Here is a 235364-nt window from a genome sequence, read left to right as displayed (position 1 = left end):
CATAAGAGTTACTGGAGTTCTTATGTTGGTTCTTTCTCATCTCTGCATGTGGATGTTCCTTTAACTGCAGTGTAGATTGAGTCAATAGACCTCTTTTCTGGATGTTTTCACAGAGCCAAGGCTTTGTGCAGGTTCTTTATTTGAAGCTGATTTCTTGTCTTTGGTTTCAGAGTGGGGTATGTAAGCGAGGTATTTGGGGTGTTGAAGTTTTGGGTTGTGATACAGTAGGTGGCACTTACATGTATTGGTCAGTTGATAGACTCTTGCTCAGTTGTATGGCTCCCTGAAAAACCTCCAAGAAGTATGAATTATGTAAAGAGGTCAAATCTGTGAATCACAACTACACTCCTCATTGTTTCCTCACAGTTTCAGCCATGTTCTCTCTCCATGCTCTGAAAGGGTGGGTCCCTCTCCCCCTTGAATGCTGGCTGTAGATCACAGCGTGGCACTCCTGGGCTGCCCACTGAAGCTCTGGGGCAATCTCAGTGTTTATGCTCCTTCCCCAACTTGGAGGCAGCAGAGGAAGGGTTCTTAGTAGCAGTTATGGCCAAGGGTATTTTGCTTGTCTCCTGGGGGCTCCACCCAGAAATATGTAGGTCAGCAATTGCTCAGTGCAATCAGCCCAGGATGGAAGGTCTGTGCTGCGGTCCCATGCTGGAGACTTCCTGTCTGGTGATGAGCAGGGAGGTTGGATGGGTCCTGTAGAAGACAGACTGGCCTCCTCTTCTTGGGTCTACTGCAGCTTGTTGGAGGTGTGGATAAGGACTTAGGGTCTTTGCTCCTTTGTTAGTACGAGGGTAGCAAGGGCAGTTCCACTGCAGAGGCAGTGACAGAGAGGCTTTCATTTTCCCTGGGGGCTTTGTTCAGGGAGTTGCAGAGCTGCTACTGGCTTGATAGCTCTGGCGGTGGATGGCTGGAGGCCCAGGCCTGGAGGACCTGCCCAGTGAGGAGATATGGAAATGGGGATCCACATGACCATCTGGCCACTTTTTTATAGGGCTGCTGCAGTATGCTGGGAGCCCACTCCAGTCCCTAGTCACCTTGGATTTTCCAGTACGTGGAGGTATCAACAGTGAAGGCTGTGAAACAGCAACTATGGTGGCCTGCCCCTCTCTCTGGGAGCTTTGTCCCAGGGAGGTACAGACCTATTGCCAGCCTGAATGTACCTGTAGGATGTGGCTGGAGACTCCAGTTGGGAGTTCCCACCCAGCGAGGAGAAACAGGATTGGGGACCCACTTTAAAAAGCAGTCTGGTCACATTTTTGTAGGGCAGCTGTGCTATGCTTGGGGTCTGGTACTGCCCCTGGTCACCTCAGATTCTCCTAAGCCTGAAGGCCAGAATGGTTAAGTAACCCAAACAGGAAAGATGGCAGCCTGGCCCTCCCTTTGGGAACTGCATTCCAGGGAGGCTTTAAATCTCTGTCAGCTGGAGAGCACTGGTGAGGGTAGCTGGAGACCCTGGTTGGGAGGTCCCACTTAGTGAGGAGGAATGGGATTGGAGACCTGCTTTAAAAAGCAGTCTGGCCATGTTTTTGTAGAGCAGCTATGCTCTGCTGGGGGACCACTTTCATCCCCCAGGTGGCTGGGACTCTCTAAACCCTGAAGGCTGGAATGGCTAATTGTCCAAAGAGCAAAGATGGCAGCCCACCTCTCCCTCTGGGATCTCCATCCCAGGGAGGTTTTAAATCTCTATCAGCCAGAAACCACCAGTAGGGGTGGCTCAAGACCCTGGTTGGATGTCCTGCCCAGTGAGGAAGAATGGGATTGGGACACGTTTAAAAAAGCAATCTGGCCATGTTTTTGTAGCACAGCTATCCTGTGCTGGGGGATCACTTCAGCCTCCAGTTGGCTTGGACTCTCCAAAGCCCGAAGGCTGGAACCACTAAGTTGGCCAAATGGCAAAGATGGCAGGCTACCCCTCCTCCCAGGAGCTCTGTCTCAGTGAAGTGCAACGCTACTATCAGTGGCTGGTTGGAGTTCCAATTTAGTGGGTCTTCTCCTATGAGGTACCTGCAGACTATTGCTGCTCAGCCCCCTGGATTCAACCATTTTCCTAGGGATGTGTACAGGAGTCTAACCTTCCACTTTGCTGGAGTTGCAGTTACTTTTGCTGTGAATCCTGGAAAGCCCAGGTAGCCAAGGCTCCCAGATTTCTTCATGTGCCTGAGTGGCTGCTCTGCCAAGACTCCACATAGCTCTTTGCATCAGACTGAAGGCCCTGGTGGAGTGAGTTCAACCCAAGGGTTGTAAAGATCCATGGGAGAAGTGTGGGTTCCCTCACTGCTTTCCTGAGTTGGGGAGGGTCCCCTGGCTCTGTATCTCTCCCAGACAGGCCATCATCCTGCCTTGCTCCATGGGTTGAGTTGTTTCATTGATTAGTCCTGATGCATATACCTGGATGTTTTAGTTGAAGGTGCTGTATTTATTTGCCTTTTCCATTCTTCTCTGTATTAGTTTGTTTTCACGCTGCTGATAAAGACATATCCAAGACTGGGAAGAAAAAGAGGTTTAATTGGACTTACAGTTCCGCATGGCTGGGGAGGCCTCAGAATCATGGAGGGAGGCAAAAGGCACTTCTTACATGGAGGTGGCAAGAGAAAAATAAGGAGGAAGCAAAAGCAGAAGCCTCTGATAAACCCATCAGTTCTCATGAGACTTATTCACTATCACGAGAATAGCACAGGAAAGATTGTCTCCTGTGATTCAATTACTTCCCCCTGGGTCCCTCCCACAACACATGGGAATTCCGGGAGATACAATTCAAGTTGAGATTTGAATGAGGACACAGCCAAACCATATCACTCTCCATGAGAGCCACACACACCAGCTGCTTCTAGTCAGCCATCTTGATCACCCCCTTGGAGTTTTCAAAGTAGAGATCTTTCACTTCTTTGGTCAACTTAATTCTTAAGTATTTCATTTTACTTGTCGCTATTGTAAGTGAGATTAGTTTCCTGATTTCTTTTTCAGATGGTTTACTTTTGGCATATAGAACTGCTACTAATTTTTATATGTTGATTTTGTATCCTGCAACTTTACTGAATTTATCAGTTCTAATAGTTTCTTGGTGGAGTCTTTAGGTCTTTCCAAATATAAAATCATACCATCTGCAAACAAGAATAATTTGTTTTCTCTCTTTCCAATTTGGATGTCCTTTATTTCTTTATCTTTTCTAATTGCTCTAGCTAGGACATCCAGTACTATGTTGAATAACAGTGGTGACAGTTGGCATCCTTGTTATGTTCCAGATCTCAGAGGAAAGGCTTTCAGTTTTTCCCCATTCAGTATGATACTAGCTGTGAGTCTGTCATATATGGCTTTTGTTGTGTTGAGTTATGTTTGTTCTATATTCAGAAGGTTTTTAACTTCTTAATTTTTTTATCATCTTGATTTCTTCATTGACCTACTGGTCATTCAAGTGCACTAATTTCCATGTGTTTGTATATTTTCCAAAATTGCTTTTGTTATTAATTTCTAGTTTAATGATCATTTGGTTTTTGTCCTTCATGCTGTTGATAAGATGTATCACATTGATTAATTTGCATTTTTTGAACCATTCTTGCATCCCTGGGATAAATCCCATTTGGTCACAAAAAATGATCTTTTAAACGTGTTGTTAAATTCAGTTTGCTAGTACTTGGTTAAGGATTTTTGCATCAATGTTCATTAGGGATATTGGCCTGTAGTTTTCTCTTTTTGATGTGTCTTTGTCTGATTTTGGAATCAGGGTAATATTAGCCTCATAGAATAAGTTTGTAAGTATTTACTCCTCACCTATTTTTTGGAATAGTTTGAATAGAACTTCTATTCATTCTTCTTTAAATTTTTGGTAAAATTCAGCAGAAAACCCATCAGGGCCCAGGCTTTCCTTTGCTGGGAGACTTTATTACAGCTTTGATCTTGTTACTTGTTATTGCTCTGTTCAGGTTTTGAATTTTTTCATAGTTAAATCTTGGGAGGCTGTAGTGTCAAGGAATTTATCCATTTCTTCTAGGTTTTTCCAATATATTGGTTTGTCCAATTTATTAGAGGCTACTGCTCCCAATATACACTTGAATAACCAATAGCCTCTAATAATCCTCCTAATTTCTGTGGTATTAGTTTCAATGTCCCTTTTTTCATTTCTAATTTTATTTATTTAGATCTTCTCTCTCTCTTTTTTTAAGTCTGGCTAAAGGTTTGACTTTCTCTTTTCAAAACACCAACTTTACATTTTGTGGATCTTTTGTATTCTTTGTTTCAATTTTATTTAGTTCTGTTTTTATATTTTTTTATATCTTCCCTACTAATTTTGGGTTTAGTTTGCTCTTGCTTTTCTAGTTCTTTAAGATAAATCTTTTTTTATTTGAAGTTTTCCTACTTTTTTGAGGTACGCACTTACAGCTACAAACTTTCCACTTAGTACTGCTTTTCCTATATCCCATAGGTTTTGGTATATTATGTTTCCATTATTATTTGTTTCAATAAATTTTTAAATTTTCTTCTTAATTTCTTCATTGACCTACTGGTCATTCAAGTGTATATTGCTTAATTTCTGTGTGTTTGTATAGTTTCCAAAATTCCTCTTGTTATTGATTTCTAGTTTAATTCCATTGTGGTCAGAGAATATACTTGATATAATTTCAGTTTTCTTTGATGTTTAAAGACTTGTTTAGTGGCCTAACATATAGCCTATCATTGATAATGATCCATGTGCTTAGAAGAATGTTTATTTTGCAGCCATGTGATGAAATGTTCTGTAGATGTTTACTAGGTCCATTTGGCCTAATGAGATGAAGTCTGATGTTCCTCTTTTCATTTTCTGTCTGGTTGGTCTGTCCAATGCTGGAAGTGGGGTGTTGAACTCTCCAGCTATTATTGTATTAAATTCTATATCTCTCTTTATCTGTAACAATATTTGCTTAATATTTCTAGGTGCTCCAATATTGGGTGCATATGTATTTTCAATTGTTATTTCCTCTTGCTGAATTGACCCTTTTATCATTTTATAATTACCTTTTTGGTCTCTTTTTATAGTTTTTGACTTGAAATGTATTTTGTCTGACATAAGTCTAGCTAATCCTTCTCTTTTTTGGTTTTCACTTGCATGGTCTATCTTTTTCCATTGCTTTATAGTCAGTCTATGTATATTTTTATAGGTAAAATGTGTTTCTTGTAGGTGACATATTCTAGGTCTTGGTTTTTTTTCTTTTTTTTTAAATCAGTTCAGCCACTCTATGTCTTCTGATTGGAGAGTTTAGTCCAGTTACATTCAATGTTATTATTGATAAGAACTTACTACTGCCATCTTGTTATTTGTTTTCTTGTTTGTGGCCTGCTCTTCCTTCTTTCCTTTCTCCCTGTCTTCCTTTTACTGAAGGTAATTTTCTCTGGTGGTATACAATGACATTTGCAAATATCTCATAATCCATTATTTTAAACTAATGACAACTCAACACTAATTACATAAACAACAAAAAGAACTAACAAGGCAAGAGCATACTAATGAAAACTCAGCACTTTAACTTCATCCCCCAACTTTTTAACTTTTTGTTGTTTTTATTTACATCTTTTTGTACTATGTCTTAAAAAGTTATTTGACATGGTTTGGATTTATGTCCCTGCCCAATTTCATGTCAAATTGTAATCCCCAATGTTGGAGGAGTGGCCTGGTGGGAGGTGATTAGACCATCGGGGCAGACTTCCCCATTTGGTGCTGTTCTTGTGATAGAGTTCTCACGAGATCTGGTTGTTTAAAGTGTATGGCACCTCCCCAACTCTCTCTTCCTCCTGCTCCAAAGCCTGTGGAACTGTGAGCCAATTAAACCTCTTTTCTTTGTAAATTACCCACTCTCAGGCATTTCTTTAGAGCAGTGTAAGAATGAACTAATACATTATTTTAGTTATTATTTTTGATCAGTTTATCTTTTAGTCTTTCTATTGAAGACGTGAGTAGTTTACACACTACAATTGCAGTCATAACAGTCTGTGTTTTTCTGTGTACTTACTACTACCAATGAGTTTTGTACCTTCAGAGATTTCTTATTGCTCATTTAACATCCTCTTCTTTTGGACTGAAGAACTTTAGCATTTCTTGTAGGACAGGCCTGGTGATGATGAAATCCTGCAGCTTTTGTTTGTCTGGGAAAGTCTTCATTTCTCCTTCATGTTTGAAAGATATTTTTGCTGGATATACTATTCTGGAATAAAAGTTGTTTTCCTTCAGCCCTTTAAATATGTCATGCTACTTTCTGCTGGCCTATAAGGTTTTTGCTGAGAAGTCTGCTACCAGACACATATTGGAGCTCCATTGTATGTTACCTATTTCTTTTCTCTTGTTGCTTTTAGGGTGTTTTTTTTTTTGTTTGTTTTTTTTGTTTGTTTTTTTTTTACTCTTTTCTCTCCTCTTTTCAAGCAGAAGAAAGAAGTCTCTCCCAGAGCTGCCAGCTGCACTGCTTGTGTTTGGAGGAGGATGGCACAGGCATTCCCTTGGCTGCCTTGGCTTGTGTCTCACTAGGTCTCCTGCCCCCCAGGTCCATTGGCTCTGAGCCCAACACAGCACCAGGACTTGTCCAGTAATTGCAGTTCTTGAAGCCTAGACCGACTTTCAAATTTATTTAGGACCCATAGCACTTTAGCCCACAGTGGCAAGACTTGCCAGAACTCAGGTTCCAAACACTAGGATGGATGATTTGCCTCTGGCATAGCTGGTTTAAATGCTCTCTGTGTGGGCACCAGCAGATTTCTGCCCAGCATGACTTTCTACTGTGACAGGGAAGCACTAAGTTTCAATGCAAAGATCCCACAATCACGGTGCTTTCCCTTCCCCAAGTGCAGATTTCCTCTCTGTATCATGTGGTCACTGCCAGGGGATGGGAGAAGGATGGCATCAGCAGTTCAAGACTTTCTTTCCTACCCTCTTCAGTTCCTCTTTCACTAATATGAAGTCAAACCAATTACTGTGCTCACTTACCTAATGTTTCACTCTTATGAAGGTGCTTTTTTGTGTGGATAGTTGTTAAGTTTGGTGTTCCTCTAGGGAGGACAATCAATTCAGGCTTCTGTTTAGCCATCTTGCTCTGGCTGTCTTGGAAACTACTTTCTGTGCCATTTTTCTTTAAAAAAAGTATTTTTAGTTTCAATAGCTTTAGTAGTACAAGTGATTTTTGGTTACAAGGATGAATTGTATAGTGGTGAAGTCTGTGATTTTAGTGTACACATCACCCAAATGGTGTATATTGTACCCACTAGATGGTTTTTCATCCCTTATTCCTCTCCCACCCTATCCCCTTCTGAGACTCCAATGTCCACTATACCACTCTGTATGCCTTTGCATACCCATAGCTTAGGTCCCACTTATAAGTGAGAACATATGGTATTTTATTTTCCATTCCTGAGTTACTTCACTTAGGATAATCGCCTCCAGTTCTATCCAAGTTGCACAAAAGACACTATTTTGTTCTTTTTAATGCCTGAGTAATAGTATTCCATTATATATCTATATCTGGATCATCTGTCTATCTCTCTCTCTATCTGTCTATCCATATATATCTCACATTTTCTTTATCCACTCATGGATGGGTATTTAGGTTGATTCTGTATCTTTGCAATTGTGAATTGGGCCATGAAACATATGAATGTAGGTGTCTTTTTTATATAATGACTTCTTTTCCTTTGGATAGATACCCAGTAGTGGGTTGTTTGGTTCTACCTATTTAATAAAAAAAAATTTGAGTATTTCTTTTGGCCTAGAGCATAAAATAGTTACTGAGACACAAAGAGACTCAAGAAAGTTGAGGAACCTCTGATTTAGCTTCATGAAGGGCCAAAAATTTTGACAGAAAAGAAACTTTATACTCAACATTGTAGGCCAGATATTTGTTTTGGGTAATGCAATATAGTGAACAAAAACAAGAAGGAGGAAGAGGAGCAGGAAGGGAAAGGAGGAAGTAGTAGAATAAGAATGGCCATTAACTGAGCACTTACTAAGTGCCAGGCTTTGTGCTAAACATTTTACCTACAATAATATTTTTCAATATAAGGCCTGTGCCATCATAGTACACATTGGATTTTCTCTGTTCTCATTGGTAAAATAGCCATTACCCAAAACTACCTTGGCAGCCCTGTGCCTCTTCCTGCCAGGCACCCCCTGGACTTCCCTACAAAATAGCAACTTAATGAGCCAATCAGGGGACCTTTATGACCTTGTTCCAGCACCATGGCTGATATTTGTTATGCTTAATTATTGCTTGGCCTTCCTAATGTTAAGTATTTAGCATTCCACTCTTGTTCAGTCCTCACAGCAACACCTTTGGGGATGCTGATTCCAATGGCCCAAAATATATCTTGACCTTGCAGCCGGTTTATATTTTTCTTGATGTGAGAGATAACCCTAAATATGAGGAGATCTTTCTCTGAAGTTTGATCAGCTGACACAAATTTCCCAATTTTTAAGGACACTACCTAATATTTTATTCAAATTTAAAAAATCAACAAATACATATTTTACAAGAGGCAAATCTGTGTGTGTGTGTGTGTGTGTGTGTAATGTAATGTAATGCCTAGAGCAATCACTTTAAAAAGCTGCATAAAGGGATGTACTCACAAACACTATAGATAAAATAGAATTCTAAAAGAAAAGAAAAAAAGTTGACATAACCCACAGGAAGGCAGAAAAAGACAAATAGAACATGCAGAAAAAAAATAAAATGGCAGACATAAGTCCTAACATACCAGAATTACATTAAAAGTCAATGGGGCAGGCCGGGCGCAGTGGCTCACGCCTGTAATCCCAGCACTTTGGGAGGCCGAGACGGGCAGATCACGAAGTCAGGAGTTCAAGACCAGCCTGACCAATATGGTGAAACCCCATCTCTACTAAAAATACAAAAGTTAGCCAGGCGTGGTGGTGGATGTCTGTAATCCCAGCTACTCAGGAGGCTGAGGCAGGAGAACCACTTGAACCCGGGAGGCAGAGGTTGCAGTGAGCCGAGATCGTGCCACTGCACTCCAGCCTGGGTGACAGAGTGGGACACTGTCTCAAAAAAAAAAAAAGAAAAAAAAAAAAGGCAATGGGGCTGGGTGCAGTGGCTCACACCTGTGATACCACCACTTTGGGAGGCTGAAGTGGGAGGATCACTTGAGGTCAAGGGTTCAAGACTAGCCTGGGAAACGTAGCAAGACCTTAATTCTATGAGAGAATAAAAAAAATTAGCCAGGTATGGTGGTGTGTGCCCATAACCCCAGCTACTCAGGAGGCTGAGGCAGAAAAATTGCTTGAGCCCAGGAGTTCTAGGTTACGGTGAGCTATGATCACATGACTGCACTCCAGACCCTGTCTCCAAAAAAAAAAAAAGCCAATGGGTTAACTACCCCATAAAAACAAGCTAAACAAGAAAAGTTACATGATCATATTAATCAAAGCAGAAAGAAATTTGACAAAATTTAACACTCATTCATGATAATAAAAAAAACTTTCAGGAAAACAGGAATAGAAGGGAACTGCTTCAAATTGATAAAGATCATCTACTAAAAACATACAGCTATTAATAAACTTAATGTTTATAGATGTTGGTGGGATGGTAAAAAGGGAATTATTATGCACTGCTGGTGGGAATGTAAATTAATACAACCTTTATGGAAAACAGTATGAAGATTTATAAAGAACTAAAAGTAGATCTACCATTTGATCCAGCAAAACCAAGATGGTGACAAGAGTAACCTCTTGTTGTCCTCACTGCTACACTCTCACCAGTGCCATGACAGTTTACAAATGCCATGACAGTATCAGGAAGTTACCCTATATGGTCTAAAAAAGAGAAGCATGAATAATCCACCCTTTGTTTAGCATATAATAAAGAAATAACCTGGGCGCAGTGGCTCATGCCTGTAATCCCAGCACTTTGGGAAGCCGAGGCGGGTGGATCATGAGGTCAGGAGATCGAGACCATCCTGGGCAACAGGGTGAAACCCTGTCTCTACTAAAATACAAAAAAAAAAAAAAAATTAGCCAGGCGTGGTGGTGGGCACCTGTAGTCCCAGCTACTCAGGAGGCTGAAGCAGGAGAATGGTGTGAACTCAGGAGGTGGAGGTTGCAGTGAGCCGAGATCACACCACTGCACTCCAGCCTGGGTGACAGAGACAGACTCTGACTCAAAAAGAGAAAGAGAGAGAGAGAGAGAGAGAGAGAAAGAGAAAGAAAGAAAGAAAGAAAGAAAGAAAGAAAGAAAGAAAGAAAGAAAGAAAGGGAAAGAAAGAAAAGGAAAGAAAGAAGGAAGGAAGGAAGGAAGGAAGGAAGGAAGGAAGGAAGGAAGGATAAAAATGGGCACCCAGCAGCCCTAGGGCTGCAATGTCTATGGAGTAGCCATTCTTTTATTCCTCTACTTTCTTAATAAACTTGTTTTCACTTTATGTACTCCCTCTGAATTCTTTCTTTCTTGAGACCCAGGAACCCTCTCTTGGGGTCTGGCTTGAGACCCCTTTCTGGGTAACATCTTTCTGGCAACCATGAAGGGACGAAACTGAGGAGATCCCCCAGGAAATAGACTGCAGCACTGATTGGTTGACTTTGGGTAAGTGGTGGTGAGGCAGGAAAATAGGGTATGGAGACAAGGAACATAAGGCCGATTCACACTTCAGCTGTGACAGGAAATAACCTCTGCATGAGGCATACACTGAATAAATGACTTTGTAACTTTACTTCATCCTCTCCATTTACATAGGGCATACCCAAAGAAACCAATGATATCCTCTAGGGATATCTTTGTTTTGTTGCTATTGAGACAGGGTCTTGCTCTGCCACCCTAGGCTGGAGTGCAGTGGCTCACTGCAACCTCTGCCTCCCAGGCTTGAGTGACCCTCCCACCTCAACCTCTCAAGTAGCTGGGACTACAGGTACACACCACCACACCTGGATAATTGTTAAATTTTTTGTAAAGACAGGAAACCTATCTCACGTGCAGAGACACACATAGGCTCAAAATAAAGGGATGGAGGAAGATCTTAGCAGTAGCAAAAACAAAAAATAATTATTCACATATGAGAAATACTCAGTAAGATTAACAACTTACCTTTTATCAGAAATAATGGAGCTCAGAAGTCAATAAATTGACATATTCAAAGTATTGAAAGAAAAAGAAGAAACTAACCACCAAGAATTATATATCCAGATTTTCCTAAGATTTTCTCTTTTATTTGACTTTTGATGGTTTGACTATGATATGTCTAGGTGTGGATCTCTTTATGTTTAGGCTACTTGGAGTTCTTTAAACTTTTTGGATGTGTAGATTATTGTTTCCAGCAAACTTGGGACATTTTCAGCTACTATATCTTCAATAGTTTATTTTTCTTCTTTCTCCCTTCTCTCCTTTTGGAACTTCTATTTTGCATATGTTGTCATGCCAATTGTTTTTCATTGTTTCTGACACTGTTCCTTTCTTAAAGTTCTTTTGTTTGTTTCTTTAGACTGGATAACGTCTATTGACCTATCTTCAAGTTCACTGATTCCGTTTTTCAGCCTAAACTTGCTGTGAACCTTCTATTAAGTTTTTTATTTGTTACTGTACTTTTTAATTCCAGAGTTTCTCTTTGGTTCTTTAATTTCTTTCTACTGATATTGTCTGTCTAATGAGGCATTGTTTTCGTATTTGTTTTAAATTATTTAAAAGTGGTTTTCTTTAATTTTCCAAACATATTTATAATAAGCTGATTTAAAGGTTTTCTCTACTAAGTATGCTCTTCAGATAGTATGGGCCAGTCTCCTGTTTCTTTGCATGTGTTGTACTTTTTTGTCAAAAATTATACATTTTAGATTTTTTTTTTTTTGCTAAATACCAGAGTATTTAAATGACTCTGAAATTTTATTACTCCATCCACACCAGGGTTTGTTGTTGTCTGTTTAGCAATTTACCTAGACTAGTTCTATAGAGTCCCTGCAGTATGCTGCCACAGACATCTATGCTCACTTTTTAAAAAATTCTTGTTTCTATTTTTAAGCCTAACTTCCTAAGGGTTGCCCTATGTTTACATACTTCAGGGGTCAGACAATGATTGGTTAGGTTTTCTTAAACGACTTGAATAAGTAAATCTTCTGCAAATGGCTGAGGGAAGCTGTTTATGAGTTTCCACACGCCTTCAAGGTTCAGGCAGTTTATAAATTTGCCTTAGGCTTCATTTCCTGCTTAACTGAGCTCCAAGGTCAGTAAGAGATGAATAAGTAACTGGGGCCCCTGTTGGTGTTTCCTGAACATGCGTGCAGCCTTGAACATGCACACAACCTTCTAAATCCCCAGGAACATTACAAACATATTATAGAGCTTATCAAAGTCCCCTGTGGCTCTCTTGTTTCTCAGGTAACTCTATAAAATATTTGCTAGTCTCTTGGTGCCTCGACCTATATTGTAGCCCTAAGCAGTTGCAATGCTGACTTTGAGCAGATTGCTTCTAATTGCTATTCTTTTCATGAATACCCAGAGATAGAGCTTTTTTGAGGTTCTCCAAGTCAGATCAGTTCCTTCCAGCAGACAGAAGTCCTCAAGACTACCTTATCGCAGAGCTGACACTCAGAGAGGGAAAAAGATGGAAAATATAAAAAAGAACATAAGAAACATAAGGAATAACATGAACAAATCTAACTTTCATAATTGGAGTTCCAAAAGGAGAGCAGAGAGAGAAAGAGAGAATAGGGAAGAGATGATCTTTGAAAAGTTATTGGCTAAAATTTTCCCAAAACTAATGAAAGACATAAAGCCACTGATGCATGAATTCCTGAAAATCCCAAGCAGGATGAATATAAAGAAAGTCGCATCTTGGCACATTACAGTAACACTAATAAAAACCAAGTTCAAAGAAAAAAATTTATAACAGCCTGAGAAATATTACCTTCAGTTTTTAATTGATTTGGTGCTGACTTTCAATAAAATGGTGGCAGTGAGAATATAAGTAGTGAAAAAAGTAACTGGTAATCTAGAATTACAGACCCAGAAAATACACCCAGCAAAAATATCCTGCAAAAATGAAGGAGAAATGAAAATGTTGTCAGAATAACAAGAACAGAGAATACTTCCTAGGCAGAATTACACTAAAATTACTATAAAAGGTAGTTCTTCAGGCAGAAGGAAAATAATTTCAGATAAAAACCTAGAAATTCAGCAAGGAGTGAAAGACAATAGAAAGAGTAATTATATGGATTAATCTAAATGAATATTGAGGATATGCAACACTAATATATTGTCTTGTGAGGTGTAAAATGTGTTTAGGATTAAAATACATGAAAACAATAAAACAAAAGGTAGAATAGACTAAATGGAATTATAATGTTCTGAAATCTGAGCATTGCTAGGGAAGAGGTTAAATTAATCATGTATATTTACTATAAGAAGTTCAGGATGTATGTAACAACCCAAGGGTAATCACTTAATTAAAAAAAGAATATATAATAGAAAAAGTTAATAGTTGGGTAATGAAACTAAATATTTGATTAATCCAAAAAGAAGGCATAAAAGAAAAGTAGGGCCAGACATGGTGGCTCATGCCTGTAATCCTAGCACTTTGGGAGGCCGAGGGGGGTGGGTCACTTGAGGTCAGGAGTTTGAGACCAGCCTGACCAACACAGTGAAACCCTGTCTCTACTAAAAATACAAAAATTAGCTGGGCATGGTGGCACATGTCTGTAATCCCAGCTACTTGGGAGGCTGAGGCAGGAGAATTGCGTGAACCCAGGACGTGGAGGTTGCAGTGAGCCGAGATCACACCACTGCACTCCAGACTGGGTGACAGAGCAAGACTCTGTCTCAAAAAAAAAAAAAAAAAAAAAAAAAAAAAAACCAGAAAAGTAAAAGGAATATAAAAGAGGTTAAGTAGAAAACAAATAATAAGATGGTAGATAAAACCTAAATATTATCAATAATTCTACTAAACGTAAACAGACTAAATATTCCAGGTGGAAGACTAAGATAGCCTGAATTTTTTTTTTTTTTTTAAGACGAAGTTTTGCTCTTGTTGCCCAGGCTGGAGTGCAGTGGTGCGATCTCGGCTCACTGCAACCCCCACCTCCCAGGTTCAAGAGATTCTCTTGCCTCAGCCTCCCAAGTAGCTGGGATTACAGGCATCTGCCATCATGCCCAGCTAATTTTTTGTATTTTTAGTAGAGACAGGATTTCACCATGTTGGTCAGGCTAGTCTCGAACTCCTGACCTCAGGTGATCCATTTGCCTCAGCCTCCCAAAGTGCTGGGTTTACAGGCGCGAGCCACCACACCTAGCCAATAGCCTGAATTTTTAAAAAAGAAAACCTACATGGTGCCTACAAGAGACCACACCTTGAAGATAAAATCACAGAAATATGTAAAGTAAAAGGATTGAAAAAGATATCCCATAAAAGTGTAAAGGAAAATGGGTTCAGCTACATTAATATGAGATAAAGTAAATTTCAGGTAAGAAGCTTTGTAGAGATAAAGAGGGGTATGATATAATGATAAAGGATTAATTTGCCGTATATCATATAACAATTTAAAATCTATATGTACCTACAATATAGCCTCAAAATATATAAAGCAAATTTGACAGAAATAGACAAATCTTCAATTATATTAGGAGACATTTGCTCTAGTTGACATGTAGAACATGGCACACAACAAAATACATATTCTTTTTTTTTTTTTTTTTTTTGAGAAGGGGACTTGCTCTGTTGCATGGGCTGGAGTGTAGTAGTGCAATTATAGCTCACTGCAGCCTTGAGCTGCTGGGCTCGAGCTATCCTCCCACCTCAGCCTCTCAAGTAGCTGGAATTACAAGTGCGAGTCACCATACCTGGCAAAATATTCTTTTTTTCAAGTATACATGCAATATTTACATAAATTTATCTGGATAGAATTCTAAATCATAGGCCAGATGCAGTGGCTCATGGCTGTAATCCCAGCTTTTTGGGAAGCCAAGGTGGGAAGATCACTTGAGCTCAGGAGTTGGAGACCAGCCTATTCAAGATAGTGAGACCTGGTATCTACAAAAAAAAAATAAAAAAAATTAGTTAGGTATGTTGACACACACCTGTGGTCCTAGCTACTTGAGAGGTTGAGGTGGGAGGATTGCTTGAGCCCAAGGAAATTGAGGCTGCAGTGAGCCATGATCGCACCACTGCACTCCAGCCTGGGCAACAGAAAGAATTTGTCTCAAAAAAAAAAAAAAAAAAAAAAAGAAAAGAAGAAGAAGAAGAAGAAAGGACTACAAAACAAATTTGTTGCCTCGACAAATTTCATAGGATTGTATTTCCATCAGAATGTGTTCTCTGATCATAGTAGAATTAAGGTAGATATTAATAAAAAAAGAATAATTTAGAACATCTTTGATATTGTTAGAAATTAAGCAACGCAATTCTAAGTAACCCATAGAAAAGAGGAAATCCAAAATAAATTAGAAATCCTTTAAAACTGTTGGGTGGATCACTTGAGGTCAGGAGTTCGAGACTCAGCCTAGCCAACATGGTGAAACCCCACCTCTACTAAAAATACAAAAATTAGCTGGGCATAGTGGCGGGTGCCTATAATCTCAACTACTTGGGAGGCTGAGGCAGAAGAATCGCTTGAACCTGGGAGGCGGAGGTTGCAGTGAGCCAAGATCGAGCCACTGCACTGCAGCCTGGGCAACATAGTGAGATCCCATCTCAAAAACAAACAAACAAACTGGATTATATTTAAAAATTGCATTGTAATGAAAATGCAACATGTCAAAACTAATAGGATCCTGCAGTTGAGCAAAGGAAATGAAACAGTACACTATACCTTTGATACAAGGTAGAAAATTATGAATGTCTTCACCAAATAACAAATAGAGCTCTACTGAAGTTTAGAGTTAGGAACAGGTGTATCCCAGAGGTGGATCACAAAAGGCCTCATAGAAGTGGTGATATTTAAATGAGGTTTTAAACAAATATGATGAAAAGTTGGAGCTATAGAATAGAGGTAAGAAGAAAAATGTCTAATAGGTTGCAGCTCAAGTTGTGATCACAGAAAAATTAATCAAATTTTAAAAATTAATTGCCTAAGTACACATATTATAAAAGAATAAAAGCTGAAAAATCAACCCATCTTAAGAAATTAGAAAGAGAATAGCAAGTTTGAAAGACTCAATATTGGAAAAGATCTATTCTATAGATGTAATGCAATTCTGATTGAGATCTTAACAAATCTGTGTGTATATGTGTTGCATATATACAACTTGACAAGGGCCATAGCAAAGATAAGGCTAGATAGGTAGGTAGGGGCCAGGACAGATAGGGCATTGTTGATCTTATTATGGAGTTGGAAGTTTATCCTTAAAGTAGGGAGCAATGAAGGGTTGTTACGCAGATGAGCTATGTATTAAAATATATCACATTGATAACAGTTTTAAGAAAAAATAGATTAAGCATAAAAGGTTGTTGTAAAAATCTAGAGATATAATGGTGATTTTAATAGTGGCAATAGGAAAGGACAGAAGTGGACAGATTTGAAACTTATTTAGTAGGTAGTAACAAGACTTGTTACTAGAGTCAATGGATAATGCCTGTGTTCCTAATTTGGAAAATGGGTAGACGGTATTGAATTTTGAACCATATAATCATACTCTTGTGATATTCTCCTGCAGTTCCAGGCAGCCCAGAAACAGGAATAAAAATAATATAGATTTGTGTAGTGGTACAGATTAGCAGAAATGATGAAAGTCAAGAAAGGGGAAAATTTTGAGGTGGTAGCAAACAAAGAGCTAAAATAATTGACCATGGTGTCCAGGTTAGTTTCAAGACAAATGAAACCATACTGGAATGTAATCTGAGAGAAGTGAGACATATCAATTGAAGATTACAATAAAAACAAACAGTGAGTTCGATTAAGAGGAAGGAGAAAAGTAAATGTGCAGAAGATTAATATTAGAGAAGATTTTTAAAATGGAGATCTTGCTGGGAGCATTTTTCAAGGCATATTTAAGTTTGACATATAGCTTAGTCTGAGGATGATTGAGTTATCTTAGGTAAAATGGAGGTCATGGAATTTCAAAAAAGGTCAAAGAATTGTGAGTCCTGGATGTTAATGGTTTTTGTCAATGGATGTGGGAAACACCAAAAGTGATTGTAGAAGATAAGACAGAAAAAGATTGAGAGTCAGATACTACAGTTAGAAAAACACAAAGCTTCTGATAGAAAATTTTTGAAAATTGAAAAACTTTTGAGCTCATTGATGGCAAGAATTGTGTTTCATTCATCCTTGTCTTTTTTGTATATAGCACATCTAGAACATAGCAAGTGCTCAACAAATATTTGCTGGTTGAACTGACTCCATTGCCTTTTATTCCTCAGAAATGTGTACTTGCCCATGGTATGCTAGATAGCTATTTCAAATGGAGAGATCAGGTGATGAAGAGGTGATCTAAGAGTTGAGTGACAATAAGAGTCAACACCAGATCAGGGGAAAGAATATTCTAGGCAGTGGAAAGATCTTGTCAGGAACAATCTTGGCATGTTTCAGGAGCAAAGATTGCTAGTGTAGTTGTAGCTTATTGGTCAAGGGAGAAGAAAATGATAAATGTGGCTGGACATAGTGGCTCACACCTGTAATCTCAGCACTTTGTGAGGCCGAGGTAGGGGGATCACTTGCATCCAGGAGTTTGAGACCAGCCTGGACAACATAGCGAGACTTAGTCTTGACAAAAAATAAAAAACTAGTTGGGCATGGTGGCACATCCTGTAGTTCCAGCTACTAGGGAGGCTGAGGAGGGAGGATTGCTTGAGTGCTGGAGGTTGAGGCTGCAGTGAGCCATGATCACACCACTTCACTTAGCTTGGGTGACAGAGCGAGACCCTGTTTCAAAAAAAAAAAAAAGAAAGAAAGAAAGAAAAAAGAAGGAAGGACCATCAAATTGAATTAAATTGTGGAGGAAAAAGGATTTAGGCAAAAAATTACCAGAACCCAGGTCTACTAATAGGAAAAAGTACTTTCTTTAGGTTAAAGATAAAAATTGGTTTTTATCCAATTATAACACAGAGTGTGTCATTTATATTAAATTGCATTCTCCTGAGTTTCCTCATATTTCATAGGTCACCCATCTCATTGCCTTTGCTGCATCCTCCTCTTCTCCAAACCTCCAATGTTGGAGGACTCCCAAGCTCACCCATTCCTTGACCATTTCTCTCTCTCTCTCTCTCTCTCTCTCTCTCTCTCTCTCTCTCTGTCTTTAGAGATGGGGGTCTCACTGTATGGGCCAGGCTGGAGTGTAGTGGTGTGATCATCACTCCCTGTAGCCTCAAACACCTGGGCTCCAGCAATCCTCCTTACCTCAGCCTTCTGAGTAGCTGGGACTACAGGTGCACACCAGCACACCCGGACCTACATGATCTGATCCCTAGCTTCCTTTGACTGTATATTTTACCTCTTTGCCCCTTATTCTTGTCAAACTGTCCTTCTTGCTCATTATTTCTCTATACACATTCACTTCTTGGGAAATCTCTTCCAGTTTCATGGCTTTAAATACCATATATATGCTGATGACTCTCAAGTTTATGTTCCTAGCTCCAACCTCTTACCTGATCTTCAGACTCATATATGAAACTGCTAACTTAATGTCTCTAATTGGATACCCATTAGCATGGGTAGAAGCTCAACATGTCCAAAACAGAACCCATACCAGAAAACTTTTCTTATCCTAGTCTTTGCTATTTCTAGAAAATTGCATCATGATTCATCCTTACTACTTAGGACCAAATCTAGGAGTGAGCTTTCTTTTCTCTTTCTTTCTTTCTTTCTTTCTTTCTTTCTTTCTTTCTTTCTTTCTTTCTTTCTTTATTGCTTGCTTGCTTGCTTTCTTGCTTTTCTTTCTTTCTTTCTTTCCTCTTTCTTTCTTTTCCTTTTCCTTTTCTTCTTTCTTTCTTTCTTTCTTTCTTTCTTTATTTCTTTATTGCTTGCTTGCTTGCTTGTTTGCTTTCTTGCTTTCTTGCTTTTCTTTCTTTCTTTCTTTCCTCTTTCTTTCTTTTCCTTTTCCTTTTCTCCTTCCTTCCTTCCTTCCTTCCTTCCTTCCTTCCCCTCTCTCTCTCTCTCTCCCCCTCTCCCTCCTTCTTTCTTTTTGAGACAGGGTCCTATTGTCCAGGCTAGAGTACAGTGGTGTGATCATAGCTCATTGCAGCTTTAAGCACCTGGGCTCAAGGGATGTTCTGCCTCAGCCTCCTGAGAAGCTGGGGTTACAGGTGCACACCACCACACCTGGCTAATTTTTTTATTTTTATTTCTTGTAGAGAGGGGGCTCTCATTATGTTGCCTAGAATGGTCTTGAACTCCTGGCTTCAAAGAATCTTCCTCCCTTATCCCTGCAAAGAACTGAGATTACAGGTGTAAGGCACCACATCTGGCTCATTTCTTTCTTTTAAATTGTGTATCCAAACTACACTCAAATCTTGTCAGTTCTAGCATAAAGCTTAATTCCAAGTCAAACTGTTTCTCTCCACCTCCACTACTATCACCTTGTCCAAGTCACGACCATCTATCACCTGAACTATTGCAAAAGCCTCCTAACTTAACTCCCTACTTATTTTCCTTCCTGACTATAGATAATTCTCCCCTTAGCAGCCAAAGTGATCTTAAATGATCACATTATGTCACTCTCATGTTCTAAACTTCCAAAGGTTTAACATGTCACTTAGAATAACATCAAAATGTCTTACGATGGTGACAGTCATATATGTCCATATATAGTTAGAGAGTCTTTAATATGCAAATGTTAAGAAAAACTGTATATTGCAGTTTCAGTCAATGACAGACTAAATATGTAATGGTGTTCCCATTAGATTATAATACTGCATTTATACCTCTTTTCCAATTTGTGTGTCCACATTTTTCCAAATGAATTATGTCATTCACTTTTTTAAAAATTGATACATAACAGATATAGACATTTTCAGAGCACATATGAATAATCTGATACATCTATATAATGTGTACAGTTTTTTGTACCTTTTCTATGTTTAGATATGTTTAAGTATACAAATACCATTGTGTTACAACTGCCTACAGCATTCAATACAGTAACATGCCGTGCAGGTTTGTAGCCTAGGAGAAACAGTCTACACCATATAGCTGGAGAAACAGTCTACACCAAATAGCTGTAGTAGGCTATACCATAGGTTTGTGTAAGTACACTCTATGATGTTTGCATAATGACAAAATTGCCTAGCAATGCATTCCTCAAATGTATCCCTGTCATTAAGTGATAAGTGCTAGAATGTAAGCTCACATTATGCTGCAGTTTCCAAAAACAACTCATGTTACCTTACACTGCATTAACAGAAGTGCATTGTTTGAAGAAAGGCAGGTGCTAGTTCTTCCAGTCAGACTACTTTGGAACGTTATATTTGACTCCAGGTATTTCATATTAAGATTTCTTAATATTAATTGCTGTATTCCAGATAAAGAATGTTTTTCAGAAGAGAGAAAGTAGGATGGTAAAAGGACAAATTATGCCTGGTGAGGAACCATTACAGGAACCGAGAATCTTTACCTTGAATACTTGATGGTTAGAGAAGAGCCATGAAAGTTCTCCCCAAATAGCTAAACATCTGCCACATGCAAAAGGGGGTATACTTACTCTTCTTTTTTTTTTTTTTTTTTGAAATGAAGTCTCGCTCTTGTCCCCCAGGCTAGAGTGTGATGGTGCGATCTCAGCTCATTGCAACCTCTGCCTCCCGGGTTCAAGCAATTCTTCTGCCTCAGCCTCCCAAGTAGCTGGGATTACAGGCACCTGCCATCACACCTGGCTAATTTTTGTATTTTTAGTAGAGACGGGGTTTCACCATGTTGGCCAGGCTGGTCTCGAACTCCTGACCTCAGGTGATCCACCTGTCTCAGCCTCCCAAAGTGCTGGGATTACAGGCGTGAGCCACTGTGCCTGGCCGGCTGTTATACTTATTCTTGTTAGCTACAAGGGAAAAAAAACAATGGTAGGAGGTTTCAGAGAGGAAGCTCAGCACTTACAAGGAAGAAATGCTCAACAGTTTTTTCCAAACCAATGTTCTGTAGAATACTATAACATGTTAATTTAAACAAGATATCTTGTGTCTTTACTGCAGGATATCTCAGAGTCTTTAATATGCAAATATTAAGTAAAGGATACAGTATGCCACATTTCCCAAACTTATTTGTCCATAGACACTTCTATTTACAAAACTGTGTTAATGTCTCTTGAAACAATGGTCATAGAACAGTTTGGGTTAAAGCTATTTAAAAATGAACAGGCTGTCTTCTAAAGGAGTAGGGTCAGGTTCACATCAAGATATCTGGAAAAACTGGTTGGTCTTGCTGCCACTCTTGTACTGCTGAAATGCTTGTCATTAAAACTGAAGTATACAAAGCTTGGGCACTTACAGCAATTTCTCTTACCTGTCAACAGTAACATTATCTGTTAATATTAACTGGTGCCTACTAACATGAACATTGTTACCTATTAAAATTAACAGTATGAGACCCAACACTGTTCTACATGAGAATAATGTTTTAAAACCAATGGAAATGAAGCTCTCTAGAATAGTGATTCTGAACTTTTTTCCTAGTAACACACTGCACAGTCATGACATTCCCATGTCTGTCCTCGATTCATTCATTGTGTGTGAGGTAATGTTTCCCAATTTTTTTTCATGACCACACACATACACAAACAAAACCCTCATGCTCTACCATCCCTACTCCCACAAATTTTGATAGGAACCTCATATAGGACCATGCTCCTCTATTGACATTTCCATTTTAGAACCTCAAACCTAGAGCATTAATGTAACTTTTTTTGAATAAAAAGAAAATTTCTAGGCTTCAAGGAAGAAATGGTATTTAAAACTTATGGGAAAAGTAAATCAGGAAAACAACATCAAAAAGGAACTACTACTTTGATATTTTTTAGGCTAAATGGAAACATTAATAAAGGAAGTTGGACTTACAGAAACGTTGTTATTGAATATTTGCTGCAATAAGCAAGACAAGGTGTAATAATAAGAAAAAGCTGGGTCAGCAAGCTTGACAAGACAAGGTTGCAAATTATAATTATTGTTTATACAACTGTTCACTGAAGGGCATAGTCCAGTGCCATAGAGGCTAAGAAGAATGTACTCTGTAAAAGAATGACTGGCTCTTCAGGATTTCTACAACTTACACATGTTCTTGTTCTCCAGAACCATGTTTACTAATGTTTACTATCTCTGATCTGGTTTCCATGATCTATCCATACTGAGAAAGGAGTGTTTGGATAAGTAAATAAAATACTATCATAATCAGAAAGCTATAACTTCTCCTATGTTTTAATAAAATGGCATTCTGCTTCCTACCATCTGTATTGACAAGTTTACTAAAGTCTTATCAAACCTAGATAGCTGACAAACCAGGCTGGACCAGATCATATCATACATACCAATTCTTGAGGCCCCTGTGAGTAGCATAATTACATTGCTTATAGAAAAACTTGAAATACCATTTCTTTGTTATTCTGCAATTTTGCCTCTAAATCAGCACCTCAAAAATCAGGGCCATCAGTCCTAAATGGCAGTTACCTATAAAGGAATTCCCATAACTTTGCATACCCACAGAGAATGATCTCCATTATACAAGTATATTTTCATGGCCATTTGGAGATACCAGGCCAGCTCCAGCAATACTGCACAAGTTTTAATGAGTTCACTGATGGACGGGCAGACATAGAGTCTCAGGGGCCTTGTTTAAAGATGTACTGGAAAACCAGTCCTGGAACTTCTGTCATTGGAGAAAGGTGGAGGAGATCAGCTCTGATATGCTGCTATCTCTCTTGTCTAATCCAGCAGAAGGAAAAAAATGCTTGAAGACAGGGCCAGGAATTGGGGTCAGGACAGAATCTAGGGAGTCATCAGAGTTTTGTCTTCTTGGTCTCTAGGTTGATCATGTTCCCTTGGATGTGAGGAATCTGCTTATCTGCTGGACCCTGCATATCCTCTGTCTTTACAGGAACGTAGTAGTAGCCCATGATGGAGAAGATCAGGCAGATCACCAGCAGGAGGCAGGAAAACAAAATGAATTCGGCCCACTACAGGGGGAAATAAATATGAGAAGAATATGGAGAAACCTGAAACTAAAGAGATCTTTACAGGATGAGGAGTGGGGAGCCAACTGACCTGGGATCACCAGTTTCACCAGACTTTTGCTGGACAAAGACTGGGTTCACTGACCTCTCCTCACATAGATATATTGTAGTCATTATTGCCACTTACATATGCCTATTTTCCTAGTAAAGTCTGTATATCTAACCCATTTCATGTCACAGCACTGAATGGGGAATACGGGAAGCAGAGAGATAGGGGGAAAGGGAAAAGAGAAAGCTGGAGGAAAAACTTGAGTAGAAATGAATCCTGCTTCCCTCAGATCCATACCTGTACCAGGCCACTGAACTGTGCCACAACAAGCACGATGATATTCCCAACTGCAATTGTCAATAGCCAAGCTGCCTGGAGTACAGATTTCATGCTAGAGGGAGCCTGGGGATGACACAAGTTTGAAAGTAAACAAACTCCCTTCACTGCCCTCATGCCCCATGCATCCAGGAAACTTCTCCCACAAAAGCTTCCAAGTTAGAACTTCCCTCATTAAGTTCAGCTATCACATTGATTCAGAGGGTGTTAATAATGTAAACAGTAAGAATAAGATGAAGCTCCTAATTGAATATTTTTAAATTCATTATGTCATATAATCTTCATTACAACCCTAAGAGATAAGTTCTATTAGTATTCTTATACATTTAAAAAATAGCATTACAGACTGGGTGCAGTAGCTCACGCCTGTAATCCTAGCACTTTGGGAGGTCAAGGTGGGCAGATCATCCAAGGTCAGGAGTTAGAGACCAGCCTGGCCAACATGGTGAAACCTGTCTCTACTAAAAATACAAAAATTAGCCAGGAATGGTGGTGTGCGCCTATAATTCCAGCTACTCAAGGGGCCGAGGCAGGAGAATCGCTTGAACCGAGGAGGCAGATGAAGTCTCACTCTGTCCCTCAGGCTGGAGTGCAGTGAGCTGAGATTGCACCACTGCACTCCAGCCTGGGTGACAGCATTACAGAGATAGTAATTTACTTGCTCAAGGTTACACAATAGGTCATGCAGCCAAAATTCGAACGTGGGGAGTCTGACTCTGCAGCTCTTCATTTTAATCTTTAATCTCTTTCCTAGAACCCCAAAATCATAGACTCCCATGCTGCACTGTCATGATCTGGGGAGTCAAGATGTTCAGGTCATATATGTTCAGGGTCATAAATAAGGTACCCAAGGCCAAAAGAGATAACATACCTATTTAAGTCAGTGCTAGAATTAAAATTCACCATCCTTTAAGCAATGTCTCAATTTCTACCTTCTATTTGCAAAAACTTACCTGAGAATAAGAAAACTCAAGACCTGTGACAGAGAACATGACCTCCCCAGCTGTAACCAAGGCATATTGTGGTAGCTGCCATGCAATGGACATTTTGTTGGCTGGAATGTCTTCAATCTTCCAGGCCTGAAGACCCTGATTGGTGTTCTTAGTGAGGGAAAGAGAAAATGGAAATGGACTTGTCAGTAGTCTCAAGTAAACATTCCTAACTACGATCTTATATCCACCCTTTCCGTATTTTCATTCTTCTGCCATTTTCAGGAAATTGAGCATTTCTACAAAATCCCAGCTTTTCAAAACTTCTTTTGGTAATATTATGCTCACTCACCTAGATTCGATCAGATATCATTATTGACAGAGACTTTAAATGAGAGAATATTTTGATATTGCAGTTTGGATTTCCACCGTTTTGCCCTATCAGGCATTTTGATCCTGGACAACATTTTAAACATAAAATGGCATCTGAATTATATAAACAAAATAAATTTTCAGAAAGCATTTTCTTGAGAAAAGTTTAATTTCTTACTCCACTTTCTATGTAAGTACAACTAAAGTGCTTTTAACATTTGCTATTTTGGTTTTTAACTTACTGAAATTACTTTTATTAGAATGAATTATTCTCTTGATAACACATTGAAGTTTTACTGGTCAATTTTTAAAAATCCATATCAAATGCCACATACTATTTTGATTTTTCTTCATTGGCTTTTTTCTTTTTTGAGACAGGATCCTGCTCTGTCACCCAGGTTGAAGTGCAGCAGCACAATCACAGCTCACTGTAGCCTCAAACTCCTGGGCTCAAGCAATCCTTCTGCCTCAGCCTCCCAAGTAGCTGGGACTACAAGTACGTGCCACCATGCCCAGCTAACTTAAAAATTTGAAAATTTTTTGTAGAAATGGAGTGTCATTATGTTGACCAAGCTAGTCTCAAGCTCCTGGATTCAAGCAACCCTCCTTCTTTGGCCTCCCAAAGTGCTGGGGTTACAGGCACGAGCCACAGTGCCTGGCCCAAGCCATTATTTTTTAACTCAAAATTTACACATTCAAATTTTGTCAAAAAGATGTAGTTTTTCTATAAAATTTTGGTTAAAGAGAGGTTTTTTCCAGGTGAAGTTTTTGTTAATATTACCAGATATATGTGATTCCACAATCAGCTTTTATTTCTTTGGTCTAAAAGTACTTTAACTATATGTATGTTTTTAGCTATGGTTGGTTTTACATAGATTACATCTACTAATATATTTTATTACAAATGAAATAACATTTTAAAAATTATATGTATATTTATTGAAGGGGCTCAAAAAAAGAAAATGGAAGAAAAAAATTATATATATATGTATTAGTCGATTTTCACACTGCTGTAAAGTACTGTCCAAGGCTGGGTAATTTATAAAGGAAAGAGGTTTAATTGACTCACAGTTCCAGATGGCTGGGGAGGGAGGCCTCAGGAAACTTACAATCATGGTAGAAGGTGAAGGGGAAGCAAGCTTGGACCTTCTCACATGGTGGCAGGAGAGAGAAGAGTGAGGAGCAAAGGGGGAAGAGCCCCTTATAAAACCATCATATCTCATGAGAAGTCACTCACTATCACAAGAACAGGATGGGGGAAACCGCCTCCACGATCCAATCACCTCCCACCAGGTCTCTCCCTAGACATGTGGGGATTATGGGGATTATAATTCAAGATGAGATTTGGGTGGGGACACAAAGCCTAACCATATGAATATATTTCTTGAAGTAAAACTATTATTAGGAATTAGGTGTAATATCCAGATACATGAGACAAAAACAGCATAATTAAAATATCATGGTCAAAAGTCTTTCAGATGAAAAGTCTTTGACATATAAATGCCCTTAATGCTCTGAATCAAATGGTCATTGGGTCTAAAATAGTAAGATAAAGGAATCTTCTTTTCCTTTAGTTGACAGTGTAAATAATACCTAGGCATCTGCTTGTGTTTTCTCAGCATAAGAAGAGACTACGGCCAGAGCTTCTAAATCAAAGTCAGATACTTAAATGCTCATAGGCAGGTAATTAAGTAAATGAAAGAGGCTGCAAGGAAATGATGGGGCCTATAATGAACTGGACAGCACAGGTCCCATCTAAAGGGCACAGCCACTACAGCACTAGACAGTTGACACAGTGATACCTGTTAGGAAATCTTCTAATTTTTTTTTCCAAGAAATGTTAGTAATACAACTTCTTAGGTGTAATCTCTTGAATTTATTGGCAATTAATTCTTTTGTTATTTTTGTCAATACTGTGCAGGCCAAACAAGACAGGACTATGAAAGAAATTGGGCCCCCAGAACCCCAATTTATGGCCTCTACTCTAGATGCTTATTAGATCCTGGTATTCAGAAACAATACATACGACCTCTATCTTGAATGGCATATGAGAGACAGAAGAAACAGAAAATGGAATAACACCAGGAACACAGGCATTATGGGCTGAATCATGTCCCCCAAAACTCATATGTTGAAGTCCTAAAACCAAGTACCTCAGAATATAAACTTATTGGGAAACAGGATTGTTATATATGTAATTAGTAACATTGAAATAAGGTCAATAGGGTGGGTCTAATCCAATAACAGGTATCCTTATTAAAAAGGGGGTAAATTTGGACACAGGCAGACACATAGGAAGAACACCATGTGAAGATGAAGGCAGATATTAGGGTGATTCTTCTGTATTCCAAGGAATACCAAATATTTCCAGCAAATTGCCAGAAGCCATGGCAGAGGCATGGAACAGATTATTCACAGCCCTCAGAAGGAACCAGTCCTACCAATACCTTCATCTCAGACTACTAGCCACCATAATTGTGAGACAATGAATTTCTATCCCATAAGCCACTCAGCTTGTGGTGCTTTGTTGTAGCAGCCCTAGAAAATTAATAGAATTATAGCCAGGTGCAGTGGTTAATACCTGTAATCCAAGCACTTTGGAAGGCTGAGGAAGAAGAATCACTTGAGTCCAGGAGTTAGAGACCAGCTTGGTCAACATAGTGACCTCTTCTCTTTTAAAAAAAGTTTGTAATTAATTCAGTATGGTAGCACATGCCTGTAGTCCCAGCTACTTGAAAGGCTGAGACAGAAGGGTCACTTGAGCCCAGGAGTTCCAGGCTACAGTGAACTATGATTGCAGCACTGCACTGCATCATGGGCAACAGGGCGAGACCCTATTTCTTTCTTTCTTTCTGTTTTTTTTGAGACGGAGTCTGTCTCTGTCACCCAGGCTGGAGATCTCGGCTCACTGCAAGCTTCGCCTCCCGGGTTCACGCCATTCTCCTGCCTCAGTCTCCCGAGTAGCTGGGACTACAGGCGCCCGCCGCCACGCCCGGCTAATTTTTTATATTTTTAGTAGAGACGGGGTTTCACCGTGTTAGCCAGGATGGTCTTGATCTCCTGACCTCGTGATCCGCCCGCCTCGGCCTCCCAAAGTGCTGGCACTACAGGCGTGAGCCACCGTGCCTGGCTGAGACCCTATTTCTAAAAAAGAAGAAGAAGTGGGAGGAGAAAAAGAAGGCGGAGGAGGAGGTTAATAGAATTGGATTGGTTTAGTATCTAAAAATCAATTGTTGTATACACCGTATCAATAAAATAAGGGACAAAACCACATTACCATCTCAATAAATCCAGGAAAAGCATTTGATAAAATTCAACCCCTGTTCATTGTAAAACAAACAAACAGAAAACTCTCCAACAAACTAGGAATAGAAAGGAACTTTCTCAATCTAACAGAGTATCTATGAAAAATCCACAGATTACACACTTAATGATAAAAGACTGAATGCTCTCCCCCTAAAAGTATGTCTGCTTTCACCACTTCTATTCAATATTGTACTAGAGGTTCCAGCTAGAGCAACTGACAAGGAAAAGAAATAAAAACCATCCAGATTGAAAATGAAAAAGTAAAGCTATCTCTATTTGCTGATGATATGATCTTGTATGTATAAAGTCTAAGGGATCCACTAAAAAAACCCATTAGCACGAATAAATGAGTTCAGCAGGATTGCACAATGCAAAATCAATATACAAAAGTCAACTGTATTTCTGTAATTTGCAATGGAAAATTTGAAAATGAAATTAAGAAAAGGATTCCATTCACCAGAGCTTCAAAAAGAATAAAATAAGTAGGAATAAATTTAACAAAATAAATGTAAAATGTATACTCTGAAAATAACATGTGCTGTGCATGGTGGTTCATGCCTATAATCCCAGCTACTCAGGAGAATGAGCAGAGAGGATCGCTTGAGGCCAGAAGTTTAGAGACGAGCCTGGGAAACATAGCAAGACTCTGTCTCTAAAAAGGAACCTTAGTCTGGGCATGATGGCTCACACCCGTAATCCTAGCACTTTGGAAGGCAAAGGCAGGAGGATTACTTGAGGCCAGGAGTTTGAGATCATCATGATCAACATAGCAAGACCCCAATCTCTACAAAAAATTAAAAAATTAACCAGGAGCAGTGGTACATGCCTGTAGTCCTAGCTATTCAGGAGGCTGAGGCAGGAGTGTCATTTGAGCCCAGGAGTTCAAGGCTACAGTGAGCTATGATAATGCCACTGTGCTCCAGCCTAGGCCACAGAATGAGACCTCATATCTAAATAAAATAAAATAAAATAAAATAAACTACAAAACATTGTTGAAAAAATTAAAGAAGACCCAAATAAATAGAAAGATATCTCATGTTTACTGATCAGAAGACTTAATATTGTTAATATGGCAATACTATTCCCTAAAATGATCTTCAGACTCAATGCAATCCCTATCAAAATCCCAGCTGGCTTCTGATCTTAATATGATCCTAAAATTCATATGAAAATTCATGGGACCCAGAATGGGCAGATCGATCTTAAAAAAGAAGAAGGCTGGAGACTCATACTCTCTGAATTCAAATCTTACTACAAAGCAACAGTAATCAAGACAGTGTGGTACTGGCACAAGGATAAACATACAGATCAATGGAATGGAATTGAGAGTCCAGAAAAATGCCTTTACATTTATGATCAATTGAATTTTGACAAAAGTGCCAAGAACATTTAATAGGGGAATAGGGGAAGAATAGTCTTTTCCAGAAATTATCCTGGGACAACTAGATATACACATACAAAAGAATGAGGCTGGACCCCCTACCTTATACCATATACAAAATTTATCTCAAAATGAATTAACTATAAAACTCTTAGAAGAAAACATATGCACAGATTCTTATGACTTTGGATTAGGTATGACATCAAAAGCACAATCAACTGAAGAAAAAATAGATAAATTGAACTTCATCATAATTAAAAATTTTTCTGCTTCAACAGATACCATCAAGAAAGTTAAAAGACAACCTATTGGACGTGAGATTTTGCAAATTATATATGATAACAGATATATCTAAAAATATATAAAGAATGCTTACAATTAATAAAAAATACAAATAACCCAATTAGAAATTAGGCAGAGGATCTGAAGAGACACTTCTTCAAAGAAAATACACAAATGACTGATAAAGACAAGAAAAAATGCTCTAAATCTTTAGCCATCAGGGGAATGGCAATGAAAACCACAATGAGATGTCATTTCACACCCACACTAGAGTGGCTATAATAAAAAGACAGAAAACAAGTGTCGGTGAAGATGTAGAAAAACTGCAACTCATATACGTGATTGGTGGAAATGTAAACAGTGCAGTCACTTTGGAAAAGTCCACAAATGGTTAAACATAGAGTCACCATGTGACCCAGCAATTCCACTGCTAGTTACCTATCCAAAAGAAATGAAAACATATGTCCACACAAAAACTTGTACATGAATGTTCATAACAGCATTATTCCCAAGAGTCAAAAGGTAGAAACAATTCAAATGTACATCAATTGATAAATAAATAAAATGTATTATATCCATGCAATGGAATATTACCTGGCAATAAAAAGAAATAAAACATTGATACATGCTACAACATGGAAGAGCCTTGAAAAACATGCTAAGTGAAAGAAGCCAGACACAAAATGGCACATATTGTATGATTCCATTTACATGACATGTCCAGAATAGAAGAATTTACAGACAAAGTAGACTAGTGGTTTAAGAGGAAATGGGGAATGACTGCTAATGGGTACGTCAGTTTTTGAGAGGGGTGATAAAAAGTGTTCCTAAATGGCACAAATCTGTGAATATAGTAAAAACCATTGAATACATATTATTGGATATATATTCCTTCTATATAATGAACACATATTAACATATATTGACTGTACTAATATATTTAAAATCATTGGATACTTTAAATGGGTGAATTTTATGGTATATCAATTATATCTCAATAAAGCTGTTATAAAAATGGCACACCAAAAGGATCAAGTTAATTAAATTAATTAATTAGTAAAATAAATAAAACTTTATAAATTGGGCTATCATCAAACCTCTAGAAATGTTCTTTCTTTTTCTTATTCACTATCTTTTAGTCTTTAATACAGTATGAATAGTAATGAAATAACAAAATTAAAGTCAAGATTGACATCAAAATTAAAATCAGAGGTACTCTGTCCTGACTGCTAGGACAATTGTTTTTGACAGATCACAGTTAACTGATCCCCAAACTTTGTGTAGGGATTGACATTATTATCAGTTTCAGTATTTCAGACCGTGACATGTTAGCAGATCAAATTTCCAGAGAGTGAGAAGATCTGCATATGAAGCCGGCCAAGATGACATAAGTACTTTTTCATAAATAGCTTTTTTTTGCTTGGAGACATAATGAGACTGGAGCAGGCCGTGGCATCTCACAGTGATAGCTCAAGATAAATTATGTCTCTCCTTCCCCAAGACCCTTTGCTTGTTGTTGATGTTATCTCTTATCCCCTACAGAGACAGTGGGCTTTCTAAAGTCACTGTAGAGCCAGGTGCGGTGACTCACGCTTGTAATCTCAGCACTTTGGGAGGCTGAGGCGGGTGGATCACCTGAGGTCAGGAGTTTGAGACCAGCCTGGCCAACATGGCAAAACCCCATCTCTACTAAAAATACAAAAATTAGCTGGGCGTGGTGGTAGATGCCTGTAATCCCAGCTACATGGGAGGCTGAGGCAGGAGAATCACTTTAACCCGGGAGGCAGAGGTTGCAGTGAGCCGAGATGGTGCCACTGCACTCCAGCCTGGGCGACGAGAGCAAAACTCCGTCTCAAAAAAATAAAAATAAAAATAAATAAAGTCACTGTAGAACCTGTCATCTTATGCTAGAAATAAATATATGTGTCTGCTTTGCCACAGTCTTCTCTTTTGTTTTCTGCCCCTGCCTAGAGGATCCCAGGAGATATATATATGGAAAGAGGGTAAGGAGTTGGCTGTGAGCTACTTACATTAGTAATAACAAACAGATACGCTGCACCAAAGTCTAGTAGACCCAAATTCAGAGAAAAGTTTTTATCTTCTGTTCTACAATGCACTGCAGGGTATCTGGAACAGGATGAATTTAGGTTAGAAGAAATATCAAGGCTTAGAAAAGCATTCCCATCTCCAGGCGAAAGTGATCTCATCTCTCTACTGATGGTGAGGAAAGCAGTGAAGCCACTAATTATCTTTGAAAAGAAATGTTTCTTGGAGTAGGTTATTTTCATGCCAGGCTTCTGTCCCTGATTTGAGCTCTTTATTGCCTGTCAGGTATTTTCTAAAATATTCAACCTAAATAAAGAAGTTACAAATCATATTCTTTTGTTAACTTAAGTACCATGTGAATTTTCCTCAAGCAAATCTTATGACTTAGTAGAACAGGCTATAACAATGAACTTGAGAAGATAAGCTCTAAGTAATGAAGTGCCATTGTAAGGTACCAAAGTACCTTCTTTAGTAGAAATGGAAACCAATAATAAACTTTGAGAAACTCACAGAGATGGACTGTGTTAACTATACAGAGATGGGCTGTATTAACTACATAGTGTGGTCTTCATGGCAATCGTGATCTCAACATATCTGTGCAGAAAAAAAGTGAGACTGAGGGAAGGAAGCAAGAGTTGGAAAAGATCAGGAGTGTGTCTATACTCAAAATTAGACCACATGCACCTAAGTTCCCCACCTATATACAAATATAGCACTTAAAAAACAATTATTGACAAAAGTAAAATGTCCACAGGGGCAATGCACTTACTCTCCTCTTTGCACAGTTCTATAAGCAGACACACCATAGTCTTCACCAACATTGAGAGAGGTATCTGTACTCAGGGAGATGTTGACATCTTTATGCAAAGTGTTAACAAACCTGAGGGTAGAAATATTATTTACATATCAAACAAACAGGAACACCTGATAAAAGAGGGTAGGGGCCTTTTATGTTTTGGGTATAACTATATCCCCAGTGCCTAAGTGCCTAGAATAGTGACTGGCACATAAAAGGTACCTAATGTATATTGTTAACTAGATGAATGAACCCACATGTAAAAAGTAATCCATAGTCTTAGCTGTCCCTAACTTTCTTTTTCTTGAACTTTTATCTGTCACATCCTCACCAGACCTCTAGCTAGACGGACACTATTATGATCATTCATGGAAATCTGAGTTTCGTCACTAATCCAGCTTAGGTGCATCTAATTTATTTCCCTTATAATGGTGGAATCTATCAACTGAGACTTTACTAAGAAAAATAAGATAATTATTCATATATGACGATATGACAGTATTTACATAAAACTGATCTTATCCTCTTAAAATGAAGTCCAATGTGACTTATGCAAAATTCAGACTCTCAGCCCAGAGTAGGTTGTTATAATTGTTTTGGAGTCTGCAGAAACTTTGGACCCTTCCAGAACCATCTTTCTATTTTTCTGAACCTGGCACCTAGATTGTCCTCTAAGGATGGGTTTTGGTACATTTCTGTTTTGATAGCTTTTGATTTGGTCTCTGGCCTCAGGAATAAGAAGGACAGTTCCCTCTAGAGTCCTGAATGTTGATTCCTAGACTTTAGATCATTCTACACTGACCTCGAAAATGTCCCTTCTGGAGGCCCATGGCTCTCTGACCTCACATTGTTTTATTTTGAGCTGTTTACTTTTTTTGAAGCATATTAAAAAGCAAGTTATTATGACTGTCCTACCCTTCAGTAAAATCCAGACTTTTCACTAAAAGTTCTCCTCTAAAATGCTATTCTCAACAGCAACCACTTGACCTTGGTGGTCATAGACCTATGTATCTGTCCATTTCATATCTAATACCAGCCACAGAGAACACATGTCCTCTTGGGTACTCCATCTCTGTAACTGTCCCTCACCATTTGACAAGACCCTTCAGCCTTATCTGGATTCAAAACTAAGTCTTTTGACTCCAAATGTGTGCTATACCATGATGCCTCTATAGGCTTATAATAAAAACTATACTTTAAAAGATATATATTCAACTCTCAAAAATGAAGGGAGGATTATTTTCTTACTTCCAAATTTCTCTCTGATGATCACAAAGAGAAAAGTACTCAGTTATTTTCCTGACAGCAAGATAAATAGATAAAATTCAGCAGAAAGGATTTATGCCCCAGAGTACAGGGGGCATACACAGATAGAGTCATCTTTGAATCCCACATGAGAAAAGAAGCCTATCTGCCTCTCACTGTCGTAGAAAATGCCTTTTGACACCAGTGCCCCTGGCATTCTAGGAGAGGCAATTCCTGTTCAGAACAAGTAGAATGAAGCCCCAAAGATTAGAAGAGATCCAAGATTCAAGAAAACAGAGTGGCCTGGAATCTCATTGACATTCAAACCTCACGGTTATCATCCCATTGGTTGTTTTGCTTTCTGTATCCTTTACCTACAACAGAGAAAAGTAAAAATCAGTAACAGCTGATGAAATAAGACCTATGCTCAGAAAATTTGATCATCAGGCAGATCCTTGGTAAGACACTGATGAGACAGTCATATTACTTTGAGATGACAACTTAAAACACAGGCAATTCCTCAACTTACCATCATGCTGGAGATACTGTTCCCATCTTCACGAATGATAAGACTGTACCAGTTCTTCTCCTGCACAGAATGCTCAGTGTAGAGAGACAAATTGTGATATTTCAGGTGGAAGTGAAAATCCTGGCTTTTTGTTTTCAGGTGCAGTTTGGAATAGTGTGGTGTTTTCTGTAAAATGAAGAACATAAAATGAAGGTCACATATACCTTCTACTCCATATTGGACATCACGATGTAGCATCTCAGGGTAGGCGACCTCATCAGACACTTTCAACCTAGTAATTCCTTTCTTTAACCTAGCCATTTTATTTCTTGGAATCTACTCTAAGAAATAATCAGAGGCATGCATAAATATTTATGAATAAGAATGTTCATTATAGGATTATGTATAATAATAAAAACTGAATACCTATGTGGAAATGTCTAAATAAACGATGGTATATCTATAGAATGGAATATTATATGCCCATTAAAATCATGTGATCAAAGATTATCTAAAGACATGGGAAGATGCTTATGATACAATTAATGTTAAGGAAAAATCAAGATCAATATAGCATACAGAGTTTCTAATTCATTCAGGTACACACCTCACCTGAAAGGATTTGATGGACTCCATCAACAGAGAATTGTTTTCATTTCCCACCACTGTCACCTTCACCTCATCATCTGCCAGATTCAAGACTTGTAGGAAAACCTCCTGGGGACCTAACTGGTCTGGGGCCATTTCCTTAGAACAAAGAACACATGTCAGAATCACCAACAAATAATCCTTCAGATACAATGGCAACACATATCTCAGTTGTTTCTGACAGCCTAGTCCACTAGCCAAGTAGACATAGTTTTCTCCCTCTGAAAAATATTTGGCTTAGAAAACTCTAAAGGCAGCTTGGAGAGGGAAACATCAGCTCATTGTAGCAAGTACCAATGCCAGCTTACAAACTCGATGCTTTTTGACTCAGCTGTGGCCTCATCCGTAATAGTGGCTATTCAATCTGCCAAAAGGTTTTTACTTGAGTATCTAGAAAGACATCGCATAAGCCTGTGTTCCCTAAGGAGATGGCTATCTTGGATATTAGTGTTTAAGAATTCCCTGAAAATACATTCCGAGTCACTCAGGTGGGAGGTGGGCCTCATTTTGCATTGCTGTTTTACCCCTGTATCTACTTATTTATCACAAATACTTATGATGCACCTCTTATAAAACAGGTACTGTGCTAGGTCCTAGGGAATCATGATTGAACAAGTCAAAAGAGCAAACAAGAAAGATATGATCCTGCCCTCATAGAACTTAAGAATTACTGAACTCACATTTATTTTTATCTCTACAGCTGCCGCAACTGCAAATGCCAGGCATGCTAGGATCATACCAACAGCCATTTTCCTAAGTGATCTGTGGTGGAAAGGAGAAACAATTATATCTAAACTTTAGACTCTAAAGGATGAAATCCAAACTCTGTAGCCTATTATTAAAGACTGCATTAGGCTGTTCTTGCATTGCTATAAAGAAATATCCGAGACTGGGTAATTTATAAAGAAAAGAAGTTTAATTGGCTTATGGTTCTGCAGCTTTACAGGAAGCACAGTGCTGGCATCTTCCCAGCTTCTGGTGAAGCCTCGAGGAGCTTTCAATCATGGGAGAAGCCAAAGGTGGAATAGGCATGTCACATGGTGAAAGTAGAGGCAAGCGAGGAGGTGGGAGGTGCCACACACTTTTAAATGACCAGATCTTGTGAGAACTCATTCACTATCATGAGGATAGCACCACAGAATGGTGCTAAACCCTTCATGAGAATTCACTCCCATGATCCAATCATGTCCCACCAGGCCCCACCTTTATCATTGGGAATTATATTTCAACATGAGATTTTGGCAGGGACAAATATTCAAACTATATCATTCCATCTCTAGCCCCCCAAAAATATCATGTCCTTCTCACGTTGAAAATACAATTATATCTTCCCAATAGTCCCCCAAATTTTTATCATTCCAGCACAAACTCAATCAAAAGTTCCAAGTCCAAAGTCTCATTTGAAATAAGGCAAGTCCCTTCCGCCCACTAGCCTATAAAATCAAAACAACTTATTGACTCCCCAAATAAAATAGGGGTATAGGCACTGGGTAAACATTCCCATTCCAAAAGGGAGAAACTGGCCAAAACAAATGGGCTACAGGCCCCAGGCAAGTCTGAAACCCAGCAGGGCAGTTATTAAATCTTAAAGTTCCAGAATAATCTCCTTTGACTCCATGTCCCACATTCACGGCACACCAGTACAAGGGGTGGGCTCCCAAGGACTTGAATAGCTCCACCCCTGTGGCTTTGCAGAGTTCAGACCCTGTGGCTGCTCTCACAGTTGTTGAGTGTCTGTGGTTTTCCAGGCCCAGGGTGCAAGCTGCCAGTGGGTCTATCATTCTGGGGTCTGGAGGATGGTGGCCCCCTTCTCACAGCTCCACTAGTCAGTGTCCTTGAGGGGACTCTGTGTGGGGGCTCCAACCCCACATTTTACCTCAACACTGCCCTAGTAGAGGTACTCTCTGGGGGCTCCACCCCTGCAGCAGGTTTCTGCATGAACACCCACACTTTCTCATACAGCCTCTGAAATCTAGGTGAAGGGTGCCAAGCATTCTTCATTCTTGCACTTTGTATGCCTGCAGGCTTAACACCATGTAGAAGCCACCAAGGTCTATGGCTTATACCCTCTGGGAAAACAGGCATGTCACATGGTGAAAGCAGGAGCAAGTGAAGGGCAGGGAGATACTACACGCTTTTAAATGGTCAGATCTCACTAGAACTCACTATCATGAGGACAGCACCAATGGGATAGCACTAAACCATTCATGAGGAATTCATCCCCATGATCCAACTACCTCCCACCAGACCCCACCTCCAACATCCAACATTGGGGATTACATTTCAAAATGAGATTTGAGTGGGTACAAATATTCAAACTGTATCAAAGACTTTTCCTGATTTGATCCCAATTACTTTTCTAAATCCTTGTTTCCATGACCAGTTACTTTTCAAGGGATTTCCTAGAACTCCCCTTCATACATTCTTCTTTATTCTTGTTCTTGAGTCACATTGAACTGCTCTTCTCTGTGATACACCACATTTACCCACCTCCATCTTTGCTTATGATGGTTTTTCTATTCGCTATGTCATAATACCAAAAATAATGGCAATACAACCAGGTTTATTGAACGAATACCATATGCCAAGTGCTGTACATGCTTTACCTCACATTCCTCTGCAGAAATCTGTTGGCCTTGGCAGGGGAGGGGCTTTTTCTTTTCTACATCTCCTTGGCACTTCATCTTCCCTTCTTAGGACACTTATTTTACCTGTGTAGTAGTTGTATTTTTTATATATATATACTCTAGCCCCTTTACTAAGTAATAAACTCTTTGAGGGAAATGGGTTTTTTTTTTCTTTGCTTGATTTATATTTTCATGACACTTGGTCCTAAACTTCCCAACATCTGCTCAATGAACAAATGACAAAGGGCCATTTTCATTTGGTAAAGTGGTCATCAAAATGAAATTGCTATTAAATCAAGAATGAAAGAAGGCTTGAAACTTTTTTTGCCAAACTCTAAAAAAGACTAATCCTTCTATTTAGAAAAAATTTCAGGCAGTAATTGGGAATAATTCAGTCCCCAGTCCTACTAGGTTCCCCATTTGTTTCATAGGGACAACAGGAGATTTAAAGGGATTAGTAGTCATCAAAGGCCTTGAGTTTCTTTGAAGAGACAACATTCAACAACAAAGAAGAAAATTGGTTTAGGAGCTAAATTTCACATATTTTTGGTTTGGCATGAAACCTAGACCTGCCCCTTCAACATCACACAGTTAAGTCCACAGTAATGGCTTCGACTCTCATTAATTATATCTAATTCCCATTTTTCAGGGTCAATAGGCACTTAGTCTAACACGGAAAAATAGAAGTAGATAGATGATAAACCAAAACAAATCATCACTAAGAAAAATGCTGACATTGAATCTTTATCAAACTGGGCAAGACTGAGTCAATTTAGAGTAATCCATACAGACATAGTGAACACTTACGAGAAGTTAATTCCACACTTGGAGACCAGACGATAAATGACAAAGTCAAACAACGGGATGAAGATAAGAACCAGAAGGGGATTTAGAACCTGTAACACCATGATAAAAGGGATTAGCTACAAATATTCTCCTATCATGAGTGTGAGCACTGCACTTATTTGCTTGTGTACACTCTGTCTCACATCTACACACACTTTTGTCATTGTAAGTACAGAATGATGCCACATTCCTCAGTCCATTTACACCCAAGACCCTATTTCCCTTGCATAGCATTTTAGCTTTCAAATATTCCAAGGGACAAGTTTCACTCTGAGCCTGTCTTTCTGCCAGCCTTATTGTGAGCTCTTTCCTCTCATGACTTCACTGCTCACAAAATAAGCCTTACAATTTCTTTTACAAGATTTTCATTATACTATCTTTACTTGGAAAAAAATCCAGTGCTTATACTTTACCTGTGGCAAGTTAAGTACTTAACAGGGGATGTGAAGGAGAAGGGTGGGGCTTAAAGAGAATGTTTTCATGTTGAAGCTTGGCGCTTATCAGCGTACAAAGAGAAAAGCGTCAAATTATGGTTGTTAATCCTAATACTGCAGGTGGAGGCATAGATAAGGAAACAAATAAGTCCCCATGGCTATAGAAGAGTCGCATACCTGCATCTGGTCCGGCTGAAGCACAAAAAACCCCTGAAACATTTTAACAAATTAATTTAGATGATGTCTGAAGAAAAGAAAAAAAATTGTTGGCCTAGATCAATAATTTTGCTAGTTAGCAAGTGAGAAACATATGAGAGAAAATTCATCAGGTCTTTGATTCAGGGCCACTATTTTTCTGTTAAGATTATTTGGGAGATGGGAACAGACTTGGGAAAGCTTCGGGCTATGTTTGCCAGAAAGATGGGCCTAAGGGAGAAATTCTTTTCTATGTATTATGCTTTCCTTAACTTGAAAGAGAATAGAGTCAGTGCATTTTTATTGATCTCAGCAACTGCAGTTCTAGGTTGTAATAATATGAAGGGCAAGACATCATGGTTAGGGTGAAGACTCTCCCTGACACATAGTGTTTCCGAAGTTGTTCTCCAGAGGGTCAACAAGAAGACCACCATGGTAAATAAGAGACAGCCAGAGGAAGGGAAAAGGTAAAATTATATTTTGCAGGCTCCAAATAGACTGACTAATAAGACCCTGGTATCATTCTACTCTGTCCTTTTGAAAACTGAGAAGATAGAAAAATAAAACACTAATCTAGGAAAAGAACAATTGAGAGCAGAGATGGTACCTTATTTGAGTGGGCTAAAGAATGGAGTTTGGAAAAAGAGAAAATAATATGTATAACCTTCTCGTTCTTTCCATATCCATATATACAAAATATTCTATTTCCCACAGGTCCCCTGCTGTGATCCTTGTTGAAGAGATAGACCAATTGTTTAGCAGTGCCACTCAAACCTGTCCCTGCTGTGCCCTGGGATAGGCTTAGACAGAAGAAAATCACTATCCCAGGTTATGTATCAATTCATTTGCTAGCCTCTCAATACTTCCTTGTATACATTGAAACTTTCTCATCCTTATGTTCCTGATTTCTAAAGAGAAGATTCTGGTTTTTATTTCTAAACTAGCTTTCTTTATCTTTGCCTACATGGCACCTTCAGGCTAAAAGCACTTCTCTGAAGATCTTGTTAGTTTTCAGGCAAAACCACAAAGAAATTAATTTTTCCCCAATATGGATGATGAAGAAAATAATAGCCTTCTCTGGAAAATCTCTTCTACTCACCAAATTCCCATTCATCCTGATGGCTTGCAAAGTCCATCGTGAACCCTAGGGCAAACAGATCCTATTATGAGAAATCCCTTTCCTGTGAGAGGGAAGTGGCTGTAAGGAGCGGTAATGTCCAAAAGAAATATTCTTACCTGCTGATCCAAAAGAGCCCAGAACATGGGCAATGGGATATAAAGGAATAGTACCCTGGTCAGTGCCTTTACATCCATAATGAGATGCTTCTGCAAAAAGGAGGAAGAATGGGCAGAAATGCTAGAACTTCTGTACATGGCTTTCTTGCTTAAAGTAGAAGTGTCCAAAAAACAGTAGAGAGGAGGTTAGAATCATTTTGAACATTAGGAAAGACTCTATCAAGCCATAAGATGTTTCTGCATTTCCAACTTACTGGATATTTCTCAGCTGCCCAGTCTAGCCAGTGCTGTCGCTTTGGAATGTCTTCAGAACGGTTCTTGAAACGATTGGAAATAGCAAACTAGGCCAGAGCATAGACATCATGGGAGAGACAAAGAGAAAAACATCCTCTGCCTTTTCCAACTTATTATACCTTCCTTCAAACACCATACTTTCAGTGACTTATTCCAACTCTTTGACCTAATCAGGCATTGAATTTCAGAATATTTCTGATATAATTTTATCTATCACTTTAAGAAAGAACTTGCCATTCAAAACAAAAAATAACAACAAAAAAAGAAAAAATGTTGTCTATATATAATTACATTTCAGAAGATTTTTGCTAATTTAAAAAGATGATTACTTTTTTTTTTAACTTAATGGTTAAGTAGAGGCATAAGAAGAAGACTGGTTAATCTCAGCTTGTTAAAAAAACACGAAAATAGAACAGAGGTCATTGAGAAAAATGTATGCCCATGTTTGAAGGCCCATATTCTCAGCATAGCATCTCTTTCTTTTGATTGAAAAAGGCAAGAAAACAATTTATGGACTTACCCAGATACATTTGAAAACTTGAGCCACTATGTTTCCTTCAGGGGGTGGTTTATTGTATATTTTGCTTCCCATTGCAAACACAACTGCAGTTGATACACAAACAAGGTTCTTAGCTTCTCATTTATTAGGCTGGTGCAAAGGTTATTGCAGTTTTGCCATTACTTTCAATGGCAAAAACCGCAATAATTTTTGCACCAACCTAAATAGCACATTCAGTATATCACTGCTAAGGGCAGGCTGCTGAACTGTGGGAGTGGCTGGCAACTCTCATAAAGAGGGAACTGACTTACATTTCCTGCCTTTTGGAGTTATCAAAATTGCAGGAGCCAAGAGAAGATAAAATGGTATGTTGTTAAGAGAGATATCTATTGAGACTTTCATGTAATCACAGAAGTGGAAGTCATCTTTGACTTCTTACTCTTCTTTCTCCATTTCCATATCTGAAATGTTACCAAGTTTTATTGGTCCTCTTTCTTTAATGTATTGCCTATTTGCCCCCTCTTTCACTTTACTACTGCTATCACTCTTGTTCAGGACTTCACAACTTGTACTTTGGATTATTAAAATGGCCACAAACTAGTTTCTCATTCCCTAGTCTCTTCCTTCTTTAATCTGATGTCAAATGTTTCTTTCCAGGATCTATTAATACTTAACTGACCCAAACTCCTGGCATGAAAGACCTTCCCAAATTCATTGTTATCCTGATGGTTATTGTTATCCCTACCATCTATTTGAACGTTTATCACATGTAACTTGTTAAGCATTTTACATACATTAACTGATTTAGCTTGACAAAATATATACCACTATTTTATACATGAAGGAATATTAAGGAAATTAATCACCTTGTACAAGGTTACACTGCTAGAAGATACCAGAACTGGACTTTTGACCTGAGGCTTGACTGACTCAAAAATCTATGTATTTAATCCTTATAATGCATCTCACTCACTAATTCTTACACCACATACTGTACTAGACACTACTGGTAACACAGGTGAAAAAAACAAGGTCCCTGTCCTCAAAGGAGCTCACCTCAACCTGCCGTTTCCCACTTTATATTTCATCAATCTTTTTGAGGTACCCTATGCTGTAACCACTATTCATCAGTTCTACAAACACTTTTATTCTATACTATTTCTGTTCTTGAGCTCATTCTGTTTATTTCAGCCCATATCTCTGTCCTTTAACCACATCTCCACAGCTAATTTTAAGGGAATTTCATTTCTTTAATTTTCCTTTTATTTTCCAAATTAACAATGAGCTGGTATTACTGTAGTACTTATGAAATAGTGTTTTTTTCAATTTCATTCAATTAAAATCAGTAGAAAAACTCCATCTTGGTTCCCTCCCAGATGCACTTTCCTCCTTAACAGATTTTCCAGGTTCAGCGTGATGCCCCTCTAGTAGATCCTCTGCTAAAGATGATTTTCTCAGTGACCAGTAGCATTTTCCAGTATCCTTACACATCAGAATGCACAAATCACTTTACTTTTCTCTCCCATCACTTTTTAATATCTCCATTCCTCTCAGTGAGATTCACTCTGCCACTTTTTCTCATTCAGCCTCTCAATTTCCCCAAAGCTTCTCCAAATAGCATCCTTTATCTATAACACCCTTTCATGGTTGATAGAAAAAATAGTTCAGTGGAGGAATGCTAATCCTGAGAGTCAAGTGGGCAGATAAAAAAGTACCTAGACGGCTGGGCGCGGTGGCTCACACCTGTAATCCCAGCACTTTGGAATGCTAAGGCGGATGGATTACAATGTCAAGAGATCGAGCTGACCCACCCGGCCAACATGGTGAAACCCTGTCTCTGCTAAAAATACAAAAATTAGCTGGGCGTGGTGGCACACACCTGTAGTCCCAGCTACTTAGGAGGCTGAGGCAGGAGAATCACTTGAACCTAGGAGGCGGAGGTTGCAGTGTGCTGAGATTGTGCCACTGCACTCCAGCCTGCTGACACAGCGAGACTCTGTCTCAAAAAAAAAAAAAAAAAAAAAAAAAAAGAGACACCTAGACAAGAGGAAAATTTGGGGTAGGGAATAAACTTCTCCTGAAACTAAGAATGATCCTAGAAAGAGGCTGGACACCTCAGGAATGCTGGTTGCAACAGTGACAATGGAGTGATAATAGGAAGACTTATGTAATCAACTAAAGTCATACTTACATGTCAAAGACACTTAACTAAAGAAGATGAGTACAAACCTTGAATTTCTCTACTATCTACTCCTTCTAGTAGATGATGTTGCCTCTTACTTCACAAAGAAAATGGAAACCTTCAAATGGAAACTCCTTCAACTCCCTGCCACCAAATCTATTAATTCTTGTATCCACACTCATCCTGTCCTCCCTCCAGGTAGGTGAAGGTGATATTCTTCCTCCTATCCAAAGCAAATTTGCTCATATGTGTTTTCATACTGATTATACTGTCTTTATCTTGTATCTTCAACCTCTTTCTCCACTGGATTATTCCTAATAATATTCACACATGCTCAATATCCTCTCTTGAATCCATGTCACCTTCCAACTATAAATACTATTTCACTTTCTTACTGATAGTGACAAGAGACAGATAAATTCCTAGGCAGACAGGGATGGGTCCCAGTGAAACCCGACCTTCGAGCCAAAGACAGTTTAAAGCCTGAAAACCGAGCTGCCGGTTCCTGATAGAGTCCACGACCTGAGTGAGAACTTCTATCTCCATCTTATCCTCTCTCTCCATTGGTTCATTTTGGATGCTGCCTTTTGGATGATGCCTTTTAACCAATCAAGTGGTGCTTTTTCCAAACCCACCCATGGACCAATCAGCATTCACTCCCCCGTTCAAAGCCCATAAAAAGCCCACACTAAGCCTCACAGACGGCTACCTACTTCGGGTCCCCTCTAGGAGCTCAGAGCTTTCCTTCTGCCACTCAATAAAATTCTTCTCTGCTTTACTCACTGTCTGATGTCCACACACCCCATTCCTCTTCATCATGGGACAAGAACGCGGAACTTGCTGAGCTGTTGGTGGTGGGAATGAAAGGGCTGTGACACCCCTCGGCAGCTCGCCAAGCTATGGGCAGCGGGAATAAAAGAGCCGTAACATGCTCCCACTCGCTAGACTACAGGAGAGAGTTGTAACATGCTCCTGCTCATTGAACTACAGGAGTGAACAGCGGTAACATTTCTGGGGGCTCAGAACTCAGGACTCCCTGAGCAGGAGCTGTAACATCCCTTAGGGCTCTGCAATTGCTAGCATCTCCGAGTTTTTGTGTGCCACCGTGTTCCCCTTGTCTAGATGCCGCACCCAACACAGAAGCTGCTCACTACATGCCCAGTCCAGTTGTAGGCTGAGCGAGCCCAGTGGGCCAGAGCAAGGCCCAGACAGAGGCGGTAGTGGCCGCAGAGATTTCTGGCTGACAAAGCAGCACCAAAGGAATCCTGTAACATTTACTTCTCAGTCTCCTCCAATCAGTCTTCAGCCTCCACCATTCTACCATAACTGATCTAATCATATCAGTGACCTCCTTGTTGCTGTATTTAATAGACATCTGTCACCCTTATCTTAATCTCCCACTCAGGAACATTTATCACTCTGAATGAATCCTTTCTTGAAATTCTCTTGGTATCCAAGATAACACTATTACCACTTTGGCCATTCCTTCTTAGTTAATTTGTGGGCTTTTCCTCTTTGCGTGTCTTTTAAATCCTAGCATTCCTTGAAGTTTGAACCTATCCCCTCACCTCACTTTTTTTTTAAACTTACTCTTATTAGCTTTTAGTTATCTATCTTCATTTCATGGTTTATTGCTACCCATATACTAATGACTCCAGATCTATATCTATAGTGCAAACATTTCTTCTAAGCTCTAGTCCTGTATTTCCAAATAATTGTTTGGTAACTCCAATTAAATATTCCAAGAACATATAAAATGCAACATGTTCAAAACTTAATTTATCAACATTGCCCCAAACTGGCTTTTCCTCACTATCTCAGTTAATGACCCCACTACCTATCCAGTTGCTCAAGGTTCAGAACACTACATTAAACCTTGACTTATCTTCTCCCTCACTTAACATATCTAACCATTGTAAGGTTTGTTAATTCAACCAGGGCCAGATTAGGGTAAACTGAGTGAAGCACTCATCTCAAGCACTAAATTTAAGCAAGTATCAAAAAAGTCGGTAATCAAAATAAATATTATCCTTGCCTCACCCCAACACAATCCTTTCTCTACATTATAGAAACATCATTGAAAAATTAAAATCTAGCAATTATTCCTCTGTTAAAATGTTTTTAGAGTTCCCCACTCTCCCTCACAATAAAGTTCAAATTTCTTATTGGTTTAAAAGGCCCTTCATTATCTGGTTTCTGGCAGTTTTTCCTCTTTATCACTCTTTTTTATGTTTTAGGTAATCTGAATGCCTTTAAAACTTTTAAATATGTCATGCTATTTCTCAGCCTCTTGTCTTGCAGCTACTGTGTCCTCTTTCTGCATCACTTATAATTTCTTTATTGATTAATTGCTGTTCGGCCCTTAGGTCTCACCTTAAATGTCATTTCTTTAGGCAAACTTTTTACAACCTCCAAAGTATTATTTATTTATTTATTATTTTATTCATTTATTTATTTTTGAGACAGGGGCTTGCTCTGTTGCCCAGGCTGAAGTGCAGTGGTGCAATCACGGCTCATCACAGCCTTGACCTTCTGGGCTCAAGCGATCCGCCCATCTCAGCCTCCCAAATAGTTGGGATCATAGGTGTGCGCCATCATACTCGGCTAATTTTTAAATGTTTGTATAGATGGAGTCATGCTATGTTGTCCAGGATGGTCTCAAACTCCTGAGCTCACGCAATCCTCCTGCCTCGGCCTCCCAAAGTGCTGGGATTACAGGTGTGAGCCACTGTGCCCGGTCCCTCAAGGTCTTAATTAAACATTCCTTCTCTGCATTCCCATAGCTCTCTCTGTACTTTCCTAGATCATACTATATTGATCTGGGAAATACTGATCATACCATATCGTAAATTCCTTTTATTTGTTTGTCTTTCTTTCCCTACTGAACTATATAAGTTCTTTGGGAACATGAATGCTCTAGGTATCTAATTCACCAATGTGATCCCAATACCTAGCACATAATATGGCACACAATAGGCTCATTAAATGTTGGTTAAATAAATGAGTGAATGAAAAAATAAATTAATTGGCTGGGCGCGGTGGCTCACGCCTGTAATCCTAGCACTTTGGGAGGCTGAGGCAGGCGGATCATGAAGTCAGGAGATCGAGACCATCCTGGCTAACACGGTGAAACCCCGTCTCTACTAAAAATACAAAAAATTAGCCAGGCATGGTGGTGGGCACCTGTAGTCCCAGCTACTTGGGAGGCTGAGGCAGGAGAATGGCGTGAACCCAGGACATGGAGCTTGCAGTGAGCCGAGATCATACCACTGCACTCCAGCCTGGGCGACAGAGCCAGACTCTGTCTCAAAAAAGAAAAAAGAAATTAATTACAGTAAAAGATCAGAGAATTGAGTTATTGATTAGCACCTGGAAAACTGAAGCTGCTGACTAATAATGACAGCTAGCACTTGCTTAACATTTCATAATTTATGAAACGTTTCATTTATAGCATCTCTGTTTTATCTTCATAATTACTCTGTTATGTAAATATTATTATCATGAAAATATTCGGGAAAATATTTGGCTTTGAATGCAGAAGGAAGTAAAGAACGTATTATCACAGCTCACCTATAATAAATTTCCTTGGCATTGGGAATTCTGAGTACTACTATCAGCGCCCTCCCATCAACTCCCAGGTAGAAAATACACTGAACATTGAGTCTCTAGGCTGTTTTTCCTCTGTTGAGCTCTTTATGGGTTTGCACTGGATATCTTCCAGGGGGGTGTCACCCTGAGGCTCAGAGTGGAGAATAGGTTTCCAGGTCAATGATTAGAAATAATCATGCCCAAGTTTTCCCCTAGGCTGTGTAAAATAAGGAACACCACATTCCTCTTCTCTTCCAGGACTGGGTTCTCAGGGATAAAGAGAATGCCACTTGATTTAAGTTGCATTAATTTTCACCTAGTTATCCAACTCCTCTTATTCTCTTTGCTCAAGGGCAGACTCTTTGGGGGCACTACACAGCAGGGCAGAAATAGCTAAATCTAGAAGCTGTTTTAAAAGGCTTGGAGAATTTAAAATCTTTTGCAATTACCAGGTAAATAAGTATCATATGAAGTAAACTAGTTTGAAAGAGGATTATCTTCCTTGCTTCCCTATATATTGTAGTGTGGAGCAGTGGATCTCCACCTTGACTATACATTAGAATGATCCAAGATACTAAAAAAAATGCCCAAGTCCCTGACTGGCCTAGAGTTTGGTCTTTTTTAAAGCTCCTCAGAAAGCATCTTATTGGTTATGCAACCTTAGGCACTTTTTTCTTAAAGTTTCTGACTTCATTCAGAATCTACCTCCAAAGTTGAGGGGAAACCCTTACAATAACAGTTACCCAATAGGCCTGGTGTGAAGATTGAATGAAACAGCTTGTGTAAAGTGCCTACATGATGTTTTACATGTGTCAGCTATCAATGATTATTAGTTTCCTTTGCTTCACTGCACTTACCAAGTGCAATTACCATGAGCAGTCCTGGAACTCCAAAAGCCAATGCATAGCAGTCTTCTCCAAAACACTGCACATCTCCTAAAGAAAATGGGATGAGAGGAGGAAAGTAACTCAGAGTCTTGAATATTTGATGTTTTATTCTACAAGCTCAGGTTGTCGAATAAACCTGAGCTTGTAGAATAGACATAACCACCCTCTTTCCTCCCATCACCTAATCCATAGTTCTTCTTTTGGGCCAGACAAATCAAGACTAAAATAAATTTTCAAAGATTATCCAGCTCTTATAAAAGGAGACAATGGACAGGAGAAAGCCTTGAACAGCTTTTTGGCTGACCAGAGCAAAGCCTTATACAGGGCCCCTCAAAAAAAATCCTAACCTCTCAGCATGGGTGTGATAAATGTAGAAATCAAGCTCCCTGCATTGATGGACAGGTAGAAGACTGAGAAGTATCTAGTCCGTTCCTCTGCCTGAAACAAACAGGATAAATCATCAGTGCAATGTATCCCCTAGCTCGAGCCCCACTCCATGTTCAGATTCAGAGCTGAAGGTACATACAAAGAGAAAGATTCAGATATTGCCTCCACAATACCTGAATTTCATATTATTAATAGATATTTAAAAACGTTGCTGGCTGACCCCAATCATTTACTCACCTTTCAAACTCCAGAGAAGCTTTAGCATTCTTTTCCTCCCTTTGCATGGGTTAAAAATAATCTTCCTGTCTTCAGTGCCACTACTGTGTCCTGTATATAGCTATTCTAATATTAATGTCTTTGCATTAAATGTCTGAGTTTTTTATTTCGTGTGTGTGTTTGTGTTTTGTTTTTGTTTTTTTTTTTTTTTTGAGATGGAGTCTCACTCTATCGCCCAGGCTGGAGTGCAGTGGCGCAATCTCAGCTCACTGCAAACTCCGCCTCCTGGGCTCAAGCCATTCTCCTGCCTCTGCCTCCCGTAAATGTCTGTTTTTTCAGTATGTTTTGAGTTTCTTTAGAGCAGAAATTTTATCTTACTCATTTCTGTAATCCCCAGTACCTAGCACAGCATCTGACATATATTAGGGACTCGGTAAGTGTTTATTGACTGTATTAACTAAGTGAATGCCTGATTTAGTTAAATAATAGATTTTGCGGTAGGAGTGTGTGGTAAGAATAGTACCAGAACATAGGACAGTGGAGTCAACTGTTAATGAAGGAGGATAGTTCACCTAGTGCTTAACGGAGATTTGCCAGAGAGTCTAAAAAGAAATCATCTGGCTTAGAAGTGGCTAGTGGAAACCTGGAGGTGGATTTGTCTTACTAATCGAAATATTTTTGTGGAGCAGTTACCAAATGAAACAACTTTCAAATAAAGTTGCTGATGTTTCATTCATTATACACCGACATGCTTCATTCTGACACCCCAGATCTCTCCCTGCCATATTAGAACAACAAGTCCTTCCCCATTTTCTATTTACAGTGTTTTGTTTCCTCTCCTGGTTTAAATTTAAACCTTATTCCACTCATCTAGTTTGTATAGTTCATCATACACAGGATCCCACTTGCCAAAAGTTGGTTCTTTCTCCAAAGTCAGCAAGCAATTATGATCTATGGACCCTTGGACAGATAAAGAGTATAAAATAACCGAAATGGTCTGAAAGGTAAGAAAAACACTGGAAGGCAGGACAGGATAGCAGGGGCAGAAAGAGATAATAGGCATTATGTCAGGGTGAAAGAGGGAAGAGGAAAGAGAGAGAGAGAGATAGAGATAGTGGTGGGGGGTGGGGGCGGAGAGAGAGAAAGAGAGAAGGGGTGGGGGAGAAAACAAGAAACTGGAAAAAAGATAAACAGTTATAGAAGAGGGAATGGATAGATGAAGACAGACAAAACTGAAAACTGGAAGCAAAAGTGAGGAAGCCAGAAATGTTGACAGATATAGAAATAGACTATTTTTTTGCCTATTTATCACTGCTTTCTCATAGAGGCTCATTTATTTTTCACCACTGGTAATGGAAAGTATTTAGGAAGAGAGGGAATGATCAGTCAGGGAAATTCATCTATAGACATTCATTATGTTTCCTTGCAATTGGTCATTTTCCCCTTTCATGGAATCTCAAAACGAGATGCTTAAATCATCTCTATACTACTCATCACCTCCCATTCCCAAAGTGCTTACCACATTTCTTCCTAAATACCTCAAGTTAGAGTAAACTTACTACTTCCAGTTGTTTGAAGTTTTTCCACTCATCAAACCAAACGCTGGCTTCTTGGAGGCTTTCACTCATTGGTCTCAGGTTTAATCACTGACATCCTTCCAGCATCTATAAGCTGCTATAGTATTCTCCTCAATTCTTGTCCAGGCTAACTATCCCTATTTCCTTCAACCTTTCCTCATAAGACATGCCTTTTTAGTTCATCTACCACCCTGGTCTCTTTCCTTTGAGACTGTTTCAGTTTTCCTCACTATTAACGGCCAGTATCCAGCATTGAATACAACTGCTCAGATAAGATCTGACCAGTAGATTACTTCAATCTTGGCAAACGGCTACCTGCCAGATACCCCATTAATGCCGGCTCTATATTCTTGAAAATACAAAATAACAGGATTCTTACATGTTTTTCTTCAAACTGGTCTCCACCAAAAGCTGCCACACAGGGTTTGATGCCTCCTGTCCCCAAAGCTATTAGACTCAGGCCGATCAATGATAGGACTCTGAAATGGAGAGGTGAGAATGCCAGCCATGTTGATAATAAATGCACCTGTAGAGATGGACTACAGAGCTGCAGAGGGGAAAAAATGTGTACAAGGGCAAAGATCCCCTTCACATTTCTACCCCATGGGTACTTTCCACTTGCCTTTATTCCTAGGAGGTATTCATGGGCACTTACCATGTTTATGATCCTTCGGCCTCTGCAAGAAAGTATGCATTATGTGGGAAGATTTCATCCCTGGTAGTTCCATTTACCCCTTATGAGTATCCGATAGAAACAGATACTGAAGGAACTCCAAAGCTAACACACTGGTTCCCAATCTTGTTTTAGTCAAGGGAGTACTTCAATAGAAAGACCTTTTAAGGACCCTGATCTCACATATCCTTACCAAAATTATTTTTTAAATGTTCAAATTCATCATAATTAATAACAACAGTGTCAAAGATTTTTGACGGGACACCAATAAGAAAGTAATATTTATTAAATATCAAGGCCAGGTGCAGAGGCTACGTCTGTAATCCCAGCACTTTGAGAAGCCGAGGCAGGTGGATCACCTGAGGTTAGGAGTTCAAGACCAGCCTGGCCAACATGGTAAAACTCCGTTCCTACTAAAAATACAAAAATTAGCCGGGCGTGGTGGCAGGCACCTGCAATCCCAGCGACTCAGGAGGCTGAGGTGGGAGAATCACTTGAACCCAGGAGGCAGAGGTTTCAGTGAGCCAAAATCACGCCACTGCACTCCAGCCTGGGCAACAGAGCAAGACTCTGTCTAAAAACAAACAAACAAAATTTCTAACTCACAGGATAAATACATGTACACAGGCACACAGGCATATTATAACATGAATACATATAAACTGCTTTGTGAACAGCTGTAATCCTCTCTTCTGACTGAATAGACAGACATCAGAGTTTATCAAATGCGTCTGATCCCATAAACATCAATAGCAACTGAAATATATGGAACTACACATAAATGTAAATATTCGAAGCTTTGAGTGTGACTTCTACAATTAATTATAAGGAAACATTATAGAGTTGTTTTTAACCCTGGTAAAGTATAGATGTATGGATGAATAAAAAGGTGAGGGAATATGTAGGGTATGAATGTTTTGATTATTTTCAAGCATATGAAGAGGATACTAACTAGGCATTCTACAAGTCCCGAAAACAGATGAGCTCAGATAAAGTAGGAAAGAGCTCAACTGGTCATAGGACTGTTTTTCTTAACCAGTTTTGTAGTAAAACTGTAGATTGAAAATAAAGGGACATCTCTGGTAAGAAAATAGAAAATCATTTGTAACGAATGTCTGAGAAAAGTAGTTTAGTTGATTCCATGATTTTACTCACGTGTGTACCACTTGTCCTCCCAGTATAGGTAAGGCACCCAGGGACTTGATCACATGGCCAAGCACATACACCAAGGAGAGATAGATGATTGTCCTGTTGAGAGAGCTAAATCAGTCAGTCTAAAACCAGAATTGAGAGACTTGAATAATACAGACTTAGGGTTCATACTGTTCTCAGTGTGGGGATAAATGGAGGACGAGGAGGAGGAAAGAATTATCTGAGAAATCCAAATAGAGACAATAATGGTGAATGAAGTGAACAGACTAGGAAAAAGGAGTGGAATTCTTCACTCTTTAGTGTTGGAGGTAATAGACATTCCCTTCAAGTCCCATTCCTATACCCACCTTCCCTTTTGCCTCTACCTGCTCACTCCACACATACACAGAGAAACCCTACTTTGTACAGACATGACAAGAACAAGGTGGATTTGTAGCAAAAGTGACAATGCTTTAAATTGGGAGAACCAGTAGAAGAGGATATTTGGACCTTAGGTGTTTTTCTCAAGGAATATCTTTTGCTGTAGAGAGCAAGAAGGGTCAAGGAAGAACTCCAAGTAAACAGGAATGGCTAACCCAAATGACTTCCTCAAAACTCAAGAAGCACTGGGAGGTAAAAAGCTCTCAGGTTCGGCCGGGCGCGGTGGCTCACGCCTGTAATCCCAGCCCTTTGGGAGGCCGAGGCGGGTGGATCACGAGGTCAGGAGATCAAGACCATCCTGGCTAACACGGTGAACCCCGTCTCTACTACAAAAATACAAAGAAAAAATTAGCCTGGCGTGGTGGCGGGCGCCTGTAGTCCCAGCTACTCAGGAGGCTGAGGCAGGAGAATGGCGTGAACCTGGGAGACGGAGCCTGCAGTAAGCCAAGATCACGCCACTGCACTCCAGCCTGGGCAACTACAGCTAGACTCCGTCTCAAAAAAAAAAGCTCTCAGGTTCAGCCTGGGTAACTTGGACTCTTGGATTAATTGTAATCCTCACCACAGTTTCCTCAGGGACAAGTTAACAAGGGTAAGAAAGGAGCCAGGGACTTAGAATAGACTGTCCAGTGACAAAAATCATGCAGTTGGAAGGAACATCCTGTTGTATTGTTTTCTCAAAGAACTTGAACAGCAAATAGAAAGTAGAAGAATAAGGAACTCCAGTAAGAGCATATAGAGAGATTCACACATTGAAATATGGCACACTACAACATATATTCCTTATGTGTAATACCACACCAGCATTCCCACATATAAGTAGAATGTTAGCATTATAATGAACCTTGGAAATTATACAGTTTACACCTGCAATTTTTAAGGTGTTATATGCTAATGTGGAATACAGAGAATAGAAAGGAATAAAGATAGCAAAGAGAGGCCGGAGATGTCAGAACTCTCAGGATGTGGATTTCTCATTCTAAGTGCCTAATCCTTGGGTCAGCTTTCTAGGGAAGGGAACTTAAAGCGTATGGCAGGTAGGGGACAAGAAGGTGACTAGGCCGGGCACGGTGGCTCACGCTTGTAATCCCAGGACTTTGGGGGGCCAAGGCGGGTGGATCACGAAGTCAGGAGATCAAGACCATCCTGACCAACATGGTGAAACACTGTGTCTACCAAAAATACAAAAATTAGCTGGGCATGGTAACATGCGCCTATAATCCCAGCTAGGCAGGAGGCTGAGGCAGGAGAATCGCTTGAACCAGGGAGTCAGAGGTTGCAGTGAGCCGAGAGATGGTGCCACTGCACTCCAGACTGGCGACAGAGCAAGACTCCATCTCAAAAAAAAAAAAAAAGAAGAAGAAGAAGAAGAAGTTAGGTGACTAATCTAGGACTAATTAACATCAGGGAAGGGGACGAGCCTTCCCAAAAGATCTTGCAACATCTTCTAGAGAAAGGTTCTCTTTGTTGTAATAAAAAGAATAAATAGAAAGGGAATAAAAAGGAACAGAAAAAAAAAATGCTAGCTATCATGAACCCCAAACAGATGATCTATGTTAGATCATCATAGAGGGAAAAAAAAGGAGTTTGAGCTGGAGTGATATAGTCTGGGTAGTAAGATCAGTATCCAATTGGTGGACTAAATCAGGGGTGTCCAATCTTTTGGCTTCCCTGGGCCACATTGGAAGATATATTGTCTTGGGCCACACATAAAATACACCAATACTAACAATAATTGGTGAGCTAAAATAAAAAATCTAATAATGTTTTAAGAAAGTTTATAAATTTGTATTGGGCAACATTCAAAGCTGTCCTGGGCTGCATGTGGCCTGCAGGCTGCAGGTTGGACAAGCTTGGACTAAATGAATGAGAGAAGTGTAAGTGGTTTAGGAGGAAAATAGGCAACTTATAGATTTTAAAAAAACAAAAAAAAAACAACAAACAAACAAAAACCTCATAGGAAATAGTTTAGATATGAAGGATATAAGAGAGGAAACTAATGGCAGGAAACTAACACGAGGAGCAAGAAGTCAAGAGACCTGAAAATTCCACATTTGAAACGAGATATTAGGGTCATTGTAATCCCAACCATAGGACAGAGAAATGCTTTAGGTTGACTTCACTAATCCTTCAGTTTTACAAATCAAGAAACTGAAATCCAGACGGGTCAAATGACATTTCTAAACAGTGACTTCTGGGCCAGTTGCAGTGGTTCACCCCTGTAATCCCAGCACTTTAGGAGGCTGAGGTGGACGGATCACTTGAGGTCAGGAGTTCAAGATCAGCCTGGCCAACACGGTGAAACCCCACCTCCACGAAAAATACAAAAATTTGACAGGCATGGTGGTGCGTGCCTGTAATCACAGCTACTTGGGAGGCTGAGATGGGAGGATCACTTTAATCCAGGAGGTGGAGGTTGCAGTGAGCCGAGATCTCACACCACTGCACTCCAGCCTGGGAGACAGAGTGAGACTCCATCTCAAAGAAATAAAAAATAAATAAATAAATAAAAATAAAAATAAATAAATGAACAGTGACTATTTTTTTAAATTGTAGAGATAGGGTCTTTCTATGTTGACCAGGCTGGTCTCAAACTCCCTGCCTCAAGCAATCCTCCTGCCTCAGCCTCCCAAAGTGCTGGGATTATAGGCATGAGCCACTACACCTGGCCCCAAAGTGACATTTTAATTAGTATTAAGGTTAGGTGTAGAGCTTCTATATTTAACTCATAACCCAGCATTCCTTTGGTTTTATCATGAACAAGTTAATGTGGAAAAAGGAAATGGAAGAGAAAGAAGTAATACATTTTATTTCACCATAAGAGTATAAAAAGCCAGAGCCATTTTTAATAGGCGCTTAGGAACTAAGAAGAGGTATATACAGAGGCTGAGAGTGTGTAGTGATGGCAGGGGAAGAGACCTTGCATGAAGAAAAGAAGGTCAGTTCTGATCAGACAAAAAAGAGGAGAGAGAAAGGACATACTATACAGACCCACTCAGAGAAAGAGAAAAGAGAAGTGTGGAGAGGACATTCAAAAGCATAATAACTCCAAGATGGCTGAATAGGAACAGCTCCAGTCTGTAGCTCCCAGCATGGTTGACCCAGAAGATGGTGATTTCTGCATTTCCAACTGAGGTACCTGGCTCATTTCATTGGGACTGGTTGGACAGTGGGTGCAGCCCACGGAGGGTGAGCTGAAGCAGGGTAGAGCATTGCCTCACCCAGGAAGCACAAGCAGTCGGGGGATTTCCCTTTCCTAGCCAAGGGAAGCCGTGATAGACTGTACCTGGAAAATCGCGACACTCCCACCCAAATACTGTGCTTTTCCAAAGGTCTTAGCAAATGGAACACCAGGAGATTATATCCTGCACCTGGCTTGGTGGGTCCCATGCCCATGAAGCTTTGCTCACTGTTAGCACAGCAGTCTGAGATCGACCCACGAGGCAGCAGCCTAGCAGGGGGAGGGGCCTCTGCCATTGCTGAGGCTTGAGTAGGTAAACAAAGCAGCTGGGGAAGCATGAACTGGGCAGAGCCCACTGCAGCTCTGCAAGGCCTGCTGCCTCCACAGACCCCACCTCTGGGGTCAGGGCATAGCGGAACAAAAGGCAGCAGAAACTTCTGCAGACTTAAAAGTCCCTGTCTGACAGCTCTGAAGAGAGCACTGGTTCTCCCAGCATGGTTTTTGAGCTCTGAGAACGGACAGATGGCCTCCTCAAGTGGGTCCCTGAAGCCTGTGTAGCCTAACCCTGTGAGCCTGTGAAGCCTCAGTAGGGACCGACTAACACTTCATACAGGCGGGTGCCCCTCTGGGACGAAGTTTCCAGAGGAAGGCTCAGGCAGCAATATTTGCTGTTCTGCAATATTTGCTGTTCTGCAGCCTCCGCTGGTGATACCCAGGCAAACAGGGTCTGGAGTGGACCTCTAGCAAACTCCAACAGACCTGCAGCTGAGGGACCTGACTGTTAGAAGGAAAACTAACAAATAGGAAGAAATAGCATCAACATCAACAGAAAGGACATCCACACCAAAACCCCATCTGCAGGTCACCAGCATCAAAGACCAAAGGTAGATAAAACCACAAACATGGGGAGAAACCAGAGCAGAAAAGCTGAAAATTCTAAAAACCAGAGTGCCTCTTCTCCTCCAAAGGATCGCAGCTCCTTGCCAGGAACAGAACAAAGATGGACGGAGAATGACTTTGACGAGCTGACAGAAGTAGGCTTCAGAAGGTCGGTAATAACAAACTTCTTCAAGCTAAAGGAGAATGTTCAAACCCATTACAAGGAAGCTAAAAATCTTGAAAAAAGATTAGACGAATGGCTAACTAGAATAAACACTGTAGAGAAGACCTTAAATGACCTGATGGAGCTGAAAACCATGGCATGAGAACTATGTGATGCATGCACAAGCTTCAATAGCCGATTTGATCAAGTGGAAGAAAGGGTATCAGTGATGGAAGATCAAATTAATGAAATAAAGCAAGAAGAGAAGTTTAGAGAAAAAATGAGTAAAAAGAAATGAACAAAGCCTCCAAGAAATATAGAACTATGTAAAAAGACCAAATGTACATTTGATTGGTGTACCTGAAAGTGACAGGGAGAGTGGAACCAAGTTGGAAAACAATCTTCAAGATATTATCCAGGAGAACTTCCCCAACCTAGCAAGGCAGGCCAACATTCAAATTCAGAGAACACTACAAAGATACTCCTCGAGAAGGGCAACCCCGAGACACATAATTGTCAGATTCACCAAAGTTGAAATGAAGGAAAAAATGTTAAGGGCAGCCAGAGAGAAAGGTCAGGTTACCCACAAAGGGAAGCCCATCAGACTAACAGCGGATCTCTTGGCAGAAACTCTACAAGCCAGAAGAGAGTGGGGGCCAATATTCAACATTCTTAAAAAAAAGAATTTTCAACACAGAGTTTCATATCCAGCCAAACTAAGCTTCATAAGTGAAGGAGAAATAAAATTCTTTACAGACAAGTAAATGCTGAGAGATTTTGTCACCACCAGGCCTGCCTTATAAGAGCTCCTGAAGGGACATAGGCGTGGGCAAGGACTTCATGTCTAAAACACCATAAGCAATGGCAACAAAAGCCAAAATTGACAAATGGGATCTAATTAAACTAAAGAGCTTCTGCACAGCAAAAGAAACTACCATCAGATTGAACAGGCAACCTACAGAATGGGAGAAAATTTTTGCAACCTACTCATCTGACAAAGGGTTAATATCCAGAATCTACAATGAACTCAAACAAATTTACAAGAAAAAAACAAACAACCCCATCAAAAAGTGGGCAAAGGACATGAACAGACACTTCTCAAAAGAAGACATTCATGCAGCCAAAAAACACATGAAGAAATGCTCATCATCACTGGCCATCAGAGAAATGCAAATCAAAACCACAGTGAGATACCATCTCACACCAGTTAGAATGGCCATCATTAAAAAATCAGGAAACAACAGGTGCTGGAGAGGATGTGGAGAAATAGGAACACTTTTACACTGTTGGTGGGACTGTAAACTAGTTCAACCATTGTGGAAGTCAGTGTGGCGATTCCTCAGGGATCTAGAACTAGAAATACCATTTGACCCAGCCATCCCATTGCTGGGTATATACCCAAAGGACTATAAATCATGCTGCTATAAAGACACATGCACACGTATGTTTATTGCAGCACTATTCACAATAGCAAAGAGTTGGAACCAACCCAAATGTCCAACAACAATAGACTGGATTAAGAAAATGTGGCACATATACACCATGGAATACTATGCAGCCATAAAAAATGATGAGTTCATGTCCTTTGTAGGGACATGGATGAAACTGGAAAACATCATTCTCAGTAAACTATTGCAAGGACAAAAAACCAAACACCGCATGTTCTCACTCATAGGTGGGAATTGAACAATGAGAACTCATGGACACATCACACTCCGGGGACTGTTGTGGGGTTGGGGGAGGGGGGAAGGACAGCATTAGGAGATATACCTAATGCTAAATGACGAGTTAATGGGTGCAGGAAATCAACATGGCACATGGATACATATGTAACAAACCTGCACATTGTGCACATGTACCCTAAAACCTAAAGTATAATAATAAAAAAAATAAAATAAAATAAAATCATAAAAAAAAAAAGAGCTCCTGAAGGAAGCACTAAACATGAAAAGGAACAACCGGTACCAGCCACTGCAAAAACATGCCAAATTGTAAAGACCATCGATGCTAGAAAGAAACTGCATCAACTAACGAGCAAAATAACCAGCTAACATCATAATGACAGGATCAAATTCACACATAACAATATTAACCTTAAGTGTAAATGGGCTGAATGCCCCAATTAAAAGACACAGAGTGGCAAATTGGATAGAGTCAAGACCCATCAGTGTGCTGTATTCAGGAGACCCATCTCACGTGCAGAGACACACATAGGCTCAAAATAAAGGGATAGAGGAAGATCTGCCAAATCTACCAAGTAAATGGAAAGCAAAAAAAAAGCAGGGGTTGCAATCCTAGTCTCTGATAAAACAGACTTTAAACCAACAAAGATCAAAAGAGACAAGGAAGGCCATCACATAATGGTAAAGGGATCAATTCAACAAGAAGACTTAGCTATCCTAAATACACATGCACCCAGTACAGGAGCACCCAGATTCATAAAGCAAGTCCTTAGAGACCTACAAAGAGACTTAGACTCCCACACAATAATAATGGAAGACTTTAACACCACACTGTCAGTATTAGACAGAACAACGAGACAGAAGGTTAACAAGGATATCCAGGACACGAACTCAGCTCTGCACAAAGTGGACCTAATAAACATCTACAGAACTCAATACCCCAAATCAACAGAATATATATTCTTCTCAGCACCACATCACATTTATTCCAAAATTGACCACATAGTTGGAAGTAAAGCACTCCTCAGCAAATATAAAAGAATACAAATCACAACAAACTGTCTCTCAGGACACAGTGCAATCGAATTAGAACTCAGGATTAAGAAACTCGCTCAAAACGCACAACTACATGGAAACTGAACAAACTGCTCCTGAATGACTACTGGGTAAATAACAAAATGAAGGCAGAAATAAAGATGTCCCTTGAAAACAACGAGAACAAAGACACAACATACCAGAATCTCTGAGACACATTTAAAGCAGTGTGTAGAGGGAAATTTATAGCACTAAATTCCCACAAGAGAAAGCAGAAAAGATCTAAAATTGACACCCTAACATCACCATTAAAAGAACTAGAGAAGCAAGAGCAAACAAATTCAAAAGCTAGCAGAAGGCAAGAAATAACTAAGATCAAAGCAGAACTGAAGGAGATAGAGACACAAAAAACCCTTCAAAAAATCAATGAATCCAGGAGCTGGTTTTTTGAAAAGATCAACAAAATTGATAGACCACTAGCAAGACTAATAAAGAAGAAAAGAGAGAAAAATCAAACAGATACAATAAACAATGATAAAGGGGATATCACCACCGATCCCACAGTAATACAAACTACCATCAGAGAATACTGTAAACACCTCTACACAAATAAACTAGAAAATCTAGAAGAAATGGATAAATTCCTGGACACATACACCCTCCCAAGGCTAAACCAGAAAGAAGTTGAATCTCTGAATAGATCAATAACAGGTTCTGAAATTGAGGCAATAATTAATAGCCTACCAACCAAAAAAAAAAGGCCAGGATCAGACGGATTCACAGCTGAATTCTACCAGAGGTAGAAAGACGAGCTGGTACCATTCCTTCTGAAACTATTCCAATCAATAGAAAAAGAGGGAATCCTCCCTAACTCATTTTATGAGGCCAGCATCATCCTGATACCAAAGCCTGGCAGAGACAACAAAGAAAGAGAATTTTAGACCACTATCCCTGGTGAACACCGATGCGAAAATCCTCAATAAAATACTGGCAAACTGAATCCAGCAGCATATCAAAAAGCTTATCCACCATGATCAAGTCGGCTTCATCCCTGGGATGCAAGGCTGGTTCAACACGCACCAATCAATAAACGTAATCCAGCATATAAATACAATCAATGACAAAAACCACATGATTATCTCAATAGATGCAGAAAAGGCCTTTGACAAAATTCAACAGCGCTTCATGCTAAAAACTCTCAATAAAGTAGGTATTGATGGAATGTATCTCAAAATAATAAGAGATATTTATGACAAACCCACAGCCAATATCATACTGAATGGGCAAAAACTGGAAGCATTCCCTTTGAAAACTGGCACAGGACAGGGATGCCCTCTTTCACCACTCCTATTCAACATACTGTTGGAAGTTCTGGCCAGGGCAATCAAGCAGGAGAAAGAAATAAAGGGTATTCAATTAGGAAAAGAGGAAGTCAAATTGTCCCTGTTTGCAGATGACATGATTGTATATTTAGAAAACCCCATCATCTCAGCCCCAAATCTCCTTAAGCTGATAAGCAACTTCAGCAGTCTCAGGATACAAAATCAACGTGAAAAAAACCACAAGCATTCCTATACACCAATAACAGAAAAACAGAGAGCCAAATCATGAGTGAACTCCCATTCACAATTGCTACAAAGAGAATAAAATACCTAGGAATCCAACTTACAAGGGATGTGAAGGACCTCTTCAAGGAGAACTACAAACCATTGCTCAACGAAATAAAAGAGGACACAAACAAATGGAAGAACATTTCATGCTCATGGATAGGAAGAGTCAATATTGTGAAAATGGCCATACTCCCCAAGGTAATTTATAGATTCAATGCCATCCCCATCAAGCTACCAATGACTTTCTTCAGAGAACTGGAAAAAACTACTTTAAAGTTCATATGGACACAAAAATAGCCCACATTGCCAAGACAACCCTAAGCAAAAAGAACAAAGCTGGAGGCATCACGCTACCCGACTTCAAACTATACTACAAGGCTACAGTAACCAAAACAGCATGGTACTGGTACCAAAATACATGTATAGACCAATGGAACAGAACAGAGGCCTCAGAAATAACACCATACATCTACAACCATCTGATCTTTGACAAACCTGACAAAAACAAGAAATGGGGAAAGATTCCCTATTTAATACATGGTGCTGGGAAAACTGGCTAGCCATATGTAGAAAGCTGAAACTGGATCCCTTCCTTACACCTTATATGAAAATTAATTCAAGATGGATTAAAGACTTACATGTTAGACCTAAAACCATAAAAATCCTAGAAGAAAACCTAGGCAATACCATTCAGGACATAGGCATGGGCAAGGACTTCATGACTAAAACACCAAAAGCAATGGCAACAAAAGCCAAAATAGACAAATGGGATCTAATTAAACTAAAGAGCTTCTGTGCAGCAAAAGAAACTACCATCAGAGTGAACAGGCAACCTACAGAATGGGAGGAAATTTTTGCAATCTACCCATCTGACAAAGGGCTAATATCTAGCATCTACAAAGAACTTAAACAAATTTACAAGAAAAAAACAAACAACACCATCAAAAAGTGGGCAAAGGATATGAACAGACACTTCTCAAAAGAAGACATTTCTGCAGCCAACAGACACACGAAAAAATGCTTATAATCACTGGCCATCAAAGAAATGCAAATCAAAACCACAATGAGATACCATCTCACACCAGTTAGAATGGCAATCATTAAAAAGGCAGGAGACAGCAGATGCTGGAGAGGATGTGGACAAATAGGAACACTTTTACACTGTTGATGGGACTGTAAACTAGTTCAACCATTGTGGAAGACAGGGATCTAGAACTAGAAATACCATTTGACCCAGTCATCCCATTACTGGGTATATACCCAAAGGATTATAAATCATGCTACTATAAAGACACATGCATACATATGTTTATTGCAGCACTATTCACAATAGCAAAAACTTGCAACCAAGCCAAATGTCCATCAATGATAGACTGGATTAAGAAAATGTGGCACATATACACCATGGAATACTATGCAACCATAAAAAAGGATGAGTTCATGTCCTTTGCAGGGACATGGATGAAGCTGGAAACCATCATTCTGAGCAAACTATCACAAGGACAGAAAACCAAACACCGCATGTTCTCACTCATAGGTGGGAACTGAACAATGAGAACACTTGGACACAGGGCGGGCAACATCACACACTGGGGCCTGTCATGGGGTGAGGGGCTGGTAGAGGGATAGCATTAGGAGAAATACCTAATGTAAATGGCGAGTTCATGGTTGTAACAAACCAACATGGCACATGTATACCTATGTAACAAACTTGCACGTTGTGCACGTGTACCCTAGAACTTAAAGTATAATAAAAAATAAAAATTAAAATTAAATTAAAATAAAAAAACATAATAAACACGTTTAAGAGAGTGGTTCCAAGTGATTGCCTAGGTCAAAAATCAAAACTGATGAGCCTGGGTAATAGGATATAAAATCTAGGAACTATGATTAAAAATGTTTTCCTTTCTTAAAACCAACTTGACACTACAAATAGCATCCTTGAGAAACCAATATGCATGTTTAATAATTTTTGTTTTCCCACTGCGTACCTATTGATTAGTCTTTCCTGTATGTAGCTCTGAAGGAAGCCTCACTTCTTTCCTGGCATAGGGAGTTCCTTAAACAAGAGTCAGGGACTCTGGATGCCCATTTCCTCTTAACATATCTATTATTCTGGGATAGCAAACAGAGGAAAGATTTTTAATAGAAGTTGTTTACTAAATTCAGGAAATTGCCCCTTCAGGGTTTGAACAATCTTTCTAATGTTATAGAAGGCTTTTCACCCTCAAGGTAACACCTGAATAAAAGTAAACACACCACACACACACACACACACACACAAACACATACTCAGGCAGAGAAACATATGAGAGGTGGGGAAGAACTTAACGGTTTGAAACAAAAATCTATCCATTTTCCTCTAGCAAATGAAGAAAATAGGCTATAGGTTCAAATTAGAAAAGATAGTAAAGAAAGAGTCTTGTCTTTTTTCTGATTTTCCAACTTAAGGAAGGGTAGTTTTAAGTACTTATTCCCTTTTGTTGCTGTTATCATGTTTGTATATGTTACACACACAAGCACATGCACACACACACAAACATGACTACAGGTGAACAAGTTATCCATGTTTTCTCAAACTACTCCCTTTGTGAAAGAGATACCAATCACCCCCAAGTTTTATTATTTAAAAAGCAACCAAAATACCCACAATAAAATAAAAGTAACCTTCATGCCTGTCTACATCTATCTGTAGTCATGTGGCTACATTTGAGGATCTGAGGGTGAATAAATTTATGAATTCGAAGATGTACTGTGGTCCTGCTATGTGCTAGCCACCATTATACGTGCTCCTGGATAAAAATATAAATCACAGCCGGGCACAGTGGCTCACACTTGTAATCCCAGCAATTTGGGAGACAGAGGTGGGTGGACCACTTGAGGTCAAGAGTTCGAGACCAGCCTGGCCAACATGGTGAAATCTCATCTCTACTAAAAATACAAAAATTAGCCGGGCATGGTGGCACATGCGTATAATCCCAGCTACTCAGGAGGCTGCGGCAGGAGAATCGCTTGGACCTGGGAGGCAGAGGTTGCAGAGAGCCGAGATTGCATCACTGCACTCCAGCCTAGGCGACAGAGCGAGACTTTGTCTCAATGACAAAAAATATGTATATTATATAATATACTTATATATTATACATATTATATACATTCATATAATATATAAATGACTGGGGTGGGTGGGGAAAAATATATATAAATGATTTTGTCCTCTAAGTGTTTGAAAGAAGATATCAGATTCATATATAAATAATTAAATAACTATAGTAAGATAGAGTTTAGTAAATGTCATATAAGGGTGAGAGAACAAAGAACTCAGAAAACACTAGATTACTTCCAGCTATAGTAAAAGGTGAGGGGGCAGAGAATACTCCATAGCATAGGTGGTATTTGAGTGAGCCTTACGGGGTTTGGACATGAAAGGGTGGGGAAGAAGGGGTTTCCATGAAGCAGAAACAATGCAAACAGACATGAAAAAAAGATGTCACTGGATATGATTACAGAAATATTAGTATTACATTTTCCTCTAGTGGCCATTCTTGAAAGGAGATAAGTATGACAATAAGCACAGAAAAGTCAGTTGGAGTGAGATTAGTAGACAGTGATTTAATAGTCACCAGAAATTGCTGAGCAGAGTAGTAATGTGATCAGGATTTCTTTTAGGAAAATTAATTTGGCAGTAGCGTATATGCTCAATTGTAGGAAAATGAGATGGGAAGCAGTAAAAACATTTTAGATGTCCATTTTAATATCTCAATTTAAAGACATTGAGACAATGAAGACCAAAACTGGGTGATGGCAACTAATGCAGTGGATGTTGTGCTGAAAAGGGATAAATGTGAGAGAGATTGTGGCAAACAGAATTGGTAGAATTTGGTAACTGATTGAATGTGGGAATGTAGAGAAGCCAGAAGAAAGAACAGATTTGAGGAGGTGAATGCCAATATGTAATTCACTGGAATTTGAGGAGCCATCTGCATATAGCTAATATCAACACCACAGAATTTGCTAAGGAAGAATCTAGAGAAAGAGAAGAGGGTAAAAGTTATAACCTGGGAAATGCTTACACTCAGGAAAGAGTGAAGTAAACAAGAGGCAAAAGAGAAGCCAGATAAATAAGAAAAGATATAAGAGGACGAGAGTGAGAAAAATATACTGTAGAGAAGGCCAGGGAGTTTCACAGAAATGATAAACAGACTGAAATGTTAATAACAAATTCAAAATGAGTAAGAATTTAGAAAAGACCACTGGAATTTGTTAATGAAGAAATCCTTACCAGTGATCTTAGGGAGTAATTTCAGAAGGAAAAAAGATGATTTATAGTGTATCTTATTGTACTACAATATGATCTGTATTAAAGCTATTTGAATATGAACAATATGAATTAGGTAGTACGTGTAATTCACCTCTTCATCCTCCATGGTTCCTTGGACAAACAGAAGGTGCTCAATAAACATTTATTGAATTAAATTGGGTCAAATCAAATTAAATTGAATTGGATTATATTGCATTACATTATATTACTCTACCATAAGAACTGATCATGAAGAGTGAGAAAGAAAGGCAACACATACAGAGGATTATTTTTATAATATGGGGTTAATGGTAATAAGAGAAAAATGATAGGAAAAGACAGTCAAGATGAGTTTTGTTCATTTAAAGCTATTAAAGATTTGCACCTGCTTCTAGTTGAAGGCAAAGACTCTAGTTCTCTGGGAGAATTTGAAGGCAAGAGAGGGGAATAGTGAGGGTACAGAGACCCTAGGGAGAGTGATCTAGGTGATGGTGATACATACATAAAAACTGATCAAGGTGTACAGTTAAGGCTTTTGAATTTGTGTACTTTATGTAAGTTATATCCCAATAAAAATAAATTAAAAACAATAATAAATACATCAAGAAGGATTGATTTGAGGGCACAAGTGGAGGTTGTTAAATTTTCTCTGAATTAACCAGGAAACAATTGCTCACCAAATCCTGTAACTGTACTTCTTCAATCTTAAAGGAAGTTATTTTTAAAATAAATAAAAGTGGTATGTCATGTATATGAATCTTTATTCTACAACTGAATAAATAGATTACGGCTTGCACTTTTTATTCTGCAAGTAGTGCCAATCTCTGATCTAGATAAACTTGGTGACTACTACTACATATGTAGCAAACGTAGATCTCAGCTACTCACCCACCATTCCTCTCCCAAGTCAAGAAACTGTTCAGTACTGTGTTATGTCTATAGATATGTATTAGGTGCTGATTAAACACTTTTAGAATAATGAACATATATCAGCCAAAGTAAGCTATAAACCACTGTTTACTAAAGAGAATTCCTTGGAACACTAGGTCCACAAAATATCCAGAAAAAATATTCCATAGTCAAACTAGTTTGGTAAACATTACATACTACAACCTTCTGTGGAGATTTTATAGTTCATATTGGCGTATTTAAGGCTATAAGAAGTCATGCAGTAAGGGAACATTTTTAGCTTTGCTCAGCCTAACAGTTTCCAAACTTGTTCGACCACAAGAGCTTTATTTTCCCACATAACTCATTATATTTTATAGTTTTGAACAGAATGCCCTTTGAGAAATGCTCATTTAGACAAATCCATGGATAACAGGTCCATAGAAAATAATTTGGCAGTGGATATCCACCATCCGTTTCTAAGCTTATCAGTTTAATGTTACAGGGGACAATTATAACATTATACCATGTTATATCTCTTGGTGCTATGTTCAGGGACTTAAAAGATACTGAACTGAATGAACCAATAGTCTAACTCATGAAAATATTAGATTCATAAGAAGGAAACTACAAAAGACGTTAGAGAAGAGAAATAGATGGTAAAAGAGCTGAAAAGAGACACTCATAAGAAGATCCTAAAGGAGGTGGGATAACTCAATCTGGAGAAGAGATGGAGAAAGTATCAAATAACTACATAAAAGCATCTAAAATACGATTTTTTTTTTTTTTTGAGACAGAGTCTTCTTCTGTTGCCCAGGCTGGAGTGCAGTGGCATGATCTTGGCTCACTGCAACCTCTGCCTCCCAGATTCAAGCAATTCTCCTGCCTCAGTCTCCCAAGTAGCTGGGATTACAGGCGCCTGCCACCATGCCTGGCTAATTTTTGTATTTTTAGTAGAGATGGGGTTTCACCATGTTAGCCAGCCTAGTCTCAAACTCCTGACCTCAGGCAATCTGCCCGCCTCGGCCTCCCAAAGTGCTGGGATTACAGGCGTGAGCCACCGCACCCGGCTAAAATTAGAAATTTGCTGGTGGATAGTGCTCTCTATCTCCGACAAGATCAGAACAAGATTTAATATTAAACTACAGAACGGAAGGTTAAAATTAGTTTTAAGGAACAAAAGATACTGCAACTGAAGAGGATGTAAACACATTGGAAAAACTGATAATGAAAAGAATAGCCTTTCCTTGTTGCCACAGAGATTTTTTTTAAATTTCCCACACTACACAGATGTACAGAGATTCTTATTTTTCACGCATGACATAGGTATGTTCTTGCTCAGAAGCAAGAGGCTAGAAGTGATAGCCTTCTGCACAACCTGTGAAACTTGTAGGAATGTGACCTCCCATCTTCCTTACTTGAATTTTCCCAACCATGAGTCAGCAATGGCTGCTCCCAGGATGGGAGTAAAATAACAGAGGCTGCTGAAGGCATGGTATATAGATGTGGAGGTATCTTCATTCCAGTGCAGGAAATACAGGAAATACAGGATCAGCACAGCTGTAGTGGGAAAAAAAAGGAGGCATGAGGAGACAAAACAAGATAGATGCATTAAAGTGACTTATGGAAAAAAATATTTAATCTCTGGTCTTTATAATGTGATTTTGGCCTTCAGCACTTCCATCAGTGACATGATTGAGAAGTGACTGCCAGGCAGTAGATACAGGGCCCCATGGGAGTTGTGGGAGTAAATGGGACTATGTTGAATGTACGAATATAATACTCCTCCCTTCAGTCTCTGTGCACCCCTAGCATCATTTAGGCCAACCATGAACATAACATGGTGCTTCCAATATCCCTTCCCTCTCCTCTCCTTCCCAGCAACAAGATGATAAGAGCTCTTATCTGAATTCCATTCTTCATACCTGTTCCTCAGGTATGAGCTCTTAGCCAAGAGCTGTTAGCCCATACCTAAGGAACAGGTATGAAAAATGTAACTCAGATAATGAGAGCTTTCCCACTTTTTTTTTTTTTTAGAGATGAGTTCTTGCTATGTTGCCCAGGCTGGAGTGCAGTGGCCATTCACTGGCACAATTACAGGTGCCCGATAACCTTGAACTCCTGGGCCCAAGCAATGCTCCTGCTTCAGCCTCCCAAGTAGTTGGGGCTACAGGCACATGCCATCATGTCCAGCTCCACCCACTTACCCATTCTAAAAGTCTGTGTTCTGGTTTCTCTCAGGCCTTTCTGATCTTGGCCTATATATTAGGTGAAATCCTATGAGAGATTTATTAGAAGTCTTGGCCAAAGTAAAGGACCAATTTGGACCAAGGCAGAAAGAGTGGACTCGGGAAATAAGTGCATATAAAGAGCCCAGGCTGTCACAAACATGGGGTGATGGTGGGTGGAGGAGAGTAGGTAGGACTCTTGGACACAAAATTACCTTTCATTCCATAATAGGAAAAGCGCTCGCAGAATTCATTCACCACAATGAAGGCGATGCTCAGTGGATAGTTGGAGCCACAGATTGTCTATTCAATAAGAAGGCAATGATTCAAGCATGAGCTGTTTTTCCCTGTTTCAACAATTAGATTTCTTCAAAACTGAAAAATTCATTTATTTCAAATCGTCATGGTAGGTAATGGAACAATGGTCTCTACTCTTCATGACACACCTATTAGGTAACACTAAAAGTGCTTACATTACTGATTTAGAAATAATAGAAGCTAATCTGAATATTATTTTGTTTCTTATTTATTTTACATGGAATTGCTCAAATATTCCTTGGACCTGTTCATCTTCCCACGACTACTAAATGAAAAGCCTAGGGCTCTGGGGCAGAAGAATGATCATATTTACTTTCTAGGAACAGACTAAAGAGGTAGCCTATGGAATACCTGATATCCAAGCAGTGAGATTCAGATGTCAGTCTCTGCTTAGCTCCACTATGGGGACTGACCCCTCTTGTCCCCAGCTGTTCTGTTTGCCATGCTGGGAGGAATCCTGGCAATATGATAGCTTCTACTTCAGAGGCTGCTGGAGCCAGGCACAGAGCCCAACATGGAGGGCAGAGATTCCTAAGGGTAAGCTAATTGATCACCTTGACTTTAGGCAGAGTTCTTAAATCCTGTAAAATTAAATGCCTACTCTTCCTACTAAAGAGATTCTATAACATTTTTATGATAATCCTATTGGACATTAAAAGAATTATGCTTTTCATGTAATATATCAGTCAGAATATAAGGAATGTTATGTTTTATTTCAATTCCCTATCTATTACAATAGACCAACTAACATGAGAGGAGACATAGAGGTATCTGTCCTCAGTACAGTCAGATCTTGTAAGATATATATTGCCTTATTTCATGAGAAGTATATACATCTTTGCAAGTAGCCCTAAATTCTTTGGGACCAGAAGAGATATCATTAACTAAAAAAATAGGCAAAATAACAAAGTAATGTATTATTCTTTTAACCCTAGGGATATATATAAACTGTCCTCCTAAATATTAATATATTTTAATGTTTTATAATAACTTGTTTGAAACATACAATGAACTGGGCTTCTTACCTTTGCAGCTCGCAGCTTGAGAATTATGCAATCTGGAGTTTAGCTGACACACTGTTAGCTAGTTAGGCAACACTGCCACTGGTTGTGTTAACATACTGATACTGGCATTGTCACTATACCTGTCTCAAATCCTCTGTTCTGTTATTCCAAAGAAATGAGAATAACATCACCTTTTGGCCCACAGTAAGAACTCAGTAAATTTTGGCTATCATTACTATATCCTCCCCACTTACAGAATTTTAATGTAAGAATTGACTGAGATGATGAGTTTAGAAGTGCTTTAGCGAGTATATAAATGCAAAACATTACTATTCTCTGTTTCTCTGTCCTATCTCCCACAGTAAACTGGGAACACATAGCAACAGAGATTGGATCTATTCTGAAACTTCCATTGGTGTTCAGCAGAAGACTCTGCACACAGGGAGAACTAAGGGCAGAGTTTTTATATTGGTAAAGAAAGAACAATCACACACAGTTCTCCAGACAAGAATGCTTGCCAAGTTTCCCTGGACATTCAAATTGCTTTTTTTCCCCCAGGGAAACAGAATATGCAATGAAATTCAGCAAGTCCCTGGATCCCAACTGAAGAACTTTGACTACCTCTTCCTGCTGCTTTGTCTTCTTATGTAAAGGAAGCTTCTGTTTAGATTTGGTTTCAGGTGAATTCTAAATCCAAGAGAGAATCATTTTAATACCCTAATACAGCTCAGCTGGAAGCTCCGGAGCCCAAGGAAGAGAGCCAAAAGAGGGAGGCCATTCCTCTCAGAGGCAGGATTGAATCTAAGGACTCACCGGAGATGGCTTCTTTGGAGGGCTAGGCGGTCGAGGTGGTACCTCTTCAATGGAGACAGGTGAAAAAAGAGTTTCCTTGGACTCATTTTTCTGGAAAGGATTCATGGCTGGCTCCTTACTCTCTCTCTCTCCTCAAGCATTTGGCTTTAGTAGGCAGTTAGGACAGCTGCCAGCCTACTCTGAAAAGGAGGACTGGGAGGGGGAGCTGGTGGCTTCAGCAACTGAGTTTAACTCTGTGGGTGTCAGCTTCAATAGCTTCCTGATCCAGAGCAAAGCAGGAAGCTATAGTTAAAAAGAATGTGTAAAAGTACAGCACAGCAAAGTGAAAACATGCCAAAGATGGAATGAAACAATGCTAGAGAACAGATTAGAAAATCTATGTTTAAGAAAGATTATCTTTGCAAAGGAGTAGAAGATAGTTAAGAACACAACACTTTGAGCACAGATTGAAAAACTGATTCCAAGGTCAGGCGCGGTGGTTCACGCATATAATCCTAGCAGTTTGGAAGGCCCAGGTAGGCGGATCATTTTAGGTCAGGAATTCAAGACTAGCCTGGCCAACATGGTGAAACCCCGTTTCTACTAAAAATACAAAAAAAAAAAAAAATTAGCTGGGTGTGGTGGCGGGCGCCTATAATCCCAGCTACTCAGGAGGCTAAGGCAGAGAGAATCACTTGAACTCAGGAGGCGGAGGTTGCGGTGAGCTGAGATTGCACTATTGCACTCCAGCCTGGGCAACAAGAGCGAAACTCCATTTCCAAAAAAAAAAAGAAAAACTGATTTCAGGATAACAATAGCTGTAATTTATTGAACATCTACTATTGAAAGGTTAATATATATGAATTACATCTATGTTATATGTATATATAACATATATATTTATTCTAATTCATATTACTATCCCCATTTTATAGAAAGTAATGTTCCCAGAGGTTAAGAAATTTGTTCAAAATACCCGTCCAGTAAGTGGCAGATCTGGAATTTTCACTATGCCATGACAGCTGGGAAAAGTGGAGTTAGTATCAGTCATTATTCAGGTATAGAGGTTACATAAATGGAATGTAGGGATGCAGAGGATTAAAATGCATTGGAGAAGGAAAGTCATCATAAAACTGAGTTTGGGAGATAAGAAAGATGGTGAGTTTTGGCTGGGTGCGGCAGCTCACACCTGTAATCCCAGCACTTTGGGAGGCTGAGATGGGCTGATCACAGCTCAGGAGTTCAAGATTAGCCTGGCTAACATAGTGAAACCCCATCTCTACTAAAAATACAAAAATTAGCTGGGTGTGGTGGCACGTGCCTGTAGTCCCAGCTACTCGGGAGGCTGAGGCAGGAGAATCGCTTGAACCCAAGAGGCAGAGGTTGCAGTGAGCCGAGACCCCACCACTGCACTCCAGCCTGGGCGACAGAGCAAGACTTGAAAGAAAGAAAGAAAAGAAGGGAAAGAAAGAAAAGAAAAGAAAGGAAGGAAAGAGACTTTTGTTTTCAACATCATAAAAGTTCAGCTAGAAATAGCCTATAAGCAATTAAAGAGGTGGGGCTAAAGAAAATGAGAGAAAAGGACTGGTGATATACATTTGGGAACCATTTTTATTCTTTGCTTAAGTCATTCCTTATATTTTCATTTACTCACTTCAAGAGTAATCTATTCTTTCATTTAATAAATAAAATTTAATTTGAGCAAAAATTGTGAACCAGTTACTTTCTAGGTACTGCTGTGAACACCATTTTCCTTTATTACACATTTAGTCCTTACCAGAAGAGGAACAAGAACAAACATGATAATGCTAGGTGCATTTTATGCTCTGTTATTTTTGTCAAGCCAAAGAAGTAAAAGAATAACAAAAGAGCATGGTGCCCCTCTAGTTGTTTGTCAAAAGAAAACGGAAAAGAAAGGCTAGAGAGCTATAAAAGAAATAAGAAAAATGAAGACTAAATCAACAAGGTCAGGCAACATCAGAATGAATTATTTTATTTGAAAATACAAGAGAGAAAACCTATAACTCTATCCCTCACAAAATTTTTACATTAACTATTCAAATAATTTATTGACAAATAGGGCCAGGATAAACTGTCTTTTCCTCTCTAAACTTTAACTCAGACTTTGATCATATCTTCTCAGCTTCTATTACACCCCTCATTTCTACTGTTTCTACCTTTACCCAAAGAAGAGTCCAGCTTCATTTCTGACTGTGGCATTAATAATTAAGCTATAGGTATTCTTTCAGGAAGCACTGCCATTTCTGACTTGGTTTGGTTAATGACTTTGGATAGAAAATAAATGGTCAGAAGTTACTGGTCAAGTTAACTAGCAGAGGCACAGATGCCTTGAAGATCCACTTATGTCGTGGCTTTCCTTGATCTGGCAGAGTAGATGGAATAGCACCTGTATGCAGTGTACCAATTTATTTGTGCTCATAGGTATCCCAAATACTAAACTTTGGAGTATTGGCAGTGGTTTTCTGACACTCCTTTGTTTAGACAAAATTCTTCTTTTGATTATGGCAATATAATGATAGTATTCACAGAATCAAATAATATCAGAGATGGAAGGAATCTTAATCTTGTCCTTTGTGAGTGAAACTTCCCTGAGGATAAGAATCATTTTCCTTTGGAAATTCCAATTCAGTAGATCCTGGTAGGGATCTAAGAATCTTTGTTTTCAACAAGCACCTCTAGCAATTCTTACGCTAGGAATTTGGGAAACACTGGTCTTAAATTCTCTCCTATTCTAGCCTGAAGGATATTTCAGAGGAACTTAGAAGGGACAAAGGAAGGACCGGAACCCTAGGCTCCCAAGGCATAGTCTTGAGCCATTTATATAATATTAAGATGGCTCTTAAATCCTATTATTTTGCTAACATCAGATAGAAGGAGAAAGGGAAAAGATAAAAAGAAAGCACCTCCGAGAATGAAATGAGCACCAACTATTCTGAGACAAACAATAATAAAAGTGAAAGAATCTAAGTATCAGTGATGAGTAAAGAATATTTGTGTCCTTAGTGATTACAACACCAGAAAACATTTATTATCACATATGATAAAGTTTTAGTTATATATACATAAAAGTAGACTGCCACTCTAAGTCAATAGAATCTAATATAGCCAGAGAGAAGAGGAAAATATGAAATTAAAAGGGAACATATATTTAACAAGTTCTGTAAATTAAAATACACAAAAATAAATTGTATCAAACATCAGTCACAAAGAAACAGAAAAGGGAAATCTAAGGAACACATTTATATATTTATTTATATAAATAGATTTAGGAATAAATCTAACAAAAGATCTTCTGGACCTCAATATTAAAAACTATAAAATTTTACTGAAAGAAATTGAAGAAGATCTAAATAAATGGAAACATATCATGCTTATGATTTGGAAGGCTCATATTGTAAAGATGTCAACATTTCTCAAAACATTCTACAGTTCTAAAACAAAATCCCAGCAGGTTTTGTGAGTATAGAAAATGACAAGCTGACTTTTTGAAGTCAACTTGGAAGTGCAAAGAGCCAACGATAGCAAAGTCAATCTTAAAGAATAACGGTGGAGGATTGTATTACCCAATCTAAGACCTATTTTAAAGATAGTTATTATATCAGAGTGGAATTGACACAGATACATAGGGCAACCAATGAAACAACACAGAGTTCAGAAAATGATTCACACACATATCATTTATAACAAAGATGATACTGCAATACAGTGAAGGAAATGATGTTGATTTCAATAAATAAACACCATTTGAATATCCATACCCCCCAAATTATTTTGACCCTTATTTTACAACATACACAAAAATAATTTCTATATAGATTGCCTATCTGTTAAAGTAAAAAAAAATATTTTTAGAGGAAAACATAAGAGAACATCTTTATGATTGTGGAGTAAGTCAGCATTTCTTTTTTTTCTTTCTTTTTTTTTTTTTTTTTTTTTTGTGAGATGGAGTCTCTGCTCTGTCACCCAGGCTGGAATGCAGTGGCACGATCTCACTGCAACCTCCGCCTCCCGGGTTCAAGCGATTCTCCTGCCTCAGCCTCCTGAGTAGCTGGGATTACAGGCACGCGCCACCACACCCTGCTAATTTTTGTATTTTTAGTAGAGACTGGGTTTCGCCATGTTGGTCAGGCCGGTCTCAAACTCCTGACCTCGTGATCAGCCCACCTCGGTCTCCCAAAGTGCTGGAATTACAGGCATGAGCCACTGCACCTGGCCAGCATTTCTTGAATAAGATATAAAATATGGTAACCATGAAAGAAAAAAAAGATATGTTGGACAATATTAAAATTAAGAACTTTTGTTGACCACTCTGCCAATTGTCAAAAGACAATTTACAGAGGGGAAGAAAATATTTGTGTTACATATATCTGTCAAAGGATTTGTGTCCAGATTATATAAGTAACCGCATAAATCAGTAACAAAAAGATTAATAAGTAAATGGGAAAATATTCAAAAGATCTGAACAGCCGACGCGGTGGCTCACGCCTGTAATCCCAGCACTTTGGGAGGCCGAGACGGGTGGATCACCTGAGGTCAGGAGTTTGAGACCAGCCTGGCCAACATGGCAAAACCCCATCTCTACTAAAAATACAAAAAATTAGCTGGGCATGGTGGGGGGTGCCTGTAATCCCAGCTACTTGAGAGACTGAGGCAAGACAATTGCTTGAACCTGGGAGGGGGAGGTTGCAGTGAGCTGAGATGGCACCACTGCACTCCAGCCTGGGCGATAGAGCAAGACTCTGTCTCAAAAGAAAAAAAAAAAAAGATTTGAACAGATATTTTACAAAAAGAAAACCCAAGTAGCCAATAAATCTGTGAACAGGTTATCAACTGTATGGAGGTAAATACAGTTCATTTAGCTAGTCCTATATTGATGTATACTCAGGTTTAGTCTTGGGAAAGGAAAATATCTCGGGCCCCTTCAAGCTGGGAATTGCTCAGGGCAAGTCGGCCTCCCATTCTATTCAGTCATCTCTCTGCTCACAGAGACAGATGATGCATATTCTGATTGCCTCCTTTGGAAAGACTTACCAGAAACTCGAATGCAACCATCTGTCTCTCACCTTCCTGTGACCTGGAAGCGCCCAGTGGGGGGGCTCTGCGTTGAGTTGTCTCCACCTTTCTGGTTGGAACTAATGTATTTCTTACATATATTGATTGATGTCTCATACCTCCCTAAAATGTTAAAAACCAAGCTATGTCCCAACCACCTTGGGCACAAGTCATCAGAACTTCCTGAGGCTGTGTCACCGGCTAGTCCTCAGCCTTGGTAAAACAAACTTTCTAAATTAACTGAGACTGCCGGGCCTGTAATCCCAGTACTTTGGGAGGCCGAGCGGGCGGATCACTTGAGGTCAGCAGTTTGAGACCAGCTTGACCAACATGGTGAAACCTCATCTCTACTAAAAATGAGAAAATTAGCCAGGCGTGGTGGCCGGCGCCTGTAATCCCAGCTACTCTGGGGGCTGAGGCAGGAGAATCGCTTGAACCGGGCAGAGGTTGCAGTGAGCCGAGACCCTGCCATTGCATTCTAGCCTGGGCGACAAGAGCGAAACTTCGTTTCAAATAAACAAATTTAATTAATTAACTAAGACGTGTCTCAAATTTTCAGGGTTCACAGTCTTTTTCTATTATAAGTAATACTGCAATAACATTGCACAGAAGTTAAATATATGTGCAGGATAAATTTCCGGAAGTGAGACTGCCGAGCCAAAATACATGCTTTTAAAATTTTTGGAACTGCCTATTCATTTTCTTTGCCCATTTTTCTAGAGTCGTTTGTCCCCTTCTTATAAATTTGTAAGATCAATTTAAACATTATTGATATTAATATTCTGCCATCCTCTACATTGCAATATTTTTCCTATTGATTTTATTTATGGACTTTTAAAATTAAATGTAACTTGAAGTAAAATGCACAAATCTTAAGTGTATAGCTCTGTTAATTTTTATATGTGTGTGACTCACACAAGCACTACCTAGATGTTAAAAAAATTTCTAGCACACCAATGCCAAAAGTCCTTCAGAGATAATACCACTGCCTCCCTTCTGCCTCCCAGTCAAACCCTCCTCCCTCAAGGTCACTGTTCTACAAAATGGTACTCTGAGTGGCCAAAGACTGGACAGATATCATATCCAAACCACTTTGAGCCAACAAGACTTTGTCCTTTGTTCATGGATCTGTATGTGTAAGGGAATGCATTCAAAGAACATGTTATTTTCAAGTCTTCCCAAGTTCTATTTTTCATCAGGCCCTTTTGCATTTACTATGCATATGCCTCAGGGTTGGTCAGGAGTGTGTGAATAGCTTAGGCCATCTCTGGTTTCTGCTGCACATGTACCCAGTCTCAGCCTGAAACATGATTGCCCCAACTAGGATTGCAGCCTCAGGGCAGTAGGGCCAATAAGCTCTTGGCCTTCTCTCCCTAGTCAGCATCCCAGAAGTCACATTCACTTAAAATATTTCTGGGCATGAGTGTCAACTACCCCTTCAAATTGAGTGAGTTTCCTTCAGGAGACACAGAAGTTGCCAGTCCTGAAAATATTAGTTATCAATCTTTTCATAATATATTTTTATTATACTTTTTTTCCATTCTTGGGTTCCTCATTTTGGTTCATCTCTTAATAAATTAGAAATTACTACAATAATTATTATAGGAATGGTATATGAATGATAGAATTCCTGAATTCTTATATGTCTAAGAATACCTTCTTACCAAACTATGGATGACATCTGATGAATACATATTTCATAGGTCACGTTAATACCCTTGCACAGATGCAGCTTTATTACCTTTAGATTTTAGTCTTATAGAATAATTCAAAGTCCTTTGATTTTTGTTCTTTTATAGCCAACTTACTTTTTCTGCTTGCATGCTTACATTACCATCAGTTTTTTTGTTGTTGTTGTTGTTTTTTGAGACGGAGTCTCACTCTGTTACCCAGGCTGGAGTGCAGTGGCAAGATCTCTGCTCACTGTAAGCTCTACCTCCTGAGTTCACGCCATTCTCCTGCCTCAGCCTCCCTAGTAGCTGGGACTACAGGCGCCCACCACCACACCCGGCTAATTTTTTTTTTTTTTTTTTTGTATTTTTAGTAGAGACAGGGTTTCACCATGTTAGCCAGGTTGGTCTCGATCTCCTGACCTTGTGATCCGCCTGCCTCGGCCTCCCAAAGTGCTGGGATTACAAGCGTGAGCCACCGTGCCCGGCCTACCATCAGTTTAATCAAACCATTCAGTATGGATCAAACCAAAAGTGTATATGTTTAGAATCATGCCAGGATCATCAGTTGTTTCTGGCAGAGAACCTTTTATCTGAGAACTTATCTAATCCACTAGCTCCCTACATTTTGGTATCTGAAAACACATCAAATAAGGAGATACAAAAGCATGGGAGATATTATTTCATTCTTCTCTCTCTGAGGTACTTATATATACCCTTGAGTGGTATAAAGAATGATATACCATGTACTCGATCCATAAAAAAAGGTCTTTAAGAATGTTTCACTTACGACGGATATAATAAGGAGGGGAAATGATGTACTGAAGATGTACTGTTCAGCTTGCTGGAAGTTTGAAAACATAATGCATGTTATATAGCCACCTTTATCAGCTCATATCACCATGTACTCATTTCTGGTAGTGTTAACACCAAAAAGAAAACTCAGCATAACAACTTTCAGTTAAAACCATTATAATTACTATATTAAAATGATAAGCATTTTACTAGCCACTTTGAATTATGAGCTTGCTTATTAATTATGAGTTAAGTAATAAATGACATAGTTGTAGTTCTTGGCTAAGTATTGATAAATAAAATAGAAATAAAAATGAAGACAGATTAACTAAAGTTAGACTAGAAAGAGAAAAGGAGAAAGCAAGATTAAAATAAAAACTTACAAATTAAAAAAAAAACTACACAAATTCTAAAGATAAGAAGTTGAATTTAAAAATTTTTCATTATTTACGAAACTTGGAAGCAACCAAGATGTCCTTCAGTAGTTGAGTTGATAAATAAACTGTGATACATTCAGACAATAGGAGAGTATTCAAACTTAAAAAAAAAATGGGCTATCAAACCATTAAAGACATGGAGGAAACTTAAATGCATATTATTAAGTGAAAGAAACTAATCTGAAAAGGCTATATTCTGTATGATTCCAACTACATGACATTCCAGAAAATGCAAAACTATGGAGACAATATGATTAGTAGTTGCTGGGGGTTAGAGGGAAAGGACAAATGAATAGGCAGAGCACAGGATTTTTAGGGCAGTGATACTATTCTGAATGTTACTAAAATGATGAATACACATTTTTCAAAAATCCATAGAATGTACAACATCAAGACTGAACCCTAATGTAAACTATGAACTTTGTGTAATAATGATCTATCAATGTAGGCTCATCTATTTTAACAAATGTGCCACTCTGGTGTGGGATATTAATAATGAGGAGAGAAGAAATAAGACCTTTTCAACTTTGCTATGAACCTAAAACTTTAACTTTGCTATGAACCTAAAACTGCTATATTTTATTATATATATATATAACTTTATATATAATATATATTTATATATAAACTGTCTAAAAAATAAATAAATTTATATAAACTGTCTAAAAAACAAATAAATAACATCAACTGAAATTTCTGAATCAAATTTAATTTCTTTTCTCATCAAAAGTTAAGACATATTTCCCTCAGTCTTAGGAATTTTTATTGTTAATACGAAATAAATTATACATGCTGTATAAATTTTTATTTATAGCTAAATATTTCTTCAGTCATCACTGTCACTTCCTGATTCACTCAGCTGCAAATCATTTCCTAAAATAAGAAAGAAATAACAAAACTGTAGTAATTAAATATTTAATATTTATTTTTGCATAACATAAATTTTACATAAAATATAGCCCCCAAGCGTGATTCTGTTTATCTAGCATTTTGCTTATTCTGTAATTCAGTGACACAATTAGTAACTCAAGTAATTAATACTGTGTGTAAAGAAAAAATATACCACCAAACTTCAGCACAGTTTTAGTATTTCCTGGCATCTATTTTAGTCTTCTTTTACATATCCCTATCACTCTTTTTTTTATATCACTGATTTAATTAAATCGGGAAATGAGAAAAATGTAGTTTAGAAGATTAAACTATATCATTTTGGAGAGTGAAAAAAATGTTATTATTTTTTTTTTTTACTTAAAATGGAGTCAAAATCATTAAATAATATATGTCAAGGATAATTCACCATTGATTCCTTTTGTAATTCATCTATGTACTTACAGTCATGGAGCTTACAGTCCCGTGGGGGAGACAGAGAGTAAACAAATAAACAAATATATAACATAATGCCAAGTAGGGATAAATGCTATGGAAAAACGAAAATGGGTATGGAGATGGCAGTGGCAGGTGCTATTTTAAATAGGGTAGTTTTGAAGGCCTTTTTGAGGGGTGACATTTGAACAGAGATCCAAATATAGGAAGAAAGTCATAAAAAATGGAGAAGGTGGAGGCAAAGTGACCAGGCTAAAAGAACAGTGCAAATGCCCCAAGGCAGGAGCATATTTGTTGCATTCTCTGACTTGCAAGAAGGCCACTGTGGGTGGAATGGAATGAATAAGGAAGATAACAGTAGTAAATGAGGTCAGAAAGATATCCAGAAGGTCATGGTAAAAACTTTGGATTTTGTTTGAAAATGTAATGAGAATTCATGAGAAAATTTTAAGCAGGCAACTAACTTAAAACCGGTTGTAGATTAGTAAATACACCGTAATGGTGTGGAAGAAACACAGAAACAAGAGAACAGTTGTAAGTCTAATGCAGTCTCTCATGTAAGAAATAATGTTGGCTTTGACTCAGGTAGTCTGGGGGAGGTGACGCTAAGTGGTAAGATTCATAATGTACTTTGAAGACAGAGTTTATAGGACTAATTAAAACATTGAATTTAGGGGACAAGAGAAAGAAGTGAAGAATGACCCCAAGGTTTTTGTTCTGAACAACTGGATAAATCATTTACTGAGTTATCATTTACTGAGATGAGAAACACCAGAAGAACATGGTTGTAGAAGAAAAATCACAAGTTCAATTTTCATGTGGTAAATTTGAGATACCTAGTAAATACCCAAATATATATGGTACTGGCAGTTGGATATACAAGTCTGGAGCTAAAGGTAGAGGCTGCAGCTGGAAATAAAGATTTGAGAGTCATTGATCATACAGGTTTATCTGAAGCAAACGGACTGAATGAAATCACTTAGGTAGTAAATTACAATGGTTAAAAAAATTCTTGTATTTTTTAACTAACCCACAATCAAAAAAGCTGGCATGTTTTGAAATCAATACCTAATTTAAGAAGAATCGTTTTTAGGCCAGGTATAAATTATAAGATGTCTCAGTCTTTTGCATGAACTCGAGAACTGATAACATCATTTGATAAAGAAATCTGCTAGGCCAGGCACGCGGTGGCTCACGCCTGCAATCCCAGCACTTTGGGAGGCTGAGGCGGGTGGATCATGAGGTCAAGAGATTGAGACCATCCTGGCCAACATGGTGAAACCCCATCTCTACCAAAAATACAAAATTAGCTGGGCATGGTGGCGCATGCCTGTAGTCCCAGCTACTCGGGAGGCTGAGGCAGGAGAATTGCTTGAACCTAGGAAGTGGAGGTTGCAGTAAGCCAAGATCACGCCACTGCACTCCAGTCTGGCGACAGAGTGAAACTCCATCTCAAAATAAATAAATAAATAAATAAATAAATAAGAAAATCTGCTAAAACTTTTTCTGTGCATCTGGTTCTCATGACCATCTCATCACTTTCATTTCTTTTTTTTTTTTTTGAGACGGAGTTTCACTCTTGTCACCCAGGCTGGAGCACAGTGGCACTATCTCGGCTCACTGCAACCTCTGCCTCCCTGGTTCAAGTGATTCTCCTGCCTCAGCCTCCCAAGTAGCTGGGATTACAGGCACGCACCACCATGCCCGGCTAACTTTTTTGTATTTTTAGTAGAGTCGGGGTTTCACCATGTTGGCCAGGCTGGTCTTGAACTCCTGACCTCAGGTGAATCACCTGCCTTGGCCTCCCAAAAGTGCTGGGATTACAGGCGTGAGCCACCTTGCCTGAACCATTTCATAATTTTCAAGGATTAAGTTTCCACTTATAGAACTATTATATGACAAATAATGTTATATGATGCCTGTAATATGAGTTTTTCAACTGACACAAACCCAAATGTACTCAGAGTTCCATTTTGCCCTTATAGACTTTATGCTATCAAGGCTAGAAAATATTCAGTCAAGTTTTGAAGACATAAGATTAGCCTTTGATTATGAGTTGCTTAGTAAAGAAAATGTGTTTTCAATCATAGCTGTAATTATGACTCAGAAAAAGAGAGTTTACCCATAAAAATATATTCAGGCATTTAAACCAATAGTTATCACTGAGAGTAGTACTGCCCCCCCAGGGGATGATACAGAAATTTACATGAGGGGTTGCTTGTCCTGATGGCTGTAGATTGCTAATAGCATTTAGTGCGAGGGGAGTTTAGGAATGCTAAATTCTTGCAATGGATGAACAAGTCTTGCACAATAAAGAACTCTTCTACACTCTGTGAAATTTTTGAAAGTCTGGTGGAATATCTTGGAAGATCTGTTTATAAATTTAAAACCAGAGCTGAAATACATTTTCATAAATTCCAAGTATTGTTTTGCACATATTTAATTGAAACTTACAAGTATGCAGCTATCACGTAAATTGAAGATGATTTTGTTTTGTATTTTTTAAAAACTTTTCAAAAATTTTCTTTTAAAAATAGTTTGGGGCAACACATTAGTGACATCAATGCTGCTCATTGTATTTGGAGCAGCAATACAGCATAACAACACTTGTCTGTATAGGCAGCTGTAGACGCAATTTTTAAATATATATGCATATACTTTTCTAGTCCTTATTTCTACAGGTTAAATAAAAAGAAAAACTGTTGACAATAAGAGTTGAATGTTGTTTTGTTTTTCTTAAATCCAAACCTATGCATTAAAAGTAACTGCAAAAACATGGTTACTTCATTATATCTTCTGATATAGCTATTCTTTAACATTTACAAAGTTAGAATACATATTATTATAAATTTGTTTTTATTTTGCCTTTATATTAAATTAAATTAATTCTTTTCAAATATGTATGTACATAGATTATATTAAGCTATGAAATTCATTTCAAAATAGTAAAGGAGAATTAAAAATATCTGTTACAAAAGGGGGTGTTAGGTCTCATAAAGCTGAGCAATGGGATGATTGTAGTAATGGTCAGAGATGGCTTATTTCATTAGGAAACTCCTAGTTTAGATACATCAGGAAAAGAAATTTCACTATTTTTACTAAAAAAAAAAAAAAAAAGAAAACCTCTCAAGTGGTTATTACTGATAGACAAAAACACTACGGACTTTACTTTTGCATATATCTTTTGCATCTAGTAATCTTTCCAAATTATTTTATTAGTTCTATCGTTTGCTGATTCCTTTGGATTTCCTATGTAAATAATTTACATTCCTACAAATTAAGAGTATTTTATTTCTTGTTTCCAATTCTTATATCATATTTCTTTTACTTGTTTTATTATATTTGCTAGCAAATTCAATAGAGTGCACAACAGAAATAACATTAGTCCTCTTTGTCTTGTTCCTGAATTAAACAGGAATGCTTCTAAAGTCTCTATTATAGTATGATGTTTGTAGGAGTTCTGTTTTTTGGTAATTAACTTTTATAAAGCTAAGAAAATCCTATTATATTCATCCTTTGGCAAATGTTTTTATTTATTTTATTTATTTTTTTGAGACAAGAGTCTCACTCTGTCGCTCAGGCTGGAGTGCAGTGATATGATCTCAGCTCACTGTAACCTCCACCTCCTGGGTTTGAGCAATTCTCATGCCTCAGCCTCCTGAGTAGCTGGGATTATGGGTGTGCACCAGCATGCCTGGCTAATTTTTGTATTTTTAGTAGAGACAGGGTTTCACCATGTTGCTCAGGCTGGTCTCGAACTCCTGGCCTCAAGTTACCCACCTGCCTCGTCCTCCCAGAGTGCTGGGATTACAAGTGTGAACTACCATGCCCAGCCTCAAGTACATGTTTTCAAATTAATAAATATTGAATTTTGTTAAGTTATTCATTTGTTGAAATGATCATATGAGTTTACTTCTATAATCTGTTAATGTGGTGAATTAGATTGATATCATTTCATATGTTTAACATTTCTTACATTTCTGTGATGACCCTTATTTGGTTGTGAATTGGCAAATTATACTTTTTCTACAAAACCATCCGTTTCTATGTCAAATTTACTGGAATAAATTTTTTAATAAAATTATAATTAAGGCTGGGTGCATTGGCTCACACCTGCAATCACAGCACTGTGGGAGACTGAGGCGGGTGGATTGCCTGAGCTCAGGAGTTCGAGACCAGCCTGGGCAACACGATGAAACCCTATCTCTACTAAAATACAAAAAAATTAGCCGGGTGTGGCAGCATGCGCCTGTAGTCCCAGCTACTTGGGAGGCTGAAGCAGAAGAATTGCTTGAACCCGGGAGGCAGAGGTTGCAGTGAGCTGAGATTGTGCCACTGGACTCCAGCCTGGGCGACAGAGTAAGACTATGTCTCCAAAAAAAAAAAATAAATAAATAATAATAATAATTTTTAAAAACTAACAAATTGGAAAACCTAATAATAATTGATAAATTTGTGGACATATACCACCTACCAAGATTGAACCAAGAAAAAATAGAAAACCTGAACAGGTCAAGTACAAGTAATAAGACTGAATCAGTAACAAAAAGTCTCCCATCAAAAAAAATTTCAGGACCTGATGGTTTCAATACCGAATTCTATCAAACATTTAAAGAATAAATGCCAATTCTTCTCAAATTCTTCCAGAAAACTGAAGAGGTGAGAATTCTTCCAAACTCATTCTATGAGGCCAGCATTACCCTGATACTGAAACCAGACAAGGACACAACTATAGGTCAATATCTCTGATGCAAATACATGCAAAAATCCTCAACAAATAGTAGCAAACCAAATCCAACAGCACATTAAAAGGATCATTCACCATGACAAGTCGGATTTATCCCAGAGATGTAAGAATGGTTCAACATACCCAAATCAATAAATGTGAAACATCACACCAACAGAATGAAGGACAAAAACCATATGATTATCTCAATAGATGTGGAAAAAGCATTTGATAAAATTCAACATCCCTTTATGATAAAAAAAAACCCCAACAAACTAGATCTAGGAGTGTACCTCAACATAATAAAGGCCGTATAAGAGAAACCAACAGTTAACATTATACTAAATGGGGAAAAGCCAAAAGCTTTTCTTCTAGGAGCTGGAACAATATAAGGATGCTCACTCTCACCATTCTTAATAAACACAGCACTGGAAGTCCTAGCCAGAGCAAAGAAACAAGAGAGAAAAATAAAGGGCATCCAAATTGCAAAGGAGGAAGTCAAACTGTCCCTGTTTGCAGATGACAAAATCTTGTAAAGAGAAAACCCTAAAAGCTCCACAAAAAACTCAGGATTGATAAACAATTTCAGTAAAGTTGCAAGACACAAAAATCAACATACAAAAATTAGTAGCATTTCTATAAACCAACAAGAAGAAATCAAGAAAGGAATCCCATTTACAATAGCTACACACACACACACACACACACACCAAATACTAAGGTCCAGGACAGTGGCTCATGACTGTATTCTCAGCGCTTTAGAAGGCCAAGGCAGGAGGACTGCCTGGGGCCAGGAGTTCAAGGCCAGGTTGCACAACACAGTGAGACCCAGTCTCTATTAAAAAAAAAAAAATTAGCTGGCATGGTGGTGCACACCTGTAGTCCCAGCAACTTGGGAGCCTGAGGAGGGAAGATCACTTGAGCCCAGGAGTTCAAGGCTGCAGTGAGCTGTAATCATGCCATTACATTTCAGCCTGGGCAACAGAGCAAGACCCTGTCTTTAATTAAAAAACAAAACAAAACAAAACAACAACAACAACAAACCGAGGAATAAATTTAACCAAGAAGGTGAAAGAGCTTCACAAGGAAGCCTATAAAACACTGATGAAAGAAATGGAAGTGGTCACAAAAAATGGAAAGACATGCCATGTTCATAGATTGAAAGAATTATAATGTGAAAATAACAGTACTACCAAAAGCAATCTACAGATCCAATGCAATACCTATCAAAATACCAAAAACATTCTTCACAGATACAAAAAAAAATCATAAGATTCATATAGAACCACAGATGATGCCAAACAGCCAAGGCAACCCTGAACAAAAAGAACAAAGCTGGAGGCACCACACTACCTAAGAAAACAGCATGGTATTGGCATAAAAATAGACACATAGACCAACGGAACAGAATAGAGAACCCAGAAATAAATCCACATATTTATAGTCAACTGAATTTTCACAAAGTCACCAAGAACATTCTGTGGGGGAAAGGACAGTCTCTTCAATAAATGGTGCTAAGAAAATTGGTTATCCTTAAAAAAAAAAAAGAAAGAAAGAAAGAAAAGAAAAGAAAAAAGGAACTAGACCCCCATTTCTCACTATAAACAAAAATAAAATCAAAATGGATTAAAGACTCAATTCTAAGACCTGAAACTGTGAAACTACTAGAAGAAAACATTGGGGAAACATTCTAAGAGATTCATCTGGACCATGATTTTTTTGTATGTAAGACCTAAAAACACTGACAACAAAAGTAAAAGTAGACAAATGGGATCACATCAAACTAAAAAGCTTCTGCACAGCAAAAGAAACAATCAATGGAGTAAAGAGACAATCTACAGAATGGGAGAAAACATTTGCAAAGTATCCATCCAACAAGGGATTAAAAACCAGAATATATAGAAATTCAAAAACTCAATGGCCAAAGAACCCCCATATAATACCAATTAAAAATGCGCAAATAATCTGAATAGATTTTTCTCAAAAGAAGACATTTAAAATCAATAATTTTAAAAAACGTCCACAGGCATATGAAAAAATGCTCATGATCACTAATAATTAGGGAAATGCATATCAAAAACATAATGAGACATCATCTCACCCCAGTCAAAATGGCTATTATTGAAAAGACGAAAAATAACATGCTGACAAGGACACAAAGGGAATGCTTGTGGGAATGTAAATTAGTACAGGCACTATGGAGAATAGTATGGAGGTTCCTCAAAAAACTGTATAGATCTACTATATGCTCCAGCAATCTCACTGCTAGGTATATATCCAAAAGAAAGGAACTCAGTATATCAAATTGATATCTGCACGCCCATGTTTATTGCAGCATTATTCACAAGAGCCAATATATGGAATCAACCTAAGTGTCCATTAATGGATGAATAAATAATTAATACACATAGAATACTATTCAGACATAAAAAGGAATGGAATCTTGTCATTGGCAGCAATGTGAATGGAACTGGAAGTCATTATGTTAAGTGAAATAAGCCAGGCACAGAAAGAAAAATATCATATGGTTTCACTCACATGTGAGAGTTAAGAAAGTCTATCTCATGGAGATAGAGAGTAGAATGATGGTTACCAGAGGCTTGGAAAGGTGAAGACAGGGATAAACAGAGGTTGGTTAGTGGGTACGAAAATACAGTTAAATAAATTTAATAAGTTCTAGTGTTCAATAGCAAAGTAGGATGACTATAGTTAACAACAATTTATTGTATATTTCAAAATAGCTAAAAGAGAAGATTTGAAATGTTCTTAACCCCCCAAAAAGGACAAATGTTTGAGGTAATGTATATCCTAATTATCCAGATTTGATCACTACACATTGTATGCTGGTATCAAAATGTCATGTGTAAGTCATAAATATGTATATTGTATATCAATAATTTTTTAAAATATAGTTATAATTTTAACTTAATTTTCTTCCTTAATATTGTCTATTTGTGATTTTTCTATTTTTCTTCTCAGCCCTTGTTAAAGATTGGTCTATTCTATTAGTCTATTTTGTTAGTTTTCAAAGAAACAAATTTTTAGTTTTGTTGATTTTCTAATGTTTCCTCATTATCTATTACATTAACTTCTATTCGTCTATATTATTTTCTTTCTCTGCTTTAAGATGTTATTGTTCTTCTAGTACCTCAAAGTGAACCTTTCACTCATTTATCTTCAATTTTTTTAAATAACATTTGAGGTTATAAATTTCCCTATAATGAGCTGGACACAGTGGCATATACCTGCAGTACTAGGTACTGAGGAAGCTGAGGGAGGAGAATCACTTGAGCCCATGAGTTCGAGGCTGTAGTGCACCATGTTCGCACCTGTGAATGGCCACTACACTCCAGCCTGAGCAACAAAGCGAGACTCCATCTCTAAAACAAAGTTAATCAATTAATTAATTAATTAAATTTCCTATTATCCTTTAAAACATTTCCTTGGAAGTACCAAAACTGCTGTGATATTTTATTTATTATTTATTATTTTTTATCTTCATAACAATATTCAATTTTTTAATATTGTTCAATTATAAATATTTTGTAATTTCATTGTAGTTGCCTTTTAACATGTAAGTTATTTGGCATGTGCTTTGAAATTAAGATGTAAACTTATTTTAAATTAATTTTTATTTATTTATATTTTCATCATATAATCATAATATGTTCATTAAAAAATGAATTCTTTGAAATCTGTTATTGCCTTTGTCCTAGTAAGAGGTAAATTTCTGTAAATGTTTCATATGTACCTTAAATATGACCACTTGCTTTGCATTTTTGGATTGTAGGATTCTACGTATTCACTATTAGAACAGGTATGTCTATTATGTATTTACAGATTTCATACCCTTACTAAATTTTTTCTGCTTGATTACAGATTCATAAAATCTCCCACTAAAATAGACTTGTCAATTTCTCCTACTTCTGTTATGTTTTATACACACACATACACACACACACACATGCACACACACACACATACATAGTGAAGATATGTTATTACATGCATACAAATTCAGAATTGTTTATCTTCCAGGTGAACTAAACCTTTTCTCATAATTTACCAAGCCCCTTTACCTCTAGGAGTACATTTTGCCTTAAAGTCTATTATTTCTGATATTGATGATCCAGATTTTTGTTATAATTACTACTTAGCTAGCATCTTTTTTTCTCTCTCTTTATTTTCCATATGGTTTTTAGACAATTTGGTATAATCAGCATATGGTGTTTTAAAAAAATCTAATCTGATAATCTGTTTCTTATTAGGTGGATATAATGCTTTGCTTTTGTTATTACTGATATATTGAGATTGATTTCTACTTCGTATTTTCTGTTTTGGGTTGATCAATCACTTTCTTTCACTTCTCCTTCTCTGCTTTCTACTAGATAAAGTTTTCTATGTTCCCTGGTTTTCCCACTGATGATGTGGAATCTATAGATTGTATTTGTTAATTAAATGGTACCCTTAACATTTTAGGATACCTAACTAGCTACAAATTTATTTAATAAAGTCAAATTCAGTGTTTCTATCCTCCTAACATGACATGGATCTTAGCATACTTAAACTACTCTCTCAGCAACTATTGTCTAGAGTTTTAGCTTTAATCTTCAAAAAAAATTTTCCAAATGTACAAACATCTAAAACAGACTGGTTATCTTTATAGTCAAAGGTTAATCAAATTTCCTGACATTTCATCTATTTTTTTGTTCACTACTGTTTCTCATATTCCACACTTTCCTTCTGTTTTCACTTTTCTTTCTGCTGAAATATATATATATAACATATATATATGTCTGTTAATAATACATTTGATAACTTCTACAGACAATAAGCTGTTTTCGTGTGCCTGAAAATTATTTTACTCTTGAATGACATTGTGTTTGGGTATAAAATTCTAGCTAGAATTATTTTCCTTCAACACTTGAAAGATATTTCCCCCACTATCTTTTGGCTTACCTATCTAGCTAAGAATGTCTGCTGTCAGCCTATTCTTCTTTTGTAGTTTGTCTTCTCTGTAGTTTTTAAGGTTATTTCATTCTTGATGTTCTGTAGTTTCACTACCATGTTTTGAGGTCTAGATTTATTTTTATTTATCTTGCTTATTAGCTGAAGTAAAAATTCTGGAAAATTCTCAGGATTAAGTTTTTATACTATCTCCTCCATTCTTTCTTGGACTTCCTATTGTGTAATGTTTAGTCGTCTCAATCTTTTCTGTCTCTAAGCTGGTCTCCCATTTTATTTTTCTGTCTCCCTTGTATTGTGTTCTGGGATAGTTCCTCAATATTATCTTCTATTTCACTAATTTATTCATCAACTGTATCCAGTCTACAGTTTTTCTCATTTATTGGTTTTTTAAAAATGTCAGTGACCAGTCTAATTTATTCTTTTTTATAATCTGTTAGATTTGTTTCATTTCTTCCTGGCTTTGTTTTATAATTCTTTTAAAAGCTGTATCTTCATTTATCTCTTTGAATGTTTTTAGCGTATTTATTTAAATGTCTTTGTCTTAATCGCTCTGTAAAAAGATTTTCATTTGGAAAGAATCCCTGCTCTAACTGTTAATTTTATTGGCTAACTTTCTTAGCATTAGACTTTTTTCTTCTGTTTTAGAATTATGTTTGCTCATTTTGAGTGGAAAATTTCTGTTTTTCTCTATCCTCACACCACTCTGACAGGGTTTTGTAGTTCCTTCCACCTAGTCCTCTGAGCTCCATTACCAGAAACAGGTTTCATAATCACATTTGGAGATTGTTATCCTCTGGGTATATTGGAGATATGCTAGATCCCTTCAAGGAGTCAATGGATATCAAGGTTCTACAGACCCTATGCCCACACCTTCTAAAACACAGTAGCCTCAGTCAATATGTAAATGTCTATTTCTTCCAATCTCTTTTATTAATTGGCTATTTCTTCCAGTCTCCTTTTATTATTTATCCCCACCTCTATCAACCCTCTCTCCCTTTCCCCACTACCCCTCAACAACACGCATTCTCTAGCTTCAAATAGAAAGTATGACAGGTTCACTGAATCAGAAGTTTTAATAGTTTAAAAGTTCTGATTATATTATTATACCTTTCCCTGAAAGTTCTGATTATTTCCCTAAAAGTTTCCCTAAAAGTTCTGATTATATTATTATACCTTTCCCTGAAAGTTCTGATTATTTCCCTAAAAGTTTCCCTAAAAGTTCTCATTATATTATTATACCTTTCCCTGAAAGTACCAAGATCCTTACCAATATCACCTTCTTTTGAACTCAGATCCAATGGCTTCAGCTCCACTAAGCCCACTGTTTTGTGTTTATAGTCCAGTTCTTCTCTTTGGAGATGTTATCTTATATTTGATTCTGGCCATGTCTGGGTTTTACCTTTTAATACTTTATCCATTGTTCCTATTTGTTTGGCACAGAAGGGGTTTTAAAAACATAAATTCACTATGCCATGTTTTACTAAAGAACTACTCTAGATTTAAAAAGAAATTCTAAAATATAAAATATCCTGAACCCCTTCAAAGTTCTGCAAGGCAATGTGACCTCCACTTTCAATGAGGAAACTGAAGTTACAAGAATTAAGTTTAGTGTTATTAGTTACAAAGCTAATAAGTGATAAGGAAGTCAGGAATATAATACAGATATGCTGATTCCTAGACATGTGCTCAATTCACTATAGAACTTACTAACTTCTGGAAAATTTTGCCTAGCTTTTACTCAGATTCTCATTTAGTACAACCAAGCTGAGTTTTCTCCATGTTCTCTTGGCCATTCAAAAAATCAGATATTCCAATATTACTTCCCAAGTCAAGAATAACACTAAATAACTGGAAATTCAAAATATCTTCACTGGTCCCTAATTAACTCATAGTTTTACCAATTCTCTGCCTCTCAGTCTTGGCTTCTCCCTTCTTTAGTTCTATTATTAGGCTAAAGCTAGTCAGTCTTTCCTAACTGCTTACTTTTTTCATTATTAATAAACATAGTGAGATTAATTTTAAATATACAAAAAATTCCATTCTCCCCAGGTAATACCAACCTGCATGCCTTTATTAAAAAGTATTTGCTAAGCATCTATTATGTGTCAAGTACCATGTGCTAAGTGCTAGAATTCAATGATAAGCAAAAACAAACAAAGTCCTTGTTCTCATGGAACATTATACTCTAGAGAAAGAGAGCAAATCACACAAATTAATGTAAATTTACAACTGTCAAACAATTGATATAAAGAAGACATATCTGATATTCTAAAGGTCTATAAAAGATAGGAGCTTGTCAGAAAGGTGAAGAAGACTTCCTAGAGGAAGTAACTTTGAACTATAATCTAAAGGAGAAAAAATTACATGAAAAGAAGAATGGACTGAATGGACAGCATGTATAAGACTCCTGATGTGAGTGAAGTATTTGAATATAGTGGCAAAAAGAAAGCACATGTTGTTAGAGAAGAAAAATCAAGACCATTATGTTAAGGTGTTTTGCCTCTATATTAAAAGAAATTACAAGCTATTAAAAAGTATAAAGCAGAAGAGATGACAAATTGTATTTGAATTGTGAAAAAATCAATATGGCTACAATGTACATAATGGATCAAAAATGGGCTTGGCTACATAAAGGGGTGAACCAGTTAGGTCACTGTAGTAGACAAGGCAAGAAATAATAGGTTGAACTACTGTGATAGTGGCAGAGATGCAGAGAAGCAGATGACTGAGAAATATAGAGGAGGCAAAACAAATAGGACTTGATGAAGGAGTGGCTACACTGTAAAGAGGGCCTCAGCCATCGAAAATAATTAGACTTATGATTTGCATAATTAGATGTATGCTACCTTCACTAAGAGGTAACACAGTGAGCCAAAGATTGATTATGAGTTGGTTTTGGACAAAGTAAATTTGAAGGCGATGACATGATGGGAGACGAAGTTAAACATGTGTCTAAAGCCTAGAGGTTTGAATCAGAGATATAAATTTGCAAGTTACCTACATACAAGTATTGACTGCAACAGAAATATGGAGGAGATTATTTAGGGAGAAATTGTAGAACGAAAAGAAAAAAAGAACGCAAAAGTAAGCCTTGCAAAACTCCAACTTTAATGACTGAGCAGAGGATCATATAAACTTGAAAAGGAGTGAGAGGAAAGATTATCTAGAGAGATGGGAGAAAAACCAAGAAGGCATTATGTCACAGATTCAAAAGAAAACCATAATTCAATAAAAATGTAATTGTTAACAGTATCAAATGCATAAAATAGGAATCTTTTTCTTTATCCAAATTTTAGGTCACAATCAATATGGCTCCACTATAAATTCTTACTTTTCCAATTGCCTGTGTTTATGTATACTTACTTAAAGTATTCATCAGAAGGCCACTGTTGTCTCGAAATCTGTTATGACTGGCATCCATATCAGGAATCCTGTACTGTGTCATAGTAGGATGTCCTGAGACATAATTCCCTGTATCAGAAGTAGAGGATTTGCAATCTTCATTTTCTGAGTCACTAGAACTATCCTCACTACTTGAAGATGATGAACTTTTGGAATCTGATGAACTATCACAACTACTCATCTGGTCCATTAGACTAGCTTCTGCCTTCAGTTCTGAAAATAAGACAGAAATGAATAGATAGGTTAAATAAAAAATGCTAAATAAATATAATAAAAATTGAACGTATTAGTTTTTAAGAAACTGTTGAAACTAAAATCAAACATACATTTACAGTACTTAAAGCATTTTATTAAAAAACAAAACTCTTCTACCATCAAGCCACACTTCAATGATTGGATTACAGAAACTAAAAGGGATAGACAAGGTCTAAATCTAAACTCCACATTTATTTAAACCATTGTACTTAAATATACAGGTAACTCAAATATAAAGTAAATACTGTGAAAAACTATAAAAATTAAAATCTATTTTGGCAGGAACTGTCTTCTGAGTATTTTTTATTCCTTTAAATACATATAATATAATGTGATAATGTAACAGATGAACTTCATTCTTTTCCTGGTTTTCCTAGAGAACATTTTGATGAAGCATCTATAGGTTTCCCCCCTGCTCCCTTAATAGGAATTTAAAATATTCTAAGTATTTTTGAAAAGCCAGTTCCCATTATAACTTTGGCTATAAATATTTCTGTAGATAAAAAGAATAATAATGATGTCTTCTTTTGTTTAGCATTTTTCAAGTTCTAGACACACAAAAAAATTATAGTTGGGAAGGTCTTCAGCTACCATTTAGAACAACTTCATAATTTTATAAACGAGGGAATGAAGATCCAGAAATGTCAAAAGTTGTCAGTTATTTATGAGTGGAGGCAAATCTACTGACTTTCAAGTCAATATTTTCCTATGTGATACAAATGTCAAATAGTTGAACAAAATTTTTTAAACCAAAAAATTCTAAGTGAATAACATACTCAGTTAACACATTGACATTTGATAACATCTTAGTACACTGCTACATTAAGTTAACTGGTCATTTTTAGCTCACTTCCTCATTCTCCCTACTATAGACGCACTGGCTTTCTATTATTCGACCATATTAAATCCATTTCGGGGCATTAGATCCAAAGAACATTAAATCCACGTTCTTTGTACTAGCTGTTTCCTCTGTCTGATATATTCTTCACCCAGATCTTTTGTTTGTTTGTTTGTTTGTTTAATACATAATTTCCATAAAGTAAAATGTATAGCTTTTGTTTGTTTAATACATAATTTCCATAAAGTAAAATGTACAGCTAGATAAATTTTAGCATGTATAAAACCTGTATATCTACCACTGAGATCAAGATATAGAATATTTCCACCCCCATGACTATTCTCCTATGCTCTTTTCCAGTCACTAATCACCATTTTGACTTTTATTACCAAAGATTTTTGTCTATTCTTGAACTTCATACAAATAGATTCACTCAGCATGTACTTTTTGGTCTGTCTTCTTTCAACATAATGTTTTTATATTTACTCATGTTACTGAATTAATCTGTAGCCTATTCTTCTCTACTGCTATATTATATTACAAAAATATACCACAAGTTAGTTACCCATTTTCTATTTATGGATATTTGGGTTGTTTTCAATTTTGTATATTATTAATAAAGTTGTTATGAAAATTCCTTTACAAGTCTTTTTGAACTTATATACACATTTCTCTCAGGCAGAAAGACAGAAATTGCCAAGTCACAATGGGCATAGGTTTAATTTCATTAAAAACTCCCAGTTTTCAAACTGATTTTACACTCCAACCAGCAAGGTATGAGTCACAGATGCTTCATATCTTCCCTCACTAGGGCACAAACACACTTGGTATAGTGAGTCTGATGGGTGTACAATGGTATCTTCTTGTAGTTTTAATTTTCATTTCTTTGATGTGATAATATGAAGCAGTGTTTTTTATATGCTTACTGGCCATTTGAATATCTTTTTTGAAAAGCCTGTTCAAATCTTTTGTCCATTTTTATATTTGTTTGTCTTTTTCTTACTGATTTGCAAGAGTTCTTTATAGCTAATTCTCCTGGCTATGAGCCCTTTGTCACACTTTTGGCATTTGTGAATATTTCTTCCAGGTTACCCCAAGTCTGTAGCTAGGCTTTTCATTTCATTAATGGTGTCTCTTGAGAAGATTCTAGATCTCTGAAAGGCTGGCTCCTTGAATCGGTTTAAGCGTAACCTTCTCAAAAGTTTCCTTCCTCTCCATTCTCCAACCCCCATTACTTAGTTTAATTCTCTTCAAGACACTTATTTCTGAAATTCATTTGGATACTTATTTGTTTACTGCTTGTATCTTCCCTACTCTCTCACCCTCATCCATACTCCTAAATATAATGTGAGAATAGGAATGTTGTCTTGTTCATGTTGTATAATTATTGTTATACAATGTTGGATTCAATTTGCTAATATTTCATTGATAATTTTTGAGTTTAAGTTCATAAGAGATACTGGTTCATAGTTTTCCTTTTCTTGCACTTTCTTTATCTGGTTTGGGTATTGGGGGTAATACTGGCCTCATAAATGAGCTTAGAAATATTCCTTCCTTTTCCTTTTTCCAGAAGAGATTGTGTAATGTCGGTGTTAATTCTCTTTAAATGTTTGGCAGACTTCTTGGTCTGGCTATTTTTGGGGGGGTGTTTTTTAATTACTAATTTAATATTGATAGAACTATTCAATTTGCTTACTTCACCTTAGTTGAGTTTTGGCAGTTTTTAGCTTTTGAGGAACTAGTCCATTTCCTCTAAACTGTCAAATTTATGAGCACAAAGCTATAATATTTCTTTTCTTTTCTTTTTAGATAGGGTCTTGCTCTGTCACCCAGGCTGGAGTGCAGTGGCACAATTATGGCTCACTGCAGCCTCAACCTCTTGGGCTCAAGCAATCTGCTCACCTCAGCCTCCTGAGTAGCTGGGACTACTCAGGTGCACATCACCACGCCTGACTGCCTGACTAATCTAAAAAAAAATTTTTTTTGTAGAGACTCTGTATTGCCTAGACTGGTCTGAAACTCCTGGGCTCAAGCAATCCTCTTGCCTTGGCCTCTGAAAGTGTTGGGATTACAGGCGTGAACCACCACACCCAGCCTACCATTTCTTTATAATACTTTTAATGGCTACTGGATCTGTAGTAAATTCATTACTTTCCTGATTATAGATGGAAGTTGTACTTTACATTCCTGATATTAGTAATTTCTGCCTTCTATCTTTTCATTTTTATCAATCTTACTAGAAGTTTATCAACAGTATTCTCTGATGACTGCCTTTTGTTTCATTAATTTTCTCTATTGTTTTCAATTTCATTGATATCACTTCTTATTTTCATTATTTGTCTCTTTTTGCTTGCTTTGGGTTTAATCTGCTTTTCTTTTTCTAGTTTCCTAAAAAAGGGACTTAAATTAATTAATATGATAACTTTCCTCACTTCTAATGTAAGCATTTAGTGCCATAAATTTCCCTCTCAGAACTTCTTTAGTTACATTACACATATTTTGGCATGCTATGTTTACTTAATACACTTAGCTGCATGTATTTTTAATTTCCTTTGATGATTCTTCTTTAACCCATGGATCTTTTAGAAATGTGTTGTTTAATTTTCAAGTGTTTAGAGATTTATCCTGTTGTCTATTATTGATTTTTAGTTTCAATCCATTATGGTCAGATACATAGTCTGTATGACTTCAGTCTCTATAAATCTATTGAGATTTGTTTTATAGCCCAGGAGATGGTCTATCTTAGTAAATATTCCATGGGCACTTGAAACAAAATGTGTATTCTGCTGTTGTGTGGCATGTTATATATCTGTCAATTACATCGTGTTGGTTGATCGTGTTACTCAGATTTCCTATATATGTGTTGATTTTCTGTCTAGTAGTTCTATTAGTTGCTGAGAGCAGAGTGTTGAAATACCCAGGCATATTTGTGGATTTGCAGATTTCTCTTTTCAGTTCTATCAGTTTGTGCTTCATATTTTTCTCAGTTCAGTTCAGTTGTTAGATGTATACACATTTATGTCTTCCTGGTAAATTAATACTTTATTCATTATTAATGTATCTCTTTGTAGTAACTTATTTTGCTCTTTTTTTTTTCTTTTGAGATGGAGTCTCACTCTGTCACCCAAGCTGCAGGGTAGTGGCGTGATCTCAGCTCACTGCAACCTCCGCCTCCCAAGTTCAAGTGATTCTCCTGCCTCAGCTTCCTGAGTGGCTGGGATTAAGGTGCGTGCCACTATGCTTGGCTAATTTTTGTATTTTTAGTAGGGATGGGGTTTCACCATGTTGGCCAGGCTGGTCATGAACTCCTGACCTCAAGTGATCTGCCTGCCTCGGCCTCCCAAAGTGCTGGGATTACAGGCATGAGCCACTGCGCCCGGCCTATTTTGCTCTTAAGTCATCTTTATCTGATATTAATACAGCCACATGTTTGTGCTTTTTAAAATTAATGTTTAAATGGTATATATTTTCTATACTTTTACTTTCAAGCTACATATTTCATTAATTTCTTATAAACAGCATATAGTTGGGTGTGCTTTTTATATAGTCTGCCAATATCTGTCTTTTAATTGGCTTATTTAGACGATATATGTTTAAAGTAATTATTGCTATATGTTAGGGCTTAAGTGTGTCAATTTGTTATTTGTTTTCTGTTTGCTTCCTCTGTATTTCATTTCTCTGTTTCGCTTGTCTTGCCTTTCTGTGGGTTACTTGAAACATTTTAGAATGCCATCTCAATTAATTTATAAAGTTTTAAAAGGTGTCATTTTGTTTATTTTTCTTAGTGGTTGGTTTGGGTTTTTCAATATACATACCTGACTTGTCAATGCATTCCCATTCTAAGTAAACCTCATATCCACTTTGAAATATCATTATTTTGGGTATCAGAAGGTACTATCATTTTTGTTTCAGTCATCACATATGATTTAGAAAAGTCATGAGGAAAACCATAATCAATTGTACTTATTGATATGTTTGCTCTTTCTGTTGTTGTTTCTCTCTTCCTGATACTCTAAGATTCCTTCATTTAACATTTCTCTTCTGTCTGAATGACTTTATATAGCCAATATTTAAGGATAGTTTCCTAGGAACAAATTCTTTCAGTTTTCCTTTCTGAAGCAGGCTATTTGCCCCTCATTACTGAAGAATCATTTTGGTAGATACAGAATTCACATTCAACATTTTTTTTCTTTCAGCACTTGAAATATATTATGCCACTCCCTTCTGGGCTCCATGGCTTCAGATGAGAAATTGGATGTTAACCGAATGGTATTCTTTCATAGGTAATATGTCATTTCTTTCTTGCTTTCAACCCTTTTCTCTTTGCCTTTGGTTTTCAGATGTTTAATTATGATGTACCTTGGCATCAATTTCTTTGGGTTTATCCTATTTGGGGTTTGTTCAGGTTTTTACATCTGTGGGTGTATGTCTTTCATAAAACTTGGGAAGTTTTTGCACATATTTCTTTAAATACTCTTTTAACCCTGCTCTCCCTCTTCTTTGAGACTCCAATGACACAAATATTGGATATTTTATCATTCTTCCACAGATTCTTGGGGACATGCTCATCTTGTTTCAGTCAATTTTCTATTTTCAGGTTGAGTGGATTCTATACATCCACAAGTAAACTGATTCTATCCACTCCCTAGCACTGAGCCCATCCAGTGAGTATTTTTGTTGTTATTCTATTTGTCAGTTCTATAATTTCCATTTGATTCTTACTTAAAACTTCTATTTCTTTATTGTGATTTTCTATTTTCTTTTTTTTTAATTTGTTTCAAGGGAATGTATAACTGAACCACATTTGTGATAGTTGTTTAAAGATCATTGTCAGATAATTCTAACATTTGATTCATCTTCATGTTGGTATCAGTTGATTGTCTTTTCTCATTCATGTGATTCTCCTGAATCACAAATTATGGTACAACAGGTAATTTTATTTTCTTTTTCTTTTTCTTTTTTTAAGATGGAGTTTTGCTCTGTCGCCCAGGCTGGAGTGCAGTGGCACGATCTTGGCTCACTGCAACCTCCACCTCCTGGGTTCAAGCAATTCTCCTGCCTCAGCCTCCCAAGTAGCTGGAATTATAGGTGTGTGCCACCACACCCAGCTAATTTTTGTATTTTAGTAGAGACAGGGTTTCACCACGTTGGCCAGGCTGGTCTCAAACTCCTGACCTCAAGTGATCTGCTCGCCTTGACCTCCCAAAGTGCTGGGATTACAGATGTGAGCCACTACACCCAACCATGACAGATAATTTTCTATTATATCTTGGATATCTTGGTTTTTATGCTAGGGGAGATCTATATCTTATTCAAATTTTTAATTTTAGTAGGCGATCACTCTGTTTAGGTTTAGCATGCATATTCTTGCCTACTGTTGTGGGCTGTGGTTTAAATGACAATCTCGTTTTCAGAGTTTTTACAGTATTGTCTTGGTCTTCTTAACTAAATCTCCAGCAGCTGGGGTTCCCGATGATCCCTGCTGGTGCTACATGAAGGAAAGAAGGGACTTCACCAGGCAAGGAGATGTGGTGCGTATAGGTGGGGAAAGGGAGTCTCTTGCCTGGGATAAAGAGTGCTTCCTGAGCCAGGTAATTTTTTGTTGTGATTGGCTCCCCTGCTTGGAGGGGTGGAGGAAAGGAAAGTGCTTCCTAGCAAAGCGTTTGTTGTGGCAGGATTCCCTTTATTGATGCGATCCAGTCTCAAGATGTCTTTAGATGAGAGAGAAGAATCTTAGGTTAATAGGGTAGGAGGGCAGGTCTGGGAGGTAGAGTGGTATAAACAGTCTTCCCAGGCTGAATGCTTATTACATTAGAATTCTACTTGCAGGGACCTTCTGGCCATAGAGTGTCTCTGATGGAGGAAGGGAGCCTCAGGCCAGGTATACAAGGAGAACACTTTGAGGAATGCAGTTACTTACTGTGGTATCATCTTATTTGCTGGTACTCCCAGCTGTGAGTTGTCTCCAGGTAGGGAAGTAGAATTTTAGATCCATCTTATTTCTTTTTAAAAAAATTTTTTTTTTTTTGTAGAGATGGGGTCTTGCTATCTTAAACTCCTGGCCTCAAACGATCCTCCCACCTCAGCCTCCCAAAGTGCTGGGATTACAGGTGTAAGCCACTGCATCTAGCCTCTATCTTATCTCCCAAACTCAATTCTAGATAGCTCAAAGATGTAAATGTAAAATTTAAGCTACAAAAATATTAGTACAACTGCCAGACATAAATTTGAAAAGTGATTCAACCATTTTAACAGTAGTCAGTGGCACAGTAGGGTCAAGAAAATATTTTATAGAATGCAATCTAAGGAACATGTTATACAAATATCTCAAGGTAAATGAAGTTCCATTCTCATACTAAGTTAGAAATAGAAAGCTTTATGGTTGGAGATCATATTAACTTATCCTCTACACTTTCTTTTTTTTAACTTTTAATTTTTACAATTTTTTAATTGAGTTGAGGTTTCGCCATGTTGCCTAGGCTGTTCTCGAACTCCCGGGCTCAAATGATCCTCCCACCTTGGGCCCCCAAAGTGCTGGAATTATAGGCATGAGCCACTGTGCCTTGCCTCCTCTACAACATTCTTTTCCCTGAGTTATGCTTTGATACAATGCTTTTATTAAGGCCTCTATTAAAAAACTACCACATGGAAGAACTTCTACTTGTACTGTAAAATTACTGTTGAGAATACTATATAAAGTTTAATGCTCCCTAGAAAAAGGTTCCATATGATGAATTCCTTTTAGAATTTAGTAATAGGAAAAAGTCTGATTCTTTGTAACCCATCAGATAATACAACATATGCTGCTTGTGTCTCCCTTATGTCTTGGTAGTTAGAAGCTCAGAGCTAAATTATTATTATTATTATTATTTTGAGACACAGTCTCACTCTGTCTCCCAGGCTGGAATGCAGTGGCACAATCACGGCTCACTGCAGGCTTGACCTCCCCATGCTCAAGTGATCCTCCCAGCTTAGCCTCTCAAGTAGCTGGGACTACAGGCATACACCACCACACCCAGCTAATTTTGTATTTTTTTGTAGAGATGGGGTTTTACCATGTTGCCCAGGCTGGTCTCAAACTCCTGAGCTCAAGTGATCCATCTGCCTTGTCCTCCCAAAGTGTTGGGATTATAGTTGTGCACCACCACACCCAGCAATTTAATGTGTTAATGATTGGGAAATCTGCCTTCTCTTCCCCTTTAATATCTTGATTTTCTGTACCAATATTTTATTGTATTCATGTATATAAAGACATCATAATTCAAATCCATTTGGAAGCAGGCATGATGTAAAAAAAAATAAAATTCAAGACCTGTTGTATCGCCAAGCATTCTGGACTTGTCTTTTTTATTGTTTATATAGGAGCTACTAATCGATTAGAGAATGAATACTCCACTGGGCTTAGAAGAGAACACTGAAATCGGACAGCTATGTGAAAATTTTAAGAAGGCAAAGTGTAGAAGCAAATATACTTTAGTGACCAGGGTCTCACTGCAGCCACAATTACTACAACATCGATAACCCACACTGCAGCTAGAAAAAAAAATGGAGATTTAAGTTTTCTTACTTAAAAAAGGACTGTATATACTTCCCTAAAAATACCTCCCAAGAAGTAAGCAGCAATTCAGAAAAAGTTGCCTGCTCATTCTGCTTACTATATTTCCTCATTTCCCTATGGAATTGGTGACATCTTAAATATCTACAGTCTGGCCATACATGAAAAATTTTGACAGGAAGATGCTGTGAGGAATTGAATTTGAGTCATCACAATTGCCAAAAAGAAGAAAACTCCAGTTATATATATCTAAAGAGTCATTTTTTTTTACCCTGAATAGTAATTTAAAATGATACAAGGGGAGGTTCCAAGATGGCTGAATAGGAATAGCTCCAGTCTACGGCTCCCACCGTGAGCCATGCAGAAGATGGGTGATTTCTGCATTTCCAACTGAGGTACTGGGTTCATCTCACTGGGGCTTGTTGGAGATGCAGGCAGGCCTCCTTGAGCTGCAGTGGGCTCCACCTCGTTCAAGCTTCCAGGTGCAGCCCACTGAGTGTGAGCGCAGGGCAGGGGCATTGCCTCACCCAGGAAGTGCAAGGGGTCAGGAAATTCCCTTTCCTAGCAAAGGGAAGCCGTGACAGACAGTACCTGGAAAATCGGGACACTCCCACCCCTAATACTGCGCTTTTCCAATAGTCTTAGCAAACGGCACACCAGGTGATTATATCCCGTGCCTGGCTCGGAGGGTCCCATGCCCACAGAGCCTCATTCACTGCTAGCACAGCAGTCTGAGATCAAACTGGAAGGCAGCAGCGGGGCTGAGGGAGAGGCGTCCACCATTGCTGAGACTTGAGTAGGTAAACAAAGTGGCCTGGAAGCTTGAACCAGGTGGAGCCCACTGCAGCTCAAGGAGGCCTGCCTGCATCTGTAGACTCCACCTCTGGGGGCAGGGCATAGCTGAACAAAAGGCAGCAGAAACTTCTGCAGACTTAAACGTCCCTGTCTGACAGCTTTGAAGAGAGTAGTGGTTCTCCCAGCACAGACTTTGAGATCTGAGAATGGACAGACTTCCTCCTCAAGTGGGTCCCTGACCCCCGAGTAGCCTAACTGGGAGACACCTACCAGTAGGGGCCGACTGACACCTCATACAGCCACGTGCCCCTCTGAGACGAAGCTTCCAGAGGAAGGATCAGGCAGCAACATTTGCCCTTCTGCATTATTTGCTGCTCTGCAGCCTCCGCTGGTGATAACTAGGAAAACAGGGTCTAGAGTGCACCTCCAGCAAACTCCAACAGACACGCAGCTGAGGGTCCTGACTGTTAGAAGGAAAACTAACAAACAGAAAGGACATCCACACCAAAACCCCATCTGTAAATCACCATTATCAAAGATCAAAAGTAGATAAAACCTTTATCTACCTTTTGGGATAAAAGATGGGGAGAAACCAGAGCAGAAAAGCTGAAAATTCCAAAAATCAGAATGCCTCTTCTCCTCCAAAGGAACGCAGCTCCTCGCCAGCAATGGAATAAAGCTGGACAGAGAATGACTTTGACGAGTTGAGAGAAGAAGGCTTCAGATGATCACTGATAACAAAGTTCTCCAAGCTAAAGGAGGGTGTTCGAACCCATCGCAAAGAAGCTAAAAACCTTGAAAAAAGATTAGACGAATGGCTAACTAGAATAAACAGCATATAGAGAAGACCTTAAATGACCTGATGGAGCTGAAAACCATGGCACTAGAACTACGTGATGCTTCTACAAGCTTCAGTAGCCAATTAGATCAAGTGGAAGAAAGGGTTTCAGTGATTGAAGATCAAATGAATGAAATGAAGTGAGAAGAGAAGCTTAGAGTAAAAAGAGTAGAAAGAAATGAACAAAGCCTCCAAGAATATGGGACACTGTTAAAAGACCAAATCTACGTTTGATTGGTGTACCTGAAAGTGACAGGGAGAATGGAACCAAGTTGGAAAACACTCTTCAGGATATTATCCAGGAGAATTTCCCCAACCTAGCAAGGCAGGCCAACATTAAAATTCAGGAAATACAGAGAACACCACAAAGATACTCCTGGAGAAGAGCAACTCCAAGACACATAATTGTCAGATTCACCAACGTTGAAATGAAGGAAAAAATGTTAAAGGCAGCCAGAGAGAAAGGTCGGGTTACCCACAAAGGGAAGCCCATCAGACTAATAGCGGATCTCTCAGCAGAAACTCTACAAGCCAGAAGAGCGTAGGGGCCGTTATTCAACATTCTCAAAGAAAAGAATTTTCTTTTTTTTTTTTTTTTTTCTCTTAAAATTGTAATTTATTTATTTATTTTTTTTTTTTTTAATTTTTATTTTTATTATTATACTTTAGGTTTTAGGGCACATGTGCACAATGTGCAGGTTTGTTACATATGTATCCATGTGCCATGTTGATTTCCTGTACCCATTAACTTGTCATTTAGCATTAGGTATATCTCCTAATGCTGTCCCTCCCCCCTCCCCCAACCCCACAACAGTCCCCGGAGTGTGATGTGTCCATGAGTTCTCATTGTTCAATTCCCACCTATGAGTGAGAACATGCGGTGTTTGGTTTTTTGTCCTTGCGATAGTTTACTGAGAATGATGTTTTCCAGTTTCATCCATGTCCCTACAAAGGACATGAACTCATCATTTTTTATAGCTGCATAGTATTCCATGGTGTATATGTGCCACATTTTCTTAATCCAGTCTATTGTTGTTGGACATTTGGGTTGGTTCCAACTCTTTGCTATTGTGAATAGTGCTGCAATAAACATACGTGTGCATGTGTCTTTATAGCAGCATGATTTATAGTCCTTTGGGTATATACCCAGCAATGGGATGGCTGGGTCAAATGGTATTTCTAGTTCTAGATCCCTGAGGAATCACCACACTGACTTCCACAATGGTTGAACTAGTTTACAGTCCCACCAACAGTGTAAAAGTGTTCCTATTTCTCCACATCCTCTCCAGCACCTGTTGTTTCCTGATTTTTTAATGATGGCCATTCTAACTGGTGTGAGATGGTATCTCACTGTGGTTTTGATTTGCATTTCTCTGATGGCCAGTGATGATGAGCATTTCTTCATGTGTTTTTTGGCTGCATGAATGTCTTTTTTTGAGAAGTGTCTGTTCATGTCCTTTGCCCACTTTTTGATGGGGTTGTTTGTTTTTTTCTTGTAAATTTGTTTGAGTTCATTGTAGATTCTGGATATTAACCCTTTGTCAGATGAGTAGGTTGCAAAAATTTTCTCCCATTCTGTAGGTTGCCTGTTCACTCTGATGGTAGTTTCTTTTGCTGTGCAGAAGCTCTTTAGTTTAATTAGATCCCATTTGTCAATTTTGGCTTTTGTTGCCATTGCTTATGGTGTTTTAGACATGAAGTCCTTGCCCACGCCTATGTCCTGAATGGTATTGCCTAGGTTTTCTTGTAGGATTTTAATGGTGTTAGGTCTAACATGTAAGTCTTTAATCCATCTTGAATTAATTTTTGTATAAGGTGTAAGGAAGGGATCCAGTTTCAGCTTTCTACATATGGCTAGCCAGTTTTCCCAGCACCATTTATTAAATAGGGAATCCTTTCCCCATTGCTTGTTTTTGTCAGGTTTGTCAAAGATCAGATAGTTGTAGATATGTGGCATCATTTCTGAGGGCTCTGTTCTGTTCCATTGATCTATGTCTCTGTTGTGGTACCAGTACCATGCTGTTTTGGTTACTGTAGCCTTGTAGTAGAGTTTGAAGTCAGGTAGCGTGATGCCTCCAGCTTTGTTCTTTTGGCTTAGGATTGACTTGGCGATGCGGGCTCTTTTTTGGTTCCATATGAACTTTAAAGTAGTTTTTTCCAATTCTGTGAAGAAAGTCATTGGTAGCTTGATGGGGATGGCATTGAATCTATAAATTACCTTGGGCAGTATGGCCATTTTCACGATATTGATTCTTCCCACCCATGAGCATGGAATGTTCTTCCATTTGTTTGTATCCTCTTTTATTTCATTGAGCAGTGGTTTGTAGTTCTCCTTGAAGAGGTCCTTCACATCCCTTGTAAGTTGGATACCTAGGTATTTTATTCTCTTTGAAGCAATTGTGAATGGGAGTTCACTCATGATTTGGCTCTCTGTTTGTCTGTTATTGGTGTACAAGAATGCTTGTGATTTTTGTACATTGATTTTGTATCCTGAGACTTTGCTGAAGTTGCTTATCAGCTTAAGGAAATTTGGGGCTGAGACAATGGGGTTTTCTAGATATACAATCATGTCATCTGCAGACAGGGACAATTTGACTTCCTCTTTTCCTAATTGAATACCCTTTATTTCCTTCTCCTGCCTGATTGCTCTGGCCAGAACTTCCAGCACTATGTTGAATAGGAGCGGTGAGAGAGGGCATCCCTGTCTTGTGCCAGTTTTCAGAGGGAATGCTTCCAGTTTTTGCCCATTCAGTGTGATATTGGCTGTGGGTTTGTCATAGATAGCTCTTATTATTTTGAGATATGTCCCATCAATACCTAATTTATTGAGAGCTTTTAGCATGAAGCGTTGTTGAATTTTGTCAAAGGCCTTTTCTGCATCTATTGAGATAATAATGTGGTTTTTGTCTTTGGTTCTGTTTATATGCTGGATTACATTTATTGATTTGTGTATGTTGAACCAGCCTTGCATCCCAGGGATGAAGCCCACTTGATTATGGTGGATAAGCTTTTTGATGTGCTGCTGCATTCGGTTTGCCAGTATTTTATTGAGGATTTTTGCATCAATGTTCATCAAGGATATTGGTCTGAAATTCTCTTTTTTGGTTATGTCTCTGCCAGGCTTTGGTATCAGGATGATGCTGGCTTCATAAAATGTGTTAGGGAGGATTCCCTCTTTTTCTATCGATTGGAATAGTTTCAGAAGGAATGGTACCAGTTCCTCCTTGTACCTCTGGTAGAATTCGGCTGTGAATCCATCAGGTCCTGGACTCTTTTTGGTTAGTAAGCTATTGATTATTGCCACAATTTCAGAACCTGTTATTGGTCTATTCAGAGATTCAACTTCTTCCTGGTTTAGTCTTGGGAGGGTGTATTTGTCAAGGAATTTATCCATTTCTTCTAGATTTTCTAGTTTATTTGCATAGAGATGTTTGTAGTATTCTCTGACGGTAGATTGTATTTCTGTGGGATTGGTGGTGATATCCCCTTTTTCATCTTTTATTGCATCTATTTGATTCTTCTCTCTTTTCTTCTTTATTAGTCTTGCTAGCGGTCTATCAATTTTGTTGATCTTTTCAAAAAACCAGCTCCCGGATTCATTAATTTTTTGAAGGGTTTTTTGTGTCTCTATTTCCTTCAGTTCTGCTCTGATTTTAGTTATTTCTAGCCTTCTGCTAGCTTTTGAATGTGTTTGCTCTTGCTTTTCTAGTTCTTTTAATTGTGATGTTAGGGCATCAATTTTGGATCTTTCCTGCTTTCTCTTGTGGGCATTTAGTGCTATAAATTTCCCTCTACACACTGCTTTGAACGTGTCCCAGAGATTCTGGTATGTTTTGTCTTTGTTCTCGTTGGTTTCAAAGAACATCTTTATTTCTGCCTTCATTTCATTATGTACCCAATAGTCATTCAGGAGCAGGTTGTTCAGTTTCCATGTAGTTGAGCGGTTTTGAGTGAGTTTCTTAATTCTGAGTTCTAGTTTGATTGCACTGTGGTCTGAGAGACAGTTATAATTTCTGTTCTTTTACATTTGCTGAGGAGTGCTTTACTTCCAACTATGTGGTCAATTTTGGAATAGGTGTGGTGTGGTGCTGAAAAAAATGTATATTCTGTTGATTTGGGGTGGAGAGTTCTGTAGATGTCTATTAGGTCCTCTTTGTTTAGAGCTGAGTTCAATTCCTGGATATCCTTGTTAACTTTCTGTCTCGTTGATCTGTCTAATGTTGACAGTGGGGTGTTAAAATCTCCCATTATTATTATGTGGGAGTTTAAGTCCCTTTGTAGGTTGCTCAGGACTTGCTTTATGAATCTGGGTGCTCCTGTGTTGGGTGCATATATATTTAGGATAGTTAGCTCTTCTTGTTGAATTGATCCCTTTACCATTATGTAATGGCCTTCTTTGTCTCTTTTGATCTTTGTTGGTTTAAAGTCTATTTTATCAGAGACTAGGATTGCAACCCCTGCCTTTTTTTGTTTTCCAGTTGCTTGATAGATCTTCCTCCATCCCTTTATTTTGAGTCTATGTGTGTCTCTGCATGTGAGATGGGTTTCCTGAATACAGCACACTGATGGGTCCTGACTCCTTATCCAGTTTGCCAGTCTGTGTCTTTTAATTGGAGCATTTAGCCCATTTACATTTAACGTTAATATTGTTATGTGTGAATCTGATCCTGTTATTATGATGTTAGTTGGTTATTTTGCTCGTTAGTTGATGCAGTTTCTTCCTAGCCTGGATGGTCTTTACAATTTGGCATGTTTTTGCAGGGGCTGGTACCGGTTGTTCCTTTCCATGTTTAGTGCTTCCTTCAGGAGCTCTTTTAGGGCAGGCCTGGTGGTGACAAAATCACTCAGCATTTGCTTGTCTGTAAAGGATTTTATTTCTCCTTCACTTATGAAGCTTAGTTTGGCTGGATATGAAATTCTGGGTTGAAAATTCTTTTCTTTAAGAATGTTGAATATCGGCCCCCACTCTGTTCTGGCTTGTAGAGTTTCTGCCGAGAGATCAGCTGTTAGTCTGATGGGCTTCCCTTTGTGGGTAACCCGACCTTTCTCTCTGGCTGCCCTTAACATTTTTTCCTTCATTTCAACTTTGGTGAATCTGAAAATTATGTGTCTTGGAGTTGCTCTTCTCGAGGAGTATCTTTGTGGCATTCTCTGTATTTCCTGAATCTGAATGTTGGCCTGCCTTGCTAGATTGGGGAAGTTCTCCTGGATAGTATCTTGCAGAGTGTTTTCCAACTTGGTTCCATTCTCCCCGTCATTTTCAGGTATACCAATCAGACGTAGGTTTGGTCTTTTCACATAGTCCCAAATTTCTTGGAGGCTTTCTTCATTTCTTTTTATTCTTTTTTCTCTAAACTTCCCTTCTCGCTTCATTTCGTTCATTTCATCTTCCATCAGCGATACCCTTTCTTCCAGTTGATCGCATCTGCTACTGAGACTTCTGCAATCTTCGCGTAGTTCTCGAAACTTGGCTTTCAGCTCCATCAGCTCCTTTAAGCCCTTCTCTCCATTGGTTATTCTAGTTATCCATTCTTCTAATTTTTTTTCAAAGTTTTTAACTTCTTTGATATTGTTTTGAATTTCCTCCCGTAGCTCAGAGTAGTTTGATCGTCTGAAGCCTTCTTCTCTCAACTCGTCAAAGTCATCCTCCATCCAGCTTTGTTCCGTTGCTGGTGAGGAACTGCGTTCCTTTGGAGGTGGAGAGGTGCTCTGCTTTTTAGAGTTTCCAGTTTTTCTGCTCTGTTTTTTCCCCATCTTTCGGGTTTTATCTACTTTTGGTCTTTGATGATGGTGATGTACAGATGGGTTTTTGGTGTGGATGTCCTTTCTGTTTGTTAGTTTTCCTTCTACCAGACAGGACCCTCAGCTGCAGGTCTGTTGGAGTTTACTAGAGGTCCACTCTCAGACCCTGTTTGGCTGGGTGTCAGCAGCGGTGGCTGCAGAACTGCAGATTTTCATGAGACCACAAATTCAGCTGTCTGATAGTTCCTCTGGAAGTTTTGTCTCAGAGGAGTACCCGGCTGAGTGAGGTGTCAGTCTGTCCCTACTGGGGGGGGTGCCTCCCAGTTAGGCTGCTCAGGGGTGAGGGACCCACTTTTGCAGGCAGTCTGTCCGTTCTCAGATCTCCAGCTGCGTGCTGGGAGAACCACTACTCTCTTCAAAGCTGTCAGTCAGACAGGGACATTTAAGTCTGTGGAGGTTCCTGCTGAATTTTTGTTTGTCTGTGCCCTGCCCCCAGAGGTGGAGCCTACAGAGGCAGGCAGGCCTCCTTGAGCTGTGGTGGGCTCCACCCAGTTCGAGCTTCCTGGCTGCTTTGTTTACCTAAGCAAGCCTGGGCAATGGTGGGCGCCCCTCCCCCAGCCTCGCTGCCGCCTTGCAGCTTGATCTCAGACTGCTGTGCTAGCAATCAGCGAGACTCCGTGGGCATAGGACCCTCCGAGCCAGGTGCGGGACACAATCTCCTAGTGTGCCATTTTCCAGGCCCGTTGGAAAAGCACAGTATTAGGGTGGGACTGACCCGATATTCCAGGTGCCGTCTGTTACCCCTTTCTTTGACTAGGAAAGGGAACTCCCTGACCCCTTGTGCTTCCCGAGTGAGGCAATGCCTCACCCTGCTTCGGCTCGTGCACAGTGCACTTCACCGACTGTCCTGCACCCACTGTTTGGCCCTCCCTAGTGAGATGAAACCGGTACCTCAAACAAATGCAGAAATCACCCGTCTTCTGTGTCGCTCAGGCTGGGAGCTGTAGACCGGAGCTGTTCCTATCAAGAAAAGAATTTTCAACCCAGAATTTCACATCCAGCCAAACTAAGCTTCATAAGTGAAGGAGAAATAAAATCCGTTACAGACAAGCAAATGCTGAGAGATTTTGTCACCACCAGGCCTGCCTTACAAGAGCTCCTGAAGGAAGCACTAAACATGGAAAGGAACAACCGGTACCAGCCACTACAAAAACATGCCAAATTGTAAAGACCATTGATGCTAGGAAGAAACTACATCAACTAACGAGCAAAATAACCAGCTAACATCATAACGACAGGATCCAATTAACACATAACAATATTAACCTTAAATGTAAATAAGCTAAATGCTCCAATTAAAAGACACAGACTGACAAATTGGATAAAGAGTCAAGACCATCAGTGTGCTGTATTCAGGAGACACATCTCACATGCAGAGACAAACATAGGCTTTAAATAAAGGGATAGGGGAAGATCTACTATGCAAATGGAAAACCAAAAAAAGGGGGTTGGAATACTAGTCTGTGACAAAACAGACTTTAAACCAACAAAGATGAAAAGAGACAAGGAAGGCCATTACATAACAGAAAGGGATCAATTCAACAAGAAGACCTAACTATCCTAAATATATATGCACCCAGTACAGGAGCACCCAGATTCATAAAGCAAGTCCTTAGAGATATACCAAGAGACTTAGACTCCCAAACAATAATAATGGGAGATTTCAACACCCCACTGTCAATATTAGACAGATCAATGAGACAGAAAGTTAACAAGGATATACAGGACATGAACTCAGTTCTGCACCAAGCAGACCTAATAAACATCTACAGAACTCTCCACCCCAAATCAATAGAATATACATTCTTCTCAGCACCACATCACACTTATTCCAAAATTGACCACATAGTTGGAAGTAAAGCACTCCTCAGCAAATATAAAAGAATACAAATCACAACAAACTGTCTCTCAGACCACAGTGCAATCAAATTAGAACTCAGGATTAAGAAACTCACTCAAAACCACATGACTACATGGAAACTGAACAACCCGCTCCTGAATGACTACTGGGTAAATAACAAAATGAAGGCAGAAATAAAGATGTCCTTTGAAACCAATGAGAACAAAGACACAATGTACCAGAATCTCTGGGACACATTTAAAACAGTGTATAGAGGGAAGTTTACAGCACTGAATGCCCACAAAAGAAAGCAGGAAAGACCTAAAATCAACACCCTAACATCATCATTAAAAGAACTAAAGAAGCAAGAGCAAACAAATTCAAAAGCTAGCAGAAGGCAAGAAATAACTAAGATCAGAGCGGAACTGAAGGAAGTAGAGACACAAAAAACCCTTCAAAAAATCAGTGAATCCATGAGCTGGTTTTTGAAAAGATCAACAAAATTGATAGACCGCTAGCAAGACTAATAAAGAAGAAAAGAGAGAAGAATCAAATAGATACAATAACAAATGATAAACGGGATATCACCACAGATCCCACAGAAATACAAACTACCATCAGAGAATACTATAAACACCTCTACGCAAATAAACTAGAAAATCTAGAAGAAATGGATAAATTCCTGGACACACACACCCTCCCAAGACTAAACCAGGAAAAAATTGAATCCCTGAATAGACCAATACAGGCTCTGAAATTGAGGTAATAATTAATAGCCTACCAACCAAAAAAAGGTCAGGACCAGACGGATTCACAGCCGAATTCTACCAGAAGTAGAAAAAGGAGCTGGTACCATTCCTTCTGAAACTATTCCAATCAATAGAAAAAGATGAAATCCTCCCTAACTCATTTTATGAGGCCAGCATCATCCTGATACCAAAGCCTGGCAGAGACACAACAAAAAAAGAGAATTTTAGACCAGTATCCCTGGTGAACACTGACGCGAAAATCCTCAATAAAATACTGGCAAACTGAATCCAGCAGCACATCAAAAAGCTTATCCCTCACGATCAAGTTGGCTTCATCCCTGGGATGCAAGGCTGGTTCAACATATGCCAATCAATAAACATAATCCATCACATAAACAGAACCAATGACAAAAACCATACGATTATCTCAATAGATGCAGAAAAGGCCTTCGACAAAATTCAACAGCCCTTCATGCTAAAAACTCTCAATAAATTAGGTATGGATGGAACATATCTCAAAATAATAAGAGCTGTTTATGACAAATCCACAACCAATATCATACTGAATGGGCGAAAACTGGAAGCATTCCCTTTGAAAACTGGCACAAGACAGGGATGCCCTCTTTCACCACTCCTATTCAACATAGTGTTGGAAGTTCTGGCCAGGGCAATCAGGGAGGATAAAGAAACAAAGGGTATTCGATTAGGAAAAGAGGAAGTCAAATTGTCCCTGTTCGCAGTTGACATGATTGTACATTTAGAAAACCCCATTGTCTCAGCGCCAAATCTCCTTAAGCTGATAAGCAACTTCAGCAAAGTCTCAGGATACAAAATCAATGTGCAAAAATCACAAGCATTCCTATATACCAATCACAGACAAACAGAGAGCCAACTCATGAGTGAACTCCCATTCACAATTGCTTCAAAGAGAATAAAATACCTAGGTATCCAACTTACAAGGGATGTGAAGGACCTCTTCAAGCAGAACTACAAACCACTGCTCAACAAAATAAAAGAGGACACAAACAAATGGAAGAACATTCCATGCTCATGGATAGGAAGAGTCAATATCATGAAAATGGCCATACTCCCAAAGGTAATTTATAGATTTGATGCCATCCCCATCAAGCTATCAATGGCTTTCTTCAGAGAATTTGAAAAAACTACTTTAAAGTCATATGGACACAAAATAGAGCCCCCATTGCCAAGACAATCCTAAGCAAAAAGAACAAAGCTGGAGGCATCACGCTATCTGACTTCAAACTATACTGCAAGGCTACAGTAACCAAAAGAGCATGCTACTGGTACCAAAACAAATATATAGACCCATGGAACATAACAGAGGCTTCAGAAATCACACCACACATCTACAATCATCTGATCTTTGACAAACCTGACAAAAACAAGCAATGGGGAAAGGATTCCCTACTTAATACATGGTGCTGGGAAAACTGGCTAGCCATATGTAGAAAGCTGAAACTGGATCCCTTCCTTACACCTTATACAAAAATTAATTCAAGATGGATTAAAGACTTACATGTTAGACCTAAAACTATAAAAACCCTAGAAGGAAAGCTAGGCAATACCATTCAGGACATAGGCGTGGGCAAGGACTTCATGACTAAAACACCAAAAGCAATGGAAACAAAAGCCAAAATTGACAAATGGGATCTAATTAAACTAAAGAGCTTCTGCACAGCAAAAGAAACTGCCATCAGAGTGAACAGGCAACCTACAGAATGGGAGAAAATTTTTGCAATTTATCCATTTGAGAAAAGGCTAATATCCAGAATCTACAAAGAACGTAAACAAATTTACAAGAAAAAACAAACAACCCCATCAAAAAGTGGGCAAAGGATATGAGCAGACATTTCTCAGAAGATATTTCTGCAGCCAACAGACACATGAAAAAATGCTCATCATCACTGGTCATCAGAGAAATGCAAATCAAAATCACAATGAGATACTATCTCACACCAGTTAGAATGGAGATCATTAAAAAGGCAGGAAACAACAGGTGCTGGAGAGGATGTGGAGAAATAGGAACACTTTTACACTGTTAATGGGACTGTAAACTAGTTCAACCATTGTGGAAGACTGTGTGGCGATTCCTCAAGGATCTAGAACTAGAAATACCATTTGACTCAGCCATCCCATTACTGGGTATATACCCAAAGGATTATAAATCATGCTGCTATAAAGACACATACACATGTATGTTTATTGCAGCACTATTCACAATAGCAAAGACTTGGAACCAACCCAAGTGTCCACCAATGATAGACTGGATTAAGAAAATGTGGCGCATATACACCGTGGAATACTATGCAGCCATAAAAAAGGATGTGTTCATGTCCTTTGTAGGGACATGGATGAAGCTAGAAACCATCATTCTGAACAACCTACTGCAAGGACAAAAAACCAAACACCACATGTTCTCACTCACAGGTGGGAATTGAACAATGAGATCACTTGGACACAGGGTGTCCATCACACACCAGGGCCTGTCATGGGGTGGGGGGAGAGGGGAGGGACAGCATTAGGAGATATACCTAATGTAAATGATGAGTTAATGGGTGCAGCACACCAACATGCCACATGTATACATATGTAACAAACCTACACGTTGTGTACATGTACCCTAGAACTTAAAGTATAATAAAAAAATAAAATTATACAGATTCTCTTATATGGATATTGCTTACATAAAACTAAAGATCATAAGGTACATCATTACCCCAGAAAAATGCATAATTACAAAAAATATTATGCTCTTGGTAAACATTTATAATTAGTACCACTGTTAATTAAAATGAAAAAATTCATTTAGCATTTCTTTTTTTTTTTTTTTTTTTGAGATGGAGTCTCACTCTGTCACCAAGGCTGGAGTGCAGTGGCGCAATCTTGGCTCACTGCAACCTCCGCCTCCCGAGTTCAAGTGATTCTTCTGCCTCAGCCTCCCGAGTAGGTGGGACCACAGGCACATGCCACCATGCCCAGCTAATTTTTGTATTTTTAGCCGAGATGGGGTTTCACCATGTTGGCCAGGCTGGTGTTGAACTACTGACCTCATGATCCACCTGCCCCAGCCTCCTAAAGTGCTGGGATTGCAGGTGTGAGCCACCGTGCCTGGCCTTAACATTTCTTAATTATCTCTTATAAAGGGATGTTACATACGCTTAGATTTTACCTCTTTCGATATCATCTATTGGAGATGCTGAGGACATCTTATCTTCAGATGGAGAATGTTTTACAAGATTGGGAGTCCTGGCTGAATTCCACATTTGTTGTTGCTGTTGTTCTTTGCGATACTGAATTTTACTGCTTCCTTCAACTCTGCAATTAAGAATATCAAATATTGAAACAGGTATGACAGCAATGTAACAAAAATTTCAACTTACAAAGTTACTAAAACTGACCACTTACTCTTCTCCTAAACATCTTTAGAATAATATTCCATAATTAAAACATTAATTTAGTTCATTATTTAACAAGTATTTATCAAGTTCTATTTCTGTGATACACATGTCCATTGAGGGATACAAACAAGAACAAAAACAAAACCAGTGCCAGGCTTGGTGCCTCATGCCTATAATCCCAGCATATTGGGAGGCTGAAGTGGGAGGATTACTTGAGGCCAGGAATTCAAGACCAGCCTGGTCAACATAGTGAGACCCTGTCTGTACAAAACTAATAAAAATATTAGCTGGGCATGATGATGCACACCTGTAATCTCAGCTACTTAGGAGGCTGTGGGAGGATCATTTGAGCCCAGGAGTTAGAAGCTGCAGTAAGCTATGATTGCACCACTGCACTCCAGCCTGGGGAACAGAGTGAGACCCTGTCTCATAAAACAAAAACAAAAATCCAGGCTGGTGCAGTGGCTCATGCCTATAATCCCAGCACTTTCAGAGGCTGAGGAAGGAAGATGGTTTGAGGCCAGGAGTTCAAGACCAGCCTGGGCAATATAACGAGATCCCCCTATCTCTATTTAAAAATAAATAAAACAACAACCAAAAAAAAAAGCCATTGCTTAAATTGAACAGATAAGATATTCACAAATGACTAAAATAAAAGAAAAAATATAAATGTATAACAGGTACGATATATTCTGTAAGTTCTAAAATTATCATTTCTGTTAAAACAAATCACTTCTACAGTTTCCATTCATAACTTAAGACAGGCATGATAATAAAGGAGATTCATATACTTTTCTCTCAATATCTTTAAGAAGAGTGTATAACAAAAGTATGCTTGATTTTTGCCTCTCCCATTTCCAGTCACCAAATCCTGTCAGTTCTTCCTTCAAAAAGTCTTTAGAACCTCACTTTTCTTTTCATTCCTGTCCTCAAAAATCCTGGTTTATACATTTTTTCTGATTCCTACATTGTTTCATTTACTCAGTTTCTCTACTGAATTAATGTTTTAAAACAAAACTGTAAACATGCCAATCCCTGGTTAAAAAGACTTTAATATGTAACCACTACCAGCAAGGTAATGTCCTAATGTCTTAGTTAATATTGACGGCATTAACCTCAACCAACAAAATTACAACCTTACCTCTAGCCCAATATCAACATCGCCCCCTACTTTCCAAAACATATACACAGGTACAGAGACAAACCTCTGCTCCATTCAAGTAGGTCTTACTCATTGGTCCTGAATAAGTCAGATATCAAACTTGTCTTACATCCTCATCTCCTCTCTAATCAATTAAGTCGGTATTTCACAAACTTTCTTCTGGTGTGAATCACAGCAGGGCATGGATGGTAGAGGTGAGGGGATATTAAAAAATAGAGTTTCCCAGGATCCTTCCCTGATTTAAGGTTGGATTCGGGAACTAATTTTTAACAAGCACCCAAGGTAATTCTTATGATCCTAATCTCCTCTTAAGGTACATCAAAAAGGCCTCCCTGAATTTTCCAATCTAGCATTACTTCTCCTTTTTCTTAATTCCTAGAGCAATTTTTGTCTATACTATTTGCATGGCTTTTAGAGCAAACATCCTTATATTACATGGTAAGTAATGTGTTACCTATTTCCAAAAAGGATTTGAGATGGGTATATTCTCCTATCGACTTTTTAAATGGAATAATCTGTTTATCTGAATAAAATGCAGACGTTTCGAGGTGTTTGCAGAGCAAACTTTCCTTTTTCTAGTACCTTACACATCCTAGGTACTCAATACATTTTTACTAATGAAGATGAAATTATTTTAGAGAATGTATAATGGCTTCCTTCAATCCAGTTATACAGAAGTATCTACAATAGGATAAAAAGTGTACCTATACCTATAGAAAGCATTTAGAAGCAAAACAAGCTTTTATATATCACAGGGTGATGTGGTTAAAAGCTCTTGGCTTAGGATCTCCACCAAATTTAAACTTAGAAAAACATTAAAACATTTTTGTACCACACAGAAATAACCCTTATATTATAATGTGACTTAATACAGTAATTTTTTTCCTGACATTTCCTTAGAAATTTATATTTATAATATAATTTATTTCATTAAACCACATACCTTGTTTTTTTTACAGTGATGTTGCTGCTGAGTTTTTCTAGTCGACATTCTCCAGTATCATGGTTAATAATCAAAATGCATTCTTTTAAGTAAGGCTTTTTTGAACCTTTGAAAACAGTTACTGGTGGAGTTGAACCCTGTTTAAAAAGTTAATTATTATTACTTAAAATTTATCATAGGAATTCAGTTGGGAAGGCCTTTGAAATCTTGATTCTGGGTTTCTCCTTCTATGTTATACTTCAAGTCACCCAGAAACTACCTAAATTTACTACCCTGAATCCAAAGAGTGTAGTAAAAAAGACAGATGAAGATAGGCTGAAATCTCAAAGCTGCTGTCATTGAGGAAAGGGAAGAGAGGAGGTACTCACCTTGCGACAGTAAAGATTTGTTTCATTGGCCTATAATGAGTAATTGAGATTCAATTCGAATACAACCAATATATTTTATGGATAAGGAAATAGAGCCTTGAATCATATTTTCTATTCCTCCTTTTTTTTTTTTTTTTTTGGAGACAGTCTTGCTCTGTTGCCCGGGCTGGAGTGCAATGGCACGATCTCGGCTCACTGCAACCTCTACCTCCCGGGTTCAAGTGATTCTCCTGCTTCAGCCTCCAGAGTAGTTGGGACTATAGGCATGGATAACCATGGCCAGCTAATTTTTATATTTTTAGTAGAGACGGGGTTTCACCATGTTGGTCAGGCTAGTCTCAAACTCCTGACCTCAAGTGATCCACCCATCTCAGTCTCCCAAAGTGCTGTGATTACAGGCATGAGCCACTGCGCCCAGCCTCCTCATCTTCTTTCTTATTGCTTTATAAGTTTAATTTTTAAAATCTGGCATTTTCTTAAAGCAATACCTCCCTATGCATATTAAGGAACACCTCTTACACTAAACCCACTAATTAATTTTAGCAAAATTAAAAGTGAGATAAGCAGACATTATGTGCTTAATGATGTCACATGAAAGTACAACGCGCCATCCATAAAATACTCTTGCCAAAAACCACACAAAAATCCCAAAGAATTTAACTCTTATCAAACCCCAAAGAATCTGTAATCCAGCCTGCCCTTAGATATATAACTACCAATTTATAGAAAATAGAAGGAATAGAGGAACAAGTTAAATACATCCAGATAGAAGTAATTTGGAGTCCAGAATGTAGGTATATTCTCTAGGACAGATAATACGGTTTTTCCAACAAACCAATGGCATAAAAAAGCGAAGAAAGCCAGGTGCAGGCACTGTAGTACCAGCTACTTGTGGAGGATGGGTGCTGAAGCAGGACAGCTAGAAGCCAGGAGTTCTAGGCTTCAGCGTGACATAATCACACCCGTGAATAGCCACTGCACTCCAACCTGGGCAACACAGTGAGACCCTGTCTCTAAAAAAGATAAATTAAAAAAGGGGTGGAGAGGAAAGGAAGGGACTTTCAAAGAATAAAAGAGACAAGAAATACAATATTCAAATACAATGTAGAAATCTTATTTGGATTCTAGTTAGGACATTTTACAGACAAACATCTCTAAAAACACATTTTTGAGATCATCACAAAATTGTGACTATGGACGAAGTATTATTATCAATTATGTTATTTGTGATAATAGCATGGTGCTTAGATAAAGATGGAAATGTCCTTATCAGTTAGAGATACATAAGTAAACATTGATGAAATGGCGCATTGTCTGGGATTTGCTATAAAATATGCCAAGGAAAAAAAATGGTAAGACACTAGATTAAAAAAGATTAGCAAAATGTTGATAATTGTTAAAGCTCAGTGATGGGTACATGTCATTCATTATACTATTCTGTTGGCAATAAAAGAAACCTAGATCATTACTAATAAGCTACATCTACTTACATGCTCCTCCCCTATCTTTTGTCCCTGCCCCATCGAACCTGAAGGAATTTTACGTTTGTCATTATTTTGCTTTATCCCACATATATGTATTTCTAAACAATTAATTGTGTATGTTTGCCTCTGAAGTTTATAAAAGTACATTAAATTTTAATGGATTTATCATAATAATTTTGTCAAATATTACAAAAGTAATCAAATAGTACTGTTAGATCAGGTTAGAAAAGGATGACCTCTAAAAAGGCTAAGGGGTGTATCATATTAATCATTAGAGATTTACTAAATGACCACTAGGAGGAGTATAAGATAAATTTGGTAATTGAAAATGCCATAAAAGATGGGTAGGTTAGAGATTTCTGAAGGTATGGAGGGAAAATTATAAATGTAAAATAAAGGAACAGTTGCTTGTGGGTTTTTTACCTCTCCCAAAGACTAAAGTAATCTACAGAAAATCAAGAACGCACAACACATAGATGAAGACATGTCTGGGCTAGCTCTAAAACGGTTAGATGTGGAGCACTTAGTTGAAGCCCTGGGAAGCTGGAGAGTCAGGAGCATGATCATAACAAAACAAAGTGGGTCTACTTGGCTGGTAAGTAAATTTTTCAGATGTGTTGACTGAAACAAGTAAGATACCCCAAAACAGTTACCTAAGGACTCCAAATTACAGTTGATAAGAGATTTGTGCAACATATTCTTCTTAATGATATCTGTAGTCTTAATTAGAATGGAATACATCTAAAAATTACAATGTATTATTGTTCTCTGAGCTCCTGAAAATAAGAACTAATCATTAATTTTTTAAAAATTGCTCTCAGCAACTGAAGAAGTACCAAGACCTTTATAAATATTCAATGAACGTTAAATACGAACAATATAGACAATTTCTGGTCATAAGTAACAAATGAAACAAATCTTTCATAATCTCTACACCTGCCATCTACATTTTGAACAAGTTTTATAAATGTAAACTTTCTCCCTCATTAAATTGAGTACTATTCCTAACTTTTAAGCTTCAGTTTCTGTCCATTCCCTTATTCAATACCCCAAGAAAGGCAACTATTAAAGTACCAGACAACTACTAAGCATATGAACTATCATTGCCTCTAAATAACTATTGAATACCTCCTATCGGCTCCATGTCCACTGTGATTACACACCCTCAATCGTCATTCACCTAGATTATTGTTATTTTCCTCCCTACTCTCTTTCCAATTTTGTTCCCCATTCTGCAGGCAGGCAAATCTAATCGTATTGTTCCCATGTTTAAAAATCTTTCTGTGCTTAAAAAACTATGTATTCAAGATAAAAGCCATATTCCATAAACCTGCACATGGACCCTCCATGATCTTCTCATCTACTCTCCAACTTTCTCAATTTGCCCTGTTTACAAACCACATAGAATTGCTTATAATTGGTTTACATGAATGACTGACTTAGGATGGTCAACCAAAAGACAAAATTGTAAAATAAAATATAAAATAAGTGAGTGGGCCATGTGTGGTGACTCATGCATGTAATCCCACCATTTTAGATGGCTAAGGATCACTTGAGCCCAGGAGTTTCCGAGCAGCATGGGCAACATGGGGACAACCTGTATCTACAAAAAAAAATTAAAAAATTAGCTGGGCATGGTGGTACACATTTGTAGTCCTAGCTGCTTGGAAGGCTGAGGCAGGAGGATTGCTTGAGCCCAGGAGTTTGAGGCTGCAGTGGGCTATAATTGTGCCACTGCACTCCAGCCTGAGTGGCAGAATGAAATCTTGTCTCTAAAAAATAAATAAAATAAGTGCGTGCATATGTTATTTGAGGGAATGAAAGGACTCTTAACCATACAACAAAGGAATCAGAACCAACACCTCAACATAGGGGAATGAAGAGAAAATATAAATATAAATAAAAGAAGCAACAAAAGAAATCTGGCTATTTATATATACTTAACTTTAAATGGATAAGAATAGGCTTGGCCGGGCGCGATAGCTCATGCCTGCAATCCCAGCACTTTGGGAGGCCAAGGGAGGTGGATCATCTGAGGTCAGGAGTTCGAGACCAGCCTGGTCAACATGGTGAACCCCCAACTCTACTAAAAATACAAAAAATTAGCTGGGCGTGGTGGCGGGCACCGCCTGTAATGCCAGCTACTTGGGAGGCTGAGGCAGGAGAATTGCTCGAACCCAGAAGGTGGAGGTTGTGGTGAGCCAAGATTGCACCACTGCACTCCAGCCTGGGTGACAGAGCGAGACTCCATCTCAAAAAATAATTTAAAAAAATGAGTAAGAATAGACTGTCTGAGAATGTATAATGTAAGAGCTAAATAAGTATTCTTGACGTGAAGATATTCTATAATGTAATACAATATCTTGGCAAAAACTTAGGTGTTTGGCTGAGGTGGAAAAAAAGAGAAGGGGAAGGGAGGAGAAAAAAGTCTTATTATTAAGGGATAATAAATGTATTCTAAAAATCTCACTTGATAGAAGTAGGAAAATAATGGAGGAACTCAGTTTTCCTATAAGAAAATAAAATCATATGCCTCATTATGAACACCAAGAAAAGAAAATAATCAATAATGGAATGGAAAAGTATACTAGTGTTCCCAAAGTAATAAGAGTAATCAAAAAAAGTAATGAAAAAAAATCAAAGGGAAAAAAAGAAATGGTTGGTAAAACTAATAAAGAATATAAAAGAAGAAACAACAAATATTTAAAAACTAATAAACTATAAGATAAATAAAAATCAAGTATATCAATTTTGAACTAAATGTGAATAGACTGAATAGACAGTGTTCTCCAGATAAAAACAGAAAGTGCCAAACTGGGTTTAAAAATAAAACAGCGGCCAGGCGCGGTGGCTCACGGTTGTAATCCCAGCACTTTGGGAGGCCGAGGCGGGCGGATCATGAGGTCAGGAGATCGAGACCACAGTGAAACCCCGTATCTACTAAAAATACAAAATATTAGCCGGACGTGGTGGCGGGCGCCTGTAGTCCCAGCTACTCGGAGAGGCTGAGGCAGGAGAATGGCGTGAACCTGGGAGGCGGAGCTTGCAGTGAGCCGAGATTGCGCCACTGCACTCCAGCCTGGGCCACAGAGCGAGACTCCGTCTCAAAAAAATAAATAAATAAATAAATAAAAATAAAACAGCATATTATACTAACAAAAGATATACTTCATACAAAATGTCAGCTAAATAAAAGGAAGAGACACTAAGATTCTATGAACACACAAAAGAAAAAAAGGTTGATATATATATACATACATATATATATCAGAGAAGTAGGCACTTAAGCTTAAAAACACAAAAATAGGACAAAAATGTTATTTTGTAATAAAGATATACTTCATTAAAAAATATAACTTTAAAAGGATGTTAAAATAGGACTCTGGTCCTAAAATCAGATGAGGTCCCAAGAATGTAATGGACTATTTTCCTATGTCGGCTAAGTAAACCCGTTGGAGAAAACCAGACTAGGTTTATTTGGGAAAGGACTTTGCCCAAGAGGGTCATCTGGAGTACCCCTCATACATACAGGAGCCTCTTAAGTGTAGGATTTGAGGGTTGAATTATACATAACCACTAGAAATGCATTGCCTGAATAATAGAAGAATAGTTAGAAGTTTCCAGTGGGTTATTTCGTAAAAGTCCACAGAAGCACCCGTAAGATAAAGAGTCAACACCAAAAATATGCCAATCTCAGCACCAATGACAAATCTTAACAGTCAAGTTAAGTAAAACTTTTTCTTTCAAAATTCAACACTTCGAAATTTTGTAGCAATCATGGAGAACTGTTTGTAAGGAAGCGAGATTTGTAAATGCCCACTATTTAACCAGACTATCAGTGTTCGTTTTTATTAGTTTTTTCTATTTGGTAATACCATAGAAACCTAAGACAAATGGAATTAGAAAATCTACCCTATCAAAGAACCAAAGGTACTCTTAAAATTATAATATAATAAAAGCTGTATTTTATGTTCTGACTCTAAGCTTCCTAGGCAGTTATACCAGGATGACGAAAGCAAATTCATATAGACAATAGAAGAATCTAAATGCCTCAAACAAATAACCATTACATTTCCACAAAATACCTACAGAATTAAGAACACTGAAGAAAAGCAAACCTCCTACCTGCTTAAAGATGTTCTTTAAGTGATGGGGGAAACCCCTCACAAAGTCTATTTGAGAATGTAATTTCCATTGCTTTTCATGATTGTTCAAGGACTACATACCCAGGAGAAACAATATTTGCTTTTGACAGTTGGTGATCTAAATAACTCTTTCATTCTCTTTTTTTTGGGGGGTGGGGCTTTTAAAATAACCCTTATTTTTTAAAAGTTAATATGTGCATTATAGGAAACTGAAAAACACAAGAAGCAAAGAACAACGTCATTCACAATCACAAGCAGTTTATAGTGACATGTTCTTCTAGATCCTGTGTGTGTGTGTAGACACAACATCCAATTTTATGGGACTGAGATTGTACAGTACGTATCATGATTTTTCACACATCATGAATATTTACCAATTCAAAATCCCAAAGCTATATGAATATTTTGATAACCAAGAATACACTACACCAACTCAAATTGCTAAAAAAAAAAGTAATACTGCCTTTCTTGGGACAAAAATTTCATAGAAGACAAAAATGGCAACATGCCTCTAGATAAAAGCATTGGCAGAGTTCCAATTTAAATGCTGCATTCCCTTAATGCTCAATTTAAAATGAAACACACAGCAACAGAATACACTAAGTATAATGTTTTTAAGAGAATTCATTAGCAGATCTATACCATTAAAATATTAGCAAAGTATATTTCCATTGAATTACTTAATGTATTCCTATAGTACAGCCAAAAGAGATGCATATATCAATGGCTATCAAAATGTAAATATGGACATATATGGACATATCTGCATACATTTCTGCCTGTATACTTCCTTCTGCCCTTCTGCTGCCAACCTAATGAACAAGTCCTGACATACGCTGCTCAGAGGTGGCTTAACAATTCGATGTCCAAGATTCTATCAATTATAACAAAGGTATTTACAAATCGGCTAATTCACTAGCTCTAGTTTTTATCACAAGTTGTCACCCCATTCATAAAGCTTAGATGTTGCAAAATAATGAACTTTGTCCACAATGAACACAGGCACTTTAGTAAAAACGCTCATATAGACCTGTGGTTATCATCTAAAACTATCATCTAGATATGGAGATACTAGCAAAGAGCCCTTCCCTTCATCCTTCCTCTTCTCCCTCTTCCACCATCCCGGTGACTAAGTGTAGGATGTCTAACTCCAAGAGATGGACTAATAAAGGTCACCCCCAGAAGACAGGCCTTTCTAAAAACTAATAAAAGGACATTCATAAAGGGACTGGTTTACTACATCTATTTTTAACATACTTTGAGCATTAAGACTTATCCTTTAATACACAATATTAACTAAAATGCACATATAGAACAATGGTTAGACCATCTGAACTAATCTCAGGAGCACAGAACCCTTTTCCTTGCATACCTCCTCCCCCCTCCCCCCAACTCTTTCATTTTCACTGTTTAAATGAGTTAATAATTAATTTATATTATATAATAGACCCTTTATCAATCTGATTCCTAAATATCTAAATATTACCCTCCTTGTCCTCATATGCACCCCTTTTGACCTAGCCTACATATATGCCTACAGCCTATGTAACTACATATATGCCACTAGGCATTATATGCAGTTCTTCAAATGTTTAACAAACTTTCTTTTGTTGTTGTATCTTAGTCCTTGTCTTTTTCTTTTCTCTGACTAAAATGTCCTTCCCTCTCTCCTTTACCTGGGTAACTTTAACTCATCTTCAAAACTCAGTGTATCCTGATGTCTCCTCCCTGTACCCTGGCTGAGATACCTCTCTTTCCTGTTTCTATAATATTCTAGGTATATCTTTTTATAGTTCTTAGATTTCTACATTTTTATCAGTTATTTCCTGTCTCTCCCATTAAATGATTAAATGTTTCAGGACACTGACTGTGTCTAGTCTACTTCTGTATTCCCAGTGGCAGCTACCTAGAATAGGACTTATCACACAGAATGTCCATGCATATACACACATGCAAATACTGAGGCATATTCTTTTTTGGACATATCCGTGGGGGCTTGTGGAAAGGGGCGGTGGTGGTGGTAGTGACTTTTCCCAAATGATTTCTTTACAATTTCTGAAATTTACAATTCGCAGGCTTGAAAACATAGGCCTCCTGTAACTGTGCTTCCTTTAAGGCATATTTCAATTGAGACCATAACCAAACACCTGGAAGATGGTAACTCTTGGTTAAAGCAAGATATGAATGAATAACAAGGGTTTATTATTAAACATAAGAATCCCCATTTCTTTGGAGGAGAACAATGCAAGGGATGAGGATGGGAGGAAGGCAACTTGACAAAACAATATTCTACTTGGTGAACAAACAAGAAAAAAATCCAACTAAAGTGATTCTGCAAACCAGTCATTACTGATCAATAATACTATATAGCCTGAGACAATAGACTAGTGGTTCCTGTTTGTTGTTGTTGTTGTTGTTGTTTGTTTGTTTGTTTTTTGAGACACAGTTTCGCTCTTGTTGCCCGGGCTGGAGTGCAATGGCGCAATGGTTCCTGTTGTTAATGTGAGGCTTTAAACTCTTAAAATTCAGTGGTTGGTTCAGGTTTTTCTTTAATAAACATCATAAAGCAAAGAAGCCTTAAGTTACTAGAGATTAAATTTCCAAATTGTTTTAGAGATACTAGAACCTGAATAATTTTTCATAACAGAGTAATACAAAGATTAACGTATCTACGACATCTCATACTAAATAGATTTTTCATTTCCTTCAGTTCCAGAGAGAACAAACGGAAATATTCAATAAAAAGCCCATACAAATTTAATTAGCCTTAGGAAAATCTCCAGAGACGGTAACTGACACAGTCTGACATAACAGTGGGCTCTCAATAAATGGTTAACTTATAAAAATAAGAAAAAGACAGGAGATGAGAGGATAGAGAGTTTACTTGCTATACGTATAACCATGGTAAACCATCTCATTAATGCATAAAGGAGAATGTGGACGGACTAGCACAAAACCACCCCATTACAAAAATTAAACAAAACAAAGAAAAAATCTCAAAAAATCCAGCATTTTCTTTATGTATTAAAGTATAAAGTTACAGTCTTGATTTTTTTCTGAGAATAGACAAAGTTAGTATAAAAGAAAAGAAAAAGAAACTTAAGCTGAATACTCAAAAATTTCTATCTCAAGGACTGAGAAAACTAGAGCATACAACAAAGAACTTGTATTTTTATGCAAATAGTATTTGGTACCGTTACTTGGATACATCTGGAAATTTTTTTAATGGACAAAACTTTTGGTTAGGGCCTGACAGTCTCTTTCTTTTTAAAATCACTCCTCAAACTCCAGCTGAAGTTCTTTCAAAAACACAATCTAATCATTAGAATTCTAATCACTGGACTTTCAGCCAGAGTTTGAGGAGTGGTTTTAAAAAGAAAGAGATTTTCTAATCTAACAAATCTAATAATGTTACCTCTCTGTATTAAAACTTCTAATGGTTTTCTAATATCTACTGGATAAAGCCCAAATTCTACATTACAACATAAAATATCCTTCACAATTTCATCTTGACCTACTTTTCTAGTCTCTGTTGCTATCAATCATTTTTCTTTTTCTTTTTCTTTCTTTTCTTTTTTTTTTTTGAGACGGAGTCTCGCTCTGTCACCCAGGTTGGAGTGCAGTAGCGTGATCTCGGCTCACTGCAACCTCTGCCTCCCAAGTTCCAGCGATTCTCTTGCCTCAGCCTCCCAAATAGCTGGGACTACAGGTGCCCACCACCACGACTGACTAATTTTTGTATTTTTAGTAGAGACAGGGCTTCACCACGTTGGCCAAGCTGGCCTGGAACTCCTGACCTCGTGATCCACCCGCTTCGGCCTCCCAAAGTGCTGGGATTACAGGGGTAAGCCACCACGCCCAGCCCATTTTTCATGATACTATGATTTACTACATAAAGTCACTTATTCCACAAACTGTTTGTTCTTTCAGCATCAGAGCTTTTCACATACTGTTCTGTTTGCTTATTCTACTCCTTGTCTACCCAATAAAATCTTACTTGTCCTTTAAAGGCTCAGCTGAAATATTGCTTGCTTTATGAAGCTTATTAAGATTCCACCAGGCAGAGTATTTGCTTCTACTTATGTGGTTACATAGAATTTCATATATGCTCTAACTTATAACACTAGATGTTTATGTGTCTGTCTGCTATAAAAGATTAGGACTAGAAGGCAAGGGATATGTTACTATCCTAAGGTCAGTGTTTAAAATCTGGCTTATAGTAGGAATTTAATAAATATTTGTTTAGACTCTAATTTTTTTTCAAATCATTTGCTATGATAGTTCTTGGAACTATTAAATGGACTAAAGTATTTTAACATTTTTTTTTTTGCCTAAAGTAGTTTAAAATATGGTTTTTGCTTTGCTGTGCTTATTAATTACTTTAACCAATTATCACTACACAAATTATGCAATTATTTTCATTTAAATTTACTGAGCATCCCACAAAAGTGGCCACTTAAAATATACAGAAATACTCACTTCTATATTTGGCAGAGTTATGGTCACCTGTTCACCTTCACCGACCTCAAGGTATCCTTCAGAAGAAGTGTCAATAGAAGCAGGTTTGAAGTCATCTAAAAATAGATACAAATACCAATTTTTATAAAATGTAATGATATTTGGATATAAAAATTATGAGCATGTTTCAGAATGATAAATCATTTTTCAAGAGCTTTGTAATTAAAATGCTTTAAAGTATTCATATTACAAATGAACAAACAAAATACAATCTAGTTTATTTATTTCTTTATGCATAATTCTGAGAAAAAAGAAATAGCTATACTCTAAAACAGAATTAGTCACACTCATGCTTCCATAGAATCCTGTTTAGACCAAGATGAACCTGACTAACGTGTTCTACTGCTAAAAACTAAATAATATCAGTGTTTTCACAACTTACTAAAAAACTGATATAGGTAGAATGTTTTCAATTTTCAGTCCTTTTTTCCCATAAATTTTTCTTTTTTATGTTATTTTTAATGGCTGCTGACTTAGTTCATGAATATTGGCCCATAAATTTTTTTTAAAGTACCTTTGGTGCCCACTACCACTTGTCTGTCATTCTACTACCACTTGTCTGTCATTCTATCAGAACAAAATGAATGAATACATAGCAAATACAGTACATATTAATGAAGAAACTTAAGAAAAAGTAATCTTTCTAGTTTAACAGTTTTTTTCATGAATATGTACACCACTAAATGATGTATAATTTAACCAAATCTGTCATTTTAGAAGATCTTAAAATAAAATTTAATTTTGAGTTAAATCATAGTTCAAACGATGCCATTAAAATCTATCATCTAGGAGGAAATTCAGGGTACTAAGATATTTCACGGGGGGAGGGGGGAGGGATAGCATGAGGAGATATACCTAATGCTAAATGACGAGTTAATGGGTGCAGCACACCAATATGGCACATGTATACATATGTAACAAACCTGCACATTGTGCACATGTACCCTAAAACTTAAACTACAATAATAAAATTAAATTAAAAAAAGATTTCAAAGAGGCTGCGTCAGAATCAGAAAGATTTACAATGATTAAAACCTAATATGAGGATTATTATATAAAAAAAGATATTTTATATGTTAAACAAGCTTAAAAACCTCTAAGGAATTAAAGCCATTTAAAACTAATTCATATGAATATACATCAACAAGTAATAATTCTGATATATAGTTCCCTGTGGCATATTTACATTAACTCCTTATTAAAATATAGTATAATGCAAAAGAGAACAAAAATTAAGCTTTGACTTTTACACAGTGACACGTAACCACCAACCAAATCAAGAAATAGAACATTACCAGCTCCACAGAGGCCCCTCCCAGTTATTACCCATTTTTCCAAAAGATTAATCTTCATATTAACAAAAAGGTCCCAAAGGCAAAAAGTCTAAACCCAAAGTAATGGATATTTATAAGTGGAATTTAGGGAATTATAATTAGCAAACCTTGGGAAAGGAGCATTTTCCAATAATCATCAAATTATTGCTCTGTCAGTAAACAAAGGCTGGCCCTGCTTCACGATGACAATTAAAATAGCTGACATTTATAGAACACTTACTACGTGCCAGGCACCATGCTTAACACTTCATATTTACCTCTTATAACAACTCTGAAATAAATGAAATCTATTCCTCTATTCCTTAAATAAACATAAATGCAAATGAATATAAACGATTTACAGAAAGTATTTTTATAATATAGTTTATTCTTCATGCTGCTTTAATTCAAAATTGAATAAGATCTTGATGCTTATTCCTAGATTTTAAAATACAGATATAAAAATAACATAAGCAATATGAAAATGTGAAAGAGTTTTGATTTACAATATATCCCTAGAAAGTATAACTGAAGAATCAAAGGATAAAGATTAGACTGAAAATAAGTTGAGGAGTTTGTTAGCAGTGGCAAAGTAAGAAAAGTGAAAGGTATAATTAAGGTGTTAAGTTTTAGATGTTTGAAAAAGGGTTTGGACTGAGGGAAATAAGTTTTAAATAATGTCAATTGTTGAAAGGACAGTGCTATTGAGGAGAAAAAAATTAGAACTGAACTTGAGTAAGTATCACAGAGATAAAGTAGAAGAGAAGCCAGAAAATCTAAGAGAATGAACACAGATATGAACCAAAACAACAATAATAACAGCTATTACATGCTAATCAATTTTAAAAGTTTTTCCTGATGATTTTTACTTTGAAGTTTCACACGAATCCTGAAGAGTAGTGAATACCCCTATCTTACAGATAAGAGAAGTGAGGGTGGAAAAAAATTAAGTTCTTTGCCCAAGATCATGCAATTGTTTTCTAAAGCTGGAAAAACGAACTACAAAACCCAGTTAGAATAAAAAAGATGAAAGGTTGGCCAGGATATATCAATGTCAACAAAGAGAGAAAAAAAACTTTAGTTTGGGTGGCGATTCCTCAGGGATCTAGAACTAGAAATACCATTTGACCCAGCCATCCCATTACTGGGTATATACCCAAAGGACTATAAATCATGCTGCTATAAAGACACATGCACACGTATGTTTATTGCGGCACTATTCACAATAGCAAAGAGAGGAACCAACCCAAATGTCCAACAATGATAGACTGGATTAAGAAAATGTGGCACATATACACCATGGAATACTATGCAGCCATAAAAAATGATGAGTTCATGTCCTTTGTAGGGACATGGATGAAATTGGAAAACATCATTCTCAGTAAACTATCGCAACGACAAAAAACCAAACACCGCATGTTCTCACTCATAGGTGGGAATTGAACAATGAGAACTCATGGACACAGGAAGGGGAACATCACACTCCGGGGACTGTTGTGGGGTTGGGGGAGGGGGGAGGGACAGCATTAGGAGATATACCTAATGCTAAATGACGAGTTAATGGGTGCAGGAAATCAACATGGCACATGGATACATACGTAACAAACCTGCACATTGTGCACATGTGCCCTAAAACATAAAGTATAATAATAAAAACAAAACAAAAAAATAAATAAATAAATAAATTTGCTTAAAAAAAAAAAACTTTAGTTTGGGCTAGCAAATACCATTTATGAATCTAAAATAAGAACCAAAGTCATTTTATATGGATATATACAGTAGAAATGAAGTAACTGCCTCATAAAATCTTTCACTATTTATAAATAAGTTATCATCATGCCCTATGTGGGTGCCCATACTAGTGGATTTTGTTGATCTGCAACTTTATTTATTATTATTATTTTTTGAGACAGAGTCTCACTCTGTCCTGCATGCTGGAGTGCAGTGGCTAGATCTCGGCTCACTACAACCTCTGCCTTCCGGGTTCAAGCGATTCTCCTGCCTCAATATCCTGAGTAGCTGGGATTACAGGCACGCACCACCACACCCGGAAATTTTATTTTTTTATTTATTTATTTTTTATTTTTGAGACGGAGTCTCTCTGTCGCCTAGGCTTGAGTGCAGTGGTGCGATCTCGGCTCACTGTGACCTCCGTCTCCCGGGTTCAAGCAATTCTTCTGCCTCAGCCTCCTGAGTAGCTGGGATTATGGCGCGCACCACCATATCCGGCTAATTTTTGTATTTTTAGTACAGATGGTTTCACCATGTTGGTCAGGCTGGTCTCGAACTCCTGACCTCGTGATCCGCCCGCCTCGACCTCCCAAAGTGCTGGGATTACAAGCGTGAGCCACCGCGCCCGGCTTTATTTTTTATAATTTTAGTAAACACAGGGTTTCACCATGTTGATCAGGCTGGTCTTGAATTCCTGGCCTCAAATGTTCCACCCGCCTCAGCCTCCCAAAGTGCTGGGATTACAGGCATGAGCCACTGCGCCTGGCTGGTCCTCAACTTTCTTTTTCTATCTTTTTCCTTTTTTTTTTTTGGGACAGGGTCTCCCTCTGCCACCTAGGATGGAGTACAGTGGTGTGATTTCAGCTCACTGTAACGTACGCCTCCTGGGTTCAAGTGATTCTCCCCCCTCAGCCTCCTGAGTAGCTGAGATTACAAGCGTGCGCCACTACAGCTCGGATAATTTTTGTATTTTTAGTAGAGGCGGGGTTTCACCAAATTGGTCAGGCTGGTCTTGAACTCCCGACCTCAGGTGATCCACCCGCCTCCGCCTCCCAAAGTGCTGGGATTACAGGCGTGAGCCACCGTGCCCGGTAGTCCTCAACTTTCTAATTGTAACTATCCTTCAAAGTTCTGCTCATCAATCTAAGTATTACTCTAAATATTCCTCTATGTCCTTCATCATTTACATCTAATTATTATATCTTCTTTAATATTTTTCAAAGCCATCCCCTTCCATTCTTGCTGTGGACAAGCTAGTTTTCAATCAGCTAAACTACTGGAATACCTTATGGTCTGCCCTTCTGCTTTTCTCTATCCTTTTGCTCTCTTAGAATTTGAATCCTATTTCAAAGTCCCCTCTTCTCTGAAGCTATTTCAGGGTGCAGTCCTTTCCGTACTACCCAGAATCTCAATTTCTTCTCCATTCCCGTAGCATTTACTAAACCGTTAATCAAAACCTATCATAAACTACCTACCTGATATTATTTACCTTTTTTTTTTTTTTTTTTGAGACGGAGTCTCGCTCTGTCCCCCAGGCTGGAGTGCAGTGGCGAGATCTCGGCTCACTGCAACCTCCGCTCCTGGGTTCATGCCATTGTCCTGCCTCAGCCTCCTGAATAGCTGGGACCACAGGCGCCCGCCACCACTCCTGGCTAATATTTTTTGTACTTTTAGTAGAGACGGGGTTTCACCGTGTCAGCCAGGATGGTCTCGATCTCCTGACCTTATGATCTGCCTGCCTCAGCCTCCCAAAGTGCTGGGATTACAGGCGTGAGCCACCGCACCCGGCCCCCCCCCCCCCCACCTTTTTTTTTTAGACGAAGTCTCTGTCACCAGGCTGGGGTGCAGTGGCGCGATCCTGGCCCACTACAATCTCCGCCTCCCTGGTTCAAGCAATTCTCCTGCCTCAGCCTCCTGAGTGGCTGGGATTACAGGCACGCGCCACCACAGGCCACTAATTTTTGTATTTTTAGTAGAAACGGGATTTCTCCATGTTGTTCAGGCTGGTCTGGAACTCCTGACCTCGTGATCCGCCCGCCTCAGCCTCCAAAAGTGCTGGGATTACAGGCGTGAGCCACCGCGCCCGGCATTTTTTTTTTTTTCCTGAGGAAATCTCACTCTGTAGCCCAGGCTGGATTGCAGCGGCGCGATCTCGGCTCACCGCAACCTCCGCCTCTTGGGTTCAAGCAATTCTCTGTCTCAGGCTTCCAAGAAGCTGGATTACAGGCGCCTGCCACCACGCCCGGCTAATTTTTGTATTTTCAGTAGAGACAGGGTTTCACCATCTTGAACAGGCTGGTCTTGAATTGCTGACTTCGTGATCCACCCTCCTCAGCCTCCCAAACTGCTGGGATTACAGGCGTGAGGCACGGTGCCTGGCCTATTATTTACCTTTTCGTGGACATGTCCTATTAGATTGTAATTTTTTAAAGCATAGTATTCATACTTTAATTTCTCCAGATAGTGGCTCTAGCACAGTGTCTTTAATGTAATGGATATACAAGAGATCTTGTAGTTCATTCAGGTTCATATTGTTCACTCTTCTCTGAATCACTTCTAAACTTATTTTAAATATATATAAGGTGTTAAATTATGTGTAAAATGCTTGTTTTCTAATTATTTTCTGTGGGTCAGATTCATCTCTGCTTCAAAACTCTCAATCTCTTTAGGGTAGACTGCCATTTTCCTTTCATACTTTTTACCAGTATACTTCTGTTCTCATAGACAGCATCCATTATTAATATTTGACAGTAAAGAATTTTCTATGATAAATATTTAAAACCTTAGAAATGACATCCCAGAATAAAACTATGGCCCTCTGACTTCTAATATTTTTCTCACAGTGACACAAAGGGAAATACTGGAAGGTATGGTTGTCATTTAACTACAGCTAAATGATGCTTTAGAGAGGCCAGCAAGGTAACCCAGGCAGTCAAGCTGATCAGTGGGAATCATAGTGACACGGAGGATGAATAAGCCCAATTTCATAACTCTGCTCCACCCAACTGCTGGCAAGAGAAGATACGGGCTCCATGTTGCCAGCTTATCATCTGATTTTTAAAGATAAGCTGAAAATCTAGATTTTTTATATAAAAGGTCCTGAATGTTAGGTATTTGCAACTAACTCAAGATAAAACAACAATGGTGTGGACCAAACAAAGCACTTCTAAAGCCAAGCTCAGCCTATATGCTATTAATCTATAACCTCTGTTTTAGTGTTTATGAAGTGATTTTTTTCTTTACAATATACTATCAATTTTAATCTTCACAACAAAATTTTGGGTTGAACATTTTGCCCACCTTTTACTAATGGGTTACTCCTCTAAAGTAATGAAGTCAATAAATGAGGAAGTCAGGAACTCAAGCCACATAATTTATCTCCTCATATTATATAGCCTATTTGTCTTACATCCACAGATCTTAACTTGTATGTATGTGTATGGGGAGCAGTATTAGGAGATGAGAGACAGTCATAAATCCCTATGAAAACCTGATGAAAATTATAGACCAATCATCCATCCTCTCCACAGAAGAATACATATATAAACATACATATTAAATACTGTACAATCCCAAGGGGTTCACAGGTCCCTGAAGCCTACATAGATGCCTATAGTATATGAGATTATCTGCAAGAGACAAATGTATGCAAAATATCTTTAGCTCTACTTAATTATAAACATGAATTCATAATCAATAAATCTACCAAAACTATTCTGAATCGATTTACATTTCTAATTATTCTACTGTTAGGATTAATAAATTCTACTCTTTATTACCCATTATATCAGGCAGTGTTGTCTTTTGTCTTCACACACTTTTTTTAAAGTATATAACTTCTGAGTTTCAAGTGGTTTAGTTCCAGAATTAAAGAATTTGTTGAATAATCTCATGTTCATACTTTCTGTATGCTTCTAAATGTCAAATGTATTCTCTTCTAAGTTGCTATGATTCCAGACCAAATAGTTCATTTCTCAGTTCTCCTTGGTTTGGAAACCCTACCACCAACTTTACCATTTATTTATTCTCTCTGGATTTCTTTCATCTATGCAACATTTTTCAGGTTTACAATGGAATTACTTATTATATTGCATGAAGAGTAGAAAACCATTTTCTACTTTGTATTTAATACTTTTTCTGCCAATGCTTACCGCTTTTCTGATTATTTTGACTGTAACATCACATAATGCCAATGTTTTCATAAGAATCCACAATTATTATCATCAGTTTATTTTCTGGGATTTGAATGAATTCAACCAACTCCAAAACCCACACTGCTCATTAGCTCATCATTTAAGGACACAAAAAAGTGGTGTCATTTACAAACTTAGGATTTCACAATTCATTCCCTTATCTGGATATAAACAGTAAAACCAGTACTACTCCCAATTCAACATTGATTCTAGTAGGTCCTGTTATTGAAACTCTTCTACCCAGTAAAGCACCTGTTGCTAAGGATTCAGCTTATCGTTCATAGAACATCCCATGCCCTTCCTACCACATGCCAGACTATCTTTTTGATAGTTTTTATTGCTAAACTCTGATAAATGCTGTTTCAAAGTCTGACTAAATTATATTCATTAGCACCCCTCGTACACATATGAATATAACTCTTCAACATTAATTGTGACTACTACTTATTAATGGTGACTACTATTTATTAATGGTGACTACTATTTATTCTCTACCGTGTGGCAAATATTGTGCCAGGTTGTTTATGCTATCTTATTTAATCCTTACAAAAACCATGAAATGCAAATATTACTATTATCTTCTAGCCATAAGAAAACTGAGGTTGAGAGCTTAGAGAATGTTCCCAAAGTCACATTACATATATAGGTGGTGGAGGCCAGGATTCACATCCGGGTTTGCCTGAAGTCTTATATCAGACAGGCAGAATTGCTCCTGTAAATAAAGGCAGAATATTACTTTCTCTCCAATGACATTGGCTTGAGGGTTGGTTATAAATTAGGTCCACCTTATCTGTATGAACATCAGCTTCATACTATTCTACAGTTTTCAAACCTCACTCTGAGTTGTTAAGAGTGAGGATTACACTGGAAATGAACCTGTCCTCAAGAATAATAAACAGTTTTATTTAAATAAATCTAAAATGATTCTGTGCCATTACCACATCTGCTTCAACAACAACAAAAAAAGAAAATAAGGACTGAAAACCTTTCTAATAGTTCTGTCTTCCACAGGACTAAGTGTGTATTCAAACATGTATGTTTGTTTATTATTGTCATTATTATTGTTGTTTTGCTTATTTTTGTTTATTTTCATTCTTGTAGCTGGATCATCTGATCCTCTGACTTTCAAGATACTGGCATTTTCAGAACCTTTATAAATGAAAGGCTTTGAAGGACCTGCAAGATTATTTTCAAAGGCAATTTTTTATTTATCTAAATTGGGATTTGTGCCCCACATAAGAGAATATATACCCAAATCACATAGAAATATATTCTTAAGCAAATTTTTATAATCTTAAGCCCTTGTAACTTGAAAAATTAATATTAAGACTATTGCATACCTGAGAAGGAAAAGGAGAGAGTAGATACTATTTCAGAAAAAGGCATGGAGAAACCAGATAAAGATGCACACCACACTTCCAGAAAATGGAACTGAAGAGAGAGAGAGAAACTGCAGAGCCAGCACAGCACTATCTCACTGTGGGGAGCTCTGGATGAGAAAGTATATGATAAAGAAGAATAAACAAGGGACACTGATGAAGAGTTTCTGTTCACAAATATCTCACCCATTTATTCTACCAATTGGATGTTAATTTTGCTTTAAAAAACCCTTTTAGTAAATATATTTTTGCAGGGTTAAAACCAGTGGTTCTTCATACCTTTACTCTGAGTAACTATAACTAAATTGTCTACAACTTAAATAAACTTTTGGGAGGATGTATGTTTTAATTAGTTGTTTTGATTGAACCATGGAACATTTCAGAGTAAAAACCATAAAGGTCTCTAAACAACCCAAGAACAGAATGACTGAGAAAGGCGGAATGATGAGATATTAAGGAAGGGCAAGGCTGGGGAAAGGAAGTGAAAAAATACTTACAGTTTTACCACAGAAAAATGAGAGGTTATGATTCAGTGATCTCGAAGTTTCCTTCCCGCTCTACAATTCTATGACAGCTGTTATGCAAAAAACGAATGTCTTACACACAAAAACTTATATGCTATATTTTCCTTCCTGGAATCTATATCATCCAACTGCTAAAGCAAAAGAGCTCCTTTTTCTATTCCAACAACATAAAAGAGAATAATTTATTAAAACTAGTTCCAGAGGACGTAAAGAAAACCAAAGGGTAGAAATCACAGGGAGGTAAGCATCTTCCAAATAAAGAAATTAATAACAAGCCCTCGAATACTTTGATAACCAGTATTTGATAACTGAGTGAAATATGGGGTCCAAAGGGATATATAGATCATTGGGATGGTTGAGAATTTCTCCCTTTGCAAAGAACACACCAAATAAGAACCCTCATCTGCCAGAGGTGAGAAAAAGTGAAGAAAAGAGAGAATATTGCCCCACCAGCCTCAAGGCATTCAACTTCACCGGCATTCGGTCCTTAGTCCCTTCCCATTTGTCACCTTATTATTTTCCTGTCCACCCTTGCATCATCCACCTGTCACGTCTGTCTCCACAGTCACCTCTACAGACTTTTTTCACACTTTCCCTTCCTGCCTGCTGGTCTCAACGCTCTCTGCCCAGGGTTTACCCACATTTGCTCTACTCCGATTCCTTCCACCGACCCCCTAAGACTCCGAGCAGGATAGAGGATAGCGCTGCCTTCCCCCTCCCCGCCCCGTAGTCTCCAGCAGTGTAAGGGGTACTGTGGGAACAAAACCCAGAGGGGCTTTGCCTCTTCACCCCCATCCCGGGAGGCTCCCCCTCTATCCCCGGATGGTCCTCACTCACAGCGCACAGTGTGGAAGGCGCAGCGCGGCTGCTTCTCGAAACTCTCCCCTAACTTGAGAACCCGCTCGCGACGGTCTAGGTGTGAGAATCCCGCTGCGCTATTCATAATTACTCTCCTGCTCTGACTAACTCCGCCACCAGCGCTCACTATCTGCCACTCAGCCTGAAACAGCTGCACTTGATCCCGCCAGCCGAGTCACCACAGACTCCACCCCGCGCCCGACGCGCACCGCCCCACCGGGAGCGTCTCACATTCTGACTGGCTTATTGGCAAAGGGAGCTCCGCCCCTTGACTCCGAGGCTCCTAGTCCCGCCTCCAGGCCGCTTCCCGCGTCGCGACGCACGCTGCCCCGGGAAGACCGCGGCGCTGTGGTGCAGCATGGGAGCCGGGTTCTTTAGTGTAAGAACGCGAAGCGAGGATGAGGTAACTTATCTGAGGTGGTGGCTGGGGAGGGGGAGGGCCCCAGGGCGCCTACCAGGAGGCCAGGACCCCAGGCTCCTGGACGAAGTCAGCCGGCTTGTAAGAGCTCTTAACGGGAGAATCGGCCTGCCCTCACCCCCACTCTGTAGAGATCTGGTGTGGAAACTGAGGCCTGGGGAGGTGTAGTGTCCGGGCACAGGGCCTAGTGTCTTGTCCAAGGCCTGGTAGCGCGAAAGCTGGGTCTAGAATCTGGAGTAAAGGAGCCCAGCGGCCCCAGAATCTCGGTCCTTAGACTTGAAGCGACGCTGTTACCTCAGTAATCGTTTTCTGACCTTTTTGTACCAGAGGAAGTATCTTGTGGTCTTAGGACTGGAGAAGGGGATGTGTACTGGGGAGGAGAAAGAGGATTCGGAGATAGGAACTGCAGACTTTAGGATCAGCCGCAACAGGATCGCACTGAATTTCCTTTTGTTTTCCTCACAGTGATCCGTGGAGGCAGTAACAGGCGCGGCGAGGGAGACGTGATTCCCGAAGAATCAAGGCTGGGCCGGACCCGGTGGCCTGGCAACAGGGTAGTAGCGTGAAAATAGATAAATAATTGTCTTTTTGTGTCAAATTTCATTAATTTAATGTAAGATGGGAGAAGTGTTGAATTATAGGAGAAACACTCAAGAGAAAGTTTACAGATGGTTTCCGTAACAGGTGGTTATTCAGGGTAATTACGCAATCCAGCTGCACTCCCTTATCTTCTGCCTTGGGCACATTTGTCAATTGATTTTTGGGTAGGTGATTATGTCTCCTTCAACCTGTCTGTGTAAATCCTACCCTTTGAAGGTGTGCCAAAGCTGTTTCATATTGTAGTTAAATGCTTTAAGCTAGATGGTGGCTCTAGTTTGAACCCCTGCTTTATACTTAACTGTGACTTTGTGCCAGCTAATTACATTCTCCAGAGTTTAAGTATGCTCATTGTTCAAATTGGGGAAAAAACAATAGTACCTGTTCCTTAGAGTTGCTGGAATGATTAAATGAGTTAATACATGAAAGCAATTAGAACAATTCCTGGAGCATAATAAGAGGTCTCCAAATGGTTATTATTTAAGGCCCAGCTCTATACTTATACTACATTTTAAGACCATCTTGGTGGCTGCCTTCTCTTCTAAATAGAATCATTCTAGGAGGTAGGAATTGCTATTTTGTTTACAGCAAGAAAAATGGCTCAGAGAAGCCCAGTCCTCTGACTTTATGGCCCGTATTCTTATCTGTGTCATCTATTTAGCATTTAACATATGTCTGATATTCTTAAGTATATTTTTTGTATGTGTATGTGTGTACCCATGTACATATACAAACTTTTCTTTCCCAACCAGAACAATAGCAGAGAGTATGTCTTGTGTAGAATCTTTGTGTCCCCTACATCTACCATACTGCTCTACACATATTTGTTGATAACAATAATGATTTAGTGATGTTTTATTATGGTAGCCAGGAGGGCACAAACTGTTTTGAGCCTATTTTACTTTAGAGAGGCTTCCAACTATAAATCTGAGCTTTCTCTATTGTAACAAGAGAAAAACAGAAAGTCAAGAAATTGAGGCTCAGAATGCCTGAGGTTTGTGCATTTACTCGTTCTTTCAACATGGATTTAGTAAATCCTACTACATGCCAGGTACTAGTCTAGCCACTGGGAATATAGTTGTGAACCAAAGATATAAGAAGGCAGCCACCAAAGATGGTCTTAAAATGTAGTATAATGGTAGAGCTGGGCTTTAATAATAACCATCTGGAGAGCTCTTACTATGTGCCAGGAATTGTTCCAATTGCTTTCATGTATTAACTCATTTAATCATCTCTAAGGGATAGGTAGGTTGCCCTCATGAAGCTTACCTTCTGAGGTGAATTTTCTCCAAACATATATTAAAATGAACTATGTTGTACTAGCTCAAGAATAGACAAACAGATTAAATTACTGGAAACTAAGTAGAGTCCAAAAAGATACCCTGTGTATGTGTATGTATACATAGCGCATGAATTTCAGATTGTTTCTGTTATGTCTATTCATAACTAGTTACCTTATGAATTTATGACTACTATGTGCATTTTTTAATCCATCAATAACTTTAACATTAAAAATTTAGATTCTTATATGACACCATTCACAAAAATACCTTACTTTAGAAGATATGTAAGGAAAACAAAACCAAAAAAACATGAAGATTTGGAGAATGTTTTTTACCTCTTGGGTTAGAGAGGACCTTTCTAAACAGGACACAAAAGACAGATGCCATAGAGAAAAAGATTGTTATATTTCATATGTAAAAATGGCTGGGCACTGTGGCTTATGCCTGTAATCCCAGCATTTTGGGAGGCCGCAGTGGGCAGACCACTTGAGGTCATGAGTTCAAGACCAGCCTGGCCAACATGGTGAAACCCCATCTCTACTAAAAATACAAAAATTAGCTGGGCATGGTGGCACATGCCTGTAATCCTAGCTACTCGGGAGGCTGAGGCATGAGAATCACTTGAACCCGGGAGGTGGAGGATACAGCGAGCTGAGATTGCACCACTGCACTGCAGCCAGGGTAAACAGAGTGAGACTTTCTTTCAAAAAAAAAAAAAATTGTAAAATTATGGTAAAGACCCCATAGTCAAATTTAAAAAAAATAAATGACAAGGAGAAAATTTTACAGCCAATATAAAAGAGGAAAGATTCCTATCCATGTATGAAAAGCTTCTGCAAAAGAGTAAGACAAACCAATAGAAATATAGTCAAGGGATATGAATAGAAAATACATAAAAGAAATAATGGCCAGCGAACATGAAATGTGCCTGACCTCCCTAATAATCAAAGAAATACAAATTAAAACACAATCGTACCAATTTTCATCTAACAGATTGGCAAAAATGTAAAGGATCATGTGTATATTCATTGCAGTGTTGCTTGTAATAGCATACAGCTTGAGTGACCTCTAGTAGAGGTGATGTTTGAATATATTTTGCTGCATTCTTAAAAAGGAAATGTAGCATAATGCAGCCATTTGGAAAGAATGAGATAACTATATGCACTCTCTTTGAAAGTTTTGTGACTACTATGTGCCAGGAGTTGCACTGGGCTTTCTTTAAGGTATTTTCAGCAAACCTGTCTTTTAATGATTTATATTGTACCTAATAAGAGATATATGAATGGAAAAACAGTTTTTGCTCTCACATCATGACAATTAACACAGAAGACTTCTGTGACCAAATGTGTGGAGATTTCTTCCACCAACAAGCAAGCAATCAATTCTGCAGCAGACACCAGCTGGGTATCATCTAATTCAATTCTGACACTGTCTACTTGGAGATAGGGTCAGATCCCTTAGGTTTAGGGCTTAGTCCCGCAAGAGTGGCCCTCATTTCTGATGCCAGTCCAAGCCCTAGGTTGTTTTACCTGTGCTTCTGACTGACCAGCTATACATGGGGAATCCTACCACCCCCTCCATGGGGTGTATTAATTTGCTAGAGGAGCTAACAAAACTGAGGGAAACATGTTTTCCAGTTTATTATAAAGATATCACAGAGACCCTGGGCAACATGGAGAAACCCTGTCTCTACTAAAAATACAAAAAATTAGCCGAGCGTCATGGCTTACAAGTATAGTCCCAGCTACTTGGGAGGCTGAGGTGGGAGAATGACCTGAACCCGAGAAGTCGAGGCTGCAGTGAGCCATAATTGTACCACTGCCCTCCAGCCTGGGCAACAGGAGTGAGATCCTGTCTCCAAAAAAAAAAAAAAAAAAAGATATTAGGATACAAATGAAGAGATGCATACTGTGAAGTATGGGAAGGGGCACAGAGCTTCCATGTCCTCCCTGCCTGTGATATCCAGGAAATTCCTCCAGGAACTTCCATATGTTCAGCTATCCAGAAGCTCTTTGTACCCCATCCTCTTGAGCCTTTTATGGAGATTTCATTGGATAGGCATGACTGAAGCATGGACAATCATTTTGGAAATGTGACTGGACAAAAAAGATATGATCTGATACTAATAGACTGAGTGGGGAAACCCAGCAAGGCCTGTCTGCTCAGATTCTTCTTGGCTTCTCTGTGCAGCATTCCTTCCAGGATATAGGGCAAGACCCATTCTGAAATGGGCGTCTTATGACCTACAGCTAGACAAGATAGGTCAGAGAAAGGCAGGGATGATTAGAGTTCTGCTTTGGAGAGAAGGAGCAGATAAAAGGAGGAGAGGAGAAAGTCAGAAATAGACTCTGTTTTCTGAGGCCTAGAGCACCCTAACATAACAAGACTGTAACAAAGGCTATGGGAGTTATGAGCCAGGAACTGTGGACAAAAACATATATATGTATACGTATATATGTATGTATGGAAATGATCACAGGCTCTACTTCATAGCCCTGTTGTGAGGATTAGACAAGACAGTGTATAGTATATTAACACAGTGCTTAGCTTATATTAAACAGTTGATACATGTTAGCTTTACTATAAATAAGGAAATACACTTTTATTATGTGAGGATATCTTTGAGCTTCAAATGCTTTAAAAGTTTTTTTTTTTTAGAGACAGGGTCTTGCTTTGTTGATCAGGCTAGTCTTGAACACCTATTCTCAAGAGATTCTTTAGCCTTAAACTTTTTTTACATAGAGAAAGTTTTAGCAACAAATTAGGATGTGGACCTTGTTTTTTAATGTTAGGAGAATTGATTTTATTCAATATACTATTTATTTATTTATTATTATTGTTGTTGTTTTGAGACAGAGTCTAGCTCTGTCACTCAGGCTGGAGGGCAGTGATGTGATCTTGGGTCACTGCAACCTCCGCCTCCTGGATTCAAGCTATTCTGCCTCAGCCTCCTGAGTAACTGGGATTACAGGCACGCGCTACCCTACTCAGCTGATTTTTTGTATTCTTAGTAGAGATGGGGTTTCACCATGTTGGCCAGGCTGGTCTTGAACTCCTGACTGCAAGTGATTCACCTGCCTTGGCCTCCCAAAGTGCTGGGATTACAGGTGTGAGCCACTGCCCCTGGCCTTATTCACTATACTATTTGAAAGCAGTCTTTGATTATCTTATATTTATGTAACATTTCTGAGCATTAGTGTGTTGAAGGTCAGTGCTTCACTAGGAGGGCTCACAGGACTCAGAATATAGTGTACTTACAGCTATGATTTATCACAGTGAAGAGAAATAAAGCAAAATCAGCAAAGGGAAAAAGCATATTGGGGGAAATCAGGTACAAACTTCTGAGTTCTCTCCCAGTGGAGTTACGTAGGATATGCTTAATTCCTCCAGCAACCAGCTGTGACAACATGTTTGAAGTGTTGTCTACCAGGGAAGCTCAACTAGACACTCAGTGATCAGAATTTTTATTGAAGGATGGCCACATAGGCACCCTCTATATAGGTACTCTCGGCTGGCATGTACCAGAATTCTAAGACTCCTGAAAGGAAGGCAGGTATTCAGCATGAACCACATTGTTTTTCATAAATAGTTTTAGACACAGGGAGCCACTCTTATCAGAGAATGGCAGAAACCCTCCTGAAATCCAAGTTCTAGATGCCAGTCAAGGGCCAACTTTGTAAGCACACCTTTGAAAGGATAGTAGTCTTAGGCCTGTCATGTTAGCTCTTTTTTGCAGTTTTTCTTGTATGATTAAAGGAAGTTAATTCCTATCCTAGAATTATTGTGCAGATTAGAGAGAGAATGTGAAGCTCCTATCACAGTTCCTGACTCTTAGTGAGTACACAATAAACAATACCTGCTATAGATGTTACATGTGAGGTATAGGAATCTTGAGCTCTTTTACACTGGTTAGAAAAAACAGTTTTCTATAAGGAAGATATGAAAAAATCTACATTCTGCTTCTCAAACAAGGCAAGAAAAGCTGTTTTTATTTGTATTGAAATTGTATTTCAAACATTATTTAGGTAGTGAACATTTCACGGCTTTCTGACCTTTATTCTCTGATTCTGTTAAAATAGAGGTAATAAGAGAAATGAAGCCAACAGGTACAGACCCAAGGATCTTATCTATAGCTGCTGAAGTTGCAAAAAGCCCTGAGCAGAATGTCCCTGTTATACTGTTGAAGTTAAAAGGTAAGAAAATCTTTTTGTGATTGGATAGCATTTTAAGTGAAAAATGGTTCCATCATTGGTACAATTTTAACATTTCTTCTAAATTTGTTTAGAGAAGTCTTAACACTATAATAGAACAGTAATTTTTCCTTCTAATATATTTTTAGTGATTATTCAACATATAAAAATACAAATAGCTCCTGGGTGTATTAAGCAAAAATAAATATGTCTTATTTCCTTTTGCCTTAGAAATAATAAACATCACACCTTTAGGAAGCTCAGAGTTGAAGAAAATCAAACAAGATATATATTGTTATGATCTCATTCAATATTGCCTCTTGGTCCTCAGTCAAGATTGTTCTCGAATCCAAGGTGGTTGGACTACAATTTCCCAGCTTACACAGATATTAAGGTAAAATAAAGCAGTAAGTCAGCTGTTCTTGAGGGATATAGTAGTTGATTCTGATTTTCAACATTTGCTTTTTATTTATCTGCCTAACAAGCATTGGCAACCTCCTGTTGTAGGTTTTAGTTGTGCTTTTCCTTCATATTATATATTATTATTCATAATTTTACTTCAGATTATTTGACTGTCTAAAATTTTCCTCCACAAGCTTAATGAAGATGGAGATCATTTTTTTTTCTCACCACTGAATACCAAGTGCCTAATATACTCTTTATTGATAAGGAATTTTTAAAGGAGTGAAGAAATTAAGGCAGTGGCTCTGTACTTGAGAAACTTAAAATAGAGATTGGGTGACAGTGATGTAAGTATGTGATACAAAGCAGAATGAAATCAGTGCTAAAATGAAAATATGCAAGAAAGTACTATAGGAGAACTGATAAAGAAACATTTATTTCACTATATTAATTTAGCTATCAACTGTGTATTTCATTAAGCAACCCAAATACTGTCAATAAAATTTAGAAGTAGAATTTACTGATCTACTGCCATGCTAGAAATTAATAGAAGAGAAATAAACATTTTTTAAAGGAGGTAGTAAAATAAACCAGATGTTCTTAGTGCCTAAGCTACTTCCTGATTAAGTAACTGAAAGTATGTATTTACTAACTGGATCCTAGCCTTCTTTTTTTTGTTTTTCCTAAATAAGCCATTTGAGTTTAATAAACTATTTCCACTGAAAGGGTTTGTCTTGGATGTTGGATTTCTAAGCTGCTTAATCCTACTGTGTTACTTGGTAAAGGCCAAATTTAAAGTATACAGTTACAAAGAACAGTTAAATATATGTGATATTATTTTTCATACTTTAATTTTCAAGATTGATTTTCTTAAGTAAATAAAGCCTTATGTTTTTGTTTTGATTAGATATGCTAGTTTATGATGATATTGATTAAGCCAGGCTCTCGGGTGGAATTCAAGTCTTAAGAAATTCCCATGTTTCTGAATGCACAAATAAACATAATTTCATTTGCTAATCTTCTCAATCAAAATAGATACTCTTAAGTAACTAACTTTAGGAATCAAAGAGAAAAGAAAAGCTGATACATGTGAGCATTAGCCCATTAACTTTAGGAACCCAGGTGCAAATAAACAACAACAACAACAAAAAGTCATACATGTAAATATTTAGCCACTTAGGTTTTTTTTTAACTTTTATTTTAGATTCAGGGGTACATGTGGAGGTTTGTTTTATAGGAAAACTGCGTACTCAATGTTTGTTCTCACTTATAAGTGAGAATATGCAGTGTTTGGCTTTCTGTTCCTGTGTTAGTTCACTTAGGTTAATGGCCTTCAGCTCCATCCACGTTGCTGCAAAGGACATGATCTCGTTCTTTTTTATGGCTGCATAGTATTCCATGGTGTATATGTACCACCCCAAAGAAATATACCATTTTCTTTATCCAGTCTGCCATTGATTACTTAGATTTTTAACATGCTCAATACATAGTTGTTACTGCTTATTAGTGTCCATACATTTTGTTGAAAAGACTCAAACAGCAGTTTTTGTTCATTAGAGTACACACATAGAGACCATTCTTGGGTTTGAGGCTCTTTTGAATGTTAATTTACAGAAAAACCTTTTATTATTGAGACTTCTGACTTATGTTCAGGAAATGAATTTTATGTGCAATTTTAAGAGGACCTTTTTCTCTAAGTGACTTTCTTTCCTCTAATGTATATTGTAAAGTGTTCCTACTAGAGTTAGGTTTTGCCGTTTGTCCTTCTGATATAAGGAATATGCAAGTGAGTATTTTGCAAAAAGTAGATCTATTGGAAGTTAAATTGGTATGAAATTAGTGTTTGGTTTCCTTACGTATCCCTTGCAAACAAATCCTACCTGGGCATTTTTCAGCTATTGGGTGTCTAAAATGTATTAGTTAACACAAATGCTTTTCATAAATTAAACTCTCAAGGTATCCTATAGCTTTGAGAATGATTATAGCCAATTCACCGAAAACTTAGCTTCTCTTTATTGTTAGCCAAGTGTCTTTTATTTGCTGAATGAGCTGATATGTAGGTTTTTAGGATGTGTAAATCCCAGACCTAAGTACAAGCATGTTCCATACTACTGTTTACTTTTCTAGAAAGTTGTTAGACTAATTTTTCAACAAAAATTCTTTATTGGCTTGGCAACAAAAGAAGCATACTAAAAATTCTCAATAAGGCACAGTGTCTCTAGAAGCTTGAGCATTCAACATAAACTTCTAATTAACACAAACTTGTGCTGTTATTTCAGCCATTGCTGTGTGGGCTTGGAGCCAGGAGAAGATGCAGAGGAATTTTACAATGAATTACTTCCATCAGCTGCAGAAAATTTTCTAGTTTTGGGGAGACGATTACAAACATGTTTTATCAATGCAGCTAAGGTATGTGTTTATTTAGTCTTTTGTAGCTAAATCAGTTTAATTCTAGAGAAGCTGTTCTGTTATTTTTCAAATGTGCAGTATTTGGCTGAAAGTACAATTAAAGTAGTGAATTTAAACATTTTGAAAGTTACAACCTTCCAAAAATCATCTCTATGTTTGAAAAATTTTTAATGCTGACTGAAGCATGCCATTTGATTTTTTGAAGGATCTGCCTTGCTACTTGTTGGGCAGCACCCATAGACAATTATTTCCATAACATCTTTCTAAACATACTTTTTACTTAAATTAACAGTAGAGGAAAGTATGTTCTCTAAGGCTAGGGCTTTTCTAAGTAGCTCCAGTAGTGAAGAATAAAGGTGAACTTCCTATTTGATCTCTCATATCTTCTCCAGTCAAAATATTCAACCCAAACATAGGGGTCTTTTCAAGTATTTCTTGGTTGCATTATGCTAGATGCTATACATATGCTCCTTTTTTGACCCAGGGATTTAGAAGTGTGTTGCTTAATTTCCAAATATTTAAAGATCTACTAGATACTTTATTGTTATCAATTTCTAATTTAATTATGTTTTGGTCAGATAACATTCTCTATATCATTTCAATCCTTTGGAATTTTTTCAGACTTGTTTTATGGCCCTCCCTGTATGTTTTATCTTTGTGAATGTTCTGTTAAAAGAAACTTTTGTGGGCCAGGCACAGTGGCTCACACCTGTAATCCCAGCAGTTTGGGAGGCCGAGGTGCGCGGATCACCTGAGGTCGGGAGTTTGAGACCAGCCTGACCAACATGGAGAAACCCTGTCTCTACTAAAAATGCAAAATTAGCCAGGCATGGTGGCGCATGCCTATAATCCCAGCTACTTGGGAGGCTGAGGCAGGAGGATCACTTGAACCCAGGAGGCGGAGGTTGCAGTGAGCCGAGATAGTGCCATTGCACTCCAGCCTGGGCAACAAGAGCAAAACTCTATCTGAAAATAAAAAAAGAAAGAAAGAAAAAGAAACTTTTGCTTTGCACAGTTCCATCTTAACTGAAACTTGTGCATGTCAGAACCATGCAAAGGTTTTGATATGCACAGGTTTTATTTAATATGGTGCCATGCAAAAGCTAGGACTACTTGTATACCCAAATGTGAACTCTGCAGTTGGATGTAATGTTCTATAAACGTTAATTAGGTCAATTTGTTTAGTAGAGTTGTTGAAGTCTTCTAAATTCTCTTTTTTTTCTTCTTGTCTACATTTCTACTTTTTAGTGAGCAAGGGTATTAAAATTTCCAACTATGATTGCGGATTTGTCTAATTCTGTCTTTAGTTCTATATGGTTTTGCTTCATGTATTACAAAATTCTGTGATTAGATACATACACATTTAGGAATATTATATCTTCTGGATGAATGAAAGCTATTATCATTATGAACTGGTCTTTTTTTTTTTTTTTAACCTTACTCATGGACTCAGTTCACATGAAATGATCTTCTTTATCTCTGATAATACACCTTATCTTGAAGTCTACTTTGTTTACTGTTATGAATATTGCCACTCCAGTTTTCTTATGATTAGTGTTTACATGATACACTTTCTGCAGTTTCACCTTTCATGGTTTCAGTTACCCATGGCCAATAGTGGTTCAAAAATATTAAATGGAGAATTCCAGAAATAAAGAATTAAATTTTAAATGGCATGCTGTTCTGCATAGCATGATGAAATCTCATAGTGTCCTTCCCAGGATGTGAAGCACCCCTTGACCAACATATCAGCACTGTATAGGCTACCTGCCGGTTGGTCACTTAGTAGCCGGTCTCAGTTTTCAGATTAAAAAAAAAAGTATATATAGGGTTCAGTACTATCCACACTTTCAGGCATCCACTGGGGGTCTTGGAATATGTCTTCCATGGATGAGGGGGAGACTATTGTACATCATTTCTCAACCTTTACTTTTTAACCTCTGTCTTATACTTAAAATGAGTCTGTTTTAAATAGCATATTGTCAGGTCTTGCTTTTTCGTCTAGTCTGACAAGCTGTTGTTTTAAAGGGTATCATTTACTTGCATTTAATCTAATTTGTGGTATGGTTAGGTTTAGTTCTACCATTTTGCTATTTTTAAGAAATTTGTTCCCACTTTCCATCTTTTGTGCTATTTTGTCATATATTTTACTTTTACATATATTATAAAATCTACCATGTGTTATTTTTACTTTAAATAGTGTATTGACTTTTCAATAATTTAAAGAAATGAAAGAAAAATGATTTTTTATATCTACTATGTCTGGTTGTCTTTATTCCTTCAAACAGATCTGAATTTTCATTTGGTATCATTTCGTTTAAGCCTGACAACCTCCTTTAGCATATCTTACAGTGCAATTCTGCTGGTAATGAATTCTCTCAGCTTTTTGGTTATCTGAAAATGTCTTCATGATGCCTTCACTTTTGAGGAATATTTCTGTTGCATGTGTATAATTCTACTTCATCAATTTTTTTCCCCTTTTTGCACTTTAAAGATTTTTTTCCATTGTCTTCTGGCATCTTTTGTTTCTGATGTAAATTCAGCCTTCATTCTTGTCATTCTCCTATACATATTGCACCTTTTTATCTTTGGCTTTAAGATGTTCTCTTTGTTTGGTTTATTTTGTTTTATTTTCAGCAATTTTACTTTGATGAACCTTATTGTAGATTTCCTGATGTCTATCTTGCTTGGAGGTCCTGAGCTTCATGTATCTGAGTTAATATATTCATATTAAGAAAATTTTCAGCTAATATTTTTTCAAATACTTTTTTTGCCCTATTCTCTCTACCTTCCCTCTGGGACTTCTGGTTGTTGAGGCTGTCTTCATCCTTTTGTTGTTGTTGTTGTTTACTTCAGTTTCGATAATTTCTATTGATCTGTCTTCAAGTACACTGACCTTATCTTCTACAGTGTCTAATGTGCTAATAATCCTGCCTAGTGTATTTTTCATTTCATACATTGTATTGTTCTATGATTTTTATTTGCTTCTCTTACAGATCATTTACCATATTTATTATAGTTATTTTTAAGTTGTTTATAAATCCAATACCTGGATCATTTGAGTCTTTTTATTATCTGTTTTTTCTCTTAATACTGGGTCAAATTTTTCTTCTTCACATGTCTATTAATTTTTTGTTTTATAGTGGACACTGTGAATGACACATTATAGCAATTTGTATCTTCCTCTGAAGACTTGAGAGCAGTTAAATTCTGGCAGATCAATTGTTCCTGTGGAGGATTGGTTTTAGCCTTTCTTTGGAGAGATTTACTTCAGTTTTGCTATTAAAGTATTGCCATTAGTCCTGGTTCACAGTCCTTATATCTAAGGTGAGATCCTTCTGTGGTTTAAATGGAAAGCCCATCATGTTAACCCAGACCATCTGAGTTGGAAGAACCTAAACTCCAAACTGTATACCCAGCACTAGGCAAATGATGAAATTGGTGGTAATTTCTTTCAGCCTTTTAGCTGTAGATTCTTCTGGGCTCCGTGGAGCCTTTTCTCTCATATGTACCGTTTAAGAGTCAAGAATTCAGTGGAAGTTTGTATATAGATTTTGAAGCTCTCTACTTTGTGGATCACTTCTTTAACTGTTCTGGCAGCCCCAAGCTCCAAATTCTGACTCCTCAGCCAAGTTATACTGCAACTTCTTATTTGAACTCTTTTTCCCTATGTTGATAAACACACACTGGGAAAAGCCAGGCATATTAGTCAGGTTTCTCCAGAAAAACAGAACCAATAGAAGATATATGGAGAGAGAGAAAGAAAAAGTGCTTGATTATAAGGAATTGGCAATTATGGAGGCTAACAAGTCCTGAGATTTGCATTTGGTAAGCTGGAGAACCAGGAGAGCTGATGGTATAGTCTAAGTTTAAAGGCCTTAGAATCAGGAGAACTGATAGCATAGTGCCAGTCCAAATGCCAGCAGACTCGAGATCCATGAAGAAGCAGTGTTTCAGTTTGAGTGTGAAGTCAGGAAAAACTGATGTCCCAACTCAAAGGCAATCAGGCAAGAGGAATTTCCCTTTATGTGGGAGAGGGTCAATCTTTTGTTCTACTCAAGCCTTCAACTGATTGTATGAGGCCCACCCACATTAAGGAAAGCAGTCTGCTTTACTCAGACTAAAAATTTAAATGTTAAACTCATCTAAAAATACCCTTACAGAAACATCCAGAATAATCTTTGACAATAACACAAGATAAATTTAGATTTCAGTCAGTATATTTTATTTCAGGGTCATGTCTGTGTGCCTTTGCTTGCTATCTAAAACTTTCAAACAATTGCTTTTTATATTTTTTCCTGAGTTTATACATTTGGTCAGCAAAAGCTTAGGTCAACAAACTATGGCCTGTGGGCTAAATCCAGCTTATATTTTTTAAAATTAAGTTGTATTGGAACACAGCTACACCTATTTGTTTATAGTTTCCATCACTACTTTCACTATAGCCACAGAGTTCAGTAGTTTCTAGAGACTGTAATGCCTAAAATATTTTCTGGCCCAGAACTAACAGGAAAGTAAGTTCTATAAAGGGGAAGAGTGGGGAACAACTAATGTGAATAAGAGTGATTTGAAAAAGCTTTGTGGAGCCAATGGTACCTGGTCTATCTATCTCTAAAGCATGGATGAGATTTGGAAATATGAGGGCATTACAGGCAGGGGAAATGGACAAGACCAGGAAAGAGGAATAAGTATGACATCTTTGAGTCCCAGTGCAGATACCTACCAGAGTTAGATAGAGTATTCTCATTCAGAAAGATTGAAGGCCAGATGCGGTGGCTCATGCCTGTATAATCCCAGCACTTTGGGAGGCTGAGATGGCAGGATCATTTGACCCCAGGAGTTCAAGACCAACCTGGGCAACACAGCAAGACCTAGCCAAGTGTGGTTGCACATGCGTGTCTTCCTAGCTACTCAGGAGGCTAGGGCAGGAGGATTGCTTGAGCCCAGGAGCTCATAGCTGCAGTAAGCTATGATCATGTCACTGCACCCCAGCTTTGGCAACAGAGCAAGATCCTATCTCTTAAAAAAAAAAAAAAAAAAAAGGAAAAAACGGAAAAAAAGTTTGAACTTGATTCTACAATAGTGAAGAGGCTTTTTTTTGAGGAGACATAAGAGTATGCTGGAGAGAGCAGAAGAAGAGACCATTTTAAATTATTGCAGTAAGCTAGAAGAACTAAGATGATAAGTGTCTTGACTCACTATGACTTTGGAAAAATAGAGGGTCAAATGAAATATTAAGAAAAAAATTGTAAGAATATAAAAGGTGTAATATCAGACACTGCTTTTATACAGATAATATATAACATATTAATGATGAGTCTAAGTTGAGTCTAAGGTTTCAAGGCCCTATAGATGTTTAAGAGAAGTAATAAGCCAGAGGTAAAAACTAGGAAAAAGGATGCAATCCCTTTGAAGTTAGTTGTATTTTCAAGTGGAAATGTGTAACATGGAATTGAAGTTGGATTGAGAGGTCAGGACTATGGGTATAGGTTGGAAAGTCCTCTTATGAATGCTAATTAAAACTTTGAAGAGGAGCATACTAGAGGATGAGCTTTCCTAGGGATGTGTAGAGATAATAACTGAAGGCTGTGTTCAGAGCCTTAGAGATGTCTGACATAGATGCAATGTATTTGGGCAAATTGAGGAATTATGACTCAATATGCTAGATGGACGAAGAAAACTGAAGGAAAAGAAGTTGAGGCCATTTTTAATTTTTTAAGAAATATTTGTCATCTTGAAGAGATGAATTTGCTAGGTGCTCTATCTGCCATTTAAATAATTTAAGTAGTGATGTCTAGTACATGGCCTCATGGTCTGTTCTGCATAGTATAATATGGTAGCCATTAACCCTGTATGTCAATTGAGCACTTGAAATGTGCCTTTGTAACTGAGGAACTGAAAATTTTATTTAATTTTAATTATTTTAAATTTAAAAATTGATGATCAGTTCTGTTAGGAAACTTAAGTGTGTTTGGAACAACTTGAGTATGTGAATCTACTTTTGCAACTGTAAGTTTTATAAAATCTAAATACATACCAAGAATTTCTAATGAAAATTTAGCCTCCAAGTAGAGATCTGCTCCAAGTATAAATATTCACCAGATTTCAAAGAAATACCCCCAATTTTTTATATATATTCCATGCTAAAAATGCTAATATAAAATTTATTGTTACTTGTTTCACCTATTTCTTTTTACTTTTTAAAAACATTGCTACTAGAAAACTTAACATTATCTAGATGGCTCACATTATATTTCTATTGGATGACAACACTATAGAGTTAGATTACTCATGAGTAAAAATCATTCAAAATTCAGCATGATATTTGTTTCAGGTATGCTCATTCTCTTAAAACAAGACTAATAAAGTTGAAAAAGCATAATTATTAATCATTAATTACTATGTTTAATAAGTACATAATTGGGTATAAGATATTAAAAATATGAATAACTAGATACTTTTAGGTACTAATTACATTATTCTTTATGTCAGGGGTCTTCAACCCCCAGGCCACAGACTAGTACTCGTCCATGGCCTGTCAGAAACCCAGCCACACAGCAGGAAGTAAGTGGCGGGCAAGTGAGTGAGCAAAGCTTCATCTGTATTTACAGCCACTCCCCATTGCTCACATTACTGCCTGAGCTCTGCCTCCTGTCAGATCAGCAGTAACATTAAATTCTCATAAGTGCATAAATCCTATTGTGAACTGTGCAGGTGAGGGATCTAGGTTGCAGGCTCATTATGAGAATCTAATGCCTGATGATTTGTCACTGTCTCCCATCACCCTCAGATGAGACTCTCTAGTTGCAGGAAAACAAGCTCAGGGCTTCTATTGATTCTACATTATGGTGAGTTGTATAATTATTTCATTATGTATTACAATGTAATAATAATATAAATAAAGCACACAATAAATGTAATAGGCTTGAATCATCCCCAAAACATCCTTCCCCTTGGCCCCCTAGTTCATGGAGAAATTATCTTCCATGAAACCGGTCCTTGGTGCAAAAAAGGTTAGGGATCCCTACTTTAAGTAATTTTAAACACAGTTCTCTAAGTTGATTTTCCTTATTGAAAGCCGCTTTTAAAAGTTGCTGTTTGCTTCCACCCTCACAAGATATTCCCAGTTTATTAGCTTCAGATTTATGTCCTCTTAAGCTTTGTCTGAATGCCTAGCTTCTGACTGCCTTCTAAATTTAACTCCTTTTCTTCATTTACACACTGATTCTAGGTGCCTTTCTGGTTCTTATTCATGGTCATCTTCTGACCTTTATTGCCTGCACCTGCATGCATTTGACACACAGATATTATAATCTCTCTTTTAAAATCTGTTCAGGTTTTTTTGGTAATACTTATCAATTATCAATCAGTCTCTTTCTTGTTTTCTTGTTTGTTTTTCCTAAAAGTGTTTACTATCTCCTTTGGGCTCTAACTTCAAGTTGTCTAATAACTACAAGCTCACATGTCTTTAGTACTACCTTGACTTCTAGCTGCTGGGCCCTGCCCTAAGTCTGGTTTACCTACATGCTTCTCTCTTCTTTTGGCTTCCCTGTTTGAAGACAGTTTCTTAGCTCCACATGGGCAACGTAGCAGGATTATTTTGCTCCAAGCTTTCAGTTGATTTTTTTAAAAATGATATTTCCTCACTAGGTACCCTCAAGTGGGAATCCAAAAATAAGTAATGAGGAGAGTGGAACTTGGCATTAATGAATACATTATATTAATATGCAAACTATTTTTACCTTTTGACAGCAGAGGTTCATCTTAGAATTTATAAGAAGTGATAAGTCTACAAGGCTGAAACTCCTTTACCTTAGAAGAGTTCTTGGCTATATGTACATTTGGGCCTACTATATCAGAGGCTGAGCAGATTCACAACTTTTGTCAATTATGGACAGAGATATTAATAACTCAGTCACTCGACTTACTCTGTTCAGGCTGCTGTAACAAAATACCATAGATTCGGTGACTTAAAGACATTTATTTCTTATAGTTCTGGAGACTAAGAAGTCCAATATCAAGAAGCCAACAGATTCACTTCCTCATGGGGCCCACTTCCTGGCTTGCAGACAGCCACTCTCTTGTGTGCTCACATGACCTCCTCTTTGTGTTTGTGTGGAGAGGGAGAGGGACCTCTCTTGTCTCTTTCATGTCTTTTCCTTCTTTCTGTCTTATAAGGGCACTAATCCCATCATAAGGACACCACCCTCATGACCCAATCTAAACCTCCAAAGTCCCCACCATCACATTAGAGGTTAGGGTTTCAACATATGAGTTTTCAGGGACACAAACAGTCCATAATGATCACCAGGTTATATTAAGTTCTATTTATAGCGCTTTGAGTATATAAAGAATAGACACAGTCTTACATTTAAGGAATTCCCAGGCTAATAGAGTAGAAAAGGTCTTAGCCATTTCTAGTAGAAAACCTAAAATAGATGTATTTTTAGTTTAAGAATTTTTTTTTTTTAATTGGAAGAATGAAATTGAATGAGAGGTATAATAGTACAGACAACATGCTGGTTTGAGTATAAGAAATACCATTGGCAGACAATTTTTTTTTTCTTTTCTTTTCTTTTTTTAAATTATACTTTCAGTTCTGGGATATATGTGCTGGATGCCCAGGTTTGTTACATGGGTATACATGTGCCATGGTGGTTTGCTGCACCCATCAACTCGTCATCTAGGTTTTAAGCCCTGCATGCATTAGGTATTTGTCCTAATGCTATCCCTCCCCTTGCTCCCCACCCCCTGACAGGCCACAGTATGTGATGTTCCCCTCCCTGTGTCCATGTGTTCTCATTGTTGAACTCCCGCTTATGAGTAAGAACATGCAGTGTTTGGTTTTCTGTTCCTGTGTTAGTTTGCTGAGAATGATGGTTTCCAGCTTCATCCATGTCCCTACAAAGGACATGAACTCATTCTTTTTTATGGCTGCATAGTATTCCATGGTGTATATGTGCCACATTTCTTTGTCCAATCTATCATTGATGGGCATTTGGGTTGGTTCCAAGACTGCTATTGTAAATAGTGCTGTAGTAAACATACGTGTGCATGTGTCTTTATAGTAGAATGATTTATAATCCTTTGGGTATATATCCAGTAATGGAATTGCTGGATCAAATGGTATTTCTGATTCTAGATCCTTGAGCAGTCGCCACACTGTCTTCCACAGTAGTTGAACTTACATTCCCACCAACAGTGTAAAAGCATTCCTGTTTCTCCACATCCTCTCCAGCATCTGTTGTTTCCTAACTTTTTAATGATCGCCACTCTAACTGGAGTGAGAGGGTATCTCATTGTGGTTTTCATTTGCATTTCTCTAGTGACCAGTAATGATGAGCTTTTTTTCATATGTTTGTTGGCCTCATAAATGTCTTCTTTTGAGAAGTGTCTATTCATATCCTTCACCCACTTTTTGATGTTTTTTTTTCTTGTAAATTTGTTTAAGTTCCTTTTAGATTTTGATATTCAACCTTCATCAGATGGGTAGATTGCAAAAATTTTCTCCTATTCTATAGGCTGCCTATTCACTCTGATGATGATAGTTTCTTTTGCCATGCAGAAGCTCTTTAGTTTAATTAGATCCCATTTGTCTATTTTAGCTTTTGCTGCAATTGCTTTTTGTGTTTTAGCCATGAAATCTTTGCCCATGCCTATGTCCTGAATGGTATTGCCTAGGTTTTATTCTAGGGTTTGTATGGTTTTAGGTCTTATGTTTAAGTCTTTAATCCATCTTGAGTTAGTTTTCGTATAAGGTGTAAGGAAGGGGTCCAGTTTCAGTTTCCTGCATATGGCTAGCCAGTTTTCCCAGCACCACTTATTAAATAGGGAATCCTTTCCCCATTTCTTGTTTTTGTCAGGTTTGTCAAAGATCAGATGATTGTAGATGTGTGGTGTTATTTCTGAGGCCCCTGTTCTGTTCCATTGGTCTATATATGTGTTTTGGTACCAGTACCATGCTATTTTAGTTATTGTAGCCTTGTAGTATAGTTTGAAGTCAGGTAGCATGATGCCTCAGGCTTTGTTCTTTTTGCTTAGGATTTTCTTGGCTATACGGGCTCTTTTTTTGTTTGTTTGTTTCCATATGAAATTTGAAGTAGTTTTTTCTAAATCTGAAGAAAGTCAATGGTAGTTTGATGGAAATAGCATTGAATCTATAAATTACTTTGGGCAGTATGGCCATCTTCACAATATTCTTTCTATCCATAAGCATGGAATTTTTTTCCATTTGTTTGTGTCCTCTGTTATTTCCTTGAGCAGTATTTTGTAGTTATCCTTGAAGAGGTCCTTCACATCCCTTGTAAGTTGTATTCCTAGGTACTTTATTCTGTTTGTAGCAATTGTGAATGGGAATTCACTTATGATTTGTCTCTGTGTTTGTCTATCATTGGTATATAGGAATGCTTGTGATTTTTGCACATTGGTTTTTTTATCTTGAGACTTTGCTAAAGTTGCTTATCAGCTTAAGGAGGTTTTGGGCTGAGACGATGGGGTTTTCTAAATATACAGTCATGTCATCTGCAATCAGAGACAACTTGACTTTCTCTCTGCGTATTTGAATACGCTTTCTTTCTCCTGCCTGATTGCCCTGGCCAGAACGTCCAATACTGTGTTGAATAGGGGTGGAGAGAGAAGGCATCTTTGTGTTGTGCCGGTTTTCCAAGGGAATGCTTCCAGCTTTTGCCCATTCAGTATGATGTTGGCTGTGGGTTTCTCATAAATAGTTATTATTATTTTGAGATATGTTCCATCGATACCTAGTTCATTGAGAGATTTTAGCATGAATGGGGTGTTGAATTTTATTGGAGGCCTTTTCTGCATCTATTGAAATAATCATGTGATGTTTGTCATTGGTTCTGTTTATGTGATGGATTACTTTTATTGATTTGCATGTGTTAAACCATCCTTCCATCGAGTGATGAAGCCAACTTAATCGTGGTTGATAAGTTTTTTGATGTGCTGCTGGATTCGGTTTGCCAGTGTTTTATTGAGGAGTTTTGCATTGATGTTCATGAGAGATACTGGCCTGAAATTTTCTTTTTTTGTGGTGTCTGTGCCAGGTTTTGGTATCAGGATGATCCTGCCCTCAGAAAATGAGTTAGGGAGGAGTCCCTCTTTTTGTATTGTTTGGATTAGTTTCAGAAGGAATGGTACCAGCTCCTCTTTGTACCTCTGGTAGAATTCAGCTGTGAATCCGTCTGGTCCTGGGCTTTTTTTGGTCAGTAGGCTATTAATTAATGCCTCCATTTCAGAACTTGTTATTGGTCTATTCAGGGATTCAGCTTCTTCTTGGTTTAGTCTTGGGAGGGTGTATGTGTCCAGGAATTTGTCCATTTCTTCTAGATTTTCTAGTTTATTTGTGTAGAGGTGTTTATAGTATTCTCTGATGTTAGTTTGTATTTCTGTGGGATCAGTGGTGATATCCCCTTTATCATTTTTTATTGTGTCTATCTGATTCTTCTTGCCTTTCTTTTTTATTAGTCTGGCTAGCAGTCTATTTTGTTACTCTTTTCAGAAAACCACCTCCTGGATTCATTGATTTTTTTGAAGGGTTTTTTTGTGTCTCTGTCTCCTTCAGTTCTGCTCTGATGTTAGTTATTGTCTTCTGCTAACTTTTGAATTTGTTTGCTCTTGCTTCTCTAGTTCTCTTAATTGTAATGTTAGGGCGTCAATTTTAGATCTTTCCCACTTTCTCCTGTGGGCATTTAGTGCTGTGAATTTCCCTCCAAACACTTCTTTAGCTGAGTCTTAGAGATTCTGGTATGTTGTGTCTTTGTTCTCGTTGGTTTCAAATAACTTATTTATTTCTGCCTTTGGTTATTTACCCAGTACTCATTCAGGAGCCGCTTGTGCCGTTTCCATGTAGTTGTGTGGTTTTGAGTGAGTTTCTTAATCCTGAGTTCTAATTTGATTGTACCATGGACTGAGACTGTTTGTTATGATTTCTGTTCTTTTGCATTTGCTGAGGAGTGTTTTACTTCCAATTATGTGGTCAATTTTAGAATAAGTGCGATGTGGTGCTGAGAAGAATGTAGATTCTGTTGATTTGGGGTGGAGAGTTCTGTAGATGTCTATTAGGTCCACTGGGTCCAGAGCTGAGTTCAAGTCCTAAATATCCTTGTTAATTTTCTGTCTCATTGATCTGTCTAATATTGACAGTGGGGTGTTAAAGTCTCCCATTATTATTGTGTGGGAGTCTAAGTCTCTTTGTAGGTCACTAAGGACTTGCTTTATGAATCTGGGTGCTCCTGTATTGGGTGCATATATATTTAGGATAGTTAGCTCTTTTTGTTGCATTGATCCCTTTACCATTACATAATGCCCTTCTTTGTCTTTTTTGATCTTTGTTGGTTTAAAGTCTGTTTTATCAGTGACTAGGATTGCAACCCCTGCTTTTTTTTTTTTTGCTTTCCATTTGCTTGGTAAATATTCCTCCATCCCTTTATTTTGAACCTATGTGTGTCTGCATTTGAGATGGGTCTTCTGAATACAGCACACAGATGGGTTTAGACTGTTTATACAATTTGCCAGTGTGTGTCTTTTAATTGGGGCATGTAGCCCATTTACATTTAAGGTTAATATTGTTATATGTGAATTTGATCCTGTCATTATGATGCTAGCTGGTTATTTTGCACATTAGTTGATGCAGTTTCTTCATAGTGTCATTGGGCTTTGTATTTTGGTATGTTTCTGCAGTGATTGGTACCAGTTTTTAATTTCCATATTTAGTGCTTCCTACAGGACTCTTGTAAGGCAGGCCTGGTGGTGACAAAATCTCTCAGCATTTGCTTGTCTGTAAAGGATTTTATTTCTCCTTCACTTATGAAGCTTAGTTTGGCTAGATACAAAATTCTGGGTTGAAAATTCTTTTCTTTAAGAGTGTAGATTATTGGCCCCCACTGTCTTTTGGCTTGTAGGGTTTCTGCAGAGAGATCCGCTGTTAGTCTGATGGGCTTCCCTTTGTAAGTAACCTGACCTTTCTGGCTGCCCCTAAGATTTTTTCCTTCATTTCAACCTTGGAGAATCTGACAGTTATGTGTGTTGGGGTTGCTCTTTTCGAGGAGTATCTTAGTGGTATTCTCTGTATTTCTTGAATTTGAATGTTGGTTTGTCTTGCTAGGTTCGGGATGTTCTGGATAATACCCTGAAGTGTTTTCCAACTTGGTTCCATTCTCCCCATCACCTTCAGGTACACTAAGCAATCATACGTTTGTCTTTTCACATAGTTTCGTATTTCTTGGAGGCTTTGTTCATTTCTTTTCTTTTTCTTGCTCTAATCTTGTCTTCACACTTTATTTCATTAAGTTGGTCTTCATTCTCTTATATCCTTCCTTCTGCTTGATCAATTTGGCTATTGATACTTGTGTATGCTTCATGAAGTTCTCATGCTGTGTTTTTCAGCTCCATCAGGTCATTTATGTTCTCCTCTAAACTGGTTATTCTAGTTAGCAATTTGTCTAACCTTTTTTCAAGGTTCTTAGCTTCCTTACACTGGGTTAGAACATGCTTCTTTAGCTCAGAGGAGTTTGTTATTACCCACCTTCCGAAGCCTACTTCTGTTAATTCATCAAACTCATTCTTGGTCCGGTTTTGTGCCCTCGCTAGGGAGGAGTCGCGATCATTTGGTGGAGAAGAGGCGTTCTGGTTTTTGGAATTTTCAGCCTTTTTGTGCTGGTTTTTCCTCATCTTCATGGATTTATCTGCCTTTGATCTTTGATGCCGATGACCTTTGGATGGGGATTTTGTGTGGGTGTCCTTTTTGTTGATGTTGATGTTACTGCTTTCTGTTTGTTAGTTTTCCTTCTAACAGGTCCCTCTTCTGCAGGTCTGCTGGAGTTTGCTGGAGGTCCACTCCAGACCCTGTTTGCCTGGATATCAGCAGCAGAGGCTGCAGAACAGCAAATATTACTCTCAGCTCCTTCCTCTGGAAGCTTCATCTCAGAGTGGCACCCGCCTGATGCCTGCCAGAGCTCTCCTGTCTGGGGGTGTCTCCCAGTCTGGAGGCACGGGGTCAGGGACCCACTTGAGGAGGCATTCTGTTCCTTAGCAGAGCTCTAGCACTAACAAATTCAAATTCAGTATATCAGCTGTGCTGGAAGATGCGCCACTCTCTTCAGAGCTGGCAGGCAGGAACATTTTAAGTCTGCTGAAACTGCACCCACAGCCTCCCCTGTCCCCAGGTGCTCTGTCCCAGGGAGATGGGAGTTTTATGTATAAGCCTCTTACTGGGGTTGCTGCCTTTGTTTCAGAGATGACTTGCCCAGTGAGGAGGAATCTAGAGAGGCAGTCTGGCCACAGCTGCCTTGCTGTGCTGCAGTGAGTTCCACCCAGTCCAAACTTCCCGGTGGCTTCCTTAACACTGCGAGGGGAAAACTGCCTACTCAAGCCTCAGTAATGGTGGATGCCCTTCCCATCACCAAGTTCAATTGTCCCAGGTTGGTCGACTTCAGACTGCTGTGCTGGGAGCGAGAATTTCAAGCCAGTGGTTCTTAGCTTGCTGGTCTCCATGGGAGTGGGACCCGCTGAACAAGACCTCTTGGCTCCTTTGCTTCAGACCCCTTTCCAGGGGAGTGAACAGTCTGTCTTGCTGGGGTTTTAGCTACCACTGACGTACAAAAAGAAACTCCTTGCAGCTAGCTCAGTGTCTGCCCAAACAACTGACCAGTTTTGTGCTTGAAACCCAGGGCCCTGGTGGTTTAGGCACACAGGGAATCTCCTGGTCTGTGGGTTGCAAAAACCATGGGAAAAACGTAGTATCTGGGCCAGATAGCACAGTCCCTCCCTTCCGTTGGCTAGGGGAGGGAGGTCCCCAGCCCCTCCCTTCCGTTGGCTAGGGGAGGGAGGTCCCCAGCCCCTTGCACTTCCCAGCTGAGGCGATGCCCCATTCTGCTTCTGCTTGCCATCTGTGGGCTATGCGCATTGTCTAACCAGTCCCAATGAGATGAACTGGGTACCTCAGTTGGCGATAAAGAATCAGCCTTCTGCATTGGTATTGCTGAGAGCTACAGACCAGAGCTGTTCCTCTTCAACCATCTTGCCAGATCCCCCTGGCAGAGAATTTAACTCAGTGGTAGAGCATATGCGTTCCATGTAATAGGTTACAAATTCCATTTCTGATATCTCCACTGGCATTTTGTGGGATGTTAGCACTAAATAAATATTTGCTAGATTTAGTTTAATTCAGGTTAGTTGAAGCCACATAAACTATAGGAATTGTGTTGGATTTGATTTCTTTTGCTGGCTGTGCCACAAACTATAGGTTCTATAGCAAATCACTGGATTTCACTGCATCTCATTTTCCTCATTTGTAAAATAATTTCTGTCCCATTAATAGCTCAGACCATTATGCAAGCTTTATCTTTTCTTCAAAGCACCTTTATTTAATATTCCTATTTAAGAGCATTAATAATTCTTTTTCCTTATATATTATTAAAATTATGTATTAATATGTTATATATATTTGTATATTACTTCCATTATAAATATAATTATTCAGTTAATATTTTCATTTATAGAATCCTTAATAGTTTTCATAATATTTTTCTGTCCTTTATTATTGTATTTTTATTGAGATAAAAGATTCTTTAATGTTATCAAAGAATTAATTGGCTACAGACAAAGTAAGGCCACTTAACCACAGGGCAAAATTAAAACAGGGGCATAAAAAAGATGTGGCAAAAACTTGAATTAATTTATTAGTCTATTTACCTAGGAGCTTTTCAATAGATTTTTGTTTTAATTAGATAGTACGTAGTTAGTAGATCATATGGTGGGACATACACGTTCTGGCCTAAAATACAAAGTGGTTTTGTGTGAGTGTATGTGAGAATTTTGATTTAAAGGTAAATTTTGTTAACCTGCCTCAGGAACCATGAATTTGTGGGTGACATTATCTAATGTGCATTTTAAGGAAAGTAGAAAGTCTAAGAGTACAACACTATCTTTTGGGATTGACAACAATGAGAATTACCATGCCCTTTCTGATGTATCTTTAGGTAAAACTCTGGCAAAGGTAGTTCCCTGAACTAAAAGGATAAAAGGATTCTTGCTCTAATGTGACGTTTCTTATGGGTTTTTTTTTTTCCATTGTTGTATTCAAGTCAGCACTTGTCAGTTTACTAAATACCTATGTAGCTCTGTGCTAGAATATTAGGAAGAAAATACTTTCATTATTATAAAGAATAATCATGGCAATCATAATATTTTTGCTGGTCTCATCATTACTTTTGTGCTATAGTACAAACATTGAGGACATGGATAAGATTAGTGACCTTTATCCAATGTTCCACTAAAGTTACATGGCCAATAAATGACAAAATTGTAAATGGAATCTATACTTCTTATTTCTCCTTGCGGCACTCTAATTTTTTTTTTTTATTATTATTATACTTTAGGTTTTAGGGTACATGTGCACAATGTGCAGGTTTGTTACATATGTATCCATGTGCCATGTTGATTTCCTACACCCATTAACTCGTCATTTAGCATTAGGTATATCTCCTAATGCTGTCCCTCCCCCCTCCCCCAACCCCACAACAGTCCCTGGAGTGTGATGTTCCTCTTCCTGTGTTCATGAGTTCTCATTGTTCAATTCCCACCTATGAGTGAGAACATGCGGTGTTTGGTTTTTTGTCCTTGAGATAGTTTACTGAGAATGATGTTTTCCAATTTCATCCATGTCCCTACAAAGGACATGAACTCATCATTTTTTATGGCTGCATAGTATTCCATGGTGTATATGTGCCACATTTTCTTAATCCAGTCTATCATTGTTGGACATTTGGGTTGGTTCCAACTCTTTGCTATTGTGAATAACGGCACTCTAATTTATAATAATTTCTCACCCTACTTTCCAGAAAAGAGCCAGAAAAAATTGTCATTTATTTGTTGACTAAATGTTGATTGAACATTTACTATGTGTCAGAACTGTCCTAGAAACTGAGTTTGTATGGGGAGCTAAATGACATGATCTCCACCCTCCTAAACTTACGAGTAGAAACTGGAACTGAAATACACTATTAATAATGCTTCTCATGCTGACATCTACATTTGCATATTGCAGTTATTTTCACCCAAGTTGTATAACCAAATCACCTACCTAACTTTGTGCAAGTACAGATATCCAGATTGCCTTTGGAGACTCAAATTCAGTATATTTGAACTAAAGCTTGTGCATAGATGTATTTAAAAAGCTCAGCAGGTGGTTCTGATGCATAGCAAGTATTAAGAAATTCTAGTGTATCAACTTGTAGCCCTTACACTACTTATACTGTTTTATTTTATCTGGATAACAATCATTTCTAGTAGATATTACTATCCTGTAACCACAAGTTTTACAAATTAAGAAACTAAAGGCAACAAAATCATGTCCCTCATAAATAGCTAAATTAGATCCAGAAACTGTATCCTCTAACTCCCCAGAGAGAAGTCTCAAAAAAAAAAAAAAAAAAAAAAAAAAAAAAAAAAAAAAAAAACTATAGAAAAGTAAACTGGGCTTATCTTTTATGTTAAGGCTGAAGAAAAAGATGAATTACTACACTTTTTCCAAATTGTGACTGATTCTCTCTTCTGGCTTTTGGGAGGCCATGTTGAACTTATTCAGAATGGTAAGAGAAAAGATTTTAATGTAACTAATAGCTATTGTAGAGTCATCTGCTAACAGTTCGATCTTTTTTTCCAAAAACAAATGCCACAGTAACTGTGCAGATAACCACACTGGAATGAAACCACATTGAAATAAGCTCACAATTTTTTAAAATGGATATTCCAGTTTTACATAGCCAACATCAACAATGTGAATATTAAGTTAAGGAGAATACTGTTGAAATAAAACTTTAGCTTTTTCTGTTTAGCAAATCTAAGATAAAGACAAATGATAATTTGAACAGTTTATTCCTGAAAATAACTTTCAAGTTTAAAAGATTACAGTCAGTGTTTTAGACCTATTGTGAGAGAAATCCCTATGTTCAGGGTGGATATGATTTAACTCATATAGTCTAACTATCCAAGTAAGAGTAAGCTTTTATTTAATGACCTTTTAGTAAACTTGGAAGTTATAGGATATTTCTGTTTGCATTGAGAGATATAAACATGTATGAGTTTTATGTTTTCTTAAGACTGAAAAAATAATTCTTAGTTACATTCATGGCACTCTCCCTAGAAAAATTTCATCTAATATAGATGTAACACTCTAAGAATATTTTTTAAGTAATACTTGAACTGAAATTTTACTTTTAGCTTTTCTCCTCAGAATCATTGCATGCACATAATTTAAAGAGTCAAATAGTTCCATAAGGATCATTCAAACATACACACAATCCCTGACCCTCATGCCCACTCCATTTCCCATTTTCCAAAGGCAACTACTTTCAGTTAGTATAACTAATACCTTTGGTAGTTATGCTCAGTTATTGAGCATGGAATGGAATGGAAACTGCCATTTATTAGAAATGTTCCCTGTTCTAGGATATTTTACATTAGCTCATGTGAGAGCTATTATTTCTAGTTTTACAGATGAAGAAATAGTTTCTAAGAGGTTAAGCAACCTGTATAAGTATCCAGTGGTAAATTGTTATAACTGGCTGCTCAGAGCTTAAAGATTACAAATCAATAAAAGGAAATTTTTGTAGTTAATGTATTCATTATTATATAAAACAATATGTCACAAATTAATTTTTTTAAGGATGTGAGCAACCAATTATAGTCATCTGTGCCATTTCCATTTCCTTATATTCTGTCTTTGTAGGAAATTTGTTTTTATTCACCAAAATTCATTGATAGAAGAAAAAGATTCAGATTTAGGATATGATATTTTCAGTTTAAAGAGAGATAACAATAGATTCTTAGCTTAGTATTTATGCCTATTTTCTGACTATATTCATAAAAATGAAATAACTTATTTATGGCTATTTAAAATTGCCATGAATTTTACATCTTAAAGTCTTCTTTATTGTAGAGTCTACAAAGTCAGAAAGTTTAGCAGACATGGTCATGCTTTGATTTGGTTTGAAAAGAACAAAATCTTCCTTTGTTATCATAAAATCTTTAATCTTTTTTTTTTTTCTTTTCCTTTAGTACTACAAAGTGATCATTTCTTACATTTACTGCAAGCTGACAATGTCCAAATAGGATCTGCAGTCATGATGATGCTACAGAATATACTACAGATCAACAGGTGACTTGATTTTTACAAAATGTTACTGTTTTTATCAGAAGCATTACCAATTTTATTCCAATTTTGCTAAAATTGACTGCATATGACTTGTATATAATGTATATACAAGTATATGCTGCATATACTTGTATATAATGTATATACAAGTATATAGTGCATATACTTGTATATAATGTATATACAGGTATATAGTGCATATACTTGTATATAATGCTGAAGTTCCATCACCATTGTCTTTCAGAAAAAAATTAATATAAAATACTACAAAAGACTGGAAATTTATTATTAAATTGATACCTTATACCAGAGCTTAAGATTTTAGCTCAAATCTCAGACTTAAAGAAGAGAATTAGTGTGATATCGAAGAAAAATATTGAGATCACAACAAAAAATGTTTAATCACATTTATTTAATAAACTTCAAGCTTGGCATTTTTACGGATGCTCAAGAAGGGTATAAAAGAAGCAACTGGCAATTATTCAGGGTAAAATGGAAGGGCACAGTATACACAATTGAAATAATCCATTCTTTCAGTTTAGTATGAATTTATTATGCAGCTGCTGTGTCTGTCATTGCAATTATAGAGTTGATTAAGATATAAACCTTGTCTTCAAAGAGCTTACAATAGAATGGAAAAGACAGACACACAAACATCCTTGTATACATTAAGTTACAATATTAAAAGTAACCATAAATGTTAAAGGACCTTCTAACCCAAACTGAGGGGAGGTGCTTCCTGGAGAAGGTAATATCTGAGATGAAACTTCAAGGATGGTATACTGGCCAGGGAGGAAAAGGAGAAAGAGAAAGCAGTATTTCCAGGCAACATAAGCAAAAGCACAGAGATAAGAAACAACATGCTAAGGATGAAAAGTAGGTACAAATTCATTATTGTTGGGATATAAAGTTCCATATAGGGAGGTGACTAGCAAGCTCAGCTGAGACTCAAAGTTATGAAGAATTTATATGCTGTGTTAAGGAAACGGAGTCTAATCCTATAGGCAATGGGGACCACTGAAGATTTTTAAAGTAGACGAAAGTAGTCAGATTACATTTCAGTTTTGTTACTCTGGTGACTATGTGAAGGAAAGATTAAGGGGAAGAAAACTCTAGACAAAAAAGGCAATCATACTAATCCAAGTGAAGTAATGATATCTTGTCCTTGGGCATTGGTACCTAGGATATGGAGCTTTTAAAATAATGAATTAAAATCATCAGGACTTTACTTCCACTTCTGATCAAGATGGAATAGTAGGGATGCATTTATCCTCCCACCTGAAAAAAAAAACAAAAACATGAAACATAATTTTTTGAGAAACTGGATATCAGTGAAAGAAAGTAAGCCCAGAGAAAAAGGAATAAATGAGGTGAACCTTACAATTGCTCTAACTTACAGTATTGAGAGAGTTTTCAGGTTGAAGTATAGGGAGAGGCATCCCAGCCAGCTTGAGCTGAAGCGATAGAGCTCAGAGTCTGGAGAGAACAAGATGGCTAGAGTTCACAAGTCAGAATACTAGAGAAGAGAGCTATACACATAGAGAACCCCAGAGATCTGCAGAGGGTATCCTTCAAGTATTAAGTAGAGTACTGATCTGCATATTGTAAGGAACTACCTAATGCCAGGGAAAACAATAATCCAAAAGGATTAAAAGGAACAGTGCAAGGAGCTCACACAGGGCCAGAAATAGTGCCTGTTTCCAACAGCCAAACTGGAAAGCCTCATAAACAGTGGGTCATTGGGTAGAGTGTTCAGGAAGGTTTTACCCCAGTAGTGAGGAAAATTAGCATTAGAATGAGCACTATTCCAGATCATAAAAGCAAGACCCAAAAGGGTCACACTGTTTCCAAGTAACTTAACTTCATGTGGTTATTGAACCTGGCTGTATTTTAAAATTTATTTCGTTGTAGACTATACAAAGGTAGGAAGTTCACTAGAAATGGCTATCCTTCGATTTGGCTTTAAAAAGGATGAGAAAAATCCCACTTGTGCCATCATAGAATATTTGCTTTGATGACACTTTTTTTCTATTTCTTTATTACTGCAAAATGACTATTTCTTGCAGTTACTGAAAACTGATAGATTCTACAGTCATGACTATGCTACAAAACATACTACGATTTAACAGGTGATTTGATTTTACTGGTACTGAAGTACTGGGGATGCAAATAAACAAGAAAACAGCATCTAAAATGAGAAGAATTAGTTAATCAAGACTGATACAAATATTGGAATTAACAGACAAGGACACTAGTTATTATAACCATATTGCCATATATTTAAAAAGTTGAATACAGACATATAAGACTCAAAGTGAATTTCTAGACATGAAATCTACAATATCTGAGATGAAAAATACACTGGATGGGATTAACAGCAGATTGTGCACATGTACCCTAAAACTTAAAGTATAATAATAATTAAAAAAAAAAAACAGAAAAAAAAGAACATTGTAGATTAGTGAACTTTAAGGCGTATCGGTAGAAACTATCCAAAATGAAACAAAAAAGAAACAAGAGGAAAGAAAAGCATATCAGTGGACTGTGGGACAACTTTGAGCAACCTTACATAGGTGTAATCAGAGTATGTAAAGTAGGTAGTAGGGTCACAAAAAAATGTGTGAAGAAGTAACGGCTTAACATTTTCCAAATTTGATGAAAACTATAAACATGCAGATTCAAAAAGGTCATCAAACCCCAAGGGCAATAAATATGAAGGAAATTCCACATTGAGGCACATCATAATCAAAATGCTCAAACCAGTGATAAAGAGAAAAATCTTAAAAGCAACCAGAGATGAAAAAACATATAGAGAAATAGAGATAAGGATGACAACAACTTTCTTATCAGAAACAACACAAGTAAAAAGACAGTTGAATACTGAAAAAGAAAACTGTCAAATTAGAATTTTATGCTCAGCAGAAATATATTCAAAAGCAAAGATGAAATACTTCTTCAGAAATCACCAGCAGACCAACACTGCAAAAAATATTCAAGGAAGTCCTTCCATCAGAAGGGAAATTCATCTACACAAAGAAATAGAGTATTGGAAATGGTGATTACATAAACACATAAGATAGTTTTTCTTATATTATTTTAATATATCCATAATACGTTTGTCTACACAAAAATAATAATGTATTTGAGGAACATATGTATAAGTAGAATGTATTCCAAAAGGGCATTAAGGCTGGGAGGAGATAAATGGAAGTATACTGATGTAAGGCTCTTATACTATACATGAAGTGGTATAATATCACTGTGATAAGTGATAAGACTGTGATAAATTGAAATGTATACTTTGAACCTCAAAGCAATGAAGAAAATAGCAAAACAAAGAATTTACAGCTGATAAGCCAACAAAGGCAATAAAAATGAATTATTAAAAAATACGCAATCCAGAAGAAGGAATTAAAAAAAGAAAGAAAGAACAAAGGAGAAACAAAACCAAGTGGTAGATTTAAATCTGTCTATATTAGATGTAAATGTGGAAAAACTAAAGTTAAAAGACAGATTGACAGATTGGATTTAAAAAGTACAAGCCTACTATATGCTGTCTACCAGAAATGCATCTTAGATATAAAGACACAAGTAGGTTAAAAGTAATGCGGTGGAACAAGATATACCATGCTTATACTACAGAAAGTTGAAGTACCTGTATTAGTATCAGATAAAGTAAGTTACAGAACAAAGAATATTTGTAGTGCTAAAGAAAGTTATTTCATAATCATAAAAAAGTCAGTTCATCAAAAGGATGTGTTTATTGACCTAACAGAGTTTTAAAATACACAAGCAAAAAGTGACAAGAACTACAAGCAGAAATCTTCAATTAAAGCAAAAGATGTTAATATACCTCTTTTGATATTTAATAGAATAAGTAGACAAAAAATTAGTCTGACCACAGAAGACTTGAACAATAATATCAACCAATTTGACCTGATTGACATTTTCCAAACATTCTACCAAACAGTAGCAGAATACATGTTCTTTTCAAATGCAGATGGAACATTTACAAAGAAGGATGCATATTCCGGGCCATAAATAAAGTCTCAAGAAACATAAAAGGGGCCAGGCATGGTGGCTCACGCCTGTAATCGTAGCACTTTGGGAGGCTGAGGTGAGCAGATCACTTAAGTCCAGGAGTTCGAGACGAGCCTGGGCAGCATGGCAAAACCCCATCTCTACAAAAAGTACAAAAAATTAGCTGGGCATGGTGGCACGTGCCTCTAGTTCCGGCTACTTGGGATGCTGAGGTGGGAGAATCGCTTGAGCCCAGGAAGCAGAGGTTGCAGTGAGTTGAGATCACGTCACTACACTCCAGCCTAGGTGACAGAGCGAGACCCTGTCTCAAAAAAAAAAAAAGAAACGTAAAAGGATTTCAGTTATACACAGTATATTCTCTGGCCTCGATGGAATTAAGTTGGAAATTGATACCAAGAATATCTCTGAAAAGTCCCCAAATATGTGGGAAATAATAACATTCATCTAAATAACTCACAAGACAAAGGAGAAATCAAAAGTGAAATTAGAAGTTATTTTTAAATGAATGGAAATAAAAACAACATGAGAATTTCTGGGGAAATTCTTAATTAAAGCAGAATGATACTTAGGGGAAAATTTATATCACTAATGCCTATATATTAGAAAAGAAGAAAAATCTCAAATCATTGACCTCAGCTTTCCCCTTTAAGAAACTAGGAAAAGAAGGGAGAATTAAACTCTAAGCAGAAGAAAGAAAATGATAAAGGTTGAGCAGAAATCAATAAAATTCTAAGCAAATGTGATAGAGAAAATAAACCATAAACTGGATCTTTGAGAAGATTGAAATTTTTTGAGGGCTCTTTGAGAAGAAGAAACCTGTAGCAAGATTTATACGGAAAGGAAAAGAAATAATACAAATGACCAATCTCAGGAATTACAGAGGTAACATCGTAACAGAGTCTACAAATACTAAAAATATCACAAGGGAATAATATAAACAACTTTATGCTTATAAATTTAACAAGTTAGATCAAATGGACACATTTATTGAAAGACACAAACTACCAAAATTTACTCAAGGAGCAATAGAGAACCCAAATATACTCTAGATAGCTATAAAGAAAAATTGAATTTGTAGCTAAAAACCTTCCCGCAAAGAGAACTCCAGGTCTGGATGGCTTTTTCACTGGTAGATTCTATTAAGCACTTCAGGAAGAAATAATAATCTTAAGCAAACTTTTCTAGAAAATCGAAAAGTAGGAAACACTTTCAACTCATTCTATGAGGTCAGCATTATCCTGATACCAAAACCAAACAAAGACATTATAAGAAAAGAAAACCACTCATCAGTATACTCATAAACATAGATAGAAATGTTCTGAACAAAATTTTATAAGTCAAATTCAACAATATATTAAAAAGTTAATACATCATGAATAAGTCTGGTTTATCCCAGGATTCAGGGCTGGTTTCATATTCTAAAGTCAGTCATTGTAACTTATGTTAACAAGCTAAAAATAGAAAAAACATACCATCATATCAGTAGATACAGAAAAAGCTTTTGACAAAATCCATTATCTACCCTGGATTTTAATTCAAAAAAAAAAAAAAAAAAAAAAGGCCTTGTAGCAAAGTAGTAATAGAAGGGAACTTTCTCAGAAAGCAGATCGGTGGTTGCCTGGGCATAGAATGATAGGGAAGGCAACAAGGGAGGAACTACAGTGAAATACAAGGAAGCTTTTAGGGGTGATAGATATATTCATTTTCTTGTTTTATGTTGGTGAAACATGTCAAACTGATGAAATTATATGCTTTACATATATGCAGTTCATTGTATATCAATTATATTTTTAAAAAGCTATTAAAAACAAAAATTATGAGGACTTGGTGAATGTTTTGATATGGGGTAGATAAAATAAATGGTGCAGTCAGATATGATACCAAGTTTTCTGTATTGGGTGATTAGACTGTGGTATGTGGAATATATAAGAAGTTGGTTTTGTGAGACAGATGATTAATTCAATGTTGGTTATGTTGAATATAGGTAGTTCAACAGGCAGTAAAAGTAAGTAGCTATATAAAGACTTATACACAAATGTTCATTGAGCTTTATTTGTAAAAAACAAGGACTAGCTAAAACTCAGATGTCCATCAGGTGAATAGGTAAACTAACTTCTGGAAGAGATTGGGACTAGAGTTACAGATTTACAAATCAGCTTATACATGGTAGTGAAAAACATGACAGAAAGTGAGATTAGTAGGAAGTGTGAATACAGTGAGAAAATAAATGGCTTGAAAATGGAGTCTTGGGGAAATAACCTTTTAGGGTTATACTGGGGAAGTGGAGCCCATAAAGACAAATGAAAAAAGAATGATCAGAAAAGTATGGGTGGAAGGTAGAGGGGAGACCAGAACTTTGTATCACAGAAGCTGAGTAAGTAGAAAGTATCAGATACAAACAAGTCTAGGAAAAGAAATGCTTATGATATATATGTGACTTAACATTTGGGAAGTTATACTGATGAACTTATCAAGGATAGTATAGTGAAATAGTGAAAAAGGAAAACTAGATGCAGTGGTTTGAGAAATGAGATGTGAGATAGCGGCGACAGAGAAGTTTGGATTAGAAGAGATGCAGAGATAAGATGGTAGTGGTATAGAGAGGATGTCTTTAAGATTAGGAGGTTGAAGAGCATCTAAAAGCATTTAAACTACTGTGTTACATTATAGCACAAACTCTTGGTGGGATGTGGAGTAAAGATGTGATAAGATTGGGATAAGGCTATCTGTAGAAGGCTTTCTGAGGTGAGCATATTTTTTATCTGAGTTTTGAATGGTGTGATGACATTGACTGATGGGAAAGGGTGAGCATCCTAGGCATAGAGAATAGCATGTAAGAGACACAGTGGCACAGTAGATGTCACAAAGATTCTCACATATTTTGATTGGATAACTTTATAAAGTCTTTCAACTCAGAGATTTTTACATTTAAGGTATGTTGCTGATCTCTTTTCTCTTAACAAAATTGTTTTACTAACTACTAAAGTACAATTTTCAAAAAGCTCAAACATGAGTCTTACACAAATATAAAATTTGACTGCTCAAAATTTTATTCAACTCATTAATGAGGGAACAAATAAGATATTTATACAGGGTCAAAGGAGAATTTGAGGAAAATAGATTTATGGAGTTGGTTTGTCGGAGGAATGTAGAAATAAATTTGCTGATAGATTTTTTAAAATTTGCTAATAGGAAAATATGACTTATAAAGCAATGTAGCCTTTAGAATTACCTTGTCTACTGGACAGAAATCATTTGTATTGCTTTGAATAAGAGTCTGTTTACATTGCTCTTAGATAAGAATCTTTGGCGTTGTTTTCTACCAGCCAACCTCTATTTTTACAGAATTGTAAAATATTTTAATGTGAGTAGAAAATTAAACAGAGGTACCTACACCTAGAAAATCACATACTCCTTAAGGGGGTAAATAAAAGGACACTCACTAACCCTTTCCTTTTGACTATTTCTAAGTTTTAGATAATTTTTCACGACATCAGTAATACAAGATGGGTTGTTAGTATAAGGAAGGAAATACCAAGGAAAGATTTTAAGTTTCTCCTATATTAAGCACATGATAGAATTCCTATGGCATTTTTGTCTTTGTATATCATTTAACAATTAACTGTGTACATGTCTTGATTTCACTTTTATCATTGCCTTGAAACTTTTAAATTATTTATTGTTTAGTATTTTGCACATTTATCTTTCCTCCTTGATTTGATTGCAGGCTTCTCTAAGGAGAGGGCCTTTGGCTACTTTGCATTCTCTATTGTACCTAGCACACGTGGTACCTTGCACATAGTAGGAATTCAATAAATATTAAGTGACTGAATATGATATATTCTTGGAACCAACATATATTTTAAAAAGTGGTTATATTCTTGGATCAGGACACAGTCCGGCATCAAGTTACTGAATCTTATATTTTAAATTTGTTGTGATACCTGTGCGTCAATTAGTAATGGTACTTTTTTTTTATTTTGTTCTATTAGTGGTGATTTACTCAGAATAGGAAGAAAAGCCCTGTATTCAATTTTAGATGAAGTTATTTTCAAGCTTTTTTCAACTCCTAGTCCAGTCATAAGAAGTACTGCTACAAAACTCCTACTGTTGATGGCTGAATCCCATCAGGAAATTTTGATTTTACTGAGACAAAGTAACTGCTACAAAGGTAGTGCATTCGTTCTTTCTTTTCTTGGGATTCTCAAAAAGAAAATTTTTATTGATGGTTTATGAAAAACAAAATTCTTATATTTTAAAGAGTTGATAACTGAACTGTGTAAATAAAACTTACAACAGATAGCAATTCAGAAAAAAATATATATATATAATCAAGCTATCTTCACGTCACTACAGATAGCATGTGGAAGATACTTTTCTGATCAGGTTGCCGTAAATATTTACTCCCTGTCTGACAAAAAGGTTGTGTGTTGAATATACCATATAGTATAGTAAAATAATGACCAAAAAGATCAGTGACCTTATCAAGACCAGCTTTAGTGGAGAAAATGGAGCTGTGCTTGAGAGGCCAGTAGCCCTTATGGTATTTTGAACTATCAATAATTACTCAACACTGCCTTTCCTCAAAAACAAACAAAAAAAATTGCCTTACCTCCAAAATCAAATACATATGTGAATTAAAAGTCAGAAATTTTGAGGATAAAAGGAGTAAGTATATTAACATTCTCATATAATAGCTTTCATTTAATTGAGCATTTACTGTGTGTCAGGCACATTCTGTATACTTTACATGCGTTACAATATTTAATCTTTATAACAATCCTGTGGGATAGATATTCTTATCCTTATTTTATAGATATAGAAACAGAGACATGGCAATTTGCCCAAGATCACAAAGGTAGTATATATATTTTTTAATTGCCAAGCAAAATTATATGTTATCTTTGTTTTCTTTGCTGACCAGAGCCATGTATGTATTATAATCTATTTTTCTTATTCAACATGGTCAGGAAATGGGATTCTAGTTCATTAAATATATTTATTAATATAGGGTTATACTGTATGGGAATTTTTAAAGGTTAGAATATAATATGCATTTAATACCTAAACAACTAGAAAGGTCTTTATCATTCTTGATGATTTTTAAGACATTGTAATAATGTACCTTGCGTTAGTCATTACTGAGGGTATTGTAGGAATAGAGAGAGAAAGTACCAGTAATAGAGCTCTTTAGTTGATATTGTGCCAGATAGACATTTTTCAATTCTGTAATTCAATTCCTACAGAAATGTGAATGTCTGAAAAAGTCGTTATAAAGGAATTTTACCTGAATCCTTCTCCCTTTCTTTGACTTATATCTCAATAGCAGAACTTACTCAGGTTCCTGAAGATATTTTACAATTATTAATACTGCTGAGAACTTGGGTGTTGAAGAGAGTATAAGGCATTAAAAGATCCATATAGTGGTTTCCCCAATTATACATTGCAAGGCAATTTTACCTTATGTATTTATTTTGAATACACACATTATAATACATCATTTCAGCGTACCCTGGAAATAGTACTTACTTTGTACCTTTTACTACTACTATGTATTATTTTGGCGTGAAAATGTACTATCCTAGTGTTGTAGCACTTCACCTATAATGTTTTCCCAGGAACCTATTGATTTGCCCCAAATTATATATGTTACCATATGTTTATATTTAATAATCTTTTTCAACTAATAATAACTAATAATAATATGCATAAGTGCTTCCACGGGGCAAGCATTTACTGAATATGTATCTGTAGTAATTTATCTTTAAAATGTTTCCATTTAAAGTGTTTTTGTTCAAATAAAAAAAAATCTTTACTTTTTGATTTACCACAGTGATTCCATCCCCCTCCTTTTTTTTTTTTTTTTTTATCAAAGAGATTGTCTAGACAGATTTTCTTTTTATCAGATCCCACAATTGAGCACGTAAGAATTCTCAGGAGGGAGGAATATCTTAAAGATTTCAACCTGGAAGTCTCTGAGAAAAGGAGAAAGAAAAATAATGTGATTAATCTTGTTTTCATTTGTTTTTAAGCCAGACTTTTTAGCTTCAAATTAATACTGATTAGATAACAAAATAATATTTTATTATTATAATAATAGTTGTACCTTTTGCTATTCCATTTCAGGACTCAGAAGTCTACTAAGTAAACAGGAAACTGGGACTGAATTCAGTCAAGAACTTAGACAGCTTGTTGGCCTTTTAAGCCCAATGGTCTATCAGGAAGTAGAAGAGCAGGTATTAAGTTACCAAAAAAAAAAAATTGCATGATATTCGCTGACTGTATTAAACCTTAGTTTTCCTTAAATGTTCTTCACTTTCTTTCTCTTAAGACTTCAAGCAAAATACCTCCAAAACAGAAATATCTTTAAATTTTTTACTCAGGAGGTTGAGGCAGGAGGATTGCTTGAGTCCAGGAATTGGAGACTGCCCTATGATCACACCCATGAATAGCCACTGCACCCCAGCCTAGTCAACATAGCAAAACGCCATCTTTAAAATATAATGTTACAAAATTGTATCTCTCTGCCATTCGACCTGCTGAAAAACATAATTCCAGTCTCCCATTTATATCTGTTTATAGATACTGCCACATCAGTTTCATTCAGCATTTCTCATGAAAGCCCCATCTCTGATGTTTATCTTCTTTTATCTATAAGCTATTTAAACTTTTAAAGTTGTCTTTCCAAAAAAATCTCTAATTGTATCAAACTGTATTTATGGTAAGGGTAACCCGTGGCTACCCTTCTTGTTCTTTGAGATACAACAATAACGCCTTTTCCTTTGTGTAAGAAATGGTACTAATAAAAATTATTTAGAAATTTGAGGCAGCAAGTTATTGATTATTTCATCATAGTTCCTCTAGTATACTCAAAATGATGGCTCTAAATAGCCCATTCCAACAGGAAGAGGCATATAGCTTTCTGATTTCCAGATAAAGACTTAAATATGGAAAACATCTAAAATGACTAAAGATATTTTTTAATTTAAAAGGAAAAGGGGACATTGTATATCCAAAATCCAAAACCAAAAAGGCAATAAATTTAAAAATACAAGCAGAAACCATGTAAAGAAGTCCAGTAAGGCAGGAGAATGGGTTGGGAGAGGCTGGAAGGAAGAGTGCAGAAGAAGGGAGTTTCTTTTTTCTGTATATATGAACCATCATGAGTTTAGATTAATTTCAAAACTATGCATGTGCTCAAATTCATATTGATTAGGTAACAAAATCATAAAACTATATTTTATTATTTATTTTGTACCCTTTGCCATTCCATTTGAGGACTCAGAAGTCTATTAAGTAAACAGGAGACTGGGACAGAATTCAGTCAAGAACTCAGACAGCTCACTGACCTTTTAAGCCCAATGGTCTATCAGGAGAATAGCATATCAAAAGCTTACAGAACTAAACAGAGATTCGAGCAACCATCCACAATGGTCAACAGAGCTTATAGTTTGAACCTAACTAGGTTGATTGCCTATTAAGTAAAAACATTAACATGTTAGCTCAAAAAAGATTATGAAAGGTCAGGCGGACTATGAAATCTTTGAAAAGGAAATGGAAGTGAGATTATCCAGGGAGAATTTGGAGCTAACTAGACTATATCTTGAGTATGTTCTAGAAATTGCCTTACCAAGCCTAACATACCTGCTTTGGGAGGTAAGGTTTAATATTCTTACTCATCTTGTTAGAGCTAGACATTAATACTTGCCCTGACCTGATACTTTAAGAGGTAAACTTTTTTTTTTTTAAAGACCTTCCTAGAGATATCTCTAAATTATTTTCGGCATTTCAGAAACTGCATCAAGCAGCATGCTTGATTCAAGCCTATTGGAAGGGTTTTCAGACAAGAAAGAGATTAAAGAAGCTTCCATCTGCTGTGATTGCTTTGCAGAGGAGTTTCAGGTAAAAAAATTTGGTGAGGGGATTGATGATCATAGAATCTTACTAGAGTACAGTTGAATTGAAATTTAGGTGATTTTTTTTTTAATTTCCTAGTATGTTTCTTGTTATCTTTTCATTTTTTTTCCATACGTTTCTGGGTACCAACACTCCAGTAACCAGACGCACTTTCAAAGCAAAGGACGTAAGACAGGAATCTGATGTGTCAAATATACAATCCTATCTACTTAATAAGATACTTGGGGAGGGGCCAAGCCTACAAAGGGAGCCAATGATAGTTATATTATTAAACCCTCAAAACCAACAGTTATCATAATTTTGCGTATATAATTATAACAATAACATGTATGCGTATAAGAGTTTAAGTCTATTAACCTGATTTTCCTGAATAAATATGGCATGGATGGATATCTTCATTGAATTATGATATAGTTTGGCATTTATTTCAAGTAGACTGAAAAGGAAATACTGAAGACATAGCCCACTTTCTGAAATGATGTAACCAATCCAGATCCTCCGAGGTCACAGAACAAGAAAAAATAACTTAGCTTCTAGGTGATTTATGATAAAGAAGATCTGTTTCAGAGGTGACGTTTTCATACAGCCTAACTTAAAGCCAAGCTTTAGTTCGCTAAAATGAAACTGGCATTTTACAGAAGTTAATTTTTTAAAGAAAACTGAAACTATTCTTTTAATAACTGCAGGTGTATTTCTCAGTTATAAAAACATTTAAAAATAGCTCTGGGGTTCAAAATACTATGTAGTCACAGAGTTGAATACATTGAAATCACTCTAGCTAACTGTGTCTCTTAGTGGGTATCCTATTAATTGATGAACGTTTTCTTCAGAGAAGAATTAAAGATGGATTTTAAATATTATTGGGCATGAATATTGTTGGTAGCAAAGAAAAGAATTAATTTTTAAATATATATCAAGTGCCTAGTGTATGCCAGGGGATCCATCCCCTGGCAGTTTAACAGATTCAAGTTTGTATCTCACTTCAGCAGCTTACTGGTTGAGTGAACTTGGACAATCCCCCACCTCTCTCAGCCTCAAACTTCCAATCTATAAAATGAGAATAATAGTTTATACACTTGTATGATCAAGATAATGTAAAATTTGAGATAATACAAAGTTTTTAGCATATTATCTGGCACTTAAAAAATGATAGGAGGAAAAATGCATATGGCACATTTTCTGTCCTTGAAAATTTATAAATCTAGGTAGACAAATAGATGCATTAAATAGATAGTACTAATGAGAGGCAAGTATTATCCATCTATTATTACTCAAAGTTTATTGCCTATCTTACAAGCTGTTTTTTTTTTTAAAGCATTTCTGTGGTTAGATAAATTTGGGAAATATTGAGTACTTTCTGAGTCACAGTGTATATTTTTCTACCCAAAGCATCTGAGTTGCTCTTGGTATTGCCTTCTGTGGTGAATTCAGATAGAGTAGGTATTACTTATGGATTCTACCTGCTATCATCCTTAGTTGTCTGTCATCTTAAATTTAAAGGTACCCTTATACATGGATTCAGAGCATTAATGTTTAGTCCCACAAGAGTTCCCAAATTTGCTCATATACTCTCTCTTTCAATATTAAAATCTCTATTTAAAAGTAGCCCAGGATTACAGATTTTTTTCCCACTTAGAAGTGTATCTATGGAATCTAATATTCCATTATTTTTAAATAGAAATTCCATTGCTTTTTTTACATAACCAGAAGAGTTATAAATACTTCTATTAAAAAAGATAAGCTGTGAAGCAAAAATTATTTAAGTCTCACATTTTGTGTTTGTTGCCTTTCCAGTATTTTTGCATTTGAGGTTCCAGAATATGCTGAAATGCAGTTCTAACCTGTTGGATTCTATTTAGTTTTTTAATTTTCAGTTTTCTCCAGTTTAGCACCTTCCCTCTTCTATTAGTTGTTACAGTTCATGCAAATGTCTCTTGCTTCCTTTGTAGCTTGGTTTTTTTTCAAAGGTTATTTCTGTCTTTTTGTGCTCAGGTCTTATCTCAGTAATTTCCCCCTCCCATGGTTTTGGGAGAGAGACTGCCCACCGGTCACACTTATGGGTCCAGATTGATTAGTGTTCTTTAGATTCAGCAAGAGGCATTCTTTTTTTTTTTTTTTTTTTTTTTTTTTTACATAAACAATGTCTACTTTTATTTCACTTTTCCCAGAAGTTCCATGTTTATTTTATATGAAATGTGGATTTTTAACACAAAAATTTATGGACTGGACAATGGAACAGAAACAGAATGTGGTACAAATAGATGTTTAGTAATACAATAAAACAACAATTACAAATTTGTGGATGAATTATTAAAGTATTGAGAAAATTGGGGAAATATTGAAAAAAAAATTATGTTAAATTCTCACCATTATGAATAATGGGAATAGTTGAAATTCCCTCATCAGTATTTGGCACAAGGATGTCTCATTAGTCTCAGATACCATGAAGAGGCAGAGTTTCTGATCATCACATAACCATTGTTATCACACCAAGATAATATGATTTTAGTGAAACGCAAAGAGATATGACGCTAGTTAGCATGCACAGCGTTTTTGCTTACTTATATGAAATAATTTAGATTAGGAAGTTTTTACTTTAGAAACTATCTCACTCTGTGCCCACACAGGGATACAGTGGCACAGTCATTGCTCACTGTATTCTCTTTTTTTTATTATTATTATACTTTAGGTTTTAGGGTACATGTGCACAATGTGCAGGTTTGTTACATATGTATCCATGTGCCATGTTGTTTTGCTGCACCCATTAACTCGTCATTTAGCATTAGGTATATCTCCTAATGCTGTCCCTCCTCCCTCCCCCCACCCCACAACAGTCCCCGGAGTGTGATGCTCCCCTTCCTGTGTCCATGAGTTCTCATTGTTCAGTTCCCACCTATGAGTGAGAACATGTGGTGTTTGGTTTTTTGTCCTTGTGATAGTTTACTGAGAATGATGGTTTCCAGCTTCATCCATGTCCCTACAAAGGACATGAACTCATCCTTTTTTATGGCTGCATAGTATTCCATGGTGTATATGTGCCACATTTTCTTAATCCAGTCTATCATTGTTGGACATTTGGGTTGGTTCCAACTCTTTGCTATTGTGAATAGTGCCGCAATAAACATACGTGTCCATGTGTCTTTATAGCAGCATGATTTATAGTCCTTTGGGTATATACCCAGTAATGGGATGGCTGGGTCAAATGGTATTTCTAGTTCTAGATCCCTGAGGAATCGCAACACTGACTTCCACAATGGTTGAACTAGTTTACAGTCCCACCAACAGTGTAAAAGTGTTCCTATTTCTCCACATCCTCTCCAGCACCTGTTATTTCCTGACTTTTTAATGATTGCCATTCTAACTGGTGTGAGATGGTATCTCACTGTGGTTTTGATTTGCATTTCTCTGATGGCCAGTGATGATGAGCATTTTTTCATGTTTTTTGGCTGCATAAATGTCTTCTTTTGAGAAGTGTCTGTTCATGTCCTTTGCCCACTTTTTGATGGGGTTGTTTTTTTCTTGTAAATTTGTTTGAGTTCATTGTAGATTCTGGATATTAGCCCTTTGTCAGATGAGTAGGTTGCAAAAATTTTCTCCCATTCTGTAGGTTGCCTGTTCACTCTGATGGTAGTTTCTTTTGCTGTGCAGAAGCTCTTTAGTTTAATTAGATCCCATTTGTCAATTTTGGCTTTTGTTGCCATTGCTTTTGGTGTTTTAGACATGAAGTCCTTGCCCACGCCTATGTCCTGAATGGTATTGCCTAGGTTTTCTTGTAGGATTTTAATGGTTTTAGGTCTAACATTTAAGTCTTTAATCCATCTTGAATTAATTTTTGTATAAGGTGTAAGGAAGAGATCCAGTTTCCACTTTCTACATATGGCTAGCCAGTTTTCCAAGTACCATTTATTAAATAGGAAATCCTTTCCCCATTTCTTGTTTTTGTCAGGTTTGTCAAAGATCAGATAGTTGTAGCTATGCGGCATCATTTCTGAGGGCTCTGTTCTGTTCCATTGATCTATGTCTCTGTTGTGGTACCAGTGCCATGCTGTTTTGGTTACTGTAGCCTTGTAGTAGAGTTTGAAGTCAGGTAGCGTGATGCCTCCAGCTTTGTTCTTTTGGCTTAGGATTGACTTGGCGATGCGGGCTCTTTTTTGGTTCCATATGAACTTTAAAGTAGTTTTTTCCAATTCTGTGAAGAAAGTCATTGGTAGCTTGATGGGGATGGCATTGGAATTAACCTTGGGCAGTATGGCCATTTTCATGATATTGATTCTTCCCACCCATGAGCATGGAATGTTCTTCCATTTGTTTGTATCCTCTTTTATTTCATTGAGCCATGGTTTGTAGTTCTCTTTGAAGAGGTCCTTCACATCCCTTGTAAGTTGGATTCCTAGGTATTTTATTCTCTTTGAAGCAATTGTGAATGGGAGTTCACTCATGATTTGGCTGTTTGTCTGTTATTGGTGTACAAGAATGCTTGTGATTTTTGTACATTGATTTTGTATCCTGAGACTTTGCTGAAGTTGCTAATCAGCTTAAGGAGATTTTGGGCTGAGACAATGGGGTTTTCTAGATGTACAATCATGTCATCTGCAAACAGGGACAATTTGACTTCCTATTTTCCTAATTGAATACCCTTTATTTCCTTCTCCTGCCTGATTGCCCTGGCCAGAACTTCCAGCACTATGTTGAATAGGAGTGGTAAGAGAGGGCATCCCTGTCCTGTGCCAGTTTTCAAAGGGAATGCTTCCAGTTTTTGCCCATTCAGTATGATATTGGCTGTGGGTTTGTCGTAGATAGCTCTTATTATTTTGAGATACATCCCATCAATACCTAATTTATTGAGAGTTTTTAACATGAAGGGTTGTTGAGTTTTGTCAAAGGCCTTTTCTGCATCTATTGACATAATCGTGTGGTTTTTGTCTTTGGTTCTGTTTATATGCTGGATTACATTTATTGATTTGCCTATGTTGAACCAGCCTTGCATCCCAGGGATGAAGTCCACTTGATCATGGTGTATAAGCTTTTTGATGTGCTGCTGGATTCGATTTGCCAGTATTTTATTGAGGATTTTTGCATCAATGTTCATCAAGGATATTGGTCTGAAATTCTCTTTTTTGGTTATGTCTCTGCCAGGCTTTGGTATCAGGACAATGCTGGCCTCATAAAATGTGTTAGGGAGGATTCCCTCTTTTTCTATCTATTGGAATAGTTTCAGAAGGAATGGTACCATTTCCTCCTTGTACCTCTGGTAGAATTCGGCTGTGAATCCATCAGGTCCTGGACTCTAGTCACACCCTTGCTAACGCACTTTCATAGTGGTTTCTTACTTAGTCATTTCTCGTATTCAGAAACTTTGTTGTCTCTTTTTTTTTTTTTTTTTTTATAATTTGTATGGTTAGAATTGTTTTTTTGTTGTTGTTGTTTTTTTTCAATTTTTTTTTTTTTATTATACTTCAGGTTTTAGGGTACATGTGCACAATGTGCAGGTTTGTTACGTATGTATCCATGTGCCATGTTGATTTCCTGCACCCATTAACTCATCATTTAGCATTAGGTATATCTCCTAATGCTGTCCCTCCCCCCACCCCACAACAGTCCCCGGAGTGTGATGTTCCCCTTCCTGTGTCCATGAGTTCTCATTGTTCAGTTCCCACCTATGAGTGAGAACATGCGGTGTTTGGTTTTTTGTCCTTGCGATAGTTTACTGAGAATGATGTTTTCCAGATTCATCCATGTCCCTACAAAGGACACGAACTCATCATTTTTTATGGCTGCATAGTATTCCATGGTGTATATGTGCCACATTTTCTTAATCCAGTCTATTGTTGTTGGACATTTGGGTTGGTTCCAACTCTTCGCTATTGTGAATAGTGCCCCAATAAACATACGTGTGCATGTGTCTTTATAGCAGCATGATTTATAGTCCTTTGGGTATATACCCAGTAATGGGATGGCTGGGTCAAATGGTATACTGCCCAATGTAATTTATAGATTCAATGCCATCCCCATCAAGCTACCAATGACTTTCTTCACAGAATTGGAAAAAACTACTTTAAAGTTCATATGGAACCAAAAAAGAGCCCGCATCGCCAAGTCAATCCTAAGCCAAAAGAACAAAGCTGGAGGCATCACGCTACCTGACTTTAAACTATACTACAAGGCTACAGTAACCAAAACAGCATGGTACTGGTACCACAACAGAGACATAGATCAATGGAACAGAACAGAGCCCTCAGAAATGATGCCGCATATCTACAACTATCTGATCTTTGACAAACCTGACAAAAACAAGAAATGGGGAAAGGATTCCCTATTTAATAAATGGTGCTGGGAAAACTGGCTAGCCATATGTAGAAAGCTGAAACTGGATCCCTTCCTTACACCTTATACAAAAATTAATTCAAGATGGATTAAAGACTTAAATGTTAGACCTAAAACCATTAAAATCCTACAAGAAAACCTAGGCAATACCATTCAGGACATAGGCGTGGGCAAGGACTTCATGTCTAAAACACCAAAAGCAATGGCAACAAAAGCCAAAATTGACAAATGGGATCTAATTAAACTTTGTTGTCTCTTAAGTACTCTTCTGCAGCAAGGTTTTCTGAAGCAGCTAACAGCTGCTCTAGTTATCTTAGAGAAACCTCACAATTTACCTACCTCTATCATAGTGCTGATTTTTAAGTGTCTTAATTACATTTGTTGATTTCATCTTGAAACTGAGCTTCTTAAATGCAGATAGCATCTTTTTTCTCTCTCTCCCTCTGAGGCACAGTGTCTTGGCAGCAGAAAGTTTGGTCAACTCCCACTTTAATGGTAAAAATTCAGATTGATTAAATGTAAATCATGGAATTTACTTATTTTCGGAATATGACATCTGATCAGTCATTTCATTTTCAGAAGTGTAATACAGATGCCAGGTGGTCCAGTGCCTACTAATTCTTACAAAGAAACAAGTTGGAAGAATAATTGTTTGATTTTTGAGTGATTAGAGAAACTCTGAACAAAATAATTAGATGTTATTTAATAATAAATGGGGGAATTACATTCAAAATCACTTCAGTTCCTAATAAATGTTTTCAAACATTAAAATAAAACATATGAATCCAATAAGCACACCTGTTTACAACTTAGTCCCTATTTAAATCACCAGATCTCACTTTTGTCCTGTCTTTCTGGTTTGTACTTTACTTCCATCTTCATGCTCCATAGTCTTTTCATTTTTGCCATATTTCATAGCCTACATGCCTAAATTGTTTCCCAAACCCAGTTTTCTGACAGATTAAATATTCTAGCAGATGCAATTTTAATGATTACTATGTTTTTCATACTAACAGTGTAAAATGGTATTTAAAATATTGATAACGCAGTATTAGACATTATAATCTATAGCCAATTAGAAGTTAGAAACAGAGGCAGTTTGTTGTCGTTGTTTTGAGGCGGAGTCTCACTCTGTCACTCAGGCTGGAGTGCAGTGGCACGATCTTGGCTCACTGCAACCTCCACCTCCCAGGTTCAAGCTCCTGCCTCAGCCTCCCAAGTAGCTGGGACTACAAGTGCACACCATCATACCCAGCTGATTTTTGTATTTTTAGTAGAAATGGGGTTTCACTATGTTGGCCAGGCTGGTCTCGAACTCCTGACCTCAGGTGATCCACCCACCTTGGCCTCCCAAAGTGCTGGGATTACAGGTGTGAGCCACCGCACCCGGCCACAGAGGTAGTTTTTTAAAAATCAGTTTAAAAGGAGGCTCTGTTTAGGGCCTGCTCTCTTTTACACTCTGTGAATGGGTAAGAGATAAAACATTATTATCTGCATGCTGTATAACCCAGAAATTTTGAGGTGATGGAATTCTGTAGAACAGGCAAGTTGCTATCAGCTATTCTTTGGGAAGGGAGAGGCCCTTACCTACTTCATTTCCAGCTTTCACAAAGAGCAAGAGACACTTAGAACTATTCAATTAGCTCTAGATCTTCTCTGGAATCTTTTGACACACATACACTTTTGAGGTCTTCTCTACCCTCGATAGTAGGGATAAGAAAGAAGTTTCAAAACAAATAAATTCTCTACTCTGCCCTAAGTAGAAAGCTAGAGAAAATTTAAGTTGTAATTGATGGAAGAATTTATGAGAAACAACCACAGGCACAAAAAATTTTATCAAAACAATCAAAATAAACTATTTTGAGTTGAAAATTCAGTTGAAAAATCACAATAATTCTCTCTAACTATACTATAATGAAGTCTGGCTATTAAGAGTACAAAGCTATAGCCAAGGTACCACATTTGTTTACAGTTTAATTCTAAGAATACAGTTTTAAAAAAAGATCTAAGAGAAAATGTTCTTGAGGGAGACACATGTCAAATTAAGTCTATAGAGGGAAACTAAGTAGTTTATTCTGCCTCTCTTATCTTTTCTTTTTCTGTGGGTGTCTGAAAGCATTTTGAGTATATTTACTGTAAACTGACACTTGTAGTCTCCTTACGTAGTGATATTGGAAGCAACAAAAACTAGATGGGAATGACTAAGGAGAAATTTTGGTGAATAAAAGCAGATAATACAGAAATTATAATTATATAAAATGTGGCCACATGAAAATTTTCATAACCAGTTATAAAAGTAAGGTTCAGTTGTCAATAATTGAGAAATAGGCATAAGAAGAAAACAAAGATCAACTGTAATTACATCATGCAGTAAAAATCACTTGAATTTTTAATGTTTTTTATTTATTTTTCTGTGTAAGTAAATGTAAGTTTTTTGACACAATTTTGATCTCATTCTTCTATGTCCTGATTTTCCTTTTACCTGACATTAGATTATCGGTATATTCTCATGTCACTAAATATTCTTCAAACATTTTATTTTTTCATAGTTCATAGAATCCCATCCCATCAGGTGAATGAACCAGTATCTCTTTATCCAACTCCCTGTTGTGAGACAAAGTTTGTTTTCAACTTGTTACTGTTGTAATACTGTGGAGAACATTTTTGAACATAAATTTTTACATATATATCTGATTATTTCCTTAAGACAATTATTTGTAATGGAATTAATTGGTCATCACTTTTAAGGCTTTTTATTTATATATTTCAAATATTTTTCCAGACTTTTAATGCATATATACAACTATTTCTCCAGAAAGATTGCACAACAGCAGCAGATGACAAGTTATTTTATCATACCTTATTAACACTAGAAATTATCTTAAAATTTTTTCTGTTTACATTTATTTGATTACTAGTGAGGTTATGCATTTTTTCATATGATTTATGAAAATTATGTATAACACACTGTTTCCATCACAGATCCAAACGATCAAAGATGTTGCTGGAGATAAATAGGCAGAAGGAAGAAGAGGACCTCAAATTACAATTGCAACTTCAAAGACAGAGAGCCATGAGACTTTCCCGAGAATTGTGGCTGAGTATGCTCGAAATAGTTCATCCAGGTGAGTGGCAGTATCAACTTTATAAATATAAGAATATTTAGGTTATCTTTTAACAAACCAAGTTTTCTAGCTATGTGATGATTTTTTTAAAAATTTGGACTTATGTCCTTTTTCTCTGTTTTTCAGATAAACTTCATTAAATCGTCTGAGTTCAAAAATGGTTACTATTTCTTCGATTCAGACCTATTAGTTGACGATGAACAATCTCCCCACCAGTTTTTTTTTCTTATCCTTCAGATAATTTAGTGAAACATAAAAATTTTTGCATAAAGATAGCTGTTAGAGACACAAAGATACTTCTTGAACTAAAATAAGGAGTTGGAATATTATTACATTCCAAGGGAATCAGAACTTAACTCATTCCTTAGTACAAATGTTATGACATCTCCTTGCCACCTTTGACAGACTAAGCTGAAATTAGTAAGAAGGTGTGGTCTGAGAGGTCTTAGTGGTTTCAATATTATCTTCAAATTCTTTTACCTGTCTTCTTGTTATTCAATCCAGGGTCCTTCACTAGCCCTTTATTTCACTTCATCTCCATTAAATATAGATGTTTTCTAGGGTTCCATCCTCACCTTATTCCTGCCATTTTGCTCTTCCTGGGGTATCCATCCATAACTACAGCTCAACTCTCAGCTGAGTGCTGAGCAGTCTCAAATCTGGTCTCCATCTTTACCTACTCTCCTAAGCTCTTAGAGCAGAATTCCCAAGAGAAATTTTTACAAAAATGAAAGGTTGTATATCTGTACCATCCAGTGGGGTAGCCAATGGCTAGAGATGGCTATTGAGTATTTGAAATATGGCTAGTGCACTGAAGGACCTGAATTTTAATTTTACTTTATTTTAACCCAAGTAGCCACTTGTGGATAGTTTCTACTCTATTGAATAACACACCTCTGTAGCCAACTGCCTATTGGATCCAGCTTTACCTGGACATCCACAGGCATCCCAAACACCAAAGTCATTATCTTACCCCTCAGATTTCCTTTTCCTTTATTCCCCATCTCAGGTAATGGCACCAACAACTTACTCAGTTTCCCATTTGAGACATCCTAGAGTCCTTTCCCTCTTTTACCTCCATATCCAATTGATCATTAAATTATATCAGTTTCTTTTACTCCCCCAAATACACCCCTCTTTTTCTTAACAATTCTACTGCCTTATTCTGTCACATATGTACTGTGAACCCTAGGCTGTATGCTGAGCAACTCCAAGAAAGCAAAAAGAAAGTTATCTGTATAACTGACTGAGTGACTTAAGAGAAATTTGGAAGCATGTAGAGTAGAGAACACATACACACATTTTGACCTTTCCTCTGATGGTACTGAATGACTTCTTAATTGTGTATTTAGGATTCTTTTTTTTTTTTTTTAATGTTCTTAGTGTCAGATTTTCAGCCATTTTCTTACTACTCTACCACAAAAATATTATATGAGTTCTTTCTGTAAAGAAGCGCATAATCTGGGAAAGCTTTGTTTCTAAAATCTTAGAACCATGGTAAAATAATAGATTTGGGAAAATTAGTGAACAATATTGACAAATATAAAAAGAATGCAAGATTATTCTTATCATTGTCCTGATTCCAGAACTTAAGAAAGCATGGCAGTGAGTATGTTGTAATAGTGTCTATCATCTTTTTAGGTCAGGTGGAGAAACACTATCGGGAAATGGAAGAGAAATCAGCACTGATTATCCAGAAACATTGGAGAGGGTACAGGGAAAGGAAAAATTTTCACCAACAGAGGCAGTCTCTCATAGAGTATAAAGCAGCTGTCACACTTCAAAGAGCAGTGAGTCTAATGTAGTGAAAAGAGCTCTGAATCAAGAGGCAAAAATATGAGTTCAAAACTGACTTTGCTAATTACCTGTTGTAAAGCCTTGGTCAAGACACTTAGTTTTCTTGAGCCTGAGTTTTTTCTTTTGTAAAAGAAAAACCCCTTACCTCTGGCCAAGCTGATTTAGACACTCAGTCCTTAGTACTGCCTTAGAACCTTGTACATCATTTACTATACTGCAATGTTGTTTTGTTAATTATTTCCCTTCTTACTTGGGCTGTGAGTTCTTCAAGAATAAGGAGCTAAGTCTTATTGTTGTCAGCTCATCACATGTGCTTGATGTATGAATAGATGTTTACCCTTACCCTCTTCACTCAGTTGTTATGTGGATCAGATACCCTAATTTATGGGAATGTATTTTGTAAATTACAAAGTTCTGTGCAAGTGCAGCATGTGATATTTCATTTTTTTGATGCACAGATGAGATATTAGGTATATTTAGATCATTATAACATTTTAATTGTAGAATTGTATTTTTTTTTTTTTTGAGACAGATTCTTTCTCTGTTGCAAGGCTGAAGTGCAATGGCACGATCTTGGCTCACTGCAACCTCCGCCTCCCAGGTTCAAGCAATTCTCCTGCCTCAGCCTCCCAAGTAGCTGGGACTACAGGCACGCACCACCACACCCATCTAATTTTTGTATTTTTAGTAGAGACAGGGTTTCACCATGTTGGCCAGGATGGTCTCGATCTCTTGACCTCGTGATCTGCCCACCTCAGCCTCCGAAAGTGCTGGGATTACAGGTGTGAGCCATCGTGCCTGGCCTCTTATTCTTAAATAGCAATCTTTCTGTGATCTCTCTAGAGCATAGTACTATTTTGTTGCCTTGGAAAAGCATAGCACAAGATGGTTTTTTAAATTTAATGACCAGTTTTCCTAACATCCAGTTGTTCTCTTATACATGGTTAACTTTCATATTAGGATTTCAGGTCCTATAGCATTTAGCTTAACAATCCCCTACTGAATTTTTAGGTCAGTTTCAGTTTTCTACTGTGATAGATTTTGAACAGTCTCTGTGATTAACTTTTTACAAAGTTTTTTTTTTTTTTTAATCATCCAAAAAACATAGTAGAATAAATACTAGAGAAGTAGGAAGAGATGCCTGCCTTGTATTCCTTCAAGCTCTGCTGGGGATCTCAGGTTGTATCTGCAACAAACAGTCTTGCACCATCACTGTATCACACGTACTCCTGATTTTTACCTTCTGCTAAACAAAGCCATCTAAGTGTTAACCAGTTGATATTAGGGTTGTAGACACTTCCTTTGGAGGAACCTTTGGCTTCTTTCTAATACTTTTACCTCATAAATACCTCTTTTTTAAAGTCTTCCCTGTCATAGAATTAGCTGGGCCCTTATTAAGTTGACTTACTACCTTGCCTGATTTAGATGACCCCAATACTTTGTAAAAGGATCCTCTACTGTAAAGTGAAATATCCTGGTTTGCCTACCATTTCTTAGAGAAAAAAGTAGGGATCATCATAGGAATGTATCTGAAGGCTATGAAGGCAAAGTTGTTTTGGCTTTTATACTTTCCATTGGCACGAAAGGAAGATTAGTCACATTTGCCTCATATCTGTTCTAGCTAAAAAAAGGAATGAGTCTCTGTTTAAGAGCAAAAAGGGATGGGTCAAGGTCATGTTTATAGTCTTCGCATCTCATTAATAAAAATAAGATGAAGTCAAAGCAAAGTTAGCCAAAATGGAAAAGGAAATAAGAGGGTTACTTTTTTTTTTTTAAGAGACATGGTCTCACTCTGTCACCCAGGCTAGAGTACAGTGGTGTGTTCATAGTTCATCACAGCCTTGAACTCCTGGGCTAAAGTGATCCTCCTGCCTCAGCCTCCCTAAGTGCTGAGATTATAGGCATGAACCACCATGCCTGGCCAAGAATTACTTTCAAAGAAGGAAAAGAGAAAGAAAAATGGGGAAGTACACTGATAAAAGAAATAGAAAAATAGAGAAAATTGAAACAAGGCAATAGTCAATAAAGGATACATTTTGCCATATTTTTAAAGCATCCTTTTCTTTTCTTTTCTTTTCTTTTCTTTTCTTTTCTTTTCTTTTCTTTTCTTTTCTTTTGAGACAGAATCTCTCTCTGTCTCCCAGGCTGGAGTGCGGTGGTGCAATCATAGCCCACTGCAGCCTTGATCTGTGAGGCTCAAGAGATCCTCCCACCTCAGCCTCCACAGTAGCTGAGACTACAGGCTTGCACCACCAGGCCCAGCTAATTTTTTTTTTTTTCAGTAGAGACCAAGTCTCACTCTGTTGTCCAGGGTGGTCTCCAACTCCTGAGCTCAAGTGATCCTCCCGCCTCACCCTCCCAAAGTGCTGGAATTACAGGTGTGAGCCACTGTGCCTGGCCTAAAGTATCCTTTTCTAAGACACACTAGAGACCTGCACTGTTCAATAAAATAATCATTAAGTATATGTAGCTGGCTATGGAGAACTTGACATGTAGCTAGTCCAAATTGAAATGTGTTGTAAGTGTAAAATACCCACCAGATTTTGAACATGTAGCATGAAAAAAAAGTGTAAAGTATCTCATTAATACTTTTTTATATTGATTACATAATGAAATACTAATATTTTGTGTATATTGTTATATGTTTTATATAACTCAGTAAATATTGTTTCACCCATTTTTTATTTTCTTAATGTGACTACTAGAAAATTTAAAATTATGTATATGACTCACATTATATTTCTGTTGGCACTGCAACTGACCTTGCTAAGAAAAAAATGGGAAATAATTAATTAGCCTCATTGAAAGTAATATACCAGCCTGGGCAATGTCGCAAAACCTCATCTCTACTAAAAATACAAAAATTAGCCAGGTGTGGTAGCATGTACTGGTAGTCCCAGCTACTCTGGAAACTGAAGTGGGGGAAAATCACCTGAGCCTGGGAAGTTAAGGCTGCAGTGAGCTGTGATCACACCACTGCACTCCAGCCTGGGCAATAGGAGTAAGACCCTGCCTAAAAAACAAACAAACAAAAAAAGGTAATATACAGGAGTAGGAATATCCTTTCAATTAACGTGTCCCTCAGGAAGAACCAGTTATTAGTGTCCTTGGCAGGAAAAGAAAGGCCAGAACGGTTATCCACCTTCTGTTCCTTTCTTACTTGATGCAAAAACAGAGGCATTGTTTCTCTAGGAGCTAAAAATTGAGGAAATTTGCTAAAAGAGAAAAATCAAGGAAAGGGGAGAATAGAGAGAAAGAAGAGAGTCTCAACAGAAGGATGCAAGCACAGTTGAAAACTCAAGTACCATACTGAAAACAAGGCCGGGCATGGTGACTCACGCCTGTAAATCCCAGCACTTTGGGAGGCTGAGGCAGGAGGATCACTTGAGCTCAGGAATTTGAGGCCAGCCTAGGACACATAATAAAACTCTTTCTCTATAAAAAATTAGCTGGGCTTGGTGGCACATACCTGTAGTCCTGGCTACTCAGGAGGCTGAAGTGGGAAGATCACTTGAGACCAGGAGGTTGAGGCTGCAGTGAGCCATAATCAAGCCACTGCACTCCAGCCAGGGTGACAGAGTGAGACCCTGTCTTAAAAAAATACCAAAAAGTAAGGGTCCTAGGGAAATTTTCTAAACCACTTCTTAGTGCCCACTCTTAAATATCAGCTGAAAGATAAGTATCACTGAATATCTAAGGAAAGCTAAAGACAAAACAAATGGAATAAAACTACTTGATAGAATATAAACATTGCAGGTATAAGTAAAAAAATTTTTTAATCTGTTATTAATATCGTCAGATAAGGAAAGGTAATATATGAAACAAAACCAAGATACCATATAAAATGGAGCACATAGAATAAAATTTGACAGGGAAAACTGAAAGACTCATAAAAGGACTGTGGGGGAAAAGTTAAAGAAATCTCACAGAAAGCAAGGAAAAAAGATTTTGCCAGTGGCACACACCTGTAATCCCAACTACTCAGAAGGCTAAGGCAGCAGGATGGCATTAGCTCAGGAGTTCTAGGCCAGCCTGGTCAACATATGAAATCTCATTAGAAAAAGAAAAAAAGGTAGAATCTTAAAAAAAAAAAAAGATGGATAGAAAAGACTACCAGTCTAGGAGGTCAAACAGCCAAACATTTGAAATCAAGAACAAGAAAAAACAGAAGACAGAAAATCAAATAACTTAAGATTTCCAAGAACTGAATGTCATGAATTTTAGATTAAGGGGACCAGTTAAGTGTCCAATACAGTGACAGAAACACTTCCACATTTGTTTCATAATACTGTGAGATGTACTAGGAACAAAAGGACTTCTTGACAGGAACATTGGAAGCTAAGAAGTATTGAAGTAAGATTGTCATATATTTGAAGGAAAATGATTTCCAACTAGATTTCTATACAGAACCAAATTATTAATTAAAGATAAGGACAGACCAAAGACATTTTTAGATAAGAGGGAACAACCTGAGAAAGACGGCAACATGGAATCCAAGAAACACAAGGGAAAGATGAAAAGTAGTCACCGAGATGATGGTGAATGGAGACCACAGGATGACAGCTATGCCCAAGGTATAGAGAGCAGTCAATCCAAATTATATCAGGTCAGGAAGCTCCAGAAAATGTGTCCAAGAAAATGAATTTGATAGAATGCCTATGTATTTTAATGTGTTGAAAATTAGGGCAGAGTTTGTAAAATATAATCGGTAGTATGGAAAAGAAAGCATGGGAGAAAAGAGAATAATAATTCCAGAGAAAATAAAAATGTGCAAGGAAGGAAAAGTAATTATAGTATACTATATTGTTCAAAAGTGAATAGCCTTTATGTGGTCATAATTTTGTAAACGTTGAACATTAACTAAAATTATGATGTAATAATATAGGATGGATGGGGAGTAGAAACTGAAAGATAGCTAAATTCATACCTTTCATACAAGAAAATCAATAGATGATATCTATATCTGAAAAAAAATCACAGAAAAGTAGATGGAGCTAAATATCAAAAGAATAACCTGAATTAAATTGTTGCCCTTGAATCAGGGGACAGGGTAAGTGGGTAACTCTAGTAAGAATTCTAGTAATTGTTATGAAACTGACAAATTAAACAATAGCATTCTAGTAATTCTTACAAAACTGACACATTAAACAATAGAGTTACATCAGCAAACTTTTCTGGGAAGGGCTATATAATAAAATATTTTAGGCTTTGCAGGTCATGCATTGTGTCACATGTATTCAGTTATAGCACAAAAGCAGCCAATGAGCATGGCTGTGTTCCAATAAAATGTTATTTGTAGAGGTGGGACGTGATGGCTCACATCTGTAATCCCAGCTCTTTGGGAGGCCGAGGCAGGCAGATCACAAGGTCAAGAGATCACAGCCTGGCTAACGTGGTGAAACCCCATCTCTACTAAAAAATACAAAAATTAGCTGGGCGTGGTGGTGCACGCCTGTAATCCCAGCTACTCAGGGGGCTGAGGCAGGGGAATTGCTTGAACCTGGAGGGGTGGAGGTTGCAGTGAGCTGGGATTGTGCCACTGCACTCCAGGCTGGTGACGGAGCGAGACTCCATCTCAAAAAAAAAAAAAAAAAAAAGTTATTTGTAAACATTAGATTTTGAATTTCATATAATTTTCCATGCCACTAAATATTCTTTTATAATTTTACATGCCACTAAATATTCTTTTCCCTTTAAATTAACAATGTAAAATGAAAAACAAAACAAAAAAACAGAAACAAAACCACACACACAGTTTTAGCTCTCAAGCCCTATGAAAACAGGCAGCAGGCTGGATTTGGCCTATGGGCCATCATTTGCTGACCCCTGCTTTAAACAATGTGAACATGTAACTTTGATGAAAATAAAAACTACAAAGACATGAGCAGAGTGAAAACAATTGGAAACAATAATTGCAAATTTGTCCCATATCATGCCTATTACAAAATTTATTTTTACCAGAGTCCATTCTGAAGGACATGAGAAAGAATTCAGACAGAAATATACTCTCTCCTTGGTGTTTACAATCCTCTAGGCTGTGTAGAATCAAGTCCTCTTTTTTCTATAGACATAGAACCTGTCCTCTAGAGATCAAGTGCCTTGCCCAGAATCATAGTTTATAAGATACTAGAATTGAGACTAGAATCTATTGCTTTTTTTCCTCTTCATTGCTTACTGCACAAATAATACGTGACTATATCCTTGTAAAAAGCACTACAGAAGACTGTATATTTTAAAAGTCACTATTCTCCTGCATCTTGTCACAGTCCCATTCCCCTCCTTATACACACTCAGAGTTAATCATTATTGCAGTGTGATCACTACCATATGTTGTAGTGAGAAAATATTTCTATTAGGGGAGAAAAATCACAAACCTTCAATTTTTTTTTTCTTCCAGGCGCTTAAATTCCTAGCGAAGTGCCGTAAGAAAAAGAAACTATTTGCTCCTTGTCGAGGACTCCAAGAACTCACTGATGCACGCCGAGTTGAACTGAAGAAACAAGTGGATGACTATGTCAGAAGACATTTGGTATGTAAGCTTCTGTGCCATATCAGTATTACATTATTCCAGTGCATGATATTGATAATGTACACACACATGTACATATATGTACATATATGTGTGTGTGTGTGTATATATATATATACACACACACACATATATATGGGTGTGTGCGTGTACATTTATTGCTGGTATAAGGTAATGCATTGGCTTTACCATAGAATTAATGGTATATCTTTTTCTAGTTACATAGCCATAGAGATATAGTCAGTGGTGAAGGAGACTGCTTTAAATCAGTTTTTTCCCATACTATGTCAATAAGACATGTTCATTGCTTCTTTTGCAATAGTACAGTAAAACTCAGACTATTTTGAACCTTCCAGAAAGAGTATATGTAACTGTCAATCAATGATTATTCATTCTTACATTTGTTGGACTACTAATGTACCTCCAGAAGCCAATAAGATGCAGCATTTGACTATTTGCCTCTTATGATCGTACCACAATAATACTGCTAGCACCTTTATCCCAATAGAAATGTCCATATCTTTGACTTTCTATGACCATTGTATTGCAGGTCACCTGTTACTCACTTCTCCCACCTGAATTCTTGACCATCTACTCCTATGTGTCTTCAAAGGTCATTTCCCTTTCTGCCTTGGGAGTAACTCACCACTCCTGTCATTAATTTTAATCACCTGCACCTTTGCTGATTACCTCTACTTTCTTTTCTCTTACTGCTTCTCCCATGCTTTCACACGTATGTAATTTTATGGAGAAAGTTGGTAATTTATACATTTCAGTCTGTCAGAATTATTCCCTCATTTGAACCAAGCACTCATAGTGTATCTTGGTACTTTTCACGAGTTTTGTTGTGATTGTGGTGGTGGTGTTTGTGCCTGAGTTCATTCTCTCTCTCTCTCTCTCTCACACACACACAGATACACACACAATTCTAAAATTTGAAGGTTCTGGATAACTGATGTTAGAGGCTTGATGTGATATTTAGGGAGTCCTATCATTCACCCTTTCATTCCTCCAGAGCGCCCAAAATGAAAGGACTTTTTGTAACAAACAAAAACTACTATACAAATGGAAATGAAGTACAAATATATTAGTAGCTGAGCATGTGTCTGGTAACCACTGGAACACAGCAATGGTAAAACCTGAATTGGATAGCAAAGCTTAGTCCAGGAAGTGTAAATAAGCTCTCTTACTTTCCGCTTCTGCTAATCTGGATTTAGGGACCTAAAACCTAATGGAGTCTGTGGAGAAAGAGAGGAGGAAAAGACCACCCTTCTGTGTCAGGCCCTCTGTGATTACCATAAAGAGGTAGACAGTAGAAAAAGTTTTGACATTTGTTTCTGGCCAAGATGGAGTAACAGGGACTAGATTTACTTCCTGCCTGAAACAACCAGAAAAAGAAACAAACATAAACAGATAAAATCTATGAAATCGTTTTCAAGACCCTGGACATCAGACAACAAAGAACAATAAACTCTGAGAGGGAACAAAGCAAGCCCTATAATTACCCCAGCTTACTGCCTTGAAAGAGTTTGTAGGCCATAGCTCAAGGAAGAGAACAGAGAAGAGCTCTTTAGAATCCTTGAGTTAAGGAGATGGCACTAAGAGTCAGGTGACACCAAGGGAACTAGACTTCATAGAACAGAGTACCAGAGTAAAGAGAGCTGCAAAGAGAGAGAACCCCAGATATCTACAGAATCTACCCCTTGAGTGTTCTCCAGAATACTAATCAGCATGTACATGTAGGGAAATTATCCAAAGCCAAATTATCCAGTCATCTGAAAAGGTAAGACAGAAGTGTGTCTGGAACTCACATAGGTCCAGGAATAGTGTCTGTTCCCATCAAATACGCTGGAGAAACTCGTAATTCACAGGGTATTGTGAAGACCTTCCCTTAATAGTAGATTATGATTAGCCTAGACGGCTCCATTCTGCCAAACAAATTATAAAATCAAGAATCAAAAAAAGATTAAAATGTTTTCATGTTATTTAACAGCATCCCAAAAAAAGACTCAAAATTTTAAGAAATATCAAAATATCCAGCGCCCAACAAGGTAAAAGTCACAATGTCTAGCAGCTAATCAAATATTAAAGGTATGCATGGAAGTAGGAAAACAGGACCCATAATGAGGAGGATATTCAATCAAACCAACCCAGAAATTACATAGATGTTAAAATTGGCAGAGAAGGGCATTAAAATAGTCATTATAACTGTATTCTATATGTTCAAAAAGTCAAGTAGAAATATGGAAAATATAAAAAAAAATACCTGAATCAAACTCCTAGAGATAAAAACTTCAAAGTATGGTGTGAAAAATATACTTGATCAAATTAATAGAAGATTAGTTGGCTATTCCAGATTTGCTGGCTGGAAGATTAATAAAGGTGAAGCCATAGTAGTAGATACTGCCCAAAATGAGTCACAGGGAGGGAAAAAAAGAGAAAAATATTTGAAAAGACCATTACTGAGCTGTGGGACTGTAAGTGGCCCAATAAATGAAAACTTGGAATCCCTGAAGGAGATGTGGAGGAAAATAATGGCTGAAAACTTTCCAAACTAAAAATGATAAGCCCATACCCAAACCAGTTAAGGTACATGGAAAAAACTGTGCCAAGGAATATCATAATCAAAATTGTCAAACCAGTGATACAGTGAAAATCTTAAAAACAAAAAAATTTTTTATATATATATTTTTTATTATACTTTAAGTTCTAGGGTACATTTGCACAAGGTGCATGTTTGTTACATATGTATACATGTGCCATGTTGGTGTATAAAAAAATTTTTAAATGTTATGTAAAGACAAAGATTACATTGCTCAGTAGGAACAGTGCAAGCAAGAAGATAACTTTTTTTTTTTTTATTTGAGGCAGAGTTTCACTGTTGTCGCCCAGGCTGGAGTACAGTGGTGCAATATCTGCAACCACTGCCTCCTGGGTTCAAGTGATTCTCCTGCCTCAGCCTCCCAGGTAGCTAGGATTACAGGCGCCTGCCATCATGCTCAGCTAATTTTTGTATTTTTGGTAGAGATGGGGTTTCACCATGTTTGCCAGGCTGGTCTCGAACTCCTGACCTCAGTTGATCCACCCATCTCGGCCTCCCAAAGTGCTGGGATTGTAGGCGTGAGCCACCTCGCCCTGCCGAAGATATCTTGCTTTAAAGTACTGAAAGGAAAAAAGTTGTCAACCTAGAATTCTGTACCTGGCAAAAAAATACTGTTAAAAAAAAAAAAAGACTTTTTCAGACATACAAAAGCTGAAAGACTTGATCACCAGTACACTTGCACTACCAAAAATGTTAAATCCTTAAAGTTGTAAAGGATTTAACATTCCAGAAATGTTAAATTCTTTTTATTTGTATAGATTGAGGGAGTAAAAATGCACATTTACATGCCTATATTGCAAGCTCCTGCCCAGCAAAATAAACAATCAACAGTAAACAGCCTATAGAATGGGAAAAAAATAGTTGCAAGCTATACATCTAACAAAGGGCTAATATCTAGAATCTACAAGGAACTCAAGAAGAAAAAGACAACCCCATTAAAAAGTGGGCAAAGCCAGATGCTGTGGCTCATGCCTGTAATCTCAGCACTTTGGGATGCCAAGGCAGGAGGATTGCTTGAGCCCAGGAATTCGAGACCAGCTTAGGCAACATGGTGAGACCTGGTCTCTACAAAAAATTTAAAAATTAGCCAGGCATGGTGGTGCCTGTCTGTGCTCCCAGCTACTTGGGAGGCTGAGGTGAGGCGATCACTTGAGCTCAGGAGGTTGAGGCTGCAGTGAGGCATGTTCATGCTACTGCACTCCAGCCTGTGCAGCCGAGTGAGACCCTGTCTCAAAAAAAAAAAAAAAAAAGTGGGCAAGAAACATGAATAGTATATACAAGTGGTCAACAAACAATGAAAAATGCTCAATATCACTAATCATCAGAGAAATGTAAATTAAAATCATAATAAATAATCATATTATACCAGTTAAAATGGCTATTACTACAAAGTCAAAAACAACAGATGTTAGCAAGGATGTGGGGAAAAGGGAACACTTACACACTGTTGGTGGGAATGTAAATCAGAAATGTTAAGTTCTTTAAGGTGTAAAAGACTTAACATTTCTGTTTAAAATGGTGCCAGATACCAGAGAGAAATCTGGCTCTACATAAAGAAATTAAGAGCACTGGAAATGGTAATTACAGCCATGTGTCACATAATGAATTTTCAGTCAGTGTTGGACCATATATACAACAGTGGTCACACAATATTGTAATGGTATATTTTTACTGGACATTTTCTATGTTTATATATGTTTACATATACAAAAACTTACCATTGCATTAAAATTGCTTACAATATTCAATACAATAACATGCTGAACAGATTTGTAGCCTAAGAGCAATAGGGTATACCACATAGCCTACATATGTAGTAGTCTATACCATTTAAGTTTCTGTAGGTACACTCGATGACATGCGCACAGTGACAGAATCACCTAACAGCACCTGTATAGCAAACTAACTATTGACAGAGATGTACAGTTAATGCAGTAGAAAAACTGGAGCAATTGGCTATTCACATGTCAAAAAACATTGAACTTGAAGCCATACTTCACATACAAAACTTAACTCAAAGTAGATCATAGGCCTAAATGCAAAACCTAAAACTATAAAACTTCTAAAAGGAAACAATGGAGAAATATTGTGACCTTTCTTGAATACAGTACCAGAAGCATTATTCAAAAAGGAAAATTTGATAAATTGGCTTTATTGCAATTTAAAACTTCTCTTCATAAGACACCATTAAGAGAATTAAAGAAATAAGGCACAGATTGGGAGAATATCATTGCCAAGCATATATTTGATAAAGGTCCTATGTCCATAATATAGAAAGAACTCTCAAAACTAAACAGAAAACATATGAACTAGTTGTTTTGTTTTTTAAATGGACAAAAGCTTTGAACAGATACTTCACCAAAAGATAGATGACAAATAAACACATGAAAAATGCATCATTAGTCACTAAGGAAAATGCACATTCAAACCACAATAAGGGCCCAGCACAGTGGCTCATACCTGTAATCCTAATGCTTTGGGAGGCCAAGGTGGGAGGATTGCTTCAGCCCAGCAGTTTGATACCAGCCTGGGTAACATAGTGAGACCCTATCTCTATTTTTTTTAATAAAAATTTATAAATTTTCAAAATATAACCCACAGTAAGATACTTCATACCTGTTGGAATTTTAAAAATGGAACATGCCAAAGGTTAGCAAGCATGTGGCAGAGTCACCACTTATGGAAATGTAAAATAGTACAACTACTTTGGAAGACAGTTCGACAGTTTCTTCAAAAATTAAACATACATCTATCATACGATTCAGCCATTCTACTCCTAGATATTTACCCCAGAGAAAAAGAAATACATGTCTATACAGCCACTTGCACGTGAATGCTCATGGCCAAAAACTAGAACCATGGAGTACCATTCAGCATGTATAAGGAATAAATTGATACTCTCAACAACATAGATGAATCTCTGGCCGGGCATGGTGGCTCATGCCCTTAATTCCAGCACTTTGATAGGCCGAGGCAGGTGAATCGCTTGAGCCCAGGAGTTCGAGGCTGCAGTCAGCAGTGATGGCACCACTGTACTCTATCCTGGGTGACAGAGTGAGACCCTGTCTTCAAAAAAAATTTTTTAAGAAAAAAAACATGGATGAATCTCAAAATAATTATGCTAAATCAAAGAAGCCAGACAGAATAGAATACATTCTTTATGATTGCCTTTATGTAAATTCTAAAAATATAAACTAATCTATAGTAACATTAAATAGATAAGTAGTTGCTTGGGATAAGTAGTTGGTGGATGGGTAGGGTGAGGATAAGGGTTTACAAAACAGCACCAGGAAACTTGGTAGTGATGAACTAGGTATGTGTATGTCAAAGCTTAGCAAATTGTACCCTTTCAATATTTGTTGTTTAGTGTATGGTATTTTTACCTCAATAAAGCTATATTTTTTATTTTTATTTTTTTTATTTTTTTTTATTATTATACTTTAGGTTTTAGGGTACATGTGCACAATGTGCAGGTTTGTTACATATGTATCCATGTGCCATGTTGTTTTGCTGCACCCATTAAACTAAGTGGGCGAAGGACATGAACAGACACTTCTCAAAAGAAGACCTTTATGCAGCCAAAAAACACATGAAGAAATGCTCATCATCACTGGCCATCAGAGAAATGCAAATCAAAACCACAATGAGATACCATCTCACACCAGTTAGAATGGCCATCATTAAAAAGTCAGGAAACAACAGGTGCTGGAGAGGATGTGGAGAAATAGGAACACTTTTACACTGTTGGTGGGACTGTAAACTAGTTCAACCATTGTGGAAATCAGTGTGGCGATTCCTCAGGGATCTAGAACTAGAAATACCATTTGACCCAGCCATCCCATTACTGGGTATATACCCAAAGGACTATAAATCATGCTGCTATAAAGACACATGCACATGTATGTTTATTGCGGCACTATTCACAATAGCAAAGAGTTGGAACCAACCCAGATGTCCAACAACAATAGACTGGATTAAGAAAATGTGGCACATATACACCATGGAATACTATGCAGGCATGAAAAATAATGAGTTCATGTCCTTTGTAGGGACATGGATGAAACTGGAAAACATCATTCTCAGTAAACTATTGCAAGGACAAAAAGCCAAACACCGCATGTTCTCACTCATAGGTGGGAATTGAACAATGAGAACACATGGACACAGGCAGGGGAACATCACACTCCGGGGACTGTTGTGGGGTGGGGGGAGGGAGGAGGGACAGCATTAGGAGATATACCTAATGCTAAATAAAGCTATATTTTTTAAGAAGTTGTTTTAACCTAAATGCTTAAAAAATAATTTAGGGGTCCTGAGATTTTAAAAATATTCAGCCTGGCCACCAATAAAACATGGCCAATGAATCTCTTTTTTTTAATTATTGTTATACTTTAAGTTTTGGGATACATGTGCAGAACATGCAGGTTTGTTACATAGGTATACACGTGCCATAGGTGGTTTGGGACCCATCAACCTGTCATCTACATTAGGTTTTTCTCCTAATGCTATCCCTCCCTTAGCTCCCCACCCCCGATAGGCCCCAGTGTGTGATGATCCCCTCCCTGCATCCACACATTCTCATTGTTCAGCTTCCACTTATGGTTGAGAACATGCAGTGTTTGGTTTTCTGTTCTTGTATTAGTTTGCTGAGAATGATGGTTTCCAGCTTCATCCATGTCCCTGCAAAGGACATGAACTCATCCTTTTTTATGGCTGCATAGTATTCCATGGTGTATATGGCCAATGAATCTCTTAAGTGCTGATCAATCATATTAGCAACTCCTCCCTTAGCCAAGCACCAGAACCGAATTGGAGAGAGGGGCAGAACCACAAATGAAAGTTTTTCCTGTGAGCAGAGGTAGAATGAAGACAGACAGAAGCATGCCTCCTCTCCAACAAATAGATAATCAGTTCCTAAGCTCCGTAGAGAGGACTATATTGCTTTTAACAGTTTTAATCATTTACAAATTTAATCACCTTTATAAAAATTAGATACCCAAGCCCCACACACCCCAAGAAATTCTGATACAGTTAAGTTTTGTGTGGCCTCATGTATCTATATTTTTAAAATTTATTTATTTTCAGGGTGGTAAAATAGATAAAATATAAAAATTACCATTTTAACTATGTTTAAATGTAGTTTGGTAGCATTAAGTACATTCATATTGTTTGTGCAACCATCACCACCATCCATCTTCAGAACTTTTTTCATCTTGCAGAACTGAAACTCTGCATCCATTAAACACTAACTCACCATTCCCCCACTACCCAGCTCCTGGCAACCACCATTCTACTTTCTGTCTCTATGAATTTGCCTACTCTAAGTACCTCATGAGTGGAATAATACTTCATTGTTTCAGTTGGTATAATGTCTTCAAGGTTCATGTTTTAGCGTGTGTCAGGATTTTCTACTTTTTAAAGGCTGAATAATATTCCATTATATATACTACATTTTGTTTATCCAAGGAACACTTGGGTTCCTTCCACCCTTTGGCTATTGTGAATAATGCTACTGTGAGCATGTGTGTACAAATATCTGTGTACTTGCTTTCAATTCTTTTGGGTGAGTACCCAAAATGGAAATACTAGATTGTATGCTAATTCTTTTTAAAAAAATTTTTGAGGAACTGCCATACTGTTTTCCATAGTGGCTGTACCATTTTACATTTCTACCAGTCACACACAGAGTTCCAGTTTCTGTACATCCTTGTCAACATTAGTTATCTTTGTTGTAGTCGTTGTTTTTGATAGCAGCTAATAGATATGAAGTTCTGTCTTATGGTTTGAACTTGCATTTTCCTAATTAGTGATTTTGAGCATCTTTTCATGTGTTTATTGGCCATTTCTTTATCTTTTTTGCAGAAATGTCTGTTCAAGTCATTTGTTTATTTTTTTTTCCCACAGGGTTATATTTTGTTCATTTTTTAATCAGGTTTTTTTGTAGAGTTTTAGGAGTTCTTTATACATTATAGAGATTAATCCCTTAGATATATGATTTGCAAACATTTTTTGCCATTCTGTGGACTGCCAGTTAACTTTCTTGATAGTGATCTTTGGTGCACCAAAGTTTTTAATTTTGATGAGTTCATTTTGTCTATTTTTTTTTTCCTATGCTTTGGTGTCACATGAAGAAATCATCACCAAAATCCATGTCATGATGCTCTTCCTGTGTTTTCTTCTAGGAGTTTTACAGTTTTAGCTCTTATGTTTAGGTCTTTGATATCTCTTTTTTTAATACACTATATGTAGTTCTGATGCATGCTCCTGTTTTTCTTTTTTTAAAGTGCTTCTTGGCCGGGCACGGTGGCTCACGCTTGTAATCCCAGCACTTTGGGAGGCCGAGGCGGGCGGATCATGAGGTCAGGAGATCGAGACCACGGTGAAACCCCGTCTCTACTAAAAATACAAAAAAATTAGCCAGGCGTGGTGGTGGGCGCCTGTAGTCCCAGCTACTCGGAGAGGCTGAGGCAGGAGAATGGTGTGAATCCGGGAGGCGGAGCTTGCAGTGAGCCAAGATTGCGCCACTGCACTCCAGCCTGGGTGACAGAGCGAGACTCCGTCTCAAAAAAAAAAAAATAAAGTGCTTCTTTAGCCATACTCTAGTGCAGCTGTTTAAGATCCTGTGGCTGAGAAGTAAGGTTTTAGTGGAACAGGGTCATATCCAGGATCAGGAACAGGAATATTTGAGAAAGCTGTGGTGTTAGGTTCTTTATTACCTCCAAAGTTAAGATTATTTCATCCTTGCCCAAACTAATCAGTTAAGTTCCCCTTAAATTAGCTGACTAGCCAAAAGAACACATGGTCCTTTGGATGATTTTGTCCCTTGTTCTGTGAATCCAGAAGCAGTTACAACATATGGCTTGGATAAGTTTGGGAGTGAGAATGGGATAAGAAGTAAAACAAAGAAACAAAGGGATTGGCCTTGTTACACCTGTTATAGGCCAGGGTCTTTTTTTTTTTTTTTTTTTTTTTTTAGACAGAGCCTTGCTCTGTTGCCTAGGCTGGAGTGCAATGGCGCAATCTCGGCTCACTGCAAACTCTGCCTCCCAGGTTCAAGTAATTCTCCCGCCTCAGCCTCCTGAGTAGCTGGGATTACAGGCACCCACCATCATGCCTGGCTAATTTTTGTAGAGATAGGTTTTCACCATGTTGGCCAGGCTGGTCTTGAACTCCTGACCTCAGGTGATCCACCCACCTTGGCCTCCCAGAGTGCTGGGATTACAGGCGTGAGCCACCACACCCGGCCCCAGGCCAGTGTCTTTACCAAACCATTTGTAATTTTTCACTGTGATCTCTCAATCTTATCTCTTCTCCCATAATTCCACAGTGTCTGAGAAAGTAAAGTATGGGCGCATACAAAAAAGAAAGACAAAAAACTTCTGCACCATTATTTTTATCTAAAACTTTTAACAGACTGTTTAATACTTGCATAAGAGTACAAGATAGACATCAATCGTAAGATTCAATTGATAAAATGAGAGACAGCTAAGCAGTCTAAAACCTCTGCTGAGTGGTTGGGTACTTTGATACCTGTGTCCTCTCTGTGACAAGTTTTTCTGTCCTGTGTTTCCAGGGCTCTCCAATGTCAGATGTGGTCAGTAGGGAGCTCCATGCCCAAGCTCAAGAACGACTGCAACACTACTTTATGGGCAGGGCCCTAGAAGAGCGAGCCCAGCAGCACAGAGAAGCTCTGACGGCACAGATCAGCACCAACATTGAACAGCTAATGAGTATGTGCTCATTTTACTTTCGTTCTCTAAAAGGAACAACCTATGCGAGGTTTGTGACATCCAAAACCTTCAGAAGGAAACCATTAGTAAGCATCTTTAGCTCATCCCCTAACCTCAGGAAATTTCTACATAGATCAGACCAGCACACAATGTTTTCAAATGATGCGGATTTTATAACCTCCTTCTTACCTGTTTCCCCAAGCCTTGCCATCATTCATATGTGTCACCCCAAAGTTATTAATTTCAGATGCTGAGCCCTACTAGCCATCTTTTACTATGTAATCTGAAAAGCTTTTGGTCATATTTTATAAGTAGATGATGACAATAGTTAGAGTGCCATTCACTTGTAGAGCATTTTATAATTTTTTTTTAATTATTATTTTGAGACGGAGTCTCGCTCTGTTGCCAGGCTGGAGTGCAGTGGTGTGATCTTAGGCTTACTGCAACCTCCACCTCCCAGGTTCAAGCGATTCTCCTGCCTCAGCCTCCCTGAGTAGCTGGGACTACAGGTGTGCACCACCACGCCCAGCTAATTTTTGTAGTTTTAGTAGAGACGGAGTTTCACTGTGTTGGCCAGGATGGTCTCGATCTCTTGACCTTGTGACCTGACTACCTTGGCCTCCCAAAGTGCTGGGATTATAGGCATGAGCCACCGCGCCTGGCCTATAATTTTTAATGAAGCACTTTACAAAAATTAATTCATCATAACCACTGATCCATTTAATGAGAGATCCCATCCATGAAGCCCCTGTGTTTCAGTCAGCCTCTTGGATTTCTTTGGTGTATGTAAACAGAAAGGACCAGTGTTTTCTATCTAATGGCCACTACTTGGGAATTTTATATTTTTAAATCGGATAAATGGCTGAAACTGAGCCTCTCATCTATAGGTTGAGGTTCTATTAAAGTTTCTGTTCTTTAAATAAACCATCTTGGCTGGGCGAGGTGGTTCACACCTCTAATCCCAGCACTTTGGGAGGCTGAAGTGGGCAGATCAAGAGATCAGGAGTTCGAGACCAGCATGACCAACATGGAGAAACCCCATCTCTACTGAAAATACAAAAATTAGCTGGGCATGGTGGCAGGTGCCTGTAATCCCAGCTACTCAGGAGGCTGAGGCAGGAGAATTGCTTGAACCCGGGAGGCGGAGGTTGTAGTAAGCAGAGATCGCGCCATTGCACTCCAGCCTAGGTGACAGAGTGAGACTCTGTCTCAAAAAATAATTAAAAAAAAAAAAACCATCTTACAAAAATCTACATCTTTTTTAATTCCTTTAAACACAGAAATGTCCGGGCGAGGTGGCTCACGCCTGTAATCCCAACATTTTGGGAGGCGGAGGTAGGTGGATCATCTGAGGTCAGGAGTTCGAGACCAGCCTGACCAACATGGTGAAACCCCCGTCTCTACTAAAAATACAAAATTAGCTGGGCATGGTGGCGCACGCCTGTAATCCCAGCTACTCAGGAGGCTGAGGTAGGAGAATCACTTGAACCCAGGATGCGGAGGTTGCAGTGAGCCGAGATCGCATCATGGCATTCCAGCCTGGGCAACAAGAGCAAAACTCAATCTCAAAAAAAAAAACAGAAATGGGCCGAATATGTTGACACATAGCTGTAATCCCAACACTTAGGGAAGCTGAGGCAGAAGAATTGCTTGAGTCCACGAGTTTGAGACCAGCCTGGGCAGCATAGTAAGATCTCTACAAAAAAAGAAAAAACATTAGCTGGGTATGGTGGCAAAATCCCAGGTACTTAGGAAGCTGAGGTGGGAGAATCACTTGAGCCCAGGAGGTTGAGGCTGCAGTGAACCGTGATCACGCTACTGCACTCCAGCTTGGGCAATAGAGCAAGACCCTTTCTCAAAAGTAATACATTCAGAGTTGGAAAGCTGTTTCTGCCTACAAAGTTACAGCTCTGTAGCTTCCAAGTTTCTACCTGCTTGGCATAGGACTCTTCTGCTCATCTGTTTATTTTCTGTCCACTACAGAGGCACCAAGTCTGAAGGAGGCAGAAGGGAAAGAACCTGAGCTCTTCCTAAGTAGATCCAGGCCTGTGGCAGCCAAGGCCAAGCAGGCCCATCTCACAACCCTGAAGTACATACAAGCACCCTGGTGGAAGAAGCTTGGAGAAGAATCTGGAGATGAGATTGATGTTCCAAAGGGTGAGCTTAGTATAGAATTAGAAACTTTATTCATTGGTGGAACCAAACCACCTTAGTGAGTTACCCTAAGAATTGACACAAATCTCATATTTTAGGAAATTATATTGGTTCTGCCTCTGGCATGCTGGTAGACTAGGGCCATCCTAACTTATTATTTTCCAGAGGTTCTCCTCCAGACAAGACCTGCAGTAAGCAAAGAGTTATATTCTACCTCTCTCTCAATTTTCTTTTTCTTTTCTCTGCATCCTCATCCTTGGCCACACACAGATTTGTGTGGCTTTTATTGTAGAACTAAACTTAGCATAGTGTTCTGTTGTTTACATGAAGTGTGCTTTTCTTTGGTTTCTGCTGTTTTCCAACTAAAGATTTTTTTCTAAATAAATATTTTCAACAATTGATTTGAAAAATTGGTCAGGATTATTTCAACTTTTCACATTTGTTATCTGAAATTCCTATTTCCTGTTAACATAGGAGGTGTGTGCAGACTTTATTAATGTGGGGAAAAGAAATGCTCAATTGAAGGACATTTCCCTGTTTTCTATAAAGCAATGGTTGAACTCATTTTCTATTTTGTTATTTCTAAAAGGAACTACATACCAAAAAAATTTAATCTTTCTGTTAAACTATGAGAACTATATAATGTACTGTTTCCCTTTTTGTCTTTTCTCCTAGGAATCTCAGAGCTAAATATAATGTTTAATTTTTGTTATAATCCTAGGTACTTTTATGATTATTTGGTTCCAACCTAATACTTTTCAGTTTCCCTGTTTACTTTAAATATGTTTTAATACCATAACACTGAAGCCACTTCAATTTGTGTTTGTAACAATATGGAATTTAAGTTAAAATCAATTAACAAAATCATGACTCCATATCATAAAGAATCTGGAAGATGCTCTTTGTAAAATGAGTGAAAATACCAGTATTTCTGGATGTAAAGACCAAATTGTATAATGTTATGCAATCTCTAATGTTAACTTTAGTAAAATTCTAGTCAAAATTCCTATATTTGTACGTATAATTGGAAAAGAAATGTAGAAAAATTATGTAAGAGTGTTGCTCCCAATTTAGCAAAGAAAATGCCAGATAGTCTAGAACAATAATTTTTCTTGAGCCCATTAGATAGCTGAGGACTCAAGCCAACCATGTAAACTGGGATAGGAGTCTGTATCTGTGAAATGAAGTATTTCATCTATAGTACAGCACAAGAGAAAAGTGGCTAGGTAAGAAGAAATCAAATAAAATTTTAGCAAATTCTTAAAGGCCAGGTGTGGGCTAGCATGTCTATTTAGAATATCTAAGAGCCACAGACATAAGAAGTTGGGCCTCTACCAAATGCTCACAAGAAAGATTGAGAGTTAAGGCCAGGCACAGTGCCTCACTCCTATAATTCCAGCATTTTGGGAGGCTGAGGCAGGTGGATTTCTTGAGCCCAGGAGTTCAAGGCCAGCCTGGTCAACATGGTGAGACCCTGTCTCTACTAAAAATAAAAAAATTAGCTGGATGTGATGGCATGTGCCTGTAGTCCCAGCTACTCAGGGGGCTGAGGCAGGAAGATTGCTCGAGTCTAGGAGGCAGAGGTTGCAGTGAGCTGAGATTGTGCCACTGTACTGCAGCCAAGGCAACAGAGTGAGATCCTGTCAAAAAAAAAAAACGGTTGGGAGCAAGGCAAGAGGCCTGAAGAAGACCTTCATGGTACAGGCAAGCATGAAGTGATAGGCTGCTACTGGGTGACATAGGCAAAGTCCCCACTTCCCCTTTTAAAAGTCTTAAGCTGCTAGAGCAAGGGCAGTGAACTCTCTTACCTTTAAGGCTCAGGCAAGATTCCATTGCATGTAAGGAAGGAATGAGGGAAGGATAGGAAACACTAGCCCCAGACACAAGCAAAGATCCAGTTTCGCTGAGGTAGAGGTAAAAACAAAAATGCTTCATCACCTAGCAGAGGGAAAAGAAATCGTCTTGGGCCCCAAAACCCCATATCAATACAAAAGAGAGATCTGCTAGTGATGGGGAGGAATCTCCTACCCAAGACCAACCACAGACACAAGGCATTTTGGCTTTTCTGGGACATATGAATAGGAACCCTGAGAAAGTCTTACCTTCAACCACAGGCAGAAGAGACAACCTAAGATTTAAGATAGATTGGGACAACACCCCTATCCTAACAATGATCCTGGCACCAGGTAATAAACAAGAGCAGTTTACCACTAGGATAGGAAAAAGTGCGTGGAGAGAGACCTCTGGAGACAAAGGAATACAGAGATGGCTCAACATGGAGAGTGGAGCAAGAACACAAAAAGCCTCCCAGAACCCACCTTAAGCACAGGTAACAGCAGCTAAAAAAGGAATTTGAAGACTATGATGCTGTGTTAAGCTGTTCTTGCATTGTTATAAAGAAATATCTGAGACTGGGTAATTTTTAAAGAGAAGAGACTTAACTGGCTCATGGCTCTGCAGGCTTTATAGGAAACATGGTGCTGGCATCTGCTTGGCTTCTAGGGAGGCCTCAAGAAGCTTACAATCATGGCAGAAGGTGAAGGAGGAATAGGCACATCCCATGATGAAAGCAGGAGCAAGCAGAGAGAGAGTGGTGGGAGGAGGTGCCACACACCTTTAAATGACCAGATCGCACAAGAACGCACTATCATGAAGACAGCACCAAGCCAGGAAGGATCTGCCCCCATGATCCAAACACCTCCCACCAGGCCTTACCTCCAGCATTGGGGATTACAATTCAACATGAGATTTGGGCAGGGAAAAATAGCCAAACTATATCAGATAATGTTTGGCTATGATGAGTTGTTGCAAACCCTAGAGCAACCATTGAAATAATAATAAAAAAGAGGTATAAGATAATAGTGAAGATATAATGGAATTGTAAAATAACTAGCAAAAGGATAGTTTTTAATCCAATTATATCAATAACACTAAATGTAAATAACCTTGATTTTGACTTTGGGAATCTATTACTAAGCAGATAAATGGGAGATAAGAAATGTTGCTTTCTAAACTTGTCCTGGCCCCTCTATGCTCTCTTTAAATTACATTTGCAAACTGGCCTTTTATCTCATTAGCTCATCATTTGCTTATAGTTCCTTATCATACTCACAAAGTGAAATCTTTTTTCCTGAAAGAGTCCTTACTCGCATACTAAAGTTCATTAGAACTTTTCACTCTGCCAAGTTTCTGCAGGTGATAGGTTTACAAATAGTTTCACTACTTGATGCAGTTTGTCAGTTTTCTAATTTCCTTGCATGTGTTTCCAGCCTATGCTTGCTGCCTAGTCACAAAGCTGGCACCACATATTGTAGGGTTTTCTTTCATGGAAACATCCCATATCTAACTACCAATTTTAGTTTTGATTATAGCTATATCACAAACCACCCTAAAACTTAGTACTTTAAGACAACAACTGTTCCATCCAAGGCAGAGTAACAGAGACCATATTTGCCCTCCCGCCTGAAAAACACAAAAGCAAACAAATAATTTATGAAACAACAGTTTTAAAGACACTGAACATCAAACAATGAAGAAATGTCTCTACAGGAAATGAGTGAGTGAAACCAATTATTGCCACAGCTTAAAGCCAGGAGAAAATAGGTCATGGTGCATTTTTCCCGATTTCTGCTTTCCAGTTAACTTTCTACACTCACACTATAAGTATCCTCCATCTCACATTTCTTTTATATTCTTAGAGGCAAGGGACTTCACATATAATACTGTGATCCCCTGTATCTCTCTAGAATGTTTTAAGAAGCTTTCTTTATCATTTCATATGTCCTCCTTCCACTGATGATTATCCCATTCATACTGATGAAGAAATCGGGCATTGAGACATAGGGATTTTGCTCCAGTCACTACAGCCAAATTAATGTTTGAGTGGAAAGACACTGAGTAAAGTGCTCAGACGTGACCTAAGACAACATTCTAGGAGTCAGGGTGCTGACAATGGTAAACTCAGATTTCCCTTCTCTTTCTGACACATTCTCCAGCCAAAGCAACGTACCCAGAAAGTTTTTTTTTTCCTGTCTTACGCTGTCTCTGCTAACTTTTCCCAGCTGAGTCCTTTTCTGCACCAAGGTTTGACAATCACTCGCCAAACAAAACCTACCTCTGCTTCTCTTCCTTCTCCTCCTCAGTACCCCGAAGTTTTCATGGCAATGACAAATCTAGGGATTGCCTGTTAAAACCAAGAGACAGTAGATGGGTTTTGTTTTCGTCTAAGGAGAGACTCCAGTTATGGTGAAAACCAGAAACAGGGAAGAAGGAACAACAGGTGGCAGACAGGTAAGGAGTGTTCTCTAAGTATGAAGGCAAAGGGCACAGGACACTCAAGACATCTGTGTGAGAGACTGCAAGTGTACAAAGAGACTGTGTGTATATGTGATAAGAGTGTGCTATCATTTTCTTCCTCTTGCTTTGTCTCATTCACTGTCTGTATTACTGCTGGACAAAAATCATAGAACTAGGCCCCCAGGAATTTATGTTCGGATCCTTATGCCTTCTTCCTCAAGCAGTGAGGCTACTATCTATAAAGACTGCTATCCTCTTTACCAGTCTCTCTCTCTCTCTTGATCTCTCTCTTGCTCTCTCTCTTTGGATCTTAACCCTGAGGGTCTGGAGATGGGTCTGAGCTCATTGTCCTGCTGTCTCCTGCATCTCCTTGCCTAAGCACTAAGGCTATGCTGGCTGGCTGGTTCCATTCTTTTTCATTTTAGTTTGCTCTCACTGGTGGTTTGATAATAGTGGGATGAACACCAGAGCCTAGGACTAGTGGGTGGTAGGCTGCAGCCTTCTTTCTGACACCAGGAATTTGCAGCTTGTAAAGACCTTAATGTCTCTATGCACTCATTTCTAAACTGCAGACAGATGCAACCTTTAAAACATCCAATGTGGAGATTGTTGCCTCTTTTAATTTTAGAGAAAGGATAGTCCTCAATCAATTTTGATTTCAAGAAGATAGTTCTTAATATCTAATAGAACTTAATGGCAAAGTCCACTCTCTAGTTTAATCCTTTGAGAAGACGGGGAAACTAACTGGACAGCAACTTTACCCCCCCGGAATCATTTTATAATTATGCATTTCAAGTTTAGATAGTATCTATTGACTTTCTGCTATAGATAAGGAAATTAGCCTGCTCATGGCTTCTAACCTTCTTTCTCCCTTTAGACTTTTATTTTTTTAATTCTAATAACATTTATATTCTGTTCTATTACCTTAACTTCCACAATTATTCAGTCTCCATTTTACATTGAAATCGATTCAGTCCTCACTATCAGTCTTTTACGATTTCTTCTCAATTTCTAAGTATTTTTATTCACCTCTTGGTTATCTGGATTTTGTGGCCAAAATTCTGTCAAGGAAGATTTATGAGTATTGTATTTCTTGAGTGTTTACATATTTAAGAATGGCTGTCTTTGAGCTTTACAGTTAAAATGACGACTTGACTGGACATAACATTTTAGGATCACACTTTAGGGTCATTATTTTCCTCCGAATTGTGTAGACATCACACCACTATTTTCTGTCACTGAAAGATGCTATGGAGAAATCTGCATGCAACCCAGAGTAGTTTAGTTTCTCTCTCTCTCTTTCTCTCTTTCTCTCTCTCTCCCTCCCTCCCCCCCCCCCCTTTCCTGTTCTTTCAGATTAAGGGACAGCATACATAAAGTGCACTTATATGTAAAAATATGTAAAAATGACTCCTTCAAAGTTAGCATCTTTTGGTTTAAAATTCATTATCAAATCTCTTTGAAGACTGGTAAATGCCTCATTATTTTCTTTAGCCTGAACAGTGTGCCAGCTTTTCTTTTTCTTTCTTTGTGAATACGGTTTTCATCTTTCTTGGCTGCTCTCTGTAGATTCCCAATATTTCTTAATTTCAGTATAATTCCTCAAATATTTTTGAGCACTTATCATGTCCCAGTGACTGTGCCAGGTGCTGGGAACTCAAAGAAAGTAATAAAGGACTCTCAGGAAGCTCTCTCAGGAAGCTCTTTGTCTAGAGGGAGAGAGAGAGAGAGAGAGAAGAGGGGATGATAATGATACAGCCTTGTTACTGGCATTGAAAGCCAGTACCAAGGCTGGTTTGGAACAGAATAGAGAACCCAGAAATAAATAAAACAATGGAACAGAACAGAGAACCCAGAAATAAATCCACACATTTACAATTTAACTCATTTTTTCCCAACTTTTATTTTAGATATGGGGGTACATGTACAGGTTTTTTAGAAGGGTATATTGCACTCAGGTAATAAGCATAATAATAGGTAGATTTTTTTTTTTTTTTTTTTTTTTTTTTTTTTTTTTTTTATACGGAGTCTTGCTCTGTCGCCCAGGCTGGAGTGCAGTGGCTCGATCTCGGCTCACTGCAAGCTCCGCCTCCCGGGTTCACGCCATTCTCCTACCTCAGCCTCTCCGAGTAGCTGGGACTACAGGCGCCCGCCACCACGCCCGGCTAATTTTTTGTATTTTTTTTTTTTTTTTTTTTTTTTTTTTTTTTTGAGACGGAGTCTCGCTCTGTCGCCCAGGCTGGAGTGCAGTGGCGCAGTCTCGGCTCACTGCAAGCTCCGCCTCCCAGGTTCACGCCATTCTCCTGCCTCAGCCTCTCCGAGTAGCTGGGACTACAGGCGCCCGCCACCACGCCCGGCTAATTTTTTGTATTTTTAGTAGAGACGGGGTTTCACTGTGGTCTCGATCTCCTGACCTCGTGATCCGCCCGCCTCGGCCTCCCAAAGTGCTGGGATTACAAGCGTGAGCCACCGCGCCCGGCTTGTATTTTTTTTTTTTATTTTTTAGTAGAGACGGGGTTTCACCGTGGTCTCGATCTCCTGACCTAGTGATCCGCCCACCTCGGCCTCCCAAAGTGCTGGGATTACAGGCGTGAGCCACCGCGCCCGGCCTAATAATAGGTAGATTTTTTACCTATGCCTTTCTTCCTCCCCTCTCTAGTAGTCTGCAGTGTCTATTGTTCCCATGTTTATGTCTATGGGTGTTCAATGTTTAGCTCTGTTAAAAGAAAAACTTCAGCCAAATTAAATTTAAAGGAGTTTAATTGAGCAATGAACAATTCACGAATCGGGCAGCCTCCTGAGCCGAAGTAGGCTCTGAGACTCAGGTGCAGCCCCTTGGTGGAAGAAGATTTATTGACAGAAAAAGGAAAGCGATAACAGAAAATGGAAGTGAGGTACAGAAGCAGCTAGATTGGTTACAGCTCGGTGTTTGTCTTATTTGAACACAGTTTGAACAGTTGGCTACATTTGATTGGCCAAAATTCAGTGATTGGTACAAGTGTAGGCTACCATCTGTTTACACCGCCATTTGTTATAGTTCACAATGTACAGAGAAACCTTTAGGCTGAACTTAAAATATGTAAGGAGGCAGCTTTAGGCTAAACTTGATTTAATAGCTCCCACTTATAAGAAAATGTGATATTTTGTTTTCTGTTCCTACGTTAATTCACTTAAGATTATGGTCTCCAGCTTCATCCATGTTGCTGCAAAGGATATGATTTCATTCTTTTATGGACACACATTTAACTCATTTTTGACAAAGGTGCCAAGAACATACATTGGGAAAAGAACAAACTCTTCAATAAATGGTACTGGGAAAACTGGATATTCATGTGCAGCATGAAACTAGGACCCTATCTTTTGCCACATACAAAAATCAAATCAAAAATCAAAATAGATTAAAGACTTATTTCTCTTTTTTTTTTTTTTTTTTTTTGAGATGGAGTCTCACTCTGTTGTCCAGGCTGGAGTGCAGTGGTGTGATTTTGGCTCACTGCAACCTTCACCTCCAGGGTTCAAGCTATTCTCCTGCCTCAGCCTTCTGAGTAACTGGGATTACAGGTGCCCACCACCAAGCCCGATTAATTTTTGTATTTTTGGTAGAGATGAGGTTTCACCATGTTGGCCAGGCTGGTCTCAAACTCCTGATCTCAAGTGATCCGCCCACTTCAGCCTCCCAAAGTGCTGAGATTACAGGCGTGAGCCACCGCACCTGGCTTAAAGACTTAATTCTAAGACATGAAACTACTAGAAGAAAACATTGGGGAAGTACTCCAGGACATTGGTCTGGGCAAAAATTTGAGTATGACCTCAAAAGCATAGGCAACCAAAGCAAAAATAGTTTTACTTTTTTTTTTTTTTTTTTTTTTTAAGACAGAGTTTCATTCTTGTTGCCCAGGCTGGAGTGCAATGGCCTGATCTTGGCTCACCATAACCTCCGCCTCCTGGGTTTGAGCAATTCTCCTACCTCAGCCTCTCGAGTAGCTGGGATTACAGGCACGTGCCACCACGCCTGGCTAATTTTTTGTATTTTTAGTAGAGATGCGGTTTCTCCGTGTTGGTCAGACTGGTCTCAAACTCCCAACCTTAGGTGATCCACCTGCCTCGGCCTCCTAAAGTGCTGGGATTACAGGTGTAAGCCACCATACCCAGTCAGTTTTACTTTTTTTACCCAAGATGGTGGATTAGAAACTTTCAGTATGCCTCAGCCATTTGGAAATAGCAAAATAGTGCATAAACTCAGTGCTGGGTGTGGTGGCTCATGCCTGTAATCCCAGCACTTTGGGAGGCCGAGGCGGGCAGATCACTTGAGGTCAGGAGTTTGAGACCAGCCTGGCCAACATGGTGAAACCCTGTTTCCATTAAAAATACAAAAATTAGCTGGGCATGGTAGCGCATGTCTGTAGTCCCAGCTACTGGGGAGGCTGAGGCAGGAGAATTGCCTGAACCTGGGAGGCGAAGTTTGCAATGAGCAGAGATCGCGCCACTGCACTCCAGCCTGGGCGACAGAGCAAGACTCCGTCTCAGAAGAAACAATAATAATAATAATAATAATAATAAACTCTGGGAAGAAAATGGGAATTCATCAGAATAGTGAAGGACACCCCAGACCCTGAGGAGGAGAAGATTAAGCAGCCCCTATGATGGCATTCAGCTGATAAAGTGAGTGAAGCCCCAGTACATGAAAGAGGCAGCCAATCCCAATCTTCCTATATTTCTTAACTTCCTGCTAGTGATCTGTGCAATCCAGGCCAAGGGAAAGCATCCTGTTTCCTCCAAGCCCAGGAGCGAGCTTAGGGAGAGGCTGAGAGACAGAGAGGGAGAGACACTGGAAAAAGCTGCAGACGTTTTCCCAGACCTAAGACTGAAAGGAGGACGCCATTTTTAATCTGGGCTCATACAAAGTCATTGTTTGGCGTCCTGGCAACAGCAGCCAGTGCAGACATTTTAGTCTCAGGCTAGAGATTGCTCTGGAGTAGGGGAAAGACCCCCCACAGCTAGAACTGTGCTTGCTCTGGAGTGGGGGAAGAAACCCCACAGCCAGAATTGAGCAGTGAGTGTAAGAGCACCCCAGCAGTAGGTACTGAAATTAGGTTCTCTTCCATCGCAGGACTGGAGTGGGAGGAGAATTGCTGAAGCCAAGGCTTCTCCTGGGTAGGGTGACTTACAGCCAGGGATAGCTTTGTGACCTGCAACCAGTCTATGTGTGTCATTACTGAGTGCCTTAGCATACTCCCTTGGTCAGTTTGGGAGCGAGTGCCCCACGTGCTCCTAGGGGAGAGAGGAAGTTGGACCCCTACTCGCCTGGACATCCAACTCTTGGCATGGACCACCCTTCAGGGTGGGGAAAATGCAGCCCACCAAAGCCTCCCTTGGATTGACAGAAATGAAAGTGCAGTGCCAGCCACTGAAGGAGGCAACACCAAAGCTCTTAGAGACTTGGAGAAGGGGTTATCTCTTGCACCCTGCCCCCATCACCGGTGCACTGCTACAGATGTGGCAGCAACACTTTCTATTGTGGCCCCAGAAGCATGGGCTGAAAGAGGCACTTCTCAGGCTTCTCCAGGGGCTCCACTCCTACCAAATACCAGCTACACTGGGGAAGGACGTTTTTCACCCTTTTCTGTACCCTCTCTCCCATCAAGGGTGAGCATGCAGAGTAAGAACCTCTTAGTGGCTTTTACTCTCAAGCACTATCTATTGGTCTGCAGCTTGAATTATACCACCAAACAAAAATATATTGCTACATCAAGCAACTTTTGAGAAAGTCACTGTACAAATCTGTCTGCAACCAAGGAACCTATACAGAGCCCTGGCCCTTTGAAAGCATCCAGAAATGAAGCCTGTCATATACAACATACACCACAGTCATACCCTCAAGGGAAAAAAAGAATAAAAAGTTAAAAAGCCTCACCTCATCAAAAAGCTTCAGCTTCACTCACTTTATCAGCTGAATGCCATCATAGTGGCTGCTTAACCACTTTCTCCCCTTATGCACTATTTTGCCATTTCCAAGTGGCTGAGGCACCCTGAAATCCTCTAAGCCACCATCTTGAGTAAAAAAAGTAAAACTCTGTTTGCTTTGGTTGCCTGTGCTTTTCAGGTCTTACTCAACAAACGAGAAATAAAATCCTTCTCAGACAGGTAATTGCTAAGTGAATTTATCACCAATCTGTAAGAGATGCTTAAGGAAGTTCTAAACATGAAAATGAAAGAATGATACTCACTACCATAACAGCACACATAGGCACATAGCCCACGTATAAAGCAACTACATAAGCAAAACTACAAATCAAGTAGCTAATAACAGTATGACAAACAAAATCTCACATATTAATATTAACTCTGAATGTAAACAAATTAAATCCTCCACTTAAAAGACATAGAGTGGGAAATTGAATTTAGAAAAATGCCCATCTTTCTGCTGCCTTCAATAAATTCATGTCACGTGTATTGATACCCATAGGATCCAAGTAAAGGGAGGGAAAAAGGTCTATCACACAAATGAAAAAAAGGAGCAGGGGTTGCTATTCTTGTATCAGATAAAACAGACTTCAAAACAACAGTTAAAAAAGAATAAAGGGCATTACATAATTCAATTCAACGAGAAGATTTAACTATCCTAAATATGTATGCACCCAACATTGAAGCACCCAGCTTTATGAAATAAGTACTTTTAGACTTACAAAAAGATTTAGACACTTACACAATAATAGTGGTGTATCCCACTGACAGAAACAAATGAAAATAGAGACACAACACTTCAAAACCTCTGAGATGTGGCAAGAGCAATGTTAAGAGGAAAGTTTATAGTGCTAAAAACCAACATCAAGATAGAAAGATCTCAAATTAACAATCTAACATCATGCCTAAAGGAACTAGAAAAACAAGAGTAAACTAATCCCAAAGGTGGCAAAAGAAAGTAAGCAACTAAACTCAGAGCAGAACTAAATGCAATTAAGACCAAAAAAACCGTACAAAGGATCAATGAAACAAAAAGTTCTTTTTTAAAATAATAAACAAGATTGACAGACTGCTTTAGATTAACAAAGAAAAAAGAAGATCCAAATAAAATCAGAAATGACAAAGGTGACATTATAACCAATCCCACTGAAATACAAAAGATCCTCTGCGACTATTATGAACACATCTATGTGCACAAACTAGAAAATCTAAAGGGAAAGAATAAATACCTGGAAACACACAACCTCCCAAGAATAAATCAGGAAGAAATCAAAACCTTGAACATACATATAATAAGCTCTGAAGTCGAATCAGTAAGAAAAAACCTACCAACCAAAAAAGTCCCGAACCAGATGAATTAACAGCGAAATTCCACCAGATATACAAAGAAGAGCTGCTATTAATCTTACTGGAAATATTCCAAAAAACTGAGGAGAAAGGATCCCTCCCTAACTCGTTCTATAAACCGGTATCATGCTGATATAAAAATCTGGCAATGTCACAACAAAAAAAGAAAACTGCAGGCCGATATTCTTAGTGAACATAAACACAAAATTCCTCAACAAAATACTAGCAAATTGAATCCAACAGCACAGCAGAAAGTTAATTCACCGCAATCAAGTGGGCTTTATTCCTTGGATGCAAGGTTAATTCAGCGTATGCAAATCAATAAATGTGACCCACCACATAAACAGAATTAAAAACGAAAACCATATGATTATTTCAATCGATGCAGAAAATGCATTTGATAAAATCCAACATCTCTTCATGATAAACACACTCAACAAACTAGACATAGAAGGGACACACCTCAAAATAATAAGAGCCATCTACTAAAAACCCATAACCAACATCATACTGAAGGGGCAAAAGCTGGAAGTATTTTCCCTAAGAACCAGAACAAGACAAAGATGTTCACGCTCACCACCTGTATTTGACATAGAGCTGGAAGTCCTAGCCAGAGCAATCAGGCAAGAGAAAGAAAAGGCATCCTGACAGGAAAAGAGGAAGTCAAATTATCTCTCTTTGCTAGTGATATGATTCTATACCTAGAAAACCCTAAAGACTCTACCAAAAGACCCCTAGACCTGATGAACGACTTCAGTAGAGTTTCAGAACACAAAATCAACATACAAAAATCAGTAGCATTTCTATACACTGATAACTCTCAAGCTGAGAGCCAAATCAAGAACACAATCTCATTTACAATATCTACAAAAATAAAATAAAATTTGTAGGAATACATCTGACCAAGGAGGTGAAATATTTCTATAAGGAGAACTACAAAACACTGCTGAAAGAAATCATAGATAACACAAGCAAATGGAAAAACATTCCATGCTCATGGATTGGAAGAATCATTTCATTAATATTTTCATAATGCCGAAACCAATCCACGGATTCAATGCTATTTCTAACAAATGACCAAGGCCATTTTTCACAGTTCTAGAAAAAAACTGTTATAAAATTCATATGGAACCAAAAAAGAGCCCGAATAGCCAAAGCAATTTTGAGCACCAAGAACAAAGTCAGAGGTATCACATTACCCGACTTCAAATGATACTACAAAGCTAGAGTAATCAAAACAATGGTATTGGTACAAAAACAGACACAGAGACCAATGGAACAGAATAGAGAATGGAAAAAAACCTTAGACAAGTTTATATTTTAACTAAGTTTATTTGAGCAAAGAAAAACAAAACAGAGCAAAACAAAACAAAGGAAAGCAAAATAAAACAAGAATGATTTGTGAATCTGGCAGCCCTCCAAGCTAGAGCGGATTGAGAGAATGCCCATCAATAACATTATGACATGAGTTATAGGAAATGAAAGTGCAAAGCAGAGACAACTTAATTGATTACAATTTAACTGGTTAATTGGTTACAGAGCTTCCTGCAATCAACTAAAGCTCAGCTGCTATAGTTAAACTCCATATTGGTTTGGCATGTTAGACTTAGTGTAGGATCCGAGTCCAAATCAGTGGTCTCTCATAAATTTTATTTAACAGAAGACATGATGACTAAATGTAATGTGCTATCCTGGATGAGATTCTACAACAGAAAAAAAAGACGGTAGGTAAAAACTAAGGAAATCTGAATAACGTATGGACATTGGTTAATTTTAAAAGTTACATAAACTTATGGTTAAATACATAATATTTAAAGCAAAGTAATATGTTTACTGCATCTGTATGGGGGAAATTGTGTGTGTGTGTGTGTGTGTCTGTGTGTGTGTGTTCCTGCACAACTCTCCACATTCAATGAAGGCGTACTGATAGCTTGAAATCAGACGTGGTGAGATGGTGGGAATGGTAATATCACAGAAATAAGTAAACAGTACAAGTCCAAAATTTTTCCCTGCAGTAACATTTCTCCTGGTTGCTAAACGCTTACCAGCATACCACTAGCTATAACCCATCTAAATAAAAGTTCTTTGGGTTCCTCATTAATAGTTAAGTGCTTGAGAGCTGCCAATCAAAGATAATCATTTCAGCATTTGTCTTTTATAGCTGGTCCCCTGCCTAGCCTATTGAGAATGTAATAGTATGCTATTTATAGATCCTTCATTAAATCATCCTACCTGACCCTTCCCAGGAACCTAAAGATAACAATAACAATACTACTACTAATAAATAATTTTTAACATTTGTTTTGTGATATGTACCAGATTCTGTGCTGAGAATTTTACGGTCATTATCTTATTTAATCCTCACAACAACCCTTTAAAATAGGAACATTGATAATTTCCATTTTACAAATGTAAAAAATAAGATGAGAAACATAAAATGGTCCAAGGTTAAGCCCATTTTATATAACTCTAAAATGAACTGCTTATTCATTTCATTTAATCATTCATTCACTCACCCACTCTTTTCGTACTTGGGATATGTGTAGACATTTAATTCTTTGTATGCAAATGGTCCATCCACCTTATGGAGGCCCTCTTGAGGGCCGGAATAGTGCCCTATAACTTTTTCTAGTCCTCTTATTATGTACTCTGAGATGCTCAATTAGCTAAATGACTGAGTTCTCAGTGTTTGACCAAGAATCTATTATATCAGAGATATTAAACTCTAAAATACATCTATTCATTCAATGAACATCTATAAGCATTTATAAGGTAAAAGACACTGTAATAGATGCAGAAAACAGGTAAGAGTCTCTGCTAGTGGAGGTTTCATCGCAGTAGAAGAGATAAACATTTAAAAAATAAATGTGTATGTGATGACTATTATTTTGCAGGTAGGCATTTTTGTGTGAGAGTCATTAGCTTAGTCCTGGAGATGTTCAGAGGAAACACCTCAAAGAATGAACTGATGGATGAACTGACAGATGAAGGAGTAGAATGGGAATGTTCCAGGCAGAGGGAATGAAAAAAGTATTGTATCTGTTAAACCAGTTTATAATTTAGGAGGCACTCAGTAACTATTTGTTAAGAGTGGATTTGTCTAGCACACATGCAAAAGTGTACTTGCCCTGCCATTCAGATATCCAAACAATTTTAAGTACTCTGAATTTTCATATAATATACTCAAAATAATAAAAAATAAGCAGAATAGAAATACAAATAAAAATAAGTTAAATGAATTAATATGGAATGAATAAATTGGTTTCACAGAATGCCCATATATGACATAGAGAAGACAAGAGAGTTGAGGCAAGGTCCTCGATGGCCATCTCTAGAATACGCACCCCTCAGTGCCACACAGGCATAAAGAGGAAGTCACATATCTTAATGGAAAAGAATTTTCCAGGGTTAGGAGAAAACACCTGTTTCCTACAAAAGTTTTATAAGTCATCTCGTTACTAAATCTATGAATTATGCAGCCTTCATTTATATTAATCAGCCTGTATTTCTTGTGCCTGTCAGCTGAATTAAAATCTGTGTGAAGGATAGGACTGAGAAGGTTGGTTATCTGGAGGGTTGGGAGGAATAGGGCAGGAGGCAGAGGTTCAGGCTGAATTCTCTTCTGGGGTCAAAAGCGGGTCTGTAAACAGCTGGCTATACAAAACCTGTTGACAACTTGGTTTTGACTCTAGGTTGAATACACTTTCCTAAACAATGTGCTTAGGAACCTAAAGTAGTAAATCTAGAAAATATCCCAAATGTTAAAGATCTCCTGATAAAGATCAAGGGGAGTGTATTGAACAGGACACATCTAGGACAAGGTTAGAGACATTTAGGGAATCCGTAGACTTTCTCACAATATCTGCTCTACATGCAAATCTTCACATCTACTAGTTGTATCAGCAATAGTGGGGAGTGTTTTTAAATCCTGGTGATGTTCTTTGTTAGGGTAAACCTTAGTGGAACACTCCATGGAAGTGCTTGTAAAGCATATCTGAGATGTCAGTTTGATATGTAATTTGAGTTACAGTGGCCTCTTTGTGCTGGTATATTAACCCATTAAATAGATCTATGTCCTGAAGAAACTCTATAGTACTTGAGAGCTCCCCAAAGAGGGGCCTGCCACCTATCTCCTAAGATACATGATAATAACTTTCCTCACTTTGATGGCCTAGAGAAATCCTCCTCACAAAGCCTGCTTTCAGGACTGTGATTCTTTCTTAGATCCTGGATCAAGAATAAGCCACACCAGTGTCTGGCACAAGGTCTGTGCTAAGTACTTGTTGAATGAATGCTGAGTAACAGCTTTCTGGTCACACCTCCTAGGAATTTTCTTTGATTTTAGATTTTAGATTCCTTATGCCCCTTGCTCTAGGTGCTCCAGGATGGGAAAGTCACCATTGCTCCTCATATGATTTCTTCATTTATTATAAATGCTCAGTAATGATTCATAGAGTAATAGTGCCTGAGTTCTTATGGAATGAATGCTGCTGCTGCTTCTCCATAGTTCCATTCCCTTTGAAAAGTGGAAATGGCATATGGATCCAAGCATAGAGACCGAGCCCACCTATCTGGGCCTTCTCTGACACATTGCTCATCATGGATGGATTTCAGAGTTTCATTCCTGGCTCCATGAGCTCCATAATGACCCAGAGTCTGCTGATTCTGTCAGGGAAGACTCTTGGAGTTAGCAGATGCCTTGATTTTAGAGCCTAGCCAACTCTAGGCCCTTCAGTCAAATAGCTGTGACATCTCTAGCTCCTGTAGACATGGAGTTTTAACAGGGATTTCTTCATCTATCAGAAAAGGAGTTCCCAGCTGGAAACCATGCTTGGGAGGCAATCCTTGCCATTCTTCATGCAAGGATGGCTGGCTCCTTTAGCTCTCCGGCTCCCTGATATGACAGCATTCCTGCTCAGCCCTCCCTACCTTTGGGCAAACTATAGTGATGCTTGAGGATGCTCAGTGGGAGCTGAAAGACAAGCATTGAGGTCTTAACACCAAGGCAGGAGCAGGAGTCTCTGATGCTTCTGAGAAACCTGGAACCATGACATCTATTCATTCTACATCTTCAGCCTTCCTAAGGCTCGACCTGCCATGCTCACTCCTCATTCCAAAATTAATCAAGCAGGAGGCAAGGAAGCACCTTGCCTGCAGCTCCACAGACAGAACAGAGCCCCAAATCTCAATCACCTGTACCTCAGAAATGGACTACATACAGGGACCTGCAGAGACCAAAGGCCTAGAGCTGGGCAGGAAAATACACATCAAGGGCTTCTGTACATTCTAAGTTTTGAGAAGTTCAAGAGGATGAAACAAAAATCATCAGGCCTTGCCTCAGTTTCCCTAAAGCTAGCCCAGTTCTCTGTAAGCCTAGTGCCTAATTAGGAGGGCCGGCATTCCAGAGAGGAAAGTCAGGAGAACAAAAACCCAAATTCCCCTAGAAAGCTTCATCTGGCATCTGTTTCTAGGAGTCAATTGGTTTGAGGGACGGTTATCAACTGTAACATGGAGACAAATGGTCTGAAATCTATCTCATGTCATATTGGCCTCCTTTGAATACCAGAACAGAGCCCACACAATTCACAGAGCAGCAGTTCCTCTGTCCTGAGCACTGATGGGTCCCCAGTTCATATCTGCTGCAGCTGCATTCTGCAGGTAGATCCTAGTCAAGAAAAGGGTACCAGTGTGTGACCAGGTATCTCCACATTTTCCAGAGGAGATACCCATGATTCACAGAACTTATCTTTTGAAGTGCCACCATCATGCTGCCTAACTTCATGCTTAAAGCACCTGACTTTTCAAACTTCAGAGCCTGTCTCCAAAAAATAAAGGATGGAATCATTGGTTTGGCTCTGGACCTGATTAGGAAGAAATAGAGAACTGATGCAGCCAGTAGTGCCAGATTCTGTGGGAGAATGCTCTGCTAAATGATTCCATCACCTACTTTTGGAAGCCCTTTGTTGGCTGTAGATTTTGCCTATTGTGTGACAGGAATTTTTCTTATCCCTGATAAGTGCCTTAAAATAAACCTGAGCTTCCTCAATTTTGAGCAAGTCTCTCAAGGGACTTCTCAGCTGAGGCTGTGTCTGAATTCAGTAAACCTCCCAAGTAGGCCTCAACTTGCTTAGAACCATGATACTGAAGCTGAATCATTTCTAACTAGCTTCGATTAGAGGTGGTTGAGGAAGTATCTATTCTGGAAATATGCTGCCTTAAGACAAGCCCAAACCATCAAAATGGAAAATTTTGAAAATTATGAAAAGAGGGACAAATAGCCTAGTTCCTTTGCATAAGCCATTCCACTACATTTGATGCCCTTCCTGCCACATCTCCCCTGCCCCACCCTGCCCCCATATGCCCATATGTTCACCCTCTTCCAAACCTTTAATCCAGAGCAATTTCTAAGAGGCAATTCTTTAAAGCACATAACACTCTGACTAATCCTTCCATCTGTAATGCCTTGAGCTTCTGTACAACATATGTTTTTCTTTTGAACTTACCTGTATACTGCTTAGAAGTTATTTTAAGGCATTGTGTGTTTCTGTATATATGTGTATATAAATATGTACATATATAATAATCTATAACTGGATTGCAAACATCTTGAAAATAAAGGCAACATTTTCTTCTTTATTATGTCCAATAGAGCACTAGTTGTGTGTCCTATACCCAGTGGTTGACCAATGAACTCCTTTTCCCGTTTTCGGAGATAATTCACTGAGGAACAGGTTGTAAGCTTGCTTCCAGTAGCTATAGTCCTAAGGCTGCCAGGACCCTATAACTCCCAAAATGCTAAGTTTGCTGCCCTGAAAAATAGTAATTCCTCTTTGGAGAGTTCCCATTGCAAATGAGAAAGAGGAAAGGAAGAAAAGATCACAGCAGACTCAAGTGTCTGGAGAGGTAAGGTCACCCTGTGGGCAGTGAGCAGAACACCAGGCAGTGCAGTGTAGTGTTTACATGTCAGAATCTCTGAATACGAATCATGGCTCCACCATTTTACTGAGGATAAAGAGCCTAATCTACATGTAAGGGATTGATGCCTAGCAGCATGAAGTTAACATAACATAAGTTATCTATAAGTCTCTTAGTTTCTGGGAGAGCTGCCAAATTGTGTTGTCTAGTATGATGTCTGATATGAATTTGGGCATTTGAGTTGAATCAGGGGAAGTGTTATGGGGCTGGAGTGGCCCATGATCCAACTTTCAGGTGCCTACTTGGGTGCAGGAACAAAGATGTGCTGCTCTGGCTGGAGATAGCCAGCATGAGTGAGGTGCTGCTTGGTAAGTAAATCTCTGTAGCCCTCACTGAATAAGCTGCATTGTCTCTGGTGAGGCAGGTGAACTCTCTGTTCTAAGTCAGTCATGATGACCCCACAGATAACTATTTGGCCATCATAAGAATAAAACTACTGAATTCTACTGCAGGAAACTGAAATAAATAGAGATGAGTTCAGGGACACAGGAAAGGTTAAGGAGCTACAGAGATAACATAAGGGGGCACCTAGATGGTCTCAGGGCATGTATAGCAATTTGGGTTCTATTCTCAAGAGATTGCAGTTGATTATCTCACTACAGGTCCTTTCCTCCCACCCTGAATTCCCCTGCCTTTAGTTCTGAGCTCCAGGGACCTCTAGCTAATCCATTATCTCCTTCTCTTTTTCCCCTAAATTGCCTTGTAATTATGCTCTTTTATGATTCCACTTTCCTCTCCAAAACTCCCCTGGCTGCCCCTGGTCCCAAGGGCAGTGGTTCCAACGACTCCTAGAAACAGATGCCACTGGATAGTGCCTTACAATAAACTTGAACTCCTTCAATTTTGAACTAGTCTCTCAAGGGACAGATGTCCCTGCTATCTTTTAGGCATCCTGGACCCTGGTTGTGACCACTAATCCAGCCCTGGTGTTTTTTTGTCCCTAGTGGTGTTCTGGCACTTCAGAGATGTCAGATTCAGCCCTACTGACATGGCTTGGCACCCATGGAAGCCTGCCAGGAAGGAAAAATGCAGCTGAAGATTGCTGCATCTATGCCCCAGCACAGGGGTCCCCAACTCCCAGACCACGGACCGGTACCAGTCCGTGGCCTGTTAGGAACCAGGCCGCACAGCAGGAGGTGTGCAGCGGACGATGGAGCATTTCTGCCCGAGCTCCGCCTCCTGTCATATCAGCTGCCGCGTTAGATTCTCAAAGGGGCGCGAACCCTACTGTGAACTGCTCACGCAAGGACTCTAGGTTGCACGCTTCTTATGAGACTCTAACTAATGCCAGATAATCTGAGGTGGAAGAGTTTCATCCTGAAACCACCCCCTACCCCGCCACCTGCCCCTTCCGTCTTCCATGAAACCAGTCCCTGGTTTCAAAAAGGATGGGGACCACTGCCCCAGCATATTCAGAAGCCCAGGTCAAAGGAGATCCAGGAATTTGCTCTTCCAGTCATCACCTCCTTGTCCCCTTCCAGAATGTGCATTTCCTCTGTATTGCTGATAGCAATAATCTCTGGCCCCTCCTACTGCTTCCTGTCCAGCACCAGCCCCTACTCTTGTGGATAATCTACAGTACAAGCATGGGGGTGGGGCTTAAATTCTAGTAGTCTTGCCAGCTTTTTGGTTTCCTGGCATATGAAGGCCAAGGAATTCAGAAAAATTATCTTTCTTAGGCTTGGGCTATGTGGTGTTTGGTACACTCTGGATCCTTCTGGGAATTTTGCTCATGTAGAGAAATACAACAGATAAGGACCCAGGGCAGGGTAAGTATACAGAGATATTTTCATACAAAATCCAAATCTCACAGTTAAGGTTCATCTTCACCCTAGAGAATCCTGATTAATGCGGATTTTTTGTTTAATGACTGTATGTAAAACTAATTCTAGAGACCAGCTATGTGAGAGACACACACATTATTAGGGAGCAGTGTCAGCTGTTGATGCGATCTGCTGGGCATCTCAGTCCTGAACAGCTGCAGTTGATATTCAGCAACATTCTGTTGCGCATTGAAGTCCTGGAGAGCCTGCAGAAGATGTTCTAAGCCCTGGCTCATGTCGGGCTTTGGAAGGGCTAGGGCTCTAACTGCGCTATTAGTTTCAGTGGCCCTGCCATGGAGCCATCACTTGATTGCCTACCCTGATTTTACCTCTTTCTCGTTATAGGCCCCATGAAGCTGCCCTGAAAATAGATACTTCTGTCAACAATATCTTTGGGTAGAGTAAATATGGAGACAGAAAAGTGTAATGACAAAGGTAATCACAGTTAAACTACAAAAAGACCTTTTTTTCTTTTTTTCTCTTTTCTTTTTTTTTAGACCTGAATTAGCTGGGAAACATTTCATCTGTTCCTATGCTCTGTATAGATTGTATAGCATAGGAAATATCTGTTCCTTGAAAGCTTATCTTAGTCTGGGATGCTATAACAATATCATAGACTAGGTGGCTTATAAACAACAGAAATTTATTTCCCATAATTTTGGAGTTTGAGAAGTCTAAGATTAAGGCACTGGTAGATTAGGTGTTGCGTGAGGGCTCACTTCATGGCTCACAGACGCCATCTTCTCATTCATCCTCACATGGCAAAAGAGGCAAGGGAGCTAAGTGCAGTAGCTCATGCCTCTAATCCTAGCACTTTGGGAGGCCGAGGCAGGTGTATTGCTTGAGTCCAAGAGTTAAAGACCAGCCTGGGCAACATGGCAAAATCCAATCTCTACAAAAAAAAAAACCCACAAAAATTAGCTGGGCATGGTGGGCGTACACTTGTAGTCTCAACTACTCTGGAGGCTGAGGTGAGATGATCACCTAAGCCCTGGAAGTTGAGGTTGCAGTGAGCCGAAATTATGCCACTGCACTCCAGCCCAAGAGTGAAACCCTGTCTCAAAAAACAAAAAAAAAGACAAGGGAGCACTCTGGGGTCTCTTTTATAAGGGCACTAATCTCATTCATGAGGTCTCTACCTTCATGACCTAATTATCTCCCAAAGGCCCTAACCCCTCATACTATAAAATTGACAGGACATCAGCATATGAATTTTGCCGGGAACACAAATATTCAGTCTATAACAAAGCCCCAAAAGCAATTGCCTGAAAAACTGTCTGGATTGTATACTTTTCTTCTGAGATTAACAACTTTTAAATGTTTTTTTTTCTAGAAGTTGTCAAATTCCTCTACTTTTTCTTGAGTCAAATTTGGAAATATATGTATACACATACATTCCTTTATTTTTTGGCACAGTTTTAGATTTACAGACACATTGAGCAGACAGACAGAGTTTTATATATTCATCTCATCCTCCCCCCACTTCCCACCTCTCAGCAGTTTCCCCTATTATTACCATGTTTATTACATTTGATGAACCAATATTGAGACATTATCATTAACTAAAGTCCACAGTTCACATTAAAATTTACTCTTTATGTTATACAGTTCTATGGAGTTTGACAAATGCACAATACCACATATCCACCACTGCAGTATCATACAAAATAGTTTCTCTCCCTTAAAATATTCTCTCCATTCCATATATTAATCCTTCTTTGCCCCTTCCCAACCCCATCCATGACAGCCACTGATTTTCTTTTACTGTTTCTATAGTTTTGCCTCTTTCAAAATGTCATATTGCTGGACCACACAGTATATAGCCTTTTCAGACTGATTTCTTTCACTTAACAATATGCATTTAACATTCCTCCATGTCTTTTCATGGCTTGATTGCTCAATTCTTTTTATCACTGAATAATGTTCAGTTGTATGAAATACCACAGTATATCCGTTTATCTACTGAAGGACATCTTGGTTGCTTTCAAGTTTTGGGAATTATGAATAAAGCTGCTATAAACATTCATGTGCAAGTTTTTCTGTGGACATACATTTTCACTGATTTGGATATATCTAGGAGCATGATTGCTGGATGGTATGGTCAATCTATGTTTAGCTTTGTAAGAAATTGCTTAACTGTCTTCCAAAGTGGTTGTATCATTTTGCATTCCCACCAGTAACAAATGTGAGTTCCTGTTGTTCTACTTCCTTGCCAGCAGTTGATGATGTCCGGGTTTTGGATTTTTGTCATTCAGATAGGTGTGTGGTGATATCTTATTGTTCCTTTAATTTGCAATTCCCTAATAACATACGATGTTGAGTTTCTTTCTTTTCTTTTCCCTTTTCTTTCTTTCTTTCTTTCTTTCTTTCTTTCTTTCTTTCTTTCTTTCTTTCTTTCTTTCTTTTTCTTTCTTTCTCTCTCTCTCTCTTTCTCTCTCTCTTTCTTTCTTTCTCTTTCTTTCTTTCTTTCTTTCCTTCTTTCTTCCTTCCTTCCTCCCTCCCTCCCTCCCTCCCTCCCTTCCTTTTTTAGACGGAGTCACGCTGTGTCCCCCAGGCTGGAGTGCAGTGGTGCAATCTCAGCTCATTGCAACCTCCGCCTCCTGGGTTCAAGCGATGCTCCTGCCTCAGCCTCCTGAGTAGCTGGGATTACTGGTGCGCACCACCATGCCTGGTTAATTTTTGTATTTTTTTAAGTAGAGGCGGGAGTTTCATCATGTTGGTCAGGCTGGTCTTAAACTTCTGACCTCGTGATCTGCCTGCCTTGGCCTCCCAAAGTGCTGGGATTACAGGCGTGAGCGACCGTGCCTGGCTGCATTTTTTCGTGTGCTTATTTGCCATCTGTGTATCTTCTTTGGTGAGGTGTCTGTTCAGATCTTTTGCCCACTTGTGAATATTTTAATTAAAATGTTTGCATTATAAGTGTTCCTTGTGTATTTTAGGTAACAGTCCTTTATCAAATAGGTATTCTGCAAATATTTTCTCCCAGTCTGTGCCTTGTTTTTTTAATCTTCTTAACAGTGCCTTTTGCAGAGCAGAAGTTTTTCATTTTAATCAAGTCCAATTTATTATGTTCCCCCCCCTGCATTGGATCATGCTTTTGGTGTTGTATCTGAAAAGTCATCACCAAACTCCGAGTCACCTAGAGTCTCAAATTATCCTATAGATGTTTTATAGTTTTACATTTTGTATTTACATCTTAAGATCCATTTTCAGTTAATTTTTATAAAAGGTATAAGGTGTGTGTCATTTTTTACATGTGGATCTCCAGTTGTTCTAGCACCATGTATTGAAAAGACTCTTTTCTCCATTGAATTACCTTTGCTCCGTTGTCAAAGATCAGTTGTCTACATTTACGTGGATCTATTTTGGGGCTCTCCATTCTGTTCCAATTGTCTATTTGTCTATTCTTTTGCCAGTACCATGCTGTCTTGTTTACTGTAGCTTTGTAGTAAGTCTTGAAGTTGGGTAATGTCAGTCCTCCAACTTTGTTCTTCTTGAATATTCTGTGGATTAGTCTGGGTCTTTTACTTTTTCATATAAAATTCAGAATTAATTTGTTGATATCCACAAAATAATGTGCTAAAATTTTGATTGAGATCTTATTGAATCTACAGATAAAGTTAGGAAGAATTGACATCATAACCATACTGATGCTTTCTGGGAATATGGAATATTTCTCCATTTATTTAGATTTTAATTTTTTTAATCTGAGGTTTGCTAGTTTCCTTCACATAGAGTCTGTACATATTTTGTTAGATTTATGCCTAAGTATTTATTTCTTCTTTTTTTTTTTGAGGCTAATGTAAATGGTGTTGTGTTTTTAATTTCAAATTCCAATTGTTCTTTGCTGAGGAAAGCAATTGACCTTTTACCCTGTAGCCTTGTTAAAATTGCTTATTAATTCCAGGAGGTTTTTGTTTATTCTTAGGTATTTTTTTACATAAAAAAACATGTCATCTACAAAGACAGTTTTATTTATTACTTTCTAGTATGAATATCTTTTATTTCCCTTTCTTGTCTTACATTAGGCAGGAGGTTTAGTATAATGTCACTTAGGAGTAGTGAGAGGGGACATCCTTACCTTGTTCCTGATCTTAGAGGGAAAGCATCTAGTTTCTCACTATTAAGAATCTGCAATATTTTTCTATCAAGTTGAGTAAATATCCTTCGATTCCTAGTTTTCTGAGTTTTTTCTTTATTATGAATGGGTGTTGATTTTTTTTCTTCCTCCCACCTTCCCTCTTCTTCTTTCCCCACCTTCTTTCCTCAGCTTCTTTTCCCTATCCCCACCTTCCCTCTTCTTCTTCCCCCACCTTCCCTCTTCTTCTTCCCCCACCTTCCCTCTTCTTCCCCTGCCATTCCTCTTCTTCTTTCCCCTTTCCCCACCATCCCTCTTTTTCTTTCCCCACCTTCCCTCTTCTTCTTTCCCCACCTTGTTTCCTCACCTTCCATCTTTTTTCCCCCCTCATCTCCCTTCCTCTTTCCCCACCATCCCTCTTTTTCTTTCCCCACCTTCCCTCTTCTTGTGAAAATATTTTTCTTCATTGGTTGATGTGATCATGTGAATGTATATTTTTGCATATAACTGATATGTCTCGAAGTTACATTTTTCAAGACAATTTCTTATTTCTCTAAGATTTTAAGATTTATTCATATAGAATTATATGTTGGATATTTTATTTAACAAATATTTATTGAGTATATACTATGCTGAAGATACCTTAGGTATGGAAGATACATTAATAAATAAGGCTGCATGAAAGTTTTGGAATAAGTTTGCATTTGGTATGGGGAAGGTAAGATGATGATGAGGAAAGAACTGAAAAAGGGGAGAGGGAAGTGGGCAATGGTAAATCACAGAGAATGTGACATTTCTTGTCTTTCAACTTTTCCTCCCTGTACTTTCAATTAGGGAAATGGTAACTCTCTAAGGGACACCTGAATGACTCCACACTTCTGTGATTTCTGCAGTCTCTAACTGCTCTGGAGCTTAGAGTCATATCCAAACCCCTTAGCATAAAATGGCACAATTTTATGACCTACTCTTCGCCTATCTGTTCAGTCATATCACTTATGTCAAATTGCCCAAATGGTCCATGCACATGCTGCTCCATCTATCTCCACTATTCTGTACCCTCTTTTTTGCTGGGGCAATCCCTAATTATCTTTTATTATCTTGTTCACCATCTCAGAGCCTAAATTGCTTCCATTAAGTTGCATTCTAAATTATTTCCAGTCCTTCAGTGAACTTAGAAATAATATCAGTTTTGCTCTTTAACTTCTCCACCTCATTTTCTTCCTTCGCGCCCCTAGTATTCATTATAATTCTCACCATACTGTGCTCACCCAATAATAGAAGGTAGAGCCATAAGAAGACCTACTACACAGACAAAATTCTAATCTCTTCTCCTATAAGAAAGTTTCATTCTGTTCAAACTGAAAGGTAAATTCTAAGATTGAATGTGGAAATAAGTATGTAGAAAGGTAAATTTTGTGTAAGGGAGTACAATAGGACCCTCAGTGATGGTTTCTATTTTCTCTAAGATAGGAGCAAGTTCATCTGCTAGGAGTGTGAGGTATAGATACAGGGTTGGGACTTAAAGAGGATGTTAAAGGTTTGAATAATTGCGGCAAATAGGAGAGGAAGCTGAAGACAAGAAGGATTTAGGAGTGTGCTGAAGATGGAGTTCAGCTGGAAACTGAATGTGTAGTGGTCAGGACATTGATGTCATTGATGACATTGTCCTGATGTCTCCTGCAGCATTTTGCTCCCCAAAGGTAGGAGTAGAAACCAATGGTTGGACTGATGCAGGTTTAGGACTTTGCTGGGTGGATACAATCAGGTATATAAGAATATGATGTATTCATGAAGTACTGCAGCATTGACATTGAATACCCACTTCAAATTCTGTCTCTGCCCCTCACTATGTGACCTTGTGTGAATTATTTGACCTTCTGAAGTCTTATTGCCTCACATTTAAAATAAGGATAATCATATATACTTTATTAACAGATATTGAGTGCCCTCCTCTATACTTTTCTGGGACCTGGAGATAAAGCTGAGATCAAAATTACTACCTTCCTGGAGCTTATAATCTAATGAGAAGAGAGATACGAGATAAATGAAATATATAGTATGTTAGATGGCAAAATGCTTAGGGGAAAAAGAAGCAAAGAAGTACAGTGCATGCAGGAAACTGCAATTTTATTTATGTTTGTATTGATACATATTTGTACATATTTATGGGGTGTGGTAGTTTGATATATACATACAGTGTGTAATGATCAAATCAGGGTGTTTAGGATATCTATCACCTCGAACATTTATCATTTCTTTGTGTTGGGAACATTTCTAATCTTCTCTTCTAGTTATTTTGAAATATATAACATATTGTTAACTATAGTCACCCTACTGTGCTATCAAACACTTGAACTTATTCCTTCTATCTATGTTTGTACCCATTAACCAATCTCTTCCCTGCCTCCCCCAACTCCTCTGGTACTTATCTTCCCAGCCTCTGGTACTTATCTCTGCTCCATGAGATCAACTTTTTAAGCTCCCACATGAGTGAGACCATGGGGCATTTGTCTTTCTGTGCCAGACTTATTTCACTTAGCATAATGACCTCCAGTTCCGTAAGATGGGCAGCCAGGAAAGGCCTTACTGAGCTGATGTTTGAATTGCGAAGTTATGTAATCATTAAGATGAGTATACATACAATGGGCCAGCTGAGTGCACAGTTAGATTCAATAAATTCCAACTAACATTACTCTTATTGCCAAGAGAGTGCCTGAAATGACAGGTCATTGGGAGCTGGCTACTTTCCCTCCCTTTCCTTAGGGGTTTAAGGAAAGCATGAGTGATTTCAGTCTTTTGCTGGAGCTCCTCACTGACACTCATTGCAGAGCCTGAGCCCTCAACTCTCAATCTTTGCTTAGGTCCTGG

General features: G+C 37.9%; 3 protein-coding genes across 5 annotated transcripts; 1 reads left to right on the top strand and 2 right to left on the bottom strand.

Moving 5' to 3' along the window:
* Window positions 1-21048: 21048 nt before the first annotated feature.
* SLC15A2 (solute carrier family 15 member 2) lies at window positions 21049-70609 on the bottom strand. Its single transcript, XM_003275512.3, has 22 exons — window positions 70240-70609; window positions 68320-68407; window positions 67295-67436; window positions 51725-51817; window positions 50276-50375; window positions 48064-48154; window positions 47687-47764; window positions 41081-41163; window positions 40521-40607; window positions 40267-40356; window positions 40130-40174; window positions 39013-39045; window positions 38363-38451; window positions 35609-35690; window positions 34893-35027; window positions 34302-34466; window positions 34100-34146; window positions 32501-32611; window positions 31716-31812; window positions 24369-24515; window positions 23377-23481; window positions 21049-23033 (listed from the first exon to the last, which is right to left on the bottom strand). The coding sequence occupies exons 1-22, from the start codon at window positions 70342-70344 to the stop codon at window positions 22857-22859; spliced, it is 2190 nt and encodes a 729-aa protein (XP_003275560.1). The 5' UTR covers window positions 70345-70609; the 3' UTR covers window positions 21049-22856.
* Window positions 70610-78881: 8272 nt separating this feature from the next.
* EAF2 (ELL associated factor 2) lies at window positions 78882-137510 on the bottom strand. 3 transcript variants are annotated; one of them, XM_003275510.4, is made up of 6 exons: window positions 137301-137510; window positions 127285-127379; window positions 116809-116945; window positions 114475-114620; window positions 92574-92825; window positions 78882-79066 (listed from the first exon to the last, which is right to left on the bottom strand). In XM_003275510.4, exons 1-6 carry the CDS (start codon window positions 137404-137406, stop codon window positions 79020-79022), a joined length of 783 nt encoding a protein of 260 aa, XP_003275558.1. In that variant the 5' UTR covers window positions 137407-137510; the 3' UTR covers window positions 78882-79019. The 3 variants fall into 3 exon arrangements, with proteins under 3 accessions (XP_003275558.1, XP_030657587.1, XP_003275559.1); XM_003275511.3 differs by lacking the exon at window positions 78882-79066 and adding an exon at window positions 92318-92373; XM_030801727.1 differs by lacking the exon at window positions 116809-116945.
* A 127-nt stretch (window positions 137511-137637) lies between these two features.
* On the top strand, window positions 137638-208651 carry IQCB1 (IQ motif containing B1). Its single transcript, XM_030801842.1, has 15 exons — window positions 137638-137724; window positions 138205-138293; window positions 143699-143812; window positions 144041-144203; window positions 146491-146620; window positions 164136-164229; window positions 165698-165797; window positions 173828-174006; window positions 175962-176071; window positions 177628-177737; window positions 187059-187201; window positions 188843-188991; window positions 195396-195527; window positions 205703-205859; window positions 207843-208651. Exons 3-15 carry the CDS (start codon window positions 143713-143715, stop codon window positions 208070-208072), a joined length of 1797 nt encoding a protein of 598 aa, XP_030657702.1. The 5' UTR covers window positions 137638-137724; window positions 138205-138293; window positions 143699-143712; the 3' UTR covers window positions 208073-208651.
* Window positions 208652-235364: the final 26713 nt, after the last annotated feature.

This window comes from Nomascus leucogenys, chromosome 21 (genome assembly GCF_006542625.1).
Source record: "Nomascus leucogenys isolate Asia chromosome 21, Asia_NLE_v1, whole genome shotgun sequence".
In the NCBI taxonomy this organism is placed as follows: Eukaryota; Metazoa; Chordata; class Mammalia; order Primates; family Hylobatidae; genus Nomascus; species Nomascus leucogenys.
This window is presented reverse-complemented; position numbering and strand designations above follow the sequence as displayed.

Bases quoted from the DNA above. Each gene is read 5' to 3' on its own strand.
- IQCB1 (XM_030801842.1), top strand. From the start codon at position 143,713: ATGAAGCCAACAGGTACAGACCCAAGGATCTTATCTATAGCTGCTGAA. The intron at 146,621-164,135 runs GTATGTGTTTAT...TTTTATGTTAAG, and splicing joins GTTTTATCAATGCAGCTAAG to GCTGAAGAAAAAGATGAATT. The intron at 177,738-187,058 runs GTAAAAAAATTT...TTTCCATCACAG, and splicing joins GCTTTGCAGAGGAGTTTCAG to ATCCAAACGATCAAAGATGT.
- EAF2 (XM_003275511.3), bottom strand. From the start codon at position 137,406: ATGAATAGCGCAGCGGGATTCTCACACCTAGACCGTCGCGAGCGGGTT. The intron at 92,826-114,474 runs GTAAAATCTAAG...TCTTATTTTCAG, and splicing joins AATAGATGATATCGAAAGAG to AACTGAAGGCAGAAGCTAGT. The intron at 92,374-92,573 runs GTAAGTATACAT...CCATCTCTCTAG, and splicing joins CCTTCTGATGAATACTTTAA to ATAATCTTTCCTCTCACTCC.
- SLC15A2 (XM_003275512.3), bottom strand. From the start codon at position 70,344: ATGAATCCTTTCCAGAAAAATGAGTCCAAGGAAACTCTTTTTTCACCT. The intron at 48,155-50,275 runs GTAAGAATCCTG...TGTTTGTTTCAG, and splicing joins ACCAGTTTGAAGAAAAACAT to GCAGAGGAACGGACTAGATA. The intron at 34,147-34,301 runs GTAAGTTGAGGA...TCTCTGTTGTAG, and splicing joins ACAGTATCTCCAGCATGATG to GTAAAGGATACAGAAAGCAA.